The 288,358-nt window shown below is 41.4% G+C and overlaps 3 protein-coding genes across 4 annotated transcripts; 2 read left to right on the top strand and 1 right to left on the bottom strand.

Annotated features, from left to right (window-relative positions):
- Positions 1 to 76,725: 76,725 nt before the first annotated feature.
- LOC311046049 (exportin-1-like) lies at positions 76,726 to 79,923 on the top strand (the record flags this gene model as incomplete). Of its 2 annotated transcripts, XM_084058152.1 has the most annotated exons (2): positions 76,726 to 78,606; positions 78,742 to 79,923. In XM_084058152.1, the coding sequence occupies 2 exons, from the start codon at positions 76,726 to 76,728 to the stop codon at positions 79,921 to 79,923; spliced, it is 3,063 nt and encodes a 1,020-aa protein (XP_083914278.1). The 2 variants fall into 2 exon arrangements, with proteins under 2 accessions (XP_083914278.1, XP_083914277.1); XM_084058151.1 differs by having other exon boundaries at positions 76,726 to 79,923.
- Positions 79,924 to 88,821: 8,898 nt separating this feature from the next.
- Positions 88,822 to 267,841, bottom strand: cd276 (CD276 molecule). Its single transcript, XM_084056365.1, has 8 exons — positions 267,561 to 267,841; positions 256,992 to 257,124; positions 229,744 to 230,106; positions 223,922 to 224,218; positions 160,661 to 160,798; positions 141,857 to 141,898; positions 120,771 to 120,815; positions 88,822 to 91,353 (listed from the first exon to the last, which is right to left on the bottom strand). Exons 2-7 carry the CDS (start codon positions 257,035 to 257,037, stop codon positions 120,787 to 120,789), a joined length of 915 nt encoding a protein of 304 aa, XP_083912491.1. The 5' UTR covers positions 257,038 to 257,124; positions 267,561 to 267,841; the 3' UTR covers positions 88,822 to 91,353; positions 120,771 to 120,786.
- Positions 267,842 to 270,747: 2,906 nt separating this feature from the next.
- On the top strand, positions 270,748 to 286,957 carry ubl7b (ubiquitin-like 7b (bone marrow stromal cell-derived)). The gene is made up of 11 exons (XM_084057539.1): positions 270,748 to 270,800; positions 271,861 to 272,044; positions 272,696 to 272,815; positions 273,495 to 273,580; positions 274,196 to 274,280; positions 274,520 to 274,577; positions 276,182 to 276,315; positions 278,179 to 278,228; positions 281,126 to 281,296; positions 285,377 to 285,481; positions 286,048 to 286,957. The coding sequence occupies exons 1-11, from the start codon at positions 270,798 to 270,800 to the stop codon at positions 286,186 to 286,188; spliced, it is 1,137 nt and encodes a 378-aa protein (XP_083913665.1). The 5' UTR covers positions 270,748 to 270,797; the 3' UTR covers positions 286,189 to 286,957.
- Positions 286,958 to 288,358: the final 1,401 nt, after the last annotated feature.

Below are 288,358 nucleotides of genomic sequence, written 5' to 3'. Positions count from 1 at the left end.
ATCTTGGCGAGACTGGGTGTGACGCCATCGAGAAGCGCCTGTTGCATTTTAGTTCATTCACTATTCATCATGGTTGAATAGTATACTAACTAACTACTATACGTCATGTAGACACGTCAATATGATTGGTTGTAGTTAGCACGCCCAGACGATGATAGACAGGCGGTCCCATCCAATCACCTGCCAAGTAGCTTGAAACGTAGTTGTGAAACGAGTGTGAAGCAAGCTTCTTCCATCTGGCGGAGTCAGATTAGTATACACCTGTATATGATGCTAATGTTTCTACAAGAACATGTACACACCTGTATGGTAAATGGTGCATTTATATAGCGCTTTTTATCCAAAGCGCTTTACATAGATTGTGCATTACATTCACCCATTCACACACACATAAATTCATACACCGATGGCAGATGAAAGCATGCAAGGCATCAACCTGCTCATCGGGAGTAATTAGGGGTTCAGTGTCTTGCTCAAGCACACTTCGATACTAACTCTGGGGGAGCCCGAGATCGAACTGGGAACCTCACGGTTGCCATCTAGCTGCTCTACCGGCCACTGTACACCTGAGCCACTGCCGCCCCACAATGATGCTAATGTTCCACACATCATGCACATACATACTATCACGTATACCAGGGGTCTTCAACAGGGGGTCCGGGACCCCTAGGGGGTCCTCAGAGTTGCGACAGGGGGTCCGCTAAATCTTTGTGGGATATGATTTTTTTTTTTACATTACCCACTTAACCCTAGCATCCCTTTTCTGAGGAGAACTTTAGCCAAAAATAGCAGATCTACAAGCTCACAACGCCTCGCGCTGCGAGGCGTTGTGAGCTTGAAGATCGGCTATTTTTGGCAAAGAGTTATAGGTGTGGGAAGGAAGGGGAGGGAAAAAAGAGCAGCAAAAGTTTATCTGAATTGTATACAATATAGAGGGGGTCCCTGCTTCATCTCTCTCTCAGCTAGGGGGTCCTTGGCCTGAAAACGTTGAAGACCCCTGACGTATACGCTATATGTGTATGTTTATTTATCCTTTTCTATCCCATGTTTCTTGATCTTTTCTCTTCCACTCCCACTCTTCCCCTATCCTCTCTCGTCTCGCGGAACACTACAAAATGATGGAGCGTGCACGCACGGAAAAAAATAATTTCACCCACTTGTTTACACCTGTGAACCTGTGATGTGACAACACACAGATGATTCCTCTGAGATCTTCAGCAAGGAACGGCTTTGGTGTTGCACGTCTACTGTGTCACTCACAGGAACGTCTGTTCTTTTACCGTGTGGGCTGATGTGAATTCCACTTAACATGTCCTTCAGCTGTCCCTCCTCCTCACGTACTTGAACCTTGGTTCCCTTCATGCTTCAATCCTCTAACCCATTCAGACTTGAGGCCCATTCTACAAAATGTCCTAAGTTTTCTGAAAAAAATATGTTGCTATATCAGTGGTGCTCAAACTTTTTTTCATGTCAAGGACCCCCAAAATTATATGTATCTGTCCGTGGACCCTTCTCTCAAAATATTTGTTTCAAGGACTCCCAGAAACAAAGATTTGAGTAAAAATATACATTCAAAGATTCACGGCAATTGTCACAATTCTTCAAAAATAGCATATCTACAAGCTCATAGTGCGGCACGAAGTGACACGCAATGAGCTTGTATATCTGCTATTTTTGAATAGCCAAAGTATAAGATATGGCTAAGATCTAAAATGACACGGATGCTTTCCCGGTTTTAATGGGCTAATAAAAGTTTCTTCCCTCCACAGGGAAAGGCAATTAGCAGAAAATCAATGGTGTGCATATTTGCCAAGTTCCTTAAAATCTTCATTTGCACATCATACAGCCAGCGTTCTTTATACCTGCTCGATTTGCATACAATATCGCGTCAATGTCAAATGGAAGCCTTCATTTCCCATGCAGCAGCATCTATCGTATTCCTTTGCAGGGGATGCTGAGCAAGCTGCACCAGGGGCACATGAAACTCTGGAGAGTGTGTGTGTGTGTGTGTGTGTGTGTGTGTGTGTGTGTGTGTGTGTGTGTGTGTGTGTGTGTGTGTGTGTGTGTGTGTGTGTGTGTGTGTGTGTGTGTGTGTGTGTGTGTGTGTGTGTGTGTGTGTGTGTGGGGGAGGGGGTGGGGGAGGGGGTGGGGGTGGGTGGGGGTTAAGGGCAGGTAAGGGGCATAGGGAGACTCATTGCAGGCTTAACGCCTGGCAGGTAATATCTGGAATAAAAGGTCTAAAAGTCAGAGGTGGGTCACGGGAGGCATGTAGGGCACTTTCACGTATCGTCGTTGTCGAGCAAAAAAACCTTGTATCTTCATATTTCAGCTTTTCATGTTGTTTTCCTGAATGAATGCCCTACAGTACTTTGTCACACTATTAGTGTGACACAAAAAGTTGCAAAAATAGCAGATCTACAAGCTCATAATGCATTGAGCTTGTAGATTTGCCATCTTTTTAAATTGAAAGTAGTTAAGTGTGTCTGTGAGTTTTGTAAATATTGAAGCAATGAAAACTATTAACAATAGCTTGTGACTAAATAAGTGTGACTACATTGGATCCATTAATTGGAACACAGGTTTTTTCCCGAACGGTTTCCACCCGACAGCGATCATATCCTTGCTTTGTTGGCATCCATTACCCAGTTCCAATCTGAAGAGCATAGATGCTCTGAAATTCAGTACCATGTATTGTCTCCAATGCAACAGATATGTCTTTGTAACACCTCATATTTCACATTTAAAAGCATGAATTGGCCCTGCCTGCTTTTTAGTGGGTGATATGCCCTTGGACTGTTGCTTGCAAAATGTTGAGGATATGGGTTGTTGTTGTTGTTGTTTAAACATTGCAGCCGTATTGGTTTAGTGGCATATTATTTTTTATTTATTCATACACCAAGGTCTCCTTCCTTATAGTGTTGCCAGCTTAGCGACTTTGACAGTAGATTTGGCGACTTTCCATGACTTTATTTTGAAATGGGAGCCTAGCGATAAATCTAGCGACTTTTTGAGCAGCTACTTTGCTCGCATTACAACTGAGGTTAGTGGGACATATAAGTGGTGGACAAAGTACTCAACACCAGTGAGTCAAAAGCTGCTTTATCTTTATAATTGAACAATGGGAAATGTCCAGGGAATCAGGTCGGGACATTGTCCGGTGTTGGCCTTTCACACATGTAGCATGCAACAGTCAGATGCATTAAGGTAAATAGCCTGTTTGATAAGGTGAGGGGCGGTGTCTGGGTAGTAGACGCACGTATTACTGTAGCTACTCCCACTTAATAAATATAACAGCGTGAGGGAGATGCGAGGATTAAATGCAATAATGTTTTTACTTCCTTCCACAGAACATGACAGATACAGTACATTGAATTGCTTGATATGCGGTCTCCCATTGTTGCATCCATACAAAACACAAACGAAACATCTCTCGAACAGTACCACTGTAGGCCTAATGTAAACATTTGGGAAATCGGTTCCATAAGGCCAGCGGTGCCGGAGATTAGCTGAGATAAGCAGCAGCCCTGTGTTGCAACCTACTTTTCATAAAAACGGGCCATATCCTCCAAGCTGGAAAAATAACACGGTCTCTATGAACAGACGAGTGCACACTGCGCAGAGAAGCGCAGCTGTTGCACATTGTCAATAATTAGCCTACTAAAGGGACTACTGTAAAGTTTTGTTTCGCTTATGAGCCATTTCATGGAAGTTCGATCTGTGAATATTTCCAACTCAAATGCTAATAAAAAGCAGAATGCAAACGGCTCAGGAGGAGGGGAGGCTCCACTCGTCGACAATAGAAGCGTCATCAACATGTCCACTCGCTGAATGTAAATTCAACGGACAATCACCGCATCCATTCAGATCCATTCATCCACAGTGGCTGGCTGGCTGCTGTTTGGACAGTTTTATTCGGAATGAATACACTTCTATTCGGAATGAATGAATGGATGAATTCATTCAGAATAGAAATGCTCATGTAAACACCTCAATTGGAATAGAATATTCCATTCCAGTCTGACCCGAATTAATTTTCATTCGGGTTAGGAGGGGTGGTATAGACCGTTTGAATGGGGACTGCCCATAAGTCCGACATTCCATTACTCCGACTACGTGGCTTCCGCGTGCGGTTAAGGTTAGGGTTAGGGTTAGGTATAGGGTTAGTATACGTCGGAACAATGAGCCGTCGGAACAATGACATGGCACCGTTTGAATCGGGATATACCAATCGGAATTGACCATGTAAACACCTTATTCCGAACACTCCTCTCTGTTTGGAATACATGCATTCCTTTGCGCATGTCCGTGCTTAGTAGTGCTGTCAGAATTGTCCAAAAATGACCTATCAAATCTCTAATTCGGCCACGGTCGCTCCTGCGGGATAAAATGAATGGTTCTATTCTATAGCGTCATTTAATAAGCCTGTAATGGTTAAGCCCAGACTTGTCCAGGAGAACGGACGCTCCGAGGATTGCTGGCCTAGGCTACACTTATATGGATCTTTTTTTAAACGGGTATTTTAGTCCTCAGTTTTTAAAAAGAATCCCTGGCCACATGACAAAGATTTTTTTTTAAATCCCTGTCCACACGTAAACGCAGAAACGCATTGATCAGCTGCAAGTTTCAATTTTAAATCGGATTTTAGATTTATTTTATATATTATGAGGGGCCAAATACATCGTACCTACGTAAGAAATGTGACAAATAGTATAGGCTAGCCTACGTTTTACCGTGTCTGGTACCAATACAAAAAAAGAAACTGGTCTGAACTTATAGATCTGCTACATTTGCATTAAAACGGCGATAACAAAGGAACACAGGCTTGTACCGCATACAACGCTGCCTGGCCAGGAGTTGGTGCGTTGCTTACCGGCCTGTCTTCGATCGACAGACCTCCGCCGCGGAGGCACAAGTGGGCTATTGCCTCCTCCCATGACCACCAGGGGAAGCTCTGCTCCGGGTAGTGTCCCCTGGTCCATGCCCGGGCAGGGGCGTCAATTGGGTATGGCAGGCTATTGCAGCTGCCATACCCTGGCTCCAGGGAAGAAAAAAAAAAGAAGTACTTTTTTGATAATAAATCGGGAAAATCAGGCAAAAATAAGAATTAAATAACATAACCCTAACCTAACCCGAATCCTAACCCTAAAACCGAAATAAAGTAACCAAAAACTGGAAAAAAACGAACCCAACCCGCCCAGAACCGCACAAAAATTTCGCGCGCGCGCTTCGCTGAACTGACGCCACTGTGCCCGGGCGTAGGCGGGAACCACTTTGCGCATGTCAAAAGTTATATTCCGAATGAATGCTTTGGTGATGTAAACGAGGAATACTTTTATTCAGGTCCCATGTAAACAGGTGAATGGAACGGATTCCTCTATTCGGAATTAGTTCATTCTGAATGAGTTCATTCGAATGAATACATGATGGTCCATGTAACTGTGGCCAGTGAGTCGTTTTGGGCTCAATCGGACAATACCCCGAATTAACTTAAGGGTCCTGCCAGCATAAAGTCTGTTGCATGTCCGATCCTACTGACCCGGAATGATGGTTTCATACATACAGCCCCTCCGTTTAAAGTCTGGAAAACTTCCATCATACAGTGCATTTGTGAAAGTGACTAAAGTATCCTGATCAAATATTACTCTACTGCAAGTGACACTTATTGTTATTGTAATTGTATTGTATTGTATTGTACTGTATCTATCGTATGTCATGATGATGAATTGAGTACAATGGACCACAATGGAAACAAGTGTATGCTTGTATAACTCAAGTACTTTGTCCACCACTGGTGCCAGAGTGACTGCCTACAAACTATGACCAGAACAATCCAGCCAGTCAGGATTTCGATTTAAGACTCACTCTCTCTCAAGCCTTTACCAGATTGTCTTGTGTTCATGTCAAGCTCTCAAGCCTTTTTGTCAAGCCTTACACCGTGACCTGGCTGATACTGTCTTTTGCTCTGTTTTCTAGATGACTAATATTTTTGCCAAGCCTGTGCCTGTAACGCTGACTCTCTGTCTGACCCTTTGGGAAAAAAGAATTACCTTGGCCTGCCCACAGTTTTTGCTTCTGCCTGATCCTTGTTTGTTTGACTTTTAGTCATTAAAGTTCTCTGTTTCTGAGTCCTCTCCACCGTGCCTGACAGTGTGGCAGCCTGAGGAGATGACAGAACAAAATGTATTTGATGATAGAGAGAGACGCGATGCCTTTCAACATGACCGACGTCAAGGACTACTTGCTTGACTTGACTTGATCGAGCTAGACTACAACATTCTGTCAAAGGCCACCATAACCAGTCGGATTGAAGCACGTTTTTGAAGTGAAAGAGCTTGAGCTGTAAAAAGCAGTTAGCCAACTGCCAAGACCCCATGGCTCTGACAGCACGACAGCTGGACAGCTCTTAAAACGGGCAGCTACGTCTCAGATACATGCCACTATTAAAGGTCTGGCAGGTTAGATCAGCCGTTCTACAAACACCAGAGTGTGATTGGAAGACACACAGGCGACAACCGGTCCAACAAAGTTTACAGATGCTGCTAATATTAATACTGTGGATACCAAGGGGGACTGACTAGACAAGTAGTTGCATGTTGTTGGAAACCTTGTACGTTCAAAACTGTTACTTTTCAGGAAATGGGGGAAAGAAGAACCTGTTTTCCAATGGATCCAATGTAGCAATTATTTTAGTCAATTATTTATAGAACCAGCAGACACACTTAACCACTTTCACTTTACATTGTTTTGCTACTTTTGTGTGACACTGTAGTAGTCAGTGTAGTGTGATGAAGTAGGGCATAAATTGACTTTTTATTTATGTATATGCATATACAAGGTTTCTGCACGACAGTGACGATATATCCACGACAATGCACGCAACACTGTGTCCACCAACTCCACTGAAAGAGTGAACTGGGCTTCTGTCGTGTGTGTGTTTTGCCTGTGCACTACAAACGGCGGGGTGAACGATGGCTTTAATGGGTTGGCTGCTGCCGGATGACTTGCTGGGCAATTTAAGCACAGCAACACAGCAAACAAGGCACTGGAGGCCAAGCACGACCACATGCACCTGCCAAAGCGGCAGTCCTGTAAAACGAGATGGAACTCGACACGCAACATGTTTCAAAGTCTTGCCGAACAACTGGTGTGCGGTCTGACCGGAGAGTAATAGGAGCTAATAGGAAACCAGGACCAAGATTCCTTGATAAATACTGGCTGATCATGGAGGAGATTACCATGAAAAGAGATGTCTGCACACTGCAGTAACTTTAATGAGGACATGGAAGACCCACGTTCGGCTGAAAAGTTGTCCTTGTCCTCATTAAAGTGATTACCTGGGAGCTCCATTGCGTTCCGGACTTCTCTTCTTTTCATCTTACGTATTGTTGTCCAGCACCTTTGTAAATGTATTTTTTTTTGGAATGCGTGTCCTTCGCTTTGATTACACATGTTGGAAGTTTTGAGATGTCCCACAAACTTGCATATCTACCCGAACAGAAGTGTCCATATTCAGCATCTATCCCATCACATCCACTTTATGTCCCAACCAAGTAGTAGATACTGTAGTATACACCATTGGTTCTCAACCTTTTCAGGCTGTGACCCCCCAAAATAATCATATTTGAAGTGGGGACCCCCCACTCTGACAAGCACTTGGCATTGTAGGAGTTGAGATATTATATTTAGTTTGACTCTGTTCCACAGATAAACATTATGAAAATATCCAAACTACAAGTGTGAGCTTATAGATCGGCTATTTTCAAAATGTTTGCCTCTTTCTTTAGTAATATCTGACAATTTGGCCAATGTTTGACCTTTTTTTCATTACTTTTGACACAGTAATAGTCTTAGAGGTATTACAAAGGTATTAAATGTCCTTAAATTGTCACTTTAGAAATGTGCAGATATCCTGAGTGCACTTACTGTATGTTGGTTTGTTTACTGTTGAGTGAGAAAACAGTGAGGCACATTAAGGCTAGCAGTGATCTCATCCAGCAGTTTCAATTGTCAGTTGCGTCCACTGCACCGACGGGTGGGTTCCTCATGCTCATGCATTAGAATTCTGCACGGGCACGCACAAGAATAAATATCCAGCCCATGGCCTCAGCCAGCGCAAGTTGACATTTAAGGACCCGGAATTGCTTTGGATATGATGTAGCTGACAAAAACAGCAGTGAATTTTATATTTTTTTATGAAGTAACTGAAAACCAGATCATTTTGGAGGGATGCTGTGCAACAAAGTAGAATTTGGGCGCGACTATTACAGTAGTTCATAAAATAAATGCAGTAGGAGTCATAAAAGCCAATTGTTTTTACTTTGCTTGTTTGCTTGTTACTTCATCTGCCTTATATACAAACACATTACATACGTGTTGTTAGTTGGCATTTAAATGAATGTGCTATGATTTGTACAAATATGTCCAGCCTATTTGGAAAAAGATATAATTTCCATTTGTAAAAAAAAATACGTATACTTTGTGTGTATATTCATCATGAAATTTTATTGTCTCCACCAGGCCAAAGGCCTCGCAGTGCGAGGTGCCAGGTGGCGCCTGGTATTGCGCCACCAGGAGGCCATTTTTTGCAAAACCCATTTTTTTTATATTACTCCTACAGATTTTGTCCAAACAGCCCGCAAATCGGTACACAGTATCTCTATAGTCATTAAACGAAACAGGTCTTTCAGATTTTTCATATTCCATCCTGATTGGCTAAGAATGGTTTCCAAAGTTTGCACTGTTTTGTGATTCACACAAAAATGACCAGTCTGCATTTCTAATAATAATTATGATTGGCCATTATGCATAAATAGTACTTTTACATTTGGTGCTGTACTATAAGTATTTTGATGGCAAATGCTTTTGTACTATTAGTATTATTATGAGTATTTCTACCTTGCATTATTGACACTTTTACTTAAGTAAAGCATCTGAGCACTTCTCCACTGCATTTCACCATTTCTACATTTCTACTCTGCCGGGACTCGGGGAGGCTCTGGCACGTGGAGGGACTAGGCTCTGTGGGTTGTGTCCTGGCCGGGCTCCTCCTTCGTCTCACCAGGTCCAGGACCTGAGCGCTGCGCCAGATCAGATGCACCGCCCCGATCCAAACATTTCCTTCTGGCGTGATGGTTCCTTGGGCCGATACCACTAGATTGGGCCGTCTAATGGTATTAGCTCCGCTTGCGGTACGCTGGAATGGAATGGCCCTCCTAAAGGCCTCACCGCGGGTTTAAATCAACACACTATACTATACTATATCAACAAGCAATACTATAAAAACTATAAAATTGTCAAATAATTGTCAAATATTGTGAACATAGACGATAGGGATGTCCGATATTATCGGCCGATATTAGCATAAAAATTGATATCGGGAAAATATCGGTATCGGTTTTTGCTTTATAAATAAGTTACAGGAGTTCTTACTGTATATGGTGTGTTTGATATGAAATTTGAGCTTACCCTAATCACAATAATCCCCGCATATATCGGTATCGGTTGGTATCGGTATCGGTAAAAAAGCCAATATCGGACAACCCTAATAGACGATTTAAAGCTCACAGGCATTGAGAGCTTGTAGATCTGCTATTTTCAATTTTTTGTATCTGTGGAACTGAGTAAAACAAAATGTTATGCCGCAATTCCTACAATTCCAAGTGCTTGTTGGGGGGTCCCAGTCCAAATTATGATTATTTTGGGGGGGCACGGCCTGAAAAGGTTGAGAACCACTGCTGTATGCGGTGAGTATACGGTGCATTTGACAAACATAGACTATATAGGCTGGGTGTGGCTGTGATTTAGTAACTCATCTATTGAAAATCTATTTGCCTACTTTATCTCTGAGATGGGTTCACAGACAAAGCAATTCGCACTCTTTATTTAGACTGTCCATTTAATGTATGCCTGTGATCAGAGGCAGACGAGTTCAAAGTTGTTTTAGTTTTTTTGTGGATTCTTGCTAACTGTCAATCTGTGTTAAAAGGAAAATGGGCCAGTCTAGGGGGAAATTGCCTGGGTAGTCTTCAGAGAAAATTAACAGCTACAGCATTTTAAACATCCATGTTGCAATCAGTCTGGTGCAGTGAAAAACATTTCACTGAGAGTAACAGCCTGCACCTCTCCTACAAAGTCACTTCTCTTGGACAAAATCATGAACAATCTAAGAGCTGCATATTATGAACACCTGTTAATTTATGGTACAGTAAAATTGTGTTGCGCATACAGTAAGGCCATTATGTTTTCTACTGTTATCATCAATTTCCCTTTTGTGCTAAAACACAAGAACATGTAGCCTAAACATAATTTATGTTTGTTATTATGTTTTGTCAGTGTTAGACCAGAGGTCTTCAACAGCGGTTCCGGGACCCCTAGGGGGTCCTCGGACTTACCACACGGGGCACGCCAAAGTTTGTGTGACGTCGGAAAATACACATTAACATTAATTCAACATATTATCATCAGAGATGATGTGTAAACAAAGAACCAACATTAAGGACCGGAAAATATACATAAAGGACCCCTTAGCTGAGAGAGAGATGAAGCAGGGACCCCCCACTACAAAATTGAGACAGCTTCATAGACTTTGACAGCACTATCATCAGTGTATGTTGGATTAATGTGCATTTTCAGACATTTAACCCACTTGAACCGTCAATACTGGGTCTGCTCTTTTTCCCCCCTCTACAAGCTCACAACGCCTCGCAGCACGAGGCGTTGTGAGCTTGTAGATCTGCTATTTTTGGTAAATGTTCCACTCAGAATAGGGATGCTAGGGTTCAAGTGGTTAATGTAAAACAACATGATCCTATCACACAAAGATTTGGGGGCCCCCCTGTAGTAACTATTAGGACCCCCTATTGAAGACCCCTGCCTCACATGTTATTTTAGACTAAATACTGTAGGCCTACTTGTTAGCAAGTTTATGCAAGCTATGGATGATAACAAGGTCATTCTCATTCCCAGTGATGTCCTTCCTTTTTATTCATTGATTGCCTATACATCAATGTTCATCAAGCCAATAATGGTCTTCATAATGGCAGGTTAGTTGTATTGATTTTGTTGTATTGAGGGTGAACCATGACAGCAGCGGCCTTTCATTTTGTCGACATTATTTGGATTTTTTGCACAAAGCCAATCCTGTTTGTTATGAATACATTAAAGCATTCCCAGCTTATTTGTTTCCCCCATTTTCTGAAAAGTAAGTTTTAGACCTGGGGTTTCTACTAGCCTGGTAAAGCCCCTACCTCCGGAAAATCTCATTTCCATTTGATTTCAGGAAGGATTCTGGCCTGAAGGCTTGTCTGGGCGTTTGTAGCCCGTACACCAAATGGACGAGCCTATCAGTGTCGTCGCTCATCATCGTTCTGTGATTAAAGAGATATTTCACTTTCAAAAAAACATTTGGTCATTTTATCGTCTACTCAGGCTTTTGTGAGCCCCCCAGACAGTTTTTAAGTTGCTTGATTCAGTATTTAGATATTTGATATTCATTTTATCAGACACGCCCCCTTCCTATACAAACCCATTGTAACTTCAAACTCCATTTTTAACATGTTAGATTCATCAAAAACACCCGTCCTTGTATCTGGTGACTCATACCGCCCCCCCTAATACACGAGGGGGCCGTGTTTTTTCAATTTCTTTTTTCATTTATTTTTTTATATATTTTTGGGAAAATGAAAAATATAAAATACAATAAAAAAATTAAATTAAATAAATGAAAAAAATAATCAGAAAAACACGGCCCCCTCACGTATTAGGAGGGCAGGGTGAGTCACCAGAACCAAGGACGGGTGTTTTCGATGAATCTAACATGTTAAAAATGGAGTTTGAAGTTACAATGGGTTTGTATAGGAAGGGGGCGTGTCTGATAAAATGCATATCAAATATCTAAATACTGAATCGAGCAACTTAAAAACTGTCTGGGGGGCTCACAAAGGCCTGAGTAGACCATAAAATGACCAAACGTTTTTTTGAAAGTGAAATATCCCTTTAGCAGTGACAGTTGGCTAATCAGGTGGCGAGTTCGAGTGAGCCCAAATGAAGCCGAGTGCAGCCTGAGTGCAGCCGACAAAAGACGAACGGCAGCCATTGTTGTTGGTGTGTTGTCCTCACTTCTTACTTTCGGTTTTAAAACGCTCTCAAACTTATTTTTTGAGGCACGGAATTTACTTTTAAGATATCGTTTGGATAGAATTTAGTTGTTTAACTTCATATATGTGGTCAAATAATCATGACAGAGCCTATTTAAAAATAAAAAATCAGAGAACTGGCAGGGGCGGGCAGTGACACGCATGTATCCGAATAAGGCAACCTATTTTGGGCATGGCTGTCTCAAAATTCCCGTTGCATCACATTAGTCTGGAGGTGGTAAAAATGCACTGCTGATTGGCTGAAGGGGAACACTGCTGATTGGCTGAAGGGGTTGTCAGTCAACGGTATTACTCCCACCCAACTCCAGCCCACAGCCAAAATTGTAGAATGGGCGATCATGCCAGACTCACTCCTGAAATAAATGACAAATGAGATTTCCGGAGGGAGGGTTTACCAGGCTAGGTTTCCACCCGACTGCGACGATGTGTTGAATGATCAGCGGTGTAAAGTAACTAAGTACATGTACTCGAGTACAATTTTGAGGCATTTTTACTTTACTCGAGTATTTCCAATTTCCAATACTTTTACTTCTACTCCACTACTTCTCAGATGCAAATATTGTACTTTTACTCCACTACAACCTTATGAAAACTTTAGTTACTATAGTTACTTTGTAGATTTGAGGAGGTAGTACCAGTAGGAGGTAGTACCAGTTTCCCGTTAGACAGACGACCCCCCTGTTTGGTTGCTACTATATATGACTATGAAATTAATTCAAGGACCCCAACGGAAACAATAGTCAGGGGATATTAAAAAAGTCTTGGAATAAATTCCTTACCAAAAAAAATCTTCACCAATGTGTTTGCAAAGGTGTCTAGTAACACATCTCACAAAGACTGAAATCCAGTATCCCTAGGAGAATTTTTGACAGCTCCTTAAAGTTGGGGTACCCACCATAACCTTGGTTGAAAAAAAAATCCCCCCAAAAAAAATCTAAATTTAATTCTGTTTTAAGTAGCATGTGAGGTGTCAAACTAGGGTGTTTTTATGCTAAAAACGGCCCAATCTCAATGGGCTTTTTACACAAAAAGTATACATGGCTATGGCCGTTTTTAGGCCAAGGAGTGGTTTTGGTGCAAAACAAATGATTGCAATGGATTCTGAATCATAAAAACACCCTAGTTTGACCCCTCACATGCTACTTAAAACAGAATTAAATTTGGATTTCTTTTTTTGATTTTTTTTTAACCAAGGTTATGGTGGGTACCCCAACTTTAAGGAGCTGTCAAAAATTCTCCTAGGGATACTGAATTTCAGTCTTTGTGAGATGTGTTACTAGACACCTTTTCAAACACATTGGTGAAGATTTTTTTTGGCAAGGAATTTATTCCAAGATTGGAAAATATTCTGCTAATATCCCCTGACTACAAGTTCTCAAGGACTTTTTTGGTCGGACCTTTTAGACAAAATTATTATAAATGTAACTGTGTTGTTTTACATTCTTTTGCCTAATAAAACATTCAATCAAAACACACTAACCACTTCAGCCGTATATATATTTCGGCCATTTGAAAAAAGCAACTTTAACTTGTGAAATGGGACATTCTGCACAATGAGTACTTTTTCCTTTTGGTACTTTAAGTGTATTTTGTGGCCGATATTTTGAATACGGGACTTCTATTTGGAAACAGAGTATAATCTACATTTCAGTATTGATACTTTTACTTAAGTAAAACATGTGATTACTACTTCCATCACTGTGAATGATGCAAGCGGCTGACTGTAGTTAGAATGTACCATTCAGCCAGCCAGCAGTGCAGAGCAGCACGCTGCTTTGGCTTACATGCATAATTCATGACACATTCTTTTTTGTTTGTTTTTCTCGCCTCAGAAGGACACATTAAATATTTGTTAACTTATAAAAGCATCATGCAACTCTCTGCGCCTATAAGCACTATCAATTTTCCACACACGACTTGCTGTAAAGTTCCATCTGCCTCTGCCATCGCCTTTTATTGTGGCAAAGAAGGAGGGATTCAGATATTGTCGCTGTCAGGGTGGAAACCTTGTTTATTTATAAAACCCAAAGACACACTCAACCAATTTCACTTAAAAAAGAAAAATAGCAGATCTAAAAGATATACTGTAGTAATAGCAGATCTACAAGCGCAAGCTTGCACATCTGCTTATTTTCACTACTTTTGTGCGACTTGTGCGATGATGACGGTGGTGATGGTGCCTTAATTTTATTAAAAACATTTTAAAAAGTTGAAATATGGAGATATGAGGATTCTGCATGATCGATACTGTGCTGCATGGTGTGGTCTGTTGTTTCTGTTTACAAAATATGACTGTTCTAGTCATGTTAGAAAAAAAAAATCAAATTCCTAAATTTGGCGAATGGGAATAATTGTCTTTGCACAATGTTTGCACTGATAAGAGTTTTCTTTGAAATCCAATTAAAACAGCAATTGTTTTCTTCCACTGAAACCAGTGGGAATGACTGTCGTATTTACAATGCTTTGTTTCATTTGCGCCATTGTTAAATGGCTTCAGGAACCAAGAATAACTTTCAATACCGTGCAAAAATGAATAAATTATTGGGATGAAGAGCTGAGAAAATACTAGATTATTTATTCTGTTAAAAAAAGTATAACAATAAATCATGTTTAATCACTAAACAGCCAGTGTAAGTATTCTTAATCAATGTTCAATTCCATGCATGTAGATTGGGTAATTACATTATAAATAGAATAAGGCTTTTCTTTCCCTCACCATGATTAATTGGGTTTGATAATATTGCACAGTAGAAACAACATTCCATTACACATTCAAACATCTTCAGACAAATTAACATGAAAGAATAAGCCTCTAAACAGAAAAGACTACAATGCGCTTTTTGTTTCCTCTTTCAAAATCCAAACAAAGCACATTTTCACGTAAATTGGGTCATACTGCAGAGTTAAAAGCAGGACATCCAGAATGTAGGCTATATACTGGCAACTGAGCTGGCACAAACTGAGTCAAAATACTTTTCGTCATCTGAGAGAACAAAGGTTACAACGTAACCTAACGTTTTCTATTGTATCGAAACTATCTCTCCACCCAACATATTTCATACGTATGGGGAACTCTGTAAGACACCTCGCGAGGAAGCGAAGCAGTCCCAGAACCTCAGAGCCAACATATTACAGTAAGACCAAAAAAAAGACCTGTCCAAGAGTTCAACACAATGCAGAACAAAGTGATGTAATATTCATAATTACATCATGTAAAAGCAAGTTGAGAATATTTAAAATATTCACAAGTATGTTGAATTTTTTTTTATTTACAACCCCCAGGGGCGGCTGGACAGCCAGACGCCATCCGTCGCTAACGCTCAGGCGCAACACGCTACCCAGAGCCTGAGACCACAGGGGTGAGGGGCCGCTCAAGCCAGCCCGTCGGACACGAGGCCATCTGACTGGTGAAGATGACACCTACCGCTGGGTAGCACGCAAGACCGACTCCCCAGAGGGAGCGGATGCAGCCGCGTTCAGTCCGTAGAACCGGGTGAAAGTATAGACGGAGTCGACCATGTCGCTGCTGTGTAGATCTCTGTCAGAGACGCACCGTTCCACGGCGCCCAGGAGGCCGCCACCCCAAATGCTCATATGGTGCGCTGAATAGACTGCGTCTGATTCCCAAGCGGCTTTTCTTAATTTGTTTGTTTTACCTACAAACGAGCCGTGACAGCAACCCCGAGAGGAGCGACTCAACACCAGCTCTCTGAACTGCACCCTGCGGCGGATTTACTTGGCTGCCAACTCGTAAGTAGTTTTCTCCAACAAAAAAAAAAAACCCAAAATCTGCTCTTTGATACTTTTGCTCGACACTTATGCTAAGAAAGACCCTTGGACTGCTTGGTTGAGATTAAAAAAAATCGGTGTAATCACGTACACCTGGGCCTTATATACCGGTGCGTGCCAGTACGACTGGTGTGTCTTAAAGAAACATCCACGTCACAAGTGAGGTCATGCCCCATACACATGAAATATGTTGGGTGGAGAGATAGTCTCGATATACGACAGAGAACCAGTGGTTCTCAAAATGTTCATGTTGCTGTAGGCCTAATTGAACAGGTTATGCTATAAATATTGTGAGGTGTTTTTTTTAAATATTGCCCCTTTTTTACATTCGCATGTGCATTAGATGTGACAGCAGGTTGTAGACTATCCACCACAATTAATGTGTGTGCGTGCGTGCGTGCGTGCGTGCGTGCGTGCGTGCGTGCGTGCGTGCGTGCGTGCGTGCGAGCGAGCGAGCGAGCGAGCGAGCGAGAGAGCGAGACAGAGAGAGATGGGAGGTTGACTTGATTCACTCTTTTTTAATCTTTTTACAATGTGTGCACTTTTGGAGAGCTTCTGCCTGATGAAGGGTTTGAGTTCAGCATCAGTTCAGACTGCTTTAACAACCCTATACTTATTTGACTGTATTCCCATGGGTCCTAAGTGACCATATTCCCGTGGGCGCTATACTTAATTGACCGTATGGTTCCCATGGTTTGCTCAATGTATCTTCACTGAAAATAGCAGTAGATAGATAGAGGATTTAGATGATGGATGGATAGATGGATGGATGGATCCAGATATTCACATTGTTGCTGTCAGGCAGAAACTTTGTTTTGACTTGTGTTTTTTCGTAAATTAACGCCCCACTTCATCATACTACAGCCTCACACCAAAGCATCAAAAGTAGCAGATCTACAAGCTCGAAACACGGCGCGACATGTTTTGAACTTGTAGATCTAATACTTCTGCAATTTTGTTTTTTATTTGAATCCTGTAAAGTAACGTTTTGGACAACCAAGCAGTCCAAGATGTGGGTCTTTCTTAGCATACAGATGTGCCACTTCAAAACTTCACACGTTACTGTTCTTTCCCTGAAAGTGCCCTGAAAATGCATTTTTTTCCTCCCTGTTCTGCCCTTAAAATTGCACTGTTTTGTGTCGAGCAAAAGTATCAAAGAGCAGATTATTGGTTTTCTTATGTATTACTTTATTATTAGATTACTACAGTATATCTTTGCATTTGATGTATTATTTATGTATTATGATGTATTATCTTGTGTCCTTGCTTACTGTAAGTCGCTCTGGATGAAATGCTAAATGCCTAAACTGTATCACTGTACGTTTCTGCAAAACGTACTGTGACAACGTTTTCTCTGGTGACCGGGCTGGCGTGTGCGTGCGGCTTGGGCGTGTGAGTGCAGTCAGTGAGACAGAGTGCAGGGAGCAGGTAGAGTTCTCCTGCTTGGCTATAGGGACAATGTGTTGATTGAGTTTGGCAGCTGAATCTGGGTTTTCTACACTAGCATACCTAATACAGATGGACACTAAATGTGAAGCTTGACCTCAGAATGGCAGCTTTCACCAGCCAAGCCTGGATTAGATCTGCTCGTTGAAAACCTCAACCAACCACCATGTACCTCTCATTAGTTTTCATTGTGCCCCAGATTAAATGTTATTCATATATCATTGCTGTCGGGCATAAACCTCTTATCTTCACAATATTTTTTTTGTAATTTTACTCCATTACAATTATTTGAAAACTTTATTTACTAGTTACTTTGCAATGATCAATTATTATATCATAAAACATACATTAACCACTTTAGCCCTATGTTATACATAGGCTATTTGGAAATAGCCGATATACAAGCTCACAAAGCGTCGCACAGCGACGCGTTGTGACCTTGTAGATCTGCTATTTTCAAACATTTTAGTACTTTTACTTTTGGTACTTTAAGTACATTTTGATACCAATACTTTTGTACTTTTACTCAAGTCAATTTTGAATTCCAGACCTTTACTTTTTAGCCTGCCCGTGTGGTTCTGCATTTGGAACCTCATCTGACATGCACCGTGACACAGACCCAGCTCTAGAATAGTGCCCAATGTTTGGGTTTAAGGTTGTGGGACAGAGAGAGAGGGTAAGAAATGGACAGTTGAGAAATGGAAAGGAAAGTATAGAACATTTTGTTCATTTAAAAGTATTAACCCCTGCTTTCCATGATCAAATGTTGGGTTGTTTCATTAGAAAGCCCTCTTAAGATCCCCTGATACTACCCAACAGGAAATGTATTATAGCCATCAATGATACATGGACATTATGACATTTTTCTGGTTCTACTCAGGCTCACCAAGGCCCTTGTCATTTGAGTTTTCATCACACACTTAATTTACTCCCCAAAGCACCAAATCAATGAAGTGAAATGTGCAATTTGAAACATTTCATGATCAATATGCAAACCACACCGGAAACCAAATGAAAAGCTCAGCCATGTATTTGTTCTGGATATTGAACAGTAGATGCTCTGTGGTCAAACATGCAGGAGTTATGTCTCAATGGCATTTTTAACCACTTTAACCATAGCATGCGGTCGTTGTTGAGTGGTAGCTACATAATTATGTCCAAAACTGTTACTTTTCAGGAAATGGGGGAAAAAATAACCTGCGAATGGATGTAATAGTTATAATTTAGTCACAAGCTCGTTAATACTTTTCATTGTAAAACCCACAGACACACAGTAAAGACTTTCATTTGACTTAAAAAGAAACAACCTCAAACACACCCCAAATTGCCAATCTACAAGCTTACAACGCGTCGCATCGTGGCATATTGTGAGCTTGTAGATTTTGCTACTTTTGTGTGACACTGTAATATGATGTGTGTACGGGTATTTAATAATAATAATACATTTTCGGACGGAAAAAAAAAAACATACCTGAGATATGGAGATACATGGCTTCTACCCTACAGCAATGATATTCTAGAGGTTAAAATAACCGATCTACATGCTTGCAAGACGTCGCCAGCTTGTAGATCGTCTATTTCCGGCAAATATATTTAGTGTAGAGCGAAAAGAGTAGGGGTCCTAGTATAGAGCCCTTTGGGAATCCGGTCAGCTATGGGTTTAAGTGGTTTGAACAAGGCACTTTGAAACAATTCCACACTCCAGCTCTTTTCCTCTCAGAACCATTACCATAGTGTTGTTCTAATTAAGCAATCTGGGTAAGTTAATTAATAACGGTAAAAAAAAGCGTAATCTATCTCAATTGCTATTGAATTTGATAGGATATCAATTTCCATTTTCGCTGCTAATTGAAGCTATGTTTCAAAAAAGATGAAAATCAATACATCACGGTCTCCTTCCCTGTGACTTTCATGTGTTCCTGTAACTCGTTTAGCCAATGTTCATGTGCACTACTGAGCACTACTGTAGATACTGTGTACACACACACACACACACACACACACACACACACACATCACACACATTGATCCTCGGCCAGCATTGACCCGTTTATCTGTTGCTCGTAGTATAATGAAATCTATGCCACTGGACGTAATTTAGACAAAGATATTCAAAGAGAAGCATGACGGACAAACCCAACTTGCTTTTACATGATGTGATTATTCGCCAAGTACATTTGCACATACCGTACCTGGAATTTGTCCTCTGCATTTACCCATCCTATTTATTAGGTGCAGTGGATGCTATTAATACAGCCCCTGGGGAGTGGTTGGGGATCAGTGTCTTGCTCAAGGACACACGCCTGGAGGGGGGATCGAACCTGGGACCTTCCGATTCCCAGGCGGCTGCTTGCCCTCCTGAGCTGCGTGTCGCCCCATCAGGTTATCCTGTCCTTTTTACGGTTCAAAAGTTTTTAAGCAACACAATTAGTGAGAATGAATAATTCATTCATTATTTAATAACACATCCAAGTGTCATTGTTCTTTGTGGAGGTGAGGTGAACTGTGAGCTGGAATGCGAGTGAGAGTCCACAATAATTAGTTGCAGTGTTCACACATTTCAATTACTTTCTGCCTCAGTCCAGAATGGCGACTACCCAGGTTGGCACAGTTCTCGCAATACAAAAAACAATTAGCCTCCACTTCTGCCCATGGTAGTTCTTTGGTGTCACCATAGCCTCTCTGGGAGTTTGCCATACCTCCCTTAGTACAGTTCATTGTCATTGAACCTTCGATATACAGCCCTTGCCGCTACGCGTCGGTGAGTTGAGTGCTAAAGTCGTTTGTTATGGTCAAATCCAATCACCTACTGCCTGTGGCATATGGCTGTCATAGTGGATGGGCCTTACCGTAGTGAGGAAATGCCAATGATTAAGACAGTCACGACATGTGCGGACGCTGGAAAGTGAGAGAAACTGGTATGGGTGAATGAGAGTGACCCAGGAGAGCAACAGAGACACTTGTAACACTGTGTGAAAGATGGTAACACTGTCTGGAGAGGTGCAAGAGAAACACTTAAAAACCCTGTGTGAATGAAGTTTATTGTCGTATCACAAGTTTACAAGTGTAAAATTGTGGGTGAAATCTTTGTTTCGTTTTTTTGTACAAGCTCCCAACACTTCAGTTTGAACTAGATTGTTACTCTCAGTGGAGCTCTGTTCAGTGTTGCCAGATGGGAAATTTTCAATGATCGTACCGGAGGCTTAAAATTATCGTATTTGAAAGAAAACTATCGTACACAGCCAAAAAAGACAAATCACAGGTGTAAATATGCAATTTCACAAAAGAATTGCGTAATTATCCAAGAAACAACCTTGTTTGAGACGCAGGTAACTTCCTGGACCTTACACAAATAAAAGCCTGAAACTGGACTAAAAAGACGCGACCAGTGTTTTTAATGCCTCCAGGTACAGATCTAAGGTCAGATTTACTGATTTACTGACTTATTTTGAAAAGCCAAACCAAATCCCGAATCAGTAACCAGGTAATTTAGTAAAATCACACACTTTTTTTATATGGCGAGATTATCGTACATTTTGGTATTTTTAGCGGTGCCAACCGCTCTAAGCTTGACTTTGTCCGTATGTCCGTCCGTCCGTCCGTATCAGCACGGGATGATGAGCACGGGATTTTACACAGCTATAACTCCAGATTGCAGCATGCCACCAAGTCCAAATATGGTATGTGGACTTAGACCACCAATAGGGACGAGCATGACTTGCTGAAGTTAGCAAAGAGGGGTCCAGGGACCCCCCGCGTATGTTATGTCCGTCCGCCCGTTTAGGGCACGGGATTTTAAACGGCTATAACTCCAGTTTGAAGCCTGCCACCAAGTCCAAATTTGGTATGTGGACTTACACCACCAATAGGGACGAGCATGAATTGCTGAAGTTATCAAAGCGGGGTCCAGGGACCCCCCGCGTATGCTATGTCAGTCTGCCCGTTTAGGGCACGGGATTTTAAACAGCTATAACTCCAGTTTGAAGCCTGCCACCAAGTCCAAATTTGGTATGTGGACTTACACCACCAATAGGGACGAGCATGAATCGCTGAAGTTATCAAAGCGGGGTCCAGGGACCCCCCGCGTATGCTATGTCAGTCCGCCCGTTTAGGGCACGGGATTTTAAACAGCTATAACTCCAGTTTGAAGCCTGCCACCAAGTCCAAATTTGGTATGTGGACTTACACCACCAATAAGGACGAGCATGAATTGCTGAAGTTATCAAAGCGGGGTCCAGGGACCCCCCACGTATGCTATGTCAGTCCGCCCGTTTAGGGCACGGGATTTTAAACAGCTATAACTCCAGTTTGAAGCCTGCCACCAAGTCCAAATTTGGTATGTGGACTTACACCACCAATAGGGACGAGCATGAATTGCTGAAGTTATCAAAGCGGGGTCCAGGGACCCCCCGCGTATGCTATGTCCGTCCGCCCGTTTAGGGCACGGGATTTTAAACAGCTATAACTCCAGTTTGAAGCCTGCCACCAAGTCCAAATTTGGTATGTGGACTTACACCACCAATAGCGAGGCGCATGACTTGCTGACGTTATCAAAGAGGGGTCCAGGGACCCCCAGCGCCCGTATGAGCACGGGATGAGCACGGGATTTTAAACAGCTATAACTCCAGTTTGCAGCATGCCACCAAGTCCACATTTGGTATGTGGACTTAGACCACCAATAGGGACCAGCATGAATTGCTGAAGCCCCGCCCCCTCTGTCTTCCCATTGGCTGGCCTTCAAACAGCCATAACTCAAGTTCGCAGCATGCTACGGAGTACAAATTTTGTACATGGACTAAAACCAGCAATAGGGACGAACTGTAATTACTTAAGCCCCGCCCCCTCTGTCTGCCCATTGGCTGGGCTTTAAACAGCCATCATTCCAGTTTGCAGCATGCTACCAAGTACAAATTTGGTAAGTCGACTCAGACCACCAATAGGGACGAACTGAAATGAGTTAAGCCCCGCCCCAAAGGCACCGCTTCCTTCACACAGGGTGTGATTTTTAAAAATTCTTGATCATACAGAGGGTAACATTATTGTACAAATATGATAATTATCGTACATCTGGCAACACTGGCTCTGTTACAGGAGGCACACCCTCTCCGTCTGCCTGGGTCATGTGACAATGACGACTATGGCAAGTTGAAGGGATAACATAAAGGGCTGTCTTGAATTCATTCATTCAACCTTTATTTAAGATTCTCTGAGAGATCATTGAGGGAGACCCTCATTTACAATCAATATGGTTAGTCAGAGTCACAGGCTGTATGGCTGTATGGAGACAGGTCTTTGGACAGTGAACACATTGAGAAGTAATGTGTGGCATGTTGTCATCCTCACTAGAACAAACATGACATTACAATGTTATATCCTATAAAAACCAATGCATAGTCCAGATTGTTCACCTATCATCCGTCATGTCATTTAGATAGATGTACTGTTTGCTGTGTCCTTGTCCAAAGTTGTTATTTAGATAGGGTGTGAAGTGTTCAGAGGCTAGGTTTGATGTTTACCTGGTATCCTAACTGTGTAGCAGTAGAGCTGCACTATGTAACTTTCCTGTTCTACCCCGGATTTGAACAAGTACTGAAAACGTTACCATTGAGCCAATAGAGCCTGCCTGCTCTAATAATATTCTGGCGATTCAGGTGATGATGAAGGCGGGGTTTTCTCAGGTGAAAATCGAACCGGCCCAATGGGGATGGGGATGAAAACGGCTGCACCGAGAGGGCTTTCAGACTGAATGATGGAGTGGAACAAAATCAAAAATCAGACCGAGTCAGGCTACCTGCCAGCTTGATCAGGGGATTAATTGAATATTGACCTTGAGCTCAAATTTGTGTAAAACCAGAAACGGTGTCAAAGGTCAAGTCTCACCTAGGCACTGGATCTAAATGTCTAAATAGAGGAGCAGGGAGACGAAATACAACCACCCCAATTGTATAAATTATATTGTATTAACATACTCTAACATGCAGATTGGACAAAATTACATTTTATTCATTCAAAAAAAGTTACACAGTGTCGCTTTAATTGTTCTTTTGGCATGCTATAACCGCTTACCTTGTTGTTGGTTGAATACGGTTCATGTCTCTGATCTATCTCTGAGTTTCTGCTACATTAATAAAATGTAAATTGTGCAATATGTCACAATTTAACATAACATCCTGCTTTGTTTTGATCCAGACGAGTTTTCATTTTAATTAACACTTTTAATTGACATTCAACTATTTCAAATGTAAACTAATTATGCATATCAGAGTAAGTAAACCAATGAAATATGTGCCTTTATTTATGTACAACATTTTTGATCTGATATGGATCTTTGAAGATAATCACAAATCAGAACAGCCGTTGCTTTCAAACAAAATGAATAATAACAGCATGGCTTCTCTGTACAAATGAAATGTCTTTCAGACAGTTCACTAAATGAATGATGAGTTATCCTGCTAACTGGCTTGAATTCCCCTTCGTCAGTGGTTCCCCATCCTTTTCTGGATCAGGGCCCACTTGCAATATTGTGATGGCCCTCCATTGGGCCCCAGGCCCCAGCCCACAGGTTGGGAATCACTGCAATACACCAGTGGTTCTCAAACTTTTTCAGGTCAAGGTACTGTATGTGCGTGGCCACGGACCCACATCTGAAAATGTGTTGTGCCAGGGACCTCCAGAAGAGAAGATTTAAGATTTTATGTCCAAACATTTTGTATTTGTTTCACTGATTTAAAAAAATCTACTGCTCACAGTGAGCTTGTAGATCTGCTATGTATACATGGATAAAGTGGTTAAAATGATTGTAACGCATTTCAGCCCCCCAGCCAGGCCAGTCCAGAGCAGCAGGTAGCGGTAATGTACCTTAATGAGATGGTTGCCAACCGCCTTTAAAAACAAGAAAGGTGTCGTATATACAGTCTACGACAGTGCTTTGCCACGCACCCGAGCGTAAGTGCGTGGCAAAACACTGTCGTAGACTGTATATACACTCCCGCAATGTATGGTGGTTGGCTATTCGTGAACGTTTTATCAACGCCATCTACTGGTATGTGTAATGCAAGTACACTGGAAACCCATTGATATGTTTCACACTCCGATCGGATATGGGACTCCCCCCAAACCCCCTACCACCTACGTTAGACCGGAAGCACTGGGCATGGCTAGGAATAAGGTGAATACAGTAACTTATGTAATGAATGTGGGTAACCAGAATGTATAAAAATCCTTGAATAGTCGGTGCATGATGATACAATCTTAACTTTATTTTAGTTGCGACTGAGACAGAAGACTCAACTTTCTTTCTCCATGTGCATTTACTCTGGAAGATTCATGTGCCAGTATCAGTAGTCTAGTGCTGTTACAAGAATCTGTGCCTCAAAAACGAGCGGTGTAAAAGCCATTCACTTGGATGCATCAGTAATTTATTCTGGAGGGACTCCAGGTCTGATGTTGAAAACAGCCAAAGAAAAGTTTTATTCTCCACTTATCGCAATTGCTTACAGTTAATGCAAAAGAAGTGCCCAGCAGGACTTGAATGAAGTTGTGGCCACGGATACCAGGAACCGGGCTGAAGTTTGTTGCTGTCGGGCAGGAACATTTTATGTTACCATTACTTTTTACGGGAGATTTTTTTTTTCACTGGTTAAATATTAATGATACCCAGATTACCCATAGACAGATATAATCACTTTCAACCTGGCTGGCATCCCTATTTTGTGCATGTCATTATTGGCAACAGCTTGTGTGACACCATCATAATAACATAACATGAAATATGGAGATTACAAAGTTTCTGCCAAAGTTTTCCCTTAAATGGGTGAAAATGGATACATGCATTAGAAAACCATTGGAATTTCTTCAGTAGATTGAATAGTTTTCTTCTTTCTATGTTTATATTATGGTATTGGGCCTTCAAGAACCCTCACCCCACGCTCTCTCCCTCTCTGATATGCGCAAGCATGCACGCAGCACTCTCCTCGCACGGCACAGCCACTTGCTCGCTAGGGCTCAAGTCTGCTTCTGACGCTGTGACTGCCATGTTTTAAGTGTTTTTTTTAAGCAGTCAACCTATTGCGAGTTGGGAGAGAGAGCGGGACTTCCGCGTTCTAGTGTGGATGGGACTACTGGGAGCCATGTAAAATGGGGTGATGACAAACAACGGATGTTTTCGCAACTTGTCACTATCACATCAAATCAAATCAAATCAAACTTTATTTATATAGCATATTTACAACAATTGACATTGACCAAAGTGCTGTACACGGAAGGCACACAGTCACAGGACAAAGCAAAAAATAAAAACATGAAACAAGATAAAAGACAAATATTCAAACATTATAGTATGACTATGACTGTTTGAGACAAAACAGTTTTTCAACAACATAAAATGTAATAAAATGTATTCAATAACACACACTTCCCTCCCCCTCTTTTAAACATCATGTCTAATCCCACAGCCTTTGGAAGACCCAAAGTTTGTGACTTCCCCAGTACTGTTGCAAATCAATTATTAGTTATATTCACATTAATCATAACAGAAAGAATTAGCGCAGTAGGACTGTACACAGGGCACTGATGAATGGGAATCAGATATACAAAGACATTACTGTTTCATTTCAAAATCATTCATAGTAATTAGTAGCATTAATCATTTTAAATGATCAACAAATGAATCAATTAAACATTCATTATCCATTGTGTCTTTGTTTTTTTTTGTTTTTAGGGAATTACACAGGAGATCGGGGACAGGTGTAATATATGTATATAGAGCAACACGTATAGAGCAATACTAATGGCTTAATGCAGTGATTCTCAACCTTTTGAATCTCAAGGACACCCATTTTGATATGCATTAGGCCACGGACCCCCCATTTGATACCCTTTGTTTAAATCTGGGACCCCAATATCAGTGGTGTAAAGTAACTAAGTAACTAAGTAAAAAAGCAAAACGTTTTTTTTTATTTTACTTTACAGGGCTATTTCCCATTTTTAATACTTTTACTTCTACTCCACTACTTCTCAGAGGCAAATATTGTACTTTTACTCCACTACAATTATTTGACGGCTTTAGTTACTTTGCATATTTAGATTATTACATTATAAAACATACATTAACCACTTTAGCCCTATTTTATACTTAGGCTATTTGAAAATAGCCGCTGCTATTTTCAAACTTTTTGTACTTTTCCTTTTGGTACTTTAAGTACATTTTGATACCAATAATTTTGTACGTTTCCTCAAGTCAATTTTGAATTCCGGACTTTTACTTGTAACAGAGTACTTCTACATTGCAGTATTGATACGTTTACTTAAGTAAAACATTTAAGTACTTATTCCACCACTGCCCAAATAATATACACTGTAAAATCCTCAGTGCTATTTTAACTCCGAGAGTGTACATGTACAAATACATTTGTCAACAACCTGACACTAAGAGAGTGTACAAATGCATGTGTACACTGTCAGAGTTACAGACCCGTTATGGTCCATTTCAACCCCTGGTGGTCCTCGGAAGTGACGTTGAGAACCAGCGACTTGAATGGATGCACTTTATAGCTGTCCATTTTTTGCTCACTTTATTCTGGACAGACTCCGGGTCTGACGTTGAAAACAGCCAAAAATAACAGTTTTATTGTTAAAAAAAAACTGACAGCGTGTCGTGGGTTCGACTCCCGTTCCCCAACAACCTTTGCTGCGTGTTGCCCCCCATCTCTCTCTCCCCATTTCTCGTCAGCCTACTTTCCCTCTCTAAATAAAGGCATAAAAAAAGCCCCCCCCAAAAAAGAAAAAAAATGAACAAAAATATTATAATCACTGAGTCCTATTTCAGAAATTGTGAAAATAGCAGATCTACAAGCTCACAGTGCGTCACATGGCGTCGTGAGCAAAAAATGGGTCCCGACCCATTGTTTGGTAAACACTGCTGTAGTGTCACGGTAGCCAGATCTAATGCAATGTCATTGCAATAAATGGTTTCATTAAGATGAAAGTGTCCTGACTGGAGGTTTGTTGAGGCCACCTAGAGGCTCATTAAAGCAGTTTGGCTCTGTTCTTGAAAGCATTTCCTCGGGCAAAGAGTGGTCCATAGAAACTCGTCCCAACCAACCTTAGCATCCCCAACTGTGTGGTCACACACAGCTGCAGTCTGGCGATTCGGCAACGACATGGCAGTGATAGGCCGCCTGACTGCATAATGCAGTTGTTGTACTATGTTTGAGTCTCGGGCTTATCTCATATTTTCTCACGCGCCACCATAAACAGACACAGATTTTGTAAATTCATAGAATAGACATACAGTATTTATCAGCGTGTGAACAAAGGCACCTTACATTGTGCAGTTGTTATTGTCTCCGCCAGGCCGAAAGGCATGGCGAGAGAGAGTATTTTTCGCCCCCCCCTGTCCGTCCGTCCGTGTGTCCGTCCGTCCATGTGTGTGTCATTCTGTCTGTGTACAGCTAATCTCCGGCACCGTTGGCTTGCTCGCTGTGACACTGTGCACACACTCCCTGGATGCCACAGCAGAACCTCTGCCCCAAATTTTTCACATGGGCCTTTTATAGCGCCACCAGGAGGCCGATTTGTGCAAAACATATTTTTTGACAGTACTCCTACAGATTTTGTCCAAAAATCCCGCAAATCGGTACACAGTATCTCTATAGTCATTAAACGAAACCGGTCTTTCAGATTTTTCATATTTCATCCTGATTGGCAAAAAATGGCTTCCAAAGTTTGCAGGAGTGCTCCGTTTTGAACAAAATGCCTCAAATCATGAACACAGCATGTAATTTCCTTGTAATTTTGCACGCATATTTCCACTATGCCGAGGACGAACTGCCATTTGAACATTTTCAAATCAGCCTCATGGTGGCGCTATAACAGGCCGATTCGTGTTTTTACCTATAACTGCACCGATCTGTGTAAAACTTTGTAAGCGCGCTCCCTAGAGGTCAAGGAAAAATCTTTGCCCTGCATTTTTCACATTTGCCTTTTATAGCGCCACCAGGAGGCCGACATATGTAAAAAAAAAATTTTTATATTACTCCTTCCGATTTTACCCAAATTTCACGCGAATTGGTACAGATGATCTCTATAGTCATGTGATCAAGACGGATGGGTTTGATTTTTCATATTCCATCCTGATTGGCTAAGATTGACATCTAAAGTTTGCAGTAGTGGCTTGTTTTGAACAAAATTCCGCTAATCATGAACGCAGCGTCCGATTGCGGTCAAACTTAGCACACGCATTCACACCATGTTGAGGAGCAAATGCCACCCTTTTAACATTGGCCTGTTATCGCACCACCAGCAGGTCTAATTTAGCAGAACAAAATGCCTCATATCATGAATGCAGTGTCCGATTGACGTGAGAAGAAATGCCACCCTTTTCACATTGGCCTATTATGGCGCCACCAGGAGGCGACAATAACCTACCTGACCTGGCAGAGACCTGTGCTCCGAGGAGCACTTTTTCTAGTTGTATTGTATTTTGTGTTTGTACATCTATATCTATTTTTGTCGTTGCTGCAATGGAGCAACGAGAAATGCAGGAGCCGAAACCCAAGAACTTTTTGTTGTATAATGGAATGTAATAATAATCTTGAATCGTGAATATTTCATTAAGGGCCTTGAATATTTCATTTGAATACGCGACTTTGGATGCTCTTTCCTCTCATACATTATACAATTAAACACGCTCATCTGCATATGAAGGGCAGGCTGTCTAGTAATCCTTGGTCTCGAGTGCATGCAGCTCTATCTTTTCTTTACCCATAATTCCAAGGGAAAATGGCTCTGAAATCAGCAGATCTACGAGTTCACAATGCTCGTTGTGAGCTCGTAGACCTGCTGTAGAATATCGTAGATCTTGTAAATCTTCCATTTTCGGTACAGGACACCGTGATGCGACAGTACGGCTGCAACTATTGATTATCTTCTTATCAATATACTTTTTTTTTTCTTTTTTTTTTTGTCGTTATGCCAATTGATTCCTCCCCACACAACATTTCCGTCTTGCCACTGCTGTTGTATCCTACTGACTGGCCATAACGTATATTATAATTATAATAATAAATATAATGAAAAGGTATTTGTATAGCACCTTAACTAAGCTGTGTTACAAAGTGCTTTACACATGAAGCAGAATACACATACAGAAACAACAAAAGACAGATCAACATAAACATAAATATAAAAGTGAGTATTAAGCAGAGATTTTAAACGGGAACGTCCCAGCGAGCCTGATCTCCAGGGGTAGGGCGTTCCAAAGTGTAGGAGCTCTGATAGCAAAAGTCTGATCTCCTGTAGTCTTTAACCTGCACTTTGGAATACTTAGAAGTGCTTTGCCTGTGCCAACCTGGCCTTATATGACATGAGTAAAATGTTTTAATCAGTTCTAAAAGTTATTGTCAGCCAGTGCATGAAAGCTAAAATGGGTTAAATACGATGACATTTGCTGGACACACTTACAAGGCGAGCCGCAGCATTCTGATTTAATTGGAGACGACGAATATACTGTACTTATTTGTAAGACAGGAGGTGGATGGAGAGTTGCAGTAATCTAGGTGAGAAAAGATATATGCATGCATGACCAACTTTTGTCAGATCCGGGTAGGTTAGCTATATTTTGAATTGGCGAGGATTTTTTATAATCGATTAAATGGATTTGTTTGATCATATGACTGAGCATAAATCGGGCACACCTACATTCCCAGGTGTATTGGTATAATAGCAGCAAGCGGGCCAATGGGCTGCCTCATCAAGGTACACAGTACAGCTAGCAGGCCAATGGGCTGCCTCATCAAGGTACACGGTACAGCTAGCTGGCCAATGGGCTGCCTCATCAAGGTACACAGTACAACAAGTGGACCAATGGGCTGCCTCATCAAGGTGTACACAGTACAAATGGGCCAATGGGCTGCCTCATCAAGGTACACAGTACATGTGACGTACAGTACTGTGGCCCACGAGAACACCAACAAGAAGCTTTGCAGGCCCGTCACGTCACCATGGTAACTGCTCGCCTGCTTACAGCCCATCACTGCTTCTCTTTCACTCCTTCAGCCTCTCTCTCTCTCCCCCCCTCTCCCTGCCTGTCTCCCTCCCTCCCTGCCTGTCTCCCTGCATGCGTGCGTGCGTCTCTCTCTCTCTCTCCCCCCTCTCTCTGTCTCTTTCTTTCTCTCTGACTCTCCCTGCCTGCCTGCCTGTCTGTCTGTCTGTCTGTCTGTGCGTGCGTGCGTGTCTCTCCCTCTCCTACATTTCCTGAAGGTAGGCTATAAGCATGACAGCTAGCAATCCCACTATGAGAGCTTCTGTCAAAGCACTTCAAAGTAAGGTAGAAGGTAAACCGCCATGCCTTGAGATATATATATATATATATATATATATATATATATATATATATATATATACATATATATATATATTTATTTATTTATTTTCTACTGAGAAACAGGAAAGGAAAGGAATATGAAGGAAGCATTTCGGATCTGATTAGTGAATTACCATTACATTAGTGAAATTACCATAATACAGTGGTACAACGAAAGCGTTAGTGGCCCACCCATATGACCCCAGTTCTTCCTTCCTAGCGTTTTTGCAACTATGCCTAACCCTAACCTTAATTATAACCTTATCCTTAGTAAAACATATGCCTAACCCCAACCTTAAACACAGTAAAATGTATCGCTCTGATTCCAGTAAACCAGCTGTGTGACACGTCATAAGTAATCACCGAATTTGCCGTCGCTTTGAAATGACTAGAGTGCATTCCGATCCTGTGAGGCCAACCGGTCGACCACTCCGTCCTCGCATTTAATCCTCCCCTCCTCGCTGGGGGTGGGGCTTAGGCACGAGTGGGGGACGCGAGGAGACTGAGCTCCTATGTTTGGGGTATCGGAATTCAGTGTGCCCAGTGCTGGGTCATAAGTTTGTGTCAGGTTCCTTGTTGCCGCTGTTAAGTGTTATTTTTTTGTTCAGTTATATTATACAAATTTTGATTTAGTTTTAGTCAGTCTTTTGAATGAAATTCCATTTAGTTTTAGTCATATGTTATTCATCTGATTTTTTTTAATTTTAGTCTAGTTTTAGTCGACTAAATCTGCAGTTGATTTAGTCGACTAAAATGTATTTTGGCAGGCCTTGATGGCGTCGTAATGGTTGATATTACACTCGGTTGCGCTCTGAAAATAGCAGATCTACAAGCTCACAATGCGTCGCAGTGAGCTTAGATCTGCTACAGAGTCCAACACCCGAGCGCAACCAAACATAAAATGACTTGTCTTTTAGTTCTACTGGATCTCTTCTCCACTAGACATTTTAGTCTAGTTTTATTTGTTGACGAAATTGTCTAAATATATTTAGTCTCAGTTTTAGTCATCATAGCTTAGTTTTTATTTCGTTTCTATTTAGTTTTCGTCAGTGAAAAAAGGCAGTCAACGAAATCAACACTGCTGCATAGTCCATAGTAAAGTCAAGTTAAAATGTGATCCTCATCTCCTGCGTCTGTTTTGAGTTCCTGCACTCAGGTCCTAACACCTGTTCCTGACACTATTATTTTGAGATGAGGCAACTATTATTATTTTGCCTTGGCCATTTTGTTGTGGCTGTTTGCTAATGAGGTGTTCCAGTTCTCAGCTTCTCCATTCCAGATTATGACATTATAATTAGAATAAAGGCTTTTGAGTGAAACTAATCATGTCATATTGAATTTAATTTGGCTTTTTAAGTTGAGAATATATTACACTAATGTCAATTTGTATGCCTATTAATCCACCTCCATCACCACGCCATAATGGATCTCTCCATCGTGGTGTAGACACTACATTGATTTCTTTGCTTTGAATGACAAACACCAGTGGTGGACAGTAACTAAATACATTTACTTTAGTACAGTACTTTTTTCCAAACATTTTTGGAGTATCTGTACTTTACTTGAGTATTTGTATTTTTTATCATACAAGTATGAAACAATACAAAAACTATCACTCCAGTACACTTCAAAGACAAGTATTATACTTTTAACTCCACTATTTCTAGGAAGGAAAAAGGTATATTAATTCATTTAGAATAAAAATAGCAGAACTACAAGCTCCCAACTTGTAGACTGAGAGAAGGAGAGACATGGGGAGAGATACAAGCAAAAGCAAAGGCAGCAACTACAGTATCACTGCAATAACAATAATACAAGTAGTAGCAACAGCAGTCGTAAGAATTATGACAGCAATAACAATACTAGCAGGTACAAAAGCAGTATAATATATTAACAACAATATTTTAATTAGTAGTAAGTGAGTGTAAGATAATAATATGATGGTATAATATAATATAGTATAATAATAATAATAATAATAATAATAATAATAATAATAATAACAATAACAATAACAATAATAATGTTAAAGGACCTCTTCACCCATTTTCAACCGTCTCTTCATATAATTGATATATATGAAAAATACAAATATTAGTTTTATTAATGCGAGAATGTCTATTTCAGGACGCTAACTTTCCAGGAATAGAAAGCCATCTGTTCCTATTAGCTTCAATTCCCCATCGATGATGTCATTGGTAGGCAGGTTTCTGAACTGTCCACAGCCTGAGACACTAGACAGAAATGGTACCATATTATAATGAGCATTAGTGAGGACCAATTATATGAAGAGAGGTTGAAAATGGGTGAAGTGGTCCTTTAAGACAATATATACTGTAGTGGTTGGTATAATGTGATTTAGTAGCAACATGAGCTACGTAAAACAAAACTGTGGACAACAGCATATTTTAAATTCTTTGGAACATGATGGCGTGGCTGCCTTTAAGAGATAAATTAACTACAGCAACTACAGTTTAGCTTCCATTAGTTATTTATTCTTCGACAAGTCAGCAGCTAACGGTGCACTTCTGGCACACAATCCATCTGCTTCAGAGACCCCAAAGCGTTAGGAAAGATTGGAATTATATTTGGTTTATGCAATGAAAATATCCCGCCATAAGGCACCCAGCAAAATGAACATCTCATTTTACTAAAGTGATTTGGTCTCTCTGTACTTTAACGTGCTCTAATGAGAGTTCATGTCAATAATGTCATGATCCTGCAAAACTGTTTATATCGTCAGGGTGGAAACCTGGTATGTCCAAAAATCATTCGTTTTCAGGAAATGGGGGAAACATTAACGTGTGTTTTAATGGATCCAATGTAGTTACAAAATAGCGGAAAGAATCGCACAACGGAGCTTGTAGATCAGCTATTTTGCAACGTTCGCGTGACACTCAAAAAAACAAAAAGTTGAAGTATGGTGATGCAAGGTTTCTGCCTGATACTGATGTTATTCTACAGTAGGAAAACAACAACAACACATAAACAAACAGAAAAACAAAGTTTAATATCTCAGAGCTTTGTACTAAAGTTATAAAAAAATAATAATCATATCAACAGGGGTATGTTTGTACAACATTAAACTTTTGGCACAATGCAATATGTAGACTTTTTTTCCCTCTTCTTTTTTGTCCAAATATAACACAACCCAATACAAATGTGTCTCCGTTCGTTAACACTTAGAAAAGTTGGGTAGCAATCTCAGAAGGGGTCCCTCTAGAGGCGTCTCCAGTCTGTTTGGTCTGGAGACGCCTCTAGGATTGCCCATTTGTAGCCAGTATTCAAATAAAAATGTATTACTACTGTAGGGGCATGTGGACTAGATTGGGAAGTGTAACATGTGTAGAGTTAAGATTGCTTTTGGAACTGTAGTGTAAGAATAATAATAATTGGAAAACGGCAGAGGTACAAGACTGTGTACATATTTTAAGAATGAAGGAACTACTTCTCACATAAGCCATTGCACAAACCTTTCCAAAGTTTTTTTTAACTCGTTGTCTTTATTATAGTCTTTAATAGTGTTGTAAAATATTGTATTTGATTGGTAGTGATTTTTAACAATGTGTTACGATATATAGGTCGTAGACGCACGTGACATTTGCGATGGTTGGCGGTAACATTTGCATAGTAGCGCAAGCTTCACTAAGGAACGTTCCTGCAACACATTGAGATTGTGGATAGTGAAGTGTTTCTCCATGACATTGCAAATTAAACGTGTTGTTCTTAAAACGGATTGATTGCATACAGACGCGTGGCTTCTAGAGGAACATAGCGTTTTACAATCAGGAGCCTTGTGGTTAAGTGACTGCCAGAATTATTTCAGTTTTTTTGCAGTTTTCTGCCAGAGATTTTTCATTGAAAAAAACAAAAAAGTACTCAGGAGCCGAGATACAGAATTTTTAAGTTTTAAGTTAACAAGGAGGTGGATAGGAGTCTAGATCTTCGAAAAATCATATCTCCTTGGTCTCTTTGGGTCAAATAAAAAAATAAATAAAAAAAGACTTAAGTCATTCTTTGCAGGCAAGTGATGGATTCTATATAATGCATATATGCATTATTGGCAGGCAACGTGTTAAGTCTGCTTTAGATTGGTACGACAAAGTTGATAATACAATTTTTCAATGGAGAAAATGAATGGGAGGTTTACTTGTGGAAACTGACTGTTATGTGGGGCTCTATTGTTCTCATTTGTAGTGCTTGGCCAAGCTTGGGGTACCATGGAGGAATTTTTTTGATTTTTGACCTGATGGTCAAGCTACTGTATTCAGTTTATCCCCTGAGCAAGCAGGCAGGCTCTATTAACTCAATGGTAAAACATTCAGCAGTAAACCATGTTCAAATCCGGGGTAGAAGAGGAAAGTTACATGGTGCAGCTTTAAGTTTGGATTAATATATATTTCCAAAGTGAATGAATAAAAGTATGAGTAAACAACTCTTACGGTGACATTTCAAAGACTAGTTGTTTGCAAGGATCTCTGAATTTCACTCCAGAAAAGAGAACATATTTCTCCTCCTTGTTGTGGCAGCATTTCATGACACAGACAGCACAGCCTCGTTATGATGGAACAATTAAATGCTGTATTAATTACATAACTAATGGATACTTCTCACCAGCTGTTGCTTGTTGACTATCGCATGCTTCTTTTTGCTGTCGTTTAAAGCACATTACTGCTTACATAACTCTGGTTACAATTAAACGTGTCTGGAAACATGTCCTTGAGCTATTAGTGCAATGTCTTAACTCACAGATAAAGATCATTGAAAGAGACAACGCAAAGCAGTGCTGGGCAAAATAGTATGAGTCTGAACTGGCTGTGATAAAACTATAAATAATAGAAAGAAGACTAGAGGAGTCTAAAGGCCATGCTGGCGGGGTTGGCAGTGGTGGATAAAGTACTAAAATGTTTTACTTAAGTAAAAGTATGAATACTGCAATGTAGAAATGCTCCGTTAAAAGTAAAAAGTCCGGAATTCGAAATTTACTTGAGCGAAAGTACAAAAGTATTGGTATCAAAATGTACGTAAAGTACTCATTATGCAGAATGTCTCTGTTAGGTCTGAAAACTATGTATTATGTGGACAATATTAATATATATCTAAACCGGTCATCATAACATTTTGGTGTCATCTCTGGCCAGCCTAAATGTCAAGTTCATATAATAATGTCAAGCCTAGTCACCCGTTTCACCCAGAAGTCAGGGCCTTGCTGTGCTGGTAAAGTTTTCAACTAATTGCAGTGGAGTAAAAGTACAATATTTGCATCTGAGATGTAGTGGAATAGAATTAAAAGTACTGAAAAATTTAAATACTCCAGTAAAGTAAAAGTACCTCAAAAATGTACTTAAGTACAGTACTTGAGTAAAAGTTACACCACTGGGGGATGTATGCGAAAGATTAAAACCGACGCATTCTCACGCCCGTGCCATCAAACAGGTGATGGCTGGGGACGGATTTGACCTTTGGACACTATTTTATGTTTCGGGGGGTACCTGCGACATCGCACGCTGACAGGAGACATGATGATTTACGATACTGTCCCTATCGGTACGCAATTCGAAACGGACTTAGCAACGTTCGGCATGGCAATTCACTCGCCTCCATCGTTTTAACAGTTTTTTAGCCGAGTCGTCATGCTCTCTATGGGTTTGAGAACGGCATGTCCGCATTCCAGTGTGGCTGGGATTATCGGCCTTGTAAAATGATGTGACTGTGGCTTAGTGTGAGAATATGTTGTTAAAACACTATGTAAACAACAGGAAAAGGTTTATGGTAAAACAATTATATAGAACCATAAGATACAGCAAATGTCTGGAAATTGTAGTTTACCCAAAATCAGTAGGTGTCATTCTCTCAGTAAGTTTCATGGTAATCTGTTCTTTCGATTTTGAGGTTTCTGTGCAAGTGGATATGTTTGCCATTATGGTGTTACTAAAGCAGTGCCTTTTTCATTTCAAGGACCCCAGTTTGCTATCCATTAGGCTACGGACCCCCATTTCATTTATTGTTTTTATCTCTGTCATACACTGTAGAATCCTCTGTGTTCATTTAATTCTGAGAGTTACTGACCCTTAAGGGTCCACTTGTTTATTAAATATGAATCATTAAGCTGGGGACCGCATGCGTGGAACCCCCTCAAGGACCCCAGTAATTGTGATTAAGTACGGTACTTGAGTAAATGTACTTAGTCACTTTCCACCAGTGCATTTCATTTTATAATGTAGAGCCCAAGACCAAGCACTGCATTTAAAGGTGGATGGTGGCGCTTTTCATTCTTCTCATTGTTTGGTGTGATTTAGTGGGCTCTTTGTTTCCCCAGGAAAAAAATGGTTATTGATAGGGCAGGGGGCATTTCATACGGCTAGAGAGCCACTGCTCCGCTTAGCTGTCAACAGTGTTCCCACATAACACATCAATATGATTGCTTTATTATATTAAGTTGTTTTTCTACTTAGAAAAGTGCCATTATTCTGATGCACCCATTTTAAGAGGCCACACTTGTTTGGATGGCAATGTGGCAAGAAAACCAATACCAGTGGTGGACATTAACAATGTACATTTACTTGAGTACTGTACTTAAGTACATTGTTGTAGTATCTGTACTTCAACTTGAGTATTTGTGTTTTTGGATACTAAAATGACTTTCATTCCACTACATTTCAAATACAAATAATTGTCAAAAGTCCAATAATAGTAAAGTAAAAGTTCCTCAAGATTGTACTTCATGAGTAAATGTACTTTTTCCGCCACTGGTGAAAAAGATATTCCGTATCAGAGAAATGTCTGAGAGAGGCCACACAGAAAAATGTCAAATCCTGAAATATTTATTTGCTACAACAGAAGCTTACGGTACAATGCCATAACTCACACTGCCATCACAAACCGCAGTGGAACTTGAATATTTCAAAGAAATTGGATATAAATAACGTATGAACTGTTTTTTCCCCCCTCTCCATTATTATTAGTTATGTTCCTTAAAGCCAACCAGGACTTTTGAAGTATAATTAATCAATTTGTTGACTTTTTTCACCTGGTGTGACTCTTGTTGTTTTCTGCTTGACACATTGTTGCGAGCGCTGCCTCAGATGAGTTCCTATTAGCCGTCTAAAAATAGTCTCCTGGTTACAAGGTCTGTAATCTGACAAGCACAGAGGGAGCATCATGGCCAGCGCCAAGACGCCAACCAGCTGCTAGAGAACCACAATGAAAACATTATGAGGGGAAAAAGTGCATTATATATTCTAAATCTCAGTGGAGGGAGAAGTACGCATCAGATCCAGAGGCTGATTACAAATGCCTTCTAAATCAGTAGTTCTCACACTTTCAAGATGTTTTTTTTTTTAATTCAAAAATAGCAGATGTACAAGCTCAAAGCGTGGCACGAAGTGAGGTGCTGTGAGCTTGTATATCTGCTATTTTTTAAATAGCCAACACTAAAGTCTAAAATGACACAGCTACTTTCCCGGTTTTCAGTGGTGTAAAGCAACTAAGTACATGTACTCAAGTACTGTACTTAAGTACAATTTTGAGGTAGTTTTACTTCACTGGAGTATTTCCAATTTTCAGTACTTTAACTTTTGCTCCACTACATCTCAGAGGCAAATATGGTACTTTACTCCGCTACAATTATTTGAAAACTTTAGTTACTAGTTACTTTTAATATCATTACAAAACATACATTACCCACTTCAATCCTATCTAACTATATAAATGGCGAGCGACTTCCGCACCCTAGGTGCGACACCCCACAGCTCTGTTATCGAATAAACAACGCACCGCCAGACCACATGTCGCCAACTGACTCGCCACGGCGGCCGCGCTGAATTTACGCGTCGCGTAGGGGACATCTCATTGCTCACTACACCTTTTCCACCGCGCAACATAATTAATTCTACTCACCAAATGTCGGACAAAACGGAAGGGGAGGCAGCTTCGTACCGTTTACCGTGCACACCACCGACACCGCACGGCGACGGGTTTCGCCGAAACAACACGAGCGGCCGCCATTGCACTCTGCCCATGTCCTCCACAACAGCACACACACAGCTCCTTTGCTTCAACCCCCCCCCCTTCTTACGTACCTCCTTTGTTCCACCCAGGCCGTTACTTTCACTTCACTCATGTCTCGATCACAATATGTCCGTCCTTCACGTGCCATGTTCATCCCAAACACAAAAACAAACAGCCACAGCACAGCACGCTGCCCACGGTAATCTGCTAAACAAACCTGCCTAGGTTCATGACACCACAGGACTCGACAGTGATGTCATCATTATGCAACCCGGAAGTACAAATACCAAGGATAGGTCAGTGATGTCAGTCGGGTTGCCAAGTTTGCTGCCAGGTTTTAAAAAACAAGCGACATAAACAAGCAAACCGTGCATGAAAAAAAAAAAAACTGCCGAAGGGGTCCGCCATGTTCCAGGGGGGTCCCCGGGGGTCCCAACACTCACAGGGGTCGGCGGACCACCAGGGGGTCCGCGGACCACCAAAGTAACAATCACTATTAACATTTTTTTTTTTTTTTTTTTTTTTTTTTTGGCCATTTGAAAATAGCAGATCTACAAGCTCACAATCGGCTATTTTCACAAGATATTTTATACATTTCATATATTTGAAAACTTGTGAAATTGGTCATTCTGCACAATGAGTAATTTCTACTTTTGGTACGTAATTTTTTTGGGTGAACTACTCCTTTAATCAAGTACAGTAGTTGAGAAAATATTACTTACACAGTACTATACTTTCCACCTCTGCCAACCAGCTGCCAGACCCACAATGAAAACATTATGAGGGGGGAAAGTACATTATATTCTAAATGTGTGGTGGAATATCCAATAGCAGTGTGTAAGGTTCAGTGGCGCAGATAACTGAAACGGGAAGCTGTTCTGCCATTTGTCTTCCATGATGGGGCCTCTGCTGGTAATTGATAGTTGCTGTATCTTTTCAGAGAGAGTGCTCAGAGCCCAGTGCTCAGCATAATTCATAATAGTTGTGTTTCGTTTTGCCGATAGTAGTATCATAAAGATATGACAGAGTAACATCAGCCTGGTTTTCCCAGACTTATACGTTTGGCTCGTGTGCTGTTGAGATTAGCGCGGTCCAGACTGAAGGGATAACACAGGAAATTACGACGATAGAAAATACACAAACTTGTACAAATGAGAGAGTAAATGTTACACAGAATAGGGAGTGAGGGGTATACCGCAGGGGTGGAGTACTGCAGTGGTTCTCAAAGTGCAGTCTGGGGACCAATGCAGTGGTGTAAAGTACTGTAACTAAGTACATTTACTCAAGTACTCTACTTTGTGGTGGTATTTTATACCTAGGCTATTTGAATAGCAGATCTACAAGCTCACACCGCGTCGTATCGCGACACGTTGTGAGCTTTTAGATCTGCTATTCTCAAACATTTTAGTACTTTTACTTTTGCTACGTTAAGTACTTTTGGACACCAATACTTTTGTTATTTTAATCAAGTAAATTTTGTATTCCGGACTTTTACTTGTAACAGATTACTTCCACATTATTGTAAGTATTGATACTTTTACTTAAGTAAAACATTTGAGTACTTTTTCCACCACTGAATACATGTTAATTAAGGGGTCCTTGAAATGAAAAAAAGGTTTGATAACCACTGGATCACACAGTCCCAGGAGACCGTGTTGGTTATTATGTAATACTCTTGTTTTCAGTGTGCATGGGGGGCAGCGGTGCCTCAGGGAGGTAGAGTGGGCCATCTGGGAACAAGAATGTCCCCGGTGCGATCCTCGGGGTCCTCCGGCATTGTGACAAAGTGTCCCTGAGCTGGACACTTAACCCCTAACTGCTCCCTGCGTACCACCTGGGGCTGCACACTGCTGCTGCTGTGTACGGATGCTTCAAATGCAGAGAAACCAATTTCCCCTGGGATCACTACAAATACCCTTTCTGTTTCACAATGCAATTATCTGCATGCATATTCTTTATTGACACTACTGTATGTGTGATGTTTTTTTTTTCTCATTGCGAGGCTATTTTGCAAGTACTGTAGTACAATCTTTTCCAATTTGCTTGTATAGCGTAGAAGTGTGTGTAGTGTAAGTGTGCATGTTGGACAGCGGTTGCTTAAGTAAAAGTATCAATACTGCAATGTAGAAATACTCTGTTACAAGTAAAAGTCCGGAATGCTAAATGTACTTGAGTAAAAGTACAAAAGTATTAGCATCAAAATGTACTCATTTTGCAGAATGTCCCATCTCACAAGTTTTCAAATGTATAAAATGGAGAAAAATATTTTGAAAATAGCTTGTAGATCGTCTATTTTCAAATAGACAAAGTTTAAATAGGGCTGACTTGGTTAATGTATGTTTTGTAATAATAATCCAAATCTACAAAGTAACTAGTAACTAAAGTTTTCATATCATTGTAGTGGAGTAAAAGTATAATATTTGATATTTGCCTCTGAGATGTAGCGGAGTATAAGTAAAAGTACTGAAAATTGGAAATCCTCAAGTGAAGTACAAATACCTCAAAATTGTACTTAAGTACAGTACTTGAGTACATGTACTTGGTTACTTGCCACCACTGATGTTGGATGCAGCTCCAGACCTCCTTATAGCCCGTATAGGTTCATTTTATAGTGACTCGATGTTCTTGCCACTATATGCAGCCTGAAAATCTAGTCTTATATTGAGCTAGTCCTATATATATACTGTATATAGAGCAAATAGCCACCGAGTTATGGCCGGTTGAAGTGTTAAACACTGCTGTAAGACGGCTAGGTCCCAGATGTGTGCAATTTAGTTGTTTTGGTGTGACTAGAGGGGGGGGGGGCACACATGTGGTCTCAGGTGTGACTATTGTCATGTTTGGTGCGGATTGGGGCAACGGTGCGCCTCGCAAGTCCGGATGTTCTGTTTGTGACGTCCACCGTCTGTCCACTGTCCATCCACCCTCTTGGCAATTTTAATATAGAACAGTTTGTAATGTACAAATGATTTGATTGCACCCACACAGATTAATCAATTTACAGTTGCAGATAATATAACCCATGTTTTTATGTCAAAAAGTTTAGATACTTAGACTATATACCATTGGCCTCCCATAAGGTATGGCAAGCATCATACTCTTTCAGAGGGGTGCAACAGTTAATTAAACAAATCACTTTTTCTAGTTTTCTACTTGTTTTCACCAAATCATTGCGCAACAAACTATAAAATAGTGGCTCATCACTTTGTTGATATATAAACCATTTTTAAATATTAAACAAACGTGCTTCTCGATTATACAATTAATCAAAACAGCAATGGATAGAATGGGAAGGAAGGCTTAGTGTGGAAAAGTGTACAGTACGTTATCCCTGCATGCTTGCATGTGGCCAGCTGAATAAAAGTGGTTGAAGGACGACTGTCACACTCTGTCATTCCTAAACGATGCCCATGTTCTTGAGCATCAACAATAGCAACACCATAAAAGATAATGCACCTTCTCCCAGCTCACATTGACCCAGGCAGAGCAAGGCTATGATGCTCCTGTCTGTGGGCATTTAATGGCTTCTCCTGCCAGTAACTTCTTACTCATCATCACTGATGGACAGTAACAAAGTACATATACCTGAATACTTGATTTTTGTCTCCGCCAGGTCGAAGGCATGGCGAGAGAGTATGTTTTACCCTCCGTCCGTCCGTCCGTCCGTGTGTGTGTCCGTGTGTCCGTGTGTCCGTCCTGTCTGTGTGTTACCAGCTAATCTCCGGCACCGTTGGCCCGTTCGCTCCGAAACTTTGCACACACACTCCCTGGATGCCAATTCAGAACCTCTGCCCCAATTTTTTCACATGGGCCTGTTATAGCGCCACCAGGAGGCCGATTTGTGCAAAACAATGTTTTTTACATTACTCCTACAGATTTTATCCAAACGTCATGCAAATCAGTACACAGTATCTCTATAGTCATGTGATCAACATGGATCTGTCCGATTTCCCATATTCCATCCTCATTGCCTATGGTTGGCTTCCAAAGTTTGCAGGATTGGTCCGTTTTGAACAAAAAGCCTCAAACTATGCACACAGCTTGCGATTTCCGTGAAATTTCACACGCACATTCCCACTAGGCCAAGGAAGAAATGCCACCCTTTTCACATTGGCCTGTTATAGCGCCACCAGCAGGTCTAATTTAGCAAAACACATTTTTGGAACAAAATGCCTCAAATCATGAATGCAGTGTCTGATTGCCGTGAAAGACCTAAGAATAAATGGCACCCTTTTCACATTGGCCTATTATAGCGCCACCAGGAGGCCAGAATAACGTACCTGACCTGGCGGAGACCTGTGCTCCGAGGAGCACTTTTTCTAGTTTAAATATCTTTACTCTACTTGATTTATTTTTGGATACATATGACTTTCACTCCACTATTATTTCAAGGACAAATATTGTACCTTTGACTCCACTACATTTAAGGAGGGGCATTTGCTGGATGCATTGTATTTATAATGCAATAACAATAATACACGTTATTTATATAGCACCTTTCATGACATAAATGCAGCTCAAAGTGCTTTACAGGGTGAAAGACATAAAATAAAATAAAGCGAAAGTGCTTTACGGAAAAAGCAACACAATTAAACAACAAAGCAGAAAAAACAACATTGAAACAATTTAAAACAATAGCATAAAAAATAAAAATAATGGCCAAAATAAAAAAGCAGTAAATCAAGCAAACAGTGAAGACATGGATAACAACACAGCGATATAGACGGCTCTTTAGGGACAAAAGCTTCCAAATTGTATCTGTATCTGCAGATGTACTAGCTGCCCATTTCATTGCTCAACAGTCTGCATTTCAGACCTTACAAAAATAAATCAGGGCTACTAGGTTTTCTGTGCTGCACAGCAAGATGTCTACATAATGCCCAAAATGTTTAAAGAGAAAAGAAATATGCTCACATATTGATAGTGGAATTTGTGTGGGTGTTTTATATCTCTGTAATTATTGTTTATTGGATCTAATTCATCTCTGAATATGATGCTAGTGCTGAGTGGTATGTCTGTCTGACTGTCCTCTGTATTGTAGGGCTAACGTTCCATTCACACACAGTACTCAACCCCGGTACTTCAGTCAAAGTATAGATACTCCTGGTAGGATATGACTCAACTTGAAGTTGCTCTGTCAAATTTGTACTTGAGTTCAAGTACTGGAATACTTGCTTTTAAAAAGTGCATATCAGTGCATATACTCAGTGCATTTCTGTATTGCAAATTAGACATGTACTGTATGTACATCAACATGTTCGACATGTTGACCATTTGTGAACAATGATGTGAAATGCACATTATCACCGAGGTGAATTATTTATTTTAATAGGCTATCAGTGTATCATGTTGTGCTAGTGGTGAGGCGTAGGATTATCTTGGTAATATATCAAGGATCTTTGATGGTACCCACTAGACCTTTTTCACAGCAGCCATATTGACATAAATAGCTGTGCAATGCTATTTCCATGCACGCATGCACACACATTAATACACACAGATGGGAGAAAACATGATTTCTGCACCTGTTTACGACAACACAGCTTGTTTGCTGTTTTGAAATTATGAAAGTAAAAACATTTAGAAAGTATTATAATACTACTAACTGTTGTCAAATGTAATGGATTAAAAAGTACAACATTTGCCTACACAATGTGCTGGAGTGGAAGTATCAAGACAATGAAATACTCAAGTAAAACCAAACCTTGAAACTGTACAGTAAATGTACTTACAGTAGTTACTATATACCACATGGACATATGGAATCAATTGCCACCTGTTGGAAATGTTTACAACATGTAGATAGGCTACTAATTATAGCCTCATTTTGTGTTGATTCAATAGCAGAAGACAGAGTGTTTGTGTGTGGGAGGTGCCTGGGGTATTTCTGTACGCGTTTGGGACATGAGCGTTATGGAGCCATGAGGATTCATTGGCAACGTCATTATGATGGAAAGTTGGAAAGTGTAACTTTCTCCACAAACACTGGTGTTTTGACAGTAAAAATGGTCTACATGAATTTCATTTCACCCCCGGGGAAGCCAGAAACATTTAATGTCAAAAAACCTGAAATATTCATTTAAGCCGTATTTTCTTTCTCATTATGCAAAGTGATTTTGCTTCTGGCAAAGGTGTACGACACTCTAACGGAATTTGCCCCGTCTTGGCTGCCAAACTATAGCTTACAGTATTCCATGCAGCCTACACAACTTACATTATTGTCGCTATCGGGTGGAAACCTTGTAACTCCAAAATAAAAACATTACTTTTCAGGAAATTGGAAACCTGTGTTCCAATTGATCCAGTGTAGTTATTATTTAGTCGCGAGCTCTTGTTCATACTTGTCATTGGTACAATTATAAAACGTAGACACACTTAACAGACACTGTTGAACGAAGTTGGGCATTGATTTACGAAACAAAACATAAAACGTTGAAATATGGCGATACAAGGTTTCTGCCCAACATTGAACATTGTGCTTCACGAAACGTCGTCGAAGCCGAACATACAGTAGGCTAGCTTTATTCCTTCATACAAAAATAACTCTCAGTTGTTAAAGCCAACAATTCACCCGCATAATCTTCAAACCCAATATAATCCTTCTGTGTCCCAACTTTGGGTCCTGACCCACATTCTAAGGCAATAGAAAAGAAGGAACATTCATTCTACATTCTAAGCACTCATCATGCCGCCTGCATATCAAAGGTAACCAACTAGAGAGAGGGGTAACTAATAGGATGGACTGTTGGAGAGCAGAAAAGGGCATAAGTAAAAGAAATAAAGGATCAACTTTGACTGTGTTTTTTTTTTTTTTTCCTCCATCTTCCCATGAGAAGTATTGAGCCTTTGAAGTGCCGACACGAAACAGAGTAATTGATTTGCTTCTCATTTGGCAAATATCATGAAGGAGAAAGTGTTGAGGACGTATACGTGCACAAACCACACACCCAGAAGACATAACACCGAGAATCTGAATCCATAATGAAACAAAATTCCTTCCCCAACTTTCTTCCTCAGCAACATCCACCGTGAAGCCCCAGCCTTTTCCATCAAAATATCTGGGGTCTTTTTTCTGTGAATTCGCAGTAAATAACATTAATTTATGCTTTTCCCTTTGATCAGCTAATTGTGTCTTGAGGGCAAATGTGAACATCGTGCTATCTAGAGACTAATCATGCAGTTTGATGATAGTGAACTAGCCCTGCATGCGGTGACCTCAGAGTTCATTAAACAAAGGAAAGAGATGATCTTTACAGCATTACTTAAATTATCTCTGTTATAATTATGTGTTAGTTCCTCTTTGTTTGAACTGATGGGGACTTAAACCTTAAAAGGAGATTTTCATCTGATCTGCATTTGGTCCTGGTCACAGTGTGAGTCTCATGTATTTGACTGCGATGCTTTGGCTTTGATTCGAACTCCTAACAAGCTCGAGTTACTGCAATGCAACATTCGAAGCCTATGTTCCCAGCAGCAGACTTTACGACACGCTGTTATTGCATGTTCCTCTGAGCTGTATTTAGCACCGCATGAAATAAATGTGTGCATTCCATGACATAACCGGTAAGACATCATTCAGTTCACTGACCATGAAGCCAGTGCATTAGTATGTTTTAGTTATAGGTATGTGTGAATGATTAGTCTCTAGTTTTCTGTATTATGTGTGATATTAGGTGCAGAATATGTATTTTGGGTGAAACTAAACAGGAAGAACACACACCAAAGCACATTGGAGATAATGGATTATCTTTCGCGTACACCAAGCTCCCATTAGTGACGATGGGCGAGCTGCACTATCTGCCTGGATGGTGGCCTGGATTGGGATCCCCTGGGAAGGGAAGAGGAACCTCAGCAACGGTTGGCTTTAACATATGCACCACTTACAGCGAGCACAGCGTACTTCCTTCTCCAAACACACGCTGAGTGTGCCACACACAAACCCCTGAGGAGATGTCTGTTTGTGTATGCTCAGAAACGGCAATGCTAACTCCTACTGCACATGCACATGTCTGTGTGTCCCCAGACATACCAGTAGTAGGATATCTCTAATCTACATCAGACTAGGGGCTATATGTTCGCTCCAGTGCTGTAGTCGTGACTAAGTACAAGTACTGTACTTCAGTGAAATTTCAAGGTACTTTTACTTTGCTTGTTTATTTCTATACGTTCATATTATACTCTCTACTACATCTCAGAGGCAAATGTTGTACTTGTACTGCACATGCAGATTTAGATGATTAATAATGAATCAACTAATTAATCAAAAATCACACCCAGTGTGAGTAAGCGGTGCCTAATCTGTTTGATGAGTGTGTGCTGTCATTCAGTTGGTACAAATCTATTTGATGTGTGGGCGCTGGCATTCAGACTGGTATTGAGGCGGTACTAGAAGAGTATTTGTACTTTTTTTATCGAATTTTAAGTATTTTTACTCATTTTGAAGTACTCTTAAGTATTGTTACTCAATGTATTTACTTGAAAGTATTATTAAAAAGTATATATTAATCACTTTATTAACTTTAAAGTATTTTTTACTCATTTTTACAACTTTTAAGTATTTTTACTGTTTTTATCAACTTTTAATAATTTTTACTGACATTGTAGATCGTTTTTTGTGTGCGTGTGCGCGCGTGCACACGTGCGGGCCAGTCTGTGTGTGTGTGCGCATGTCTTTAAGTGGCGCATGTGTTGCAAAGGTGCGCCTCGCAGGACTGTGTGTGTGTGTGTGTGTGTGTGTGTGTGTGTGTGTGTGTGTGTGTGTGTGTGTGTGTGTGTGTGTGTGTGTGTGTGTGTGTGTGTGTGTGTGTGTGTGTGTGTGTGTGTGCGCGCGTGTGCACTCAGTGCTGGCTTGTGTGTGTGTGTGTGTGTGTGTGTGTGTGTGTGTTTGTGTGCATGTCTTGAAGTGGCGCGTGTTGCATCTTTGCCGTCCGCAAACATACGGACAGACATACACACACGGTCAAATGTAGAGCGGCTGGCACCGCTAAAAATCTTCAAAACCTTTTGAAAATAGCATATCTACAAGCTCACAACACTGTGAGCTTTTTCTAAAATGAGCCTTCTGCATAATGAGTACTTTTAATTTAGCTACTTCAAGTATTTTATAATGTTAATACTTTTGTACTTTGACTTCAGTAAGATTTAGAAAGCAGGACTTTTACTTGTAACAGAGTATATTTCCTACACCATGGAATTGCTTTGTTTACTTATGTAATGTCCAAAATCGGAATACTTCTTCCGCCACTGGTTTGCAGTGGTGGAACGCATGGTTCTGCCATGCGGGAGGCATGCGTTAATCCGACAGACCTTTTCTCCGACTATGTGGCTGGATTTTCATGAAAGTACAACTCCAACATGATGAATAACGTTGGGGTCAGAAAGTTCAAGGTCACAATCAAGGTTGAAGGTCAAAATCGAGAACAGATGGGGTGCCTGGCAGCTCAATCAGTTAGTGCACTGACCAGATGTGCCTTGTGAGGTCCTGGGTTCAAATCTGACTCCCGGAGTCCCGGCATCATGTCTTGTGTGTTTCCTCCCTCTGCCCTTGGTTCCCTGTCTCTCTAAATGCTCTTATATGAATAAACAGAGAATGAATTACCTGATCCGTTGTAATCACGCTCACAATGTGTCCCAACACGTGAGCTTAAAGATTGGTTGTTTTCGGCATCTGTGTCCGAAAGTCCAGACTGAGCAACATCTTTAGAATTCTGAGTTGAATCACATTTCAAACCATAGGAAAAATACACATGGAATAATTTCAGACTTGATCAAAACCAATCTGATTCTAATCTGGTCTGGATAGATCAAACATCGGATTTGGGCTGCCAGTCTAAACCTATAAGCAAGCATAAACTCTACCCTCGATAGAACCGGGATTGGGACAATGTGGAATCTACTTCCCTCTAATAATCTAATCAAATCGCAAATCACAATGGGACCAAATGGACAGTGTTCCAGAACCCTGCATCTGTGTGGTCTGTTACAAAAGCTTCTGTCCAGTTACTTGATGTGCTAATAAATGCTGCTTCCACACGTTTATTTTTGGTTTTAGGGAAAGCACTGAAGCAGACCTTTCCCAGATGAGAGATCTGGTCGTCTGATTTTTTTACGGAAACCGAAAGACACCGTTTCAGTAGTCAAGTCTACTGAAGATGAATGCGCATAGACAAGATCTTTTAGATCCTGCTGAGACATAAGTCCTTTAAGACCTGAGGCAGATTAAAAAAAATCTAAATCCTAACGCTTTAAAAAAAAAATATATATATTCAAAGATTTGCACAAATTTTCACACATTTTCAAAAATAGCAGATCTACAAGCTCATAGCGCGGCACTCGGTGCCGCGCTATGAGCTTGTATATCTGCTATTTTTGAATAGCCAAATAAATCTTAAAATGACACAGATGCGTCCCCGGTCTTAATGGGTTAACCTGTGCTATATTTTTGAGGTAGGCTGACTTTGTGATTGTGTTGACTTTACCAAGGCTTTTGACGTGGCTAGAAGTTTTTTTTAACTGTTTTGTTGTTTTCCATAATCTGAGCCAGTTGGAGCATGTAGATATTGAACAGTAGGTGCCCTAGAATGGTACATTGCGGAACTCCGCACAGATGTGTAATTAGCTATAGGTACAAAATAGTCTCTATTCTCTAAATATGATTCAAACCATATTAGTACTGTGTCAGAAAGTCCCACTCAGTTTTTCAATCTGTCTAGTAATATATTGTTGGTCTATCGTGTCAAATGCAGCACTGAGATCTAGTAAAACTAAGACTGAAAATGTTCCACTGTCTGTATTTAAATGGATGTCATTGAAGACTTTGACAAGAGCATTCTCAGTGCTGTGATGTGGTCGAAAACCATTGTTTAGTGTTAAGAATCTGTTATTGTTTTAAGTAAGTTGTTGTAATACAGCTTTTTCAATTATTTTACTTAGAAACGGGAGGTTTGATATGGACCTACAGTACAATTGTTTCATTGTGACGTGTGTAAGTTATTATTTTTTAAGAGTGGCTTGATGACCACTGCTGTTTTCAGGTTCTGTGGGAGGCAACCTGATTGAAGAGATGTGTTGACACTTTGTATAAGATCTGATGCCACGCAATTTGAAACATTTTTTAAAAGGCCTGTCGGCAGAATATCAACGCAAGAGGAGGAGGATTTCAGATGCTGTATGATGTCTTCCAAGTTTTCATGTTTGATCAGATTAAATTGTGTGATGGTATTTGAGTTAGTTTGACATGGACACACATAGCCCAATATGGAGGCGCGCTAACTGCTTGTCGAATGCCAAACATTTTGTCAGTGAAGGAGGCAAATGCATTGCAGGCTCTGGTGGACAACATGTTCAGAGGCTACAGACACAGCAGGATTTGTTAGCCTGTTGACAGTCGCAAAAACAAAGCACGTGGATTGTTCCTGTTTTTAGCAATGATGTCAGAGAAGAATGACCGCCTTGCATTTTTCAGTTCCGAATTATGAGTGCCATAATTGAAAGTCTTTATAGATGTCATAATGAATATGGAGATTGTTTTACGCCACCTGCGTTCAAGCTTTTCAACATTCTCTCTTTTCAGTCTCTACCAATTTGTTATTTCTCCAAGGAGTCCTTACCAGAGACGACCTTCGCCTTAGTGGGTGAAATTGCATCAATAACATTTGTAATTTTAGTAAGATAAGGTGCATCCGGGTGGCACAGGGGGTGATGATCACCAGCTGTCCCACTGGACCCTTACGGGTCTGTAACTCTGAGAGCGTACAAACTATTTCTACCCAGAGTTTGCAAATTGTATCAAATGGGAGTCTGCTGCCTAATGCATATCAAACTGGGGGTCCTTGAAATAAGGTTGGTGTTGGACCATGAGCCTGTCCAGCAGGAAGCAGAGTTTGTGAGGGATAGTGTTACTCTGCACGTGTGAAAGTCTCCCAGTGAAAGTCTTCACTGTCATGTGAAAAGAAGAGGCTGGCGACTCCATGTGTATCAGAGGAGACATGTGGTTGTCTACACTCTCCCCACATCAACATCATAGGGATTGGCAGTGACAGGGTCTATACACATGGGACAGGGGGACAGGGCTGGGGATGGGGGGTTGGCATGGCGACTACATAGGGGAGAAAAATGGAAGTCAGAACACAGATATAAAATATGAAATACCTGCTCGTCGCTGGCTGTGGGATAATGGAGATGCATCCATGTTGAGCTTGTCGGGAAAACAGAACGAGGAAATGGGAAACCAGCACATCATCATGGCTGGATGTTTGCACACTGCATGACTGAGTGATTGTCACATATGAGTCTTTCAACAATGGGGGAAAAGTCAGTCAGTAACTGGCATTGACTATTATAGGCCAGCCCGGATCCAGCACAAAAAAGAGCAAACTGTATGTGCCTATAGTCTCTGGAGACAGACTGTTGACTCACACAGTGTTCAAATGATTCGTTCCTTCAGTCTGTGAAGTGGAAGCACTGAAAATATGAAGAAACGGATGGGGGACGGATGTCCGCCTCCCACCCCACTTCTGTTTCATCCTTGCAGTCATATAAATTGACGCATATATCAGCTTGCTGCTTGGCAGAAATGGAAATGTTATATTTAATAGAGGTTTGGGTCGCCGATCCGGCCAATACTGTATGTCTGAGTCATAGTGTCGGGAGCTTTGTTAGATACCCGTTGTACCCGTCTGTCTCTGTATCTGTCAGTCCTTGTCCCTTTTATGCCCATACTCTATATGGAGATCCCTGATGTCATCAGTATATGCCCATATACAGGGTACGTTCGGAAATTGCACACCGGAGCACACTCGCCTATTAGTTTGTATTGTATATATATATATATATATATATATATATATATATATATATATATATATATATATATATATATATATATGATCAGATGACAGCCTCCATTCGTGATAGCATTCAGAGATTGTGGAATAGTTGAATAGTTGTCGAACTTGAGACACTAGTATGTATGTGCCCAACGAAAACCCTTCCCTGAACGCATGCACCTGACAAACACTGTTTACTGTTTTCCCGATCTTTCTGACTTGACTTGCAACGTTCAAATTCCTCAGTTACTATTGGTCAGAGCCAGGAGTGAGGCACAAATCCCGAGTCAAAACAAGTAAACAAGTCCCGATTAAAATGCACAACTCTTAAAGCTATAAATGTTTCAGGAGCTCAGCATTACCCCCCTTGTGTCCCAGCTGGAGGCACTTTTGTGCTTGTCATTAGTCAGCAAGATGAGAGACGGCGACACAGACAGCCTTCAGCACTTAGCTCCTACACGTCGGCAGGTTCATAAACTCTATAGCCCAAATAATGTAATAAGAATTATTTAGAACGCGAAAAAGGCTCAGCGATGCACCGGCAGACAGACGGGACCCTGATTACTGCCTTGTGGGGGCCTTGCTTATAGTCGGCAGCACATTTTTGTGTGGCAAATAATTCCCACAACAGCCTTTGATGTAATTACTTTCCAAACTACTCCCCTCTAGCCAATATCCTGCTCTGAATTCATGGCCTGGCTTGTTTGCAACGTCATTGGAACACACCCGTGTTTCATCCCCTTGCCCCAGTGGAGGAGAGAGAAGGCCATACGTACTGCAGCCGGTGGAGATCGTCCCGACCTTAGGAGAAGAGAGAACGGACGTTGTAAAAATGAAATACATCATAACTCATTTTATCTTTTATTTAACTGTATAATGGTGAGTTGAGTTGGGGTGCTTTATGTAGTCATTTCAGTTTCTGCTTTTTTCTCTCAGTTGGAAGACTGTCAAATCCCCTCCATATGGCACATTTTGTAAAGCCAGTAAACAAACTTTGCGAGCTTTCAGAGTTTGGCCGTGATCAGAAAAAAATGTTTGCTATTCACGATGATGTATAGCTGTGTCACCTGTAGTCTGGGTGCCTAGACTGCATGTGCAGTGGAGATTTAACAGCCAGAATGCCTTGGTGTTATGGGACTCATTCACTCAAGCATGATCTAGGGGGCATCCACTTGATAAACCCAATGACACGGATCTGCTCTTACCAACACCCCCTTTCCTCTCACCAATCCCACCTTTCCTCTAACATCTAAACTAGTTCTTTTTTTGTTGTTTTATTTTTCTCGCTGTGGCTCTGCAAGAGGCTATAGCCATGTGTGTGTGTGTGTGTGTGTGTGTGTGTGTGTGTGTGTGTGTGTGTGTGTGTGTGTGTGTGTGTGTGTGTGTGTGTGTGTGTGTGTGCGCGCGCGCCTTTCCGGAGCTAATCTCACAAACCCCTGGACCGATCAGCACCAAACTTTTTATACACGCAGCAAGAAGGCCGCACTTAAAAAAATAAATATTCGTTGATATATTATATGAAAACAATATATTTAGAAACTGCACCTCTCGTTTTTTCAATTAATCCATTAAGACTGGGAAGGCATCTCTCTCATTTTATCTCTCATTTTATGATGTATTTGGCTATTTTTTTTTTGAAAATGTGTTCAAATCTTTGAATATATACATTTTTAAAGCGAACATTTGTAACTCAAATATTTGCTTCTGGGGGGGGGGGGTCCCTGGAACAAAACATCTTGAGATGGGGGTCCGCGGCCAAATACATAATCTAAAAATGTTTTCTAAATCCATTCAAAGATTTGCACAAATGTGTCATTTTTTTCAAAAATAGCAGACCTGCAAGGGGGCACTTGGTGCCGCGCTATGAGCTTGTAGATCTGCTATTTTTGAATAACCAAAGAAATCTTAAAATGACACATGATGCTTTCCCCTGTCTCAATGAACTATTCTGGAAATAAATCGATAGCATAGTTGCAGCCCTCTCAACTGAGATCAGTGAAACTTCCAGTTTGACCCTCTCTGTGATCAGCAGCAGCTGTGCTGGGTTATGTTTGAGAGAGAGAGCGTGTTACTTACTGCAGAAAGACCATGTACTTGCTGCTTGGTTTGATCTCCGGCGCTCGTCCCGGCAAAGATTCATCTTTGATTCCTGCCAGTGGTTTGTAGATAAATGTCTGTCACATCTGCCACTTCTAGCACGGTGGCAGTGTGACAGATGTATGGTTTAGCATAGTAACACATCACCATTTCCCCAGCAGCAGCATGAATGAATTTGCTCTCAAAGAGGTCCATATGGGCTGAAGGTCGGGTAAGGGGCAAAACGCAATTCTGAAACTGTTAGCGGACCAACCCATTGGTATATGATATACCCATCATTTTAATGATCAATAAATCAATAAATAAATAAATCAATAAGTCAATCAATCAATCAATCGTCAGCTCGTAGATCACTTGTATCTTTAAGTTACTATTTATTGTTGTCACAATAAAAACTCAATTTTTTTTTTTATATTAATGTTATCGTTCAAATCTTACTATTTTGGCAATCATTACGTTGCATGGCATAATATGCAACGTAATGATTGCCAAAACACTATCACTCTGTCCAAGAGATAACAAATGGTATCAAATGAGGGTCTGTGGCCTAAAGCATATCAAACTGGGGGTCCTTGAAATTAAAAAAAGGTTGAGAATCACTGAACTGAACTATATTGGAACCCCAATCTCAGTGATTATTTAACAGAGTGTACAAATGGAAACACACAGGGTTCCATTTGCACACTCTCGGATTTATAGAGCCGTAAGGGGTCCATTTGGACAGTGGGTGGTCCTCGGGCCCAACGTTGAGAACCAGTGAACTAGACACATCCATGCTTCAAGGTTTCTATTTATATATCTTTTTGTCATCGCAGAGAGGAGAAATCTTCCAAATTCCCTCGCCCATGTGCCTGGTGGCTTAGTGTGACATATTGCTAATCTGGTTATTATGTAATTCGTCAACCGTTTCCCTTTTTAACGGCCTCGCTCAGATATTGTATTATGCGTCTTTTCTTATGTATTTGCCTAAACTGCTATAACTCTGTAGAGGAGCTAATGAGCAGCCCGCCACGACCGTCCGTCGCAATACATCTCACAGTCACTTCGGGGTACTCTTGTTGCAACAACTTGTTAGTCTAAGTCACTCCATTAAACTAACCAAATTATTTTTTTGCTAATGATATAGAGAGCCTCTTAGGCTGGAGCCAATGGCTTGTGACCTAGAACAAGAATGGAGGAAGTCATCAGAGTCCACTATCTGACAGCGAATGCTTTAGTAGAGAGAAGTTGCAGACCTAGTTCCAGTGCCACAAGTCTCATATAGAGCCACTACCCGAAATTGATGTGATGGGGAAGCACGGGTCTCAGCAAGAATTCATTATTGCCCCTGGCATCTCTCTCTCTTTCTCTCTCTCGGCGTATGAGGTATGGCCACCAGTGGAAGCTGTGTTTGCAATGTGAGCGCTGCTTGATATGGATGACTGGTTTGAGACTGGCCTGGAGCAAACGCCGGCTTCCACGGCTAGAGATATGGACACGTTTTTTTTCTCTCCATCTTTTTTTCATCAGTGACCGCGTTTTCGCGCCATCAGCTAATTAAGGGTGGACCGCCATTAAAGACGAGTAAATCACTGACTAATGTGACTCCGGAGCCTTGGTGAGACACTGGGCGGGGAGAATGTGGTCCTCTGATTTAATGAGCCCTGAGTTGAAGGGGGTATAAGTCTTGATAATGATGGCCAAGCACAGTGTATTGATCATCGCTCCCTCTGGTGTCTGTGCGGGTTAAGGCAGCCAGGACACAAATTGAACTGGGATTTCTCAAACAGTGTAGAACCAGCAAGCAGAGGGGTTTGGGGAGAGAGGGGGGTCAAAATAACTTGACTAATGTGTTTGTGTAGGATCACTCAGGCACTCTTTGTCATTTCCACAAAGATGCCCACTCATTCAAGTCCATCTGGGTACACCTCCAATGGAAAAGTCAATACTGTAGAGCTTTTGGTGATAGATTGCACTTGTCATACGGCAGCGCATTGTTTTAGTGTGCTTTGGCACACTTTGAAGATGACATCTTTGATCACAAGTGCCTTGTTAGATATCACTCTGTGTCAAGAATAGCTTCCTTTTTGTCTGTGCTGTAGGTGTGGGATTATCATTGGTAATAACACTTTAATTGTCAAAAAGAAAAAGGGATATTTGCAATGGCTGCCAAGTATCGAGTTAAAGATAAACTCTCCGTTGTGCGGTCCAACTCTGATGCACAAAGTTCCCTTTACTGGTGCCAATCCTTCATGGGGGGGCTAAAGGCTGGCAGTGGCTGCGAATGGAAATGATTAAGACTGTCAGACTCTAATTACGACACAACAGAGGCAGAAGTTTGACAGTCGGTGATTTGGCATTTTGCTTTCCCCGTCATTATTGTAATGGAAGATTAAACATTTCTCATGTAGGAGTCAGTGGGGAATCATTTGGCCCTGTGTCATTAGGGTTCCTGTTAATTAGCATGGCCCATTGGGTCCAACACCTCCTGCAATGTACCACTATTTTTTGTCTATCACTCAATGAACAATTGTAAACACACCCTTCATTGGATTTGCACTTGGAAACACATTCGTGATTACCCCTCCAAAGATGTTGAATTGGCAAATAAAATACTTGGAGTTGCTCTTATTAGTTTTTCCAAAGTGTTATGGAGTAAAACAGGTGCACAGAGAATCAGATCACTGACAATATCTTATAGGCTACGAGTCATCATGTAAGCTTAATGCAAGAGCAGGGCATAATATTCTCCTTCTTTCTGCCATTGTTTTCCTGATATTGATACAATTGCTATAATCTTAATCAGAGAATCAGAGTCATTTTAGATTTTTCAGTATAATAGACTAAACTTTCTCGCACTCATTGTATTTTCTATGTAGAACATCCACCCACCTGGTATAGTAATAGTAACTAATAGGGAAAATACACAATATGATTATATCCCGATAATAGCCCACGATATATTTCACAATATTTAAAATAAAGAAAATAATGTCCAAAAGTTCACTTATAACATGCTCAGAATAGGGATTCTGTGGTTCATGTGATTAATAAGATGGACTGTTTGAGGCTTTGTGCCACTTTAGCTTGTGTCTCTTGGTACAGAGCTGACAACACTATTTGCTCAGCCAACAACGGATTAGAGTCTCTACAAAATCGCTGCTTTTCTAAAAAATAATAAAACCTATGGTAGATGCCATCACAGGCCCACGATAATATTGAAACATCCCACAATAATATTGAGTATTTTTTGTTATTGCAATATCCCAATAACGACAGATATTGTTACGTCCCTTGTAACTAAGAGTACAGTTCTCATACCGGTCAGTGATGCCACCGGTCAGGATGCTCTCAGGGGTCAGGACCTTGGGCACCATGCCAAACTGAGGTCGCCTGAGGTGAAAGAGGCCAGGAGAGGTCCTTGTGAACTTCAAGTTGCTGACCCTTTCCGCAGATGGGGGAGTGCTGATCTTTTCATCCTCCTTGTATTCTGCGATCACGACATTGAAAGACAGGTTGTACTGGCACTGGAATCTCGACCTCTCTCCTGTAGTCTGTCTCATCGGCGTCAGTGATCAGGCCACTGTTGTGACGTCAGTGAAAGGGGTTTGAAGGTTGAGCTATGAAGATATGAAGCAGGCTCGTGACTCACAGGTCACTGGTGCAAACACTGGCCGGAAAAATCCCACAAGCCATAAAATAGTTATTAGGATCAGTTATTACCCCCTCCCTCAGCAACTGTTGTAAACAACCCCTGTTGTTCCAGATATTGTTGTGGCCAACAGTAGGCTGTATATAGTGAGCAGTATCCAGGCGGCAGTGTGTGCTGGGAAAGTTAATATGTTCTGAGCCTTTCCCTCGGTAAATAAAGGTTAAAGCAACATGTTGAGACTATTGTTAACAGTTGTTATTATCCACCAGGGTGCACATGTCATGACTGCAGACTTACAATGAAAGCAGCAGCCTTCCTTGAACAGCTGCTGGAGTAGAGACAGCACAGTGCATCTACTCCAAATCCACAGACGATCAGCTGGGATTCTGGGAGTTCTCTGAAATTCAGTGAACAGCCCCGTGTGTTCCATATCCCTCAGCAGGCCTGCAATTCTCCGGGGAGCCTCCGTCCTGAAAGATGAACCCCGATGGCTGCCGCAGGGAGCTTGTTACACCGTCACTCTAGCCATGCAGCAAAAACTCCCACCTAACAGCTATATTGTATATCTGTTCTCAAGCAGATCGAGTCTTGGAAAACAAAGATAAAAGCCCTCTCAGGATGCACATTTTGAGTTGTGCTCCATGCATCTCTGATGCATGGAGCATGACATTTGTATCTGTCAAGCTGGTTTGTATGATGAACTCAATAGTATTTCAATCAATCCTTCTCTCCTGTAGCATTCTCGATTCAATCTTTGATCAATAATGCTTATTGTCCAGCTTCCAAGCTCTTACATTAATGACAGGGACTAAATAAAGAGGGTGCGCCTATATGGGCAGATATGTAAATGAATGAATGAATGAATAAATGAATACATGAATGAATGATATGATTATCTTTGAACGCTAACAGATGGCTTTTTCTTCATATTGTGTAAGTCTGAGAAAGAATATGTCACTCACAATTGTAATCAATTGTACTTCCATGATTTGCCATCTAGGCTACCATCACATGCTATCCAGCAGTTTTATTTCTATGGCATAGTATCTGCTCATTAGATGATATGCAGTGTGACAGGATCGTGGACGCATGAGAGAGAGACAGACAGAGAGAGAGAGAGAGAGAGAGAGACAGAGAGAGAGGGGGGGGGGCAAATGACAAAGGTCGCGAGTCAGATTTAAAGGGATATTTCACTTTCAAAAAAACTTTTGGTCATTTTATAGTCTACTCAGGCTTTAGTGAGCCCTCCAGACCGTTTTTAAGTTGCTTTATTCAGTATTTAGATATTTGATATTCATTTTACCAGCCACGCCCCCTTCCTATACAAACCCATTATAACTTAAAACTCAATTTTTAATCTGTTTAACCATCAAAAACACCCGTCCTTGGTTCTGGTGACTCACCCTGCCCCCCTAATGCGTGAGGGGGCCGTGTTTTTTTTATTACTTTTTTCATTTATTTTTAATATATATTTTTTGTATTTAATTTTTTCATTTTCCCAAAAAAATTATTAAAAATAAATGAAAAAAGTAATCAAAAAAACACGGCCCCCTCACGCATTAGGAGGGCAGGGTGAGTCACCAGAACCAAGGACGGGTGTTTTTGATGGTTAAACAGATTAAAATTTTAGTTTTAAGTTATAATGGGTTTGTATAGGAAGGGGGCGTGGCTGGTAAAATGAATATCAAATATCTAAATACTGAATAAAGCAACTTAAAAACGGTCTGGAGGGCTCACTAAAGCCTGAGTAGACCATAAAATGACCAAAAGTTTTTTTGAAAGTGAAATATCCCTTTAAGACTGCGATGTCATGAGTTGTTTGCTGAACCTCAAGGTCACTTAAAAGGCAGCCTTCCAATCCAAGGCTTGGTTTGTTGGAGGATATTGCTTCTGCTCACAATATACAACAAACAGATAATCATGCAAGGTACATACAATTGTCAGAAACAGTATAGCATTTCTACATAGTATATACAGTATTGTTTACGAATGAAATGTAGTAGGATATACAGCATTGGTTCCTAAAGTGGGGTTCGGGGACCCCCAGGGGTCCTTGGGGAGGTTCCAGGGGGTCCCCAGCACATTTATTTTAACCACGTTATCCATATTTTATACTTTGGCTATTCAAAAATAGCAGACTGTAACATATATATTCAACACACACTGACGAAGGCTGGATAGCCGAAATGTTTGTCATGTAACTTAAGGCATATAGAGAAATAAAAGGAAAAAAATCTCCATGTCATTCTGAGTACATTCACTTGCCGTTGTTTGTTAGGTAATTCAAACTAAAATAGCAGATCTCTGGTCTGATGTTATCCACTATCGATGTCAGAGAGAATCTTTACAGTGCGGTCGTGCATGCACCATAGCCCTGGTAATAACATTTGTGGTTTATATCCCAATCATCGGATTCACTCTCAGTTGACGTATGGCGTGCATGTCTTCAATATTAGGTTTGACATACGGTACTGAACCTCCATTCTATATGCTACTGCTACAACCTAATAAGCCATCTTCTCTTTTTATCATCACAGCAGCAAATAGGAAGTCATGTATGTTGAATAACACATGACGACATTTCACTTTAATGCCTATGGAGCTCATGTCTTTTTTTTATATACGGTCAAGTGTGCCGGGGGTGGGGGGGGGTTCATTCTGAACAGGGTTGTCATCACTGGAACCATGCAACGAAAGAGTGAACTTACGCAGTAAGGATTTGAGAGCAACAGACACGTAATTATCGCCTGGCACATAAATGCTTCCACATATCAGCCAGCATGTTACATGATAAGTCAGTGCCTGGCCATTGCAGTCGCATCTCATCAGGGAAGGCCAGAGGAATGTACTGCTGCTATGTTCTTTCTATCTTTCTTCTGCCTAGAAGAGAAATGCCTGGAGAGAAATGCCTCTCTGAAGTATGTCAGCCTCTAGTCCTGCAGTGCTGAAGCGTTAACCATGTATGCCCTATTTTTTTATGGGGAAAAAAAGCCTCACACTGTGATCAGCTATTTTCAAATAGCTCATGTATAAAATAGGGATAAAGTGGTTAATGTATGTTTCATAATATCATAATTTATCTGAAAAGTAACTAGTAACTAAAGTTTTCAAATAATTGTAGTGGAGTTAAAGCACAATATTTGCCTCTGAGATGTAGTGGAGTAGAAGTTTAAAGTATTGGAATTTGGAAATACTCAAGTAAAGTACAAATACCTCAAAATTGTACTTAAGTACAGTACTTAAGTAAATGTACTTAATTACTTTCCACCACTGCTCATCAGTGAATGTGAGCTGCCCTCCATCCAGGACGTACACAACGGACATTAAAATTGCCTAATTGGTGGGTGGGTGGGTGGACGTCACAAACGTAACATGCGGACCGGTGAGGAGCATCGTTGCTCCGATCCGCACCAAACGTGGCACCAACACTGGTCAGGGGTCTGCCATCAGAGTAGCCACACCAGGGCCTACGTGTGGCACCCAGGCCCCGCTCCCTCTGTGTTGTCCTATTGGCTGGACTTTAAACACCCATAACTCCAGTTCCCAGCATGCTAAATTCCCCAAACTTGGTGCTCTCAGACGGCCGATAGGGACGGGCTGTAATGTGCCGATGGCCCGCCCCCTCTGCTTTCCTATTGGCTGGGGTTTAGACCATAACTCCAGTTCCCAGCATGCTACAGGCTCCGAACTCGGTGGGTGGTCCCACAGACTTCCTTCCCCCTTTCGGTTTGTCGGATTGCCTTGAAACTTCACACACTCTCAATGGTCCCAGGACATGGATCTGTTCACATCCGTTTTTTACCAGGAAGTGGTCGTAGACGCCTACCTCCCGAACACAAGGTCGCACAGGTATGACAGCGGACCTGGGTGCTGCAAGTGCATCGCTGCTCGGCAGGAGTGTTATAACAGTGTTTAACACTTTAAATGGCCATACTTCGGTGACCATTGCTCTCATCAGCGCAACATACAGTAGGATTAGGTTTGAAAATCTAGTGGATTAAAGTTCTCAAGTCGCCACGACTGATTTCAGTCATTTGGATTCCTCTGAAGCCAGCATGTCTTCTATGGAAGAAAGTTGCGCAGCGAAAATAGCCTATCTACTGTACAAGCTTGTAGATAGGCTATTATTTCAAGATTAGAGCATTTGAAGTGGTCAAACTAGCAATATGTTCAAAAGCATCTTCCATAACATCTTAGTATTCTCGGATATTTCATATAATAACAACGATTAAAGCAATCAATCTGTGATTTTCTCACCTGGTTGGCAATAAAACAGTAGGAACAATATTACTAAAACATTATAATTTTAATATATTGTGTTGCGCTAGTGAGGGGGGCTCCTTTCATGCTGTTTCACAAATCGCACATTAGGACTTGGCCATACAACATTTCCAGTTGTGTTATTTCATTTTGCATTAATCCATGTACTAACCTGTAGTAACCTGTATTCCTCGTTTGACTCTGGAGCTGAACCCTGTCAGATCTGGTAATATCCCGGGTCATGACTAGGGCGACACACGTACTGTACTGTATAGGGCCGATAACCCGTGTTGCAAACCCTTTCCAGGTCGTTGCTTCAGTGTGAAAGGGCTATTGGACTGCCAACTTAAAGAACAATGTCCTCTTTTCTTACTCATGGAATATAATAATGGCTCTGTCACCCGCACTTGGCTTGGAGTTGGCTCATAGGCCTCAGTCTATTAGCTGTCAGCATTCATTTCATGCATTCATTGAGTAAAAGAAAGCGATATGACATTCCGACTGCCCCTATTTAACACACAATCACACAGCGGCAGACTTACTGTGAATGCTCGCTTTTTCTCGCTGCAGCAGCTCTCGTATCAATTTTCAACAGGTCAATATTTGAAGACATGCTAAAGGTTTTAACTAGTCTGCCCTTTGAGGAATACTGGACTAATTTCATCAGTGAGCACAGCTGTCAAAGTCCAGTAAAAAAAAAAAAAAGGAGGAGAAATAAAAATGAAGATTGAACCTCAGATATAAATGTTAAATGACCTGAATTTTATACCCCTCCTGCTGCTCACAGCGTTATTATTGGACTCTATGTCTTGTTTTGTTTTTTTCCCAGGCAGGGAAAACAAACTGCTTCCTCCACCCCACACACTCCCGTCCCATCCACCTCCCTAGCCCAACGCACACGGGGACAAATATTATTATTTTTTTATCAAACAACTTGAATATTGCAAACAGGTTTGCGCGTCTTTGTTTGCAGCATTCAGCGGGACCAATCATTATCTTTTAATTACCACTAGGAGTATTGGGGCCCATTACGACATGGTAATTAATCTTACACCTTGGCAAACCATGAGGCTAGTGGTGAGAGGGGCGGGGAATCGGCTGTACAAACAGTGAGTGTATGGAAAACGCTGTTCAGTTACAATATGTACACAAGAACAAACACTGAATAATGAATGAACTAATGGTGCAAGCCTACAGATAAAGAGAGGTAGTGCAGAGAGTATTCGTGACATGCACACCCATTAGAATGCTCACATATCACACATGAATGCTTGCTTTTCATAATCAGTGGTGGAAAGTAAGTACATTTTCTCAAGTACTGTTGTTGTACTTAACCTTAGAACACTAACGTTGAATATTATCACACCATCACTAACGTTGGCTATATTTGACCTATTATATTCCATAGAAAATACTTCCCATCAAAATATATGAAAGTACAACAACACATGGCAAACTGAGGTACTCGTCTTTAATGCTTCAATATAAAATATCACAAAAAATGAAAAACATTATATGGGTGCCCTAGAAAAAAGCAATACCATAATAAGACCTCATGTAGGCAAAATCTGTACAAAATGTGGGGATTGTTAACAAAGAATTCCTTAAACAAAATAATAATAATGGAGCTGGGAACTTCTTTGGTCCACCCACTGGGACATATGAGCCTTTGCAGTGAAGGCACATGACTGACAACTGTGGGAGAGGAGAGGCCACCTGATTTGTTTTACTCTCTATCACTAACGTCGGGTGAAAATCACCCAATCACCCAAAAACAAAAATGGGTTCAGGGAAACAAGCCTGCCTTTGATTATGTCACTGAGCAGCCTGAAGGTAACCCACCCACCTCAACCATCAGCAACACAATGACAATCACATAACCATAAGTACAATTTTGAGGTGCACATGTGTGTGGGGAGGAAACAATTGGCATAACGAAATTGGGGAGAAAAGGTTATTTTTTTTAGCACAAAAAAGAAGGGATAAAAAAATCGGACTACTTCTTCCACCACAGCTTTTCATAATAATCTCCATCAGGCTGTGTGTTAGCGTGATGTGTGTCCTGTCCAATCCATCCAACTTTATAAAAGCACATTTTAGACATCAGTTGATCAAAGTGCTTTCAGTTAATTAATAAAATAATAGCCCAAAACAACAACAACAACATAGGAAGAACTCTCAAACTGGCTTAAAGGCCAAGATGTTTGTGCATGCCGCCACAAGGCCAAGGAAGACACTCCATCCTAATTTTGCAAATCTGCTTCATGGTGGTGCAATATCAGCCGCTTCGCATTTTGGTCAATACATCGTGAACCGTAGGTCGTACAGTCCTTGGAGTCACTCCTCATAAAGGCCACGCCTTTAGCATTTTCTTCAAAACACACGTTTTGACTCCTACATATTTTGTCCAAACCTCACACAACTGCACATTATGTCTGGAGTCATGTGATAAACATGTATTATGCAGATTTTTCACATTCCTTTCAAAATGGCTATGATTTTTGCGGGAGGGATCTACAGTATATTGCACACAAAATGCCAAACATCATGAGTCAGATCGACCCCAAATTTGAATCATATTTTGAGAGGCCTCTAAACAACGAGATTTCACTTACACCCATTAGGGGGCACCACAAATGCCTCAAATGCCACTGTTTTTTGCAGAAACATATTCTATTTGTTCCCCACCAAATCAAATGACCTCGGGAGTCATGTAACGAGTGCCAAACAAAGGGTTACTGCTTTTTTGCATCCCTTCCTGGCATCCATATTTTACATAACACCCAAGCCAGGCAGAGGTACAGTAGGTGGGAGGGGGTTAATGAATCACGTTATGCATGATTCACCCTTTCTACAGCAACATAGAAACTTTTCCCCCAGCAATCAAACAATGCCAACGTCCAATCTCACAGTCAGCATATATGAGATACTTGATTCTCCCCACATTAATATTGAAGCCCACATTCTCAAATATCATTGCTGTCATCAACTAACCAGTGGGCAGTTATTGTGTCTCCATCGGAGCCCTCTGAGCACCCAGAGCGTTCTTCTTTCGCATTGATGGCAAGAAAAACTGTCCCCTCCCTGGGCAAATCACCTTGGAGCCACACCGCTCCAAGGTGCTTTGCCCAGGGATGGTGTTATTCGCAGAATAAAAATCCTTCCTGGCATCCCTGTTTTGGCCAAAAAGCAAATAGACAAAAAGTGCTGCGCTATTGTGATTATCCACAATGTGTGTGGGCTACATGTTTGCCTGTATTGCAAACGCTATTTATATCCCTTAACATATTAGTCTCTGTTCTGGCTGTGCCCATGATTGATTAACAAGTCAAATTAAATCACTGTCAATTGTGTAACTATGCTAATATTCTAAACAGTGCAATTAGAGCCATTAATTAAACGAGACTACCTAAGTCTCAAGGACAGCAGTAGAGTTATGATGGCCAAAGAGATCTAATTTCACTGCTTCATAACTGGTGCACTGCCGTTTAGAAATGAGCTCTGTTATAGTGGTAAAAACGTTGATATGACATACCGAGTGCAAACCTTTTATGTTCCTTTTTCATAATCAGTGGTGGAAAAAGTACTCAATTGCTTTACTTAAGTAAAAGTACCAATACTGCAATGTAGAAATACTCTGTTACAAGTAAACGTTCGGAATTCAAAAAGAGTAAAAGTACAAAAGTATTGGCATCAAAATGTACTATCAAAAGTAGGCTAAAAGTACTCATTAGGCACAACGAGTTAGGTTTCACAAGTTTTTAAAAAAATCCTAAAAATCCTTTGAAAATAGCAGATCGTCTATTTTCAATGGCGGAAATGTATATAGGGCTGAAGAGGTTAATGTATGCTTTATAATAATAATCAAAATCTACAAAGTAACTAGTATCTAAAGTTTTCAAATAATTGTAGTGGAGTAAAAGTACAATATTTGCCTCTGAAATGTAGTGGAGTAGAAGTTAAAGTATTGAAAATTGGAAATACTCAAGTAAAGTAAAAAAATATGTCAAAATTGTACTTAAGTACAATACTTGAGTATACTTAGTTACTGTACACCACTGTTCATAATTATTAGGAAAAGCAATTAGATGAGCCATTTTCACTACTTTTGTATGATGAAGTAGGGCATTCATTTACAAAAAGAATCACATAAAAAGTTGAAATATGGAGATACAAGGTTCTGCCCCGACAGCAACGATATTGTCGTTGTCAGGTGGAAACACTGTATGTCCAAATCGTTACTGTTCAGGCAATGGGGGAAAAAAAATAACATGTGTTCCATTGATTCAATGTAGAAATAATTTAGTCTCAAGCTCTTGTTTTTTAGATAAATATTCTTAAAACCCTCAGACAGAATGAATCACTTTTACTTTCACCTTCAAACCTTTTCAAAGGTAGCAAAAATAGCCCATCTACAAGCAGATCTACAAGCAGGCATCGCAAGGCACTGTGAGCCTTTAGATCTGCTATTTCACTACCCAACACTCTTGTAGGATGAAGTAGGGCATACATGGGCAACTGGCGGCCTGGGCACCTCAAGCCCCCAGAGTTGCTGAGAAACATTGAAGCCGCCACCCCAGTGGCCAAAGCTGGAACTGCATGTGGGGAGAAATACCTGTACATGCGCGAGCAAAACGTACTGAGAGATATTTATAAATATAAATATGTAAACATATTATACATAAATACATATGCATTTACATATAAATATGCATCTCGAGTGTATTTAATAAATATCTCACGTTCATTGGGACACTAGGCCTACTGCGCATGCTCATAACTCTATGGTGTCCCCAAAAACTACTCTATAAATAATTCTACTTCCGCAGGCTTCCAGGTGCTTCAAAACGCCACTGAGCACATTCATTGAAATGATAGCTGGGGGGCGGGGCAATCCGCCCTCTAGTTATATTATACCTCTATGGGGCACCTTCACTTAATGCAGCCGACAGGTGAATATCGTAATAGCCTACTGATATATTATTGATGTCAGCTGTTTACAATTCCAAACATGTAAACATGACCCGCTTTAATTACTTCAGTCTATATTAGTAGCTTAATGACTAGTATTAAAATTCTATTGTCTTTTTTATGTCCAATGTATTTGTATTTAAGTTAAAAACGTTAACATAAGTATAACTAAATGCATTTGAAATTAAATGAGAATTTTACTTTTCAGGATTCCAATTCAAAAATAGCAAAAAACATAAATCACGATTCCAATTCAAAAATAGCAGATCTACAAGCTCAAAACAATATTTTTCAGCCTCTTTTGAGCTTGTAGATCGGCTATTTTTGCTACTTTTGTGTGACATTACGAAAAAAGTTAAGATACAGAGATAAGAGGTGTCTGCCCAACAGTGTATGCAATGTGGCCCTCTGGAGTGAGTTTGGAAATATAGTGGCCCTCTCCATCATCAAAGATGCCCACCCCTGAAGTAGGGCATTACGTTTTCACAAAAAAAACAACAACAACAACATAAAAAGTTGAAATACAGAGATAAGAGGTTTCCGCCCGGACGGCAACGATATGAGTAGAGATGCAGACAGTATAATGTGACAGAAGCCATCATAATCATTCAATGTAGCAAACATTCTGCTATATTCAGCTAGCAACATTTCAGTGACAAAATAATAATATCAGGAAGAGACAGAGAGAGGAGGAATTAATGATGGTGACACAGTGACAGTGTTATTGCGGGGGGAGAGGCAGAAAAATAGACAACTCTCAGAGAACTGAGTAATCTTCATGGATTTAAATGGATGCAAACACTTGGTAGACAACTTTGCTTTCACAAAATAAGAGTTTGATGTTGTTGTTCACACTGACGCTGAAAAACAAGTTTACAAACAAAGCTTCATAGACATTTAAAAGAAAATTATAATAAGGAAATACCCAGTGCAATTACAAATAGTAAGTGTTGCAATGTAGTCAAGAAATAGAAACATGGATAAAAGACAATGGAACAATGGATAAATAAATGAATAATAACATGAAACAAAAATGAAAAACTCCAATTAAAAGCCACTTTATACGAATAGAATACTGAGAGACAAACAGACAGACAGACAGACAGACAGACAGACACTTTCCTAAATAGCTCAGCCCGCAGGAGCCTAAATTCGTTTTTTATAAGAGTTTTAAAAGAGGACACTGAGGCAAGGTTATTACAATTTCAATACTTATACTTCTACTCCACTACATCTCAGAGGCAAGTAGTGTACTTTCACTCCGCTGCAATTATTTGAACATCTTAGTTTCAAGTTACTTTGTAAATTTAAATTCTTAACATACATGGACCACTGAAGCTGTATTTTATTCGGCAATTTAAAAAAGAAACTTGACGTTGACTTTTTATATTTTGATGGCAATACTGTTGTTGAATACAGGCCTTCTAATTGTAACTGAGTATTTTCATGTTATGGTATTGCTATTATTTCTACTTAAAACATATGAGTATTTCTTCCACCACTGCCTCTCACCTACCGATCCACAGCTTGCTCTGTAGATCAGAGAGAACAAGCAGGGCTGCAAGAGGTGAGAAGGTCAATAATGCAAGAAGGGGCAATTGATTTAAAAACAAGCAATAACATTTTGAAATCAATTCTGAACACCACGGGTAACCAGTGCGATGAGTCGAGAACAGGGGAAATGTGCTCATATTTCCGAGTTATTGTAAGAACACTAGCTGTGGTATTTTGTACCAGTTGGAGTCGGATGATTGATTTCTGGGGCAGTCTGGCAAATAATGACTAACAGTAATCTAGACGATTGGAGACAAAAGCATTAATGAGTTGTGCATCGCTGAATGAAAGAAATTATCTAATCAAGCAATTTGACGTCTGAATCCTGGTCAGTATCTTGGTATCATGGTCCTGGTGTCAGTATCCTGGTGTCAGTATGGTCCCGGTGTCAGTATCCTGGTGTCAGTATGGTCCCGGTGTCAGTATCCTGGTGTCAGTATGGTCCTGGTGTCAGTATCCTGGTGTCAGTATCCTGGTGTCAGTATCACTCACTGAAATGAGTGGATTATTGTGTTATGTTATTATTATTCATATTTAAAACCTGCACCTATACTGACTTTTGTATTGTGTAGTAAAAATATATACCAATTATGTATATTTATATTGAAGACATAAATGATATCTAAGACATGCCACAATGATGATTAACGTATCGTTTTACTAGAAAGAAGCTATTTTAAAGACGGGGTGCCGTGATTTTCAGTGATATATTTCTACTGCGTCATTAAAGCGCTGTTTTTCTATTGGCACGTTTGACCCTCAAGGTTTCAGCCTCCAGGAAGAAACTCAAAATAGAGGATATGCGCATGCTTAAAGTGAATAGCACATCGAGTGGCAAAGAAACATGCAAAATGAGTTTAACATTGTTTAATGTTGTTTATTGCAATCAGATATGACTTTTCTGTTTTGATGCATGGGCTGTCAAGGCCAGAAAGTATTTTTTTGACACTCAGTAGTCATTCCTGCATAACTTCCGGGTTTGATGATCATGTCACACGCATATCCTCTATAGTCAGAGAAGACATAAAACACCATAAAACACCACCGGGGGGCTTAATGAAGTTCTATCAACCTCATAGACACAAGAAGACAGAAGTGCAAAACCATGGCACCACCTCTTTAAGGAGGAATGTAATGTTAACTAGCCACATCTACATACTGATTTTGAACACACACATACAGTACACACACACACGCACGCACACACTCTTCATAATGGGCCGCTAATAAAACCAACAGATATTCATGCACCTCATGAGAGCATAATTGATGAAAATAAGCTCATCTAATTACACTGTTTAAAAAGTTCCTTTGTGCTGCGGGAAAAGAGGGAGGCGTGGACGCCATAGGAGAAGAACAACACTGTGCTTCTCTCCAGGCAAATGGTTCAGAGGGTTTGACAGCCCTGCGGTAATCTGTCAGTGTCATCCTCTATGAGTCTCTCTCTCTCTCTCTCTCTCTCTCTCTCTCTCTCTCTCTCTCTCTCTCTCTCTCTCTCTCTCTCTCCCCCCCCCATACTTTCAGAACCAAAGTAAAAGTACTCAAATGTGTCGACCTATTTCGAAAACATTAGATCTGCAAGCTCACCACGTGTCGCATCGTTCATCAGATCAGCTGTAGATCAGCTGTTTTTTAAAATTGCATATGAAATAAGGCTTACGTGGTTTAAGGTAGGGTAGGTGATTTACTTTGGTTAAAATAAGTGTTAAATAGCTCTATATTCTCATAATACTCATTGCTATTGAGTGTTTGTTCAGTAAAAGGAGTCTCCAGTGTCTCTCCATCTCTTTATTAAACAGAAAATATATTTTTTCAGTGCTCTCTCCTGATTGGTTTAAATGTTGTCACCTACCTGAAAATACGTATATTCTGTTTACTAAAGAGCTGGAGAGACCCCCGTGACCGAACAAACAGTCTGTAATGATTACTATCAGAATATAGTACTTTAACCTTTTTAACAAAAATAATTATCAAAGTCTCCAAAGTAGTAACTAAAGCTGACAAATAATGTTTGGAGTAAAAAGTACAATATTTGCCTCTGAGGTGTAGTGGAGTAGAAGTATAAAGTATCAAGAAATGGAAATGAAAGCGTCTCAAAATTGAACGTAAGAGAAGTACTTGAGTACTTCACTGTGCTCTCTCTCTCTCTCTCTCTCTCTCTCTCTCTCTCTCTCTCTCTCTGTGAGACTCATCCACAGTATACACTTCATACAGTGAATGATTCATCTGCATCCAGTATAGAAGGAAGAGGCTTGAATTACCTATGAGTTATCTCCTCAATAAGTCCTAATCAGACAGCTGCCGTTTGCTCCACTGTAAACAAAAGTAATTACAGTAGAATGTGATGGATGGACTGAACAGGACAGCGTCTGCACGCTCAGGACCAGCCTGTGTGAGGCTCTGTAGAGCGGAACACTTTGATTAGGGACGGACTAGCACCAGCACTACTTGAAAATGAGCCCCCTTCCCCCCGCCCCCAACACAAAGCACACACGTTTCACTTTCTAAAATAAGCTCTCTGCCCATACAGAACGCTGTTGAGTTTTCCCTGCATTTTTTTTGGTCCAGTAATTCACTTCAACAGCTCTGGAACTAAATTATTTTAAAAGTAAGAGAATCTATACTGTACAGTGTACACGGGTCCATTTCACTGTGTAATATCACTTCATTGTGATTAAAGGTAATATGTAGTACTCAATGTACAAGTACATCCCCTGGGAATGATGTGCAAGTACAGTACATCCCCTAGACATGGCACTATGTCGCAGGGACATTCCTTCAATCCAACCCTTGATGCTGAGTGCCCAGCAGGGAGGCCATGGGTTCCATTTTTAAAGTCTGTGGTATGATCCTGGCCAGGTAATCAAACCCTGACCTCCAGATCTCAGGGCGGACACTCAAACCACATTGTGGTTGTAGTTTACAAGAAACTGGAAAGAAAAAGAGTGGCACAAAGTATAGTTTCCCACCTTACTTAGCCTCACCAGCTCACCTTGCAGTGATTCTCAAACCTTTTCATTTCAATGGCCCCAGTTTAATATTTATTAGGCCACAGGCCCTCATTTGATTGACTGGGACTGGGACACCTAATCTACATGGTAAAATCCTCAGTGTGTACAAATGGATTTAATACACTCTCACAGTTGGTTCCTAACTATCAATCATTTCACTGGGGACCCCCTCAATGAGCCCTGGGGGTCCCTAGACCACTCTTTGAGAACCACTGACCTGATTATAACCAGAAGCAAAAGGGGTTAAGAAGCCATTAGCCCACTCTTGGAATCTGATTGGCCCCATACTGATCCCACATAGATGTCTGTATACTCATTGGATACCTTAAGAAACAGCAAGGGGTTTTTACTGTGTTTGCTTTTTTTCTCCCTTAATATGTGGCAGAGCACAGGAGGAACAAAGTGAACGCATTTGTGGAACGGCTGGTAAGGACACTTCCTACCTCACAGAACAACACACATCAGACAGCCCGGCATGCAATTATAAGTACTCATGGTCAATTTAAAAAACAGATGCTGTCATTCATATGGTTGCTGTTACTGTTCTTACCTTCGTCTATCACAGTGTTTCCCTAACATTTCAGCACAACACCCAAAAGATAAATGTGGTGTCTCCCTGCGACCCATTGAATATTTTATTAGGCAGAAATGTCAAAAAGCAGCATAAGTACAGTTAGAAACACTTTATCTAAAAGGTCCGTCCAAAAAAGTCCTTGCAGTCTGGTTTCCATTGAGGTCCCAAACTTACAAAACGTACAAACTACAAGCTTTGCGACTCAACACGTTTTGAGCTTGTAGATTTGCTATCTTATTATGACAAAATATCCTGAAGCATTCTGAAAACTAGAAAAAGTGCTCCTCGGAGCACAAGTCTCCGCCAGGTCAGGTAGGTTATTATGGCCTCCTGGTGGCGCTATAATAGCCGAATGTGAAAAGGATGCCATTTATTCCTAGGCCTTGCACGGCAATCGGACACTGCATGCATGATTTGAGGCATTTTGTTCTAAAAAGGTGTTTTGCTAAATTTGACCTGCTGGTGGCGCTATAACCGGCCTATGTTAAAAGGGTGGCATTTGTTCCTCAACATAGTGTGAATGTGCGTTCAAAGTTTAACCGTAATCGGACGCTGCATTCATGATTTGCGGCATTTTGTTCAAAACGGGCCACTCCTGCAAGCATTACATGTCAATGTTAGCCAATCAGGATGGCATATGAGAAATCAAACAGATCCGCCTTGATCACCTGACTATAGAGATCATGTGTACCGATTTGCGTGAAATTTGGATCAAATATGAAGGCCTAATATAAAAAAATGTGTTTTACATAAGTCTGCCTCCTGGTGGCGCTATAAAAGGCAAATGTGAAAAATGCAGGGCAAAGGTTTGTCCTTGGCCTCTAGAGAGTGTGCATACAAAGTTTTACACTGATCGGTGCAGTTATAGGTAAAAATACGAATCGGCCTGTTACAGCGCCACCATGAGGCTGATTTGAACATTTTCAAATGGCATTTCTTCCTCGGCCTAATGGTAATGTGTGTGCAAAATTTCACGGAAATTGCATGCTGTGTTCATGATTTGAGGCATTTTGTTCGAAACAGAGTACTCCTGCAAACTTTGAAAGACAATTTTTGCCAATCAGGATGGAATATGAAAAATCTGAAATGAGCCGTTTCTTTTAATGACTATAGAGATACTGTGTACCGATTTGGGGGATTTTTGGCCCAAATTTGTAGGAGTACTGTTCAAAAAAGTGTTTTGCACAAATCGGCCTCCTGGTGGCGCTATAAAAGGCCCATGTGAAAAATGTGGAGCAGAGGTTCGGCTTTGGCATCCAGGGACTGTGTGTGCACAGTTTCGCTGCAATCAAGCCAACGGTGCCAGAGATTAGCTGTACACAGACAAGACAGAATGACACACACACACACACGGACGGACGGACGGACGGACGGACAGGGGGTAAAACATACTCTCTCGCCATGCCTTTCGGCCTGGCGGAGACAATAAGATTCAGGAAGGCGCTAGAAGGCCACATGTGCAGGTAACATGCCAAAGGTAACGCGTTGTGAGCTTGTAGATCGGCTATTTTCAGCATGCAACCAAGTGTAAAATCAGCCATTACGATGCCATCAAGACCTGCCAAAATTTATTTTAGTCGACTAAATCAACAGTAGATTTAGTCGACAATAATCTTATGATATTTAGTCGACTAAAACTAGACAAAAACTAGAACATTTCAAATGACTAAAATATGACTAAAACTAAATGGAATTTTATTCAAAAGACTATGACTAAAACTAAATCAAACTTTGTTGTCAAAATCAACCCTGGACTGCACACAGCTCCAACATCATCATCGAGTATGCGAACGACACAACAGTGATGGGCCGGATTGCCCGACAAGGATGAGACCGCCTACAGGGACGAGGTCGCTTCACTGGCACCCTGGTGTCAGGAGAACAATCTTGCTCTCGATGTCAACAAAACCAAGGAGTTGATTGTGAATTGCAGGAGGCCGAGGAGAGAACATGCACCTATCTACATTGATGGCGTTTCTGTGGGAAGGGTCCGAGACTTTAAGATGGCGTACACATCGACAAGGATCTCAATTGAGCCACACACACACCAACCACGTGGTGAAAAGGGTTCAGCAGCAGCTGTAATGGATCCGTTCGGAGCAGACCCCCGCATCTGCCAAACCTGTCTCACTCCCCAAAACGTATATTATGACTTCTTGAGACAAACGTCAAACGGTGACTTGAAGGGGGTACCCTTTCAGTCAAACGGTGCCTTCCTGGGCACACTCCAGGAATGTGGAAGTGCAGGTCTCAAACCCAAGACGTAAAAGGGTGACGGGTCCGCCAACATTTTTTTTAAAACGACAGAGGGCGGCACACCGTCTCAAGCGGACTTGAGCCACGGGAGGCATCGCCACGGGAGGCATCGCCAAGCAAGTCGCTGCGTCGAGCGTTGCGAAGTCCGATTGAGCCGTTTGATCAGGGGAATCCAACGCCCACACCGCCATTGACGTCTTTTGACGCATGTTTCAGTTTTTCACGCTAGATGGCACTCTTCGCTAACCTTTGAGCTACCATTTGACTCCCAGTGAAGCAGGAAATCACGTGATCGCAAAAAGAAAAAAACACGTTCACTCCCATTCTAATGGATTTGGAAAAATGCCCTTTTCTCTGCTTTCTGTTGCTTTTTGGGGAAAACAACCTTCATTCAACTGCCAATAACTATGGAACGGATTATCACAACGGCACGCTCCCCCCCCACCCCCCACCCACCCAAATCTACGAGACTCGGATACGTCTTTTAAAGCGATCGATGGATGGATCGTTGTGAAGAATAATATTCTATGATTTTTCAAAGGTTAGTGGAAACGCTCGGAATTCCTGGCAAGGTCGGCTAATAGACAAAGTTTTGCTCTGGCGGTTAATGAGTTAAGGGGGTTCCAAATGGACCCTTACAGGTCTGTCTGTAACTCTGTAAGTTATGAGGGTCGTTGAAATTAAAAAAAAAGTTTGAGAACCACTTTTTAGTTTGTTCCCACCCCAGTGCAGCTGATGGGATCAGACGTTTGAACGCAGCAGTGGAATTGGTGCAGTTGTGTGGAGGTCTGCGCATTGCGGAGGTCTGCGTCACGCCTTGAACTCTTTCCATGGCAAAATTCCCACCGGTCCAGCAAGCAACGAAAAGTCAAGCAGGAAGAAAATGCAGGATAAACTTATTTTGGCAGCTCCTGATTTCCCTGAGCTATACAATAATTAGAATATGTCTGGGACGGGTTTGTTTAAATCCAGTGAATATGAGAGATGTGACCAAAATGGCAATTGAATTTTCACAATAAATGCTTTTAATGAGGAAAACGTATAGCCCTGCATATCCACAACCTCTGCAAGTTACCTTTCCATTTTCAGCGAATTTGAATGGCTACCACCCCTTCCCTTCTCAACTTACAGTACGCCTCCCCTTTTTTACTTTTACTTTTGTACTTTCTTTTGATGCCATGCACTTTTACTCATGTACAATGTTGAATACAGGACTTATACTTGTAACAGAGTATTTTTTTATGTTGTGGTATTGCTGGTACTGCTTTTACTTGTGTAAAAATACGCAAGTATACTTATTCCACCACTGGGTGTGACGCCTACTCTTTCAGTGATATTGGTTTGCAACATTGACAAGGAACCAAATGGAGGACAACAAATGGGATTAATACAGTATAATCATCTGCCCCAAACAGGATGCTATTGTGACACAGATACAAGAACCAAACTATGATTAAAATTGTATGTAGAAGCAGGACTATGCTTTTATTTCATTACAATCCACAAGCATGCACAAAGGCACAGGGGTGGTTGGTGGGGCTGGGGGAGGATGTCACAGCAGGCTTATTACATAAACGTAAGTAATGCAATTGTGTCAAATATAAATATATGCATGTGGGTTTGTGAGACACTGGAAATCATTTATGCATGGTTAAAAGAGAGGTTTGACATTTAATATTGATGGTACTTTGGCATTAACTGTGCTGGATATCTCCCTGGGTAATCATCATTTTTGAACGTGCCGTTGCTGTCGGGCACAAACCTCATACCTCCATGTTGTGAGCTTGTAGATCAGCTATTTTTACTATTTAAAAACAATCTTAAAAGCTAAATTGAAAGTGGTTGAGTGTGTCTGTGTTTTTTATGAATATTAAACCAATTAAAAGTATTAACAAAAGCTTGTGAGTAAATAATAACTACATTGAATGCATTTTGGAAAACAGGTTCTTTTTTTTCCATTACCTGCACAAGTAACAGCTTTGGACATACAAGGTTTCCGCCACAATGCTTTGATGTCAGTTTCTCTATCCAACCAGAGCCTGATGGAACTCATAATATGCTCGCCTCGATGTCGATCTCATGACAGATGTGGCTTGGTCATGCGTTTTGTGTGAATTAAAGGGAAATTACAGTTACAAACGGAGAAAAAACATACCTGACATTTCTCGCTGTGTGCATCTATCACGTCTGTATATTGAGTTTTTCATAATATTCTACACATTATCTTGTCTTTCTCATTCTATCTCATATCTTGTGTCTATTGATCGTTCTGCTACTGCTACTGCTGGCTGCTTATAATGTGGTAAATTAGAAAATACTGGAGCACACAGATATTCTTATACATATTTTATGAGGTGCAGATACAATACAAATGCTATTATCCTATTCTGACAGTATACTGGAGACTCATGATTGTAACAGTTTGAAGTGCAGTAAACATAGAAATAGATTCACCAAATGGGCACTACAAGTTATCTGTCTGTCATCACAGACTGGGCTCAAACTACAGTACTGCCCAATAACCTGTGCAACCATAGAGTTACAATACCTGAGTGGACACTAGAAATCCTGACCCATGCATTTCAATGAAACTCCTCGACCAGCGCATACTCCCCTTGAGTAGGTGGTCACTATAGGACAAAGTGACGTAATGCGATACAGAGGTATATAAGCACTTTCAACAGGCTATGAGTTAATTGCGAGAGAGCAGAGGAGGTGCAGGGCCCGCTATCTTTATTTCCCCCCATTCGATATTATCGGAAGGTCTACCTGCCAGCAATTATGACAATATTAGCGGACCATGCAGCACAACAGCTGCTAGACTTCAACCAGACACTGGATATCAACCTCCTGGACAATGTGGTGAACTGCGTATATCACGGGGTAGTACCACAGCAAAGAATGGCACAAGAGGTGCTGACACACCTGAAAGAGCACCCAGATGCCTGGACGAGAGTGCACACCATACTGGAGTTCTCCCAGAACATGAACACCAAATACTACGCTCTTCAGATTCTGGAAACCGTCATTAAAACAAGATGGAAGATACTGCCACGGGATGAATGTGAAGGCATTAAGAACTATGTTGTCAGCCTGATTATCAAGACATCAAAAGATGCTTCTAACGTGGAGAAGGAGAAGGTGTACATCGGGAAGCTGAACATGATCCTTGTCCACATCCTGAAGCAGGAGTGGCCCAAGAACTGGCCCACGTTTATCGGTGATATCGTCGGGGCGAGTCGTACCAGCGAGAGCCTCTGTCTGAACAACATGCTCATCCTCAAACTGCTCAGTGAGGAGGTCTTTGACTTCTCAAGTGGTCAGATGACCCAGGTCAAGGCTAAGCACCTCAAAAACAGCATGTGCAATGAATTCTCCCAGATATTCGAGCTCTGCCAGCATGTTATGGAGAATTCCCAGAATGCACCTCTTGTCCACGCTACTCTGGAGACCCTGCTACGGTTTCTTAACTGGATTCCACTGGGGTACATCTTTGAAACAAAACTCATCAGCACACTGGTGTACAAGTTCTTGAACGTGCCGATGTTCTGCAACACGACACTGAAGTGCCTGACAGAAATTACCAGTGTGACCGTGAGCATCAATCAGTACGAAGAGGAGTTTGTCACCCTCTTCACACTGACCATGGGTAAGCTGAAAGAGATACTGCCACTGAACACAAATATCCGTCGGGCCTACGCCAGCGGGAAAGACGACAAACAGGACTTAATTCAGAACCTCAGTCTATTCCTCTGCAGCTTTCTCAAGGAGCACGGTCAGATCATTGAGAAGAGACTCAACCTCCGTGAGACTCTGATGGAGGCTCACCGCCTCATGCTGCTGGTGTCAGTCGTAGAGGAGACAGAGATCTTTAAAATTTGTCTGGAATATTGGAACCACTTGGCAGCTGAGCTCTACAGAGAGACCCCTTTACCCAATTTCACCACTCCTCTGCTTTCCGGAAACCAGCACTTTGACGTGACCCCCCGCAGACAGCTCTATCTGCCTGTCCTGCCAGAGGTGCGCCTGTTGATGGTGAGCCGGATGGCCAAGCCTGAAGAGGTGTTGGTGGTGGAGAATGACCAGGGGGAGGTGGTCCGAGAGTTCATGAAGGACACAGACTCCATCAACCTCTACAAGGACATGAGGGAAACCCTGGTGTACTTAACCCATATGGACTGCGCAGCCACAGAGAACGTCATGACCGACAAACTTCACAAGCAGGTGAACGGCACAGAATGGTCCTGGAAGAACCTGAACACACTCTGCTGGGCCATTGGCTCCATCAGTGGGGCCATGCACGAGGAGGATGAGAAGGGTTTCCTGGTCACTGTCATCAAGGATCTGCTGGGTCTGTGTGAGCAGAAGAGGGGGAAAGATAACAAGGCTATAATTGCATCAAACATCATGTATATTGTCGGTCAGTACCCACGCTTCCTCAGAGGCCACTGGAAGTTCCTCAAAACAGTAGTCAACAAGCTCTTTGAGTTCATGCATGAGACCCATGATGGCGTTCAGGATATGGCATGTGATACCTTCATCAAGATCTCCCAGAAGTGCCGGCGTCATTTTGTCCAAGTTCAGGTGGGAGAGGTCATGCCCTTTGTTGATGAGATCCTCAATAACATCACCTCCATTATCAGTGACCTTCAACCCCAACAGGTTCACACCTTCTATGAGGCGGTAGGTTATATGATCGGTGCCCAGACAGACCAGGCCATACAGAAGAAACTAATAGAGAAATACATGCTGCTGCCAAATCAGGCATGGGACAGCATCATCCAGCAAGCCACCACAAACGTGGGCATCCTGAAAGACCCAGAGACGGTGAAACAACTGGGAAGCATGCTGAAGGTCAATGTGAGGGCCTGTAAGGCTCTAGGACACCCCTTTGTCATCCAGCTGGGCAGGATTTACTTGGACATGCTGAACGTCTACAAGTGCCTCAGCGAGAACATCTCCACTACTATCCAGACCAATGGTGAGATGGTGATGAAGCAGCCCCTGATCAGGGGTATGAGGACGGTAAAACGAGAGACGTTGACGCTGATCTCAGGCTGGGTTAGCCGATCAAACGACCCACAGATGGTTGGGGAGAAGTTTGTCCCTCCGTTGTTGGACGCTGTCCTCATCGACTACCAACGGAATGTCCCCGCAGCCCGCGAACCTGAAGTCCTAATCACCATAGCTACCATCATCGACAAGCTGGGAGGACACATCACTGGTGAGATCCCGCAGATCTTTGATGCCGTGTTTGAGTGCACGCTCAACATGATCAACAACAACTTTGAGGAATACCCAGAGCACAGAACTAATTTCTTCTACCTGCTTCAAGTAGTCAACTCGCACTGCTTCCCTGCGTTCCTGGCCATCCCCCCTGCCCAGTTCAAACTGGTCCTGGACTCCATCATCTGGGCTTTTAAACACACTATGAGGAACGTGGCCGACACCGGCCTGCAGATTCTGTACAGACTGCTGCAAAACCTGGCCCAGGAGGAGGCAGCAGCACAAAGCTTCTACCAGACGTACTTCTGTGACATCCTGCAACACATCTTCTCTGTTGTCACCGACACGTCACACACTGCTGGTCTGACCATGCATGCATCCATCCTAGCCTATATGTTCAACCTGGAGGAGGAGGGTAAAATCACCACAGGCCTGAATCCAGCCAATCCAACCAACAACCAGGGTTTCATCCAGGAATATGTAGCCAACCTGCTCAAGACAGCCTTCCCTCATCTACAGGACGCGCAGGTGAAGGTCTTTGTGACGGGGCTGTTCAGCTTAAATAAGGACATTCCTGCCTTCAAGGAGCACCTCAGGGACTTCCTGGTACAGATCAAGGAGTTTGCCGGCGAGGACACCACAGACCTATTCCTGGAGGAGCAAGAGGTGTCTCTTCGTAGAGCCCAGGAGGAGAAACACAAGATCAAGATGTCCGTCCCCGGCATCCTCAACCCCCACGAGATCCCGGAGTAGATGTGTGACTGAGTGGCACGCTCAACCAAATTGTACAGTCCTCCAAACACACAAAATAATCCTAACTACAGTAAACACAACCCAATCGGAGAGGAGAGCGAGCAAGAAACGATCCAGGCTGCTGTTCCTGTTCGGTCTATTGTCCTTCCTAATGAGGTTAGGAAAACTTAGACATTGTGGATTTCTTTGGTTTTGTTATCTTTGCCAGGGGAGATTAGTTTTTGCTGGTTAATCTAGCAAACCTCTTCTAAAATGTCTTGAGGGCACGCAATTCTCGTTTTTTTTGTATGGGCATGTCTGCCTGATGACCTGATGATGGCCTAATATCTCCCCCGGCCCGCTGCTAGGGGCGAGATCATCCAATCACCTGCCAAGTGGCTTGAAACAAAGGGGGTGGTGCTACTGAGGTCCCAGATGTGAAGTAGCCTGTGAAACAAATGTGACGCAAGCTTCTTCCAAATACTGACGTCATATTCCAAATAAGGAGTTCCACACGGCAGAGTCGCTGGTGGAGATATGCGATCCACTGAGCGCCCCATTCTAGTTTATTTTTACGGTGTGGCTCTGTAGGAGGCTAGCTATATGAGGGTCTCTATACTGTATGTGTGTGTCTGTTTGTCTGGAGCTAACCCGCAAACCAATTGTTGTGCACTCTACCAGTAAGCCAACTTAGTACCTCCACTTTTTTTTTACCCCACACATTTAATATTTTCTATTCTAACGGACGTCAATGAGGCTTGGATCAGGCTGAAACTGTGCCCAAATTTGGAGATGTCTGAGTGCATGCACATCTATTGCCATTGCTGGCAATAGATGACATAGATGGTCACATGAAGTGCGAGTGCGAGTATTACTAGGCCTAACTTGTCACTATCAGTCAAGCTGAGGGTCTGATTGACCTATCAGGGAAGCCTAGGATCTGTGCCTCCACCTCAGACTCGAGCTCGGGTCGCTCAGCATACAGTACATGTTTTTTCAGCTCTCGGAAACCGTCGGTCCTTCCAAACTGCCATTCCATCAAGGGGCTCATATGAGACACACCCCAAATCTGAGAACCTTTGGTCAGTCGCCCTCCGTGTTATGCCCCGGACACACTTATACGCAGAGATTTGGTGACTTATAGATAGATTATTGTTTTTCCTGATTTGACCAGTGGAGGAAAAAGTTCTCACATTTTATACTTAAGTAAAAGTATCAATACTGCAATGTAGAAATACTCTTACAAGTAAAAGTCCGGAATTGAAAAATTACCTGAGTAAAAGTACAAAAGTATTGGTATCAAAATGTACTTAAAGTACCAAAAGTAGAAAGTACTCATTATGCAGAATGTCCCATTTCACACGTTTTCAAATGTATAAAATGTATAGCAATCTTTTGAAAATAGCCGATCTACAAGCTCACAATGCGTCACATTATCGGCTATTTTCAAATGGCCGAAATGTACCTATATAGAGTTGAAGTGGTTAATGTATGTTTTGTTATTATAATCAAAATCTACAAAGTAACTACTGTAGTAACTAAATTTTCAAATAATTGTAGTGGAGTAAAAAGTACAATATTTGCCTTTGAGATGTAGTGGAGTAGAAGTAAAAGTACTGAAAATAGGAATACTCCAGTTAAGTACAAGCACCTCAAAATTGCACTTACAGTAAGTACAGTACTTAAAGATAGGGTAAGTGATATTTTTTGGTTAAAACAAAAAGTATTTTGTTAAAAGGTTAAAGCACTATATTCTGATAGTAATCATTGCTATAGAGTGTTTTTGTCAGTAACAGATGTCTCCCCGTCTCTCCAGCTCTTTAATAAACAGAAAATACATTTTTTGGTAGGTGTCAAAATCTCAGCCAATCAGGAGAAAGTACCAATTTTTAAGCTTAATTTGTATAGTGTTCCAGTTCCAATTTTGTCTGCTCATTTCTTAGTGTCATCACTTCCAATTTCACTTGTTTAATCTGTATCCTGATTGAGTTCTCTGTCCTGGTTGGATAAAATTGGAAATGAAACTGAAACGAAAATGCATTTTCTGTTTAATAAAGAGCTGGAGAGACAAGGAGACTCCTTTTACTGAACAAACACTCTATAGCAATGAGTACTATCAGAATATAGAGCTATTTAACACTTATTTTAACCAAAGCAAATCACTTACCCTACCTTTAAGTTAATGTACTTTACACCACTGGATTTGACTTCATGATTGTACAACACACTTTGAAAGTCAACAGTTCTTTATACATTAAGTTATATGTCCTTCCTTGCACCAGCCAATCAGTAATCATTGTTATTACTCATTATGAGCATGGAGGGGGAACCCAGAACAAAATAATTTGACTCTATGTACTTGTCAGTGGTAGAATAAGTAGTCAGATCTTTTTACTTAAGTAAAAGTAGCAATACCACAATAGAATTACTCTGTTAGAAATAAAAGTCCTACATTCAAGGTTCACCTGAGTAAAAAGTATTGGCATCAAAATATACTTGCAGTATAAAAGTAAAAGTACTAAATTGTTTTTAAAAATTGTCAAACTTTTTTTTGAAAAGAATAGATCTAAGTATAAGATATAGAACTTAATTGGTCAATGTATCTAAATCTGTAGAGTAGCTAGTAACTTGAGTTTTTTTAAAATAATTGTTGTGGTGGAGTAAAAAGTACCCCTCTGAGATGTAGTGGAGTAGAAGTATCAAGTATTGAAAAATGGATGCACTCAAGTAAAGTAAAAGGACCACACAATTGAGTACCTAAGTTCAGTACTTGAGTAAATGTACTTAGTTACTTTCCACCACTAGTGAGAATGCTATGAATATAATTGATATTGCAGAGGCAGCATATTGGTTGTGGGCTTTACTTCTCAGAGTTTCACTTGTCTTTATTCTTCAGTAAAACTTCTCTCCTAAATCCTTAGTGCCAACCAGGGAGCCTGCTTGCCATTCAAGAAGGAGGATGAGAGAGTTAAGGATTCACAGGAGCTTTCAACGAGTTCTCTCTCTCTCTCGCGCATCATGATTACAAACTCTTGAGGAATTTGACTCCAACCTCTAAATAAACTCTTGTCCTTCATTCTGGGATGGAGGTAACGTTTGCAGCTTCATTCTATGTGGGTATAAGGGTGCAACAGCTAATTGAACTAATTGATTTCATTGATTATGAAAAATAATCGCTCCATGTGTGGGCTTACTATCGCTAAGAATTTTTTCAACAATGTCTTGGGACTAGACTGACTGTCTGTCTGACTGACAGACAGACAGACAGACAGACAGACAGATTGTTATATAAGGTTTATCTGCAAAGTGAGAGAGAGCCCTGGAGAAGTTTTGGGGTAAAGTGTGTTGCTCAAGGGCACTTCAGAAGTTTTGGCGTGTGGGATAGAGGGGATTCTTGCCAGCACAGTCGCAGTAGGAATACACCCCTCCTGTCTGCAAACAATCTTGCCAGCAGCAACCAGTGGTGGAAAGTAATGTACCTTTACTCACATAACAAACATACTTACTTACTTTACTCAATTTACTTTACTTTCAATAGTTTCACAGCTTTAGTTACTATTACTTTACAGAGAATTAATTCTAAGTATATTTTGATGCCAATACTTTTGTACTTATAGTCATGTCACATGTTTTAATACAGAGTCATATTTTTTCATATTGTTAAATATTAAGTAAAAACAATCTGAGTACTTCTTTCACCCACTGCCAGCAGCCAGCCAATTAGACAGCCTGTCTACCTCTTGGCCAAACCTGCGCTATTTCCTTGTACATGTTATGTGTGCCAACGAATCTGATCCCACGGTTGTTTCCTGTTACAGAGTCTAACTTTTTATGTTTTAACAAGGGAGCAAGTGGCGTTGCTTGACAGATTTGTGAGTGTTGACTAATTACCTGTCAGCACTCCATGATTAATTAAAACCCACTCATTTCCATCATTCGTGTGTGTGTCCTACCTACATTACCTGGCTGTGAATATAATCACGTGAAGGAGAGGCAAGGCAGGTCTATGTGTATAGCAAATTTCAACAAGGCAATTCAATGTGCTTTACATAAAACATTAAGGAAAAGTAACACGTCAGCAAAAGACAATAGGAAAACAAAAGAGTACAATTTTCTGGGAGTTTGTTGTTCCAGATAATTATGTGGTGCATAAAAACTGAATGTTCCTTCTTCACATTTCGTTCTGATTCTATAGGGATATAAAGCAGACCTGTTCCAGACAGTGGTGTAAATACCTCTGAGATGTAGTGGAGTAGAAGTAAAAGTAGAAAAGTAGAAAGTAGTAGAAGTAACTGAACTGAACTGAAACTGAAACTATTGGAAATTTGGAAATACTCAAGCAAAAATACAAATACCTCAAAATTGCATTTAAGTACAGTACTTAAGTACATGTACTTAGTTACTTACATACGTATATCTTCCACCACTGACTCCACTTTCTTGGTATTTAGAAAGAAAATTCAAGGTACTTTTAATTCTCGGCTGATGCCGACAATAAGCCTCTCCGACCTACTTGCTACTTACTTACTTAGTAGAAAGAAAATGGTCTTACCTTGGGAATGCAGGGGATAAACTGTTGATCCTTCCCTGCTGTGTGTACTAATGCAAGTTAGTCACCACTTTGCTGCTTCAGCAGGTATATGAGCTGCATGTAGTGGTTTTTATAATGATTACCAGTGACTTTAGAACCCAAACCATATGCAAACATTCAAAATGGATCTGTTTTTGTCTTTTGGTTTCAAATCCTTTTCAGTTATATTGCTTCATTTCAGTGGTCCTCTTCAAAGTGGGGTACAGGGACTCTCAGGGTTTCTTGAGGAACCAGTGTCAGTCTACCTTAAAGGGGAATTTTGCCCCACAGGGCTTCTCTTACCTTTTCTATGATGTCACGATACCTAGGATGAATGGTAGGCCTACAGTAGAAACATTTCATAACTCCATCCCGGGTCCGCCACAGCTAAAACGTGTGCCTATAGACGAGATTTCAATCTCGTCTAGCGAGACTTCCGGTGGGGCGCGTTCAAGACAATCACGTTGCATAGTGTTCTGTCACTATGAACATCTGATCTAAAAAAAAAGAAGAAAAAAGCTATCAAAATATGCAATCTAGCGCAAGGCCCATAGGTGCGCGTTTTTAGCTGTGGCGGACCCGGGATGGAGTTATGAAATTTCTCTACTGTACCATTCATCCTGGGATATCATAACATCATAGAAAAGGTAAGAAAACCGTGAGGCAAAATTCCCCTTTAAGTGGATTATGCGGTCGACTTGTGCTGACATTGTGCACCTTAATCCCATGTACATATGCTGCTATGCTCACACACCTTTATATCTTATCCCAGGTACTAAGAGTAAATATGTAGATCATTTGTTTGTTTTCTTTGTTTGATCTCTTTCCCCCTGCCCCCTTAACCCATTCAATCCTGGAACACCTCTCTGTCATTTTTAGATTTCTTTGGCTATAACAAAAATAGCAAATATACAAGATCTGCTATTTTTGAAAAATCGTGAAAAGTTGTGCAAATCAAGAAACCGTCCCTCCAGAAGGTAATGTTTGGATCGGGGGGAGTCTATTGCAACGCTCAGGGCCAGAGCCCCCAGTCCCGGCAGAGTAGTTCCGGAGAGGCGGACTGAGTGGCCCTGTCTTACACGTCCCAGGTGCATCCATGTGATGTTTTCTTTATACATTGCAGACAGTATTTATACTTGTACTTAATAAAATGATTTAGTACTTTTTCCACCACCGATCAAAGCCTGGGACACGCGGAAAATGCCTCTAGACCTTTGTGGAAACAGAATGTTGAAAAATGAAAAGTGGGCCTATTTGTGAGGAATTACAAGGCTTTCTGATTGCAATAAATCCTCAAAACGTGCCGAGAGGAAGTGAAAGCGATTTCGAATTAGGTGATTGTGCAGACCACGACAGACTCCCCCCAAATTGATGAGGGGCTCGGCGTTTGGCGCTCTTGTCTCACTGTACATTGATTTTTCAATTCCCAAACATGCACTGGCAGCAGTGTGTCCAAAGACACACTGGGAGACAGCGTCTGAGTGTGCAGTTCGCTGCAGAATCGGTACTCTGTCTAACTTGCAGAGTGATCAAATGGGACAGATCGTCTTAACCACTTGTACCCCATACAGTAGCATCCCTTTTTGGGAGGCTGCTGGGGGTGAGGGGAGGGGGGGGGGGCGTACCAAGTATAGTTGCAACTCAGGTCCATTTTGACCAAGTATAGAGGGTTTAAGTGATTAAAACAAATTAAAGAGAAAGCCCCTTGTTTGTACAAAACCTTTTGTTTTGTAGAAAACTTTTTTTGGTTTTGTTTCAAAGCATCCATTACCAGTGGTGGAAAAAGTAGGCCTACACACATGTTTTACTTAAGTATCACTACTGCAACATAGAAATAGTTATAAGTAAGAGTCTGGAATTCTTTACTTGAGTAAAAGTGCAAAAGTATTGGTTTCAACATGTACATAAAGTACCAAAAGTAGAAAGTACTCATTATGCAGAATGTCCCATTTCACAAGTTTTCAAATGTATAACATGTATAAAAATTATTTGAAAATAGCGGTTCTACAAGCTCACAATGTGTCGCATCGTGACGCAGATTGACTATTTTCAAATGGTCGAAATGTATTTAGGGTTGAAGTGGTTAACGTAAGTTTTAATAATAATCTAAATCTACAAAGCAACTAGTAACTAAGTTTTCAAATTAATTGCAGTGGAGTAAAAGTACAATATTTGCCTCTGAGATGTAGTGGAGTAGAAGAAAAAGTACAGAAAATTGGAAATACTCAAGTAAAGTAAAAAATCCTTAAATTTACTTAGTTACTAACTCCCAAACTGATCCCCACCTGCACCCTCTTTCCCTTATTCCTTCACCTATAGATTTGGGACTCTTCACAGGCATCTCCATTGGGGGTGTCTTGCTACAACACATTATCAAGGCTGATTTATTCGTAGTCGGGCATCAGAAATAGCTGATCTACAAGCTCGAAGCGTGTCGTGAGCTTGCAGATCGGCTATTTTCGGTGCGCGACACACCCGCGCGCAACAACTATGCACAAACTCAGGCTTGAAGTCAAAGTTAGAATTAAAGGGACAAAATGGCTTGGAGACTGGCATTTTCCTCCTTAAATCCCATGACATTTCTTCCCAGGCCCTGAATGTGTGGATGAGAGTGACACAGAGCGGGGCCAACCAAATAACGCCCCCAAAGCCACTAATCTGTAATTTAATTTCAAGCGGGTGTCTGGGCCATGAGGACACGCCGCAAGGTCAAGGGCTACTGTACCCAGAGATCCTTGCATTTGGAGGCACAGCCTGGGTTCCATCAGCCTTCTCATCCAGCTTAGGATGAGAACATAGGATGTGCATGTGCGTGTGACGTGCATGCTTGTGTATGTGGCGTAAAGCAACTAATTTACTCAAGTAGGCCTATGTACTTTTTTGAGGTACTCTTACCTTACTGGAGTATTGTCAATACTTTTACATTTACTCCACTACATCTCAGAGGCAATTATTGTACTGTTACGCCACTACAATTATTTGAAAACTTTAGTTACTAGTTACTTTGCAGATATAAATCATCATTATAAAACATACTTTAACCGCTTTAGCCCTATTTTATACATAGTCTATTTGAAAATAGCCGATCTACAAGCTCACAACGCGTCGCATCGCAACCCGTTGTGAGCTTGTAGATCTGCTATTTTCAAACATTGTAGCACTTTTAGTTTTGGGACTTTAAATACATTTTGATACCAATACTTTTGTACTTTTACTCAAGTAAGCATTTTGAATTCCGGACTTTCACTTGTAACAGAGTACTTCTACATTGCAGCATTGATACTTTTACTTGAGTAACACATTTGAGTACCTTTTACACCACTGTGCATGTGTACGTGTGTATGCTTACTATACTTGTAAGGGCTAAATGTCCCCCACAAGTATAGTAGAGTTAGTTGTGTGACCGTGTCGTGCACTGGAAATAGCTATTACGCATATCGTTCCTGTCGGGCAGAAACCTCTTATGTGCATATTCCTTTTGTGTTTTTTTCCTAAATTAACGCGCTATACTTGATCATACCACAGCGTCACACAAAAGCATCAAAAGTAGCAGATCTACTACTTGTAGATCTGCTACTTTATATTTTTTTATTTATTTGAATCCTGAAAAGTAACAGTTTTGGACATACAAGGTTTCCAAGCCGACAGAGACGGTAATGTCAGTCAAGAAACAATCACAGCAGACTTTCATTATTCAGAACAGGGCGAGATGTTTGGGATGAGCGAGCATTCTGCAAACAGAGTTAGAACGAGCCTTAAAATAGGAGCGGTGTGACTGGGAACAATTGGACACGTCGGGGGGATTGATCTGCATGTAAATGAAACATTTGTATTACATTGAGCATAATTCATGTTTCGCTCATTATGTAGAACAGTCCAGTCGGCAGATACATTGAGTATTAATGGAAAACACGGAAGGGGTGAATCTGAGCAGCGTGGCGGGGATTATTTTTCCTCCCTTCACGTGGATCTGTTCCTCTAGGAGGACTTTACTTTCCCTGTGGACCTAACATGTGGATTTCTTTCCTTTTTTGTATATCTGCCGCCATGTGGACCTAGCTATGTGTTTGCACCTTGTATTTGACCCGCTGGTGTGATATGTGTTTATATATAGAGAATATCTTGATTTTTTTCTCTGTCATGCTACTTTAATGTTTGAACACTGACCACTGACTTAAACCCTATTTACTTAGACAAATATTAATAAAAAGCTGGTGCTACATCAGCTATTTGACAAATGTTCCCAAAAATACAGACGCCAGGGTTACCTAAACATCACCCCCCCCCCCCCCCCCCTGAAAGGACCAATAATTGTCAAGGACCATGCAGGTTTCACCATGTCTCTTTAATGTAAATAGGCACTGAGTTATCTTAAGAAAAATCACTTTGGCATTATTCATACATGGACAGTTGGCACTAAGACTTGCTCGAGTACCTGCAAAATACAATAAAACATCCTGTACAACCTCCTGAACCCCACCCCCACCCTCAACCAGTGGTGGACAAAGACAAGTACTCAACCCCAGTACTTGAGTCAAAGTGTAGATACTCCAGGTCAAATATTACTCAACTACTAAGTGAAAGTTGCTCAGTCAAAATTGTACTCGCGTTAAGAGTACTATTGCTTTTTAAAATGTTTAAGCATTCAAATGCACATGCTTTTAAAACATACTCCAAGTATTCAAAAGTACAAATTACAAAGTACATTTTTTTTTCAATATCAATGCATTGCTTTGAAACTATTTTCAACAAATACGGCTACGGTATATTTGAAATAGGGCTTTCAGTGGTTAATTCATGATGTCATTTGTTTTCCCCTTCCTAGAAATGCAGTGGAGTTAGAAGTACAATATGTTGTCTTTGAAATGTAGTGGAGTGAAAGCCATGTAAATGTAGTTCGTTACTGTCCACCACTCCCCCCCCAACACGCACACGCACGCACACACACACACACACACACACACACACACAAAAACAAGTCTAGAATTGTTGCGACATTCCAGCCCAACATAAACCAAGAGAGAAAGCTCCATGTTCATTAAAAACGATTCCTTAACATATAAAGGCTGTCAGGTCAGTGAGGGAAAAAAAAGAAACCAGGGTGTACCCCATTCCACCCCACATGGACCATTTGCAGTTTGTTGGAGCTTAGCAGGGCGTTCAATTTCAATTCCCCCAAGTTATTGAATACAGGAGAGTGGCACACAGTGACAGGTACAAGTTACTCCCGCGACAGACGCTAATTAGCAAGTAGCAGGAAGTAAGAGGGAGAGGGAGACGGCGGTATAGGATAGGCCCAGACGGGGTCATCTCTTTAAGCTTCTCACTTTCCATTAGACGGGAGATCTCGGGGCAGAAACGCCCCATCACAACCCATACAGGAGAGTGACACCTGGGAGGGGATGGGAAGGAAGCCTTGTCAAATCCGGTAAGCTTTCAAAATGGCCCACCGCTCTTTCTCCTTTGCATATCGTCACGGTCGGGCAGAAACCTACAACTTTATGTGTTTTTTTTCTCCCCCCCTAAATTAACGCCCTACTTGATCGTACTGCAGCGTCACACAAAAGCATCAAACGTAGCAGATCCACAAGCCCGAAACGCGGCGCGAAATGACGCGTTTTGGGCTTGTAGATCTGCTATTTTTGATGCTTTTGAATTTGAATCCTGAAAAGTAACAGTTTTGGACATACACAGAGACGATATCGTCGCTGTCAGGCGGAAACCTTGTACGTCCGAAACCGTTATGTTTCAGGAAAACGGGGAGGGAGAGAAAATAACCTGTGTTCCAAAATGGATCCGGCGTAATTATTATTTTTTACTCACAAGCTCTTGTGAATACTTTTTGTTGGTTCAATATTCATAAAAACCCACAGACAGTATTGATTTAGTCGAATACTAAGACGAAAAATGTTCGTCGACTATCTTTTTTCACTGACAAAAACAAAATAAAAACTAAGCTATGATGACTAAAACTAAGACTAAATATAATGACAATTTCGTCAACAAATAAAAACTAGACTAAAATGTTAGTGAGGGACTGGTGGAGAAGAGATCCAGTAGAACTAAGACAAGTCAAGTGAAAATAGCCGATCTACAAGCTCTATTTCAGCATGCAGCCATTACGACGCCATGACGGCACCACCAAAATACATTTTAGTCGACTAAATCAACTGTAGATTTAGACAAAAACTAAAACATTTCAGATGACAAAAATATGACTAAAACTAAATGGAATTTGATTCAAAAGACTATGACTAAAACTAAATAAAAAAAAGTTGTCAAAATCAACACTACCACAGACAGAATCAACTAAATTTCAGAAAAAGCAAAAAATGTGCAGATCTAATAAGCTCACAACGCGTCACATTGCAACATAGAGCGAGCTTGCTATTTTGAGTCTGCTATTTTCACGACTTTTACCCGACACTGCTATACAACAAAGCAGGGCATTGATTTATGAAAAGAAAAAAAAGAAAATTACAAACGCGGAGATACGAGGTTTCCGCCCGACAGTAACCGATTTATTGCAAAAGGATGCTAACGCTTTAGCCCTCTCCCGCCGTCGACTGTACATCCGCTCACCGCTGGCGGCCCTCCTCCTTCGCCCGACAGAGACAGAGATATAGAGAGAGGGAGGAGGGCTGTATAAAATAATGGCATATGATGTGTTTATGTGTTTTGATGGGAACCTGGGTTGGGGTGAGGGGGGGGGGGGGGGGGTGAGGGGGGGATGATGATGATGGCCTCATCTTCTGCTCGGCGAGGCTTTGACATTCTGTAGGGGACGGGCTGGAAATAGTCTCCAGGTTGATGGATAGGTGGAGTGGGATTACCCACCGCCAGACTCATCTCATATACACCCAACCGTCTGGCTCTGACTCCTGGAGAGAGAGAGAGAGAGAGAGAGAGGGAGAAAAAAAACACACAATAAGGCCTCTAGCTGTCAGACTGTTCATGGGGGGGGGGGGGGGAAGGGGTGAGGCTAAAATCCTCTGTGTTCATTTTAACCCATATTAACTCTTTGACTGCCACGAAATAACCTAGCGTTTGCCACGCTACTGCTACAGCGATTTTCGAGCGTTTTTGCTAACCTTAGAAAAATCATGGAATGTTTTCGCCTCATTACACGCACAGGGGTCTCGTGGAATCGGGTGGGAAAAAAATGGTCCGGTCACAGTAATCCGTTGCATAGTTGTGGCCATTGAATGTGGCTTGTTTTTGCCAAAAGACAACAGGAACGGAGATACAGACATTTTTCCACAACGAATAAACAGGAAGTAAACAAGCTTTTTTATTTTTTTAAATAAAGAAGGCTTTATCCTTTTCTGACAGGCAAGGAATCATTCATAAGGGAGCGAACAGCGCCATCTGGTGGAAAACCACTGAAAACACAAATCTGGTCAAACCCGTCAGTGGCAGGCTGCGCCTTAGCAGAATCTGACGAGAAATCTCGTTGGTGGTAGGCAAAGAGTTAAGACCTGAGGCCGATTCTTCTGCCTTTAAATCAATTAGTTCTCTCAAGATTTTTCAAAAATGTTCAAAAATAGCAGATGTACAAGCTCGTGTGACACGCTGTGTGCTTGTAGATCTGCTATTTTTCAATAGCCAACTCTAAAATCTAAAATGTCAAAAAAAAAGCCATATAGAAAATTACAGCAATTCATTGATGTCTAAAACCTAAAATGACAGATTATTTCCCGGTTTTAACGAGATAAAGGTGCATTAATTGATATTTCTTTGTTGTCAGTCAGCTGATGTGAACATCAGCCTAGCCTCCAATTCCCCATTCACAGCTCTGCTGGTCATTACGTCACACATTCATACTCCAATCAGAGCTCACGCCTTAACAAAAAGGTTCCTTTAAATATGGCTTTGCATTCACTATGTCTCTGCTTGTCGTGCTGCTTAGCTGCCTCCTCCACCCCAGCCTCCACCTTTTTGATTAGAGTCTGGCATATAGGCTCAAAAACGTGTGATATCATATCTGCTGATTCAAGCTAATATGACAATGTATTGCTTATTGTTGGATATTGTATCCCTGTGGGGGTTTTGATTAACATTCCCTGATTTTGCCTCGCTTGCTGCTTGGACCAAATTCAGGGAACATCTCCAAGAGTGTAGCCTTTAACGCCAAGTTTAACTGTGTTCCATGTGTTGCAATAAATGGTCAAATGTACTTTGACGTGAGTGTTGCTGACCGAATAAGCGTTAACCACTTGAACCCCCCAGCATCCATTTTCTGGGGGGGACATTAGCTAAAAAACAGCCGATCTACAATCTCACGATGCGTCGCAAACAGGTCACAGAGTGAACTTGTAGATCGGCTATTTTTGGCGAGGAGATTTGTGGTCTATACAGAGCAAACTCAGGTCCAGTTAACTAAGTCTAGAGGGTTTTAAGTGGTTAAATTACTCTGTATTGTGATAGTTATCATTGCTGTATAGAGAGTCTGTTCGGTAACAGGGGTCTCCCCATCTCTCAAGCTCTTTTGTAAATAGAAAATGCATTTTCAGGTCGGGATACCAATTTCATCCAATCATGAGAAAGTACTCATACAGTACACAGGATAAGTAAGTGGAATCACACAAAGAAGTGAGCAGAGAGCATTGGAACTGGAACACTATACAACTGCTGATAAATGGGTGCTCTCTTGAGTCTCTTCTGACTGGATGAAATTGGCAACCCACCTGCAAATGTATTTTCTGTTTAATAGAGCTGGAGAGACAGGGAGACTGTTGTTGTTTCTGAACAAAACAAATAAAAATAATTCATGACACACTCTGACTGGTCATATACCATATACCAATCAATGTTAACCCACACATACAAATATTCTACAGAACTACAGATCATTACTACTGCCACCGATGCTATTACTACTACTACTACTACTACTACTACTAAGAAGAAGAAGAGTTATAGAGATTCAGCCATAGATAGAGAACTCATAATGTAGATACAGAAGATCAAGGATGAAAAATGATGAATGAAAAGATAAGTAAATCCATTTGTCATCATTAAACGGGACACTTAATTATCCCAGTAGCAAAGCTTTTGATTAGCAGTCTGCAGCTCCTGCATGCGTCCAAACACATTTGGAAGCACTCTTTCATTCTGCTACACACGTTACTGCCTCTATATGCTGTGGTGGAAGTAGTACTCACATGTTTTACTTAATCCTTTAAGACCAGGAACGCATCTGTCTCATTTTAGATTTCTTTGGCTAGCGCTTATTCAGTCAGCAACACTCACGTCAAAGTAAATTTGACCATTTATTGCAACAAATGGAATACAGTTAAACTTGGCTATTCAAAAATAGCAGATCTACAAGCTCATACTATGAGCTTGCTATTTTTGAAAAAGCAAGCAAATCTTTGAATATATATTTGTTTTAAAGCAAACATTTTGAACTCCAATCTGTGCTTCTGGGGGGCCCCTAGAACAACATATTTTGAGATGGGGGTCCGTGGCCAAATACATAATTTTGAGGGTCCTTGACATGAAAAAGTTGGAACATCACTGATATAGCGACATACGTTTTTTTAAACTGTTAGGATTTAGAAGACATTTGTAGAATATATATTCAATGATTTGCACACATTTTAAAGATTTTTCAAATAAATAGCAGATCTACAAGCTCATAGCGTGGTAGATCTGCAATTTTCATTACATTTTAGTTATTTAACTTTTGGTACGTACATTTTGATACCAATACTTTTGTACTTTTAGTCAAGTAAATTTTTGAATTCCAGACTTTTGCTTGTAACAGAGTATTTCTACTTAAGTAAAACATTTGAGCACTTTTTCCACCAGTGGTACTTGGTTACGTTCCACCGCTGGTTACTGCCTCTCTGAAACTTATAATGTAGTCTCCTCCTCACTCCAGGGTCTCTGTAGACCACTCCAAGCCCACCGCCAGCACAGCACGGCAGGCTAAAAGAAACTGTTCTCCCTGCACCATTAAACTGGTCGCAGAATTAACTCGGCACGGAATTGAATTATGTCACACATGAAGCCCTCCTACCTCACCATTTAAAAAGCAATAATAGCCGGCTTCAAGCTCCGTGGTTGGGTTTAGATACATAATTAGAGTCAATCACCCATACCTCAATGCAGCTGGACTCTCTAAATGAAAACAATGGACTTCAGCCACTGTGATAGTGCGCTATGACAATCCCCTATGTTCGTTTGACTCAGAGAGGTGGACTGTACAACAGTGAGAGTGTGACTCGGAAAGTTAAATGAACCCATTTAGCTTTTTTGGCCATTTCTCTGTGAGTTGGATGGGGGGGGGGGGATCTAATGGTGTGGATCTTGGAATTCACATGGGGACAACAGTGTGGCTTCATGTGGCCGGCCCGTAGCGCTTTGTTCCTCTCTACATACTCTTTCTGCCTAGAGACTGGCTGTGATTGGCCAGTATAGTCGCTGTGCTTGGCAGTTCCTTCCTTGTTCTTCCATTGTGTCGGCGTTGTTCCTTACGCTTTAGCAATGTGCCTAACCTTAACTGTGTGACCGTAACCTTAACATTATAACATTTAAGTAAAAGTATTTCATAAAGTATACAACATGTGAAAGAAGATTTGAAGAGGTTCTAAGTTGGCCTACTTGGCAGTGTGCAAAATAAATGTGGGGCAGATCAGTCCAGTGGTTTGTGAGATTACTGTAGCTCTGGAGAAACACGCACGCATGCACAAACACACACACACACACACACACACACACACACACACACACACACACACACACACAGAAACTGAGACAAAACACAAAGAGAGACCCTCTTATAGAGCTAGCCTCATGTAGATGTGCCACATTTTGGCGTATGTACTGTACAGTACTTGAGTAAATGTACTTACAGTAGTTACTTTACACCACTGAGTGGAGCATGCCACTCTAGTTCTTAGGTTTGTACACAGACTCCCAGTAAGTCAAATATATACAAATAATATAATAATATCAAATAAATACTGCTTTTGTATTATAAAGCATTGAATGTTTTAGGGCCAAAATACATTGATGAGCTTGTACTGTACTGTATACCATGAACCATCCAGACTTCACAGGTCATCACAGGTGCGCTTTTAGTCCCTAGAATCCACCACTGCTCATAATGGTTATTTGTTCTTTCACAAACTCTCTCATATGTCTTAATCGACACACATTACGGTCCCTCTATTTGATTCTATGCCATGACAGTCCCCTATCCAGTGGAAAATCCTAGATAAAACCCAGAGGGAATCGCTGACAGCTTCAAAACTGTCAAGGCAGAACTGATACAACTACAGCCTGAGCCAACCTAAGGCTGTCATCTCTGTAGCCATTATATCGTCACTGTCGGACAGAAGCCTTGTATCTCCATATTTCAAAATATTTTTTAAAATATATTGTTTTTGTACTTTGTCGGTACAAGTGTCGCCCAAAATGTGCTAAAATAGCCGATCTACAAGCTCAAAACGAGTCACATTGCGACGAGTTGTGAGCTGGTAGATCTGAACTTTTTAAAGTGACAGTGAAAGTGTTTAAGGTTGTCTGATTAAATAATAATTTGGACCCCTTGGAACACATGTTCTTTTTTCCCCTCCAGTTTCAGGAAAACTAACATACAAGGTTTGCCCCGACAGTGATGATATCTTCTCTGACTATAACATATATACTGTATGTTACTTTTCAGGATTCAAATTCAAAAATAGCAAATGTATCAGATCTACAAGCTCAAAAATGCGGCACGAAAACTTGTGGATCTGCTACTTTTGATGCTTTTGTGTGACGCTGTAGTACGATCAAGTACAGGGCGTTCATTTACGGAAAAATATGGAGATAAGGGGTTTCTGCCCAACAGCAACGATATTTATTAAAGAGCGGCACTGCGTTTTGAAAACTCACTTTGGTTTTCCAGTCACCCTCTTCTCAGAGGGCACGGCGCCTCGACCTCCTAATCCATCACCCACATGAACACAACACTAGAGACGTTCACACCTGCATGCCCCGGTGGCCTCGTCCCGTTCACATCTACTTCCAAAAGGCTCCTATCTGGTGCAGACAGGGGCTTATAAACGTAGCAATGTCTAGCATGGCCAGACTAAATTATCACTGCGTAGACATTGGTCTGGAATCTCTGTGTGGAACCTACATTTCAAAGGGGCCAGTGTTGATTCTGATAGTACATTTTTATTCAGTCTTAGTCATAGTTTTTTTTAATACAATTCCATTTAGTTTTAGTCATATTTTAGTCATCTGAAATGTTTTAGTTTTTGTCTAGTTTTAGTCGACTAAATGTCATAACATTTTGCTCGACTAAATATACAGTTGATTTCGTCGATTAAAATGTATTTTGGCGGTGCCTTGATGGCGTGGTAATGGCTGATTTTACACTTGGTTGCATGCTGAAAATAGCAGATCTACAAGCTCTGTGAGGCGTTGTGAGCTTGTAGATCTGCTATTTTCAGAGCGCAACAACCGAGTGCAACCGAACATAAAATATATTTTCTTTTAGTTCTGCTGGATCTCTTCTCCACTAGTCCCTCACACTGGCATATTCGTCTGGTTTCCAGGCTAAGCAATACCACAATGTAGAAATACAGCTGTTACAAGTAAATGTCCATGCATTCACATTTTGACTTGAGTAACATTACAAAACATATTGTCATCATTGTATACTTAAAGTGGCACTGCAGCAACCCCATGAGGGTGAGCGGAGTCCCTCAGGGCTCTATACCAGTGTCTTTTCTGTTTTCTGTTATTGTGGGGAAAGCTTTAGCTCAAAATAGCCGATCGACAAGCTCACTTAAACCTCGCTGTTTTCAGCAAAACAACCAGTGAGGACAACAGAAGATGTTCCTCACCGTCTGTTTCTCAAATTCTACTATCCTTGTGGGGACATTTTAGCCATAGCAAGTAGAGTAACACAAGTACACACACACACACACGCACACGCACGCGCACGTACGCACGCGCACACGCACACATGCAAAATAAATAAATAAATAACCGACAGAGTCAGAGCCAACCCCCCTGATAGGATTTTCCGGGATTGTTAACACTAGCAATCAAAAGTAAAGCTCCAACTTAGTTAAGTGTTGAGAGCAAACTTCTCCCCGAGGGAGGGAGGGAGGGAGGGTGTGTGTGTGTGTGTGTGTGTGTGTGTGTGTGTGTGTGTGTGTGTGTGTGTGTGTGTGTGTGTGTGTGTGTGTGTGTGTGTGTGTGTGTGTGTGTGTGTGTGTGTGCGCGCGCGTGCGTGTTCCTCTTTTTCCTCCCGGGTTGAGATGCCAGCTGATGGACAGATTAATTTACAGCAGGTAGAGGGAATTGCACACTAATTTACTGGGCCTATAGGAGATTGTTTCACTTAGAAGATACAGGCATGCGTTGTGGATTCATCCTAATGAAAGCACTGTACATCCAACGCGCTGCGTCTCCTTTTTCCTGCCGCTCATTTGCATTGAAATAGAAGTGCCATATTTCATTGTCCTCCATCCCGCCTTTTATTTATGTCGTTGCTGTCGGGTGGAAACCTTGTATGTCCAGAAAACGTTCCTTTTATAAAAAAAAAATGTTATTGTGTTAAAAACATTTCAAATCTACAAGATCTAGATCTGCGAGCTCCCAACGCGTCGTGTAGATCTGCTATTTTCACTGCTTTTGTGCAACACTCATTTTAGATTTTAGCGTTGGCTAATCAAAAATAGCGGATTTTGAACATTTTCAAAAAAGCACTACTGATCCGTTTGTAGAACCGGCCTCGGGTCTTACGAGAAAAACACAAACAGTTGAAATACGGAGATACAAGGTTTCTGCCAGATAGGGACGATGTTGTATTTGCAGAGCAAACTCAACACATGTGTCTTGGTGACAATGATGGAAATGACAACAATCTGAGCTTTATCTGTAGAGGGAAGTAAATTAACCACTTAAACCCAGAGTCCCTCAGGGCTCAAAACTAGTGTATTTTCTGTTTTCTGTTATTGTGGGAAAGATCTATTGCTATTTTCAGCAAAATCTTTCCCCACAACACCGATGCTGGGGTTTAAGTGGTTAAGTACATTTGCTCAAGTACTGTACTCGAGAACAATTTTGAGTATTTTTATTTTTTTTAATACTTTATAGCTACTTCTACCTTTTAAATTCAGAATTAGGCATACCTTTTACAGAACTGAAGTATACTTCTTGTCTTTATTGTCCGTTGCTGGTGTGTTTTAATTGTGGTGTATATTTATTTTGTATTGTCTTGTCTTGAATGTATGCATTGACCCCGAGCAAAGCGGTTTTCCCTTGTGAATAATAAAAGACATCTTATTTAATCTACTCCAAGAAGTATTAAGTGGGGGATGCATTCGACTCCATATATTATGTGCGGTTAAGCCCAATTTTATACTTCATCTATTCGAAAATAGCCGTTCTACAAGCTCACAACGCGTCGTGACGTGAGTTTGTAGATCGGCTAATTTTTATCTATTTATTTTTGGGGAAATTTCGAAAACTTCAAGAAAAAAACAATTGTACAATTACTAAAAGTACAATACTTTTACTCCAGCAACATTTGGAATACAGGACTTTGACATAACAGATGTGTTTCTATATTGTGAGCGTTGCTATTTTTAGTACTTCATCCGCCATGCATTATTTGCAGAGCGACGCGAGAAACGCTGCGAGCCGTCTGTTTCCGTCACGACATTGCAGGGAAAGCGACAACAATGGCAGTAATTATGAAAGACAAAACGGCAGCCAAAGGAACGTAGACAGGCGAACGCTTCTCCACTTCACAGAGGTGTGAATAACCTTGGAGAAGTGGTGTGTGGATAATGAGGCAGCTGCTGGACTTTTATCATTCTTAACCCATTCAATCCGGGAACGCATCTGTGTCATTTTAGATTTGAGCTATAACCATTATTTTATACTTTGGGCTATTCAAAAATAGCAGATCTACAAGCTCATAGCGCGGCTATGAGCTTGCAGATCTGCTATCTTTAGAAAGATCATGAAATGTTTTGCAAATCTTTGAATATATATATTTTTTAAAGCGAACATTTGTAACTCAAATCTTTGCTTCTGGGGATTCTATAAATGTGAAAAAAAACATATATAATCAATGGTGCTGAAACCTTTTCATGTGAAGGACCGCCAAAATGATATGTATTTGGCCACGGACCCCCTCTCAAAATAAGTTGTTCCAGGGGCCCCCGGAAGCAAAGATTTGAGTTAAAAATGTTCACTTTAAAAAATATATATATTCAAAGATTTGCAAAAAAAAAACATTTAAAAAACAAATAGCAGATCTACAAGCACTACGGCACTTGGTAGATCTGCTATTTTCGAATAGCTAAAGAAATCTAAAAATGACACAGATACGTTCCCGGTCTTAATGGGTTAAAGACCATTACTGGATGATCAAAAATGGACAGCATGGAGATTCTCGCTGCCCAGGAAAAGTATAATTATAAAACTTATAGGCCTATTCACAGATGCGCGGGTGTCCTCTCGTCGCCCGAGACATTAACATTTCAACAAATGGCGGACATAAAAAGAGTGAAGTGCCTGGATTTTCATGCGGATCACACAGGAAGTAGGCATTACAATGATCACCGTGTGAGCGTGACACAGAGATGAGACGGATGAGGCTGTTGAGACACACACACAAACTGTCTGGAAGTCAAGGAAATGAACAGTTAGCACTTCATTCTCTCAGTACCACACACGCCATACATCAGTTAAAGTTCTCAAACTTTTTTTGTGCTAAGGACCCCCAAATTGACTTCCATCTGAAAAGATTTTGTGCCAGAGACTCCCAGTAGAGAAGAGTTGTGTTAAGAAATACACAAGTATTAATTTTCCAAACATATTAGATATTTTTCAAATATTTTGTGTATAAGCTTGCAGCGCGGCACGAAGTGACGCGCTGTGAGCTTGTACATTTGCTATTCTTTATTAGCCAACGCATAAATGGAGAAAGGGGTTAACTCTTTGACTGGCAGAAATAAAACATTGTTTGCTAAGCAACTGCCAGCGATTTCCGAGTGTTTTCACTAACCTTTGAAAAATCATAGAATATCATTCTTCACAACGATCAACCCGCCGATCGCTTTAAAAGACGTAGGAGGGTCTCGTGGAATCGGAAAAAATGTGTGCCGCCGCAATAATCCATTCCATAGTTGTGGGCAGTTGAATGTGGGCTGTTTTCGCCAAAAAGCAACAGAAAGCAGAGAAAAAGCAAATTTTCCAAATCCATTAACATGGAAGTGAATGAGGAGAGCTTTTTTGCAATCACGTGATTTGCTGCTTCATTGCCTCACTGGGAGTCAAATGGTGACTCATGTGTTAGCGAACATCGCCATCTAGCGTAAAACCACTGAAAACACACAATCTTGTCATTCTAGTCATTGGCAGTCTGCGCCTTAGCAAAATATGACGAGAAATCTCGTCACTGACAGTCAAAGAGTTAAGATGATTGTGATGCCTTGCCCCCCGGACCCCACTTTGAGAACCGGCGGCATACATCACATTAGGGCTGGGCGATATGACTTCAAATAAATCAATATCTCGATTATTTCATACTTTTGCTTCGATTACGATTAATGAACGATTATTAAAAAGAAATGTGAAAATAGCAGATCTACAAGCTCACAACATGATCTACAAGATCTACAGATCTACAAGCTCACAACATGTCACATCATGTGGTGTTGCTGTTTTTGTATGCCACCATTCAGGGGCAGACTGACCATTGGGCATTTGGGCATATGCCCGTTGGGCCGAAGTGATTTCAGGTTTCACAATTATGGAATCGTGAAACTTAATTCAGGGGTCTTCAACAGGGGGTCCGGGACCCCTAGGGGGTCCTCAGAGTTACTACAGGGGGTCCGCCAAATCTTTGTGTGATATGATTATTTTTTTTACCTTAACCACTTGAACCCTAGCATCCCTTTTCTGAAGAGAACTTTAGCCAAAAATAGCCGATTTACAAGCTCGAGCTTGTAGATCGGCTATTTTTTTAAGAGTTATAGGTGTAGAGGGAAAAAAGAGCGGCAAAAGTTTATCTGAAACACAATTTTATACAATATAGAGGGGGTCCCTGCTTCATCTCTCCCTCAGCTAGGGGGTCCTTGGCCTGAAAACGTTGAAGACCCCTGTCTTAATTCATTCAACTAATTCAGCCATCTTGTTTTGTCAGCTGTCGGACCTTCCTCTCATCGTTCCCCTCAGCATTACACAAGGATGAAGTAATAAAAAAACATTGTCCCACCCATCACTCCATCCACTAGGCTCCACAGGACCCATTCAATCACAGAGACCATTACCTACTATTTGACCAAAAGGACATGACACAGAGAAGCACCATGAGCAACAAAGGCATTACAAATATTATAAAGTCATCTTTTTCCAAACAAAAATCCTCCTCCTGATTAATAAAATTGATTACGATAATCAGCACAATAATCAGGATTATCCCAGTTTCCATGCAGGGATAATCCTCATAATAGGGCAGCATTACTTGCACCGTTACACCCCTCCTAACCTAACACACACACGCACACGGCCACACACACACACACACACACACACACACACACACACACACACACACACACACACACACACACACACAGGCACACACGCACACAGGCACACGCACACACACGCACACGCACACGCACACGTACACATGCTATTGTTGCAACCTATTGTTGCTGCCAAGTGGAAACCTTGTATGTCCAAAAATAATCCAATTTAGTTATTATTTAGTCACAAGCTCTTGTTAATAATTTCCATTGGTTCAGTATTTATAAAACCCACAGATTCACATTTATCTTAAAAAAAAGAATTGCTACAAACTCAGACCGGCTATTTTTTTGGCTACTTGTGTGACACTGAAGTATGACGAAGTAAGGCATTCATTTACCGACATAACACAATAAACATGGAAGGTAAATATGGAGATACAAGATGTATGGCCGACTAGTGGTATCACACTCACAGTGTGGTAGCTTCCACTTAGCTATTGTAGACTTTCCCGACACCCAAAGCACCTCCAACTGATCTAAAGTTGCCAGTGAAAGTGAAACATTTCAAAGCCATACAGAGGGCAACATATTTTTACAAACAGGAATTCTGACAGTCCTTTGCTTTTGTAAACAGATCAATTTGGAGCAAGGTTACCCACTGGCACTCTGGCCGCTTTACAAATCATCTCTGTTCGGGTAGAAACCTCATATGTCCAAAACTGTTACTTTTCAGGATTCAAATTCAAAAATAGCAAAAGTAGCAGATCGACACGCTCGAAACGCGTCGCTTCGCGCCGCGTTTCGAGCTTGTAGATCTGCTACTTTTGATGCTTTCGTATGACGCTGCAGTATGATCAAGTAGGGCGTTAATTTACCAAAAAAACACAAACGGTTCAAATATGGAGATAAGAGGTTTCTGCCCGACAGCAACGAAATGTAAAAGACATTTGGATGTTTTTTACCTAGTGGCGGTCGATGGCGCCTGGGGCCCGTGCAGGGTGAATCACACAGTGTTATTGCAGGGTAACACTATAAAGGCTGTTTCAGACGGGGAGCGATTGACACGCCGTTAGTAATTCATTGTCAATGAGAGGCGGGCGATTAATTGGGACACGCGGGGTTGGAGTTGAAGGGCGAAGATGAGGCAAGCGGGCGCGGTGCCGTGAAATTCTCGCGCTCGTGTTCGTTTCGTGCACACGCCCGCGAGCGGGCAAGAACTGGATTGTGGTCAGCTTTTTTTCCACGCTACGCGCATGAGGACAAAGCGACAATGTTCGTGACACGATCCCCGCTGATCTAAGCGAGAACGCCCGCGTCAATACGGCCTTTACAGTAGGCAGTGGTGGAAAAAAGTATTTAAAGTAAAATAATTGGTTAATTTAGTTTTTTTTATAATAATCTAAGTCTACAAAGTAACTAAAGCTGTCAAATATTGTAATGAGGTAAAATAATTATTTGCCTCTGAGATGTAGTGGAGTAGATTGTACTTTAGTTTCGAGCTTGTAGGTCGCCTATTTTCACTACTTCTTGAAAGCTTTTTTTTCTAATTACTTTTTTTATTTTTTATTTATGAAATTATTTTGAAAAATGTTTGAATTTGTTTTTAATTCATGAAAAAAAAATATATATAAAATATTTTTGGGGGAATTATTTGAAAATCTTTTGAAATAATAATAATGAATAACAAAATGTAGGAAACAAAAAAATAAAGGGATATTTACTCGCAACCCATAAAACTGTTTGGGAAACAGTGCTTTCGATTCAGATTGAGTCCTGTCTGCCTCATTTGTAAATCTACTCAAGTCTCCACACTCAAAAAGATCCATCACTTTTTCCACACTTTGTTGTGTGGTTGACTTCATTTAAATTTGATTATATTTGCCATCAACCTACACACCTCATACTGACAAAGCAAAAACTATTTGTTTTGTAAAATGTTTTGCTAACAAAAACCTTGATACATCTCCTTTGCGTACAGTACGTATGTATTCAAACCTTTGCTGTGACACCCCAAATTGAGCTCAGACACATTCCTATTGCCTTTGATTCAAGGATTATTCCTCGCTGAGAGGGCGTCCTAGGTATCTGCCATGTCAAATATAAAACAAGTAAAAATAAAACTAATGACGTCAAACCAGACAACTGTCAACAAACATCTCAAGGACGCTTTTGAAATAGACACCGCAGTAACCGAAAATGTATTCTATTTTATCAACCCTATTATCTCACAACAGCTGATTCTGAGAGCACCAGCCAACAAGACCATAGTTGCTGCAGGTGGCTTCAGTGATGAAGAGAGGGTTGAAGCTTCTGACCCAACCCTTTTTCCGAGGTGACCGCGTTGCACTGGAAGCACCTGGCATACATTAACTCATTCACTGCCTGAATTATTGCTGGCTGCGTTTGCCCACTGCCAGAGATTTTTAATTGAAAAAAAAAAAGTATTCAGGAGCCGAGATACAGAATGTTTAAGTTTTAAGTTAACAAGGAAGTGGAAGGGAGTCTAGATCTTCGAAAAATCATATCTCCTTGGTCTTAGGGTCAAATTTAAATTGATGTATTATTTTTTTAAATTACGTTTTTTACGTTCTTGGCAGAATTGGTAATTGGAAATAATTAGGTTTTTTACGTTTTTGTTAGGGAATGAGTTAATGGGCCATAAGCAATGAAATCCTTCTTTTTGTTAAATACACAGAAAAATCCTGAGTGTGTTAAACTGTACAATTGGCAACACGAGGCAAGTTTATTTGTATAACAAAATATTTTGAGATGGGGGTCCACGGCCAAATACATGTAATTTTCGGGGTCCTTGACATGAAAATGTTTGAGCACTGTAAAAAAAAAACAGAGCAAGTGTGTGTACTGTAGTGTGTGTGTGTGTAGAGTAAAAACCAGAGCAAACAACAACTAGAAAAGACTTTCTACAAAGTCCCATTTCACCACCACCCACTACATCAACAACCCACACCCAACAGTCCCGAATCATGTATTTCACTGCGCCAATGATTCTCTTTACTGTAATAACCCACACTTTGGTGTCGGTGGTGTGTGAATATCTCTTTATTACGGGGTCGGACAGTTACAGCGTGTTTTTATTATGGCCCTGATTGGACCTGGCCATAAAGCCAGCAGCATGCTATGTGAGTGGACGATGATAGAGGGTGCCGAATGTCATCTCCTGTAAGTAGCCAAAATAACGGCGAGACGGCCGGGAGTCAAAGAGAGGACGTTCGTCATCACTGCAGCACCCGCTGACCTTCACCGTTATACTGCTTAACACAGTGGTGGAATGTAACTGAGTAGATTTACTCAAGTACTGTACTTAATAAGTACTACTCTGAGGTACTTTTACTTTACTTGAGTGTTTCAGTTAGTTTTGTTCTTCTACTCCACTGCAAATATTGTACTTTTTACTCCTCCAATTATTTTACAACTTTAGTTACTTTGTAGATTTAGTTTATTCATACAAAGCATACATTAACCACTTCAGACTGATTGTATACTTTGGCCATTTGAAAATAGCTGATCTACAAGCTCACAAGGTGTCGCATCACAACGCGCTGTGTGCTTGTATTTAGGAGAACATTGAGTACTTTTGCTTTTGTACTTTAGTATATTCTTTTGTATTTTTACTCAAGTAAGAGTTTGAATACAGTCTTTTTTACTTATAACAGAGTATTTTTTACATTGTGGTATTGCTACTTTTACTTAAGTACAAATTCTGAGTACTTATCCCACCACTGACCATTACTGCTTAATGGGAGCATAATTTGCTGCTGTCGGGCAGAAACCTCGTAGCTCCATATTTCGTACACGAGCGCTGCACAAAAGTAGTGAAAATAGCCGCTCCGCAGGCTAACAACGATTTTCACTACTTTTTTATAGTGTTAAAATATTATTAAAAAAGGAAACTTTTTTGGACATACATGGTTTCCGCCCGACATCGATAATATATTGTTGCTGTCGGGCAGAAAACAAATCTCCAAATTCATTTTTTTTGGTGTTTTTTCATGAATCAATGCCCTGCTTGATCGTACTACAGCATCACACAAAAGCACCAAAAATAGCAGATCCAAAAGCTCAAAACGCGGTGCGAAGCGACGCGTTTTGAGCTTGTGGATCTGCTATTTTTGGTACTTTTGAATTTGAATCCTGAAAAGCAACCGCTTTGGACATATGAGGTTTCCACCCGACAGAGACGATATATTCCCACTAGAGATCCCCTAGCCCTCTCCTCGGCTGAATCACAGCGGATCAATTATTCTAATATTTGTGTGGCCGTTTTGATATTGATTTGCTCGTTTATGCCGAGTGCAGCATATCTTATTTAATAACGTAAGTCATTGCATTTAATTAACCCGTTTTAGTGTCAAGGGGGACGCTTTGTTTTCATAAACCTTTGCCTTATCGATACATTTGTTTATGTGTGACTTATGTGTATCCCCTCCACCGCTTTAAGCCATTAAGACCGGGAACGTATCTGTGTCATTTTAGATTTTATTTTAGCTATAACCATTGTTTTATACTTTGGGCTATTCAAAAATAGCAGATATACAAGCTCATAACATGGCACCGAGCTTGTAGATCTGCTATTTTCTTTGAAAGATCGTAACAATGTGTGCAAATCTTTGAATATACATGTTTTTTTTAAAGCTCAAACGTTTTCATGTCAAGGACCCACAAAATTATATGCATTTGGCGGCGGACCCCCAGCTCAAAATATTTAGTTCCAGGGACCCCCAGAAGCAAAGATTTGAGTTACAAATGTTCGCTTAAAAAATATTTATTCAAAGATTTGCATTTTGAGGAATTGAGATTAGATTTTTCAAAAATATCAGATATACAAGCTCTTAGCGCGGCACTCTGGCCAAAATATAAAATAATGGTTAAAGTAGTTAAAATCTAGAATGACAGATGCGTTCCCGGTCTTAATGGGTTAATTATTTCATTACGGAGCGGCCAGACTGCATATGGTAGTAGACTGCAGTCCACAGCATTATTCAATGCAAACCTTGTATGTCCAGAAACATTCCTTTTTTTAATGATAATACTTCCCCTCTGCGCTGTTTTCCGTAAATATATCATTTATTGCTCCTTGTATGTCCCGGTAATGAATTGAATAGATAGGACCACAATGGAAACAAGCCCTCAAGACTTATTATGCGTTATCCTTTTAGCATTGCTTGCGCTATTGTTACTCACTGTAACTGTTTGCAACTTGTTAATGAACTATTCAATCAATCAATTAATTAATCAGGTTTATTTTCCCCTACCTGAGACCATACCTCTGTTCCATTGTTTGCAATGGTGATGTGTGGTTAATGAAATGCTGTCTACGTGTGTTTTAACCGCTTTCAACCTGTTGTCCCTATTTTAGGCGATTACATTTTTTTTTAAATGATAAAATAGGGCTTACGTGCCTTTTTTCATGAACAAGTTTAAAGGGATAGTTCACCCAAGCAATTGATTGTTTTCTCCGGCGGAGACTCAATGGAGACTCTTGCCGGTCATCAAATTATTGGCTTAGGAATGCGACAAAAACGAAAAGTAATCGATAGAAAAAAGGTCATCCCTTTAAGTGTAACTTTTCAACAGTTGTGCGTTTGGAATTAAACAATGTCACTGTTGATGTTAAAATGTACAAGATGTTGCCACTGGAAAATGCACCCGCTGACATCATCTAATCAGGAAATGCTCCACTAGCAGAGAATTAATTGCTGTTTCAATCTGTTGACTAGTTGAACTAACTAATCAAATTGAATAGGCCTCCACATGTCTGCAGCTCACACCGTGACAGCATGATTCGATATTTTCCACAGAAACCCATTAGTGTCCAGCTCCAGTTTTTTCTTGGTTAACACATTAACTGCCAAGAACGTAGTCCTACGGTCCGTTAAATCCAACTGTTAAGCGCCGAGACCGTAGCCCTACGGTCCGGGTGCTTTTTCCTTTTTTTATTTTTTTTATTTTTTTCAATTTTCTACACGGACCATTTTCAGTGTAACACCACCGGAAGTCGGAACTATTTGCGATCCCGTTTTTCGTTTCCCGTCGGCCTCCATTCTAAGGCGCACACTAAAACTCCATTTTAGCCCTTGTAGTTTTTTCTCCTCGCATTTCACATGTTAACTTAAACGGTCAGAACTCAAACATGGCTGCCCCGTTTGACACGTGGTCTGCACTGCTAGACGCAGGCAGATGTCGGCGATGTATGTAAACAAAGCAGAGATCACTTTTATGGATTTTAACAAGGTCTATGGCGACGTGAAAAAAACAAAAAACAACAAAAAAACCTTCGCACTGGTGAGTACATTCTGAGATTAGCCCTTGGCAGTGGATGTGTTAAAGACGTGTAAAAAAAAAAAAAAGTTTGGTTGGTTGTAGAATAAGTTGAGTTGAGAGGTAAAATAAGCTGTGTGAGATAGGATTTTGCTTAGCAAAATGTAGTGAACATCTTAAGAGTGGAGCCATTAATGGCAAGTTTAATCGTATTCGATTTGTTGCAATAAATGGTTAAATCTACTCGTGACGTGGAGTGTTCCTGAATCCTGACAGAATAGTGAAAATATAAGTTCTAAGCTCACAGCCGTCGCTCGCACGCAAACGCTAAATGCGAGCGTTCTGGACAATGATATACAAAGCACTCCTCTGCTCATAAACAACAGGCTCTCTGTGGAGAGGGCCCCATATCATCTAAAAAAAGACAGACCGGCAAAAAGCATCCAGACCAAAATCTTCCATCTCAAAAATGTCGTTTGTCAGAGACGAACACTTTGATGCCTGCAGTGCTCTTATCCTATTCAATCCGGGAACGCATCTGTGTCATTGTAGATTTGAGCTATAAGCATTATTTTATACTTTGGCTATTCAAAAATAGCAGATCTACAAGCTCATATCGCGGCACCGAGTGCCACGCTACGAGCTTGTAGATCTGCTATTTTTGAAAAATCTTGAACATTTGTGCAAATCTTTGAGTACATATATTTTTTTAAATAACATTTATAACTCAAATATTTGCTTCTGGAGGTCCCTGGAACAACATGCTTTACAAATGTTCGCTTTAAAAATATATTATATTATTTGATTTTTAGATTTTTCAAAAATAGCAGATATACAAGCTCATAGCGCGGCACTCGGTGCCGCGCTATGAGCTTGTATATCTGCTATTTTTGAATAGCCAAATACATCTAAGATGACAGAAATGCATGCAATCCTGGATTGAACGGGTTAAAATGTATAGTAACAAGTAGTTAACCATTGCACAGAAACACGGCACCTTAATAACCAGAGATACTGCATCTCGAAGATGAGGTCGAGGACGATGATTATATTCAAATTACGGTCATGAAAAAGAATTGAGGAAATTTCAGCGAAACGCAGAGTGACAGCGATGGCCCCTCTATGGTCATCTATATACCTGAGGAGGACTGCCGGTGAATTCCAATGAGTAGAGAGAGCTGATAATAACATATTGTCGCTGTCCAGTGGAAACCCTGTACATCCAAAAACCCATTAACTGTCAGGAAATGGAAACAAGAACCACATGTGGTTCCCAATGGGTTCAAATGTAGTTATTATGTAGCCACAAGCTCTTGTTAATAAGTTCGATATTTTTAAAAACCCACAAGACACATTTAACCACTTTCACTTTCACTTATAAACACTGTTACAACGAGGCAGGGTATTAACTTTTGCAGGAAAATAGCCGATCTACAAGCTCACAACGCGTTGGCTATTTTCAGCGAAAGCTTTCCTCACAACAACAGAACACAGAAAAGTCACTAGCATGGAGCCCTGAGGGACCTCGCTCAACAACGTATGGGGTTTAAGTGGTTAATATTAAAGGAGTAGTTCACCCCAAAAATGACTTATTTTCTATCAATTACACACAGCATGAAGCCTTGAATTCATGAAGGTTTTTTTTTTGTTTTTGTCACATTCCTAAACAAATAATTTGATGACCGGAATGGCTCAGGAAAGTGTCAAAAATCAAAAAATCGCCATGAATTCAGGGCTTCATGGGATGTGTAATTGATAGAAAACAAGTATTTTTTTGGGATGAACTACTCCTTTAAAAGAAGCATGAACTGTTGAAATATGGACATACAAGGTTTCTGAAAGGACAGTCCCTATAGGTGCAATTAGCGCCAGATAATGTCCCTTTCCTCACGGCTGTCCACTCGAGGTTTTGAAATATCGATTTAATTCACACCCCTATATATATTCATACTCGACTTGACTGTCACTTCCAGCATATATCTCATTGTTATGTTTTACAGTTAGTGGCGGGCGGCTGAGCGGGCTTATTCTGTCATGTTTTAGTAAGTAGAGAGAGCATATCACTTTGAGCTGGCCCTCTCTCAAAGGATAAGGCCAAGAAGATAACAAGGGAACCAAATAGAGTGAGATATAAAAATGAGGGAAAAAAAAAACATTTCGAGAGCATTTTAACCCATTAAATCCGGGAACACATCTGTCTTCAATAGCAGATATACAAGCTCATATTTTTGAAAAATCGTGAAAGTGTGTGCAAGCCTTTGAATATATATATATATATTTTTTAAAGCAAATATTTGTAACTCAATTCTTTGCTTCTGGGGGGGTCCCTGAAACAAAACATTTTGAGATGGGGGTCCGTGGCCAAACACATATCTGAAAATGTTTTCTAAATCCTAACAGTATGTTGCTATATCAGTGGTGCTCCAACTTTTCCATGTCAAGGACCACTAAAATTATATGTATTTGGCCGCGGACCCCCATCTAAAAATATGTTGTTCCAGGGACCCCCCTAGAGGCACAGATCGGAGTAAAAAGAAAATCGCTTTAAAATACACATAGATATACAGTAGATATAGATATAGATAGATAGATAGATAGATAGATAGATAGATAGATAGATAGATATAGATATAGATATTCAAAGATTTGCACACATTTTCCAGGATTCCCCCCCCCAAAAATAACAGATCTGCTATTTTTTAAATAACCAAATAAATCTGAATATGTCACAGATGTGTTCCCGGATTGAATGGGTTAAAAGCCTGTCCCCCCCCAGCCAGTACTGAGGGACAGAGACAGAGAGAGAGGGACGGGTGGGGGGTGGGGGGCGGGGCTGAATGGGGGGAGGGCGGGGGGGGTGACCAGAGCATGGTTTGTGCCGTCCCCAGTGAGGCACTGACCTTTTCCAGTTTTGTGGGGACAGCAGTATGAAGGGCCCGACAAAATACGAGCGAGTGTGTGTGTGTGTGTGTGTGTGTGTGTGTGTGTGTGTGTGTGTGTGTGTGTGCGTGTGTGTGCGCGAGTACTTGTGTCACTATACTTGTGAGCGCCAAATGTCACCCTCACAAGTAGGCTATACTAGAATTCAGAATATATGCATATATATTTTTAAACTGGGGGGGGGGGGGTAGTGCAAGCTACAGATATGGTGTGTGTGATATCAAATGTGAGCTTACCATAATCACAGTAATCCTTAATCATATTCCATCATATTCAAGGTTTTTTGGAGAGAAATGTGACAGACTCCACAGAGCACTGCAGAGGGCAGGTGTGTGTGTCTGTGTCCAGCTGATGCTCGTTGACGCTCGTTAATGTTATATACATCAAGGCAATTATGTTTCTGTGCTCATTTTCGGTTTTGGACAATGTGTGTGTGTGTGTGTGTGTGTGTGTGTGTGTGTGTGTGTGTGTGTGTGTGTGTGTGTGTGTGTGTGTGTGTGTGTGTGTGTGTGTGTGTGTGTGTGTGTGTGTGGTCGGTTCCTCACGGTGCGTTTTAACAGCGGGCGACTCTCGGGCGATGCCGGGCGACATCGTCCAAAAGATAAAGAAAATCCATCTTTCATCGCCCCCCCCGCCCACTTCGCCCGATCGCCGGCTCTCATAGACTTTCTTTATCTTTTGGGCGATGTCGCCCGGCATCGCCCGAGAGTCGCCCGCTGTTAAAACGTACCGTCAGCGTGCCTGTGGTCACATGCAGTGGAAGCAGCGAGGACGTTGATGATGTCAGACAGGACGGTTACAGCGGGCTCTCTCTCCAGAGGCCACGCCGACTGTCTCCGCTTTATTATTATTCAAATAATAGTGTTTCAAACATCTGCTATTTTTGAATAGCCAATGTATACAGTAAATGGACAAAGTGGTCCGGGCGGATTCTCGCTCCAATGAGCTCACCGTTCCCAAACCAATATCTCTGATCTCTCTGCATTATTTACACTTTTGTCTCAACCATTTATCACTTCATACAGTGGTGGAGGAGGTATACTGTAATTTATTTTTTCACTTGAAATAGCAATAACACAATGTAAAAAAAATACAGCGTCAGACAAAAGCATCAAAAGTAGCAGATCTGCAAACTCGAAACGTGGCGCGTTTTGAACTTGAAGATCTGCTACATTTTTAGCAACGTGTTGAAATTTAAATAGCTTTTTTAGTCAGTCTGTGGTCAGTAAACCCCCGTCCGCATGCGCAGTACTTCTCCCGTAAGATTGCATTGGGAAAACATGGCACAGGCTGACTAAAAAAGCGATTTAAACGCTTGTGTCGTGTATTTGAGGCAGTAAACAGCGGGTTACCAGGCCTAGCTGCTTAAAAGAAAGTGTAGAAGAGAGGAGACGACCGGAGTCCATGTTCAGAATCATTCAGTGGTTTATTCAGTAACAAACACAACAGCATAGAAAGCTTCCAGGGTCAGAGCCCCCTGTCCACCCCCAGCCTCACGAGACAGCACTCCCTCACAAGTCATTTACAGTCAATGTTATACTCTAGGTTCACATTACAATAAGTTCTTGTGGGTGGGGGTCAATGAGAATCCCCCCACCGGTTGATCAATTCCTTTGATCAGTGTCTCTATCTGTCTGTATCCTGCCTGTCAGGAAGCCTGGGTAATGTCTTCAGGTTAACAATGGAGATGTAAATCACACTTCACACCCCTGCACTCTAGGCTCCCAGCCACATGTTCTGTAGACATTCGGTCAAGATTAACATAGTAGTACCTGATTACCTATGCAGGCGCTATGCTGGTTCACAACACACACATGATTCTTCTTACTTTAGGAAAATAACTTAACATTTCTCTCAGCTGGTTTTGACTTGCATACTGTTCATAAAATATAAGCAAATAAGGGCCAAAATACAACACTTGTTTCAACCTGTCGGTTAGATTTTCTTGAGCGCTAAAATTTAAAACATCTGAGAGCAGCGGGGACGACCTTTACTTTTTGGATGTGATGTGTGGAAAAAGGTAAGAATCATGCATAATGGCCAATATTCACCGGTGTTGTCACCTTTCGGCACCGGAGAATGTGGAACCTCATCTCGGAGCTATATAGCGGAGGGAGAGGTTCCAAATGGGGCTAGAGCCTTTAACCAATAGCAATGACGTGCTAACGCCGCCAATATTGCTATCAGGAGGCTTCAGAACAGACAGGTGAGCTGCGTGGTAGAGTCTTCGCTGTACCGCCAAGGACCTTCATTGGCGAACATTCATACATATTATAATGCAATGAAAAAATAAGATATAATAAGCAAAACGCTGTGCTGGCTCTGCTTTTATTATTACATTTGTTTTAACCCTTTAACACCGCGAAAGCATCCGTTTCATTTTAGATTTCCGCTATATATATATATATATATATATATAGCAAGAAAACGTTTTTCTGAAAATTAACAATTTGGCACGAAAAAGTTTGAGAACCACTGATTTAGATGGCATTTGTAGTATGGGACTTAATGGGTTAATAATGCCAGAGAAGTGTGTAATAAGTGAGCTGGTGCAGAGGGGAGCAGTGTGGACTGAAGCTCTGATCAATGACAGCTAATGAACACACAGAGGAGGATGTGCTCTGTGCAGCTGGCCTCTCCACAGTGGTGAGGAAGGAGTACTCACATTGCTTTACTTAAGTAAAAGAAGCAGTACCAGGATACAAAAAAAACTCTGTTATACGAGTACAATCATTATTTGAGTAAAAAGTACAATAGTATTGGCATCAAAATATGCGTACAGGACCAAAGTAAAAAGTACTAAAACGTATAAAAATTGCATCAAGCTCAGGACGCATCACGATGCAAACACGTTGTGAGCTTGTAAGTCATTTTATGCTTTTTGTGTGACGCTGTAGTATGATCAAGCAGGGCGTTCATTTACGAGAAAAAACAAATAACACAAAAAGTTAAGAATACGGAGATAAGAGGTTCCTGCCCCGACAGCAACGATATATGGCCGTGTAAGTGGTTCATTTCCCCTCCTCCTCCATCAGGGCCCCTCGCTAGCCACCTCACCTTATAGCTGAGCAATCTCCCAGAATGTCATGAACGGAAGGCACTCCCTCTGAGCCTTGTTTCAAATACCACCGCCTCCCCCGTGACCCCACACACCAACCACCAGCCCCCCCCCCCACGAGGACCACCACCACCTCCCCCCACGACCCCACACACCCCCGCACGGACCAACCACCACCACCACCACGGCTTGTTCTTTTCGTCTGGGTACACGATGTGTGATTCTCCCTCCAGGGGTCTCTGTCTGAACCCTTTGCACTACAAGCTTCAACTTCGCGGCAGAGCCAATAACATCCTTCATACGATGTTTACAGCATTGTGTCCCATGTTGACACAAGCGCTTAATGTTTTTGTGAATCCCCACATTGCCGGGGCTATTGTCTACAAAGTGTAAGGTTATCAAAGACAATTAAGTTGTGCAGATTTCCAGACAAGCAGCAGGAAAATGTAAATAAGCTGCGGCTCTGCACAGATGGGAATATGCAAATTGCTATGTTGTTGCGCATTGAACGGCAAAATGTCTTTCATGTGCAACTTTCTGAAGTGCGTACACTTACCGTGAACCTCTCTGTGTGCGCGTGTGCACGAGTGTGTGCACGCGTGTGTGTGTGCTGTGTGTGTGTGTGTGTGTGTGTGTGTGTGCGTGCGTGCATGCGTGTGTGCGCGTGTGTGCGTGCGCGTGCGTGAGTGCGTGCGTGCGTGCGTGCTTGTGTGTGTGCATGTGTCGGGGGTCGGTCTCCCTCTCGCTCTGAATCACACCGAGGGATCTTGAGAACGATGTGTGTGTGTGTGTGTGTGTGTGTGTGTGTGTGCGTGTGCGTGTGCGTGTGTGTGTGCGTGTGTGTGTGTGTGTGTGTGTGTGTGTGTGTGTGTGCGTGTGTGTGTTTCCCTAGAACAACGTGACAAAGTGCCTCAGTGTGTTGCCACCGCCTGAACAAGATTACCTTAACGAGACGAGAAGCAACCCGACGATCAAACGAGCAGAGAGCGATTCTTACAAAATCAAGGGCATTGAAACGGCGCTGTCGAACAATGTCTGATAACACCGAGCTTCACAGGGTCTTGAAAGGAGTTCCTTTTAAATGGCTCCTCTGGAGAAACCGTTTAAACGGCTGGCCCCCGAAGAGCACCTCACACACCATAATTATAACACACACCCGTGGTGGTCCAAAATAGCAGCTCACACACAACGCGTCGTGAGTTGACGCATTGTGAGCTTGTAGATCAGCTAATTTCGAATAGAACCGAACTATAAAATAGGGCTTAATTGGCCGCTGATGTGTATGTTTTGTAATAATCATCTAGATCTACAAAGTAACTTGTAATTAAAAGTGTACTAGGTACCAGGGGGTCCCCAGCAAAACCATATGGCGTCACAATCGTTTTAACCAGTTTTATCATATTTTATACTTTGGCTATTCAACAATAGCAGATATAACTTGTAGATCTGCTATTTTTGAAAAATCATTTTGGGGTCCTTGACATGAATAAGTTTGAGAACCACTGGTATAAAGTATTGAAAAATGGAAAATACTCCAGTAAAGTAACTTTAGTACTGAAGTGCACTTGTAGTGACTGTACTTAGTTAATTTTTCCACCACCACTAGAAACAATTTAAAAACGCTGGCCTCAAAGAGGAGCCTCTCACAATAATCATAACACCACCCCGTTCTACAAAAAAACAAGAGAAAGATGTCAGACGACCTATCTGTGTCAGGCCTCCTCCTACGCTCATTTATCCCATTAAGACCGGGAACGCATCTGTGTAATTTTAAGATTTATTTGAAGAAAATCGTGAAAATGTGTACAAATCTTTGAATATATATGATTTTAAAGCAAAATATGTTCTTTGCTTCTAGGGATTCTACAAATGTCTTCAAAATCTTTTTCAAAAAGCTTTTTTTAAAAACGTTTGTTCCTATAATACCAGTGGTTCTCAAACTTTTTTCATGTCAAGGACCACCCAAAATTATATATTTTTGAGACCCCCATCTCAAATATTTTGTTCCAAAGAAGGCAAAGATTTGAGTAAATAAATAAAATAAAAAAATATACAGTATATATATAGATATATATATATATACACAGTGTATATATATATATATATATATATATATATATATATATATATATATATATATATATACATATATATATATATATATATATATATATATTCAAAGATTTGCACACAAAATCTATTTTTGAATAGCCAAAGAAATCTTAAAATGACACAGATGCGTTCCCAGTCTTAATGGGTTATTTGGTGCTAATGATGCGTATTTCATGCTACATTACGCCGATGCACTATTAGTCACCTGCTGCACTCTGCCTGTATACAGAGAGCTACAGTACCATGCAGTCTCCGTCGCGTGGAAACCTCAAATGTCCCAAACTGTTACTTTTTCCACTTGAGACAAGCTTGTATAATCTGCTACTTGTGATGCTTTTGTGTAACGCTGTAGCACAGTGCTTTTCAACCCTTTTCATATCCAAGGTCCATTATTTATTCAGCATCTGAGCCACGGAACACCATTTGATGAGATTTTAGACTCTCAGACTCTCTCCCATAAGACTTAGAATAATTTGTTGTTGGATCTGATTTTGTCCACAATTCCCTGTTGTATTGATGCTGGTACCATAGGAGAGATAACAGGCAAACGTTGATGAAAATAACAATTCTTTAATCAAGTAAATGCAGATGTTTAACAATGATTAAACTTTTGAGGGCGTGAAATGAATCATTTCACGCTCACAAGAGTGCGTTAATTTACCAAAAGAACACAAAAGGTTAAAATACGGAAGATAAGAGGTTTCTGCTTGAAAGCAACGATATACTGTATGTCACACCGCACTGCTTATAAAGGGTTTCATCTATTGTTATTTAGTGATATTGTGAATGTGAGGCTGTTTTTGTGTGTGTGTGTGTGTGTGTGTGTGAGCGCATGCATGCGTGCATGCATGTTTACACTTTTAGACTTGACTACTGTGTGCTAATGTCTCCATAGAACAGTGGTTCTCAAACTTTTTCGTGTCAAGGACCCCCAAACGAATAATATGATTTGTCTGCAGACCCCCGTCTGAAAATATTTTGTACCAGGGACCACCCCCATACCAGATTTGTGTTCTTAAAATGCTGCGTTGATGAGCTTGCAGATCGGCTATTTTTGAAATATCCCATGTACAGTAGTATAGGGTTAAACTGGTTAAACTGATTTCGATGCTATATTTTGTCCCCAGCTATTTTGCTGGGGCCCCCCTTGAAGGACCATAATGTGTGTACAATTTAACCCATTCAATCCGGGAACGCATCTCTTGTCATTTTAGATTTGTTTGGCTATTCAAAAATAGCAGATATACAAGCTCATAGTGCTGCACCGAGTGCTATGAGCTTTTGAGCTTTAAAATGAGCGATTAAAAAAAGCTATGAGCTTTTTAAATCGTGAAAAGTTATAAATATTTTGTTCCAGGGACCCCCGGAACCAAAGATTTGAGTTACAAATGTTTGCTTAAAAAAAAAAAAAAAAAAAATATATATATATATATATATATATATATATATATATATATATATATATATATATATATATATATATTCAAAGATTTGCACACATTTTCAAGATTTTTCCAAAATTGCATATCTGCTATTTTTTAATAGCCAAATAAATCTAAAATGACAGAGATGAGTTCACGGATTGAATGGGTTAATATTGTCCTTTTAGTACTGTAGACCATGAGAATAATATGGAATGTATATTGTCAGCTATAGGCCCTATAAAAACCATCTAAGCGTTACATACATGTCTACACATACATATATATATATATACACCAGTGTTCAGCGATGCAGAGAGAAGGCCTGTGATGTTAAATAGACTGTGTGTTATCATTCTAAAACACAGAGCCAGCTGGCAGACTAGAAGCAACAATAAAGGTTCACATTGTAAAAGGCACCAGACTGAAACATGTCCACAGTATACTGCCTTAACCCATTAAGACCGGGAACGCATCTGTATAACCACTTCAGGGGCGTAGCCACGGGTGGGCATAGGTAGGCCTGGGCCCTGAGCTTGTAGATCTGCTATTTTGGAAAAAAATCTTGAAAATGTGTGCAAATCTTTGAATATATATTTTTTAAAGCGAACATTTGTAACTCACAATTTTGCTTCCAGAGAGTCCCTGGAAATGTTCGCTTTAAGAATATATATATTCAAAGATTTTAACGATTTTTCAAAAAATAGCAGATCTACAAGCTCATAGCGTGGCACCGAGTGCCGCGCTATGAGCTTGTAGATCTGCTATTTTTAAATAATCTTGAATTTGTGCAAATCTTTAAATATATATTTTTTCAAGCAAACATTTTTTACTGAAATATTTACTTCTGGGGGGTCCCTGGAACAACATATTTTGAGATGGGGGTCCGTGGCCAAATACAGATCATTTTGGGTGGTCCTTGACATGAAAAAGTTTGAGCACCACTGATTATAGCAACATGAGCATTTAGAAGACATTTGTAGAATCCAATTGTAGAATAGATTTGAGTTACAAATGTTCGCTTTGAAAAAATGTATATATATTCAAATATTGTAGATCTGCTATTCAAAAAAATGCCCAAAGAAATCTAAAAATGACACAGATGCGTTCCCGGTCTTAATGGGTTAAACATTGTCCAACTGTGGTGGAATGATGGGGCTTTGGAAATCATTGCTGTCGGGCAGAAACCTCTTATCTCCATATTCTAACTTTTTGTGTTTTTTTGGTAAATTAAACTACTATTGCTACTTCTTTAGCATTTTTTCAATTTCAATCCTTAAAAGTAGCAGTTTTGAACACATGCGGATTGCACACGACAGAGACTAAATGCAACGAAACACAGGACAACACCAAACAACACGGCACGACACAGACATATATAGACACTAGTAGGCATGTCATAAAATTTACAGTAGCTGCAATTATATATCATGAGCCACACATAAACACTGATAGCAGAGGAGGGGAGATGTTTTTTCATATATTATACTGCTTAGACTGATGCTAGGTTCTTGGTTTACCTATGATCCTATAGACCCCTTAACAGACAACGTCATACTGGCTGCGTGCAGCCAGTATGCGCGCAACGAAACCCATTATATCAGGTCTCGTTAGGACGCGTCTCACTAGCCAACACACACAAGAGGGGGTTGGGGTGTGCTGAAACCAGTGCACCCCGAAACAGGTTGGGAATTGATTGCGTGAAACAGTCACCTGTGCGTCCAGGCTCAATGTTAGTAAACAAATAATTGGTCTATTGATTACTGAGGCACTACACTGTCTCTATGCATTTGATATTATGCATAGAGATACAGCTCACTGTTAAGTCGCTCTAGATAAAGAGCGTCTGCTAAATGCCTACATTGCAAATTGAAGGGAACTGAATGATTAACATGCAGTAGGGCTTCAACTACTGATTATTTTGGGTGCCGCGCTAGATCTGTGCCGCGCTAGATCTAGCTTGTAGATCTGCTATTTTTTTTTTTAAATGTGTGCAAATCGTTGAATATAATAAATTTTTTAAGCGAACATTTGTAACTCAAATCTTTGCTTCTGGGGGGTCCCTGGAACAAAATATTTTACAAATGTTCGCTTTAAAAAAATATATATATTTAAAGATTTGCACAAACTTTCACGATTTAAAAAAAAATAGCAGATCTACAAACTCATGTGCCACACAATGAGCTTGTATAGCTGCTATTTTTGAATAGCCAAAGAAATCTAAAATGGCAGAGATGTGTTCTCGGCCGGATTGAATGGGTTAAATGTATTATTTTTATTTACGTTAGGCGTAGGCGAATAAACATTGAAGCAGGTGGAGGTGAACGTAAAGGAAGGATTTGACATGCAGGATGAATGTCACCATTATTTTAACATGGTGCTGAAAGCACAAGGACGACCATGATTCTTTTCTTTTTTCTTACACTATCATGCTAATCTTCTCTTCCTGCTACTGTATCGTATCATCTCACCTCTGGGGCTTACCGTACCTCAAAGCAACCTTTGTACTGGACTGAGAATCCAGATTAGTGCCTTTTCATGGTCCGCCTTGGGCCTTTACTTTAGAATTAGAAATAGAATAGAAACACCAGGGGGGGGGGGGGGGGGGCACAGCAGTGGTTCTCAAACTTCAAAAAGGCTCTATGCACAGCCGGCATATTGGAAAGAAATTGGCCCTCTTCCTTACTTCCTTCACAGGTGTTACCAATGATGCTAATGAAGGCTTAACGTGTATGTTGTAATCGTAAAACAATCAAAATCTACAAAGTAACTAGTAACTAAAGTTCTCAAATAATTGTAGTGGAGGAAAAGTACAACATTTGCCTCTGAGATGTAGTGGAGTAGAAGTAAAAGTACAGAACATTGGAAGTACTCTTGTAAAGTAAAAAAAATACCTCAACATTTGTACTTAGTACAGTACTTGAGTAAATGTACTTAGTTACTTTACACCACTGGTGTCCAGTATGTTGATATACATGCACAATGCTCACCGTTGTTCCGTTGGTCTTAGCTCTTCAGCGGTGTCATGGCATTGGCTGAAAGAAACAGATGGAGAGGAACACATGAGATGAATGGATCATTGACAAAGCCCTGTCAGCGGTTGAGATGATGTTTTTCACCTTCCAAGGTGAAAAACATACAAACTACTCAGGTATACACACCGCTGGATGGGAAATACATAGCAAAAGGTCTATGAATTATTTTTGCGCTCCCACCACCACCCCAGCATCCACCTGCCGTCTTTGTTTTCCCTTAGGGGGTCTTTGCTATTTCATTCCCTGTAATGAGCTATTCGGCAGATCATTTGTTTATTATGATATTTTCATGCTAACGGGGAATGAGTGAATTGAGACAGAGCCTTGACGCCAAATATGCCTACAAATATTTATGCTCGAAAATCACATTTATGCTAAAAAAAAAAAAAAAAATCAACCTAAGAGTTGTCTGAGTGAACTAGTCCTAGTGCTTCAGGCAGTTCAGTAAAAGTTAGTATATCAGTCACTCATATTGGTATACAAGTATGTTTTCAACAGCTGATGTCAGAGGTGCAACCGTTAATCAGACAAATCGAAACAAATCAATTGATAATCAATCCCTATTTTGGCCACGTCATTATTGGCAAAAATGTTGTATTTATTAAAAATAGCTGATCTATAAGCTCACAAGTTGTTGTGAAGCAATTTTCACAATCTTTGCACGACACCGCTGCTCATTGCTTTTAAGTGGTTCATTGATCCGTTGATATACAGTATGTCGTCTCTGTCGGGTGGGAACCTCATATGTCCAAAGCAGTTACTTTTCAGGATTCAAATTCAAAAGCAACAAAAGTAGCAGATCTACAAGCTGGAAACGCGCTGCGAAGTGCTTTTGTGTGACGCTGTAGTATGATCAAGTAGGGTTAGAATGTGGAGATAGGAGGTTTCTGCCTGACAGCAACAATACATAAAGACATTTTAATATATATTTAAAAAACACGCTTCGATGGATCGCAAAAATAATCGATAGAATAGTCGCTATGAGACAATAATGGATAGTTTGCAGCGTGGAGCGTGATCGTGGTCCGCCTACGTTATCCGTTATCACTCCACACCCCCGCATCCCCTCCCACTCCTTTCCTCTCTCTCTCTCTCTCCTTTCCTCACTAGTGTCCTTTCCTTTGGTCTCTCGTCTCCTCTCCTCTCGTGCGCCAACCTTGCCATGGCGGACAGGAAGCAGAGGGCACGGCGGCGCTTGATTTAATTAGTCACAGCCGCTGAGTGCTCATGTGGAACCAAGGAGCGCTCGCCCTGGGAAGACAAAGGACGGGAGGGCGCTGTGTTCTGTGTGCGTGTGTGTGTGCAGTGGTGGAAAAAGTACTCAAATGTTTTACTTAAGTAAAAGTATCAATACTGTAATGTAGAAATACTCTGTTACAAGTAAATGTCTGAAATTCAAAATTGACTTGAGTAAAAGTACAATAGTATTGGTATCAAAATGTACTTAAAGTAACAAAAGTAGAAAAGTACTCAGTATACAGACTGTCCCATTTCACAAGTTTTCAAATGTATAAAATGTATACAAATCCTTTGAAAATAGCAGATCTACAAGTCACAAGTCACAACGCATTGTGAGCTTGTAGATCGGCTATTTTCAAATGGCCGAAATAGCCATAGGGCTGATGTGGTTAATGTATGTTTTGTAATGATAATCCAAATCTACATAGTAAATAAGGTTTTCAAATAATTGTGGTGGAGTAAAAGTACAATATTTGCTTCTGAGATGCAGTGGGGTAGAAATTAGAGTACAGAAAATTGGAAATACTCCAGTAAAGTAAAAGTACCTCAAAATTGTACGTAAGTACAGTACTTGAGTAAATGTACTTAGTTATTTTGTGTGTGTGTGTGTGTGTGTGTGTGTGTGTGTGTGTGTGTGTGTGTGTGTGTGTGTGTGTGTGTGTGTGTGTGTGTGTGTGTGTGTGTGTGTGTGTGTGTGTGTGTGTGTGTGCGTGCGTGTACTTGTGACGGCCAAATGTCCCACATCAATAGACAATAGACATTGTATGCACAATTTTCCCCGGTGCTCACAAGAGACATGGTTGATTTATGGTTAATATATATTTTTTTGAGTTAGACTAGGACAGGTTGTGGTAAGGGTCAGGATTAGACATTTTAGAGGTTAGGTTGTGCTGTTGGGAGCTATGCCTGATTTATACCTGGTCGCATGCCAGTGTAGTGTACCTGTGACACATTGTGAGTTTGGCTATTTTAGGTTTTAGGGTTAGAGTGTGTGTGTGTGTGTGTGTGTGTGTGTGTGTGTGTGTGTGTGTGTGTGTGTGTGTGTGTGTGTGTGTGTGTGTGTGTGTGTGTGTGTGTGTGTGTGTGTGTGTGTGTGTGTGTGTGTGTGGAGATCAGGCCAGTGAGATTTTCAAGAGAAAATAGTAGATCTACAAGTTCATAACTTGTAGATCAGCTATTTATGAAAATCTTGAAAATGTGTGCAAATCTTTGAACATTTACACACTACGCATTTTAGATACATATCTAAAAATGATTTCTAAATCCTATATCAGTGGTGCTCCATCTTTTCCATGTCAAAGACCCCCAAAATTATATGTATTGGGCCCCGGACCCCCACCTCAAAATATTTAGTTCCAGGGACCCCAGAAGCAAAGATTTGAGTAACAAATAAAAAAATCACACCCAGTGTGAAGTGAGCGGTGATATTTATGAGTTATTAATTTCATCATGCATCTCGGTAGCCAATCACAGCATGTCCTGCGAAGTGACGTGCTTAAATTTGTTACATTATTATTAATTTCATCATGCGTCTCGCTAGCCAATCACAGCGTGTCTGCGAAGTTTGAAGTTAATTTCATCATGTGTCTCGCTAGCCAATCAAATCACAGCACGTCCTGCAAAGCTTAGCCTATGGGCGTGTTTTCCACAGCATGGCGTCACAGCGAAAGACACATTTTCACGACGGAAAGAAAAAAGTTCACCACGGATGGGTCCTAAACCCTCTTATAGGAGCGGTTGCACCGCTCAAAAATAAAAAAAACAACGTAAGCACAATGAAAGCCACTGTGTTTAGCAACCATCAGGGGATGGATCATACTGTAGATAAATGTTCTGTGACCATGCACTGGAAAAGGTAAGAAAAAAAAAGAAAATCGTGGCAGTGGAGGAGTTATGATTTATTTATTTATTCTGGCAGTGAATGAGTTAATCTGTTAATCATTGAGAGCCCTCCTGTACCATGAGCCCACCTCCTCACCTCAACATCCTTGTACTTCTTATACTAATCAAATATTCAAATGGCGGGTCAGTCAGACGTGCCAGGCGCTGGCGGGGTCAACGACCCGGAAGCGGCTGGGGGTCCTGTTGTGATGTACGCGGGCGGGGGGTGGTGGGCTTTGACCCCGGGTATATACGCTTTGACTGCTTTTATTAGCTGTGACAATGCTCATTATTCCTCCTGATTTAGAGAGCTGCTATTTCTGCTCTATCTGCTCTGCTCTGACAAGGATGGGCTGAACCCTCCTCTATGGCAGATAACTGTCTGAGACACTATGCAGACACACAGCTCCCTGTGTCATCTGTGTGAGCTACAGTATGACTATTATTTTATACTTTTGGCCATTCAAAAATAGCAGATCTACGAGCTTGTAGATCTGCTATTTTTGAAAAATCTTGAACATTCTGTGCAAATCTTTGAATATATTATGTATTTTTTTAAACTACATTTGTAACTCAAATCGTTGCTTCTGGGGGTCCCTGGAACAACATATTTTACAAATGTACGCTTAAAAATATATATATATATTCAAAGATGTGCACACATTTTCACGGTTACAAAAAAATAGCAGATCTACAAGCTCATAGCGCCGCACTCGGTGCGGCGTTATGAGCTTGTAGATCTGCTATTTTTGAATAGCCAAAGAAATCTAAAATGACAGAGGTGCGTTCCCGGAGTGAATGGGTCAAGTAGAATCAGTGCCACAATGTAGAAATGCTCTGTAACAAGTAAACAATACTGCAGTGTTCAAAATTTTACCTTTTTTTACTTTGGCCTTGGGAGCTTGTAGATCTGCTATTTTCCACATACACGCACGCACGCACACACAAATACATGTATGATTTCAATGTCATGGTTTATTAATAGTCCAAAGCTGCAAAGTCATTTGTAACTAAAGCGGTCAAATGAACATGGTGGTGGAATAAAAAAACAAAAGTACAACATTTGCCTCTGAGATGTAGCAAATTAGAAGTAATGTAGTATCCAAGAAATGCAAATGATACAGTACTTGAGTAAATGTACTCAGGTACTTTCCACCACTGACAACAACAACAACATGCCTTGATGGCTCTAGAGGTGTTTCTTTCCTCCCCGAATGGGAGGACGACGGAGCACACAGGAGGAGAGGAGCGCGTTTGAAAGGAATATAACGGGCCCGGGTTCTCCTCCTCACAAATTGGCCGTTTGTGGGCCTGGTGAGGTGCGGGAATAATAGGGCGAGGGAGGTGTGTGTGAGGAGGAGGAGGAGAGGAGAGAGATGCTCTACAGGGATGTAATTACAGGCTTCAGGGTGGAGTACACACCCGCCATGACGCATGCGATAAGAGCTTTGTAATTCTCCCAGAGCTATCCATCCCCTTCTTCTTTCTATCTTCCTCCCCGACCGCGCTGCCTCCGTGGCTTCTGACACGGAAAACAGCATCGCTCCGGGTGCGCTCTCCCGCTACCTTGGGTGGCAGAGGGGAGAGTAAACAAAGTACCTTTACTTAAAGAAAAGGTATTTATGTACCTATATCCCAGTCAATCCGGGAACGCATCTGTGTCATTTTAGATGTTTAGCTATAAACATTATTTTATGCTTTGGGCTATTCAAAAATAGCAGATATACAAGCTCATAGCGCGGCACCGAGTGCCGCGCTATGAGCTTGCAGATCTGCTATTTAAAAATAATCTGCAAATCTTTTAATATATATATATATTTTTAAGCAAATATTTGTAACTCAAATTTTTGCTTCTGGAGGTCCCTGGAACAAAATATTTTTACAAATGTTCGCTTTAAAAAATACATATTTAAAGATTTGCACACATTTTCATGATTTAAAAAAAAATAGCAGATCTACAAGCTCATAGCGTGGCACTCGGTGCCACGCTATGAGCTTGTAGATCTGCTATTTTTGAATAGCCAAAGAAATCTAAAATGACACAGATGCGTTCCCGGTTTTAATGGGTTAAGTACAATTTTGAGATGTTGTTACTTGAGTATTTTACATTTCTTGATACAATTCTACTCTTCTAGATCTCAGAGGCAAATACTGTACTTCTTTCCACTACTATGTGTTTGACATCTTTAGTTACTTTGCATAGTTGTTTTTATTATTAATACGAAACCCCTATTCTATCCTCAACTCTCCGATCATTACTACAGCGTCACACACAAGCATCGAAAGTAGCAGATGCTTCGTTTCCAGCTTGTAGATCTGCTACTTTTGCCGTTTTTGAATTTGAATCCTGAAAAGTAATAGTTTTGGACATATGAGGTTTCCACCCGACAGAGACTATATGATAATGAAATAGAGAAATATGGCTTCATCTATTATTTTCTTTCTGTCAAAATGTAACACTTTGTCCATTTTCACATTGGGTTTTCAGAAAGAGGAATTCACATTTACTTCACTAAGCTTGTAAACTCTGTTGAGCTTCTTTAATGTGTCTAAAAGAAGACTCACCTTACTTTACGGATATAGACTTTTTTTACTTCTTATGCCACGTCGCCGGATGAGAACAAAGCTCACACAAATGTCAGAAATACAGAGAAAAGTGGCGGGAGAGGTAGTGGTGAAAAGTAACTAAATACTGTACATTTACTCGAGTACTGTACTTCAGTACAATTTATTTGGTGCTTTTACGTGACTTGAGTATGTACATTTTTCAATACTTTATACACTTGTACTCCACTACATCTGTATTTTTTACACCACTACAATTATTGGGAAAACTTTAGGTTACTTTGTAGATTTAGATTATTATAAAAACCAGTTAAGCCCTATCGTACACCTGGTATCTAGCTTGTTCGCTTCATGCCAGCAGATATTAATGGCACTTCCACGTTACCTCCCCAAGAACTGCAAGAAAGCAATATGATTTATGTAACTTCGGGTAAATGATAATAAACAGAACATACGTTTTCATGTAGGTGACACAATTTCAGGTGAGAGTACCCATTTATTAGCTTCATTTTTGTAGTGTTCCAGCTCCAATTTCACTTGTTTCATTTTTATCCTGACTGAGTTCTCTATCCTGATTGGATAAAATTGGTATCCCAACCTGAAAATGCATTTTTTGCTTAATAAAGAGCTGGAGAGACATGGAGAAACCAAAACGTAATGTGTGATTACGACCTGCCTTTTTCACCAGAAAAGCCATTGCGGCTGGACTTTAACCCGTTAAAACCAGAAAAGCATCTGTGTCAATGTTATGTATTTTTTTTTTACATTTTTGAAAAATCTTGAAAGTGTTTGAAAAATGTGTTAATAATTTTGAACACATATTTTCTCTTCTGGGGGTCCCTGGCAAAAAAAACATTTTCAGATGGGGGTCCGCGGCAAAATATATATCAATTTGGGGGGTCCTTGGCATGAAAAAGTTTGAGAACTACTGGTTTAGAAGGCATTTTGTAGAATCGGCCTCAGGTCTTAATTGTTTAAGTCGTTAACCCCAGCTTGGCAGTGGGAGGAAAAAAAGGAAACAGCGCTGTAATGGGGCCTCTTTTCAAACTCAACACCAGAACTCATAAAAGACGATTCATTCTTAATGCATGGCCTTTCTCATTTGAATTCAAATGTAACTAGACGCGTCGCAATTGGCAATTGCAAAGTGTGGTTGCGCCGACGCCGGTCGGGACTCGAGCAATACGCCGGGAGGAATAACGTCGGAGACTGCGCCAATCACATCGTCACGTCACTCCTGAGATCGCTCGCGTTTCATTTTGAGAGGATCGATCCCCCCAAAATAAGGTTTTTGCATCAAACGGTTACATTTTGAGCATTCATGGCGCCCCCTATGGAAGTAGAAATGCTTTTGGGGATTGGTTTAGTAGACCACCCTCGACATGTGATTCAAATTTGGGATTGACCGGACGTTTCGTTCGTGATTTATGGCATTTTTGGTCAAACGGGCCCCTCCCGCTAACTTTGGAAGCCATTTACGGACGGACGGTACGGACTATCAAAATTCCGCTTGGATAGGTTTATCGCATGGGTCCATAGATCACGTGTACCGATTTGTGTGAGATTTGGAAAAAAATTGAAGGAAAAGGAGCAAAAAGTGTGTTTTGAAGAAAATTCAAAATGGCGGAAAATCTATCCTGACGCAAATGGGCGTGGCCTATATGGGAAGATGCGTCGTGACCCAAGGAATCCAGGGAAAAAGAAATTTTGATTTTACGACCTACGGTTCAAGAGTTATAGGCCAAAAGGTAAAGGGGGCTGTTATAGCGCCACCATGTGGCCGACTGGTGTGATTATTTTCTTAATAATTTTTCAAAAAACTATTAACCTCCCCTCCAAGTTTTGTAACTGTAGCCTCTACGGTTTCCGAGAAAAAAATACTTGAATGGGAGTTTTTGCAATTCCCATTAAAGTGGATGGGGAAATTTAATGCACAAATAAATCAATATCAAAAAATCTATCCTGACGCAAATGGGCGTGGCCTATATGGGGAGATGCGTCGTGACCCAAGGAATCCAGGTGAAAAGAAATTTTGATTTTAGGACCTACGGTTCAAGAGTTACGGGCCAAAACGTAAAGGGGGCTGTTATAGCGCCACCATGAGGCCGAATGGTGTGATATTTTGTTAAATAATTTGGGACTTAATTATGAATTTTCCCTCCAAATCTGATACTCTAGCTGTTAAGGTTTCTGAGAAAAAAATACTTGAATTTGAGTTTTTTCACTTTTCCATTAAAGTGGATGGGGACATTTAATGGCACTAATAAATTAATATCAATTAAAGTATTCAACCAATCTCTTATCAAAATACAAGCGATTCCCGTTCAAGACGGTCATTTTGATATATAGCACAACATTAGGGTATAAAAACTGTGGGAGGAGTAGCGGTTCGAAAAAAGTTTATCTATAAAGATGGAAAGAAAGCTATAGAGTACTATAGTCTGGTTGCCCTGTTGGGCAACCACACTAATTATAAACACGTTTAGGTGTTAGCAATAGGATTCCTCTGCATTTCCACCGAACCAGTGAATTGAAACAGAGTGATTATATCTGTGGGTCCTTCTTTTTCTTTTAGCGATGTGAGCGATATGATATTTTGCTTGTGCAGGAATATGTCCTCATCAGCGACGGAATTAACCCATTAAGACCCATGAGGCCAATTCTACAAATGTCTTCTAGATCCTAACAGTTTTCTGAAAAACGTATGTTTCTATATCAGCGGTGCTCAAACTTCTTCATGTCAAGGACCCCCAAAATGATATGTATTTGGGCCACGGAACCCCACCACAAAATATTTTGTTGCAGGGACCCAAGAAGCAAATTTGAGTTAAAAATGTTCGCTTTAAAAATATATACATATATTCAAATTTGCACACATTTTCAAGATTTTTCAAAAATAGTAGATCTACAAGCTGAGTTTGTATATCTGCTATTTTTGAATAACCGCCAAAATCTAAAATGACACAGATGCTTTCCCGGTCTTAATGGCTTAATTTTGCTATTAGCAAGCAGAGCCAGATCGAGGCAGCCCACTCGGCCACGGTGGCTCTATACCCTTCACAGCTCCGAATGGCTCTCCCTCAAGCGTTAATGTCATTAGAGTTATTCATTTGACTCCGTCTTTGGTCTGATTCAATTATTTAGCCTCTCTGTGAACGGCAAAGTTAATACCATGCGATTTTAATAAGCCGAGAGGTGAAAGAATGTCTCTGAGAGGAGGCTGAGAGAATGACTTTCCTTCTCTAATGTGTAATGTCTCATCAATGTTTCAGAGAGACTGGCTCCAACAGAGACCGGAGGTCAACCATCCCACACCCAGCCAGCGGTGGAAGTGAGTACTTAAAGTAAAAGTGCCAAAAACCACAATGTAGAAATACTGTGTTACAAGTAAAAAGTCCTGCCTTCAGAATTTGACCAGAGTAAAAAGTGCAAAAGTTTTGGCATCAAAATGTACTTAAAAGTAAAAGTACTCAAAATCTGTTGAAAATTAGTTGAACCTTTTCAAAAATAGCACATCTACAAGCGCACAACTTCTTGTGATGCGACACTTTGTGAGCTTGTAAGATTTTTTAAAAGCCGATCGTACAAAATAGAGATTCATTGGTTAATGTATGTTTTGTAATTGAAAAAAATAAAATAATAATAATAGTAATAATCTAATCTAAAAGTAACTTGGAACTAAAGTTCTCAAATACTTGTAGTGGAGCCAAAAGTACGATGTTTGCCTCTGAGATGTAGTGGAGTAGAAGTAAAAAGTACCCTCAAATTTTACTTAAGTACAGTACTTGAGTAAATGTGCTTAGTTACTCTCCAACACTGCCCCCAACACACCTGCTTCCAGGCAGGTGCACGGTGTGGGCACCCATCTGGGCAACTGGGCACCCATGTGGGCACCCATGCACACTGGCTTAAGTTGAGTTCCTGGCCATGTATCTAAGCAGGCCTCTCTTTGAGTGTCTTCCAGACAGCCAGCTTTCCATTATTATAGTCAGCATTATTAGCATCAACAGTACCAAACGTAAATGTACTCATTATGCAGAATGTCCCATTTCACAAGTTTTTCTTTTCAAAAGTTTTCAAAATGTGTCAAAATCTTTCAAAAATATCCATTCTAAAAGCTCACATCGCCTCGCAGCACAACGTTTTGTGAGCTTGTAAATCGTCTATTTCCGAACACACAAAGTATGAAGCCGGGGCGGGCTTAATACGTTAATATATGTTTTTGCATACATGATAATAATCTAAATCTCCATAGTAGCTAGTCACTGAAATGTTCAAATAACTGTAATGGAGCCAAAAGTACAATATTTGCCTTTGAGGTGAAGTGGAGTCACATTTAAAAAAAATGGAAGTCCTCAAGTAAAGTAAAAGTACCCCAAAACTGTATACTTAAAGGGATAGTTCACCCCCAAAATTATTATTTTTCCCATGGAGACTTGAATTCATGTCTATTTTTTAGTTTGTGTCGCATTCCTAAGCCAATAATTTAATGAATTCCGCTGGTCATCAAATGATTGGCTTAGGAATGCGACAAAAACAAATCCATGAATTCAAGTCTCTGTGTAATTTTTTGGGGTGAACTATCCCTTTAAGTTCAGTACTTGAGTAAATGTACTGTTACTCACCAGCACTGCCCCCAAACCACCTGCTTCCGGCCAGGTGCATGGTGTGGGTGCGCGGTGTGGGTGTGGGTGTGGGCGGCGAGCCTGGGTGAAGTTGAGTTATTGGCCCTGTATACCTTCTCAGGTCTCCGTCTCTAAGTCTCCCCCAGACAGCCAGCTTTGTTTTGCCATCTGGCTGCAATTGCGCCCACAAAGGCAGAGGTTCCCGAGGCGGACAAAGGAGGCGAAATGAGGCCCACTTTAATAAACCCCTGGATGATGAGAGGGGGGGGGGCATGTTTGTGTGTTATCTTAACCCATTAAGACCGGGAACACATCCGTGTGTCATTTTTAGATGTCTTTGGGCTATTCAAAAATAGCAGATATACAAGCTCATAGCGCGGCACCGAGTGCCGCGCTATGAGCTTGTAGATCTGCTATTTTAGGACATCTGTGAAAATGTGTGCAAATCTTGGAATATGTATATTATTAAGAAGAACATTTGTAACTCAAAACGTATTGCTTCTGGGGATTCTAAATGTCTTCTAAATCCTAAGCTTAAAATAATAGTATATATTCAAAGATTTACAAAAATGTTCACGATTTTTCATAAATAGCAGATCTACAAGCTCATAGCGCGGCACTCGGTGCCGCGCTATGAGCTTGTATATCTGTTATTTTTGAATAGCCCGATGACACAGGTGCGTTCCCGGCCTTAATGGATTAATGAGCTGTCCGGTAGCACTGTGTGCCTTCCCCCCCCTTTTTCAAAGCACAGCCTGATTGGGACAATAACCGCTGATAACTGTGGGGACCTGGACTCATTCGTTCAGAAAGCGGAGGAGAGAGAGAGAGCTCCCCTTCTTCTTCTTCGCCTTGTCGAAGCAGAGAGAGGAGGTTGCAAACAAACAGTGTTTTATAACCGGCCTCAAACTCAAAAGCTTTGAGCTCGGAGCTGTCAAAGCCAGCAGCGACCTCGGCAAAGCCAGCGCAAACACACACACACACACACACACACACACACACACACACACACACACACACACACACACACACACACACACACACACACACACACACACACACACAGAGAAAGGAAATCACACAGCTGCATGGAAGCACATTATAATGGCCACAGAGGCCTGTGCTACACTGTACATGCAAGTGCAAGCATTTGTGTACAAATGCACACAATGGCTACATCATGTGTACTCACTCAGTGGTGTAACTAAATACATTTACTCAAGTACTGTACTTACAGTAAGTACAATTTTGATTTTTTTTTTACTTTTTTTTTTACTTTACTGGAGTATTTCCAATTGTCTATACTTTTACTTCTACTCCACTACATCTCGGAGGCAAATATTGTACTTTAACTCCACTACAAGTATTTGAAAACTTTAGTTAGTAGTTACTCGGTAGATTTAGATTATTATATTATAAAACATACATTACCCACTTTAGCCCCTATTCTATACGTAGGCTATTTGAAAATAGACGATCAACAAGCTCACAAAGCGTCACATCGCGACATGTTGTGAGCTTGTGGTTCGGCTATTATCAAACATTTAGTACTTTTACTTTTGGTACTTTAAGTATAATTTGATGCCAATACCTTTGTACTTTTACTCGTAAAATTGTGATTATCAGACTTTTTACTTCTAACAGAGTACAATGCAGTATTGATTTTTTTACTTAAGTAAAACATTTGAGTACTTTTTCCACCACTGTGTACTTGTACTCCCTCGCAGAAAAACACATGAAAATAAATATATCCACCCCCCCCCGCACCCCACACCCCACGCTCACAAGCATGTTTTTATTTCCCCAACTCTCACCTCCTCACCTCTTCCCTGAAACGACTGTGGTAATCTTAAGCATAATGCGTTGTTTATAGGGGTACCACACACACACACACACACACACACACACACACACACACACACACACACACACACACACACACACACACACACACACACACACACACACACACACACACACACACATACACACACAGTAATCTGAGTGCAGTGCAATCAAAGTGCAACGCATTGTTAACCCTGTACCTATAGGCGCCTAATCCAAACAATGCACTCCGTAAACAACAAGGAATCACCTGCTGCTGCTGTCACTGTGCCTGCTATAAGAACACCTTGGAATTTCGTCCTTGGCGTTTTTTTCCCACCACTGCGGGTGGAAGATAGGGCCCTGAAGAGTGTACACAAGTGTAGTTACACGGACCCCTGGTGGACCCTGGACCACCACATGTGTAGTTACACAGACCCCTGGTGGTCCCTGGACCACCATATGTGTAGTTACACAGACCCCTGGTGGACCCTGGACCACTGCATGTGTAGTTACACAGACCCCTGGTGGTCCCTGGACCACCACACGTGTAGTTACACAGACCCCTGGTGGTCCCTGGACCACCACACATGTAGTTACACAGACCCATGGTGAGAATCTGGGCCTTATTATAGCAGCAAAAACCCTTGGAAGCGTTCTGCCTGATTTATACTCGATTTGCGCACTGCATCGCACCGACAACAAACATAGCAGATCTACAAGCTCACAACGTGTCACGCTGTGACGTGTTGTGAGCTTGTAGATCAGCCATATTTCCGTTGCGCGGTGGCGACGACCGGCGCGCAGCAAGCAAAGTATTAACAGGGTTTTACAGTCTGTGACCCAGTTCTTTCACCGGGGAAAAAAAAACGTCATCGGTAAAGAGCAATTTGAAACAGCCTCTGAAAAAGAGGAGAGAGAGAGAGAGAGAGAGAGAGAGAGAGAGAGAGCCATGTGAGGCTGTCTCTTCTTCTTCCTCCTTCCGCTGTGTGTTGAATTAACCCCTCCACGCAAAGCCAAGGTTCTGCCAAGGTGGAACTGTGTTAGACTGAAGGAAAATCTCTGCTCCATAATACTGACAAACACCACCCCCTCCCTCCTCTCCCCCCTCCCATACACACACATACATGCACACACACATGCAGAGCTTTTATAACCAAGGCCACCGCCTGATGAATTGATGATGATTGCTTGAATCGTATTAACCCATTCAGTCCGGGAAACGCATCCGTGTCATTTTTTTTTAATTTCTTTGGCTATTCAAAAATAGCAGATCTACAAGCTCATAGTGCGGCACCGAGTGCCGCGCTATGAGCTTGTATATCTGCTAAAAAAAATTTAATCCTGAAAATGTGTGCACATCTTTGAATGTATATTTTTTTTAAAGCAAACTTTTTTAACTGAAATCTTTGCTTCTGGGGCGGGGGGTCCCTGGAAAAAAACAGGGAGAACAGGGGGGCAAATACATTACATTTTGGGGTGGTCCTACACACGAAAATGTTTTAAGAACCACTGATATTATAGCAACATACATTTTTTCAAAAAACTGTTAGGATTTTGAAGACATTTGTAGAATCCCCAGAAGCAAAGATTTGAGTTACAAATGTTTGCATTAAAAATATATTAAATTGAAAGATTTGCACACATTTTCATGATTTTTCAAAGAAATTGCCAAAGTATAAATAAGATAATGGTTAAAGTGGTTAAAATCTAAACTGACAGATACTTTCCCGGTCTTAATGGGTTAAAGCCTCAAGCTAATCATACTAAATGTCTTGTTGATTTTTTTCCTATCAGGCTTGCTGCTATATGGTAGCTTAGCTACCAGACTGTGTGCAGTGTTTGAATAGACAGAGGGGGGAAAAAACAGAAACAAGGACAGCTGTTCCAGACTGAAAGTCACCTCTGTTGCTTATTCTATTCTCTCTCTTAGTGCTGCCTACTGAATGGTTTGCCTATAGGTATGAGAATGGTCCCCCTAGCGAGCAATGGAGGGCAGACATCTTCACCTAATGTCTTCTTGAGACTGGAGGCCAGCGGTGGAAACTAAACTATGTACATTTACTCAAGTACTACTGTACTTATAAGTACCATTTTGAGGTACTTTACTTGAGTGTGTAATAGAAAATTATACTCCACAACATCTCAGGGTCAAAAAAAAAATCCTTTAAATATTGAGTACTTTTACTATTGGTACATTTTGATGCCAATGCTTTGTACTTTTACTAAAGTAGCATTTTGGATACAGTACTTTTACTCGTCACAGAGTATTTCTACATTGCGATATTGCTACTTTTACTTTGACCCATTAAAACCGGGACAGCGTCTGTGTTAGCCTGGTTCCAGACGAATCTGCCTTTGCAAAATTGCATGCACTTTAGCCCTCGGCAGATTAGGTCTGGCCCCCCTCCATAGAGATTTCAATTCTCTCCCTCCGCAGTTGTGCGGAGCCAACCAGGGCCCAGTATCCAAATGTGGGCGGGCTTATCACCTTATTTGGAGCAATGACGTACAAGGAAGCACTGCTCTGATTGGTTCGTTCAAGGAAGCACTGCTCTGATTGGTTTAGGTCTAACCAATAGAGTCCGTTTGGGTCTTTTTGTAACCGCCCCTTGGAAGAAAATCTACCGTTGATAGGGACCAGACTAATATCCACGCAGTGTGTCGTGTGATATTGTCTGGCTACGCGAGGCTACGTCTGTGTCATTTAAGATTTTAGCGTTGGCTATTCAAAAATAGCAGAACTACAAGCTTGTACCTGCTATTTTACATACATATAAGCGTTTGAAAAATGTGGAATAATTTTGCATTTTTTAACACAAATATTCTGTTCTGGGGGGTCCCTGGAACAAAACATTTTCAGATGGGGGGTCCTTGGCACAAAGCACTTTGTAGAATCGGCCGCCAGTCTTAATAACTCTAGTAAAATAAAAAATATCCGAGTACTTCTTCCACCACTGCTGGAAGCCATGGGCTCCCGAGGGAACATGAAGAGCCACAGTTTAAGCATGTCCATGGGGACAAGGGACAGTAGCCACAGGACCCCTGGCGTTACATTCTATCATGTTGCCACAGGGAATACACTGGCATCCCATAACACAACCTGGCATCCCCGTGTACACTATAGGTGGGAGATGAAGTTGTTACAGTAAAAAAAGTTTAGAGACGCATTAATTTGGCCTGGAGTTCTCAAACATAAATCCATGTGAGATGGTTGAAAACCACGGGAAGTCGCGACTACTGTGAGATTTATGGTTCTATTATGGGACTATGTTCTCCAAAGTTAAGTGCTTCCAAAGTCTTCACACTCTCAAGTTTAGCCTGCTTTTTTTATATCCATTAGATATATTTGCAGGCATCTGGCGTAGTAACCATAATTCAAGACCCGTAACAGAGCCATAACCTAAACCTATACACCTAATTTAAGACACTTTAATAATCTATATTTTAATTGGAAATAGCGTGGGTCAATTATAGAAATGCATTGATTTACCAGTCCAAGCCTGACTTAAACCTCAATCACCATCAAAACATGACAGGTTCATCAGGAGATGAATTACCACTATGTTGTTTTGACATGTGGATGATACCATTACTCTTTATTAATGAATTAATTGTATTGCCAGGTATGTTTGCACATAATGAGGACATGTGAGGTTGTTGCATTTCATTTTTTTCAATGTTTAGCTATTTACTTATTTTAATATTTAATACATGTCATTTAATAAATAATTGACCATAACAATATTAATAAAGTACACCATATACTGTAGAGGCTGGTAGGTAGGTAAATAAAGTGAATTATTACACATGTTGAAAATGTACACAAAGGATAAGTAGCATATTACTGTACATTAGATTTATATGAATAAGAAAACAAAATGCACGTGTATTGAGAACACATGAAGTGCACTCACAGAGAGGGCAGCAGTACAGTATGTACATCAACGTAGGATCATAAGTTATCTTTCATATATATTTTGTCCTGTCCTAGTGGGCAGGGAGTAGTGGGAGGAGGTGGAGGTCACGACCCCTGAGATGTGTCCAGGGTTCACTAGATCACCAACCACCAATAAATGTAGTTATCAACCACAGTTGCTTGGATAACATCGCTGTCGGGCAGAAACCTCTCCATAGTTTTTTCCGTAAAATTAACACCGTACTCGATCATACTACAGCATCAAACAAAAGCATCAAAAGTAGCAGATCTACAAGCTCGAAACGTGGCAGGAAGCGACGCGTTTCGAGCTTGTAGATCTGCTACTTTTGATATTTGTGAATTTGAATCCTGAAAAGTAACAATTTTGGATATATGAGGTTTCTACCCGACAGAGACGTCAAACATTAAGTACAGTTACACGTGAGAAGAGTGCACAACATGTACGTTTCGAGTGCCCCCCCCATCCAACAGGGAGAGATAATTGCAACTGTAACACCCAGATGGGAGACCAAACATCTACCACACTCAGACAAGAGGGAATCCCCCCCCCCCTCTTGGCAAAGGGGAATTGGGCTTATGAGCTTATAGGCAGGGCTACCAGTCGGTGTCTTTCTGTACCTGCTGACGCAATACGGTCTAAAGTTCTCAGCTTGTAGATATTTTCAACAATTTTTTATTATCATTTTTTTCCCCATTTCTTAACCAGTTAAACCCATGGGTAACCGGTGTCTCTCAGGGCTCGATACTAGTCTTTTCGGTATTCCGTTATTGTGGGGAAAGCTTTCGCTGAAAATAGCCGATCGACAAGCTCACAACGCGACACAACATGTTACACGTCGCGCTGTGAGCTTGTCGATCTGCTATTTTCAGTGAAAGCTTTCCCCACAATACCGATGCTTGGGTTTAAGTGGTTAAGCTTTTCACCTATATTGACATACCGGTACCACAAATAGGAATTGATTATTAATCGATTATGTCTTTTTTTTTTTTAATCAATGAAATTGATAGGTTAGATTAATTGTTGCCCCCCTACACCAAACAAGATTTCTTTATATATACCGTACTTGAGCCACTGCCTTGTTTTCTCCTTTCGCCACATGAATTCCTGCCAGTGGTCACACATTAGCGCCTTAAACATATGTAAATAGAGCAGCCATGATGCCTTCATTATTAGTAGATATGGGTCACAGGATAACCCCTAGATCACTAATTAAAACAGACCCCTGCACAGCGGCGCGTAAGCGCTTGCTCGCATAATATTACTCAACCGTGCATTGGTGATCCCCATGGGCTGCATGTGCTCCCCCACCACCCTCATTCTACTGGAAAAAGTACTCTTTTTTGTTTTACTTAACCCATTAAAGGGGAATATTGCCCCATGGTTTTCTTAACTTTTCTATGAAATGTTTTGAAAAGAATATGAAAAATAAAAATGTCTCAAAATATTGTGTTCCAGGTACCCCCAAAAGCAAAGATTTGAGTTAAAAATGTTCGCTTTAAACAATATATATATTGAAAGATTTTTCCAAAAATTGCAGACCTACAAGCTCATAGAACAACAGCACTCGGTGCAGCGCTATGAGCTTGTATATACTGTAGCTGCTATTTTTTGAATAGCCAAAGAAATCTAAAATGACACAGATGCGTTCCTGGTTAAGCAAAGGTATCAATACCACAATGTAGAAAATAGTCTGTTACAAGTACACTATAAGTCCTGTATTCAGGATCTTGAGTGAAGGTACAAAAGTATTGGCAGCTGAATGTACTTAGTACCAAAAGTAGAAGCACTAAGGTTTTAATATATTATTTCAAAATGTGTGCAATTTGTTTGAAAATATCCGATCTACATGCTCACAATGTGACGCGTTGTGAGCTTGTAGATCGGCTATTTTCAAACAGCTTGAGGATAGAATAGGGGTTTTGTATTAATAATAAAACGTTTAAGTAACCAGTAACTAAAGATGTCAAACAAATGTAGTGGAGTAAAAAATACAATATATATGCCTCAGAGATGTAGTGGAGTAGAAGTATAAAGTATTGAAAAATGTACATACTCAAGTCAAGTAAAAGTACCAAAGAAATTGTACTGAAGTACAGTACTCGAGTAAATGTACAGTATTTAGTTACTTATCACCACTACCTCTCCCGCCACTTTTCTCTGTATTTCTCATGCGGCGACGTGGCATAAGAAGTAAAAAAAGTCTATATCCGTAAAGTAAGGTGAGTCTTCTTTTAGACAGATTAAAGAAGCTCAACAGAGTTTACAAGCTTAGTGAAGTAAATGTGAATTCCTCTTTCTGAAAACCCAATGTGAAAATGGACAAAGTGTTACATTTTGACAGAAAGAAAATTATAGATGAAGCCATATTTCTCTATTTCATTATCATATCGTCTCTGTCGGGTGGAAACCTCATACTGTGTGTCCAAAACTATTACTTTTCAAGATTCAAATTCAAAATTGGCAAAAGTGGCAGATTGATGGAGATAAGGTAGAGAGATATTGGCTTTAAATGGGTGCTGGATCCCACACAGGTTTCTGTGTAGAGTCTCCCCAATAAAACCTGGATGTTTCCAACACCACAGAAAGCTGAGTAATGCCCTACCAATGCCAACCCACAGCTCAGCTGACTGTCCATCCACTTTATTTGTATTGAATGATTGGAGGCTAAGGAAACAATTAAAGCATATTACGTTGCTGTCGGGCAGAAACCTCTTATCTCCATATTCTAACTTGTTGTGTTTTTTCGTAAATTAACGCCCTACATGATCATACTACAGTGTCACACAAAAGCATCAAAAGTAGCAGATCCGCAAGGCTTGTAGATCTGCTACTTTTCGCTACTTTTGAATTTGAATCCTGAAAAGTAAGAGTTTTGGACATATGAGGTTTCCATCCAACAGAGACTATATATATTGTTACCATAAATAAATCCATTTAAGCAATCTTGACTCCTCTGTGCTTGTTAACTATAGACTGATCTCTAACCTTGCCTTTCTTGGCAAAATACCAGAGAAAGTATAGTGTCCATCTAGTTAATAGACTATCTCCATTCCAGTGATGTTAATGAGGTATTTCAGTCTAGGTTTCTGGGGCCTTAAGGTGCTAAATGAGAGTGAGAGTTGGGTTAACTGAGAGTTAACCCATTCAATCCAGGAACGCATCTCTGTGACTTTAGATTTCTTTCGCTATTCAGAAATAGCAGATATACAAGCTCATAGTGCGATATCTGCTGTTTTTGAAAAGAAAATTGAAAATATTTTAGTTCCATGGACCCCCAGAAGCAAAGATTTGAGTTACAAATGTTCGCTTTAAAAATATATATATTCAAAGATTTGCACACATTTTCAAGATTTTTCAAAAAAACTAGCAGATCTACAAGCTCATAGAGCGGCACTCGGTGCCACGCTATGAGCTTGTAGATCTGCTATTTTTGAATAGCCAAAGAAATCTAAAGTGACACAGATGCTTCCCCGCATTGAATGGTTTAATGATAGAGATTCAGGTAACCTCTCTATACTGGTTGTCTTCCATCTTATTGCTGGATTTGATACTGATATGACAGTGGTTCTCAAACCTTTTTCATGTCAAGGACCCCCAGATTAATATGTATTTGGCTGCGGACCCCGTCTGAAAATATTTTATGCCAGGCGACTCCCAAAAGAGAAAATTATCCCAGATTTTTTTCATTCTCAAAAAATAGCCAAAGTGTGAAATAGGGTTAAAGTGGTTAAAGTGGAGCCCCCAAGGCTCTATCATTTGCCTTTATTATTTAATCTCTATGCTTCTGTAGCAGGGTGAGCTCAGAGCCTCTGCCTGAAGACCAAAAGATCTCCCCCAGGGACCAAGTGGGGGGGGGGGGGGGGCAAGGGGGGATATCTCCCTCTTAGGCTAGTGGTTAAGATGTCTGGCTTTAGTGTCCCTTTCCGCACGGGAGATCCGTGTTTGAATCCTTGGGCGTTGGACATCCAAGAGCTAGTATTATCAATAAATCAACACCTGGTGCCCACAAGTCTATCAGCTCCCTACTTTCTGCAGATAACCCATTCAGACCGGGAACGCATCTGTGTAACCCCTTATTCCATATATTATTGGCTATTAAAAAATAGCAGATCTACAACGCGCTATGAGCTTGTATATCTGCTTTTTTTTTGAATAGCCGAAGAAACCTATAAAATAATACAGACGTGTTCCTGGTCTTAATGGGTTAAACAAAGAAAAGACAACGGTCCCTGTTATTGAAAATAAAACAAAGAACAGATTTGCTACCCTCCTTTTTTAGACTCTATGAGTCTGAAGGCCACAAAAATCTAGTTGTCTTCGATAGCGGTCTAAGCTCCGATAACCACGTGAGCAATGTCTGAAAAACAACATATTATCACCTCGGAAATATCTCTAGTCCACAATATTATCTCCATTGCTGACGGTGAAAAACTCACATAGCTGTTGTTTTGTTTCTAGCAGACTCAATTCTGTCACTTTTATCTGGCCCACCCAAGAAGTCCATTAAGAACCTGCAACAAGTTCAGAATGAGTTCTTATGTTCATTTGTTTTACGTCTTCATGGCCTTGCCCCGCTTTACCTCAGTAATGCTGCCTAGTCAAATTGATAATATTTTGTCCCATTGATTATTGATTATTTTGTATAAATCAATTAGTTTGATTAACTGTTTGCACCCCTAGAGGACTGCACTCCTTCTCAGTGAAAAGGACCCAGTGGTGCAGGTTCCAGACAGGGTTGAGGTCTTAGCATGGCGTTCTTATGGAGCTCTGAGCAGTGGGGCACCAGTTAAATCCATTTCAGTTTTTTTTTTTAGCAAAAGTAGCCCAGACTTCAAATGAGCTCCCAGTAGTCACATAGCAGCAGGAGCAGCTCTAACCCGGCGCTCTCCGCTCGCCATAAGCAGCTGGTCAGCACTTCTGGCTAAAACACAGGCTAACAGAGGCCAACAGATGTGCTTTGGCTGACCTGTTTTTGACTCCTCTTCCTCCAGCTCCTTGGCTTCTTCAGCTGCAGGGTGGAAAGGGAGGGGTGGGGGGGGGGTTGGGGGAGTGAAAGAAAATACCCATTAGAACAGTGGTTCACAAACATTTTAATCTATATTAAAGGGATAGTTCACATCCCCCGAAATGACTTATTTTCTATCGATTACACACCCCATGGAGACTTGAATTCATGGATATCTTTTAGTTTTTGTCGCATTCCTAAGCCAATAATTTGATGACCGGCAGTGGCTCTGGTAGGAGACTGAAAGTGTACATTTTGAGTCTCCTACCGGAGACATAAGCATCATTCCGCCGGTCATCAAATTATTGGCTTAGGAATGGGACAAAAACTAAAAGATCTCCATGAATTCAAGGTTTCATGGGAAAATAAGTAATTTTTTGGGTGAACTATCCCCTTTAATTCATATGTATTTGGCTGTGGGAAATCTGGAAATATGTTGTGCCAAGGACCCCAATAAGAGAAAGATTTGTGAAAGATAAATAAATACGTAAAACTAAACATTTCGAGATTATGTTCAAGATGAAAAAGAAAGAAAGAAAATAACGACTCCAACACAAATTGTGTTGGGGACACTGTGGAACCCCCCCCCCCCCCCCCCCTCCCCGCCTGGGGGGGTCCCCACTTTCCCCCATACCCCACTTTGAGAACCCCTAGTGCATTAAGATGATCAAGAAAACACACACACACACACACACACACACACACACACACACACACACACACACACACACACACACACACACACACACACACACACACACACACACACACACACACACACACACACACACACACACACACACAGAACGCAGTTCCTTTTCTGACGTGTGTGTGTGTGTGTGTGTGTGTGTGTGTGTGTGTGTGTGTGTGTGTGTGTGTGTGTGTGTGTGTGTGTGTGGCCACCACTTCATCTCTAAGCCCATGGTGTGCTGCTCATCCTTCACAGCTGGCTGGGTCAGAGTGTGTGTGAGTGGCTGGATGAGGCTGGGTCTCACACAGACAGTAATCACATTAGGCTAAGAGCCGCCGGCCCTCTGAAAGCCCACTGTCAACACAGAGCCAGGGACTGACAGCCCGCCGTGATGGCTGCCACACACACACACACACACACACACACACACACACACACACACACACACACACGCGCTGTGCATATCGTCGGTGTCAGGCAGAAACGTCTTATCTCCTTGTTTTAACGTGTTGTGTTTTTTCATAAATGAACACCCTACTTGATCATACATACTGTCGGGTGGAAATTTCATACGTCCAAAACTGTTACTTTTCAGGATTCAAATTCCAAAAGCATCAAAAGTAGCAGATCTACAAGCTCAAAACGCTTCACGGTGCGTCACGTTTCAAGCTTGTGGATCTGCTACTTTTGATGCTTTTGTGTGACACATAAGGGGCAAACCCCCTTCGCTGGAACTGAAGCTCACTTCCGGGGTTCTGGTTCAGCCTGCTGTTCCTATTAATGGTCTTCTCCGGACGCAATACATAATAATATCAATGCAAGTCAATGAGGTTTTGGGTGAACTTTACACTTGATTTTATTACCTTAGTAAACCTTTTCACAAACACTTTATGTTTTCAATCTCTAGTTTAAAGTCTTTTTTAAATCATCATATGTGTTTAGTAAATTATGGTCCCATTAATTTAAAAAATAATGATAAAGTAGGGTATGTTTCTAGGGCTTCTACTGGTTCTACCAAGTGTAGACCCGCCCTCGCTGCAATAGCATTCATTTCCAGTTGCATTTCACACTGGATAAAGATGGCGGATTTGAAATTGCTGAAAAATAGGCTTCATTTACGGTCTGTAGAAACCAATGGCGTCACTTTGTCCATTCATTTTTACGGTCTATGGCGACGCTGTAGTCTGATCAAGTAAGTTAATTAACGAAAAAGAACCCAAAAAGTTGATAAGATAAGTTTCTGCCCCACAGCAACGGTATGTGCAGTGCACACACAAGGACAGACATTTACTCTCCCAAACACACACACAATTAAAAAATAAAGGCTGGCTACAGAAGAAACCAAGTGGCTGATTAGAATTTTATGACACCACCGTCACTGCAATCGGGCTTGAGAGCCACCATTTAGTGTCTGACACGTAAGGCTTGCATAGATTAAACCGATAATTGAACAAAATTAAATGTCAGGGCAACACAAATGCTGCATTGCCTATGTCTGTCCGCCGCAATTTTACTTCACTTTGACAGAAAAAAATATCCTAATCCTCTGGGGAAATTAAAGAGGGAAAAACTCCTCATAATTACAGCAGAGAAAACATGCACCGAAGTTTCCCAAGATTGGATTTCAAATATATATGCTTATCCCATTCAATCCGGGAACGCATCTACAAATGCCTTCTGAATCCTAACAGTTTTCTGAAAAAAACTAATTGCTATATCAGTGGTGCTCAAACTTTTTCATGTCAAAGATGACCCAAAATTATATGTATTTGACCACGGGACCCCCCATCTCAAAATAGTTTGTTCCAGGGACCCCCAGAAGCAAAGATTTGAGTTACAAACGTTCGCTTTAAAAATATATATTCAAGGATTTGCACAAATTGTCAAGATATTTCAAAAATAGCAGATCTGCAAGCAAATCTACCGAGTGCCGCGCAATGAGCTTGTATATCTAGCTCAAGTATAAAATAATGGTTTAAGTGGTTGCACAGATTTGTTCCCGGTCTTGATGGGTTATAAATGTGCCCACACCATTCTCTCCGAGTCTCCGTTTCCTCAGTGCTATTCTGAATTCAGATATTTTTCTTGCAAACACACAGCAGCGTATGCATATGCCCACAGGTTATCATTTCTCAGAGTGATTCATTCCGAGCTCCGTGCGGCGTTCGCCTGCCTTTGCATGGCATGCCCATCTATTTATGGCAGCCCACTCAAAACGATCATTTGGTTGGATTTCTTTTTTTTTTTCTATGGTGGTGGGGGGGGGATTCATTTCATAAGGTCACATTTGAGCATCAGCTTTTTTTCTCCGCAGTCCGGAGCCAAGTGGATATGGTTGTTGAAAAGAGAAACTGGCTTTCACAGTGGCACACACTGCACAATCCCATCCAACACACAAGTCAGTCATTAAGCCATTCGGACCGGGAACGCATCCGTGTGTCATTTTAAGATTTCTTTGGCTATTAAAAAAAGAGCAGATATACAAGCTCATAGCGCGAAGAATCTTGAACATTTGTGCACATTTTTGAATACATATATATTTTTTGAAACAACATTTTTAACTCAAATCTTTGCTTCTGGGGGGTCCCTGGAACAACATATTTTGATGGGGATCGGCGACCAAAAACATTTAATTTTGGGTGGTCCTTGACATGAAAAAAGTTTGGAGAAAAAAAAAGTTGCTAGGAATTAGAAGATTTGTACAATCCCCAGAAGCAAAGATTTGAGTTCAAATGTTCGCTTTAAAAATATATATTCAAAGATTTGCACACATTTTCAAAATCTTTCAAAAATAGCAGATCTACTGTTCATAGGAGCTTATATATCTGCAATTTTTTGAATAGCCAAAGGAATCTAAAATGACAGAGATGTTTCCCGGATTGAATGGGTTAAACTTGCAGTCCAACAGTAAGAGCACTAAGCTATGAAGGTTTGGCACAAAACATCCAGACTGATGTCCATGAGAGCTTGTAACGTGACAGTGGGCGGAAAGTAACTAAATATTGATTTACTCAAGTACTGTAAATGTACTTCAGTACAATGTTTAGGCACTTTTACTGTACTTGAGTATGTTTATACATTTGGCTATTTGAAGCTAGCTGATCTACAAGCTCAGAGTGAGTTGCATCGGGACGCGTTCTGAGCTTGTCGATCATCTTTTTTCAACAAAGTTTGACAAATTTGAGTACTTTTCATTTGGTACTTAAAGTAAATTTTGATGCTTTTCTCTTTCTTTTCTCTTTCTTCGGGCTGTGCCCCGGGCCAGTGTAATAACTGGATGGAACCTATGAATAACCTATGAAAACGTAATCCCGAACCAATGAATGTGTACCTGTACTCAAGTCAGGGCCGTGTTAATGTCAAAATGCGCACTAGGCAACGGACAGTTTTCGGGCCCCCCCCCCCAGCGCACATGCACGCGCGCGTGCATGTGTGCGAAATTTTGCGGTTATTTCGCGGATTGTGGCCGTTTTTGGGCGTTTCTTTGTTACTTTATTTCGGTTTTAGGGTTAGGGTTAGGGTTAGGTTAGGCTTATGTTATTTAATAAAAAAAAAAAAAAAAAAAAAAACTTTTTAATTTTTTTTTTTTTTTTTTGGGGGGGCATTTTTCGGCCCCCCCCCCCCGACAAGACATAGGCATGTGCCTACATTGCCTGTGCATAAACACGGCCCTGACTCAAGTACAATGTTTAACACAGACCTTTTCCTAAAGCTGGTATTGCTACTTTAAAAAGATCTCTACCACCACTGGTCAATCATTAAATTAAACTTGCAGTCCAATAGTAAGGTACTAAGTTGTGACGGAACATCCACACCTATCGTTGATGTCTATGAGGGCCTGTAAAGTGACAAAGAGTGCACCCCGAAGAGAGATGTTTCTCCAACCAAGATGTGCTCCAACCACCAAATTAGGGAACAACTATAAAAACAGGCCGATGCTCAGAGTAGACGACTAGAAAGGGAAAGTGGAAAGGGAAAGGGAAAGAACCTGTGTCATTTTATAGATTTGGGCTATTCAAAAAATAGCAGCTACTGTATACAAGCTCATTATGAGCTTGTAGATCTGCTATTTTTGAAAAATCATGAAATGCCTTCTAAATCCTAAACAGTTTTTTTGAAACAATGATGTTGCTATATTATACAGTAAGTGGTTCTCAAACTTTTTTCATGTCAAAGGACCCTCAATATGTATTTGGCCGCGGATCATAACCGCGGATCAACGCATAATACCACTTAATTCATAAGAAAACCAAAGGACACATCCATGGGGACATCTCAGGTCTCTGCATGGTGCAGGTACAGTATAACTACTGATGCAAAACGTCTCGGCTGTGGCTGTTAGCGTTACAAAGATATCGTGTCTTATCATCTTCAGTTGAAAACAGAGACAGTCATATTATGTAAATGACGACATGCCTATGGCAAAGACGGGCTATAGCGCACACATACCATATTATGTTTACATTATAATGTGAATATAAATGGTAAACATAAGCCGGGGATAAGCATACAGTGGTGAAAAGTAACTAAGCACATTTACTGAAGTACTGTACTTAAGGACAATTTTGAGGTATTCTTTTTACTTTACTGGAGTATTTCCAATTTTCGGTACTTTTACTTCTACTCCACTACATCTCAGAGGCAAATGCTTGCTTATTTTGGGGGTCCTTGACATGAAAAGGTTTGAGGGCACCTTGAAAAACACTACTATGTGATACCAAACCAGTAGCCTATATACTACGGCCTGAAGAATGGTGTGACAGTCCAACATGGAGGTGACAGAGCTCTGTTTACTGTCACCATGCCAGTCACTACCTCCATATTGACCCACAGATACCCCCATACTACGCCTGGAAGCAGTGATGGATCGGCCATCAGGACATCATTTCCAGTGTGTGTGTGTGGGGTTTTTGCTGTTTTTTTTTTGTTGTCCTTGTCTGACCACCCCACCCCACAGAGTGGAAAGATATCAGCCCACTGGTTTGTCCCTCATACTCACCATTAGTCAGCGGTGTAGTAACTAGGTACATTTACTCAAGTACTGTACTTAAGTACAGTTTTGAGGTTACCAGAGTATTTCCAATTCTCCGTACTTTTACTTCTAATCCACTACATCTCAGAGGCAAATATTGTACTTTTACTCCACTACAATTATTTAAAAACTTTAGTTACTTGTAGATTTTGATTAGTATTACAAATTATACATTAACCACTTCAGCCCAATTGTATACATTTCGGGCCATTTGAAAATAGCCGATCTACAAGCTCACAATGCGTCGCGATGCGACGCATTGTGAGCTTGTAGATCGGCTATTTTCAAAAGATTTGTAAACATTTGAAAACTTGTGAAATGGGACATTCTGCATAATGAGCACTTTCTACTTTTGGTACTTTAAGTACATTTGTGATAACGATACATTTGTACTTTTACTCAAGTAAATTGTGAATTCCGGACTATTACTTGTAACGAGTTGTAGTATTGATACTTTTACTTAAGTAAAACATGTACTCTAAGTACGTTTTCCACCACTGCCATTAGTTTCATTCATTCATTAATGAATTCATTGAATACACTATATATTTGGGTTTAGGCCAGAGGTTTTCAAACTTGGTGTGGCCATGACACACCAATAGACCAAGACATGCCCGTATTCATAGCAAAAAAATCAGAGTCAAAAACACCATATTTTTTCTTTGAACTGTAGCAGAGTGTAAGTATCCAAAAATACAAATACTTGAGTAAAGTATAGATACTTAAAAAGAATAAAGTACAGTACTCAAGTAAATGTATCATCAGCTGGTAGCAGCTGTGTGAGAGAGGCAGTGTGCCCCGTGTTAACCCTGTCCATGAATGAATTCATGCTGAAACGTGCAGTAGGCCTCTATCGTCCTCCACTAGTCTATAAATGAGATGATGAGCCCAAGGGATGAAAATAATGTCCAGTAAGCAACTGTTCCTTCCACATCAGAAGTAGGCCGGTCAATGCATTAACCCATTAAAACCGCGGGAACGCATCTGTGTCGTTTCTTTGGCTATTCAAAAATAGCAGATCTACAAGCTCATAGCACGGCACCGAGTAACTTAAATCTTTGCTTCTGGGAAAGCTTTTTTTTTTTTTTTTTAAACATATGTTTTTTTGTGGTGCTCAAACTTTATCATGTCAAGGACCCCCCAAAATTATATGTATTTGGCTGCGGACCCCCATCTCAAAATATGTTGTCCCAGGGACCCCCTCCAGAAGCAAAGATTTTTTTGAGTTACAAATGTTCGCTTAAAAAAATATATATATTCAAAGATTTGCACAAATTTTCAGGATAAAAAAAAAAAGCAGATCTACAAGCTCATAGCGCGGGCGCTATGAGCTTGTAGAATAGCTTCGAATAGCCAAAGAAATCTTAAAATGACACGGATGCGTTCCCGGTCTTAATTGGTTAAATACCAGAGGCTGAGTCCAGTCCATGCCCTGCCTGGAAGCAGCCTCAAGGGATTTGACCAGGGGGGTGGGGGGGGTGGGGGGGGGTAGAGTCTCTATTAACCCATTAAGACCGTGAAAGCATCCGTCATTTTTGATTAGATCTGCTATTTTTGAAACATCTTGAAACATTTAACAAATCTTTGAATACATATATTTTTGCAAGCGAACATCTTTAACTCAAATCTCTGCTTCTGGGGGCTTTTTTTAATTAGAAGACATTTGTCAAATATTTGACATTAGAGAACATTTGATAAATGACAACTGTTCGCTTTAAAAAATATATATTCAAAGATTTGCACACATTTTCAAAAATAGCAGATCTACAAGCTCATATGAGCTATGAGCTTGTACAGTATATCTGCTATTTTTGAATAGACCAAAGAAATCTAAAAAATGACAGAGATGCGTCCCCGGATTGAAGGGTTTAGAGACACCTGGTCAGAAGCAGAGGGTATCCGTGGGGCCCAGCTGAGTGAGAGCTGCTGACTGAAGCACTCAGGCTACGTGTGACCAAGACATAGAGCTCATCCTCCACACAGCCACAGAGTAGACCCTATACTCAACGTACACTATATACCTCCTGATTAAAACGGTACCGTTTGGTCCGTTTGCTCACGCAAGACTGCGAGGGACTTGTTGTGACTGATTCTCTTTCATGTATTTGGGTGTCACTCAACGCGTTGTGAGCTTGTAGATCTGCTATTTTCAAAAGTTTTTTATACATTTTATACATTTGAAAACGTGCGGAACGGCACATTCTGCCTAACGAGTACTTTTACTTTTGGTACTTTAAGTATTATTTTGATGCCAATACTTCAGTACTTTTACAACATTTTGAATTACGGACTTTTACTTGTAACAGAGTATTTCTACATTGCAGTATTGATACCTTTACTTAAGTAAAACATGTGAGTACTTTTTCCACCACTGGTGTCACTTGGATCACAAATTGATTCGAAAATACTTGAGTAAATGTACTTAGTTATACTTTCCACCACTGGGCCCATAATGGCACGAAGGCACAACCACCATTATGATGAAGCCAACAGACTGTTATGATCTAAATCCTCCCACGTGACTTACACATTCATCACACACTGGAGACAACAGTACAGTACGTCCCATGTCACCTACACAGGACGTCTCCAAGGGCAGAGGCGTCCTGATTGAATCACACGCTCATTTAAATGTCAAATGAGCTTATTTTGTACAGTGGGCCTGGATAGGTCAGTGGACAGGTCAGTGGACAGGTCAGTGGCCTTGGTGGCAAATATGGCAAAATGTTTCAAATATTTGTAATATTTATTTATACAAGCTTGTAGATCGGCTACTTTTGCACAACACTGTCATTATGACAAAAAATAGGGCAAATGACGACTTCACCCATTTTCAACCTATTTCATAATAATTGGTCCTCACTAATGCTGATGATAAAACGGTACCATTTTCTTCTACTCGGTCTGTGTCTCATAGGAGGGCTGTGTAGTGTGTATACTTCAGAAACCTGCCTACCAGTGACATCATCATTAGACAGTTTGTATTTATTTTTTTAAACAATATTTAAAAATAATGTATTAAGATTTTCATTAACGCGAGAACAATAGCTCCCATTATAGCATGCTAACTTTCCAGGAATAGAAAGCCTGTAGTTTCTGTTAGCTTGGATTCCCAATAAATGATGTCACTGGTAGGCAGGTTTCTGAACTGTCCACAGCCCTCCTCTGAGATACAGAGTGAGTAGACAGAAATGGTGCCATATTATAATGAGCATTGGTGAGGACCAATTATATGAAGATAGGTTGAAAATGGGGGAATGGGTAATGGGTAAAAAAAAAAAAAAAGACTGAAATATGGAGATCCAAGGTTTCTGCCTGACAGCGACAATATCCGTCTTCCACTTATAACCGCAATCTGCCTCAGTCTCTGTTAGCATACATGTTCCACTGCTCCACATGCGTTATGACAGCCAAGAGAAATGACTTACTCACTGCCAATCTGGTGCAAGTACTTTTACTCTAAGTACTGTACTATTACGCACATGTTTAAAACTTGCAAAATGGGGTCATTCTGCATAATGAGTAGTTTTACTTTTGGAACTTACCTTTTGTACTTTTTACTCAAGTAAAATTCTTGAATACAGGACTTTTTTACTTTGTAACAGAGTATTTCTAAATTGGTATTCCCACTTTTACTTACTATATACAGTACCGGTAACCCATTAAAACTGGGAAAGCAAAACTGTGTCACTTTAGATTTTAGCGTTGTATATTCAAAACATTTTCTGATGGGGGTCCGCGGCCAAATACATATAATTCTGGGGGTCCTTGGCGTGAAAAAGTTTGAGAACCACAGATTTAGAAGGCGTTTGTAGAATCATGGGTTAAAACATTTAGACCGGGAAAGAATCTGTGTCATTTTTAGATTTCTTTGGCTATTCAAAAATAGCAGATCTACAAGCTCATACCGCGGCACCGAGTGCCGCGGTATGAGCTTGTATATCTGTTATTCTTTTTAAATCGTGACAATTTGTGCATATCTTTGAATGTATATATTTTTTAAAACAAACATGTGTAACTAAAATCTTTGCTTCTGGGGATTCTACATTATGTCTTTTTCTTTAGTGTACAATTTTAAAAAATCATAAAATTTTCTACAATATGATATATGATATAAATTGCCTGTCAATGAATATGAATGGCAATAAAAGAAGTACAAAAACTAAAAAGAAACAATGTTAGGCTGCAAGAGCATTGTGCAAGATTTTCCTCACTGTCACTCTTAGAGTTTAACCAAAGCGTCATTCATGGTGAACTTGCAGTGCAGTTTATCACACCAATATCTTTGTAGTTCACTTGAAATATGCTGCACCATGAAACTGGAGATTTAAATAGTATGAGAAATTAATACATCTAAAAAAAGAAAAAAAGTTGATTATTAGTTTTCAATTTCTTATTTTTTGTTATTATTACTTTTTAAAACCACAAAAAGCTGCTGGGCTGACTACTGTATGTCCATAGCCATTGAGGCCTTCCACACAATGAGAGTTCCCGTTCCGTCAGTCCACTGTATATGTTAATTTGGGTGCCTGTATGTTCAATAAATCAAGAAGACGTACGGGAGCCATTTTAACAATAGGCTCACAGTACTGTTCACTGCTTTGCATTAGGGTCCTCGTTCAGGCTCATAGACAACCCTTGTTGTCCCTCTGGCCCTGGGCGAGGCAGACGGGGAGAGAGGAACAATGGCTGGCCCATATCGAGGGCGGCAGTGACTGACTCCACAGGCACTGAAGGTCCAAAAAAAAATGCCTGGACCCGGGCCAAAACCCACGGATGCCACTGCCACCGCCTAACCCTCGCTCCCCACCCTGACCCACCTCATCTCCCATGATGCTCAGCGGTCGACACCTTTAAAGACAGCCCCCTTTGCCTCAGATCTGCAGCGAACTACTTACGACAGTGTGTGGTAGATACAGAGCGCCAACCCCACCCAACCAAACCAAACCAACCGCTAGCATGTCCACATGCACCTCAGGACAAGGCAGGAAAAAGAAGAGCCCGGCCCCCGGCCTCATGGATCAGATTAGTAAGATCTTGTCTGGAGGGGACACAAAGAAAAGAAGCAAGGGATCGTTCCGGGGTCTTGCCGCCTCACCCCAAACAGGCTCTGCTGCCCGTCGCAAGCCTGCCGAAAAAAATGCTGTTGTGGAGTTCTTCAGGAGCGTTGTTTCCTCTCCTCAGCCCTCTCCTAAGTCCAGGACCTCACCACGTGCTGAGAGTACCAAGAAGTCGCCCCTCGGACGTCGCAGAGACCAAAGCACACTCTCCCGAATCTTCAACCTGGGAGATGCCAAGTCCCGTGTACCCCCCAAACGCTGGGGCACCATCTTTTGAGCCCTCCACAGAGGAACCAACCGCAGATCCAAATGAGACGGGGCAGGATGAAGAAAATGACAAGGATCTGCGTTCAGTGGACTCACAACATCAAGATATGTTAACCAACTAACATCACGCTCCTTTGTTTTTCGACAGTGACACAACTGACCATATTCACATGATGACTAGCCTGCCCCAGCGCGTCTGATATCTGGTCTAGAGGGGCGAATTCAAAATCTCCGGAGATAACATCCGTGGGCTCCCATTGGTTCACCGATCTGTGCGCCCGCCCCGCCACATGCCTCTCCTCCTCCCCCAATGTGCAGCCCTGAGCCCTGACGTCACAACATTTGGAGCGACGCCCACTGCACTCTGTTTGGTTGGGGAAATGAAAGGTTGACTCCCACTTCCTATGCCAGGAATGTGAACAGCTTGGTCGAGGCTCTTAGTTTTGAGCAAAACGTGAAGGAAAATAAAAGCCTGGAGGATGGAGGCTACATGATGACCAATTGGCTCTTTCATCACACCCGGGTATGACATACAGTAAGAGCAATATTTCCGCCTTGTGAATATGGTCAATATCATAGGCACCTGCAGTATATTATCCAGTCTATTGGAATGTGTGCAGTCACTGAGGGGGGAGGTTAGTTTTATGTACATCTCTATTGGCTTTGTAATGCTTTGAGGTTTGGTAATGAAGTAAACACATTGCATAATGAATTTATAAGAGCAAAACATCCTACAGTTAAACGTTGCTCAATGAGCTGCTGTACCACATCACCCATTCCTGAACATTGGTCTGATGGTGCTGCTAATGTCTAGCGTCTGTCTGGCGTTTAAGGCGTATTCATGGAAACTGTTTGTTTTTGTATCCCTGTTGTCTGCATTTTGTACTTGATGTATGTATGTTTCATATGGCTTCCTGCTTTCAGGAACAGCAGTGACAAACCTCGTCCCACACCTTTATGTGTTTTGTGTGTGTCTGAGTATTAAGTGGTTGTTGTACTGTATGTGTTGTGTGTGAGTAAAAGTTATCGCGTGTAAAGTATGTGGTCGTGTGATCGTGTACATATGTAGATAACTTGTTTGGCCTTTTTGTTGTTCTCTTGTTTGATCTCCCTTCCCACTTGCCCCCCCCCCCCCCCTCTTCTTCCTCCCCCTCTTCTTTCTATGGAACGATGTACGAAAACGAATTTCACCCACTTTTTTACCTTGTAAACCCTGTGATGTGACAATAAACCTGATTCTGATGCATTTGAAGATTCAACTGGAAACTTGCATTTACTTGGTAAATGGAGAAAGAAAAAAAAGGGAATATATACTGTACATATATATATATATTCAAAGATTTGCACAAATGTTCAAGATTTTTCAAAAATAGCACATCTACAAGCGCATAGCATAGGCACTCGGTGCCACGCTATGAGCTTGTATATCTGCTATTTTTGAATAGCCCAAAGTATAAAATATGGATAAAGTGGTTACACAGATGCGTTCCTGGTTTGAATAGGCTAAGTTTTAAAAAAAGAAAACCCTCAGCACTTCTTCTTCCGCCAACTGATCCTACTGAGCTTCGGTCTGTGTTAGCATCCACACCGCAGCGCTCCACATGCGTTATGACAGCCGAAGAAAAATGACTTTACTTCTGCTTCTCCACTTGTGCCTGACCCCATCCTATGCAGTATACCCTCACTACCCAGAGTCCTACGCCAACAGAGCGTCAACTTCAATCTGGCCATATAGCCATGGAACACCATTAAAAGATAAGACAACCCTACAATTAGGTTGCACTTTCCCCTGCTTTCTGCATAACCTCCATGGCAACCGCAGCTCCGGGTGTATCACTATAGAACTCCTATTTTTAACCCATTCAATCCGAGAACGCATCTGTGTCATTTTAAGATTTCTTTGGCTATTCAAACAAATAGAAGATCTACAAGCTCATAGCGCGGCACTATGAGCTTGTAGTTCTGCTATTTTTTTGGAAAATCGTGAAAATGTGTGCAAATCATTGAATGTATGTATTTTTTTAAGTGAACATTTGTAACTTAAATCTTTGCTTCTGGGGATTCTACAAATGTCTTCTAAATCCTAAAAACCTATGTTGCTATATATCAGTGGTGCTCAAAACCTTTTCCATGTCAAGGACCACCCAAAATGATATGTATTTGGCCACGGACCCCCTATCTCAAAATGTTTTGTTCCAGGGACCCCCAGAAGCAAAGATTTTAGTTACAAATGTTCACTTTGAAAAATATATATATATTCAAAGATGTGCACACATTTTCCACGATTTTTCAAAACATTTCAGATCTACGAGCTTGTATATCTGCTAATTTTTAATAGCCAAAACAATCTTAAAATGCCACAAATGCGTTCCCGGATTGAATGGTTTAAGCCCAGCTACACATCTGTATGCGTAGGGTATCATTACATGGAGAGAGCAGAGCGTCTGCGATGAGAACGTGAATAAGTCATCACATTCCACACACTGGGATCTGCCACAAGGACGAGTGGGTGAGAGACACTGAAGAAGACAGCAGAAAGAATAAGGTTGCCCGTAGACCAGTGAGGGGGAAACGTATTGCTACTTATAAGTCAGTGGTTCTCAAACTTTTTTCATGCCAAGGAGGCCAAACTCCAAATCATATGTATTTGGCCGCGCACCCCCCATCTCAAAAATAGTTTTTGTACCAGGGGACCTCCAGAAGCAAAGATTTGACTTAATACTGTTTTGAAAATAGATATATATATTCAAAGATTTGCACATATTTTCAAGATTTTCCCCCCAAAAAAATCTATCTACAAGCTCATAGTGGGACACTCGTATAAAATATGGTTAAAGTGGTTAAAATGATTGTGACGATTGTGATTGTTTCCTTAACAAATTTTGCAGGGGACCCCCTGGTATTTGCCTCTGAGTTTATACTGTATGTGCTTCAGTCAGGGCCGGATCAAGACTTTCCGGGGCCTTGTTACCTTGTGTATTGTCCTCCATGGAATGTATATCTATATGTTGTGATATACAGTAATAACTGCTGGCCGATACAGTTTATATGAACTCGGACCCCACTTTAAGAACCACTGCCCTAGCGTGGCGCCCATGCATTACACACGGCCTGGCTGTAGTGGAGTGGAAATATAAACTATTGAAAAATGGACATACTCTTGTCGACTCAGTAAGTCGACAAGAGTACATCACTGTGGTGTCCACGTGAAAAAATAAAGTATATAAAATAAAACGAAATTGACATACTCAAGTAAAGTAAATAGCACCTCAATATTGTACTCAAGTAACAGTACGTGAGCCACTGGAAAGAGAGCAGAAAGAATGAGTCTCAACATTTCAATGCGGTTGCCGGGTAGACAACCTAACAAGTCAATCCCACCTGGGCGGTGCAGAGGGGGGGGCTTACAGGCAGCGAGATTACAGGCTCCTTCACCATGTCTCACCAAGACAAAGGCCCTCCCAGAGACCTTTTGTCCGTGGGAGGGATCAGCTCGCAGTCTATTTCTCTCTCCTCCGTTTCATTTGATTTCTTCTGTTCTGCAGAACTATTTACTCTTTCCTCCAAGTCTGTGTCCCATCCATATTTATTTTTAAACCCCAGGGCCCCAGTGCAGACACTGGCTGACCTTTATTTAAATGTGTCTTCCACTCTGAGCAGATCTCATTACAGCGGAGCTTGTGCCTCTGCACTATCCATCTCTATTTATTTTTTTAACCCATTAAAACCGGGAACGCATCTGTGTAACCACTTTAACCATTATTTTGTACTTTGGCTTTTCAAAAATAGCAGATATACGGTGCCGCGCTATGAGCTTGCAGATCTTTTTAAATCGTGACAATTGGTGCAAATCATTGAATATATATATTTTTAAGCATTTTTAACTCAAATCTTTGCTTCTGGGGGTCCCTGGAACAACATATTTTGAGATGGGAACCACTCTAGCAACATACGTGTTTTCTAAAGATTGTTCGCTTTAAAAAATATATATTCAAAGATTTGCAAAAATGTTCAGAATAGCAGATCTACAAGCTCATAGCGCCGCACTCGGTGCCGAGCTATGAGCTTTTATATCTGCTATTTTTGAATAGCCAAAGAAATCTAAAAATTACACACAGTTGCGTCCCCGGTCTAAATTGATTAAAGAAATTGTGCCTGCATGCTTTGTGCTTTCGGCTGAAATCCTCGGCTACTCCGCCATGCTAATTATTGGACCACAGTAATGAAGTTCCTTCTCCTACACATCCCCCAATCACACAGGCTCACTATATACATTGACTGGGAAAAAGGCTGTGTGAATATTGAAAGGTCCTTGAGCTGTTAACGTCCACTGGTGGACTATATTTTGACCCAAGAACCCCAGTACTTTTAAAAATACTTAAAGGACAACTTCACCCATTCTCAATCTACGTATCTTCATATAATTGGTCCTCACTAATGCTGATGATAATGTGGTACCATCTTTTTCTACTCTGCCTGTGTCTCAGAGGAGGGCTGTGGACAGTTTAGAAACATGCCTTCCAGTGACATCATCCAAACCGCACCAAACTTGGCACGGACACTGTTCAGGGGTCTGCCATGAGAATAGTCACTAAAAAAAAAAACTAAATTGCACACATAACAGTTCACAAATGGCCATAACTCGGTGACCATTGCTCTGGGCTTAACACATCGGGTGCCAAACGCGGTCTGAACCGTGTTTTCACAGAGTAGCGCTTCGGTGCCGAACACGGTCTGAACCGTGTTTTAATTGTCTCCGCCAGGCCGTAAGGCATGGCGAGAGAGTATGTTTTACCCTCCGTCCGTGTGTCCGTCCGTCCGTCCGTGTGTCCGTCCGTGTGTTACCAGCTAATCTCCGGCACCGTTGGCCCGGTCGCTGCGAAACTTTGCACACACACTCCCTGGATGCCAATTCAGAACCTCTGCCTCAAATTTTTCACATGGGCCTGTTATAGCGCCACCAGGAGGCCGATTTGTGCAAAACCCATTTTTTCACATTATTCCTACAGTTTTTAACCAAACGTCATGCAAATCGGTACACAGTATCTCTATAGTCATGTGATCAACCCTGATCTGTCCGATTTCCCATATTCCATCCTTATTGGTTAAGGTTGCCATCCAAAGTTTTCAGGATTGGTCCGTTTTGAACAAACTGCCTCAAACCATGAACGCAGCGTGCGATTTCCGTGAAATTTCACACGCACATTCCCACTAGGCCGAGGAAGAAATGCCACCCTTTTCACATTGGCCTGTTATAGCGCCACCAGCAGGTCTAATTTAGCAAAACACATTTTTGGAACAAAATGCTTCAAATCATGAATGCAGTGTCCGATTGCCGTGAACGACCTAAGAATAAATGGCACCCTTTTCACATTGGCCTATTGCAGCGCCACCAGGAGGCCACAATAGCCTACCCGACCTGGCGGAGACCTGTGCTCCGAGGAGCACTTTTTCTAGTTATTTTTGTTTTTTTCGTTTTTTTCCACACGGGAGGGGCTGGAGCAGCTCTGGAATCACCCACGGTGATTCTGAGAAGGAAGGGCCTTATAGATCACCGTGCCAAAAACATGGCTCCCCATCCGCTTCCGTTCCATCTCTAAAACCTCTATAACTCCGAAACCTTTTACGTTGGGGAAAACGACTCATTTTGTATGCGCGATCGCTGCGCCATTGTGACCTGTGTGAAAGATGTTATCGTTCCAGGCGGTAGCCAGGACCATCGTGCAAAATGCACGCATGCTTTTTGTCTCCGCCAGGCCGTAAGGCATGGCGAGAGAGTATGTTTTACCCTCCGTCCGTGTGTCCGTCTGTGTGTCCGGCCGTGTGTCCGTGTGTCCGTCCGTGTGTTACCACCAAATCTCCGGCACCGTTGGCCCGGTCGCTGCGAAACTGTGCACACACACTCCCTGGATGCCAATTCAGAACCTCTGCCTCAAATTTTTCACATGGGCCTGTTATAGCGCCACCAGGAGGCCGATTTGTGCAAAACCCATTTTTTTCACATTATTCCTACAGTTTTTAACCAAACGTCATGCAAATCGGTACACAGTATCTCTATAGTCATGTGATCAACCCTGATCTGTCCGATTTCCCATATTCCATCCTTATTGGTTAAGGTTGCCATCCAAAGTTTGCAGGATTGGTCCGTTTTGAACAAACTGCCTCAAACCATGAACGCAGCGTGCGATTTCCGTGAAATTTCACACGCACATTCCCACTAGACCCTTTTCACATTGGCCTGTTATAGCACCACCAGCAGGTCTAATTTAGCAAAACACATTTTTGGAACAAAATGCTTCAAATCATGAATGCAGTGTCCGATTGCCGTGAACGACCTAAGAATAAATGGCACCCTTTTCACATTGGCCTATTATAGCGCCACCAGGAGGCCACAATAACGTATCTGACCTGGCGGAGACCTGTGCTCCGAGGAGCACTTCATCTAGTTTCACATGGATTGCTCGTCGTGGAGTCTACAGTTTAAACAGCGCCGCGCAGCTCAACGGTGAGATTTCTGGCACCGAACGTAATCTGTTATTATAAAATTCTGGCACCAATGTGTTAAGTGGTTAAAGGTAGGGTAAGTGATATATTTTTTGTTTTGTTGTTGAAAGTTAAAGTACTATATTCTGATAGTAATCATTGCTACAGAGCGTTTGTTCGGTCACAGGGGTCTCTCCAGCTCTTTACTAAACAGAATATAGTACATTTTCAGGTAGGTGACAACATTTAAGCCAATCAGGAGAGAGTACTGAAAATGCATTTTCTGTTTAATAAAGAGCTGGAGAGACATGGGAGACTCCTTTTACAAACAAACACTCTAATAGCAATGAGTACTATCAGAATATAGAGCTATTTAACACTTATTTTAACCAAAGTAAATCACTTACCCTACCTTTAATTCATAATGTCTCCCCCCCCCCTGCCTAGAAAGTAAGTAAGTCACAGTTACTAGTAGTAAAATAAATTAAGTAGCTATGTACTTTGTTACTGCCCACCACTCTTATCATCTCATCACAGACCTTCTACAGTATTCTCTCTCTCTCTCTCTCTCTCTCTTTCTCTGTGTTATGGTGCCTCCCACATGGTCTGGGCACCACATTGCATTCAAGCATCTCCTCTAGCAGGCCCGTGTCAGTGCAGACTTTAGGAAGGAGGGAGCCATAGTGAATTTTAACGAGGTGGACCCTGGGAAAGGTTGAGAGAGGGGTCTGGCCCGGGACCGTGAGTGCTTAGCATCCATTATTCAACAAGCCCTTGAACTGTGTAAGAGCAATATACGCCGACACAGACCAAAACAAACAACCAACAAAAAAAAAACGGAAAGAACAAGAAATATCCTATCATTAGGCTTTGTTTTGACGGGCTCGTGTAGTCCAACACTAGTCTGTACTTAATGAAGGCACAAAAACACCTTTTTTCATCTAGCCTTGGACTGTTTATACAGCGTCTGAGCTCACAGGACCTGATTTTACAATCCTTTATAACAGCGGTTCTCAAAGTGGGGTCCAGGGACCAACGCGCAAGGCGTTGTGAGCTTGTAGAGCTGCTATTTTCGGCTAACGTTCCCCTTAGAAAAGGGATGCTAGGGTTGAAAAAATCCTATCACACAAAGATTTGGCGGCCCCCCTGTAGTAACTCTGATGACCCCCTGGGGGTCCCGGACCCCCTTTTGAAGACCCCTGCTATACGATATATTTAGTTTTTATAGCAACCTTCTCTCCTGGCCTCCTCGCAGCTCTCCTTGATCTTCCGGCGGCAGACAGCAGCCAGGGCAATGAGCAGAGCCAGCAGACACACCGCCAGACCCACCGTTACCCACAATGCAACAGGGGGGAACGCCATGTTCTGACCTGAAAAACACACAGACAGACAGCAGAGACACAGTGTGAGACGGATGTAGACAGGCCCACACATGGGAGGAAGAATGTCAGTGAGAAAGAGACATGTGGAGACAGATGGAAAGTCATTACATTACATTACATTACATTACATTACAGTCATTTAGCAGACGCTTTTATCCAAAGCGACTTACAATAAGTGCATTCAACATGGGGTATGGAACGAAACTCCTAATCACCAAAAGTCCTAAGTGCATTTTCTGCGAAAACAAGCAACCAAGAGTATACCTAGCGCTAATGTAAAAGTGCATTATATCAGCTACCTACTTTCTTAAACAGATGAGACAAAATAGCAAAATCAAATGAGCATGAGCTACAAACAAATAGGTGTATCGACTAAACAAGATCCAATAAAACAATACAACAATAAAACAAGAGTTTGTACAACTAGTTAACATCAAGTAGGCCAGGCAAAGAGAAGGGTAGTGTTTCCTGTCAGTGTCCAAGTCAGACAAAGTGAGAGAGTGAGAGAGAGAGAGACCGAAAACCAAAGCAAATTTGAACGCTATTAATTGATTATTTTGTTAAACTACCGATTATCAATAAAAATAATATATATATAATCCATTAAATCAGTGTTTCTCAACCAGTGGTCCGGGGAACACCAGTAGTGGTCCTTGAGGGGGTCCCAGCTAAATGATGGAGAGTTGGTAACCAAATGGACCCTTATAGATCTTTAACTCTTGAGAGTGTAAAATGAGGTTTCATTTTACGCTCTAAAGAGTTAAATTATTGTTAAACATCCACATGACTTAATTAAAGAATATTTTTTTTACTTTTTTATCCCACGTAACCCATTTTTTCACCCAGTGCCAATTGTCTATGTAATCCTGGGTGCTACTCTCCCTCAGCCAGCCTAGGGAGAGCCCAGAACTGAGCACATGCCTCCTTCAATGCATGAGGAGCTAGCAAGCCGCTACTTATCACCTCACAGAGGGGAGTTTCCCCAGTTGGACGTAACGCGTGGAAGGAACACGTTATTCCAACCAGTTCCTTTCCCCTCCATCAGGCACCCCAGCTGACCAGCGGGAGGCAGTATAGAGACCAGGATTGCCGCATGTTTTTTTGTGAGGGTACCTACCCTAGGGGACACGGGGAGAACATGCAAACTCCACACAGAAAGGCCTTTGCGCCAAACCCACCTAGTAGTGATGCGCGGGTTGACCCATAACCCGCGGGACCCGCGGGTCAACCCGCGGCGCGGGTGGGTCAAGTCAGAATTTCGGAGAATTTTATGCGGGCTGCGGGTGAGCGGGTCAGCCGCTCTCACACGCAAAAAAATAAATAAAATCACATGCTCTTGTTTTGTCTTTATTCCTAATAAGAATAAGAATAAGAACAATAAAACAGTTTGAATACACTTGGGGATTATTTTCTAACCATGATTTTACAGAATAAAAAAAAAATCGCGGGTCGCGGGGCGGGTTAATCCATAGATTTATATATGGGTTCGCGGGGCGGGTTGAGGCGGGTTGGGTTCCGTCGCGGGGCGGGGCGGGGCGGGTCATGAAAAAACCCGACCCGCGCATCACTACCACCTAGGGTATGGGCACTGATGACGCGGAGGAGAGGACACGCCCCCAGTGCCCACAGCGTCCGCGGCGGGAATCGAACCCAGGACCTTCTAGCTGTGAGGCGACAGCGCTACCAACTACACCACCGTGCCCCCTTTTTGAATTGTTATTGTGACCAACATTTGCCTGTTATCTCTCCTATGGTACCAACATCAATAAAGCAACACAAAATCGTATCCAACGATAACAAAAATCAAAATCTCATCAAATGGTGGTCCGTGGCTCAAATACCGAATAAATAATGGAACTTGATATGAAAAGGGTTGAGAACCAATTAAATCAATTCGTTTCATTAACTGTTGCCCCCCTAAGTCTCTTCCCAGCGATTTGGTGTGCTGAGCCTGCTCTCAGCCCCTCCCCTCACAGCTGCGACTCAATCAGCACAGCCAGATAGCCTGCTCCGTGGCGCTGATAGCTGTCACTAGCCATTCCCTGCTACTACCACCCTGCTGTCCACATCTCACAGTCACCTCTTGTTTTAAAGGCTAATTAAAAATGTAGAGAACAAGACTTTTTAAACTGATTACTCCACCGTCCAAAGTTTGCCTGCACTTCTAAAAGGCGGCAGCAGGAATGGACCGACCGAAAGAAATCAATAGTCCACTCTGCCTCCGACATCTTAATGCCAGTCTGGTTGTTGTGGAGAGAGGGGTGTGTGGACGTGATGGAGCTCCCTGTCGGTTAGCAGACATCAGAGGGTTTTTTTTTTTAATTGAGGCCCCCTGCTATGGGAGCCCGCGGGAGGCAGACCTCCTCCTGGATGGAGTTGATAGGTGGACATGGTGGGATTGCTAAGACCTAGTGGTTCTCAACCTTTTCAGCCAGTGATCCCGCAAAATGATATTTCATATTTGAACGATTATTTTTTCTAAACAGTTGAAACAAGCAGATCTATACAAGCTCACAATGTGGATGGGCTATTTTCACAATGTCACCATTTCTGTACGCCTTTAACAAAAAACTTTATAATAAACAAAAAACTTTATAAAAATAGCACAACCTTTACACTTCATCAGCAGGTGACATTAACATGTCTTAGAAAGTCTTAAATGTTAACTTGCAGATACCTGCAGGCACCCTGTGGTGTGTGGCATCACAGTGCTTACCTTGCTAACAGGAGCACCATGCTGTTAGCTTTGAACTGCATTCTCACTTAATTAGCTGACCTACTGGGAACCGGATTAGCTTCCAACTGTAAACTAGAGATGAGAACATTCTAAACAACTTTATAAACCCTTCATCCCCCACCCAGTCAGCGGCCCTAGCTATGTTTCACCCGTTTCAATTGAAACGGGTGACACCACAGGGGCCCGAGACCCAGGGGCACCACAGGGGCCCGAGGCCTGTGGTGTGTTGAACAGGCTCTCTCTCTCTCTCTCTCTCTCTCTCTCTCTCTCTCTCTCTCTCTCTCTCTCTAATACAGACGCTGTTAAGTTGTACCTATTTCCTGTTAATAATAACCGTGTAAAATGTGGTAAAGTACATGGGAGGTGAAGAGACATTGCCATCAAGTTGTATCAATACGAGTTAACATATGCCACAGAGACACTTTCAAGTGAGAAGCGAGAGGGTGATGCACAAGCAAGATGTCAGAAACTGGTTCATTTCCCCTCCGCTCCACAAGGAGACACCACAATGGGATTCAGACTGGTACCTGTGGTGGTGACCTCACTTCCTCCCACTATAAAAGCAGGACTGGATTCCCATTTCCCCCCTTGTCCTTTGTTTCCAAACACATAGACGGGTTTCCTGTTAGTAAACATGAGAGGAATATGACCGCGCAGCTGCGGGGGGAAGCCTATGGGTGCGTTTGGAAATTACGCACCGGAGCACACTCGCCTATTAGTTTGTATTGGCCAGTGCGCTCACTGCCGCTCAGGGCTGTATTTTCGAACGCGCCTTTCCCCCAGGCATGCGCAGATTGCGCATTCTGCTCTGTGATGACGTCGCGCGGAAATCCGTCTATGCAGCCGGCCTGTGTTTGCCGTGTGCTGCTGATGTACCACTGATGTTTGCCATGCGTCTGTTAAACCTGGTATAATGTAAGTTCCAGTGTCTTACTTCTAGTGATGTGGATTATATGATTATATTTAAGAATTGATGAACTTGAGTTAAATGGATATTTAGATGTTTAATATTATGATGTAAATACTTGGCCTATTATTATTTTGATGATATACCTTAATGTATAATATAATTTAAAGGCCATATTTATGTTTGATATTTTATCTGGGATGATATTATAATTTGTTTCTTTGTGTCTTTGTTTAGAACCATGGCATCATCATGAAACCCAATGTCAACCCTATTCATCATTATCCGGCTAAATAAACTGGATATTTGATTGCAACCTTTGTTTTCTGGTGGTTTGTGGCTCCAGTATGAACTTTAAATCCTAACACAAGACGTTAATCATAAAGGTGGACCGTGAACACACACGTACAGTACATTAACGTTACCACTTGAACTGAAAAGCTCTGAGGAGACTGTACAAGATTTCCACAAATGCTTCAACTTTCCCAACAAGCTGTCCCGAGTGCAGACGCATGGACGGCACCCACCACAAATTACAGTACAACTGAACTTAGCCTCTTTATTGCCTGAACAGGTCAACTGAGCAACGTTATGAAGGATCCAGCATTGTCATATTTAAAAGCACATCAACATGATTCACATAGCCTAACTCAGTGGTCTTCAACCTTTCTCAGGTCAAGGACCCCATTGCTGCGAAAGAGATGAAGCAGGGACCTCCACTACATATTGTATAAAATTGTGATCTCATAGATAGCTTCATAGACTTTTTTGCCACTCATTATCTTTTCTATTAATACAGTATGTTGGATTCACGCTAATACTGTATGTATTTTCAGACCATTTAACACATCGGGTGCCAGGGGTTTATTAAAATATTATATGTTCAGTGACTGCATTTCTTCAATCCACTTACGTTGATATGTTTCGTGCTGTAGAAGCCCCGACGCGGAAGTGCATGTAAACAGAGCGTGCGTGCGAGACGGCGGAGGGTCCCGACTAACGCCTGGAACAATAATATTTCTAACGCGATCCTCAATTGCAGAGTGATCGCCGATCGAAAACGGCTCGCTTCCACCACGTTAAAAATAAATGGAGATATTAAGCTTTTAGTCAAGGAGTTAACATTGGAAAGGCCGACCAGAAGGATTTTTTACATGGATCCACATCCGGCCTATCCTTCTCAGAAACTCCTTGGATGATCCCAAAGTTTCGTTTTAGCGCCCCACGTGGGCCCCACGATTCTCAAAAACGGTCCGGACCGTTTTTGGCACACAATGTGTTAAACCCTCAATATTTAGATCAACTTGACCGTTGGCTCTGCACTTGGTCTGCTCTTTTCCCCTCTACACCAACACTACGAAAATAACAGATCTACAAGCTCTACGAGCTTGTCGATATGCTATTTTTGGCTAATGTTCCCCATCACACTAATATTTGGCGGACCCCTTGTAGTAACTCTGAGGACCCCCTGTTGAAGACCCCTGGCCTAACTGATTAGGCTACTCTTCTCTAAAATAAGTCCTGAGCTCAAAGCCTGTATCAACAGAATACAGTAGCCTATGTCACAGACAAGGTGGGGAAGTAGTCATGATTATTTTCCATTCCAAATGATAGAATTCCGTTGGAACGGCAGGCTCCATGGCGGGCTCAGGCGGTGATGTGTTTTGATGGGTTCATGGACTCGTCTTTGCCAATTTATTTAATAACAGAAGTGCAGGAGTAGCTTGTCATATTCCAATAAAACTGGTTTATTTGTGCATGCCAGAAACAGTCTAATACCATGTGGAGTAAAAGGATGTAGATCAGATTAAATCAGGGCTCATCTAAATAAATCGGGGCCCCACATTAGCTCTTGAAATGGCCCCCAAATCCCTCCCCCCCCCCACACTACCACAGTTATATCATTGCTGTCGTGTGGAAACCTTGTATGTTCAAAAGTGTTACTTTTCAGTAAATTGAAAAAACTAGACCTGTGCCTGTCGGGCACCGGTCTACTTGGGAACGATGCAAGTTGGGAACAATGAAAATAGGGCATGCATGCCCGACCCTGTTATGCAATACCCGTTATACCCGTTGTCAGAGTACCCGTTGTAACCGTCTGTCTGTCTGTCTGTGTCCCTTTTGTGCCCATATATGGAGATCTCTGTACTGCCTGTCTGTCTGTCTGTGTCCCTTTTATGCCCATAAATGGAAATCTCTATATGTGTCAGTCCTTATCCCTTTTATGCCAATATATGGAGATCCCTCATGTTACCATATATGGGCATATGAAATGGGGAGGGGCGGTGTTCACAGTTTTGGAAAGACCTTGTCCAGTAGTAAACGTCTGTGGGGAATGTGTAGAGAATGTCTGAAGAGTGCAAGCTGACTGTGGAAAGTGGACTGACTAAGTAATCAATTGGCAGGTGTGGGGAATTTGACAGCTGTGTGAAATTTGCCAAATCAAGCCTTAGGCTGGGGTTGCCATGACAATCAATTGGCTCATTTGTGACCACAGCCAGAGCCTTTTCTGGCGCTTCTGGCAAACCGCCTACCTGGCCGGCTCGTCGCCGGGCACTGCACTCTCTCGGGTCGACTGTGACGTGTGTGGCGAATTAGAAGTCGGGCGGTTGAACATTTCTCGAGTTACGTGGATTACAGACATGCATACATACATGCAGAGATTCGGTGCATTTATTGTAGGATAAACTGTTCCAATGGATACAATGTAGTTATTATTTAGTCACATTCTCTTGTTAATACTTTTCTTTGGTTAAATATTTATGGAACCCACAGACAGCATTAGCCACTTTCACATTTCACTTAATGTTATTTTTTTGCTTTTTTGGAGGCACAAAGTAGCACATCTTCAAGCTCACCATGTGTGACGTTTCAATGTGACTCAATGTAGAGAGACAAGAGGGCAGAGAGACAGGACAGGGGTCATGTTCCACCCGCGTCTTCACTAGGGGTGCAACAGTTAATTGAACTAATCAACACAAAATGCAACGCGTTGTGAGCTTGTAGATCTGCCATTTGGCGCTGCGAGCTTGTATCTGCTATTTCTGCTACTTTTACAAATCATTTAGCCTTTTTTTGACACAAATATTATCTTCTGGGGGTTCACTGTTACAAAACATTTTCAGATGAGGGTCCGCAGCCAAATACATATTGTTATGTAACCAGATTTGTATTGTATTTGTTTGTATTACGTTTCACACCCTCTGGTGGTTTTTCAGTGTAATTGCACACATGTATTTTATTTTGATAGCTTCACAAGCAGGAAGTGCTTCTCATTCATCTCAAGATCTTGCCAGAGGCAGCTGCATGTTGCTGCTGTCCTTCATATGCTATCCTTCTTGGTTTACACATTGGCATTGTCTGTAAGTTGCTTTTTAGCATAGAAGTGTGCTTTTGTTTGTTAGTTTATAGGTGCATCATTCTGTGTGTGAAATGTACAGTATGTTTGGTTAACTATGTTATTTGCTAAGCAGAAATGCTGAGCATGCTAATTAATGTCACAGTTGTTTCTATTGCATTGTTGATTGATTGTTTAGTGCATTTAAAGGAGATATTTGACATGTAGGCCTTATACTATGCTCATCTGTTATTGTGTAGCCTACTGATGCAACATGTGTAGTTTTCATTTTTATATGCATACTATTGTATAGCATATTTCTCATTGGTGTGTTCTGTCATTTTGTCATTTTACAGTTTCACACTTACTCCAGTAAAGCTACTAAACTCAACACTTTGGCCTGTTCTTTGGAGCTTGATTAGGAGAGTGTTTAGCTGTCTGTCTAGCTGAACATACGTTCATGGAGACAACGTTTTGTGAGGACAGAACACATATCATGGTGGTCCTTGATCCGAAAAAGTTTGAGAACCACTGATTTAGAATGCATTTGTAGAATCAGCCTCATGGGGTCTTAATGGGTTAATCGTAATTCAGGCAAAAGTTTGAAATAATTGGTGATAATGATTTGAAGTATGTTGCCCAGCCCTACAGAACGAGGTTAGGTGTGTGCACTAACTGGCTGAGCCAGTAGGCATGCCCAGGGTCTACATGTTCTTACCTAAAGCTCAGTCCACACCTACGCAACTAGTTAGTAAATTGCAGCGGTCTAGACTGACCAGTTGCAGACCGGTGCCATTTGGCTATACGTACTGTAGGTGTGAAGTCTGTGTACTGTGGTGCCTGTCTGTGGTGCCTTAATGTTTAGTAGTTGTTTGTGTTTTCCAGAGCAGAGAAGGCAAGGCAACGCAAGTTGAATTGGATAGCATCCTTCAACAACCAGGTAATTCAAAGTGTAATGCTAAGCATTAGTCATCACCAATGTCCCTGTCCTGCATCTATCTGGCAACAGTACTGCAGCAGTGGAGATTCAAGGCAACATGATCTCTTTGCTATGAAATAGGAAAGAAAACTGCCATTCAGGAACAGCTTGTGTTTCGTTCATATTGTGTTTCAACAGTGGTGGAAAGTTTTTGAGGTATTCTAAGTTTACAATTTTCAATACTTTTACTTCTACTCCACTACATCTCAGAGGCTAATACTATACTTTTACTGGATTACAATTATTTGACCACTCTAGTTACTAGTTACTTTGTAGATTTAGATTACAAAACATACACACAACTTCAGCCCTTAAACTTTGGCTATTTGAAAGTACCCGATCTAGAAGCTCACAACGCGTCGCAATGCAACGCGTTGTGAGCTTGTAGATCTGCTATAATTTGTCAAAAGATTTTAATACATTTTATATATTTGAAAACATATAAAATGTGACATTCTGCAAAATAATTACTTTTACTTTTGGTAATTTAAGTATATTTTGATGCCAATGCTTTTGTACTTTTACTCAAGTACATTTTGGATGTAGGACTTTTACTTGTAACTTGTTCTTGTATTTCTTCATTGCGGTAGCCTATCGATACTTTTACTTTAAGCAGTACGAGGCGATTTCTTAGCAGTCTCTGCTGGTCACTACCGTCATTGCAGGTCCATTGCTGAGTCCTGCATTACCCAGAATTCCATTTGTTTTCACCGGAAGACGGAAGCGTTTCAAAAAGCGTTCTTTTAATTGTTTTATACTATTTGCAGATCGTTTCTCTTAGCCAGTGGAGCTTTAGTTACCGTGAGCTGTGTTTTCTTTTGCCGTTGTTTTTTGATCTTCAAATCCTATAATACCATAAAAACAGCGTGAGATTCCTTTTTGTTAATAGCGTGCTAGTTCCTGGCCAAACAGGAAACCGGTGCATTTCCGTTTCCGGCCGGATGATGTAATTTTCGCGGGAAGGCCGCCCCACCACCGTTTCAATAGAAAATATGTTTTTCAAAGGCTTTCGGGGGTGAAATTCATGGAGTGGGTGTTGTGAAACATTTGACACTTACAAAAGATATACAATTTAACTTGTTGTTTTGAAAAGTTACCTAGTATAGCTTTAAGTAAAAAATGTGAGTACTGCTTCCATCACTGTGTTTCAAAGACGCAGAATGTTATTGTGGGAGAACATGCGTGGGGTGCTATTAAAACCCAATGGGCTTGTGAATCAGCTTATTTTTAAGAAGCATGAAATATGACAGCGAAAATAAATAGTGCCTTCAATGATCTGTTACACAGCCAAATGTTGGAATAACAATAACACAAATATATGATAATTTTCTCATCACATCATTGTGTGGAGAATCTGTATGACGCATGGTGTCCCAAAATCTCTCCCTGTTTGTTTTGAGTTTAAGCTTGCATTTCACCAAGACCTAGACAGAAGCAGTTTGTTATTTATAGTGTTGGTGGGTTTGATTGTCTGGTAGGAAGCTCATCAAGTCAATCCTCAGGGATGTTTGTCTCAGTTTTGTACAAGCAATCTGCACTAATCCAAATGGAAAAAAAAGAGAATGCAGTGAAGGCCTGCCAGTTGTAACTGGAGCCCACACCCTCTGCCATCACATCTCAAATACTCAAGTAAAGTAGACACTCAAATAATAATGTACTTCAGTACTGTACTCAAGTAAATGTACTTTGCTGCTGTCCACCACTGAGCATAATCACACAATTCAGAATGGACAGCCGTCTGTCTGAGGACCCTTTAGTCAGCTGGTGGAGAGCAGTGCTACCACTTAAACAGCTCATTGTGATGCCAGTACACACACACACACACACACACACACACACACACACACACACACACACACACACACACACACACACACACACACACACACACACACACACACACACACACACACACACACACACACACACACACTGACTAGGACACCTGCTCAAGGAAGGCACCGCCTGCCGCTACTGGTTTACATGCTACCTCTGTTACTCTGTCACTTACACTGACTGACTGACTGACTGACTGACTGACTGAATCTTGCTCACTCCCTTACCCCTTCATTTGCTCATTTACTCGTATTCCCTTCTTTGCTTTCCTCCTTCCTCCCTCGCTGTACCACCTCCGCTCTCACCCACCAGATGGCTTTTATAGATCTACCCTCTGAGAAAAAAGGCTGGGTTGTTAGAAACTTTATTCCAATGAATTCAGAGTCATTACTCAGTTTTAATGTGCCCACCTACACATCATACAGTCGTGCTTTGCCACGAGCCCACAGCGTCAAGGGAAGGGCAATAATGTCAGACAAATTGCGGAAGTAAATGGGCGCTAGGTCGTCCTAGCGAGGGGTTGCTTTGCCTCTCTGCATGCCAATAAGACAGCAACGCTCGCATCTGGCTGAAACGCAATTTATTGAAATGCAAAAAAAAGAAAGAGGGGAGAAGGCTCAGAGCAAAGATGCTGACAGGACAAAAACCTGTAGCCATCCGTCTTCGTTTGCCAAGTTTTCACTCTCCGGGTGAGCGTCTTCTCACCGAGAGGAGGTGCGACATGAGGAGGCCAGGTTTTATAAACCGTAGACAGGTAACTCAGTACATTTACTCGAGTACAGTACTTTTTGAGATACATTTTACTTTTACTTGATTATGTCCATTTTTCAATGCATCTCAGAATCAAATATTGTTATTTTGAATCGCCTGCCATAATCCACTACAGTTATTTTACAACTTCATTTATTAGTTACTTTGCAGATTTAGATTATTTAATAAAACAAAACGTGCATTAACCACTTAATCCCTATTTCATACTTCGGCTATCTAAAGATAGCTGATCTACAAGGCCCTTGTAGTCAGATGAGCTATTCCATTTTAATACTGTATTCCTCTCAGAATATGGGATCTAAAAACGTTGCCATGTTTAGTGAGAGAAATAAGCATATGGCATCTAAAACGTTGCCATGTTTAGTGAGAGAAATAAGCAACCATATGGGATCTAAAATCGTTGCCATGTTTTGTGAGAGAAATAAGCAACCTGGTATAATATGACTGTGTCTTTTACTTCGATACTGCAAGTAAATTCTGATGCCAATACTATTCAAACTATTTGATTAGAGACATTCCTCTTGTACCAGGGTATTTCTATACTGTGGTATTGCTACTTCTATATTTGAATAAAGAAATCAGAGCACAATTCTTCCAACCTCTGCCGGGCGGGAAGAACAACAACAAAAGTGAGCCGTTTTGATGGACACTTCACCTGACCATAATAAAGGCTGGGTAATTGAAGCAGAAGGCTGAAACAAATTCAAAGTCATTGGTTCAATATAACCCCAATATTCATGCTCATGTCTTCCACACGGGCTAATCCCTGTCCTCTGACACCGCGGCCCGTCCTCGCCTTCCATCAGCGCTGTTGTTATTGTTTCTGCCAATCTCCATCCTCCCAGAGCAGCCGTGCCAAATAAAGGAAGGCGAATAAAGAGGTTTAACCCGTTCAATCCGGGAACAAACGCGTCTGTGTCATTTTTAAGATTTCTTTGGCTATTCAAAAATAGCAGATCTACAAGCTCATAGCGCGGCACCGAGTGCCGCGCTATGAGCTTGTAGATCTGCTATTTTTGAAAAATCGTGGAAAATTTGTGCAAATCTTTGAATATATATATATTTTTAAAGCGTTTTTAACTCAAATCTTTGCTTCTGGGGGGCGGTCCCTGGATCAAAACATTTTGAGATGGGGGTCCGCGACCAAATATATAATCTAAAAATGGTTTATCAGTGGTGCTTCAACTTTTCCATAAAGCACACCCATAATGATATGTATTTGGCCGCAGACCCCCATCTCAAAATATGTTGTTCCAGGGACCCTCCCAGAAGCACAGATCGGAGTAAAACATGTTCGCTTTAAAACATAAGATGTGCACACATTTTCCAGGATAAAAAAAAAAATAGCAGATCTACAAGCTCAAAGCTTGTATATCTGCTATTTTTCAATAGCCAAATAAATCTTAAAATGACACAGATGTGTTCCCGGTCTTAATGGGTTAAAATCGCCCCGACGTCTACGGGCCTGTTTGTTCTGGCCCGTGGTGGTGCACATCAATCACGTCGCTGAGTGCCGGGGCCTCAATGTGATTTAGGTAAAGCTGCTGGTTTGGTCCCACTCTTCTTTTTGTCTGGTAAAACTTTGCGTTCACTTCATTGTTTCTTCTTCCTCCCTCACTGTACTGAGTCACAATGCGTCTGTGTCGGGTGGAAACCTCATATGTCAGGATTCAAATTCAAAAGCATCAAAAGTAGCAGATCTACAAGCGCAAAACACTCAAAGCGCGTGCACGCGTCTCACAACGTTGTGCGCCCCCATGTAAAGACGAATTCAGGCACTAATGTGGTGTAGGGCATTGGTTCTCAAAGTGGGGTACGGGAACCCCCAGGGGTCCGTGAGGGAGTTCCAGGGGGTCCCCAGCTAAATGATAGATTAGGCACCAAATGGACCCTTATGGGTCTGTAACTCTGAGAGTGTACAAATGGAACCAAATGGACCCTAACGGGTCCATTTGGTTCCACTTGTACACTCTCAGAGTTAAATTGACATAGATTATACAATATAAATTGCGGTCCAAGTGATAGAAATGCCATTAAATGGGGGTCCGTAGCCTAATGCATGTCAAACTGGGGGTCCTTGAAATTAAAATGGTTGAGAACCACTGCTAGAGCCGTAAAAAATCTTCTCTTATGGGGGTCCCTGGCATATCTTTTGAAATGGGGGTCCGCGGGTTAATAAGTGTCAATTTGGGGGTCCTTGACATGAAAAAGTTTGAGAACCACTGGTGTAGGGGATGATTATAGCTCTCTGTGTGGTCTCAGGGTGGTGTAGGGGATGATTATAGCTCTCTGTGTGGTCTCAGGGTGGTGTAGAGGATGGTTATAGCTCTCTGTGTGGTCTCAGGGTGGTGTAGAGGATGGTTATAGCTCTCTGTGTGGTCTCAGGGTGGTGTAGAGGATGGTTATAGCTCTCTGTGTGGTCTCAGGGTGGTGTAGAGGATGGTTATAGCTCTCTGTGTGGTCTCAGGGTGGTGTAGAGGATGGTTATAGCTCTCTGTGTGGTCTCAGGGTGGTGTAGAGGATGGTTATAGCTCTCTGTGTGGTCTCAGGGTGGTGTAGAGGATGATTATAGCTCTCTGTGTGGTCTCAGGGTGGTGTAGAGGATGGTTATAGCTCTGTGTGGTCTCAGGGTGGTGTAGGGGATGGTTATAGCTCTCTGTGTGGTCTCAGGGTGGTGTAGAGGATGGTTATAGCTCTCTGTGTGGTCTTAGGGTGGTGTAGAGGATGGTTATGACTCTCTGTGTGGTCTCAGGGTGGTGTAGAGGATGGTTATGACTCTCTGTGTGGTCTCAGGGTGGTGTAGGGGATGGTTATGACTCTCTGTGTGGTCTCAGGGTGGTGTAGAGGATGGTTATGACTCTCTGTGTGGTCTCAGGGTGGTGTAGAGGATGGTTATGACTCTCTGTGTGTGGTCTCAGGGTGGTGTAGAGGATGGTTATGACTCTCTGTGTGGTCTCAGGGTGGTGTAGAGGATGGTTATGACTCTCTGTGTGGTCTCAGGGTGGTGTAGGGGATGGTTATAGCTCTCTGTGTGGTCTCAGGGTGGTGTAGAGGATGGTTATAGCTCTCTGTGTGGTCTCAGGGTGGTGTAGAGGATGGTTATAGCTCTCTGTGTGGTCTCAGGGTGGTGTAGAGGATGGTTATAGCTCTCTGTGTGGTCTCAGGGTGGTGTAGAGGATGGTTATAGCTCTCTGTGTGGTCTCAGGGTGGTGTAGAGGATGGTTATAGCTCTCTGTGTGGTCTCAGGGTGGTGTAGGGGATGGTTATAGCTCTCTGTGTGGTCTCAGGGTGGTGTAGAGGATGGTTATAGCTCTCTGTGTGGTCTTAGGGTGGTGTAGAGGATGGTTATGACTCTCTGTGTGGTCTCAGGGTGGTGTAGAGGATGGTTATGACTCTCTGTGTGGTCTCAGGGTGGTGTAGAGGATGGTTATGACTCTCTGTGTGGTCTCAGGGTGGTGTAGGGGATGGTTATAGCTCTCTGTGTGGTCTCAGGGTGGTGTAGAGGATGGTTATAGCTCTCTGTGTGGTCTCAGGGTGGTGTAGAGGATGGTTATAGCTCTCTGTGTGGTCTCAGGGTGGTGTAGAGGATGGTTATAGCTCTCTGTGTGGTCTCAGGGTGGTGTAGAGGATGGTTATAGCTCTCTGTGTGGTCTCAGGGTGGTGTAGAGGATGATTATAGCTCTCTGTGTGGTCTCAGGGTGGTGTAGAGGATGGTTATAGCTCTGTGTGGTCTCAGGGTGGTGTAGGGGATGGTTATAGCTCTGTGTGTGGTCTCAGGGTGGTGTAGGGGATGGTTATAGCTCTGTGTGTGGTCTCAGGGTGGTGTAGAGGATGGTTATAGCTCTCTGTGTGGTCTCAGGGTGGTGTAGGGGATGGTTATAGCTCTGTGTGTGGTCTCAGGGTGGTGTAGAGGATGGTTATAGCTCTCTGTGTGGTCTCAGGGTGGTGTAGGGCATGGTTATAGCTCTCTGTGTGGTCTCAGGGTGGTGTAGGGGATGGTTATAGCTCTGTGTGTGGTCTCAGGGTGGTGTAGAGGATGGTTATGACTCTCTGTGTGGTCTCAGGGTGGTGTAGAGGATGGTTATGACTCTCTGTGTGGTCTCAGGGTGGTGTAGAGGATGGTTATAGCTCTCTGTGTGGTCTCAGGGTGGTGTAGAGGATGGTTATGGCTCTCTGTGTGGTCTCAGGGTGGTGTAGGGGATGGTTATGACTCTCTGTGTGGTCTCAGGGTGGTGTAGAGGATGGTTATGACTCTCTGTGTGGTCTCAGGGTGGTGTAGAGGATGGTTATGACTCTCTGTGTGGTCTCAGGGTGGTGTAGGGGATGGTTATGACTCTCTGTGTGGTCTCAGGGTGGTGTAGAGGATGGTTATAGCTCTCTGTGTGGTCTCAGGGTGGTGTAGAGGATGGTTATAGCTCTCTGTGTGGTCTCAGGGTGGTGTAGAGGATGGTTATAGCTCTCTGTGTGGTCTCAGGGTGGTGTAGAGGATGGTTATAGCTCTCTGTGTGGTCTCAGGGTGGTGTAGAGGATGGTTATAGCTCTCTGTGTGGTCTCAGGGTGGTGTAGAGGATGGTTATAGCTCTCTGTGTGGTCTCAGGGTGGTGTAGAGGATGGTTATAGCTCTGTGTGTGGTCTCAGGGTGGTGTAGAGGATGGTTATGACTCTCTGTGTGGTCTCAGGGTGGTGTAGAGGATGGTTATAGCTCTCTGTGTGGTCTCAGGGTGGTGTAGAGGATGGTTATAGCTCTCTGTGTGGTCTCAGGGTGGTGTAGAGGATGGTTATAGCTCTCTGTGTGGTCTCAGGGTGGTGTAGAGGATGGTTATAGCTCTCTGTGTGGTCTCAGGGTGGTGTAGAGGATGGTTATAGCTCTCTGTGTGGTCTCAGGGTGGTGTAGAGGATGGTTATGGCTCTCTGTGTGGTCTCAGGGTGGTGTAGGGCATGGTTATAGGGTGGTGTAGGGCATGTTTATAGGGTGGTGTAAGGCATGGTTATAGGGTGGTGTGGGCCCTCTGGCAGTGCTGCTCCACCCGTGGGCTAGTCCCAAGTCACGCCTGCTCATATGACGATATGACGGTCACTGGTCTCCCCTTCTCCAACCCCTTGTCTCATACAGTGGTGGAGTACAGTACCGAAATCTATATTTTTTTAGAATCTGTACTTTACTTGAGTATTTGCAGTTTTGGATAACTTGCACTCCACTACGTTTCAAATACAAATATTGTATTATATTGTAAAAGGAACGATATGAATTTACCACGTAACACATTGAGTGCCATAAACGGTCCGGACCGTTTTTGAGAAGCTATGCGTTATGTGCCATAAACGGACCGGACAGTTTTTGGCCCATTTTTGGCCCATTTTTTAAAAATATATTTTTCCCACGTGGGGCGCTCTAACAAAACTTTGGGATCATCCAAGGAGTCTTTAAGAAGGAGAGGCCGGATGTGGATCCATGTCAAAAATGCTTCCGGTCGGCCGCTCCAATGTTAACTCCTTGACTAAAAGCTTAATATCTCCATTTCTTTTTAACGTGGTGGAAGTGAATCCAAGTCCACTTGTAAACACTTACGGCTACCCATTTGGGCCAAAAACACTGTGGCGAGGTTTCTGTCATTATGAACGTCAGATATCACCAAAAGAGAATTCGAGCGATTAAACATACGCGATTTAGCGCACAGACCATCCGCTCATGTTTTTAGCTCTGGATGGGGTCATGAAAATGTTCTAGTGTACCACTCCTCCTCGGATATAATAACAACATATAAAGGTAAGAAAAAGGCTATAGTCCAGGATTCTCATTTAAGGCCTATTTCAAATAAAGTGAAAATAGCAGACGTGGGGTATTGAGTACTTTGTCCTGCAGTGCTCTCACACAGGCCTGGCAGCAGCTCTATAAAAAAAGGACAGGCCTTTGGTGCCTCCTCGCCATGAAAGAAAAACCTAATTGACTTTTATTTTTGCTCTTCCTCTTTCCCGCCAGCCTGTCTGAGATGAGCCTTGGGGCTCCTTGTAGCCAGAAGCTATCCCTCTGTCAGGGGACATTATTCTCCGCTGGTCAGTACATTAACCCGTTAAGGCCGGGGCACGCATCTGTGGAATTTTTTTAATGTCTTTGGCTATTTAAAAAAGAGCAGATATACAAGCTCATAGCGCGGCACCGAGTGCCGCGCTATGAGCTTGTAGATCTGCTATTTATTTTAAAAAAAATGAAAATGTGTGCAAATCTTTGTATCACATTTTTAACTCAAATCTTTGCTTCTGGGGGTCCCTGGAACAAAATATTTTGAGATGGGCGGGGGTCCAAGGACAAATACATACCCTTTTGGGGGTCCTTGACATGAAAACAGTTTGAAAACCACTGATATTAAAGTTAAAGTGATATTAAAGTTTTTTTTTTCTTTTTTAACTTTAGGAATTAGAAGACATTTAGAATCCCCAGAAGCAAAGATTTGATTAAAAATGTTGCTTTAAAAAATATATATATTTTCAAAGATTTGCAACAAGTGTTCATGATTTTTCAAAAAATAGCTCAAATAAATATAAAAATGACACACAGATGCGTTCCCGGTCTCAAAGGGTTAAGTGGCTCTGCTCTGTCCGAGGCAGGTAAAAAAGTGTCCTTGACAGCTGGAGAGAAAAGGCCTTTGATGTGTGCCGTCCTCAGGCTGGCAGAGGCCAGATGACGGGCCTGGGAGTCGTACGGTATGAGCACTTTATTTCACCGTCGGGTTCTGGCCAGAAGAAGGAGTAAAAAAAGACTCTGATCTGTGATAAAATTACCAGCAGAAACTGAGCTCTCACATAGGATGGATGGCAACTATTGCTTATTTTCTCACAGATTATTGTGTTACTTTTTCCATTCACTGAATAACCGAGAAGCACTTTTGTATTTGGTCATTTGCTTTATCTTTAAGTATATCAATGAAAATACGCCAAAAAAAGTCACATTACTTACTTACTTATTACTTACTTATTACCACTTAAAGGAGTAGTTCACCCAAAAAAAAACGTATTTTCTATCAATTACACACCCCACATGAAGCATTGAATTCATGGAGTTTTTTAGTTCTTGTCGCATTCCTAATCCAATAATTTGATGACCGGCGGAAAGATGCTCATGTATCCGGTAGGACACTCAAAGGAGATTCTTTGAGTGTCCTACCGGAGAGACCACCGGTCATGACATCATTGGCTTAGGAATGGGACAAAAACAAAAAAATCTCGATGAATTCAATGCTTAATGGGGTGTGTAATTGATAGAAAATAAGTCCTTTTTGGGGGTGAACTACCCCTTTAAGCTCTGTTTTATACTTGGTTATACAACAATATTGCACAAAAACGTGCTAAAATAGCAGCTCTACAAGCTCACATCTCATCACAACGCATTGTGATAATCTATGAAGTCGATTTGTTTGAATAACTTTGATTAACTGACTGGAAGAAGACACTAGAGGGGGCTTACAGGTTACAGCAGGGTGTTGTAACCTGTAAGCCCCCTCTAGTGTCTTCTTCCAGGGACTCTGGGAACCTCATTGCTCATCGATGATGCTCCCCCCAGTGTCAAGGTCCCATATGGAGGTGGTGTTTTATCATGCTCATCACTGGCCCCATTAAATAACTATTTATACCTTAGGGGTCTAACCATGGGTCACTACTGTACACAAAACATCTGTACTGCTGCATCTCCTCCTATTAGGCATAAAGGAGGGAGCACACACTCCAGGTGTGGTCCATCAAACAACTGAAACAAGGGTTTGGTCGATGAGACACAAAAAAAGAGGGGGGAAGAAAATATTTATTATGCTTGTAATGGTCCAATATTTTGACTCTACTGTATTATCATCTGGTCTCCAAACATCACAGGATGGAAACTATGGTAATAGTCAGTGGTGGAAAAAGTACTCAAATGTTTTACTAAAAGTATCAATACTGCAATGTAATACTCTGGGATATAACGTACGGACTGATTGGAACATCGCCCATGGCTGTATTTAAGTGGGACTGATTAGCCAAAATGTTAGACAGACCCTGGTGAAGACCTTCTAGGTCGATACGCGTTGGTCATAATTTGTTGCCTTCTCAAAATAAATCCTTTATATGTTTTCATCAAAGACGGAGCGCCTTGGAATTATTTTCTTTGCCAGTCTGCAGTCCGCACCATTTGGGAGTTAAGCAGTACTTCTTTGAAAACCCTTTTTTGTTCATAGTTATGGGATAGTTTGTGTGCGCTGAGAGTGAATGATACCCTAAGCCCCTAAAGCGATATTTTTGTGTGTGAGTATGTTTTGACTTGCCTGCGAGGAGTCTATACACTACAATAGATCACTACTAGTGTATGACAGGTGTATGGGCTCTGTATGTACGCTACGGTAGATCACTACTAGTGTATGACCATCCGTCTGTCCGTCCGTCCGACTGATTGACTGACTGACTGACTGACTGATTGTTTTGACTGATGAAGTCACACCATTGGTCGGCTGATTGAACCACGAACTAGCTGATGATCACAGATCAATCATCAGTAGGATGCTGGTTGGCTTAACAACAAACTAGCCAATCGGCGATCAAGCGTCCCTCCAGGCTATGGGATGTAGTCTATCCTAATAACTGACCTTTTCTTATCATTTTCAGGGCACAGTAGTGCAAATATTTAACTCTCATTTGCCCCCTAAAAATAGATATGCGTGAACCAGAAAAATAATTTACAAGCGCGGTGTGCGAGTAAAGATTACGTCTCATCCTATACCGTAATCTGTTCGATCCAAAGTAAAAGAGAATTTGTTCAAAGTAATTAGAACTTTTTTGTAATCAGAATCCTCTCTTATAACCCGCAGTCCCATGCCTTTTCATTATCGCAAGCAATCCCAAAACAATTATTGTCATTGGTTAGGATAGTTGTAATTATGTATTGCCTCTGGACTATATGCGCCCAAGAGAGAGGAAGATAGAGAGAGAGAGAAAGAGAGAGTAAGTGTGTGTGTGTGTGTGTGTGTGTGTGTGTGTGTGTGTGTGTGTGTGTGTGTGTGTGTGTGTGTGTGTGTGTGTGTGTGTGTGTGTGTGTGTGTGTGTGTGTGTGTGTGTGTGTGTGTGTGTGTGTGTGTGTGTGTGAGTGAGAGAGACACCAAGCACTTTTATGAGCGCAGTGTGGAGTAAAGATTACGATCTACCGTAATCTTTTCAATCCAAAGTAAAAGAGAATTTGTTCGAAGTAATTCAAACTTTTTTGTAATCAGAATCCTTTAATACAACCCCCCCCCCTCCCAGCCCCATGCTTCTTCATAATCGCAAGCAATCCCAAAACAATTATTGTCATCGGGTTTAGATAGTTGTAATTGCGTATAGAGAGAGAGAGAGAGAGAGAGAGAGAGAGCACTATTGCAGTGCATTCTTTTATTCATAATGGTGGATAGATATAGCTCCTTCCGTGAGCTTGGTGCCCATATGATTTGATAAGTGATGAAGTGGTGCAGCCTGGATGATCTGTATTAAACTGGCATATAGGGATAACAAAGAAAGAAGCTCAACGTCACTGAATGATGCCATGACACCATTGGTAACATGCCACAGCTTCCCCTACCTGGCCTTTCACATGAAAAGCTCTCCTGTTTCATGTGTGGACATGGGCTACTAGGTTTTGACCTATCTTGTTGTTATTCATTTTGAGTGACATCTACCGTGAACATCTGCTGATGGTATGTGTTTGGTTTGTAAAATACAAATCTTATATCATCTTATTGTCATATCATCATATCTGTTTTTTATCACTAATTACTGTATGCTGACAAACTATATTGCAGTGTATGTTAATCGAACTAATGAATTTACTTGATTATAAAAAATACATATTGATAATCTAATACTATAATAATATTATAATAATCTAATCTAATCGTATTATTTATTAAATAATTGTTTAATAATAAATCCCTATTTTGGGCATATCATTATAGGCCAAAAATTCAAAAATAGTGAACATATATAGTTTATATCGGCTATGTTCACTGTATTAAATAGGGCTTAAGTGGTTAATCGATTTGTTGATTTTTCTATATATTGTTTTCATATATAAAAATATTATTAGATAAATTGGAACAGTAATCAATAGAAAAATCACTAAGAAACATAAAGACAAAGGTCATGCCTTATGTTCAATGTATTCACAGGTAGGGCCTCATGTTGGCTTTACTGTTAGCTGTGCAGCTTTGCAGACTCTGGGCTATAATGTGACAGCGTGCAGCCCTGGGCACTCCATCCTACCCCAGCAGCGGCACATGGGGAATAGAGGGGAAAGAGGAAAGGAGGTAGATAGGTAAACAGAGCCATTAGAGACAAATCTATTTCTGAAGAAAACAAAATCACATCATCAAACAAGAAGAAAAAGAAAAATATGATGCCGCAGCCCTTTGGGGGCTTCGGCGCAGAAATGATAGCCGACTATGGCATTTGTCTTTATCAGTCTGCCCTGAGGGAGGGAGGGAATGGTAGGAGGGTGAGAGAGAGAGAGAGGGAGAGAGAGAGAGAGAGAGGGGGGGGGGGAAGAAAGAACACATCTTCTGTGCACTGTGTCGCAGAAGTGCCAGACACATTCATTACTCCTCTGTCTTATCGTAGCGGAGCGCGGACGGCTCAGGTATGATTCAGGGCGTAACGTGCAGGGTGCTACCTTCATATGTGTAGTCTGGGGTTTTTCTCATTGTTTTGCTTTGCCCGGTAAAAAGGCCCTGCCGTTCACATGGGTCATCCTTTAAATAGAGTCGAGCGAAGGGCTCCGTGGACAGCGGCCCGCGCCTGTCATCAGTCATGGCCGGCCCGGGGAGGCACGTGCAGCTTCATCAAAATGACAAGATTGACTTTCCAGATTTTCTCCTTTTCTCCCTGACATTTGGCTGTTTATCCTGGTTCAGCCGGCGAACAGAGGACCCGGCGGAGCTCTCTGTGTGTGTGCGCGCGTGTGTGTGTGTGTGTGGGTGTGTTAGCCCATTCAATCCGGGAACGCGTCTCTGTCATTTTTAGATTTCTTTGGCTATTCAAAAATAGCAGATCTACAAGCTCATAGCTATGAGCTTGTAGATCTGCTATTTTGGAAAAATCGTATTCTTTTTTTTTTAATATATATTTTTTAAAGGGAACATTTGTAAAACACAATTTTGCTTCTGGGGGTCCCTGGAATAACATATTTTACAAATATTCGCAATTCTTTTGTAGATTTTTCTACAAGCGCACGAGTGCCGCACTATGAGCTTGTAGATCTGCTATTTTTGACTAGCCAAAGAAATCTAAAGTGACAGAGATGCGTTCCTCGGATTGAATGGGTTAGAATGCCCTCTAGAAGTAGATTTCTATCAGTGGAACGGAGGAGTGGTGACTATGAGCAATTGCAAAGGGGGTGTTGTTATTATGTATACGTTCATACCGAACCCCCGGTATACCAGCCGGTTGCCTTTTCACAGAAACATGCAGCAGCCATCTTAATCAGTCATGGTCATGCAGGCATAATGAATGTCTCCAAGCAAGGCTTTAAGGGCAAACGCTGACCCAAAGGAAGGACAGAACCGTATGAAGAAAGGTTAAACAGCTTAAAAGCATCTACAATTTAATTAATTGGTTCTCAAAGTGGGGTCCTTGAAACGGGTTCCAGGGGGTCCATAGCATATACGTATATATATATATATATATATATATATATATATATATATATATATATATATATATATATATATATATATATAAATATATATATACACATTTATACATATATATATATATATATATATACATTTATACATATATATACATATCATTTTTTTAACCCAAAATGATATGTATTTGGCTGCGGAGTGCGGACCCCCCCCCAATTAAAAATATGTTGTTCCAGGGACCGCCCAGATGCAAAGATTTGAGTTAAAAAATATATATAACATGGTGTAAGCTTTCATATTGGCTATTTTTGAAATTTTAACATTTTGGAATCATTTTGATTTTATTTTACACACATCTTCTCTTCTGGGGGTCCCTGGCAAAACATATTTTCCGATTGGGGTCCGCGACCAAATACATATCAATTTGGGGAACCGCTGACATAATGAATTCACCAATGGACCCAAGGAAGGACAAATGGCATGAGCAAAGGTTAAGAACATCTACAATGTGATTGATAATGACCCCGTTGTGTCTTTGTTAAATGTGTCTTCTGCCCATCCCCACCCCTCCCACCGTGGCCTTTCATTAACCCTGTTCCATCAAAAACAATCTGGCACATTATTAGGTCCTTGGCGTCAGGTTCAAATGGATTGAATTCCCTATCTGGGGAAAAAAGTTTGTTCTCCTCCCAAAAAATCATAAGGATGCCAACATCTGACCTCCATTCTTGGCTGTGTAATATAGTCCCCTGCCTATCTGTCTGTCCTCACAGCCTATGCCAAGTCATTACAGATGCTTCGCCATTTCCTCTGTCCAACTGCACTCATTTCTCAGTCTGTTTCTTTGCTCTTCCGTTCAATTATGTGTCCGGACGGAGGGGCTCTGTTTGTGTTAACTTACAGCCAACCACAAAGCTATGGTGGAAAGTAACTACGTATACCTTTACTCAAGTACTGTACTTAACCCATTAAGGGTTTCATGACATGCTGTTTTACAAAGCATTTAAAGTCTTTATCATGGTTAGTACTTGAACGTGTATTAAATGGTTTTAACTGAAAAATCCACTCCAGTGAGCCACGGCAGGTTTTTTTCTCTGTGTGCTCTGAGACCTTTTCAGCTGCAATGAAAAAAAAAAACCTATTTGCCTGCGGGTGTCGCTGTTGAGAGATTTTGCCTGTCTATCATCGCCTCTGCTCCGCCCCCCCCCCTCGCCCCCCCCCCCAAACAAAGGAGAAGGAGAGGGGAGGGGCGGGGAGGAGAGCGGGCGGGATTAATGGACTGTTCAAAGACCACGGGCCAATCATAGCACTTTTCTGATTCCAATTATTCAGAAAAGCTCAGACCACAGAATATGCACTGAATGTTCAAAGTTCAGTTTTTTTTGGTGTAATTGAGGTCAAAAATTGAATACAGGATTTTCACTTGACAATCTAGATGTTTGCTACTTTTTACCTAAGTAAACACTTGGAGTATACTTCTTCCACCGTGGCTATTTAGTAGCCCTGCTGTTTTCACTTTCCTCCCTCTGTGTCCTGTTTTAATACCCCAGGGAAATCTATGTGTCTCTGATATCGTCTTTTTGTCTTGCTGACCACTCCCCCCCCCCCCCCCTCTGCCTGTCCTCATTGGTTTTCAGTTGGCCGAGGTCCCTGTCACTCACTTGATGTCTAATTGTCTCTGGAGTGAGTTTATAGTCTATCGAGCTTTCAGACGCATGTCCGTTATCTTTGCACTCGTCACACACTGCCCCACACACACACACACACACAGTAAAAAAAGCAGATCGCTGCTGTCGGGCAGAAACCTCTCATCTCCATATTATAACGTTTTATCATAAATCAACATCCTATTGATCATACAGCGTCACTCAAAAGTAGCAAAAGTAGCAGGTCCACAAGCTCGAAACGCGGCGCGAAGCGTCGCGTTTTGAGCTTGTAGACCTGCTACTTTTGCTACTTTTGAATTTTAATCCTGAAATGAAACAGTTTTGGACATATGAGGTTTCCACCTGACAGAGACGAGACGGCAATAAATGTTGACATTCCGTGTGCTGTCAGTGTGGATATTGAAATCGCAGACATTGGAAACAGCAGAATATTAAAACGAATTGTTCAGACATGAGAACGACATGCTGTGGTGAAAAGCACTTTAAGTATTATTTACTTACTTTATACTTTTACTCCGCTATATCTCAGAGGCAAATATTGTAGTTTTTGTAATACAATTTAAAAACTTGAGTTACAAGTCACTTTGTTATTAATACATAACCAATAATCTAAATGTTTTACTACTTCAGTCCGTTACTTTACTTTGGTACTGTAGTAAAATTCTGAATACAGACTTTTTTATTTTACTGCTACTTTTACTTGAGTCAAAAAAAATGAGTACTGTTCTTCCACCACTGGGAAACAGTGGAATATTACAAAAAAAAAAGGTATTGTTAAGAAGTTTGAAGACAGGAGAAGGATGTGCTGCGGGCCACTTAGCACCCGTGTGTTCTTTTATTGCCGTGCCAATGCTGTTAGACATCAAATCAAATCACAGTCTGCTGCCACCTCTAAGCCATGGGCCATCTGCGCTGCACGCACAAACTCAAGTGGCTTAACCCATTAAGACCGGGAACGCATCTGTGTCATATTTTAGATTTCTTTGGGCTATTCAAAAATAGCAGATGTACAAGCTCATAGCGCGGCACCAAGTGCCGTGCTATGAGCTTGTAGATCTGCTATTTTCTTGAAAAATCGTGAAAATGCGTGCAAAGCTTTGAATATATACATGTTTTTTAAAGCGAAGGTTTTTAACTCAAATCTTTGCTTGTATCCGCGATCTTATTCTTTCGGTCATGACCCACACTTAACCACTTTAACCATTATTTTATACTTTGGCTTTTCAAAAATCGTGAAAAACTGTGCAAATCTTTGAATATAGTATACATTTCCATTTACAACTCCAGTCTTTGCTTCTGGGGGTCCCTGGAACAAAATATTTTGAGATGGGGGTCGGCAGCCAAATACATATCATTTTGTGAGTCCTGGACATGAAAAGTTTGAGCACCACTGATATATCAACACATCAGAACACTGTTAGGATCAATCAGGTCTTAAAGGGTTAATTGGACACGGGCAGATCTCCTTAAAATCTTTTTTCAAATGAAGCAGTAATGGTTGTTCACTCGTGTGTGTGTGTGTGTGTGTGTGTGTGTGTGTGTGTGTGTGTGTGTGTGTGTGTGTGTGTGTGTGTGTGTGTGTGTGTGTGTGTGTGTGTGTGTGTGTGTGTGTGTGTGTGTGTGTGTGTGTGTGTGTGTGTGTGTGTGTGTGTGTGCGTTTGTCAGTCTATGGCCAGTGAAAATCATCATCACCATCATGGTGGCAGTGGTGATTATCTTATTATTATTATGATTAGCCTCTTGGTGGTTATATGATACTTTAGGACGATGAAAACTATGGTGCAAATAGTGATTTTTCTGTTTGACGAGGCAATAGGAGTCGAGACAATATTCTAGGTGTTGATGGTTATGCTTCAATGTACATGATATCATGGGCAGAAGTACAATACCACAGTGGTTCTCAAACCTTTTTCATGCCAATGACCTACAAATTGATATATATTTGGTTGTGGACCCCCATCTGAAAAATGTTTTGTGCCAGTGACCCCCAGAAGGGAAGATTTGTGTGGGGAAAAAAAATAATTATGCAAAATGTTCAATACTTTCAGGATTTTCTTTTTTTTTATTCAAAAATAGCAGATGTACAAGCTTGCAGTGCAAGTGACGCGCTGTGTGAGCTTGTAGATCTGCTATTTTTGAACAGCCAGATTTACCCCCCACCCCTGGGGGTCCCCGGACCCCAATTTGAGAACCACTGCAAAAACACAGGGCTCAGACCATAGCTATACTGTTGCTGCTTCAAGGAAGAGCCGAACCATAACAGACAGGCTGTAACAAAAACATATTGGCTCATACAGGCTACCAAATGTCATGTCATATCATAATGTATATAAGTACATAAGTACAGTATATAAGTGATGGTAAAATATAAAGGTTAGATGTAAACAACCGCAATAGCATAATGTCATTTTTTCCTCATATGCCTCTGTACTGTATGTTAAAAAAAAATAGTTGACACAGCGTGTCAAAGAAGCAACACATTGTGAGCTTGTACATCGGTTCTCTTCGGTGCACGACACCCGCGTACACACAGAAGTATAAAGTGTAAATGGGGGTATTAGCATGCTGCCTCTTCCCACTGCAGTTTGACTAGGGCGAATACATAATGACAGAATTTCTTTAACGCATTAAGACCGAGAACGCATCTGCGTGTCATTTTTAGATTTCTTTGGCTATTCAAAAATAGCAGATATACAAGCTCGGTAGATCAGCTTTTTCTTTTTAAATCGCGAAAATTTGTGCAAATATAAAAAAAAATCCAAGCAAATCTTTGCTTCTGGGGATTCTACATAGCGCGGCACTTGGAGAAGTTTGAAGACAGGAGACACTTGGAGCTTTTAGATCTGCTATTTTTTAATAGCCAGATAAATCTTAAAAAAATACACATGATGCGTTCCCGGATTGAAGGGGTTAAAAGACATGCCTCTGTATGTCTTTGCCTTGGGCTCTCATTATAAAACAGCATTTCTCATTTTCCTCTTGCTGCAGTCGTTGGGTGGTTACCGCAGAGACGGATGAACGTCCTATCCAAACCTTGTACGTCCAGAGAGCCGTTACTTTTTTCAGGAAACGGAACATAACTTTTTTTTCAGAAAAAAAGCTAAAATAACAGGCTATTTACGCAACTTTATGCTTGACACTCTCGTATACGACGAAGTAGGGCGTTAATTACGAAACAACATTAAAAAATAGTGGATATTATGGATATAAGAGGTTTCTGCCAGCAACGAATCATTGTCAAAGCACTTGAGAGCCCCTACACCAGTCAAATCCAGAGTGTTGATTTGATTACGAGTGTGCATAAAAGAATGGGACCTGGGAGGCTTTATTTGTTTCACACTCGCACTGTTTAACCCATTAAGACCTGGAACTGTGTCATTTTTAGATTTGAGCTAAAAAGCATTATTTTACACTTTAGGCTATTCAAAAATAGCAGATCTACAAGCTCATAGCGCGGCACCGAGTGCCGCGCTACGAGCTTGTAGATCTGCTATTTTTGAACATTTGTGAAAATGTGTGCAAATCTTTGAATATATATATTTCTAAAGCTAACATTTTTAACTCAAATCTTTGCTTCTGGGGGTCCCTGAAACAAAATATTTTGATGGGGGTCCGCGGCCAAATACATATAATTTTGGGGGTCCTTCACATGAAAACGTTTGAGCACCACTGATATAGCAACATACGTTTTTCAGAAAACTGTTGGGATTTAGGAGACATGTAGAATCGGCTTCAGGTCTTAAAGGGTTAAAATCAACGCTCTGTACGGATTGAGAGTGTGAGATGGGTCTGGCAGACGACTTGGGAACGGGTCAGCGCGTTACCTGCTTACCGCGGACAAACAACAAACCGTCTCAAGGACAAACAACAAACAACAACACACCTTCTCCTCTTCCTCAGCAGCGGCGGGCGGGACAAGTACTGAGATTGTTTTATTTATGTTTTACTTGAGTAAAACTACCAATACCAACAGTATAAAAGATGAATGGCCTGCTTTCTTTTCTCTGTGGGCCAATGAAAGCCAATATCAGTGGTTTTCATTGATATTGGTGTCTCAAGGTGACCAGGTTCAAAAAGATGGCTGCAATAACGGCAATAACGGTCTGGAATCCAGACAGAGCTCGTTCAGCGTTTGGTTTAGTTTTTTTTTCACTTTGCTTCTCCGTCTGGCTATCATCCTGTTTGAGCAGTGTTGCCAGATGGGATTTTCTTTAAATTATGGTACTGGAGGCTTAAAATTATCCTATTTGAAAGAAAACTATCGTACACAGCTAAAAAAAAAGATATATCACAGATGTAAATATGTGATTTCACAAAAGATTTCATATTTGTGAGCAGGTCTGGTGTTTAGGGCATCATGTCGCCCATTGACAAAGACTAGAAAATAGCTTTTAAACTTTTTTTTTTTTTTTTGTGATTTTCGTTTTTTTTCATATTAACACAGTTCGAATGTTGAAGAAGGTTTATAGTCCAAAAGATAGGCGTTTTAGAATCATTAAGTGGTTTAAATTACATTACAAAAACAGGAGTGTTTCTGTGTGTTTCTGTCGGTCTTTTGGGGGCGGAGAGTGGTTTTAACTTGCAGGGACAACATTAGCATGTGAGTGGTTTTGGTTGGTTGTTGGCCCATTGTTCTCCGGTTACAAGCCTAATCCCCGCCCATCAGTATCACTCCTCTCTGTGGTGGTGTAACGTAACTTAAGTACATTTACTCAAGTATTGTACTTCAGTACAATTTTGAGGTATTTTTTACTTTACTAGAGTAATAGCCACTGGGTGAATATTCAACCTGAGGCTGAAACTAACTTCACCACGGTGGGAAGCGCCGAAACGGCCAGTATTGCGTTAGTCTTTTTCGGGACAGAATGTAGTTCTATCATCAATAATAACATTGTGGCGAACACAGCAGCTCTGAGGGCAGCCCCAGCTAAACAACAGGCCGCTCGACGTTCGTATTGAAGTATTTCACTGAAGATGTGGACAAAACAACGGTGGAATAACGAGCTAGGCTAGGAGCTTAGCATTGTTAGCTCGCGGTCAAGCGTCATGGCTGAACGTACAGTTGGTGTTTGCATTTCTCCATTTACAACTCGTACATCAACATAAACGTTCAGATTTAAAATATAAAGTGCTTATCTCATGGCCACGGGTGTTATAATTATGTACGGGCCCTCATAAGTACCCGTATCTTCCGTTTTGTTCAATAAAAAGCATTTTGATCCGATTGATGGCCATTGTCTCCGTTGTTTTTCAACTACGCGGCCGTATTGGTTGGGGGGTGTATTGCACTCCTGATACGTTATAACTCTATGAGAAAATGGCCGCCGATCAGATTAAAATGCTTTTTATTGAACAATATGGAAGATACGGGTACTTAGACCCACCCGAAGTTAATGGTAACATCCGTGGCCATGAGATAAGCACTTTATATTTGAAATCTGAACGTTTATGTAGATGTACGGGTTGTAAATGGAGAGTGCAAACACCAGGTTGGAGTTAATCCAGGACCTAGCTGGTCGTGTCTTCATTATTAATAGGTAACCCTCGACTGTTAGTCGACTACCAGTGGGTCAAATTTAGTGGTGGAAGAAGCACTCGGTGGTAGCAATACCACAATATAAAAATACTCTGTTACAAGTAAAAGTGCTCAAAATGTTACTTGAGTTCAAAGTAAAAGTACTAAAGTCTTGGTATCAAAATGTACTTAAAGTACCTAAAGTATAAGTACTAAAATGTTTGAAAATAGCTGATCTACAAGCTCACAACGCGTCGCAATGCGCATTGTGAGCTTGTAGATCAGCTATTTTCAAATAGACTATGTATAAAATAGGGCTAAAGTGGTTAATGTATGTTTTATAATGTAATAATTTATATCTGCAAAGTAACTAGTAACTCAAGTTTAAAATGATTGTAGTGGAGTAAAAGTACAATATTTCCCTCTGATCTGTAGTGGAGTAGAAGTTAAAGTATTGGAAATACTCCAGTAAAGTAAAAATACCTTTAAAAAAATGTAATTGTGTTGCATCAAATTTCTATATGGTGGACAGCTGACTGAAAGGTGTCAATGGGGGAGTGATTAGAGGAGTGGCTAGGTTGAATAAATTACCCATTGTTCACACCCATTACCTGGAGCTGAGAGGTGCTAGAAGTGGAAATTCTTTAGGAGGGATTATCTCAGTTTGGACTATTATAGATAACAAGATTAAAATGGTCACATCTTCTTCAAATGTGTTCCAATTTCAATGAATGATACATCATATGAAAGCTTATATTCTGTACTTCAACAATCTGTAATAAAATGAAAAATGAAAAATGCCTACTTGATGCCTAAAGCACTGGACCCGCTCACATTTATTGTACGAAAAAACCTTGTTTGAGACTCCTACGTGAAAAACACGCATCACATGCGCTGCAACTTTCTGGACCTTACACAAATAAAAGCCTGAAACTGGACTGGAAAGATGCGACCGAAGTACTCCTGATTTTTAATGAGATAAAAAATAACATACTCTGTTACAAGTAAAAGTCCTGCATTCAACATTTTACCTGAGTAAAAGTACACAAGTATTGGCATCAACTTATACTTACAGTACCAAAGTAGAAGACCTATTTTTTCCCCCAAAATATTTGTCAAAACTTTTCAAAAATAGCTGATCTACAAGCTCACAACGTGTCACAATGTGACTCTTTGTGAGCTTGTAGATAGGCTATATGAAGTAATTGAGTCTCTATCGGGTGGAAACCTCATATTTCCAAAACGTGTTACTTTTCAGGATTCAAAGGAAAAACATAGCAAAAGTAGCAGATCTACAAGCTCAAAACGGGCGTTAATTTAAGAAAAAACTCAAAAAGTTCAACAATGGAGATAAGAGGTTTCTGCCCAACTGGTGGAGTAGAAGTATAGAAGTTTTGGAAAAATTGAATTATTCAAGTCAGGTAAAAAAGCACCTCAAAAACTGTACTTGAATACAGTGCTTGAATAAACGCACTTAGTGACTCTACCACCATGGATCTCAAGGACAAAAAAACAAACAACACACTCCCTCTCCTCTGCCTCACATACTGTAGGCTAAAAAAGCCAGGATATTAATATGAACACGCATAAATAGAAACATAAACAGTACAAAACAACAACAGTGATCATCACGCTATACCCAGGGGGCTACATGTTTATGGAATCAGTTATAGCTCAGGCAAAGTCACTATTTTGTACGGTAGTCAGTGGAAGAAAGTAACTAAGTACAGCACTTTTACTTGAGTATTTCAATGTTTTTATACTCTAATACTTCTCCTCCACTACATCTCGGAGGCAAATATTGTTTTACTCCACTACAATTATTTGACATGTTTAGTTACATATTTATATTATTATTACAAAACATACAGTACATTAACCAATTAGGAGTAGGACCTATTAGGAGTAGGACGTCTATTCATAAATAGACGATGTACAAGCTCACTACACGTGACGTTGATGCTTTGTGGGCTTGTAGATCTGCAATTTTTGAACAAAATTAAAAACAATAATAACATTTGACGCATTTTGAATTAGTTTTACAAATTAAGTATATTTTGATGCCAATGCTTTCCAAGTAATATTTTTAAAGTAGGACTTCTACTAGTCTTTGTTAAGTTTACTTAAAGGGTCTACACCATGAATTTTAACTTTTTCTTCATTTTTGTGTGTTTTTGGTCTCCCCCACCTCTCTTCTGTTCCAACAAATACCCGACTTCGAGCATGCAGGCTTTCATAGGCTATCTGTGGTTTTCATGTAAATTGGTCTGAAAACAGTCCGTCAGATTTGTTCCCCCACCCTACGTCACGTCTGGGAACAATTCCTCCCGTTTTTCAGTTCTAACCAAAAAAAAAAAAATCAAAAAAAAAAAAAAAAAATGTTTTTTCATTTTTAATTTTTTTTTAAATTTTTTCTTATTTTTTTTTTTTACTTTTTCCACACAGAACCAGGACATGACATGCATACAAACTGTCTCAATAGCGCCCCGTGCCAAACAGGACAATGTGGTATTGCAGGTGAAAGTGCTTTATAAGCCAGAGAGAAGTTAGTTGGAATGAGTATATCTGAGGCTTGATTTAGGCTCAAACCTTTTGAAAAACGTTTGAGGGACATAAACAATATGATATCAAATATTATTATTATTTTTTAAATTCATGGTGTAGCTCCTTTAACCCATTCAATCCGGGAACGCATCTGTGTCACTTTAGATTTCTTTGGCTATTCAAAAATAGCAGATACACAATCTCATAGTGTGGCACCGAGTGCCGCTCTATGAGCTTGTAGATCAGCTATTTTTGAAAAATCGTGAAAATGTGTGCAAATCTTTGAATGTATATATATTTTTAAGCAAACATTTGTAACTCAAATCTTTGCTTCCCTGGAACAAAATATTTTGCTTTTATGCAGAGATTTAATTTAATTTTTTTTTTAAACTTTTTTTATTTAGGATTTAGGATTTAGAAAACATTTTTAGAACCGGCCCCAGGTCTTAATGGGTTAAATAAAATGTGGGAGTAGTACTTCTCTCATTCCTCTCACACACTCTATAGCTGTTGCAGCCTGCATCTATTTGAACCTGGTCACCTTGAGACACCAAAGCCTTACGTTGGTCCACAGAGAAAGAAGCCTTCTTTTGGCCCACATGAATAGCTGACTGCTCATACACAGAATGTCAGTGCAGAGCTCGACAAAACTAAAGTTTTGGATGCAGTGTGAGCAACTCTTTAGAAATGTAGAGAAGTGCACAAAAGTGTGTGTGTGTGTGTGTGTGTGTGTGTGTGTGTGTGTGTGTGTGTGTGTGTGTGTGTGTGTGTGTGTGTGTGTGTGTGTGTGTGTGTGTGTGTGTGTGTGTGTGTGTGTGTGTGTGTGTGTGTGTGTGTGTGTGTGTGTGTGTGTGTGTGTGCGTGCGCGTTAGCCAATTAGGTGCTAATTGTCAAAAATAGCTGATGTACAAGCTCACAAATGCATATCAATTTGGTGAAAACTTTTGAGAGCCACTGGTCTAAACCAATTACCAATGAATGATTATGCACACTATACAGTAAGTAACTTGCACAATGCATAAACAAAATACACCCAATCACAGTGTCGTTACGGCATCAACAGAATATACTCTGTATATAACAGAATGTTCTATAACAGAATACAGCGTCAACAGTATTATCAGTAGAAATAGCCGCTCCCTACAGTGTCATTGAAGAATGGAATCCACTGATGATGTTTGGATACAGTCACCGTGCACGTATGTCAGAGTCAGTGTCTGCATGCTATTGTACTGGGTGGTGTTACTACAGAGTTATTATACCTACCACATAAACCATTATTTATACGTTGGCTATTCAAAAATAGTAGATATACAAGCTCATAGCTATGAGCTTATAGATCTGCTATTTTTTTTAAATCGTGAACATTTGGGCAAATCTTTGAATATATATGTATTTTTAAAGCAAACATTTTTAACTAACACCTTTGTTTCTGGGGGGTCCCTAGAACTAAATATTTGAGATGGGGGTCCGCGGCCCAAATACATATGATTTTGGAGGTCCTTGGCATGAAAATTTAGAAGAGAATTTGTAGAATCGGAACCTCAGGCCTTAATGGGTTAATACAACGACCACGAAAAGTAGCATCGCAAAATGGTCGTCTCGCACTCATTGAATCCCAGTGACTATATGGATGCATGGATGGATATGGGGGGGGGGGGGGGGCGGTTGACATGGGGGAGAAGGGGGGGGGGGGGGGGCGGGCAGCTGACGTCAGTCCATTGATCTTGAGCTATGGATCCTTAAAAAGGTGAAAATGTTCCACTATACGTTGAAATATTGCTTTCACTGCCGAGGAGAGAGCTCAACCTTTGGAAAGTGGTAAAAGGTTCACGCAGGGGTTGATATTGACGGAGGAGCAGCAGCAGGTTTGCTGAGCACGCACGCAGCGCTTTTTTTTTATTTTCTCGATATGTTACCCTCACATTCATTCATGCAGTCCTTCTAAAAGTCCGCTGGCACGCTGTGGTGCTTGGAATAGAAACACACACACACACACACACACACACACACACACACACACACACACACACACACACACACACTGTCAAGTCCTCTGTGTTAAAGGTGTTGTTAATTATATGGTTTTGTTAAACTGTTAAATAGCTCTATATTCTGATAATAATCATTGCTATAGCGTGTTTGTTCAGGAACAGGGGTACATTTTCAGGTTGGGGATACCAATTTCATCCAGTCAGGAGAGAGAGAACTCAACTTTTTTGTGTTCATTAAAGAGTTGGAGAGTCTGGAACCATTTTTTCCCCAAACATTTTCAACATGATAATTAATCCCGACCCATATACTGCCATCTGCGGGGTACTCCCCACCGAATACGAGCCTTCAAAACATCAGTCAAGCGCTATATAGCCTGTGCTTCACTTGTAATGTCGACGTCTCATTATTGCTAATTGGAAATCTATAACACCACCTTCCTTCCTCCTGTGTGGATCGAGGAGATGATGAAATTATTGCCGCTGGAGAAGATTAGATATACTATACTACATCTGGGACACTGACTTAAATGTAATCTCACATGGCCTTCATTTATAAATCATGTCAAGAACATGACGTTCATTTAAACATAAACAGGTCCAGGCTGTCTATGGTTGGATCTTGGGTCAGTGGAAGTGCCAGGTGGTTGGGTTTGTCACCCAATAATGTACTTTATATATGAGTATCGTCAGCATTGTATAGACTAATACTGTTACTATTATACGTTGTATATTATATTGTATATAAACTGCTCACAAAATGTAAGGAAACTTGAATTTGGGCCATTATATCTCCCATTTACTAATACCAATCAGTAAAGTGTTATATATCATTTTTATCGGTGATTAGTCACCTTTACAACGAGGTACAGCGTGTAAGCATCGGGCATTCATGGAATGAGCAACACAGACAAACGTGTGGGTAGCGCCGAGCAAAAATGTGCCAAAATGGCCTGTTAGACTTTTCTGCTGACATTCAATGCTGTGACATTCATGACATTCAATGGGCTTCAGGTGTGTGCCAGTCACAGGTGTGTGACTGCCTCACAGGTGAGTGACTGGCACCTGAACATGGGTTCTGCAACTTTGTTGAGTTTGTGTATGCTCCAAGCAGCAACACTGCCCCCATGGAAAGATGCCACGTTTGTCCCTTCAGGATAAGGCCTGTGCAATAGGGCAAGTGAAGCTGGTGTTCCGTTACGCAGATTGCGCATTATTTGATGTCAGCCCTGGTACCATTTGCAGGCAGGTGTGTGCCAGTCAAAGGTGTGTGACCTGCTGACTTGCAGAAAGCAAAGTTGCAGAACCCACCTCTCAGCAGGTGTGTGCTGGCAGGTCGCTCAAAACAAGAGCGATTACCAGCAAAAGCATATTGGGTGATTTTGGCACATTTTTGCTCGGCGCTACCCAGACGTTTGCCTGTGTTGCACATTCCATGAATGCCCGATGCTTACAAGCTGTACCTCGTTGTAAAGGTGACTAATCACCGATAAAAATGATATATAACACTTTACTGATTGGTATTAGTAAAGGGGAGATATAATGGCCCAAATTCAAGTTTCCTTACATTTTGTGAGCGGTTTATTACAACTTATATTGGTATACTGGTCTACATCTCTACACTCGCTAGTCCTGACTTTTGCGTCACTTTTTCCTCATTGGCTGGTACTTAGGCAATGAGGGCTCAATGTCCTCTCAGAATATGGGATCTAAAGACGACCCAAAATACTGTGTTCGGCCACTGTATGTAACTCTATGGTACAGTAAGTGGCGCTGTTGCTCAATGTCCTCTCAGAATATGGGATCTAAAAACGTTGCCATGTTTAGTGAGAGAAATAAGCAACCTGGTATAATATGACTGTGTCATATCTTGTTTGTTTCTTCCTCCCTCTCTTTGTTTTCGTTTTCTTTTCCTTTTGGTTTGAGTTGGAGAGTTGCTGAACAAACACTCCATAATTGATTAGTATCAGAACATCGACCTTTAATAAAATGTGTTTTTACAAAAATCACTTATACTATCTTTAACTTATCCGATATATGTGTGCACTTGGTTCCATTTTGTATTGTCGACATAAGTGAGAAGTGAGAAGCTTTAGCTGGCCGCGTCTCCAAATTGCCCTCCCATTCGCCAGCGGTTAGAGGACCATGATTCTTAGAAATGTGCCAGAAAATGTTGTCTTTATTCAGACAAATGCCCCCCAAAGTGTGAGAAAATAATGCTTTGTCTCCTCCTCCTCTTCCCTATTGCCCTCTCACTCTTTCCATCTTTTATGTATGGACATGTTACCATAAATAATTCACACCGGTATACTTGTTCATCCATTTTGCTAGCCCTCATTAAAAATGCAGTGTGTTGGTGGTGGAAGGACATTAGTATGGGCCGTGCTCTCCCTGACATTTTTTGAGGGCCCTCGCTCGGAGCATCTTTGGCTAAATACTGTATCTTTAGCGCACACCCCGTTGAGGGACCTAAATGATTAACTTATATATTCCACGGGGGGAGAGCTTTCCAAGCTTAATATTGTTATGTGACCTAAGACATCATTATACATTTTGAAAAGTGCAAGAACAAAAGCCCCAAATGTTTTTTTCAGAGCCTCTTGGGTGATTTGCTGTTGACTCCACTAACTCTCTCCACTTGACTTGTGATATTGTCATTGTTTAAATTAAAAAGCCCCAATTGAAATTCTTCATCTGTAATTATGCAAATGTAGTCGTTTTTCAATGGCCACCAAAGTACACAGTGAAAGCCTCAGTGTTGATTTGTCCTCTTGTAACTTTGAGAGCGTACAAATGTAACCAAGTCGACCCTGCAAAGCACACTGCCATACGATTGTGAGCTTGTAGATCTGCTATGTTTGCAGTGGTGGAAGAAGTACTCAGATATTTTACTTAAGTAAAAGTAGCAATACCACAACATAAAAATACTCTGTTACAAGTAAAAGGCCTGTGTTCAAAATGTTACTTGAGCAAAAGTACAAAAGTATTGGCATCAAAATATACTTAAAGTAACAAAAGTAAAAGTACTAAAAGGTTTGAAAATAGCCGATCTACAAGCTCACAACGCGTCGCAATGCGACGCGTTGTGAGCTTGTAGATCGGCTATTTTCAAATAGCCTACGTATAAAATAGGGCTGAAGTGGTTAATGTATGTTTTAGAATATAATCAAGTTTTCAAATAATTGTAGTGGAGTAAAAGTACAATATTTGCCTCTGAGATGTAGTGGAGTAGAAGTAAAAGTAATGAAAACTGGAAATACTCCAGTAAAGTACTTGAGTACATGTACTTAGTTACTTTACACCACTGTATGTTTGCAATTTTAATGGACAACACTGGTGTGCGACAAAGTGTAAAATAGAATATCTAGTGGTTAATAGGTTTGTCGATACATATACAGTATCTTGATTTTCAAGCGGGCCCTGATCCAGGCCCACTGTCCTACCCGACAACAGGGTCTACATTTAGACGGGGGACCACCTCCAACCACAGCAGATGTGCTAGTTATTATTGTATTAACATACTCTACCATACAGATTGGTATTTTTAAATAAAATAAGGGTTTTAATGTATCACAAATCAAAGCAGAAACGCTGAGGATGTAATAAATGTAAGCTAGATAAAGGTTACTGTCCTTTTGCTGCTAGCACTTCTTCTGTACTGTGTGTTCTCCAAGATATCATCTTTAACCCATTCAAACCGGAAAAGCATCCATGTAACCATATACTTTGGTTATTCAAAATAGCAGATATACAAGCTCATAGCACGGCACCGAGTGCCGCGCTATGAGCTTGTAGATCTGCTATTTTATTTTTTTATCGTGAACATTTGGGCAAATCTTTGAATATATATTTTCAAGCGAACATTTTTTACTCAAATAGTTGCTTCTGGGGGGTCCCTGGAACTAAATATTTTGAGATGGGGGTCCACGGTCAAATACATATCATTTTGGGGGTCCTTGACATCAAAATCACCACTGATATAGAAACATAAGTTTTTTCCGAAAACTGTGAGGATTTAGAAGACATTTTTCGCATCGGCCTTAGGTCTTGATGTGTTAAAAGATTTGTAATGTTCCTTCTGCATAAAAGCACTATCAAAGACATACTGTAGCTATTATCATTACCACTTACCCAGAACCAGCCATCCTTAAATAATACTGTGTACTCATGATAATTGGATGTGCTGTTCACCGGCATCCGCACGGCCTTTGAGAATTTATTAGATACATATTTTTAGAAGAGTACTTACTGTTTATTCTTCTCATAATATATAATATTACTTCCTTCATTATTACAAGTGTTCTCAAAGTGGGGTTTGGGGACCCCCAGGGGTCCAAGAAGGGTTTCCAGGGGGTCCCCAGCCCTGGAACATACAGTAGCATACTATAGCATCAAAATCTGTTTAAATAATAAAAGAGTATAGAGCACCAAAGTCTGACGTAATTTACCCATCCTACCTGTGGTTTTCCCCCATTCTGAATTCCCTTTAGTATATAGCCTTATACACAATACTAAATGTATTCCTATAAAACGTAATAAATAAAGGTTTGTGTGGTATAACAGCAAACTGATAGAACTGCACGTGTAATCATACCATACGCTACATGTGCAGATATATAAATAATATTGTAATCATATTGTGCAGGCCACATCCTTGAATGTGAGGACTTTTAGTTCATTAAAAAGTTTAAAAAGAACATTTCCTCTGCATGGACACAGAGACAGTCATACTCCTTTTTGAAAAGAGAGATAATAAACAAGAGCTCTTTCATTGAACAGGAGCTCTTTGATTGTTCAAGGTCTCTTTGGAGAGAAACAGTGGATTGTTTAAGGCATGTGAAACAGACACAGATTTAGTTTTTGTTTTTTAACACAAGATTTAATTTCCACATGGATAAAAGTAGGGTTGTCCGATATTGGCTTTTTTACCGATAACCGATATACCGATATTGTCCAACTCTTAATTACCGATACCGATATCAACCGATACCGATATATGCGGGGATTATTGTGATTAGGGTAAGCTCAAATTTCATATCACACACACCATATACAGTAAGAACTCCTGTAACTTATTTATAAAGCAAAAAAAACAAAAAAAAACGATACCGATATTTTCCCGATATCAATTTTTATGCTAATATCGGCCGATAATATCGGGAGGCCGATAATATCGGACATCCCTAGATAAAAGTATTATAAGCATTCTACCGGTACAGATAAGACTCTCATCTTGGACATTATAGCCTAAATTTGGGACTGTGCAGGCAAACTAATATGCCGGGCCGGGTATTATCATTGGTGGGCCAGTTTTGGCCCACTAGCCGTCAATGTACTGCTTCATGGTTAACGGCACGAAGGACTGGCCCAGTCCGACGGTCTTCCTTATTGGAAGGATGAGTCTGCATAATGCTCACCTCCGCCACCACATCAAAATTCTTCTTAACCACATGAAACACTATAGCCTCCTATACTGGGTCTGGGATTCACCGGAAAATAGCCGATGTACAAGCTCACAAGCTCACAGCTGTGAGCTTGTCAGCTTGTACATCGGCTATTTTCGGCAAAGAGATTTTGAGGAAAAGGAGGGGGCCTAGTACAGAGCCCTGGGCTTTTGTGTGACGCTGAAGTATGATGAAGTAGGGCGTTCATTCAAGAAAAAACTAAAAGGTTAAAATATGGAGATAAGAGGTCTCTGCCAGACAGCGACGATTCATAAGGTTTACGTGGTTACGGAATTCATTTGGTTCCTACAAGCTCACAAGCATACAAGCTTCTAACAGATCGGGCTATTTTCGCTACATTTGCGCGACACTGTCGCTAGGATATTAAATTACAAAACATATATACCTTAATAATGAAGTTGATATACGGAGATACAAGATTTCTGCCCGACAGCAACATTATATAGGAACAGAATCAATCGCAGATTTACAGCATGTTATGATGTTTCAGGATTACAGCATGAATCCTACGTTAACCCATTAATTCCTGAGGTTCCCTTTCTACAAAATGTCTTCTAAGTCCTAACAGTTTTCTGAAAAACGTATGTTGCTAAATCAGTGGTTCTCAAACTTTTTCATGTCAAGGACCTCCAAAAATTATATGTATTTGGCTGCGGACCCCCATCTGAAAATATGTTGTTCCAGGGACCCCCCAGAAGCAAATATTTGAGTTACAAATGTTCACTTAAAAATATATATGTTCAAAGATTTGCACACATTTTCACGATTTTTCAAAAATAGCAGATCTACAAGCTCATAGCGCGGCACCGGATAAAATAATGGTTTAAGTGGTTACACACAGATGCGTTCCCGGTCTCAATGGATTAACTCTGTGACCTTCATTTCCTAGTGCTGGAGTAACGGGCCCTAATTCTCTTGCAGCACTGTGGTAGAATCTGTGGCTTTATACTTTCATCTGTGGGACGTATAGCTAAGTCATCCGTCTCCCAGGGCAGCCCATAATATTTCAAACCCTGCAGCGGGTTACATCACACCGGGAACACAATATCATCATATTACGATGCTGTTGCTGGGGAAAAAAACTCTTATGTCCATATTTCAACTTTTTATGTGTTCTTTCTTTTTTTTTTGTAAACGATTGCCCTACTTCGTCACGCTACAGTGTCACACACAAGTAACAAAAAATAGACGTTCTACAAGCTCACAGCACGTCGCGTTAGATCGGCTATTTTTGAAATATTTTTTAAAGTTAAAGGCTAAAGTTAAGGCTGTCTGTGGGTTTTATAACAAGAGCTTGCGACTAAATAATGACTACATTGGATCCATCGGAACACAGGTTATCTTATTCCAGTGGTGTAAAGTTATTAAGTACATTTACTTAAGTACAATTTTGAGGTATTTTTTACTTAACTGGAGTATTTCCAATGTTCAACACTTTTACTTCTACTCCACTACATCTCAGAGGCAAATATTGTACTTTTACTCCACTACAATTTTTTTTAAACTTTAGTTACTAGTTACTTTGTAGATTTTGATTATTATTACAACACATACATTAACCACTTCCGCCCTATATACATTTCGGCCATTTGAAAATAGCCGATCTACAAGCTCACAATGCGGCACGATGCGAATACATCAGAAAACTGGGTAATAGGTAATGGGACATTCTGCATAATGAGTTACTTTTGGTACTTTAAGTACATTTTTATACCAATACTTTGGTACTTTTACTCAAGTACATTTTGGATTCCGGACTTTTACTCGTAACAGAGTATTTCTATATTGCAGTATTGGTACTTTTACTTAAGTAAAATATTTGAGTACTTTTTCCCACCACTCTATTATCCCCATATCCTGAAAAGTCACCATTTCTGACATACAAGGTTTTCCACCTGAGAGCAACGAAATGTGGGCTCCATTGACACGCACTGAAATATTGAATTGCAAAGGGGTCAGTTGTCCCCTGCCTGGACCATAAGTCATTTAGCTGACATGTACACTTGCTGCACACACAGATGGAGTACACAGTGTATAGACCATAACTCATCTGATGTGATTCATTCATTGTGCAGCACAAACACTTGGATATTGTTTCTTTATATACACTACTATATCTCTTTTGAAGTGGTGTTTTTTTGTTGTTTCGTTTTTTTTTTTTACACAAATACATATCATTTTGGGTGGTCCTTGACATGAAAACTGTTGAGAACCACTGATACATAGTGCAACATAAGTTGGGGGAAAAAAACTGTTAGGAGTTATTTAGAAGACATTGCAGAATCCCCAGAAGCTTTGAGTTAAAAATGTTCGCTGTAAAAAATATATTATTCAAAGATTTGCACAAACTTTCACGATTTTTCAAAAAGAAAATTAGATCTACAAGCTGGTATTTTTGAATAGCCCAAAGTATAAAATAATGGTTATAAAAAAAAATAAAAAAAAGACACAGCATGCGTTCACGGATTGAATGGGTTAAAATATCTGAGTACTTCTTTCACCACTGGTTGTGATTCTTTTAGCACTTGGGTCAGAGCAATGTGGCATAGATTAATTCCACCCTCTAGGAACAAACAACCCAACACAGCTTGGGGACATTCAGACCTACAGGCCAACATGGCACATAGTACAGTATTCTGTTGTGTGTTGCGATAAAAGGGTGCGAGGGAGGGGGGGGTGGGGTGGGCGAGGCTTGTTTGAAATTAAAATGTATTCTGTGTTTGTTTACACCAGCTGCTGTGTGCTTAACAGCTCCTGTAATTAATGTTGACCTGGCGGAGCTCTTTCCGCTGGTATAGCAAAGGACGCGGCGCTGGGACTGTTATAGTAAATATAGCATAAGTAACAGGACACACTGAAAACATAAAAGGTGCCAACTGGAACCCAACCCAATTTTGGTTCTTTTTTTTTTCTTTTTTTTTACTTTAAATTTTTATCCCGCGATTTTTGTAACCCATTTTTTTCACCCGGTGCCAATATCTTAAGTGATCCTGGGCGCTGCACCAGCCCTACACCAGCCCTACACCAGTCCCCGACAGCCTAGGGAAGAAGCCTTTAAGAACCATTACTTTCTTTCTGTGTGCTGTATACGCTTCCAAACACGCAGCACACTCCACACTCCACACAATTATTACATAATTGTCTAATCGCAATTATTTGAGATAATCGCAATTATTTTTGCATAATCGTCATAATCGTTTCTATGTTCCATATTAAAAAAAAGCTGAAACAGCTTTTTCTATTTCTGCTTTTTTTTTTTTACACGTATACAATTATTAAATGTCAATAATTTCTTTGTATATTTCATTTATTTGTCATATCTGCCCTGACGCAATTAAATCATTAATCGCAATTATTTGAGTGACAATTAATCGTCAACTTAAATTTCTAATCGTGACAGCCCTACACACTGCACTCGGGCGGGTTAAGAATGCTATTATGAGGAAAAGGGCTGAAATCTGCTTAAAATTCTAAATGTACTATGTATGAGAAAAGAGGGGGGGGGGTGAGTGGGGGAGAGACATAGAGAGGAAGAAAGAGAACAAGAAGGTGGTCGTAGGAGGTAGAGAGGACGAGAAGGAGAACGAGCACGTTCAAATTTCACACTTCTCTCCCCGATCTGTGATTGAAAAATTACAATAGTAATCCAAGCCTCCCCCCTGAGGCAGAGAAGGAGTTTGGCAAGGTTAATTTAGAGAAAATTAACTCTTTACCCACACAGAGCTGAGTGCCATGTGAGCACATGGGAGGAGAAGTACGGGTACTCTCTTATTTTTAACCCATTTAGACCGGGAAAGAATGTGTCATTTTAGATTTGTTTGGCTATTAAAAAATAGCAGATCTACAAGCTAATAGCGCGGCACCAAGTGTCGCGCTATGAGCTTGTAGATCTGCTATTATTTATTTTTAATCGTTTTTTTTTTTTTTTTTTTGAAAATCTTTGAATATACATATTTTCAAAGCAAACATTTGTACCTCAAATCTTTGCTTCTGGGGGATTCTACGAATGTCTTCTAAATCCTAACAGCTTTCTGAAAAAACCTATGTTGCTATATACAGTATCAGTGGTATTTTCAAACAGTCAAAATATACATAGAGCTGAAGTGGTTAATGCATGTTTTGTGATAATAATCTAAATTTGCAAAGAAGTAACTAAAGCTGTCAAATAATTGTAGTGGAGTAAAAAGTACAATGTTTGCTTCTGAGATGTCGTGGAGTAGAAGTAAAAGTATTGAAAATGGAAAATCCTCAAAAGTACAGTACTTGAGTAAATGTACTTAATTACTTTCCACCACTGGGCAGAACCCAGGGGAGGCCTGCCTGGTATTACTGAGCAATCCAATGATGAGACGGAGCAAGCTGCACAGTCCTGGGATGAACCCATCCTGTCCAGAATGCCGCAGCACGCCGCTGCTCCTCAACCAGCCTCAATTTCCACATGTCACCCTCCGCTACCTTCAATGTCTCCCAGCATGCTGCCCTGCACTGAGTGCAAAACACTGTTGATTTCGTCGACTAAATCAACTGTAGATTTAGTCGACTAAAACTAGACTAAAACAATAACATTTCAGATGACTAAAATATGACTAAAACAAAATGGAATTTTATTCAAGAGACTATGACTAAAACTAAATCAAAATTTGCAACACTGCAAAACACTGATGTTGGCCCCACAAGGCGACCAAAAGGCATGGCCGCCGCCCCCCCCGGAACCCCTATCTATTACCTTCCCAGGCCTGATCTAACCCTTACAACCCACTCACGCTCACTTAGATCAGCTAAGACTAGGGAATGAATGCCCTAGTCTTAGTGGGGGGGGAGGGCTTCCCTAAAACACCCTGGATAACGCGGGCGGAACTACAGAATCACGCCTTTATCTCGTGCTGTAATCTGAGGAATCACCTCTTCAGACTCACCTTCTCGGATAAGTATTTTAAGTCGCTCTGGATAAGAGCGTCTGCTAAATGCCAGATTGCTATTGTAACGTGAGCTAAAAGACTTCACTTGTGCCTGTTCCTCTTCCGGCCTCCTCCAGCCACTTTGTTCTCCTCAGGAAAAGGAATACTACCTTTGGAGTTTTTTATGTGATCATTAACCCATTTAATCCGCCGGGAACGCATCTCTGTCATTTTAGATTTCTCTGGCTATTCAAAAATAGCAGATATACAAGCTTGTAACGTGGTACTTGTAGATCTGCTATTTTTTGAAAAATCTCGAACATTTTTGCAAATCTTTGTATATATTGTTTTTAAATTTGTAAAATATGTTGTTCCAGGGACCCCCCCCCCCACCAGTTACAAATGTTCGCTTTAAAAATATATATATTCAAAGATTTGCAAACATTTTCACGATTACATTTTTTTTTTTGCAGATCTATTCTCACGATTTATTTATTTTTTGCAGATCTACAAGCTATGAGCTTGTAGATCTGCTTTTTTTGAATAGCCAAAGATATCTAAAAATGACAGAGATGCGTCCCCGGATTAAATGGGTTAAATGTCGAACGCCTGTTTTTAGATATGTGTCCCAGCAGCATGGTGGTATACTCTGTATGAGGAGGGGGGGGGGATCTACAACCCCCCCAGACGTCTGCCTGGCACCACCCTTTGTTGGCACGGTGCATGTGCAATATGAACAGGAGAGAGAGAGAGACAGCTCTAGGGAGGGACAGAGATGAGGGAGGATAAGGGAGAAGGACAGACAGACAGAGAGGGAGAGGAAGGGAGAGAATGTGGAGGGCAGTGGTGGAAAAAGTAAAAACACATTTTTACTTAAGTAAAAGTATCCATACTGCAATGTCGAAATACTCTGTTTACAAGTAAAAGTCCGGAATTCAGAAATTGACTTGAGTAAAAGTACAAAAAATGTAGTTAAAGAACCAAAAGTAAAAGTACGAAAATGTTTGAAAATAGCAGATCTACAGGCTCACAACGCGTCGCGATGTGACGCGTTGTGCAATTTATCTATCGAGAGAGAGAGAGAGAGAGAGAGAGAGAGAGAGAGAGAGAGAGAGAGAGAGAGAGAGAGAGAGAGAGAGAGAGAGAGAGAGAGAGAGAGAGAGAGAGAGAGAGATCTAGATGGACAGACATAAGATGCATGTTGACAGAGAGGGAGATTGGGGACCAGAGTGTTTGCTGAGCTCAGAGCCATAGCAGTGTGGGTCCTGACAGCCAGGGGAGGGACTCCATGACAGCCTGGGAGACAGTGGAGACACAGAGCCTCCACCACATCACCTACAGTATAGGCAGGGGACGGACTCCATGACAAGGAGTCCAGTGGAGCAGTGGTGGAAGAAGTACTCTGATTTTTAAGTATTGGCATCAAAATGTACTTCAAGTAACAAACCAACTTATTATGAATGGCCTATTTCACATCTTTTCCCCAAAAGAATGTTTAAAAATGTGTTCCATAAAATAAAATAAAACTCAGAACGAGTTTGTAGATCTGTTATTTTTGAACAGCCGAAGTGTATTAAAGCAATCCTTACCTTTCTTAAAACACGTTTTGTATTAATTCCTGCATTATTTAGATCCAGTAAAACGGTAAAGAAAGAGATGCATGAAGCTGAGGGCGGACGCATGACAATATGTATGACAACTCCAGCTGGGTTCAAACCGGGCCACGGCGGGGGGGGTGGGGTGGGGGGGGGGGGCAGCCAGGGACACTGTGACCACGTGGTCCAGTTACTAGCCGGATGGCCCTGAAGCTTTTTTTTTTATTTTTATTTCATTTTTCCCCCCACCTTCACTCTCCTTGTCTAGGGACAGGTGCAATAAGGTTGAGCACACATCCTTTTTCCAAACCACTCTCCTTCCCTTATTGATACAGATTGGTGCCAGGGAACTGCCCCGGTGTTAAAATGAACTTCTCCAGGTGGGCGATGGAGCATCGTGTTAGTCAAGGCGGGAGGGGAGGGCACTGGATTCCTGTTAAAGGACAGGCACTGTCCATCACCAAGGCTACAGGGAACACGGCGTTACGTAGAGGAGAATCAAAAGTGATTATAGCCGTGCATTTAGCCCAAGCCTAATTCAGAGACAATTGGTAATTAGTAGTAGAATGTACGTACATACAGTAATTAGGAGAGCTCAAGCTTAACCCATTCCATCCGGGAAAGCGTCTGTGTCATTTTAGATTTTCGCTATAATATATATATATATATATATATATAGCACATTGGTTCTAAAAGTGGGGTCCGGTGACCCCCAGGGGTCCTTGTACTTTGGCTATACTTTGGCTATTCAAAAATAGCAGATCTACAAGCTCATAGCGTGTCACTTTGTGGGCCGCGCTATGAGCTTGTAGATCTGCTATTTTTGAAACATTTTCTACGGGGTCCGTGGAACAAAATATCTTTAGATGGGGGGGGTCTGCGGCCAAATACATATCATTTCGTTTCCTTGACATGAAAAAGCCTCAGGTCTTAATCGGTTAAACCAAATGGTTTGTCTATTAGTTGCTGATGTGATAAAAAAAACGGTGTGTGTTGTAACAACAATAATTATGATGCCTACAATGAGCAATAAATAGCAAACTTACTGAAAAGCAAACAGGAAGGTTTTCAATCCACAGGACGTTTTGTCAACCAGCGATCAGAATGGTGGTTGTGTGTGCACAGTAAAAAAATCCTCAGTGATAATTTACCCACAGGGCCCTTGAAAATGAACCCTGAAGGATCAGAGTTAAGTTAATGCTGAGGAGTTTTACTGTGTTGAAGTATCTCATAATCTCATAATTTATAGGAGGGAAAAAAAGGAAGAAAGGTGAGGATTTTTTGTGTTGTTTTCCAAAGTCACACATGGTAGTTAATCAAAAACTACTTTCAATGTGCCCTTGCAGTTGCTACGGCTCCAGACTGCCCCAGGAGAACTGCCCAGTTCAGTCAGACACACTCACGTCAAAGGATTTAGCACCATTTAATGCAACACATACTGTATGAATACCGTTGTATATCGTTGCGACGCGTTTTGGAGCTTGTAGATCTGCTACTTATCCCATCGAGACCAGGAACGCATCTGTCATTTTAGATATTAACCATTATTTTATACGTTGGCTGTTCAAAAATAGCAGATATACAAGCTCATAGCGCGGCTGTCAGCTGAATATTACATTTTGTGCAAATCTTTGAATATACTGTATATATATTTTTAAAACGAACATTTTTAACTCTGTAACAACTTCTGGGGGTCCCTGGAACAAAATATTCTGCGATGGGGGTCCACGGCCAAATACATATCATTTTTGAGAACCACTGATTTATAATACATTTGCAGAATCCCCCAGAAGCAAAGATTTGAGTTAAAAATGTTCGCTTTAGAAATATATATATTAAAAGATTTTCCACAATTTTCCCAAAAAATAGCAGATCTGCAAGCTCATAGCTATGAGCTTGTATGTCTGCTATTTTTGAATAGCCAAAGAAATCTTAAAGGCATTGACGGCAAGATAAGATAAACAAACACCGCGCCTCCAGCAGTTCGTTTCCCCGACCACCAGGGGGTGACGCAGGAGGGACTTCCGTAGAGTTAAGGGGACTTCTGAAGGGGCCATGCCGAAAATAGGTTGCTTTACTCGGATCCAATGCGTGTTACTGCCCGCCCCTGCTGGTTCTCTGAATTTGTATTTTTAAATAGGCTCTTTCATGATAAATTGACCACATATATGAAGTTAAACAACTAAATTCTATCCAAACGCTATCTTAAAAGTAAATTCTGTGCCTCAAAAACGAAGTTTGAGAGCGTTTTAAAACCGAAAGTAAGAAGTTGACACGGACGCGCACGGACGCGCACATGCGTGCGTTCATTTACGCCCCGGACAAACATAAACAGTAGGGAAAATACGGATTTCAGAAAGAGGACTGTGTTTCAATGCAGGAAAACACCCCAGCATCATTATATAGTGGCTGATAGAGGGGGAAAATGCAAAAAAGAAAATATATATATATATATTTTAAATTTAGGCTTAATGTTGCCTAGAATCCCTTTAAAATGGCACATGGATACACATAAACTGTTTTTGAATCCTGAAAAGCAACCGTTTTTGGACATGTGAGGTTTCCACCCGACAGAGACGATGTATTGGCAGAAAAGGCTCGACTCTCGAGGATGCTCCCTCCAAAACGAATCCAAGCAGCATGCAGAATCTCCTGCAATAAATCCTGAGACATATCGTCATTCTATAAATATGAAACTGCAGCACAAAAAGCAGACATCATTCAGGACGGTCTGCACAGCAGCTGCATACACAGCAGGAGAGGCGTGAAAGTTGCAGCAACCAGAGACAGCAACAGCACTGCCTCGAACCATTAACCGGTGGTGGAAGAAGAAGTAGTGCCATTTGGGGCTCAAGTAAAAGAAATATGATAGAAAAATCACTGTGTAAAAACACTTTGCAACGCTGATGGCCTAAACGGTTTTGGCGCATACCACATATAGGCTCTGATGCGGCCTGACAGCGAGTCGCGGGGTTGGATTCCCGAGCTCGATGACCTTTGCCGCGTGTCACTCCCCGTCTCTCTCTCTCTCCCTGTTTCCTGTCACTCACTGTTTGCAATCCAAATAAAGGTAGAGACGGCAAAAACATTTGCTGATATACAATCTCCCTAGCCCTAGCCCTAGCCCCCTTTTTAGCGGCGCTAGCCGCAGAGCGGCTAGCGCCGCTAAAAAGGGGGCTAGGGCTGCTATTTTTTGGCTCCTGCTCTATACCTGACTTTGTCCGTGTTCACCGTCAACGTTCCGATTGGTCAGACCCGTCAACGTTCCGATTGGTCAGACCCGTCAACGTTCCGATTGGTCAGACCCGTCAACTTTCCGATTGGTCAGACCCGTCAACGTTCCGATTGGTCAGACCCGTCAACGTTCCGATTGGTCAGACCCGTCAACGTTCTGATTGGTCAGACCCGTCAACGTTCTGATTGGTCAGACCCGTCAACGTTCTGATTGGTCAGACCCGTCAACAAAGTGATTGGTCAAGCTTCACGTGACACATGGCTATAAACACATTATAAACACATATCGATGACAAAATGTATCAAAGGCGCCGCTACCTTCACACAGGGTGTGATTTTTTTTCTTTTTACAAGGATGTAAGGATTCTTTTGAGTTGAACAAGAGGACTTTGTGTCCACAGTGTTTTCTATTATAATTATTTTTGCTAGAGCATGTGTCCAAATATGCGATTTAGCTTCCCGTGGCTACGAACCAAAACGGTGCTCCGCTGCTCGTTGCTTCTATACTGAACTCCTTTACAGGCCCAATTTAAATGCAATTAACGGAAGCCTTTCGCAGAAGTGGAAAAAACAGCATTATAAATGAATCCGTTGTCAGCGTTGTAGCGAGCAGCAGACGGCTCCCCCGATGGAGCGGCTGTATTAATTAGTGTCCAAGGCACACGCAGGGTTTCTTTTCTCTTCCCGCTCTCACTGAACGCCTTGCCTCTGTCTTATCAGGGAGACACACATAAATAAATAAAATACAATAAAAAGAACAAAGCAAAAATAGAGAGATGAAGTAATAGGGGACAATCTACAGTAATATGAATTCAGGTATAGGCAAGGAACGGCAGCTTTGTAAGCACATTGTTTCCTATATCAGGATTATAAGTCGGGTTCACTGTTCCAAGACGTGTGAATGTCCTCCTCTGGACTGTACTGGGGTGTGTCTGGGGCAGTTGAGTATTTCTGTTTTTCAATACTTTATACTTCTACTCCAATCCACCTCAGAGGCATAGGTACAAGTATCTCAAAATTGTACTTAAGTACAGTACTTAAGTAAATGTACTTAGTTATTTTCCACCACTGCCCAGAAGCATATTTGTCATGCTCTCAAGTCCTCATAAGCCCCGAGTTATACTTCAGTTACGAGCCATGTCGCGCGGCAAATATATCAGATCTATAAGCTCACAACGCGTCGCGCTGCAACGCGCCGTGAGCTTGTAGATCTGCTATTTCCGGCGTGTGCGACACCGCTCGCTCTACTAAGTATAAATCAGCCTTTAACGGTCTGTGAGCTCTGAGGGATTGTTTGGCTTGAGAGAAGGATTAAGCCCTTCAGACCGGGAACGCATCTGCGTGTCATTGTTAGATGTCTTTGGGCTATTCAAAAAAATAGCAGATATACAAGCTCATAGCGCGGCGACGAGTGCCGTGCTACGAGCTTGTAGATCTGCTATTTTTGAAAAATCGTAAAAAATCTTTGTATATATATATACATATTTTTTTAAAGTGAACATTTGTAACTCAAATCGTATTGCTTCTGGGGGATTCTACAAATGCCTTCTAAATCCTAACAGTTTTTTGAAGAAAAAAAAACGTATGTTGCTATAATATCAGTGGTGCTCAAACTGAAGGACCTCCCAAAATTGGCCGCGGACCCCCATCTGAAAATATGTGGTTCCAGGGAGGGACCCCCAGAAGCAACGATTTGACTTGAAAATGTATAAACATGCTTTCAAAGATTTGCACACATTTTCACGATTTTTTTAAAAAATAGCAGATCTACAAGCTCGTAGCGCGGCACTCGGTGCCACGCTATGAGCTTGTAGATCTGCTATTTTTTGAACAGCCCAACGAAATCTTAAAATGACACACAGATGCGTTCCCAGGTCTGCATGGGTTAAGGCCTGGCCACTTCCTGCCTCCTTGCTGCATCGCTCTGTTAGAACGCTACAATCACACACAGATCAAATGATGAGCTCCTCTTTGCTTTTTGTGCCGGGGATTTATTTTTCCTCTTTTTATTCCACTTTCCTCTCTCTTGCCATCTTGACTTTCTGTTGGCATTAAAGGTTGTTGTTTTTTAGTTTTTTTTTAACCCCAATGGTTTCTATGTCAAAATATCTTCTGTGCCGCCGGGGGGTTTGCAGGTTTATCAATACGTTTTGAAGATCTCCTGATCAGACTGACTTCCCTCTCAGTGCATAATATCACTCCTTCGCGATACACACACACCGAGTTTGAAGTTGTCTGGTCGAGCGGTACTCGAGATATGATGCTCACTCACTCACTCACTCACAGAGAATTTATAGAGGGATTTAAGCACCTGTGTTGCCGTATTCTGAAGACTCACCTCTTCAGACTCCACCTTACAGCCCATAGCACTTGCGTAGACAGATGCCGGGTTCATCTGTCGACCAGGCACCCTATAGTTTGTATCGTTCCAATGTACATTTATTGTGTGATATTATAGTGTTTAGACTGATGATAGGTTGTCTGGTTTACCTATGATCCTCATCCTAGATGACTATTTCTATGCATTCGATGCATTGCCTCGCGTTTGCCTTGCTTGCTGTGCACTTCGCTGTGGATTAAGAGCGTCTGCTAAAATGCTTAAATTGTAAAATTGTTGGCTTACAGCCGGTTTAAGTGCATCATGTTGTCCTGGTTGCTGTGACTTGTTCCCAGTGATAGAAAAAGTACACAAATTCTTTACTTAAGTAAAAGTACCAATACTGCAATAAATAAATACTCTGTTACAAGTAAAAGTCCGGAATTCTAAATTTACTTGAGTAAAAGTACAAAAGTATTGGTATCAAAGTGTACTTGAAGTACCAAAGGTAAAATAACTGAAATGTTTGAAAATAGCAGATCGGTTGTAGATCGGCTATTTTCAAATAGCCTATGTATAATATAGGGCTAAAGTGGTTAATGTATGTTTTATAATTGATATCTGAAAAGTAACTAGTACTGTAAGTCAAGTTTTCAAATAATTGTAGTGGAGTAAAACGTACAATGGTTGCCTGAGATGTAGTGGAGTAGAAGTAAAAGTATTGGAACAAATTGGAAATACTCAAGTAAAGTACTGAGGGGGCGGAGCCAAAAGTACACCGTGCGTATGTCACTGATCACATGACCTCAATCAATTATCCTTTTGTAGGCAACATAGAAGGGGGGGGGACTTTTTTCTTATTTCCACACAACAGCTCTAAGGTGTATTAAAGACATAGTTTAATGTTGAAAATGAGTGGTCTTCCCCTTTAAGTACAGTACTCACTACTCAAGTAAATGGACTTAGTTACTTTCCACTACTGCTTGTTCCGTTCCACGTGTACTTTCATCTCCTCAGATGAACCCTATATGTCTAGTCTTAGTGTCTGTATATCCTGGGCTAGGCCCCCATGCCAGGCATCACGACAGGGGCAGTGATGTTGTCTGTCTACAACACCCTCCCCCCCCTCACCCCCCCCCCCCCCCTCACCCCCCTCCCTGTCTGTATAGCCTCTCCCCACATCTAGCACCCCCTGACATCTTTATGTCTGTCCTCAAAGCCTGGAGGGAATCTGTCTCTTTATGTCCTTTCTCACTTCCCCCCCCTTTTCAGGACGGTGTATTTATGGCCACAGTAAAAAGAGCAAAAGCCCTCTTTTGTCATTGATGGAACTCATTTTGATTAGGAGTCCAGTGGCGAGGGCTCTCTGGTCACAGAGGGGCCGAGGCGAGGGGGCCCTCCTGTTGCGGCGGCGGCGTAACGGCGGCGTCCAAAAAAAATGGCAGATCTACAAGCTCACAACGCGTTGCGCTGCGACGCGTTGTGAGCTTGTAGATCTGCCTTTTTTTTGGGACGCGCAACACCGGCGCGCTACTAAATATAAATCAGCCTTTAACGGCACATCTCACACAAGCTCCTGTGAAAAAGAATCCTGTGAGATGGATTGGCTTCCGCTGCTGGAAAGTAACTCAGTACATTTACTCAAGTACTGTACTTGGGTAAATGTACTTGTACTTGTACTTTTAGTTTGTATTTTCGTTTTTTGATACTCACCAAGTCTAAGATGTTTTTTTTTACTTTTTACTACATTATTTGACAGCTTTAGTTACTAGTTACTTTACAGATTTTGATTATTAATAATCAATCCAATTATGAATCATTATCTTTGTTTTTAAATAGTAGAGCTGTAAGCTCACAATGCGTCACGATGCGGCGCATTGTGAGCTTGTAGATCGGCTATTTTTGTAAGTACTGTATAAAATAGGGCTCAAGTGGCATCATCAATGATTATAGTGCAATAACATGATATATTGAATCATGATATGCATTCTGCATAATGAGTACTTTTACTTTTGCTACTTTAAGTTCATTTCGATGCTAATACTTTTGTACATTTACTCGAGGCAAATTTTGAGTACAGGCATTTCAATTGAGTATTTTCAAATTGTACTTCTTCCAGCGCTGTGTAAGAGGTATTGGCTTGGGGAGGGCCTGGCATCCAGTCTTGGCTATACTACGATATGAAACCATATTCGCTGCAGCTCTTCAGAGTCACCGAGGCCAGAGAACGGCTGCTGACAAGTGGTTAGGCGTACCTTCAAACAGGATCGTCTTTTAATTATTCATATCCATTTATTTGATGTTTAAACCCTCGCATTAGATTAGACCGAAGGAATTACCATCCCCGCAAAAGGATGTTTGCAACCTCTGTAAATTGCTTTGTTCTGGCAAGTCGAACCGAGTCCAAATCAATGGGCTGACTATACACAAAGAGCATTGTCTAGCAAGTAATGTCTTTTCAATTAGGAGGCGCTGGGATATTTAGCTGCTTCTCGGGATAGGTTGCTCCGTCTCCCTGACAGCTCTGGAGAGCAGTAATTGATTAAAAGGCTGTGAAACGGAGGTTAAGTACGGGACCTATAGTGTGGCTGTGTCCTCCAAACCCCCCCCGACCCTATAGCGACAACTTGAATTTGAAACATTTACTCAATTTCAATAAAACCGTCCCATTCATTTCGTCCTCAGCATATAAAGTACAGTACTAGCACGGTTGTAACCCAGCCTATGACATATCCGTGATTAATGTTCATGTCCTCATGTGACCAGTGTGGACGAACGGACGGACGGACGGACAGAAGGTGGCGATGACTCATATTTTCCTTCAGGTTGCATTAGTACCTTCCTGCTGGCTATAGGAACCCATTTAGCCACGCCTGTCTCTCTCTCGCTCTCTCTCTCTCTCTCTCTCTCTCTCTCCCTGCAAAGCCTGCAAACCGTGTGCCGCACGTTACAGATAAACCGTCCACGAGGAAATAAACTCCACTCCTCCACTCACCTTATTAATTTTGTCAGCTGTGTTTAATTTCAATGGGCTTACCGCGCCGCGCTGGCATGTGTGCGTGTGTGTGTGTGTGTGTGTGTGTGTGTGTGTGTGTGTGTGTGTGTGTGGTTGTGCGGCAGTGAGTGCGGCTCTCTGTCATGGCGTGGAGACAGCTCTCTGACCCACACTTAAAGCGCCTGTCATATCTGTAATGTATCTGTCCACTCGCTCTCAGCCACTTTACTCCAGCGGATGAGGAGCGTGGGGGGGGGTGGGGGGGGGGGGGCATTTGTAGTGCAAGGCTTTGCTTTCCTGATGTGGTTGTTAGCGGAACAACTATACTGAGTCATCCGAGCAGCTCATAGAGAGGGGTTTCAGAACCAAGAAAAGAGCAGTGCAGCCAAGCTGAAAACTGTTTTGTAGTAAGCAGGGGGGGGGGGGGGGGGTTCACGGTAAAAGTGGCTGCATTTGCAGCGCTTGGACATCATTATAACGGAAATAATATCTCTTTCACTCTCTTTCGGCTATTGGCTATTTTTGAGAGTTAAAGTTAAAAACATTTGGACAAACTTTAAAGTATATTTTCATGCCAATTACTTTGGCTTACTTTGACTTATTATTTGACTCAAGTACAACTTTTAATACGGGTCTTTTACTTGTAATAGTATTTTTAGCCGCCAGCTGAAAGCGCGGCTCTGTATTCACTCTGACTCTGACCCGACAGATTTCCGACATGTATTCAACACTTTTTTTGCTATTGGCTGTCCTGGCTGTCCTTCACTACTTCACAGCCAATGGGGAGACACTACTTTAAAGCACAATGGACGGCCGTCCTAGCCAATGGACGGCCGTCGTTATTGGCTGTCCTGGCTGTCCTTCACTACTTCACAGCCAATGGGGAGACACTACTTTAAAGCCAATGGACGGCCGTCCTAGCCAATGGACGGCCGTCGTTTACAGCACCCGCCTTGGTATGTTGTTAGCTGCTAGCATGGCCTGCTACTTGTATTGTGTAACTGCTGGTTCATAATGCAACCTGATAATAATGTCCAAAGCATGGCTGTGAACGTTTACATCCATTACTGTGTTGGCATTAGTTGGGATTAATGATTATTAGCCAAACCAACTTAATATGAGCCGTTAGCGTGTTGCTAAGCTAACGGACGTTTAGCGTTAGCATGCGGCTAACGTTAATGCTAACGTCGTCACCGTGACTGAACTAACAATGTAAACATCTCATCTACAAACTTTATGAACCTTACTGTGGTTAATGTTATCAGTGCTACCCAAGTAGTCCATTGAAAAGTATTATTTTGGTGTATTTTGTGTATTGTAACTTGGACACTGTAACTTAATGGTAGAGGGGGACGCGTTGTACGTTCAGAATGCCTCATGGGTAATGTAGTCATTTTCTGCTATTTCGGTTCTACTGTGATAGACTGTATTGGGGCAAAAAAAGCCTGCCGCTGGCGGCTATATTATGACTTGTCATATCTTGTTATAGTGTGTTTTGACTATTTTTACTTAAAGCAGCACTATGTAAGCGCGGTACTCGGTGCCGCTATGTAAGCGCGGCACTCGGTGCCGCACTATGAGCTTGTATATCTGCTATTTTTGAATAGCCCAAAGTGTAAAATAAATAATGCTTTTTAGCTCAAATCTAAAAATGACACAGATGCGTTCCAGGTCTTAATGGGTTAATGAAGGACTAGTCCTGCTTTATCAATCCTTCCATCTCATTTTTTCCCCGCTTAATCTTGCAGTCTTTCCTTTCTTTCTCCAGGCCTTTCATTTTGGCTGCATGGGGGGCACAGAAGATGACGTCTCATTCACTTTTCATTCTTTTGGCTCCTTCTATTAGCTGGGTGGTTTCAGAGCATAGGGGTGATTCCTTTATTTCCACTGCACTGAGCAGGAATCACCTCTCTCGCCATGAGAAAGTTTATTCTACGCGCCGGGCCCACGAAAATCGTCTCGCTGCAGAGAACAAAGACTTCTGTGAGAGAGGGAGGGAGGGAGGGAGGAGGGAGGGGGGGGATGCCCTGGCTGACACTTTGACTAACGGAGATACGAAAAAAAAATCAAAAGGCAATTCAACGCCGCTCTGATATGGAATGTGATCTTTCCACTGGCCCGTCTCCTCCAGCCGGTGAAGAAGTTGAAATGTCAGGATTTCCATCATAAGGGTGTCCATCTGAGGCCACGCACGGACCTCATCATTACAATGCACAACCCGGCCAGATGCTCTCTCTCTCTCTCTCTCTCTCTGAAACTAGAAAAATCACTCCCAGTGTGTGAAGTAAGCTGTGCCTTTGAGTTTATTTAATCCATTCAATCCGGGAACGCGTCTTTTGTGTCATTTTAAGATTTTGGTCACGTTTTATACTTTGGCTATTCAAATATAGCAGATATATGAGCTCATAGCACGGCACCGAGGGCCGCTACGAGCTTGTACATCTGCTATGTTTTGAAAAATCTTGAACATTTTGTGTAAATCTTTGAATATTTCTTTTTTTTTTTTTTTTACATTTGTAACTCAAATCTTTGCATCTGGGGTGATGGGGGGGGGGGGGGGGGGGTCCCTGGAACAACATATTTTGATCAATGGCAAAAAACATGTAATTTTGGGGGTCCTTGACATGAGAATGTTTTGTTCCAGGGACCCCCAGAAGCAAAGATTTGAGTTATAAATGTTGTTCAAAATATATATATAAATAAATATATACATGCATTCAAAGATTTGCACAAATGTACAACATATTTCAAAAATAGCAGATCTACAAGCTCATAGTGAGCTTGTAGATCTGCTATTTTTTGAATAGCCCAAAGTATAAAATAATACAGCTAAAAATCTAAAATGACACAGATGTGTTCCCGGATTGAATGGGTTAATTGAGCTATATATGAACAGGGGTAGAGCAGGGGTCTTCAAAGTTTTTCAGACCAAGGACCCCTTGGCTGAGAGAGAGAGATGAAGCAGGGACCCCCACTACATGTTGTATAACATTGTGCTGAAGATTTCATAGATAGCGTCAGACTTGTTTGACAGCACTGTCATCAGTGTTGTGTAAAGTTTTTTTTTCTTCTTTTTTTTACTTTTCTGTTGGATTCATGTTACTGTTTATTTTCAAACATTTAACCAATTACACCCTCAATACTAAGTAAACTTGACCGTTGGCTCTGTACAGTACACAGTATACAATGTATACGCTATTTCTTTCAACATGCTACACTGTATATACTAGGGGTGTCACGATTCACTTACCTCACGATTCGATTCAAAATCGATTCCTAGGGTGCCGATTCGATTAAAATTGCGATTCTGCGATTAATTGATATTCGATTCGATTCTGCGATTTATTGCGATTTTCTAGGGTGCCGATTCGATTAAAATTGCGATTCTGCGATTTATTGCGATTTTCTAGGGTGCCGATTCGATTAAAATTGCGATTCTGCGATTAATTGATATTCGATTCTGCGATTTATTGCGATTTTATAAAAAAATAAAAAATAAAATTAAAAAAAAAAAAAAAAAAAAAATAAATTTAAAAAAAAAAAAATCGATTTTAATATTTTGAATCGATTTTTAAAATCGTGGCATTAAGAATCGCGATTTATTCATGAATCGATTTTTTTTGACAGCCCTAGTATATACAGTATATAGAGAAAATAGCATATTTAAAGAAATGGCGTCGCTAATTGTAGCCCTATTGTTTTATTTCAGGTGTGTCCATTTGAAGCTTTGGTCTCCATCCTGGTGTAAAGTATGAGTAAGTAAGCAGTTGTTCACAGCTTCCTGTGGTGTTGCATGGTTCTCTGCTCTCACTCACATACACACAATCCGTTTCTTATTAACCCATTAAGACCTGGAACGCATCTGTGTCACTTCTTTGATTTGAGCGAAAAAGCATTATTTTAGACTTTGGCTATTAAAAAATATTTGTGCAAATCTTTGAATATTTTGTTTTTTCAAGCGAACATTTGTAACTCAAATCTTTGCTTCTGGGGGTCCCTGGAACAACATATTTTGAGATTGGGGTCCGTGGCCAAATTCATATACATTTTGGGGTCCCTGACATGAAAAAGTTTGAGAACCACTGACATAGTAACCACATTTTTTTTCAAAAAACTGTTAGGATTGAGAAGACATTTTGTACAATCGGCCTCCAACGGGTTAAAGTCTAGTATGTTGTATATCTATATATATATATATCCTTTTCATTTCTTCTTCTTCTCAGTCAGAGTAACAGTTCAGCTTCCGCAGAAGTAAATGTGAAATAATGAAATGTCTAATTAGGTTCCAATAAGCATAACCATCAGTTCTCAGGCGTTGCTAAATTAGCTCGGCGCGCGAGCATTTCCCCGATGCGACTCAAGCGGCTATTCATCAAGTATCTAAAAAATGCTACGCGCGGTAATAAAACATGGAGCGAGACGGAACGCCGTGCTCTCTAAACAGCTGCCTGTGGGCCAGGATCCTGCTGCTGCTGCTGCTGCACATCCCATTCAAAACACTGGAGATGACCTACAAGGCAATCAAGGACACGGCAACCCCCCCGCCCCCCCTACAGTACCTCCAGGATATCATGGCTGTCAGCAGGCGGAAAAACAATTCTAAAAAAAAAAATCTAAATCCTGGAAAAATGTAATAATTAAAATTAAAATAAATAAATAAATAATATCTCAAAAATATGTTGTTCCAGGGACCCCCAGAAGCAAATATTTCAGTTGCAAATGTTCGCTTTAAAAATACATATATTCAAATTTGCACAAATGTTAACGTTTTTTTTTTCAAAAGACTCGGTGAAAAAAAACGTCATAGCGCAGCACTCGGTGCCGCGCTATGAGCTTGTATATCTGCTATTTTTAAATAGCCAAAAATATCTAAAATGACAGAGATGCGTTCCTGGTCTTAACTCTTTAACTGCCAGAGTATATACACAATCTACCCCCTTCCCTGCCATAGAATAACATTGCAAAAATAGGTAAAATGTGAATTTTGTCTCCGTTTATTTTTTAACATTGAAGTGAAAGGAGCAGAAAATCTTCGCATCGCGTTATCTCCTGCTTCCTTTGTGATAAACAAAAAAATTTAAAAAGCAAAAAAAAAAAAGCCAGCCGTTCTAGAAAAACGATAAATCTCGTCAATGGCAGGAAAAGAGTTTTAATGGGCTAATGTCCTACATTTGTTGTGCAACAGTGTTGCAGAGAGAGTTGCAACAAAAGTAGCGAAAATAGCCGACCAACGTCGTGAGCTTGTAGATCTGGTATTTTCGCCACTTTTAGGAACTCTTGAAAGTGAAAGATATTAAGTCTGTCTGTGGGTTTTATGAATACCAATGAAAACTACTATTAACCCATTAAGGATTTTTTTGATTTGAGCTAAAAAGCATTATTTTACACTTTGACTATTCAAAAATAGCAGATCTACAAGGTTGTAGCGCGGCACTGAGTGCCACGCTACAAGCTTGTAGATCTGCTATTTTTGAAACATTTTTGAACACATGGTCCCTCTTTCAAATTGCCTGAAAAAGATAGATTTTTTTGGGACTGTCAGGTTTCCACCCGACAGTGAGGATACGATCCACCCTACACCCCTTCACACACACACACACACACACACACACACACACACACACACACACACACACACACACACACACACACACACACACACACACACACACACACACACACACACAGATCAGCTAAACACAGGATGTCTGTCACTCCCTTCCTTCCGTATGATGACACCTGGGCCTACGCTCCCTAGCATCCTACACTGTTTCTCCCTCCTGGCCTCCAAACACAAAAAAACGGTGGTGGAAAAAGTATTCCACCACCGGAATTCAAAATTGACTTGAGTAAAAGTAAAAAAAAGTATTGGAATCAAAATATACTTAAAGTTATACCAGGGAACTTTTTCAAAAAAACTAAAGTGAAATTGTATATCTTTTGTGAGTGGCAAATGTTTCACAATCCATGAATTTCACCCCCGAAAGCCTGGGACCAGACGAATCTGCCAGTGCAAAAAGAAAATGGCCCTCTGTGCAGTGTATAGTCTGGCCACGCGAGGCTAGCAGTGGAGTAGAAGTAAAAGTACTGAACATTGGAAATACTCCCGTAAAGTAAAAGTACCTCAAAATTGTACTTAAGTACTGTACTTGAGTAAAAGCACTTAGTTACTTTACACCACTGCAGTGCAGGCTTTGGTATAGGGGTATATAGTGTGTACAGTATACCGTGCGTACAGGTCTGATTGTGCTCTTTGACACTGTGACTTTGTGTTAGTCACTCATGCATAGTGCAGGCCATTGTACAGGCGTATAGTACTGTATACTGTTGCTTCATTATAGATGGAGCTTTTTGTGATGTTATCTGCAGTGTGCGCGTGCGTGAGGTGCGTGTGCGTGTGCGTGTGAGTGCGCACGTGTGTGTGAGTGAATGTAATGCACATTGTGAAGCGGCTGTATACCGTAAATGCACCATTTTCCATGTACTCTTTGCACTTACTTGACATTTACTGTTTGCTGTGTGCCACTTCACTTACGATGGTGTTCTGTGTGAGTCGTTCTGGATAAGGGCGTCTGCTTAAATGCCTGAATTATAAATTGTAAACATGTCCTACTTGTGTCTCTTCTCGGAGGCTGCTGCTGCAAACCAGGATGTAGTGGATCAGAATTGTATTTAAGTACAGTAACAGCACAGTAGTTACTTTCCCTCCCCCTTTCCCAGGAGGCTTGCTTTGCCTACAGGCCAGCCACGCCCTCGCGCCATGACCCCCCGTCCACCCCCCCCACCATGTCCCCCTGGTCACCTCTGTGCTGTACATAATGTTAAGTGTGGTGCGGGGCAGGCGTTGCTCCTGGCAGAGGCCAAGGCTGCCTGGTCTCTAATGGGAGCAGCGCTGTGTGAAATGCCTCATAAATAACCCACTCCATCCGGGAAGGCATCTACAAATGTCTTCTAAATTATATATTTTTTAAAACGTATGTCGCTATTATCAGTGGTTCTCAAACTGTTTTCATGTCAAGGACCACCCAAAATGATATATATTTGGCTGCGGACCCCCCATCTCAAAATATGTTGTTCCAGGGACCCCCCCCCAGAAGCACTTTTCAGTGCCGCGCTATGAGCTTGTAGATCTGCTATTTTTTGTTTTTGTACATCTGCTAAAGTGTAAAATAATGGTTAAAGTGGTTACACCGATGCGTTCCCAGTCTTAATGGGATAAAGCAGGGGTCGCCCCTGCCCCCCCCCCTGGCCCCACCCTCCCTCGGCCCCGGGCCCACGGCCCTGCTCTGTGGGCTGGAGGAGCTGGAACTAGTGGAAGTCCGTCAGGGTTGAGGGAAGGAAGGAGGTCGAGACAGAGGTCAGAGAGTGCTGCTCCACTGGGCTGGGAAATGACTGGGCTGTCTGGAAACTGGATGGACCGATTGGCAGGCGGGCGGGCGTGCGGGCGGGCTGTGTGTGGGAGGTGGTGGTGTGGTGGGTGGGTGATGGGGGTGACGGGGTGATGGGGGGATGGGTGGGGGCTTTTCTAACCATTTTAGAAGGCTTCCTTCAAAAAAACGGCGCAGATAACCAGTTACAGGGATCACTGGGGGGAGCAGGCTGTTAAATACATGATGAGAATATATATATATATATATATATATGTGGAGCAGCAGGGCTAGACAAGAGGTGTTCAAATGAGGATAGCACAGAATAGAATGGAATAGAATGGAATAGAATTGAGTGGGATCAATTTTGTCCACATGTGGAAATTTGCCTTTGGATTCATGGCAGCAGATTTTCTGTTTTTTTTCTTTTGGCGGTGCCAAGCGTTTCTACACGTGACAGTCTGTCTGTCTGTCTGTCTGTCTGTCTGTCTGTCTGTCTGTCTGTCTGTCTGTCTGTCTGTCTGTCTGTCTGTCTGTCTGTCTGTATGTATGTATGTAGGATGAACACCTGCCACTGATTACAACACAAACCTACCACTGACCTGCCACTACAACAGGGCGGCACAGTGCGGCAGTCACACATGCGCCATATTTAAACAGACATGCACACACACTCGGCGGCATCACACTCACGCACATACACACACACACACACGCACACACACACACACACACACACTGGGCGGCATCACACTCACGCACATACACAAAAGTGTGTCACTTATAAACGTACGCATATACACGATGGGTTTTTGACGAACTATAGACTTGATTTTCTTACCTTAATAAACATTATGCTTCCGCATACTACAGTATATGCTTCCAGTCGCTAGTTTAAAGTCTTCTTTCAATCACCATGATATGCCTTTTGGTAAATTATGGTCCCATTTATTTTAAAATTGACGATAAAGTAGGGTATGCTGTAGGAGGGTCGGGATGTTTTGATTGACAAGCTACACAACCAATAGCATTCATTCCCCGCCCCCCCCTCTTGATTGACAAGCTACCGAACCAATAGCATTCATTTAGGGATTGATTTCCGGTTCCTATTGTTGGTTGCTTTTGTGTATATATTAAAGATGGCGGGTTTCAAATAGCTGAACCATCGGCTTCATGTACGGTCTGTAGAAACCAGGGGTGTGGCTTTGTCCATCTCTTTTATACAGTCTATGATGCAATCACAGTGTCATTGCGTTATCCCTCTCTGAGCATAAACAAGAAAGTGAGAGAGAGAGAGAGAGTGACATGCCCCCCTACCTGTGATGGTGACAGAGGCTAGCCCCTCCTCCCCGAGCAGCGGATTGGTCAGTCGACAGCTGTAGGTGCTGTTGGGCTCCAGCGCCACCGTCAGCACGCTGTGCACGCTGAACAGGCCGTCCTCGTTGGCCACCAGGGAGGTGGTGACGTTGTCAGTCAGGTTGCGCCCCGCCCCGTCCTGCCACAGCACGTCCGCCTCGGGGAAGCCGCCGTACGACACGCACGTCAGCGCCACCTCGTCGCCGGGACGCAGGTTCGATGCCGGGTCCAGCGTCACCACTGGCTTGGTGTAGGGGGCTGTGTAAGGAAGGACAGGTGCTGCGGGTCAGTGCTTCTCAAACTTTATCGTGTCAAGGACCCCCAAATGAATATGTATTTGGCCGCGGACCGACATCTGAAACTATTTGATGGCAGGGACCCCCTGTACAAGATTGTGTAGTCAAAACGTTTGAAAGAAATATTCAAACTTTTTCAAATATTTCAAGATCTTTTTGGAAAATCTACAAGCTCACGTGCGTTGGAGCCGTGGATTTAACCGCGGCTCACGAGTAAGGTTCGTACAACGCGCCATGAGCTTGTAGATCGGCTATTTTTGGAGAACAGTTCTGGTGTAGACGGGAGAAAAAAGCGGTCCAAGTACATAGCCTACTCAGGACCTGTTTCCTAAGTCTGGAGGCTCCGTGCCTCTTCCTTCAGAACAACAGTGAGTGTGTCTTTAAAACTCTTCAGATGTCCTTTGATGTCATTTTCTCTTTTAATCTTTGTTCCCGTCCCGTGCCATATTTCCATGTTTAATAACACTGTTAGATATTCGGAGAAGATGGATGTGCATTAGGGGGTGTTAACGAAAGACATTCTCTCCTCCTTCGCTGGGGGAGAAGAGGGGAAAACAATGTCTCTAACGGTGACAAATTGGATCCATTTTATGCATTAGATTTATAGACGGGGTATTTTTAGCCGGGCATTCTGCTGTTAACGTAGAGCAGACTTCCTTTCCTGCTGCGCTCGGAGAAAATGAAAGGCCAGCCTCAATGGAAACCCGCCTGTCCGTCAAACACAGAGCTGGGGGGAAGCTAGTGTGTAGCGTGTGTGTGTGTGTGTGTGTGTGTGTGTGTGTGTGTGTGTGTGTGTGTGTGTGTGTGTGTGTGTGTGTGTGTGTGTGTGTGTGTGTGTGTGTGTGTGTGTGTGTGTGTGTGTGTGTGTGTGTGTGTGTGTGTGTGTGTGTGTGTGTGTGTGTGCGTGCGTGGTGGAAGAAGTACTCCGCTTTTGTACTTAAGTAAAAGTATCAATACCACAAAAAATACTGATACAAGTAAAAGTCCTATATTCAAATTTTAACTTGAGCAAAAGTACATACGTATTGGCACCAACATAATATGTCCCAAAGGTCTAAGGACTCATGTATAAAGTATTGAAAAATTTGACATTTCTCAAGTAAAGTAAAAGTACCTCAAAATGATACTGAAGTACAGTACTTTGAGTAAATGTACTGTACTTAGTTACTTTCCACCACTGTTAGTGTGTGTGCCACATCAACGCAAAAGGCAGCTCAGGCAAACCCAAAGCCCTTTGTTTGCCGTGCTGTGATTGGTTGTGGGAATAACGCAGCCTCTCTCCACCACTTCTATGCAAGTCGGTTCACCTCCAGGGAGAGGATGACCTCTCACCTCCACCCCTATCTCATCTCTGTCGGAGGGAACCTTTTATGTCCAAAACCGCTACTGTTCAGGAAATGGAAATGGAAATGATATTCCAATGGATCCAATGCATTTATTATTTAGCTAGTTGTTAATACTTTTATTTTGGTTCAATATTTTATTTATGTTTTACGTGATTTTTTTTTTTTGGGGGGGGGGGGGGCAGTGAAAGTTACAGGTATGGTGTGTGTGATATGAAATGTGAGCCGACCATAATCACAGTCATATCATGTTCATATTCAATCATATTCAAGGGCTTTTGGAGAGAAACGAGACAGACTCCAGTCACTTTCAGTTTAGAGCACTGCAGAGGGGAGATATGTGTCTGTGTCCAGCTGATGCTCGTTGACACTCGTTAATGCATCAAGGAAGGCAATTATGTTTCTGCACTGTCAAATAGGTCTACATCTGTTCTAAGATTAACCTGGCTGCCAGATCCAAAAAGCTTGTTTCACACATTTGTTTCACAGCATCAAGGCCAAAGCTTTTTTTTTTTACAACTTTCTTTTCTTTTTTTGAAGGTTAACCATTAACTGTTAGTATTAACCGGTTACCAATTTATTAACGGTTAATGGTTGGCCATCACTAGGTAGTACATAAAAAAAGCACCAGGGAGCTTGTTTCCATTGTGGTCCATCGTACTCAATTCATCAGTAACACATATAATGTGAAACGATACAATGCAATACAAATGGAGGAGGGGTGGGGAGGACCTAGCCTGGGACCAGACGAATCTGCGAGTGCAAAAAAAAATTGCACTCTGCGATTTGGGTCTGGCACCGCTCCATAGAGAATCCATTTCCTGTTCCAGGAGACGTGGGGAACCAATCAGGGCTCAGTATTCGAATATGGGAGACTGTAATTGGTAGTTGGTTGTAGGTCTAACCAATTGCGTCGAGGGCCATTGTTTTGATCCCGCCCCTTGGGAAGAAAAACGTCCTCATGGAAGCACCAGACTCATATCCACGCAGTGATATAGTCTAGCTACGCCAGGCTAGGGAGGACCCCCCAAATTTGGGGGTCCCTTGACATGAAAAAGTTTGAGTGTTAGTGCCTCAAGAAACTATTGGGTCCCAGGTAAACCAAGAACCTTAATAGCATCCAGTCTAAACAATCATACTATGGCCAAAGCAGTGGGCTCTGCTCCAGAAGAGGTATAGGGAACAGGCTGGTGTAGCAGAGTGTCTGGGGAGCAGGAGGTTTAGAGAGAGGGGAAGCAGAGCATCAGGATGTGCAGCAGATGATGATGCAGTCTGTGGGATCTTAACCCTTTAAGACCGGGAACGCATTTGTCATTTTAAAATGTCTTTGGCCATTCAAAAATAGCAGATTTACAAGCTCATAGCGCGGCAGCATGTAGATCTGCTATTTTTGAAAGATTTTGAATCTTCGAATATATATTATTTTTTAAAGCGAACATTTATTTTGAACATCTGGGGGTCCCTGCAACAAAATATTTTGAGATGGGGCCAAATACATATCATTTTGGGGGTCCTTGACATGAAGAAGTTGGAGAACCACTGATATTATCATAGCAACATAGTTTTAAAAAATAATGTTAGGATTTAGAAAACATTTGTAGAATCCCCAGACGCAACGATTTGAGTTAAAAATGTTCGCTTTAAAAATATATATATATATTCAAAGATTTGCACAAATCTTTCACGATTTTTCAAAAAAATTGCAGATCTACAAGCTCATAGCGCGGCACCCGGTGCCGCGCTATGAGCTTGTAGATCTGTTATTTTTTCAATAGCCAAAGAATGACACAGATGCGTTCCCGGATTGAATGGGTTAAGCCGTGCCGCTATGCTAAGCTCCCTAAATATAATTAACAATTTAATGGGAATCATGTCAAACACTTCCACTTCTCCCTCGCCGGCCATAATCTAGCAAAAACCTCGGCACGCTGCTGCTCTCTCGCCACCTCGCCTGCCTTGCCCTCTCTCTCTCTCTCCAACCACCAACCTCCACCCTCCAGAGGTGGAAAGTAACTGAGTACATTTACTCAAGTACTGTACTTAAAGGGATAGCCAAAATTACCTTTTTTCTATCGATTAGCTACTATGGAGACTTGAATTCATGGATTTTTTTTGATTTTTTTTTTGTCACATTCCTAAGCCAATAATTTGATGACTAGCGGACCGGTAAGCAGTGGTTCCGGTAGGAGACACAAAGGAGACTCTTTGTGTCTCCTGTCCGGAACCACTGTCGGTCATCAAATTATTGGCTTAGGAATGAGACAAAAACATAAAAAATATCCATGAATTCAAGTCTCCATGGGGTGACTAATTTTGGGGGTGAACTATCCCTTTAAGTACAATTTCAAGGTGCTTACACTTTACATGAGTATTTCTATAGTTTCAATAGTTTATATTTCTACTCGACTACATTTCAGAGGTAAGTAAAGTATTGTAATTCCTAAAACGTATAGTCCCAGACAGTCCTTGATTCTGATTGGCTGAGTCCCATGCTAAACCACGTGATAACACACCTTCTAGGATCTTGTTTACAGTAATCACAGTGCCGTTCCATGGATGATGTATTACTCTTCGGGATTGAGTTTTTCATACAGCAAGGTAAGAGGAGCGTGCTCTCTTTTTCCTCCTGTGTATTTGCAAGATTTTACAACAAAGCAATACGCCAATAGAGGTCGTGGCGAACTCCTTTGTTCTTTTCAAAATATTTGTATTAGATTTTGTGAATATTCCCCAGGGGGAGTCAGATATGCTTTTTTTTCGGACAGAAGTGATTGAACATTCATTGTGAAAAGAAAATAAGAAGAGAAGCAGCATTCAGTTTTTATTTGCACCACGTACGTATCTGGAACAAACAAACAAGAAAATAAATACAAATTCCAAGACGGACACTCTTACCTCCCTGAGCCACCGCCGCCACTGTGCAGACACAACTGCAATGCCTATGCTACAATTCTCACTTCTTTTAACCCTTTTACACCGGGAAAGAAGACATTTTTAGATTTCTTTGGCTATTCAAAAATAGCAGATCTCCAAGCTCATAGCGCGGCACCGAGTGCCGCGCTATGAGCTTGTAGATCTGCCATTTTTGAAAAAAAAAGAACGTGAAAATGTGTGCAAATCTTTGAATCTTTTTTAAAGTGAACATTTGCTTCTGGGGATTCTACAAATGTCTTCTAAATCCTAACAGTTTTTTTTTTTTTTATGTATTTGGCCGTGGACCCCCATCTCGTTGCCACAGTGTTAAAAATAATCACTTTAAAAAGTATATATTCAAAAGATTTCCAAAAAAAAATCACTATTTCTCAAAAATAGCAGATCTACAAGTTTGAATAGCCAAAGAAATCTTAAAATGACACAGATGCGTTCCCGGTCTAAATGGATTAAGTCACTGGGCTTTATGAATATTGACAAGCGAAGAAGCTCGCACATCCACTCTAAAGTGCCAGGTGAAGGGAAGAAAAATAGACTACAAAAGTTTTTAAATTTGATTTTCTTCCAACCATCGTACGTGACGTTTAAAGCCCAGGTGTCTGCGGGAGAGAGCCACCCGGGCTGGAAAAAACGTGGAAGGAAATAAATGTAAGAGCATGATATGGTGTGCAGACTCTTATTTTGTCTTATACTTTGTGAATATTGAACCAATTAAAACAGTATTAACAAGAGCTTGTGAATAAATAATATCGGAATAATATCGGAACACAGGTTCTTCTGTTTTTTCAATTTCTTGAAAAGTTATCGTCTCTGTCGGGTGGAAACCGATGTGCAAAACTGTTACTCTTCAGGATTTAATGTTGTATTTTTATTTGTGGGCCTTTTTGTTATGCCTTTATTGATAGGATAGCAGTCTGACAGGAAATGGGGAGAGAGATGGGGAGTGACATACAGCAGAGGCCGCCGTGATTGGGACTCGAACCCGCGACACACTGTCAGGCTACCTTGGGCCAGGATTCAAATTCAAAAAGTATCGAAAGCAGCAGATCTGCAAGCTTGAAACACGGCGCAAATCGTTACTTTTGATACTTTTGTGTGACACTGTAGTATGATCAAGTAGGGCGTTAATTTACAAAATTTACGCCCAAAATTTCTGCCCGACAACAACAGCAACGATAACGGTTTGTCAGTCAGGCGGGTGTAGTACTCGTACCTGCCACCAGCAGCAGCAGGGAGGCGCTGCTGTAGTTCTGCAGCACGCTGACGAAACAGGTGTAGCTGCCCTCGTCCGCCACCTCCACCCGGCGCAGGAGGAGCGAGGCGTTGCCCGCGCCCAGCCGCGGCGGGAACAGGGCGGTGCGGTTGGCGAAGCGGGCGGCCTGGTCGGCCAGCTGGTCCTGGCCCTCCCGGAAGCCGTAGACGCTGCGCTTGGTGTCCGTCAGCTGCCAGAAGACGCTCAGCTCCGACAGGTTGACGGAGGGGCCGGAGAGGCCGCTGAAGGAGCAGTTGAGGGTGGTGTCCCTGCCGTACAGCGCCACCACTGGCAGGTCGGGGACGTGCACGTCCATCATGGCAGCTGTAATAGGTAGAGGGGGGAAAGGCAGAGAGAATTAGGAACTGTGATCGTATTGATTACTTTTTCGATGCATCGAATAACCGTGAAGTGTATATCAAATGAATTGATTAACACATTGGCTGCCATCTTTTTTTTTTTTTCCAACAGTAGACTGCTAGACTTTTTCAATGAGAAAAAAAAGTACTTAGGAGCCGAGATATTTATATAGATATTTTTACTTTTATTTTGATTTTTTTTTTTTTTGAAAGAACGCAGATCTGCGTTCTTGGCAGCGTGCGGTCTTTTGCGCAAAAGAACGCAGATCTGCGTCCATGGCAGCCAATGTGTTAAAGATGGAGTGCCATGATATTTTTCAACCCTAAAACCTGATCATAAGGTATTATTATTATGTAAGGATTTTTTTCAAAAAAAAAAAGTGTACAGAAATTGTTAAAAAAAATGTTTTTATGTGGACACGCCTCCAGTTCATTAAGTATGCCTGGTTCTCACCTTAGCACCTCCTCCACCACCTTAGCACCACCCACCTGTCCTAGTCCCTCCTCCTCCTCATGCCCACACCTGTTGTGTTATGATAATGAGGGGGAGGGTATGTTTTCTGGGGGCTCTGTGATGTCACTATGCCCCTGTTTTTGGATTGGCACGTTTGACTCTCAAGGTTTCAGCCTCCAGGAAAAAACTCCAAATAGTCAGAGAAGACATGAAACACCATAGAACTACCAGCGGGGGCCTTAATGAAGTTCTATCAACCTCATAGACACATGAAAAACAGAAAAAGTGCAAAACCATGGCACCACCTCTTTAAGCACTTAAAGGGATAGTTCACCCCATTTTTATTTTTTTTCCCCAGGCCATGGCACCAGACTTAAAGCAGCAATTAGCTCGTACACAGGTCCACTTCCAATTCAATCCTCCATCTGCCCCACATTTCGGTGGAAGCTGGGAACGAGAAATCAAATCGATAAAAATGGCCCTCCGTGTTGTTCTAGGAAACCAACCAACAACAGAAACAGTCCTACACACAGTCCTGATTGAAGTGGAAGGTATTCTGAACTCAAAACCACTTGCATACATTTCCTCTGACCTTGCTGACCCTGACCCTGTCACACCAAACTTGTTGTTGATGGGGCGGCCTGACTCCTCTCTCCCCCAGGCAATCTATTGTTCAAGTGAACTCCTCGGCAAAAGAAGATGGCGTCACAGTCAGATCTTGGCTGATCAGTTTTGGTCAGCCTTTATTAAATCCTACCTGCCAAACCTTCAAGCCAGGGAAAAATGGGAGACTGACAAGGAGAACTTGAATTCAGGTCAGGTTGTGGTGATAGTTGACCCTCAACTTCCTCGAGCATCATGGCCTATTGGAAGGATAACTGAAACCTACCCTGGCAAGGATAGAAAGGTTCGCAGTGCTAAAGTCATCATTCAAGGCCGAGAATACAAACGCCCTGTTTCCAGATTAATCCCACTCCCTGAAATCACTGAAGAAACCAAATGAACGTATTTGCATGCACAAATCCGGGGGCGGCTGTCAGAAACTGCAAGGTTCATTTCCCCTCCGCTCCACAAGGAGACACCACAATGGGATTCAGACTGGTACCTGTGGTGGTGACCTCACTTCCTCCCACTATAAAAGCAGGACTGGATTCCCATTTCCCCCCTTGTCCTTTGTTTCCAAACACATGCAGCCGGCCTGTGTTTGCCGTGTGCTGCTGATGTACCACTGATGTTTGCCATGCGTCTGTTAAACCTGGTATAATGTAAGTTCCAGTGTTTTTCTTCTAGTGATGTGGATTATATGATTATATTTAAGAATTGATGAACTTGAGTTGTATGGATATTTAGATGTTTAATATTATGAAGTAAATACTTGGCCTATTATTATTTTGATGATATACCTTAATGTATAATATAATTTAAAGGCCATATTTATGTTTGATATTTTATCTGGCATGATATTATAATTTGTTTCTTTGTGTCTTTGTTTAGAACCATGGCATCATCATGAAACCCAATGTCAACCCTATTCATCATTATCCGGCTAAATAAACTGGATATTTGATTGCAACATTTGTTTCCTGGTGGTTTGTGGCTGCAGTATGAACTTTAAATCCTAACAAAAAGACTACTTGCAAATCATGACTATGACTAGCTATACCAGTCATTTAAGCAACCAGAAGAAACAAATTTGATCCTAAAATATCAGAATAGTTTGTTTATTCTAAACTGAGGTACCAGGCAGGCTGACATTTGTTACATCAGGGCAAGTATAATAGATAATCAGAATACAGTAAGTGGTAACCCGCAGAAGATGAAAAATTGAGCTGAGCATTGAGCTGTGTTTCAAAACATCCACCACCCCTCTGGCAGTAAAGTATTGGTATTTGGCTCAAGTCTGGTAAAAAAGAAAATAATTAAAAAAACATCCCCTGTCAACAAGAATCAGTGTTACAGTACTAATTGTATCAGTGGGCTGTGCTCAAATGTACTTAACTAGAGAGGTCCACTCAAATTCAAATGTACTTGACAAATAATGAAGGATTTCATGCAGTTTTTTTAATAATGTAAGCTGACTGCAGCAGAAGGATGCACTTTGCTTGTACACAGTATACTATACTAGAGTGGTTCTCAAGGTGGGGTCCAGGGACCCTCAGAGTTCATTGAATGGGTAATAAATGGTGATCTTGTACATATATTTTTGAAATGTTTTATGAAATCTTGAATATAAAAATGGAATACATTTCCTCATTTTTTTTCCCCCATCATTTTGAATTTTTTAACATAAATCTTCTCTTCTGGGCGTCCCTGGCAAAACACATTTTCAGATGGGGGGACTGCGGCCAAATACATTTGGGGTCCTTTTGGGGGTCCGTGGCATGAAAATGTTTGAGAGCTAATGGTTGGGGGTAGATTGGGGGTCCCATGAGATGAAAAAAAGGTATCAAATGGAGGGGTCTGTGGTGTAATGCAGAACATGCTGAGGACCATTGAAGTTCAAAAGGCAATCACTGTTCTAATCATAATGGTACCGCCCCCACCCCAACATGATTAATTAATTAATAAAAGTAAAATAAATAAATAAGAAGGACCACCACATGCCCCCCCCCTTCCTGTTCTTGAGCGCTGCCTGTCTATCGCACAGCAAACAATGGCAGTGAAATGGGTTTGATTAACGTCGCAGGGAGCAAATTATTGCACCTCCATTGCTGCGGTGGTGCAATAATTGCTTTTCCCATTAACAACAAACAAGTCTTTCATCTGAAGGCCTAATTCACGGACGGCTATTTGCTAAGTCAAGGCAGAAGCTATTTTCGTAGACGCACCAACGCAGCCAGTCCTTCCTCACAAGAGACCACATTACATCACCCCCCCCCCCCCCCACCACACCCAATATAGTCATCTGTAGGCACACTGCCCCCTGTTGCCTCACGGTGCAACTGCAAGCTGGGGGTGGAAGTAGTGCTGTCTAAACACCTACGGCTGCAACTATACATTATTTTCTTAGTGAATATTCTATCAAACTATTTTTTTTTGTAATGTTTTAATTAATCGTATGATCGAGAAGCATGTTTTTATTTTATTTTTATTATTTGTTGCTGTTGGGCAGAAACCTCTTATGGACTTAAGGTCTGGGGACCAAAACGGGTCCACTGACAAAATATGTAGGGGAAGCAGTGGAGTAACTGACATTTTTTACCATCCGGTGGAATATGTTCTTTTCTGGCCAAAACGTGGGGGGGGGGGGGTGTGACTCAGAGTGTTCCCACTAAAGAAAGTAGGCTTACTAAGTAGGCTCAACATCTCAAAACGGTCTTTGTTTTGGTGAGTAGCGAAAGTGTATTTTTATTTTTTACTACAGTCGAGAGGCTGCGCTACCGGGGGTATGTATGCGTGCAATGGTCAAAAAGTCACATAGGGAAGAGGAGAACTCCTTCTAACGCTATGGACCAGAGCTAGGTCTAATGCAATATTACCTTTAAATGCTAAAGGTTGTGGTAACAGTGTCATAGCGAGCCCACTGCCTCAGATTCAGATAGTGGCTGAGCTGTCTAGAAAGCAGGCCTGAGTCGAATATCAATGCTCGCTACAGTCTGTCTGTCTGTCTGTCTTTGTGTGTGTGTGTGTGTGTGTGTGTGTGTGTGTGTGTGTGTGTGCACTAGTGCTTACTGCTTACATTAAACTGCATATTTGTTGTATTTGTGGGGCGCGTGCGTCAATACGCAGACAGGCACTTAGCCTGTCTGCAACTGGTGGAATAGAGGTGAGATGTCAACGCTAGTGTAGCTCAGGAGTCTGTTTACCAACATGCCACGCATGTCAGTCTGTCAGCCTGTCAGACAGGCAGCACCATGCAGCTGGGTGCTCTGATCACCCCCACCTACTGTCTGACTCAGCGTTTCCCATCCTTTTCTTTCCTTGGAGCCCCCCTCCTTCTTACATCTGACACAAACTGTGACACCCCACACGTGCAAATGTGCACAATCACACATGCGCGCGCGCGCACACACACACACGCACACACACACACACACACATGTTTGTATTACTATACTTGTGAGAACATCAACGCTTTAGGACAGCCATTTTATGAATGTCATTTAAAAATATATATATTTTACCATTTTTAACCTACATTTTTAAGCCTAAAGCCGAAAAACAGCAGATCTATAAGCCCACAACGCGTCGCGCTGCGACGCGTTGTGGGCTTATAGATCGGCTGTTTTTCGGTGCATGACACTGGCGTGCAACTAAGTATAAATCATGTTTAACTCTAATTCCAATCCCTAAACCTAACCTCTAAATGTCTAATCCTAACCTGAATGTTTTTCTGATTATTAACGTATCTCTAAAAATGTTTTTTTAGTTATAAAACAGCCATTTGTCTTGTAGGGACCAGGAAAACGGTCCTCACAATGAATATTTCTTCAAATTCTACTATACTTGGTCCGCACAAGTATAGTAATACAAACACACACACACACACACACACAGCCCTATGCTTCGCATACGCTGAATAGTGAAAATAGCTGATCTACAATACAAGCTCACAACACGTCACAATGAAACTTTTGGAAAATCGAGAATATATAAATGATTTACTATTCTTGATAACAACCAAAAGATTATTTTATACATATCTAAAATATGTATAAAACTGACACTTTAACCCTATTTTATACTTTGGCTATTCGAAAAATAGCCTATCTACAAGCTCAGGCAAATATCCGTGGCAAAATACATGTCGCCTCTGTCGGGCGGACACCTCATGTGTCCAAAACTGTTTTCAGGATTCAAATTCAAAAATAGCGAAAGTAGCAGATCTACAAGCTCACAACACGACGCCTAGCGCAACGTTTCAAGCTTGTGGAGCTGCTACTACTTTTGATGCTTTTGTGCGATGCTAGTAGTATGATCAAAACAGTTTGAGAACCACTGGTACAGACAGCCAGGTGATGAGGGGCCAACTAATTCTACATTTTTTATCCCACGATTTTGTAACCCTTTTTTTCACCCAGTGCCAATTGCCAAATGTAATCCTGGGCGCTACTCTCCCTCTGCCAGCCTGGGGAGAGCCCAGAACTGAGCTCATGCCTCCTTCAAATGCATGAGGAGCTAGCAAGCCGCTTCTTATCACCTGACAGGGGGGGGGGTTTCCCCGGTAGGACCTTCCCCCTCCATCAGGCGCCCCGGCAGGGGGTCGAGCCATCTCGACGGAGAATAGGGAGGGAGAGACCCGAAAATATCAGTCGCGCGGACGTCCGTCTGCTAGCTAGTGCCGCGCGCGGTGATGGTTTTGGTGGGACGGGGGGGGGGACGAGGGGCCAGACTAGTGCAGCAGCCTGTAATGAGTTTATTTCAAACGTGGGGCTGTGAAAGTGCCCCGGCTCTGTCTCGCAAGCACTCAAACGTCGCCGGGGCCCATAAACCCAAAGTGCAGCGCGTAAATCCCCACAGCCAGGCCTGCTGTCTCGTCTCGCCTCTCCTCTCTCTCTCTGGGATCCTGAGCATCTCTTCATCGGCTTCCTGACGGAGAGCTACCCCCCCCCCCTCATACACCCCCCTTACCTCCCCCCTCCCCCCTAGCTCCCCCCCCCCCCCCCCCCCCCACAGAACGAAGCTTCTCCTCTCGCAGGGAAACACCATCACCGAGGGCCTGGCTCGAGGGCACACAGCTCCGCCATCTTCTTATCGTCGATGTCGCCGGGCGGGAAAAACCTTGTATGTGCCAACACAGCTACTTTTCAGGAAATGGAAAGGAGAACCTGTGTATTCTAAATAGCAAAACATAGCCGTACAAGATCACAGAGCTTGTAGATCGGCTATTTCTGTATGGAGGTCTGTACGCAGACCTCCATACAGACAGGAACCCTCTACCACACAGACCTCCATACAGACAGGAACCCTCTACCACACAGACCTCCATACAGACAGGAACCCTCGGCTATTTCTTTTGCTACTTCTGTGTGACACTGTAGTATGGCGGAGCACGCCGTTAATTCACCGGGGGGGGGGGGGGACGTTGAAATATAGAGGTGAGGCTTCTGCCCGACGACAGCGACGTTATGCAAAGAATTGATCAGCCTCTGCTCTTGACATTCTTCACTTTCTCTCTCTCTCTCTCTCTCTCTCTCTCTTTCCTTTTTTAAAATGTTTTATTATTATCATATAACTGAAGAAGGACGGTCGATCACGTTTCGTACTGTGGTTCACCCTGACCGAGTGCTGGTCCTTAAAGCTCTGACGGAAAAGGACATCATCCTCGACGCATTTCCCATGCCATCTCCTTCTGGAGTGATAGAAACCTGCACAACGTTTCTGCCAGTCTGCATGGTAACTAAGCGGCGTTAGGCCCTCTGTGTTGGCGCTGCAGTCCTCCCAGGGCTGAGCTGGAGGGACCGTAGGTCACCGGTTAAAGACACATAGCCAGAAGGAGAGAGGGAGAAACAGGGTATCGTCTCTGTCGGGTGGAAACCTCATTGTGTCCAAAACTGTTACTTTTCAGGATTCAAATTCAAAAGTAGCAGATCTACAAGCTCAAAACAAAACGTGTCGCTTCGCGCCGCGTTTCGAGCTTGTGTAGATCTGCTACTTCATCAAGTGGGGCGTTAATTTACGAAAAAAAACAAAATGGAGCATTTCTGCCCGACAGCAACGATATGCAAAGACTCATCTCTCCTCTCTCTAACATGGCTTTGGTCCTTGTGGAGGGATTATGAGGCTTGTTTCCAGATATTATCTCTTGTTTATCTTAAATTTAGCCAAATATTCTACCGCTTTTTTTTTCCTACTGTGGCCATTATGACAATTAGTTAATTATCCAGATTTGGTCTGGCCCCGCTCGGTTGCGATTGGATTTCCCTGCCCCGAAGTTGTGGGGCACCAATCAGGGCCCAGCATCCAAATATGGGGCGGGTTTATCACTAGAGGCATTTTTTTTAAATCGCCCCTTGGAAAGGGTTCCACACAGAGATTCCAGACTAATATATACACAGTGATAGTCGCAGTGATAGTCTGTCTACACACAGTCTACATACAGACAGGAACCCTCTACCACACAGACCTCCATACAGACAGGAACCCTCTACCACACAGACCTCCATACAGACAGGAACCCTCTACCTGTCTGTATGGACAGACATGAATCCCTGTCCCTACCACACAGACAGGAAGACTCCTATGCACTCAGTGATGTGAGTCATGGCGGGCTGCTAGGGGAGTCATTTAATTGCTCTCGTCTCTCTCTCTCTCTCTCTCTCTCTCTCTCTCTCTCTCTCTCTCTCTCTCTCTCTCTCTCTCTCTCTCTCACCGAGTGCTGCGCTACGATCTTGTAGATCTGCTATTTATTAATTTTTTAAATCGTGAACATTTTTAACTCAAATGTTTGCTTCTGGGGATTCTACAAATGTCACCACCACCAGAAGCAAAGTATTGAGTTAAAAATGTATGAGCTTGTATATCTGCTATTTTTGAATAGCCAAAGAAATTTAAAGTGACACAGATGCATTCCCGGATTGAATGGGTTAACAAAGACCCAAAAAAAAAGAAAGAAAGAAAGACATTGTACACTGCTGGTTGGCTACTATTAGCTACTGCACACGCCCGCTGTGTTGTTCCCGTGGATGGCAGCTCAGTGCCAGCCCACTGCTGCTGCCATGCTTTGCCCCTGTAATTAGTCTCTAGCCCCACTGAGTAAATGTGTATGAATTAGGACCACAGGCTCTCCTAACTCTGTGATTGGACACACTTGTACACTCTCAAGAGTTCATTTTGGTTCCTAACTGTCGGTAATTTACCTGGAGACCCCCTGGAACCTCTCTAAGGGTAGCCTCGCATATAGCCAGACTATATCACTGCGTGGATATGAGTCTGGTGCTTCTATGAGGACGTTTTTTTGGGGGGGCGGGATCAAAACAATGGCTCTGGACGCAATTCGTTAGACCTCCAACCAACTACCAATTACAATCTCCCATATTTGAATACTGGGCCCTGATTGGTCACCCCAGACTTCGGGAGCAGGATATGGATTCACAACGGAGCTGTGCCAGACCCAAATCGCAGAGGGCATTTATCTTTTTTGCACGGGCAGATTCGTCGGGTCCCGGGCTCACCTGATTCGGATGCTATCAATGCATAGAATGGGAGATTATCATGTTCTATCAGACCATTGAATGGGCGAAGTAGGCGACCTACTAGCTACCCCGCGATTTATCAGACCATTCATTGGGCGTAATCAGGAGCTACTGACCTACCGACGGAGATGACTTAAATAGTTTACTTTCGGTTTTGGTTTTGGTTGTTTTGGTTTCGGACCATGACGGAGGCGCGCAGTCTCAGGCGAGCTGGAGCCCCGCGACGGGCCACCGAGGGAGCTAAGGCGACCGAGTTGCCGTCCGGAGCGGTGCGACGCTCGCCTGTGCCTACTCAGCGCCGTTCGAGTTATGTACCGATACGCACAGAATCGTAAATATTGTTGTGGGGACTGCTCCGCCTCCGTCGGTAGGTCAGTAGCTCCTGATTACGCCCAATGAATGGTCTGACAAATCGCGGGGTAGACAGTAGCTCGCCTACTTCGCCCATTCAATGGTCTGATAAAACGTGATAATCTCCCATTCAATGCATTGATAGCATTCGAAGCCGGTGCCAGGCTACACTTCACCAATTTTCAACCTATCTTCATATAATTGGTCCTCACTAATGTTCACGATAAAATGGTATGGTCAATTTTGTTCTTGTAGATCTGCTATTTTTTTTTTTAATCTTGAAAATTCGTGAAAATCATTGAATATATATATTTAATTATATTTAAATATTTAATTAATATAAGCAAACATTTTTTACTCAAATCTTTGCTTCTGGGGGTCCCTGGAACAGCATATTTTGAGATGGGGGTCCGCGGCCAAATACATATAATTTTGGGGGTCCTTGACATGAAAAAAAAAGAACCACTGATTAAGCAAAATGCGTTTTTTCAAAAAATATATATTCAAAGATTTGCACAAATGTGCCACGCTATGAGCTTGTATATCTGCTATTTTTGAATAGCCAAAGAAATCTAAAATGAGACAGTATGCGTTCCCGGATTGAATAGGTTAAACCTTTACATCCACGACCCAAACCTGAACCCAAAAACAAAGATCTGCGAGTGAGCAGGTCTAAAATGGCGGTCTGTGACACAGCAGCTATCATGTCTATTGTGCTTCTATAACAGTTATACAATGTGCATTTTGCTGCTTGCTGTATATTGTATGTACTGTATACTGTATATACACACATATATGCTCACACACACTCACGAACACTTCATACACACAACCTCATTGTGCGCCTTCACATTCTGAATAGACGGACATTTGAAAAGGACGCACAATGGAAGTAAACAGACAAAAACCTCACATTAAGTCGTTATTGGAATAATTGTGTGCGTCTAAAGCATTGGCAACTACACAGTATATGCACGCAGGGCGCGCGCGTGCACACACACACACACACACACACACACACACACACACACACACACACACACACACACACACGTTTGTATCACTATACGTGTGAGGACATCAACACTTTAGAATACCACTTTTTAAATGCCATTTATGAAAAATATTTAACCATAATCCTGAAGCTGAAAACAGCTTATCTACAAGCTCACAGTGTGTTGACACTGTGACACGTTGTGAGCTTGTAGATCTGCATGTGACACCAACACGCAACTACGTATATAAATCAGGCATGACTCCAAACCTAACCTCTCAATGCCTAATCCTAATCCTAACCCCAACCTGAATCTCTTCCTAATCATACGCCTAACTCCCCAAAATATATATATTTTTCAAATTATTTTGGGAGCTTCTTCCGCCTTTATTGATAGGAAAGTAGGCTGCCAGGAAATGGGGAGAGAGATGGGGGGGGGGGTGACACACAGCAAAGGTCGTCGGGGTCGGGAGTCGAACCCGCGACACTGTCAAGCTGCATTACCAGCATATGTGGTATGCGCCTGGACTGCTAGGCCAGCGGGCACCCCCCAAAACTTCTTTTAACCCTAAAACAACCATTTATCTTGTGACGACCAGGAAAATTGTCCTAACAATGTCTATTTCTCAAATTCTACTATACTTGCGGGGACATCTGGCCCCTCAAAACACAAGCCCACACACGCACGCACACACACACTGATTACACAGTTAGATCATGTGATTCAGCACGGTTCCATGGCCTCCTATGTGTGCGCCTCCTCATATCAGCTCCTCCTGATAAACACAATACATCGGCGCTTCCAATTACATTGGCTCAATAGCCGTTCAGCCGCCGCACATATTACCATCTTCTCTCATTCTCACCTTCTTCATACGAGTCTCATAATAATGAAGTGTAGCTCGATAGCAGACGCTCACTATGGAGCTATACCTTCATAACGCCACTGTAGGGCAGAGACCTCGTATCTCCACGTTTCAACGTTTTTTTTTTCGTAAATGAACGCCCTACTTCATCACACGAGAGTGTCGTGCAAAAGTAGTGAAAATAGCCGACCTACCAGCTCACAACGCGTCGCATCGCGACGCGTTGTGAGCTGGTAGGTCGGCTATTTTCACTATTTCAAACATGTTTTTTTAATATAATAATAAAAAAGGAACGGTTTTGGACAGGTTTTCACCCGACTGCGACAATAGCTGCTTTAGTGTGACTCATTAAACACACGCTTTAAAAGGCTATGTTTGAAGCTCTCGCACAACATATGGCACACACAGGAGAACAAGCGTTAATAAGAAACGCGTAGCAGACAGTAAATTGAACGGCAGAACTAGAAGGCAAATTGCAGGGGCAATATTGACATAGCAAAGCAAACAGGTACAATGCACACACGCGCGCGCACATGCAAACGCACGCACACACACACACACACACACACACACACACACACACACACACACACACACACACACACACACACACACACACACACACACACACACACACACACACACACACACACACACACACACACAGTAGTAAGGATTTCAGGCCTAACTGTAGCAGGGTTTTGGGGGGAAAACATAGGCTTTGACAATACTGCCCCCGTCTGGTAGAGGACGGAATTACATCAGGGGCTTCATTTCCATTTCAAAACTTCTCCCACCAAAGGGTTAATATCCAGTCCTCAACCCCAGTACTTGAGTCAAAGTATAGATTACTCAACTACAAGTGAAAGTTGCTTTGTCAAAAGTGTACTTCAGCTAAAGTACTGGAGTACTTTAGCAAAAGAGGAGATCCGAGCACTCAAAATAGAACAGAGGAGAGGGCGTAAAAGGTACTTTAATGTTTACAAAAAGTTTTAAAAGCCAACATGTTTCGACCGACTGGTCTTCATCAGATGAACCAGTATACTTGCTTTTAAAATATACGGAAGTATTCAGTACAAATTACCATTTGATTTATTGTTTTATTTTTATATTTAAAAAAAAAATGATCCCACATTTTTTTGTAACAATTTTTTTCACCCAGTGCCAATTGCCTAAGCATGTAATCCCGGGCGCCACTCTCCCTCTGCCAGCCTGGGGAGCTCCCCGAACTGAGCTCATGCTTCCTTCAATGCACGAGGAGTGAGCAGGCCGCCTCTTATCACCTGACAGGGGGGGTTTTCCCCGGTTGGACGTAGTGCGTGGAAGGAACACGTTATTCCAACCAGTTCCTTTCCCCTCCATCAGGCGCCCCGGCTGACCAGCGGGAGGCAGTATAGAGACCATGCCATTTTGTTTTTTATATCAACGTATTGCTGTACTGAAATTACACACTCGCTATAGTAGATGTGCTAATTGCACTATATTTGTAAGTGGTTAAATCAAAATGTACCTTTTTTCCCTTCCTGGAAATGGAGTGGAGTCAAAAGGTATCCAAAAACACTCGAGTAAAGTATAGATAATCAAAAGAAAGCACTTGAGTAAAGTACTTGAGTAAATGTACACGGTTACTGCCCACCACTGTACTGAATGTATGGAAATACATCAGGGCTCATTTGCATTTCAAACCTTCTGGCACCAAAGGGCTTATCAAAGGCTTTCTGGTCAAAGCATCAGGGAGTGCTTTCATATGACTGCTGTCGGGTGGAAACCTTGTATGTCCAAAACCGTTCCTTTTTTTAATATTATTAGGAAGAAAAAAAACATTTAAAAATAGTGAAAATAGCTAATCTACAAGCTGACAATGCGTCACATTGCGGCGCGTCGTCAGCTTGTAGATCTGCTATTTTCACTAATTGTGTGATGAAGTAGCGTATTCATTTAGCCCATTCAGACCGTGGGTTTTAAGATTTCTTTGGGCAATTCAAAAATAGCAGATCTACATAGCGCGGCACCGAGTGCCGAGCTACGAGCTTGTAGATCTGATATTTTTGAAAAATCATGAAAAATGTTTGCAAAACTTTCAATATATATATTTTTTTTAAACATCTGTAAAACGTTTTGTTCCAGGGACCCCCAGAAGCAAAGATTTGAGTTACAAATGTTTGCTTTAAAAACCATATATATTCAAAGATTTGCAATGCATTTTCACGATTTTTCAAAAATAGCAGATCGACAAGCTCATAGCGCGGCACTCGGTGCCGCGCTATGAGCTTGTATATCTGCTATTTTTGAATAGCCAAAGAAATCTTAAAATTACACGGATTCGTTTCCTTACCGGTCTCAATGGGTTAAAGGGGGGGGGGAAAGTAGAAGATAAGGACATACAAGGTTTCCGCCCCGAGGGCAGACAGTATTAGTGATTCTTGTCATTGGAGTGGCTTCCTGCATAAGGTTTAGAGGAGAAGCGTGCCGTCCATTTCATGCTGTTAAGAACAGATGCACTGGTGCCTGCAAACACTCCCACAGGAACATGTATAAAAACAGAAACAGCTGGAACACATTATGGGATGTTTGGTGGCAGTGTGTGCATATCAAAGCACGTTATGGTATTATTTAAAATTGCACGCTGAAAAGGGCCTCCGTTTTTCCTGAGCAGTGGATTTCAGATAGCCTCGTGGTGAAATGAGTAGCATAGTAAGTAAGTAAGTAGCCTTGGGAACCAACACCAGCTTGATGTAGGCCAGTGGTTTTCAACCTTTTTCATGCCAAGGACCGCGGACCCCCATCTGAAAATGTTTTGTGCCAGGGACTCTCAGAAGCAAAGACTTGAGTTAAAAATGTTCGCTTTGAAAAATTATACATATTCAAAGATGCACACATTTTCATTTTTCAAAAAATATACAAGCTCATGAGCTTGTATATCTGCTATTTTTGAATAGCCAAAGCTAAGTGGTTAAAATGATTGTGACACTATGTTAACTAATTTCGCTGCGGACCCCCGGGGGCCCCCCACGGACAGGGGATCGAACTCCCAATCTCATGGCGGACACTAACCCCTCTGATGTTTGCTATAGAGTGTTTGTTCAGGTTTTCCCATCTCTCCAGCTCTTTTCCCTGGCTTTTAATTGCATTTGGGTTTACCTAATTAGTTTTTTAGCTTTTTTTTTTTGCACATTTTGCTACATGTTAATGCATAATTATTATCTGTTGATGTTTTTCTTTTGTTTTGATGCTTTTAATTGTTTTTGTTGAATGGTTCTGATGTTTTTCATTTGCTTTGATGCTTTTCATTGTTTTTGTTGAATGGTTCTGATGTTTTTCATTTGCTTTGATGCTTTTCATTGTTTTTGTTGAATGGTTCTGATGTTTTTCATTTGCTTTGATGCTTTTCATTGTTTTTGTTGAATGGTTCTGATGTTTTTCATTTGCTTTGATGCTTTTAATTGTTTTTGTTGAATGGTTCTGATGTTTTTCATTTGCTTTGATGCTTTTAATTGTTTTTGTTGAATGGTTCTGATGTTTTTCATTTGCTTTGATGCTTTTAATTGTTTTTGTTGAATGGTTCTGATGTTTTTCATTTGTTTTTATGCTTTTAATTGTTTTTGTTTTAATGTACACCACTTTGGTCAGCTCGGCTGTTGTAAACGTGCTATATAAATAAAGTTTGATTTGATTTATTAAACAGAAAATAAATGTTCAGGTCGGGATACTGATTGTATAAAATCAGCCAAACTCAGGATAAACAAGTGAAATTAGAAGTGATGCCAGAAGTGAACAGGACAAAAAATGGAACTGGAACACTATAAAAGTGAAGCTGATAAATGGGTACTCTTTCGTGATTGGCTGAAATTGGCAACCCACCATGGAGCAACCTCACTTCCTAACTTTTTCTTTTTCCCCATTGTCTGTCTGTCTGTCTGTCTCTGCCCCGCCCCCACATTGACATTTACTGTATGTCAAGGGCACCGATTATACATACATCACAGCAGTTTCTAACAAAACGGTTGTTCAATATGTATCTGACTACTTGTATTAACTGATGAACAAATGTACCATGTTGTGCAGTAATACAGAAAAGTGAGATACATCACAAGATGCATCGAAATGCATCGTAGAATCAAATCGTTAAAGAGGTGAAATCGTGGTCGAATTGAATCGCGAGGCCAGTGCCGAAGCATTGCACACCTCTAACGCCGGGCCAGACAAACACACACTATCTATCCCCACTACGCTCACACTACTCACACACACTACCTCCATCTGTGTTGTACACTGCCTCCACAGACGGAGGGAGGGAGTGAGGGGTGCTCTATCTATCCGGCGAGGGTGGAGATGAGATGGGGTTGGGGCCCGTTGCCGTCTCATATCCTGTCAATAAGTTGTTAATGGGCTCTGGGCCCATCGCTAGATAATGGTGCTTGAGTTGCAGAGCAGCCGGGAGATAAGAGAGAGGCGGGCGGGCAGGCGAGAGAGAGAGAGAGAGAGAGAGAGAGAGAGAGAGAGAGAGAGAGAGAGAGAGAGAGAGAGAGAGAGAGAGAGAGAGAGAGAGAGAGAGAGAGAGAGAGAGAGAGAGAGAGAGAGAGAGAGAGAGAGAGAGAGAGAGAGAGAGAGAGAGAGAGAGAGAGAGAGAGAGAGAGAGAGAGAGAGAGAGAGAGAGAGAGAGAGAGAGAGACATGCAACTTCCCAGAGATACAACGGTAACCAGAACGCTCGCCCCAAAACAGGTTACGTTTAGGAATAAGGTTAGGTTTAGGCATAGTTTTACTGAGGTTACGTTTAGGAATAAGGTCAGGTTTAGGCATAGTTTTACTGAGGTTACGTTTAGGAATAAGGCGAGCGTGTTTTGGGGCGTATTCGATACAACAACCTACCATGAGAGGGAGGAGCCCCAGGGTGGGAAACGAGGGGTGGTGGTTGTTAGTAAGTGACTGAGTACATTTACTCAAGTACTGTACTACAGTACATCTCAGGGGCAAATAACGTACTTTTTTTTTAACAGTTGGACAATCTGAACTCTAGAGCTGCTACTAACAATTATTAAGTAATTGATTAATTAATCAATGCATCTAAATGATTCATTTATCATTTCCATTCCCTTACAAACCAGTTTAAATATATTATATTTGCTATACGTATATATGTCCAACACTGTTACTTTTCAGGATTCAAATAAAAAAGCAGGGCATTCATTAACAAAAAACAGTTAAAATATGGTGATAAGAGGGTTCTGCCCGACAGCAACAATCTAATTGTTAAACAGTAAATGTTCAATCTGTAGCCTTACTGTGTGTTACAAGCTCACAGCGGGTCGGCGTTGTGAGCTTGTAGATCGGCTATTTTCACTATTTTAAAATGTTAATAAAAGAAAGGAACGGTTTTGGACAAATGAGGCTCCCACCCCACAGCAATGAATCATAGTGTGCCTTCAAACAGCACTCTGTCTAAAAGCATTACGTTGCTGTCGGGCAGAAAACCACTTATCTATTATAACTTTTAACTTCTAACTTGTTTTTTTTTTGCAAATTAACACCCTACTTGATCATACTAACTACAGTGTCACAAAAAGCATCAAAAGTAGCAGATCCACAAGCTCGAAATGCGACGCGTTTTGAGCTTGTGGATCTGCTACTTTTGATGCTTCTGAATTTGAATCCTGAAAAGTAACAATTGGGGACATATGAGGTTTCCACCCGACAGACTATTAATGACGCCACAGGCAGGGTTGCCAGATCTGCTTATTATAATTTCCCCGCAAGATTTTATTTGAAAATAGCCGATGTACAAGCTCACAACGCGTCGCATCGCGACGCGTTGTGAGCTTGCTATTTTCAAATAGCTGATGTATATGTTAAAGTGCTCATGTGGCCAATAGTCGCTTATTTGGGGGTGGTTTTCCTAGACCTGGTTGCTTGTTTCTCTCACAGAATCTGGCAACACTGACCACAGGGTGTGTTCTTCACTGGTATTATTGACATGACAGTGATGAGGTCAGGAGGTCAGCCACATACTCACACACAGGAAGCCTGAGTACATTGTAATAATTTGGAGTGGTGTGAAGTCATTTAATCAAGAATTACTTCACTTGTTTTTATATACTTTATACTTTGTATGCCACTACTGTTACTAAAACTATAGTTACTAGTTACTTTGAAGATTTTGATATATATATATATATATATATATATATATATATTTTTTTTTTTTTTTTTTTTTACCACCTGTTTCATACATCAACAAGCTCACAACGCATCACAATGTGACGCGTTGTGAACTTGTAGATCTGCTATTTGACAACCTTTTTTTCCTTGGAGCCAGCCTTCTTACATAATGACACAAGCTGAGACCCACGCGCGCACACAACCACACACACACCCACACACACACACACACACACACACACACACACACACACACACACACACACACACACACACACACACTAGTGTTTTTCATGACATGTTAACTGCTAACATATACTTCTCGTACGGAAAATTGCCAAAATAGCTGTTGTGACGTGTTGTCAGCTTGTAGATGTATTATTATTTTCATAAATGTTATGTTCTTTATGACATTGGTCCTCAGTGGGGTCCAAAGGGGGGTTCCAGGGGGTTCCAGGGGGTCCCCAGCAAAAGTAGTTAATATAGCATCACAATCATCTTAACCACGTTATCCATTTATATGTTGGCTATTCAAAAATAGCAGATCAACAAGCTTGCAGCGCGTCACTTTGTGCCGAGCTTGTACATATGCCATTTCTGAAAATAATAAAAAAATATCTTCTTATTTTTTTCCATAAGTCTTCTCTTCTGGGGGTCCCTGGCACAAAACCTTTTCAGACGGGGGTCCGCGGCAAAATAACATATGAATTTCCCAACAGATCCCCATGTTCATTCAACCTCCTCTTGTGTGTTGGCTGGTGAGACACTCCGAGCGAGACATACTATATACTTCACCCGCAGCAGTATTGCACGCCGAGAACAGCTGACATACAAGCTCACATCGCGTCGCAGATGTGTCTATTTTTTGCTATTTGTCGTAGCCGGTGAAGTACATATAGGGGCTTATGTGGATTTAAGCAATCCCAGGAGGCATTTCTTTAGGAACTTGTTGAATCATGAGGTGCTTGGTGGGGTAATGCACTGTGTTTCACTCTGCTACACATAGGGAGACACAGAGCTGTGCGATGAGGGTGGGGGAGTTTCACAGTGAGGGCCGGGGGGATGCCGGTGGCCATTATTATATCGTCTATGTCAGGTGGAAACCTTGTATGTCCAAAACAGTATGTCCAGGAAATAACTTTTAAAAAAGAACCTGAGCTCCAATGCATCTCTTTGTAGTGTTACATGTGTCAGGTGTGTCTGCCTATTAGGGACGTAACAGTAGTTATGATTTGGTCACAAGCTCTTGTTAATACTTTTCAGTGGTTCAATATTTATGAAACCCACAGCACATACAAAATGATTTTCAATTTCACTTTCAAGATATTTCAAATATAGCGAAAAGTAGATGTGAGCTTGTAGATCGGCAATGTTTGGCTATTTTTATGTAGAGCATTAATTTACCGAAAAACACAAAACACAAATGTTGAAATATGGAGATACGCGGTTTCAGCCTGACAGCGACGATAATGGTAAAGGCAATCTTTGTGGAGCACCATCCTCCATTGTTCTTTTGTTTGTTTTTGTTTTGTTTTTTTAAAAGGGGGGATACTTCACTGGACACAATCAAATTAGCAAGAACATCACTGATACGGGGTAATAGCCCTAAATTGAATTTCTGCCCGGGCTAAGCCCCCCCAGCCCCCTCCTCCTCCTCCTCCTCCCCCCCACAGTATGTGGAATCAATTACTGTGAAGAGAAACGGACAGGGAGGCGAACACACACTTTAAAAACACTAGGCTACGGCAGTGTTGATTTCGTCGACAAAAAATGTTCGTCGACTACCTTTTTTCACTGACGAAAACGAAATAAAAACTAAGCTACGATGACTCAAACTAGGAATAAATAAATATATTGACAATTTCTTCAACAAATAAAAACTAGACTTAAATGTTAGTGAGGGACTGGTGGAGAGGAGATCCAGTAGAACTAAAAGACAAGTCCTTTTATGTTTGGTTGTGCTCGGGTGTTGCGCTCTGAAAATAGCAGATCTACAAGCTCACAACGCGTCGTGCTGCGACGTGTTGTGAGCTTGTAGATCGGCTATTTTCAGCACGCAACCAAGTGTAAAATCAGCCACTACGACGCCATCAAGGCCCGTCAAGATACATTTTAGTCGACTAAATCAACTGTAGATTTAGTCGACTATAATCTTATGATATTTAGTCGACTAAAACTAGACAAAAAGTAAAACATTTCAAATGACTAAAATATGACTAAAACTAAATGGAATTTGATTCAAGAGACTATGACTAAAACTAAATCAAAATGTGCTGTCAAAATCAACACTGGGCTACGGGTCCATTTGGTTCCATTCGTACACTCTCAGAGTTAAATTATCAGTGAATCTCATTTACTACAAATGCCATATTGTTGTGTTATATACCTGAAAATGCCAATAAATATATTGTTTTAAAAAAAAAATCAGTGAATCTCAACCTTTTTTAATTTCAAAGACGCCCAGTTTTACATGCATATTAGAGTTAGACCACAGAACCCTGCTTTTGATATTTTCTCTGTAAAATCCTTAGTTAATTTGACTATGGGAGTGTACAAATGGAACCAAATGGACCCGTTGAGGGCGACCATCTGGTGTAGGTCCCTGGACCCCAACGTTGAGGAAACACCTGCTTAAAACATTCAAACACAGGTGGTGTTCAGGCAGACCCCTTTCAGTGTTGCCATGTCCGCTTATTATAAACGACGTTGGGCTTGTTTTTCTGTAAAGTCGCTTGTAAATATTGGTAGTTGCGGGTTGCGGTTTTGGAGCCTGGTTTCTAAAGTGTAGTTGCTTATTTGGGCTTGTTTCCTAAATGTTATTTAAACCAGTGGTTCTAAAACATTCCTATGTGAACCCCCAAAATAATGTTATTATCCGCGTATACCCATCTGAAAAAAAAATGTGCCAGGGATTTGTGTTAAAATGATCTACAAGCTCACAATGTGTCGCATCACGACGCGTTGTGAGCTTGTAGATCTGCTATTTTCATATAGCCGATGTATATAGGTTCAAAGTGCTCATCCGGTCTATATAGTCGCTTCTTTTGGGCTTGTTCTCGTAGACCTGGTTGCTTATTTCTCTCGCAGAATCTGGCAACACTGACCAAGTTCACGCTCCGGGCTCCTGGTGTCTACCCCACCACCACCGCTCTGGCACGCTTACAGTAGATGTGATCCAAATAGATTCAATTGTGCTAATTAATTTCAATTACCTCACTGTCCCCCTTATACACCCCCCCCCCCCCCCCCCCCCACACGCACGCACACACACCACACCCATTAATGAGGTGGAATGAAGACGGCTTGCCCATTTTCTTGCACTTGTGCGAGTACACTTTCAGCGTCTTTATGGCAGCAAGTGCCAAGAAACGCACGCATCTGTGAGCTCTGGCTGGCAGCCTATAGTGGCTCTGCTGCTCTGACATGAACAGAGAGCATGACAGCCAATTAGCAGTTAGTGGGATGAGTACTCACATTCTTTACTTAAGTAAAAGTAGCAACACCCACTGAATTGATAACGAAAATATATATATATATATGGGAAACCTCATATGTCCAAAACGGTTACTTTTCAGGATTCAAATACAAAAGTAGCAGATCTACACGCTCAAAACGCGACGCTTCGCACCGTGTTTCGTGCTTGTATATCTGCTACTTTTTTTCCTTTTTAGATATTGTTGGGGGCATTGTGGCCTTTATGTATAGTTTCCAGTAGAGACAGACAGGAAACAGATGGGGAGAGACATGCAGCAAAGATCGTCGGGAACGGCACTCGAACCCGCAATGCGCTGTCAGGCTAAATTGGAGCCTAGCTGTCCAGACCGCTATGCCAGCCGTCCGGGGCCTATCTGCTACTTTTGATGCTTTGGTATGACGCTGTAGTATGGGGCCTTAATGTTTTAACCCATTAAGACCTGGAAATGTGTCATTTTTAGATTTGAGCTAAAAAGCATTATTTTACACTTTGGGCTATTCAAAAATAGCAGATATACAAGCTCATAGCGCGGCACCGAGTGCCGCGCTATGAGCTTGTAGATCTGCTATTTTTGAAAATTCGTGAAAATGTGTGCAAATCTTTGAATATATATATTTTAAAGCGAACTCAAATCTTTGTTTCTGGGGGTCCCTGGAACAAAATATTTTGATGGGGTCTGCGGCCAAATACATATAATTTTGGGGGTCCTTGACATGAAAAAGATTGAGCACCACTGATATGGAAACATACGTTTTTCAGAAAACTGTTGAGATTTAGGAGACAGGTCCAGGCCTTCAGGTCTCAATGGGTTAAATATGGATGTAAGAGATTTCTAGCCGACAGCGACGATATACTGTATATCAATTCATTCCGTGTATTGGAAATAGCAGATTATAAACTCACTCAACGGATCTTCATCGAGATACGAGGTTTCTGCGCCGACAGCAGTGATATAATACAATACAGATCACTCCCCCATGGGGCAGCATTATAAAAGTATACAGCTCTGAGGATATAAAAAAAATATTATGGACACGTCCCTGTGAGGACGGGATGCACTGACACAACAGCTGGGCTGTGTGTACCAGCAACATCAGGGAGCTACTTCCACTGAGAAACTAATCCATCATCTACCTCCTCACACACACACACGCACGCACGTGCAAACACACACACACACACACACACACACACACACACACACACACACACACACACACACACACACACACACACACACACACACACACACACACACACACGCACGTGCACACACACACACACACACACACACACACACACACACACACACACACACACACACACACACACACACACACACACACACACAACCACACACACGCGTTTGTATCACTATACTTGTGAGGACATCAGCATTTTAGGACACCAATATTACGAATGCCATTTGTACAATGTCAATGCGACCCTTAAAGGAGTAGTTCACCCAAAAAAAACGTATTTTCTATCAATTACACACCCCATGGGTCAATAGGAGACTCAGTAGGAGACTCGGTAGGAGACTCCGCCGGTCATCAAATTATTGGCTTAGGAATGCAACAAAAACAAAATTATCTCTATGAATTCAAGGCTTCATGAGTGGTGTAATTGATAAGTTGATTAATAAGTAAATCTTTTTAACCCAAAAGCCGCATCTGCCATTTTGAGTGAATGATAACTGGCGCGCAACTAAGTATAAATCCAACATACCTTCAACCCTTTTTTAATACACAGTAAAACAACTATTTCTCTAGTGACTGTGAGGACCAGGACAACCATGAAAATGACAATGTCTATAAATCACAACGTCTATAAATTCTACTATAATAGTGGGGAAATGTAGTCGTCCAAAGTATAGTAATACAAGCACACATGCACACACACACACACACACACACACACACACGTGCACACACGCACGCACGCACGCACGCACGCACGCACGCACGCACGCACGCACGCACGCACGCACGCACGCACGCACGCACGCACGCACGCACGCACGCACGCACGCACGCACGCACGCACGCACGCACGCACGCACGCACGCACGCACGCACACACACACACACACACACACACACACACACACACACACACACACACACACACACACACACACACACACACACACACACACACACACACACACACACGAGCTGGGAGCTAGAGAGACAGTGTTACTGCACCACATGTGACAGCCTTGGTGTGTAGTTTCCTTATGTTTTTTTTTTCTTCAGTTTTTTGCTAAGTACAGTACTTGAGTACATTGCTGTCAGGCAGAAAACTACGTATTTCTTTCGTTAATTACCGCCCTACTTGATCATACTACAGCGTCACACAAAAACATCAAAATCGTGGCACGAAAGCTTGTAGATCTGCTACTTTTGCAGTTTTTTTCATTAGGATCCTGAAAAGTAACAGTTTTGGACATAATGAGGTTTCAACCCGACAGAGAGACTAAATGTACTTAGTTTACTTTCCACCTCTGGGACGGGGCTGGTGTGCAGGCGGTAGCCCCCAGAGTGTAATCCAGGGTGCAGATATGAGGCATTTGCTGCTGTTACAGATTACTGACACTGCCAGAGACAAGGCAGATTACCCAGTAATCCTAACCGGGGCGGGATCCCCCTGAGAACGGGACGCCCCAGGGGGGGGAATGGGACGCCCCCCAGGGGCGCCTTGGGTCACCCTGACACTCACACACAGTATTTGGTATTTGGTCCGCGACCAAATACTATATCTGAAAATGTTTTCTAAATCCTAACAGCATGTTGCTATGCCAGTGGTGCTCCAACTTCTCCAAGTCAAGGACCCCCAAAACGATATGTATTCGGCCACGGACCCCCATCGCAAAATATGTTGTTCCAGGGACCCCCAGAAGCACAGATCGGAGTTAAAAATGTTCGCTTCAAAACATATATATTTGTTTATATAAGATTTGCACACATTTTCCAAATGTTCCCCAAAAAAAAGCAGATCTACAAGCTCATAGCGCAGCACCGAGTGCCACGCTATGAGCTTGTAGATCTGCTATTTTTTTAATAGCCAGAGAAATCTTAAAATGACAGATGCGTTCCCAGTCTTAATGGATAAGAAAGGGGGACAAGGTTTCTCCATGTGTTCCTATGAAAAAGCAGAACAATACAATGTTACCTTGCCATGATGAAACTCTCTTGACATCTCAAAGTCTGCCCTGTTGCCCTTCCTACTCATATGAGAATGACGCTGTAACTGCTAAGGCAATAAAAAAATGTCTCCCACACAATACATCTGGTCAGTGTTTCTGCGTATCCCAGCGCAATATCACCAGCCTAGACCGTAATAACCAGCTGCGCCTCACACTTAATTCACTTAGCGCTGCGTTTAGCCGGGTACATGTGTACCATTGTGGGAGCTACAATAGCCCATTACCAGCCAGTTAAAGAGCTCCATCAGCCAGTAATACTTCTACTCCACTACATCTCAGAGGCAAAGATATTGGTACATTTTCCTCCACTACAATTATCTGACTACGTTTAGTTCCTAGTTACTTTGCGGATTTGGATGTACCAATACAAAACATACGTCGACCGCTCAAACGTTATTTTATACTTCGATCTATAAGCTCACAACAACGCGTCACAGCAACGAGGCGACAGCACTACCGACTGTGCCACCGTGCCCCCTTAAAGTACTATTTCAATCAATGCCAATACTTTTGTCCTTTGTCTCAAGTCCAATTCTGAATACAGGACTTTTTATTTATTTTACTAGTAACAGAGTATTTGTTCACATTGCTACTTTTTTACTGACAAAAAACAAATCAAGAGTAGTTCTTCCACCACTGGCGGTCAGCTGGGTACACGTGTAGCATTGTGTGAGCTACAATAGGCCATTAGAAACCAGTTAAAGACTTCCATCAGGGCCAGACACCTCCTGATTGTCCTCTCTCTCTCTCTCTCTCTCTCCCTCCCAGGGAGAGCAGAGAGTTGAGCCACGCTGGACGCCATGCAGTCAGTAATGAGTAGGCTGGAGGCTCATTATGGCCTCAAAGACAGAATGGAGCCCTAATGAACCTCAGTCTGCCGACAGACACTGGATAGGAAGACTTCTGAGCTGAGACTTGAAGAGTGTGTGTGTGTGTGTGTGTGTGTGTGTGTGTGTGTGTGTGTGTGTGTGTGTGTGTGTGTGTGTGTGTGTGTGTGTGTGTGTGTGTGTGTGTGTGTGTGTGTGTGTGTGTGTGTGTGTGTGTGTGTGTGTGTGCAGTGTCTAGGGGAAACACTGGTGTGTGCACGCGCGTGTGTGTGTGGCCATAAGCCCCGGCCTTCAGGAAGGAGCTGTCCTTTTGACCGGTGATAGAGGAAGTACTTTTCTTTTATTATTGCTTAAAGGAACATTTCATCCATTTTCAACTTATCTGCATATCTCCGCTGTCGGGCAGAAACCACTTATCTCCATATTATTTTTTTCCCGTAAGTTAACGCCCTACTTGATCAGACCACAGCGCCACACAAAAGCATCAAGAGTAGCAGATCCACAAGCTTGAAACGCGACGCGGTTTGAGCTTGTCGATCTGCTACTTTTGCTATTTTTGAGTTTGAATAGTAACCTGAATAGTAACCGCTTAGTAACCGTTTTGGACATATGAGGTTTCCACCAAAACAGAGACAATATAATTGGTCCTCACTAATGCTCATTATGAGATGGCACCATTTCTGTCTATATATTCACTCTGTGGGCCCTATTATGCACGTCTTAATTACTGCCAGGTCTTATGTCTTAACTTAAGACGCGGAGGCGTGGCCAATGCCATTTCGCTATTATGAGTGTGGTAATGTGCGCACTTCGCCAAGGCGCTACGGCCGGTAAACAGCCCTGAATTAGTCATGGGTGTGGTTTGGGGCGTTACTTTAATCTCACCAAAACACATCTGTGATATCTCTTGACAAACCAACACATATTCACATTCTCAGTTGCCTATTATTAAAGCATCTCCCCCTTTCTATCTATCTCAGTGCAACAAAGTGGACATACATAGGTATGTTTCACTAATTTGCTCAGTGCTGCTACTGCTGTCCAAAAATATCAGATCTCCAAGGAAAAAAACACAACATGAGTCTTTCACACCCGATGAAAGTAGGGCATTCATTTATGAAAAACACAAAAAGTTAGAATATGGAGATAAGAGGTTTCTGCCCGACAGCAACGATATAAAGGAATATGGGCCACTGTGGGACTGGACCTCAAGTTACAGTGTCAGGCACGCAGTGGCCGTCCGGGGGGAGAGAGATGGAGCTGGAATATACGCAGTGTTGATCCTTTCCTTGACGTGCTGAATTTCCCACTTTTATTTACCGTGTCGTGAAGCGTTATCGAGCGAGCAACCGGCCATTTGTTTCACTTTTTATGATGACACAGGTTTTCGCTTCGAGCAGCACCATTTCTACTGAAGTGAAACTTTGAGCGTGTGAGTTATGTCTCCTCAATTGCTACATCAACCACTGCCCTGCCTTCCTGTGGTACGAAAATACGATACGGTACGAGTAAGACTCCCCACACGCCACACACCCACGCTCTCTCTGAATCACGGCAAAGAGAAAAAAAACTGCAACTTCCAGCAAGTTCCTCGCCCAGGGCTCCCCCAACCCTCCCCGATTCTGCAAAACGACCAAAGCTATTCCGCTTTACAAGCTGAATAATAAAGAAATTATAACAGAAAAACAACTCACCCCTATAATACAATATTAAAAAGCATGACCCTCGCACAAACCATACTTTAAAAGGAATTACACAGGAAAAGTGTTTTACTTCACTGAGCAGATTGCTTCTCTAAATACAAGTTATGTCAACTCCTCTGGAACTCCTTTAAAACAAAGAGGGTTTCATGGTTTCTTTGCCTGTCTGGGCTATTAGTTTTGGGAGTAGCCTGGACTACACTGTTGTTCCGCCTGTCGGGACCTTTGAACAAGGCCTGGAGGAGTATAAGGCTGCAGGGAGTATTGTCTGAATGGTGGTGGCATTTCCCACAGCATGTGACTGGGTTGAGGAGGGGGAAGACGTACACAGTGGTGTAAAGTAACTAAGTATATTTACTCAAGTGGTGATGGTTGCTAATCACGGAGGGTTTCACTGTGCTTCCGTGAAGAAGAAAAAAAGTCATTGCGACCTCCCGTTCGCTTGTTATACCCAGCTGAAAATAGCATGTCTCAGCAAAAATACATAGTAAAACACAGGAGCCGAGATACAGAATATTTCCCTAATACTTTAACCAGGAAGTGAATGGAGCAATCTTCGTCAATGGCAGTGAACGTGTTAAGCACAGCACTTGAGTAAATATACTTAGATACTTTCCACCACTGTTCGGTGGGGGGGGGGGGAGGGGTAACGGCAGGGCAAAGACAAAAATAAAACACCCACCAAGAGTTTGGGCAGCCAGCATCGCAGGCAGCAGGAGGGTCAGCATGATGTTCTGGGAGGAGGAGGAGGAGGAGGAGGAAGAGGGGACAGGGGTTGTCACGATACAGAGATGACCTCTTCAGACACGCTGGCACTGTAGGGATGAGAGAGAGAAATGGAGAAAACATCTGATGAGGCCGCATACTAGCATAGTGACGTAATGGTGGTTACTCATGACGGACAGAGAGAAGGCAGGAGTGCACATACAAAGTTTTACACAGATCAGTGCAGTTATAGGTAAAAACACGAATCGGCGGAAATTGCATGCTGTGTTCATGATTTGAGGCATTTTGTTCAAAACGGAGCACTCCTGAAAACTTTGGAAGACAGATTCGGGATGGAATCTGAAAAATCTGAAAGACCTGTTTCGTTTAATGACTATTGAGATACTGTGTACCGATTTGTGTGATGTTTGGACAGAATCTGAAGGAGTAATGGATAATATTTTTTGTGTGTGCAAAAAGCGGCCTCCTGGTGGCGCTATAATAATAGGCCCATGTGAAAAATTTGAGGCAAAGGTCCTGAATTGCATCCAGGGAGTGTGTGTGCATAGTTTCACTGCGATCAAGCCAACAGTGCCGGAGATTAGCTGTCCACTGACGGACACACACACACACACACACACACACACGGACGGACGGACGGACGGACGGACAGGCTGCAAAACATAGTCTCGGCCATGCCTTTCGGCCTGGCGGAGACAATCAGCCTTTAGGCTCCATTTCAGACACATTTTATTGCACACACTAAGTGCCTGGTGACGTTTGGAGCTTGCACTCTTCATCAGACTGATGAAAAGCCCACTTCCCAACAGTGTGCATTGTTTTTCTTTGTTTTTTTGTAACATAAGGGTGACCCTGTTTAATTGACAGTGAAACCAACAACCTGAATTGCCCTTATACACTACACACACCCTGATGACTTGATGACTTGGTGACTCTCAAGCAGGTTCTTCAAACTAATCAATATCAATATCAAAGAGATTCATGTGAATACTCCAGTGTGTACTTTGGAATAACGTCTTCATTCCCTGTTAGGTAAAGCCTTACTGTCTTTCCAGTCACATGTACTTAACTGTACCAGACTACCATGTGTGTGTACGGGATGTGAGGCTGTGAGTCATCCTCGGCCTTATGACACAGTGTTCTAACAATCTATTATAGAACCAGGACGTCATTTCATGCTGGACTAGTACTTAGTGTTATTATGTGTGTGTGTGTGTGTGTGTGTGTGTGTGTGTGTGTGTGTGTGTGTGTGTGTGTGTGTGTGTGTGTGTGTGTGTGTGTGTGTGTGTGTGTGTGTGTGTGTGTGTGTGTGTGTGTGTGTGTGTGTGTGTGTGTGTGTGAGTAGCCTACAGGAGCAATCGACATAACATACTGTAGTACAGCTTGTGACGATGACACAAGCTGTACTGGTGTTGTTGTCCGTTGGAAACCTTGTAACCATATTTCAACCTTTTATGTTTTGTTTTGTTTTGTTTTGTAAATGAATGCCCTGCTCGTTTTTGTTTGTTAGTTTTTTTCATGCACGCAGTGTCATTTTATACTAGTATTCAGAGAGAAGAGAGGATAAAGATAGAGTAAGAGAAGGAGATAAAAGAGAAAGAAACGCGGGATAGAAATAGACTAAATAATCACAAAAAAGTGTATAAATATACTGTATATAAATACTGTATATCGTTGTTGTCGGGCAGAAACCTCGGTCTCCAAATTCTAACTATTTCTAAAGTATTTTTTCGCAAATTAACGCCCTACTTGATCATACTACAGTCACACAAAAGCATCAAAAATAGCAAATCTACAAGCTCAAAGTGCAAGCACATGCGTGCTATTTTTTTATAAATCGTGGAAATGTGTGCAAATCTTTGAATACTGTATATATATTTTTTTTTAAAGGGAACATTTTTTACTCAAATCTTTACTTCTGGGGGGTCCCTGGAACAACATATTTTGAGATGGGGGTCTGCGGCCAAATACATATCATTTTGGGGGTCCTTGACATGAAAAAGATTGAGAACCACTGATTATAGCAGCATACGTTTTTTTTTAAACTGTTAGAATTTAGAAGACATTTGTAGAATCCTCGAAGCAAAGATTTGAGTTAAAATGTTCACTTTCAAAATATATATATTCAAAGATTTGCCAAAAAAATCCATGATTTTTCCAAAACAATGCAGATCTACAAACAGTCAAACAGAGAGACACAGGGAGGGGGTGCAGTGAGACAGAGAGGGGAGGGGGTGCAGTGAGACAGAGAGGAGAGTGCAGAGAGACAGGGAGGGGGTGGGGTGAGACAGAGAGGGGAGGGGGTTGGGTGCTATAAAAGTGTCATAGTCAGCATGTTGTGGTTTGGGAAATGTGGGAAAACACTAAGAATAGAGTGAGTGGGGGATTCCATCCTGTGACTCTGCTTCTTTTAGGCCATATGAGACTAACCAACAACCAACTCACCATGTGCCTCTGAGATGTAGAGGAGCACAAGTATAAAGTATTGAAAATGGACATATTCAAGTAAAGTAAAAGTACCTAAAGTACTTGTGCAGATGTGCTTAGCTACTGTCCATGAGTGCTACTTAATATGCAAGTTTGAGTCCATACTTCATACTTATTTTGTGTTCTTTTTCCTTGTGCTATGTTTTGTTGTGCGATCCTGTTGTGCCGTTTCATTGTGTTGTTGTCTTGCACTATGTGTCTCATTGAGTTGTATTTTCAAATGATTTGTTGACATGTTGTCCGTAACAAGACAAACATAGAACCTGAACGAGAGACAGATATCAAATGATTTTTTTGATTTATACATAAAGTGAGGTCTGTTGTTACCCTAGCCTAAATTAAAACAATATAAATTACAACCGTTAATAATATCCCAGGGTTAGGGTTAGGGAATTTTGTTAGATTTGTGAAGCGGATCTTTTAGAGCAAAATGTGTGAAAAAGAAAAGCCTTTCTTTGCTACAGAGATGGTTTTATTAATCTATTCAAAATCTATTGCAAACATTCCATTGCAAATGTATGATAGGAACCCATGGGGGGAGGGGTACCCTCTGCTTTGGCCTACGAAAGGACCTAATTCATTTCTGCTCGGTCGTACAACAGTGTCGCGCGCCGAAAACAGCAGATATACAAGCTCAGAATGAGACGCGTTGTGAGCTTATAGATCTGCTATTTGGGACATGCGACACTGCCCTACTACAAAGTATAAATCAGGCTTAACTCTCCATAGCCACATCCTTTAGAACAGTGGTTCTCAAAGGGGGGTCCGGGGTGGGGACCCCCAGGAGTCTTTGAGGAGTTTCCAGGGGGTCCCCAGCTAAATGAATGATAGTTAGACTTAGGAACCAAACGGACCCTTACAAGTGTGTAACTCAGAGAGTGTACAAAAATGTTCCATTTGTACACTCTCTGAGTTAGCTGTCGTCCTTAAAATTGAAATGGTTTAGGACGGGGCACGACTGGCCTAGCGGTTAAGGCACATAACTGCCACATAAATAGGCTCTAAAGCAGCGGGTCGCAGGTTGGAGTCCCAACCCCGATGACCTTTGCTGCGTGTCACTCCCCTTTCTCTGTCCATGTTTCCTGTCTCTCTATACTGTGTGTACTATCGATAAAGGTAGAAAAGCCCCAAAAGTATCGTCTTTTCTTGAGAACCAGTGCATTAGAAAAGTACAAAAAGGTCAGCAAAGCAATGACCTATCAGTATCAACCATGTTCTCACTGTGTGCGTAGTCCTCTAATGAAAGATTTAACACAGCTGGCATTACAAAAGGAAAAGAGCAGTTAGGTCTGCATCCTATAATCCTCACACTTATTGTACTGTATTCCCATTAATAAGTCATCCACACATCCTCCTGTGTGTCTGCGCTCCCCCATCACCGCCCTTCCTTCCCTGCAGGAGGGTGTCTGACTGACATAATGTCCTGGCTGGCACTGTCTGTGAAGGCTGGATAACCACTATTATGGATACAAAGCCAGCTGGGGCCAAAGTGACAGCATGAGATCAGCTGGCATCACAATACAAACGCTGGGCACAATGACACCATGACAGGAGAGGGGCAGACGGGCACAATGACACCATGACAGGAGAGGGGCAGACGGGCACAATGACACCATGACAGGAGAGGGGCAGACGGGCACAATGACACCATGACAGGAGAGGTAAACAGACAGACAGGCAGGTGTATTTTTAACGCTGGCATGAAAGGTTGTAATTGGCTATTAATAGTCAATGTCATTATACACACCAATGTCGTTACAATGTCGTTTCAATATTGACATTACAAAACAATCGCTATGTCTACTGTTCTTGTGTGTAGGAGGACCATTAACCCAGACCTGAGGCCCATTCTACAAATGCCTTCAAAGTCCCAACAGTTTTCTGAAAAACTTATGTTGCTATACATAAATACACCCACACACACACACACACACACACACACACACACACACACACACACACACACACACACACACATACAGTCACACACACACACACACACACACACACACACACACACACACACACACACACACACACACACACACACACACACACACGTACCAAACATCTACCACTCATCCCTGCTCGGCCAGAGGAGATATTGTGCTTATGAGCTTCAGGCAGCAGTCAACCAGTAGGTGTCCTACCCGAATGTCTCAGTGATAGAGTAAGTAAGGAGACCACCAAAGACACTGGCACAGGTCACTTTAGTTCACAGCTTTTACATGCAGAAGCAGCCTATGCGTTGAACAATGCCAAGGACACTGGCACAGGTCACTGTACTGCTTTTGCATGCACACTGATGTCTATAACATATAAATCATTTATAACCTAGGTCAGGTGTAAGATCCTCGCGCAGAGCACCTTCAAGCACCTTAAGCGCTACGGCCAAACTGTTCTCTTGCTTGATTATTCCTTTTTTCTTAACTTGGGAAAGCAGTTTATGATTTTTAAAGGAGTAGTTCACCCAACAAAAATGACTTATTTTCTATCAATTACACACCCTATGAAGCCTTGAATTCATGGAGATGTTTTTGTTTTTGTCACATTCCTAAGCCAATAATTTGATGCCCGGCGGTCTCTCCGGTAGGACTCAAAGAGTCTCCTTTGTGTCTCCTACCGCATACATTAGCATCTTTCCGCCGGTAATAAAATTATTGGTTTAGGAATGTGACAAAAACAAAAACATCTCCATTAATTTAATGCAATCCAAAGTATTCAATGCTTCATGGGGTGTGTAATTGATAGAAAATAAGTCATTTTTTGGGGTGAACTACTCCTTTAAGTTAAGGAGAGCGGTACACTGATCAGTTTCCCAGCTGCTTTGTTTTTTGATCTTACCAAATGAGTCATTTTAACATGGATTTAAGCATTAAGCTCTTACCAAAACTCTTGACCAAATCTCTTTCCATGAGGCTCCGGTTACAGGGATGAGCTGAGAGCTGATGTGGGTAGTCATGTAAACTCAACAAGATTCCAAAACACATGGCTCACCACTTTGCTCTCCCAGACCAGTTTAAACATGTACAAATGTAGAAAGAAATTGAGTTCAACACAATTGGGACATAATATATAAATCTGAAAGATTAGATTTAGATATGTTTTATTTACCCCTCAATAATTGGTCCACTCCTTTTTTCTCCTCTACACCAAATCTCTTCAGCATAAATAGTAGTGGCGTTGTGTCGTATAGTGACACATTGAGAGCTTGTAGATCTGCTATGTTAACAGAATGTTAACCCCAGAATAGGAATGCTTGGATTTGTATGAAGGCAGTAGTTGAGCCTAATTTGAATTAAGCCTAATACATCATGTGGAAATCTGTTATTTTCATGGAGCGCCATGGTCTTGTGCCAAACTGTAATTTAAACCCTCAGGGGCTTCAGGAATCCTCTTGTAAAGAGAGTAGTGTTTCCTTGAAAATATTCATGAATTCCTCACACTGTACGTCAGAGTTGGAAAGTAAATGAGTAAATGTATATACTTTGTACTTCTACTCCACTACATTTCAGAGACAAATACTGTACTTTTGTTACTCCAGACCACTATATTATTTGACAGAGTACTTTTATTTTGGTATTTGGTATTATAAGTCTATTTTGATGCCAATATTTTTGTACTTTAACTTGAGTAAAATTTAGATAACATGACTTTTAGTTGTAACAGCGTATTATTATAATACTGTGGTATTATTACTTTTACAAAGAACAAAGATGAGTAGATCTTCCACCACATGCAGTTTGCCTGTGCCCAGCATGAATGGAGGTACAGTACATGCCATTGGAGGCGTAACTAACCCACCGTCTGGGTGGGTGTCTCTATTGTTCAGCCACCAGGAAGCCATCAAAGTGCCATCCAAATGACTCAAAGTTCTTTCCCTGTGCCATGCCAGCAAGTAAATCCCCCCCTTTTTCCCCTCCTTGCATTTATTATCTGACTTTTATTATCCGGCTCAACATCAAGGGTCAAAACAAGTTGACCACAGCTGCAGTCTGAGCTGTAGGACCCAGACACTCAGACTACTAATAAACTGGAGCTGTGCAGTCAGTGTACAGTACAGCGTACGGTCAATATAAAAGATGAGATTGGAAATAGCAGTGTTATTGGGAAAGAAAGACGTGGTGTTATGATGACTACACAGTCAAATCTAATAACTTGAACACTAGTGTCCCTATATTCTGGGGCAAACATTCACTGAAAATAGCTGATCTACAATATTAGCTAGTATTATAGATCGCCTAATTTTGGTAAAGAGATTTGGTGTTGAGGTTATATCGTTGTTGTCGGGCAGAAACCTCTGATCTCCAATTCTATTATAGGGCCCTATTTTCACCAGTTATCCCTAAACTTCTTTGCCATTTTTTACAATTTTTAAAAACATTTTCAAATAGTTCAACTAGCCGATCTAGTACATTGACACATTGTGAGCTTGTAGATTGGCTATTTGAACTATTTGTATTATGATGTATTATCTTGTGTCCTTGCTTACTGTAAGTCGCTCTGGATTAAGAGCGTCTGCTAAATGCCTAAACTGTAAACTGTATTTTAAAATGTTTTTAAAAATAGTAAAAAAAAAAAATAGAAGTTTAGGGATAATGGGTAAGGCACTGGTGAAAATAGGGCCCAATCTTTAGTTTTTTAGTAATGCCCTACTTGATCATACTACAGCGTCACACAAAAGTATCAAAGGTAGCAGATCTACAAGCTCAAAACGCGGCGCAAAGGCGTGTAGATCTACTACTTTTGCTATTTTATTTTGAATCCTGAAAAGTAACAGTTTTGGACATTTTTCAGGTTTCCACCCGACAGAGACGATACACTGTAGGGACTAGGGAGTAAGTGGTTTTAACTCTGAGTGTGTACTAATGGAACCAAAATGGACCTGGCTGTACGCTTGTGCAAAAGCCTCTACAAAAGCTTCTTACAATGTACACACCTCAGCTATTGTATAAATGTGTTGGAACAACAGTATTACTCTATTTTGTTTGTTTATTTTCTTTATTCACATATTTTAACCTACAAAGAAATTATATTTTAATGACATTCAATGAAATTATGTTCTATAACATTGGTCTCTGAATGACTGCCTGAAAGGTGTTGAAATCAGTTTAGTGTAAGTGCTTCATGGCCTTTTAATCGCAATCATAAGCAACATTGGTTTTGATGTTTTATTGCTCTCAGGCTTATTAAGCTTTTCACTGAGGTCAAACGCATTAAAAATAATAATATTATCACTAGATGTTGAGAATTGTAATTCTTTTTTTATGGCTCAGGTATTGCAAGTCTCTGGCAATTCCCATCCTTGCTGTCCCTGTGGGTCAGTAGTGATGTGGTACTGTCCGCATGCCTTTACGTAGGTCATCCATCTCCAACAAAAGGTCGGCATCAGCATTAACATGATGCATGAGCTCATTTGGGCCTTAACTTCCCATATGTTGCAACTTGCACGAAGTTGTATCACTTCCTACGTGGTTACTGAAAGCTATTAGCATTGTATTTTAAGGTATTCCCCTTCGCCATATGGAAAACGTTGTCATTTTCAAACCACTGGTCCATCATTTATGTATGGATGGATGATGAGGGAGAGACATTTCCATCCTGGAATAAATCACCCCCTATCAAGAAAGCACTGCATGATGAGAGGGGATGAAAGTGGGTTTTATAAGAGCCAATAACACAGTAGTCATTTTACATTTGCTTTTCCCTCTTTTGCAAGAGCTGGGTGATTCCAGGAGAGGAAATAAACCCCAACCTCATAGTCAAATAAAAACACCAAGAATCTATCATAGTGGTTGGCGGTATTGTTGTGAGTTTTCCCTGTCTTCATAGAGTACTGAGACATAAGGTAGAAAGGGTCCCTTGAATCTCAAAACTGATTCACTCATTTCCTGCGCTTTTTGGTCAGACTTCGTTATGACCAATGAGAAACAACCTTACACATACTATGTATATAATGTCATATGTTTTATATGACAAACGACACAATCAAGTCTTAAGTGATTCAGTGGGATGAGAATATGTGTTGAGCTGGAATGCTTATCTCAACTGAAGGCATGGCACCCACTTCCAAGGTCTGATCCAACCCTCCTGCTCACATCAGCCAACACAGGAATGCTGTCTGAACCATCCTTAAAACACCCTGGACAACAACGCTCCACACATCCCAGACTCTCCTCCCTCCTGGCTGACAAACTGTGGAATAAACTCCCTATTGCAGTCACAACTGCAGACTCACTCGCAATACATTTTCTAACTCATTTTAATTCCAATCAAAACTTCACACCTGGAACATTTCAGGGGTAACTTTCAGGGGTGGAAAGTAACTAAGTACATGTACTCAAGTACTGTAGTAACTGTACTTAAGTACAACTTTGAGGTACTTTTACTGTACTGGAGTATTTCCAATTTCTAATACTTTTACTTCTACTCCAGATCACAGAGGCAAATATTGTACTTTTACTCCACTACAATTATTTGAAAACTTTAGTTACTAGTTACTTTGTAGATTTTTATTATTATTACAAAACATACATTAACAACTTTAGCCTTATATATACTTCGGCTATTTGAAAATATATTAAAATTACATTTTAATGTGATAATAATCTAGTACAGTGGTTTCAAAGTGGGTTCAGGGACCCTCAGGGTTTCCTTGAGGGGGTTCTAAATGGACCCTTACCTTACAGGTCTGTAACTCTGAGAGTGTACAAATGGAACCAAATGGACCCTGTACTCACAGAGTTATGGGGGTCCTTAAAATTAAGAAGTTTGAGAACCGCTGATCTAGTCCCACCATGTAAAAAAAAAAAAAAAAAACTTGTCTTTGATCCAAATCAGATTATAGGATTTCCTCTCAGGCACTATGTTTGCAGTTTACTATGAAAGACTATTGTATCCCACAGGAAGCTGTAACGTGGCTGCCAGGAAATCACAGCTGCTCTCTTAATGTGATGTACAGTATGGGCTATGGGCAACATCAGGCTAAGGTGTCCTTTCAGGACAAAGCCACTGCACCGCACACTGACTTCAAAGTCAAGATGTAATGCAGTGGTGGAAAGTAACTACTACATGTACTCAAGTACTGTACTTAAGTGCACATTTGAGGATTTTTTTTTACTTTACTGGATTATTTTCAATTATCTGTACTTTTACTTCTACTCCACTACATCTCAGAGGCAAATATTGTACTTTTACTCCACTACAATTATTTGAAAATTTCAGTTACGGTACTAGTTACTAGTTATTATTACAAAACATGCATTGACCACTTCAGCAGCCGTAGATATGTCTTTTAAGAGTATAAGATAGGGCTTAAGTGCTTAATGTAGCTATGTTTTGAACTAATCTAAATCTGCAAAGTATACTGTCAAATAATTGTAGTGGAGTATGCCTCTGAGATATAATACAGCCACAAATACTCATGTAAAGTAAAAGTACCTTATAGGCTACATAGTTTAATCTGCAAAATTGTAGTGGGGGGGTTCCTGCTTCATCTCTCTCTCAGATAAGGGGGCCTTTGGTCTGGAAAACTTCGAAGACCCCTGACTTCACTTCACTCATTGAAATGTTGTCCTAACAGCCTGAACAGTGTGTGAATCATGGATGTGACGATGTGGGCATTCATTCATTCATTCACCATCTTGGATACAAAGTTGCCAGCTCGTACAGTTACAGTATGGAACATATGTTGCTGTTCTCTCCTCTCGTCAAAGGGGGGCGCGTTTATTTCATTCATAAACGCTACATTCGCGGAAAATAAACAAATAACCGTGGTAGTAGGCCTCTGATTCGCACCGAAAACAGTCTCTTTACAAACAGCATCGTCTTACATACAGTATTTATAAAGTATTTAGCCAGTTGGTCAAACATGAAATATAAACAGTTGCCCGATCAGTTCATGCCATGGGGTATATATAAAGTACGTTCTTCAGCTGTTGCTTGGTCTTTGGAAACCCCCCGTTCTGATCTGGATATAGCATCATTATTTACGTTTCATTTCTCATGTGTTTTAATACACAATTTGAATAATCCTTACCATGATCAGAGAGCAAAAGTTAAATCACCGACCATCCAGCGGCAGTGAGTGGATCTTTCTTCAGCAAAGCAGGCGGTCTTTTCTTTTCTTCAGCTGTAGTACATTATCCCTCTTACAGTAAACACAGACACAACACTATGCTACTTTAACACTCCGAGACAGTAAGTTTGATCCTAGATATGTGTGTGGTTAATCCTGGCGGTCAGTGCATCAGATCGTAGAGATTAAAGTTCCATTGATTTGGGACGATTCTCTTCACAGAATCAAATCAAACCACTCCTCTCCCCTCACACCGCTGCTTTGTCCAGCGGTGATGTCACACTGGGCTGGGGGGATGTAAATAATGTTTAACCTGCTGTCCCCACGGCCAGACCCCCGGCCAGCCCAGTGGTGGAAAAAGTAAACACATTTTGTAAAAGTATCAATATTGCCATGTAGAATGTTTCGATGAATTGTACACAGGACCCCAATGGAAACTAATAGACCCCTTAACAGACGACTATGCGCGCAACGAAACCCATTATATCAGGTCTCGTTAGGACGCGTCTCACTAGCCAACACACACAAGAGGGGGTTGGGGTGTGCTGAAACCAGTGCACCCCGAAACAGGTTGGGAATTGATTGCGTGAAACAATCACCTGTGCGTACAGGCTCAATGTTAGTAAACAAATAATTGGTCTATAAGCCATAGCGTAGCCCTGAGACATGACCGTCATATCATGACAGCCATGGCGCTACTTGTTCCTAGTTTTTAAAATTTCTATATTTACAACCCGTACATCTACATAAATGTTTAAATTTCAAATATAAAGTACTGACCCCCCGGTCATGGATGTAACAAGTTAAAACGCCTGGGTCTAAGTACCCGTATCTTCCGTATTGTTCAATAAAAATCATTTTACTCCGATCGGCAGCCATTCTTTCATAGAGTTATAATGTATCAGAGTGCAGTACACCTACCAACCAATAGGGTCACGTAGTTGAAAGTATATGGAGAAAATTCTGAGAAAATGGCCACCAATCGGATTAAAATGCTTTTTATTGAACAATACGGAAGATACAGGTACTTAAACCTGGGCGTTTTAACTGGTCACATCTATGGCCTTAGGGTAAGCACTTTATATTTGAAATGTGAACGTTTATGTAGATGTACGGGTTGTAAAAAAAAAAAAAACAGGAAAAAAGTAGCGCCATAACATGACGCTTGTGACAGACGAGCGTCATGTGAACCAGCGCAGCCTTCTTGGGTATAATCCTCCTAGCAGACCTATTGAACTGTGCTTTCCTGTGCTCTTTTTTTGTTATTTTGCTGTTGATAAAGTATTCATTCAATCAGAAATATTATGTTACAAGTTAAAGTACGGAATTCAAAATATACTTGAATAAAAGTTTTGGTACCAACATTTACTATAATTAGTACCAAAAGTAGAAGTAGGCTACTCATTATGCAGAATGTCCCATTTCACAAGTTTTAAAATGTAAAAATAATCTAAGATCTATTGAAAATAAGTGGTTGAAGTGCTTAATGTACGTTAACGTTTTGTAATAATAATCAAAATCTACAAAGTAACTAGTAACTGGTTTTCAAATAAGTGGAGTAAATAATATTTGCCTACCACTCAGTCTATATTAATAAGACTTGATATATATGGATAGATATATACTAGTCACTTTGAAAATGAGCCTATGTTGGTCACATTCTATATACAGCAAGCATTAACCCACAGCAGATATTCATTTGGTCCAGATGTGGATGTAGCAACCAGTTGCATCAGGCTTTTGATTTTTTTTTTTGTAGAAGGAACTACTATTAATGATATCCTATTGTTTATTATGCCTAGGCCCTCTTTTATAATAACTGTTTAGGTCAGTGGTTCTCAATTTGGAGTCCGGGGACCCCCGTGGATTCTTGAGGATTCTTCAGGGGGTCCTTGAAATTAAAATGTTTGAGAATGAGAACCAACTAATGTTGCAGATTTCTAGGACAAGGGTTGTCCAGGACCAGGATATTTGGTATGTATTAGGCTATATTTTAAGCCTATTTTAGAAAATAGGTAAATATCAATATCAGTCAAATGGAAAACTTCCTTCCTCAAAGTCCTAAAACATGTGAATGGTGTCTGTGTCCCAGGCAGATATGATGGACTCAGTAGGAATTGCAGCAGGCTAATGCTGGCAGCAGGAAAATCAATCAGGGCATAGACGGATTAAAGTGGAAATGGGCCCTGTGCACAAAATCGCAATGACACCCCCCCCCCCCCCCCCCCCCACCCCCCTCCCCCCCCCGCGCGTGCGCGCAGCGCGCGCAGATTTTTTTGCGGTTATTGCGGTTATATTGGGCGTTTTGGGGCGTTTTTTGGTTACTTTATTTCGGTTTTAGGGTTAGGGTTAGGGTATATATATATATATATATTATATATATTATATATATTTTTTTAAAAGCCTATTAAATCCAAGGCCCCCCATTGGCTCAGGGCCCTGTGCATGTGCACACTTTGCCCAAGCCATAATCCGTCCCTGAATCAGGGGAATTGGAGACATAACAACATTATGGTTTCCTGTATAAGTTTCTAATTTTCGTCCACTTTTAAGTTATACTGTGAAAAGTTACAAGGAGTAAAGTGCAGTGGTGTAAAGTACATTTACTCACTACTTAAGTACACTTTTTAGGTATTTTTTACTTTACTTCTACTCCACTACATCTCAGAGGCAAATACTAGTACTTTGTAGATTTTTATTATTATTGCAAAACCACTTCAGACTTAAATATATACTTTGGCAAAACAAGTTGCAAAGCACTGTGAACTTGTAGATCTGCTATTTTCTAAGGATTTGTATTTGTGAAATGGGACCTTCTGCATAATGAGTACTTTTACTTTTGGTACTTAAGTATATTTTGATGCCAACAATTTTGTACTTTTAATGTTGAACTCTGTACTTAGTTTGTAACAGAGTATTTCAACATTGCAGTATTGATACTTTTACTTAAGTAAAACACCACCACTGAATTTAAGTGACTCAAATCATATATCTCAAACACATTTATTAATACGTTTGTTTTTCCCCAAAGTTACTTTCTAGATCATGTCTGGTTGAATACATGGTTTAAATATTAAACATAATGATAATCAGATCGTCCCATAGTCACGCTGCAGATTATTTCCGGACTGCTACAGCCACGTGACAAACCACGTGAGACTAACCAGGAAGTAAGTGGAGTGTCAACATAACAGAACAATGGTGAGTGTGCAGATCTCTATTAACCTTATAAATGTTATAAATCAGGATATATATTTATTATACACACACACGCGCGCTCACGCACACGCACACACACATGCGTCGTGTCAGTTTACATAGGTCCTAACTCAAACGTTATTTGTTTAACCACTCGGGTCACACAGGGGTAGTGGAAAGACTGGTGATGCGAGGTTACACAGGGGTCTGCATTGTCTCAGTCCACACCAACGCCGACGCGTTGTGTGCTTGTAGATCAGCCTATTCCGGCCGAATGTTCGCCAGAATAGGAACGCCAGTGTTTGGGCACCTGAGATGTGTGGGAAGTGGGCATACTGGGCACCATGTTTTTCCCCCGTATGGTCTTCCAGAGAAGACTGGGCACTATTTGGGGAGAAGATTGTTTTTTTGGAGGGGGGTTTGATTGATTGAATACTTTATAACAGTTTGCAAAAGTTACAGAGGAGGAACAGTTGTGCTATATTGCTAAACGCATAATACAAAAAGCCCTGAGGGCTTGTTTCCGTTGTGGTCCTGTGTATTCAATTCATCAGAGGAGAGATGGACTGGGCTCTGCTAGCAGCTAAACAGTTGTAAGACTCACCAAGACAAAAAAAAACGTGGGTCACTCACACCACATCACTCACTCATCATGTACATAAACCGGAATTTTATCCTAGGGTTCAAGCGGTTAATAATAGCCTAAAAAAAAATCTCCAAAAATAGCAGATCTGCAAGCTCACATCGCATGTGTGACACTGTAGTTGGAAGAATTATACAATTGGGCTTAAGTGGTAAACATAGCTTTGTGTTTTAATACAAACAAGTATGTGTTTGTATTTGTCTCTGTCGGGTGGAAACCTCATATGTCCAAAACTGTTACTTTACAGGATTCTAATTCCGTTTCGAGCTTGCAGATCTGCTATTTTTGGTACTTTTGTGTGACGCTGTGGTATGATCAAGTAGGGCGTTAATTTACGGAAAAAACACAAGAAGTAAAAACATGGAGATAAGAGGTTTCTGCCTGACAGCAACAACGTTTTGTTTGTGTTTGATTGTGCAGCAGGTAGAGATGATGTCATCGGAGTGGCACCTGTCACTGAAGCTGGTGGATCAGCCTAAGTCCATGTTCCACTTCCCAGAGATGATGCCAGGAGACGTCCCACCCGGAGGGTACAGGATCGCTACTCTCAAACAGCTGGTGGCCGCCCAGCTCTCTGACTCCATACCAGACCCCGATCTTATAGGTCTGTATCACTGCTGCCAGATTTTAGCCAGAGAAATAAGCATACCAGGTCTATGAAAACAGGCCCAAAAGCAGCGACTATTAAAGGCACATAAGCACTTTAAACCTATGTACATTGGCTATTTGAAAATTGGCTATTTGAAAATAGCCGATCTACAAGCAAAAAAAAAAAGAATTGGAGAAAAAATTCAAGGGGAACTTTTTTGAAACGTTTTAAATGCACAAACTTTGTATAGCGGTCCTTGCCACAAAATATTTTCAGATGGGGGGGTGGGGGGTCTGTGGACAAATGCATATTCATTTGGGGGTCCTTGACATGACAAACCACTGGTTTAAACGACATTAGGAATGAAGCCCAATTAAGCAACTGCACTTTAGAAACAAGGCCAAAAAGCCGCAACCCGCAACTAGCGATATTTAAAAAAAACAAGCCCAAAGTCGCTAATAATATGCGGACAAGGCAACACTGGTCTGTGTCGGTGGTGGTGGCACTTGCCGAAACAAACTGATCTCACAAGCTCACAGTCACAGCACGTCACAATGCGAAGCTTGTACATCAGTTATGTCCCGCCGCAATCTCACAACGCGTTGCGATGCTTTGTAAGCTTGTAGTAATGTATTAATTTCTTAGAATGACTGTTCTTTGTTGCAGAGCTGGTCCACTGTGGCAGGAAGCTGAAGGATGAGCTGACATTGGACGCCTGTGGAATCCAGCCAGGAGCCACCGTCCACATTCTGAAAAAGACCTGGCCAGAGCAGGAGGCCAGCCCAGGTATGCATAACATATAATGCCACACATTTATTCATTCATTAAAACGTTTGCGGGCACAGTTAGGTTGGTGTTATAGATAGCGTTGCTGTCGGGCAGAAACCTCTTATCTCCATATTCTAACTTATTGTGTTTTTTCATAAATTAACGCTACAAAGCCAAAGTGCTGTGCTGTAACTACGAAAAAAAGAAAGAAAAAGTGTTTCAACTGGTAAGCCAAATGAGATATCGGCATATAAGTGATATTACACTAATTGTATATCTGTTCTTGAGGTAACTGTTTATGCCCCAAAATCACGAAGGCTAATTTGACCTACAATAATACACAAATAAGTCGGTGTGTCCAATAACGTAGTCACTGCACTTTGACTTTGTAGGGCACTACAGCGTCACAGAAGCATCAGAAGCATCAAAAGTAGTAGATCTACAAGCTTGAAACGCGACGCGAAGCGACGCGTTTCGAGCTTGTCGATCTGCTACTTTAGCTATTGTAAAATTTGAATCCTAAAAAGTAACTGTTTTGGACATTTCCACCCGACAGAGACGATAGGCAAAATGACTGTTGCCTTCGGAGCTTGCACCGCAAACCTACTCAGATTACTGGGTGGTCACTACTACTCACAACATCACCAACAATAAACATGGCTAATGGCTTCCTTCCCCGTCTTCTTTCCACCATTAGAGCCTGTGAACAGAGCGACAGCAGCCAGAGAGTTCAGGGTGTTCCATGCTGCTCTACACTCCCTTAACTCTGCATACAAAGACTCAGTGAGTGGTCAATCCCTCACAAACCGTACCCCTCATGCACCCACACCGCACAATCTGGAGGGTTCAGTGGGAAATCAGACCAATCCATTTAGTCGATTATAAAAAAAGAAGAATTGATTACAATAGTTTTTTTGTCGATTCATTGATATACATGTATAAGAAATAAGAAAATATATATACAAAGAAAAACCTTCTTCTTGATTATTCGATTAGCCTACATGTGCAGGATTACGTCGGTTATTCGTTCTAGATATCGGTTTCGGTACATTTTTGGTCAATTGCCCAGCCCTAATTCTTATTTTATTATAGCATAATTTTGAATTGTCACAGCTTACAGGATAAGATAAACAGTCATAAAAAGAAACCCTTCTAGTTTTCTGAAAAAACAAACACAAATACACACAAGACAAACACAGCAAATACCAACCCTCCCACCTAACCCCCTCACAAAAACATTACAATTGATATTAGATAAAAAGGTACAAAAAAGAGGGCAAAAAGTGGAAAAAAAGGAGGGGGAAAAATAAAAAGGGAAAAAACAAAGAAAACGCCCAGCCCTAATTTTTGACTGAGCTACTACCAGCATTACTAATACGACACTGTTTTCCCACACAGGTATACAAAATGCTGACCAATAAAGAGTCTCTGGACCAGATTATTGTTGCTACGCCGGGTCTCAGGTCAGACCCGATAGCTCTGGGTAAGTCTTGGCTAGCTCCGTTCAGTTTGATCAACCCTTAACCACTTTCAACCTGGCATCCCTATGTTAGTAGTATAGGCAAAAATGTTCAAAAATAGCTCTTTATGAGCTATTTTTGCCACACAACGCCATCGTGCAACAAAGTATAAAATATAACTTAAATGGTTCATTCTCATGCTATCCAATCTTCCCATGCATGTACTGTAATAACATCAACGATATCACTGTGATTTGTGCAGGAGTCCTCCAAGACAAAGATCTCTTCGTCCAGTTCACGGACCCCAACATGCTGGACGTGTAAGTGTGCTTTTATCATAGTTAGAACCAGACCCATATATCGGTTTGGCCAATGTATCTGGCATTATTTGACGTTTTTGAATATATCTGTGTCACCAATTATGCAGCCGATGTATCCTGATTTTTGAATACTTTCAAACTGGCGTCACTATTTTGGTCACATAGGCAACATTTTTCAAATGTTATCAAAAGATGTTTTAAAAAAAAAAGATTTACTTTAATCAACTCTTTTTTCCACCTCCTTTTTGTTTTTTTCAAAATGATTAGAATAGATTTTGTATTTTTTGACAATTGGTAATTGGTAGTCTAGGACTCTCCAAAATCAGGATCGGCATCAGACCCAAAAATGTGTCATGGGTCGGGCTCTAATGATAGTTGGCACAGACGCGCCACACAGTGAGTGGACCTATGCCAAGTAGAGCCAGCAGGGGACGCCACTTGGTAGATTTCCATCCAAAAAACGTTTGGCTCCCATTACATGAGAAGTGAGCCAAATCAATAAGTGAAATATGAGTCTTTTGTCGTCCTTACAGTGGGGGTAGAAGTACTCAGATATTTTACTTATGTAAAATTAGCAATACCACAACATAAAAATACTCTGTTACAAGTAAAAGGCCTGTGTTCAAAATGTTGCTTGAGTAAAAGTGCAAAAGTATTAGCATCAAAATATACTTAAAGTACAAAAAGTAAAAGTACAAAATGTTTGAAAATAGCAGATCTACAGATCAGCTATTTTCAACTAGCCTAGGTAATAGAATGTGGCTAGTGATTAATGTGTGTTTTATAATATAATAATTTATATCTGCAAAGTAACTAGTAACTAAAGTTTTCAAATAATTGTAGTGTAGTAAAAGTACAATATTTGCCTCTGAGATGTAGTGGAGTAGAAGCAAAAGTATTGAAAATTGGAAATACTCCAGTAAAGTAAAAGAAATACCTCAAATTGTACTTAAGTACAGTACTTGAATAAATGTACTTAGTTATTTTACACCACTGCTTCCTTGACTTGGACATTTGAGATGTACTACCTTTTTTGATCTTTTTTTGGGGAGTATCCCCGCTGGACTTTGGATTTAGCCCTCCATGAGAATCCCAGTATAGTGCAACCTTCCTCTCCAAGCCACAATTCGAATCATTTGTCCGCCTGTCAGCAGACTAAAACTTGTAGAGGCGCCAACTTAACTTATGAAGACCTGAGGCCGATTCTACAAAATGCCTTCTAAATCAGTAGTTCTCAAACTTTTTCGTGCCAAGGACCCCCAACATGATATGTATTTGGTCGCATTCTGAAAAGTTTTTGTGCCAGGGACCCAGAAAAGAGAAGATTTGTGTAAAAAGAATTTCAAGTTATTAAAAATCTTTCAAACACTTCTGAAAAAGTTATGTTGCTACGAATATATATTTAGCTAAAATCTAAAATGACACAGTTAAAAGTAACAGGGATGAAAAGAGAAATGTAGCAACACATGTGAATATTCCACAAGTACCCATTTGGTTACATTTGTACAATCTTATTTGACTGTGTACGTATGTAAAATAAATGCATACATAATACTACACATACATACACAGATGGAATGAACTTGTGTTCAACGTGTCTTTAGGTTGATTAGTTCGCACCCTGCGCTGGTGAATGCCATCATCTTAGTCCTGCACTCTGTAGCGGGCAGCATGCCCGCACAGTCCAGTGCCAGCTCCTCCCGCAATGTCTCTTCCAGTTCCTACAGCGACATGCCAGGTAAGATGATGCCATCTATTAGAAAGGTCAGCAGAGGCTGCATTTTATGCGCAGACTGGGTCAGTATAACGTGGAAAGAAGTTTAATGGTGCTCTTCCATTGACCCTTTGTGGAGAGTGCATTAACTTTCTGTTTTGTTTCCTCCTGGTATGGCTCATTATCATTGGTTAATAAGAACAAACTCCACAGAATCATCAATGTATCCAGCAAGATAGCTGGGGTACGACTTGAGAGTATGGCAGCAATGTATGAGACCTGGGTGCTTAGGAAGGGGAAAGCTATTGCTAGGGATAGAACACACCCGTTATACAGTCAATACCACCTTTTACCATCAGGACGACGGTACACAGTGCCAATGTTGCAGGCTAGGGCTTCAAGATCATTTGTCCCCACAAGTATAGGACAAACAGGCCCCATCTCAGTTCTGTGTATAAAATGAAATCTGATGCCTCTTGAATTATGAATGGTAGCCTTTTCTAGTTTTCACTCTGTAAGAGAGGAGATGTGCACTGTCAATGTATTGTGTGATCTGTCTATGTATTGTGTATTTATGTTATGTTTTGAGATGTTTTATATCCTGATGGCTGCTTGGTACAACATGAATTTCCGCAAGGACAATAAAGTATCTATCTAACCAACCAACAAACACACACCAGTAACACATGGTGGAGGAAGTACTCCCATTGTGTTGACTTAAAGGACCACTTCACCCATTTTCAACCTATTTTCATATAAAATTGGTCCTCACGAATGCTCATGAAAAAATGGTTTAAAAAGATAATAATTTACTTGTCTGTGTCTCATAGGAGGGCCGTGGACACTTTAAAAATACTCAAGTACTGTATAGTACTTGAGTAAATCCTAAAACGGATTTATTGATTCAGATTATGTGGCACTAGGGTCTTTACACCTGGTATTAACATCTGTAGAGCATATAAATACAGATGTTGTGTTTATACCAGCCAGGCATAAGTGAGGCCTATATTTATGTGACTACCAACCTGCAGGACGCTGTTGAAAAGTTGTTGAAGTTAACTGTGCTGTGAATAAACAAATAGTCCAGAAGCATCACTAGCTGCTCCAAGAATCCATGCTGCTAATTACACCCAACTGGAAATTGGCAGAAGGGTGATCATCATGCTAAAGGAAAAGCCATGCGGTCACCAAAATCACTAAGGTTTAACCTACAAGCTGTTATGTCATAATCTATTAGATTTTGAGATATCAGGGCCTATCTTGTGCTTATCCCTAAACTTATTAGCCATATTTTACTATTTTGAAAATATTTTAAGATTAATATTTTTTAAATAAGTCAACTAGCCGATCGGCTATTTTAATTATTTTAAAATGTTTTTCAAAATGGAAAAAACATGGCAAAAAAGTTTAGGGATAAGCCGGGGGAAGGCGACCCGCAAGATAGGGCCCATCTTGTGTGAAAAGTTGATATTTTGGCCTGAAGGCGGTGCTAGAGGATAGGACATGATTTCTCTCAAATAGTTAAGTCTCATAGTTCAGGGAGTGGGAATGCAGTCTCATGGCATTCCACCAACTAGATTTTGAGATATCCTGTGTGTAAGTGGAAATTCTGGCCTCATACAGGAAAGGCCATTGAGTCACCAGAATCAGTAGGTGCCAATGTCTGGGATTCATGAAAGTGCACCGCAATTCTATGACGATTAAGTAGTAGTTATGAGTATTAGTTTTCGAGACACAGTATGTTGTTTGGTACCAAAGCGGTGAACAGGCTGACTGCCCCATCCTTTCTACATTTCAACATTTACCATGACATATACATATGTATTCCTGTTAATACCGTCATAACTAGAATGATCTGTAATGTTTGCTTTGTCTTTTGTCCTGCAGGAGGGTTCATGTTCGAGGGCATGTCTGATGACGATGAAGACTTCCAGTCTGTGAGTTACACGTCTCCAAACAAATACATTAGTCAGTCAAAACAATATAAACACCACCTGTGTTTATGTGAGGGTTTCCGTGGGCTATTAAAATGTCCTGGTGTACCTTCAATAAAGTCAACCATACTGGAGGGGTCAGACCTCTGCCAACGGATAGGGCATTGACAGGACCGGGTGATGGCTCAACAGTCAGGGTGTAGTGGAGAGTCAGCGTTGTTTACCCACCTTGTTATTTCAGAATGAACACGTACCTCTGCTGGAGTGTTTACACATGGTGTAGAGTGGTTGGTACACTAGCCTCATTCCCTCTTGCTCTGTATTTTCCGGGATGTCGAGGGCCCTGTCTTTTTAGTCCTCTTGGCTACACCGATACCATTTATTTCCTTCCCGATATCAATTCAGACCCATAACTTGCGCATCGGTCGATACAGAGTACCGATCCGATACCAGTGTGTAATTAAAAAATAATCTAAGACAGTGGTTCACAAAGTGGGGTCCAGGGACCTTCAGTGTTCCTTGTGGGGGTTCCAAATGGACCCTTACAGGGTTATGGTTGTCCTTGAAATTAAATAGTTTGAGAACTGATGGAGATTACAGCTATTTAAGCAACAGACAAATTGTGCAATGAAATAATGTGTTACCCTTCAGGATTACACTCTCCGCGCGTCCGTTGTATTGGTGAAATTAAGAGCAGACAAGACTGTTAAAATTAAGTGTATTTATTAATCAAGCAGTAAGTTAAAAGTAATACAGATTGAATATAGAAATGTACTTAACAACAGAGATCTCTGGGCTCCCACTCTAACTTTCCTTATCAGCAAACAGGTTTCATCGAGGTCAGTTCACAAAGTCAGAACCACCCTAAAATGTCCCTGGAGCCTTATTAATACAATACATAATAATGGGTGGTTCTTCCAGTTGGGAGCGTCATCTCCTTGTCTGCCCCTGATCTGATTCTGCATTTCTCTGTCAATCCGTTGGGGGGGGGGGGGGGGGGCACTTCTATCAATCTGCACCTTAAAGATTAGAGAAGTGGGAAAAAGGAACCAATACACAAATCCAGACAGATGACCCCTGATTCACACCAACGGCCTGGCCTGGTCATCTGGTGTTTTGACATTTTACAGTTGCTCATTTATATCCTGTTATTACATATACACTGCTATAAACTCCATTCTCATCACTTGAGCCACACACAAGGTACTTTCCAACATCTGTCATTGTTCTAAAATGAGTGGGCCCAAATGCACATCACCCATGAACACAATTAATATAGTTTGCTGTAATGATTTAATGGGTTAGTAATGTCTTCTTTTTTAGTCTTTACAAGGACAGCAATGAAACAATAGTATTAAAAACAATCGATTACATGAAAAATTGTGCAGCTACAAGTTAGTATAACTAATAATGTTAATAGTACAGTAAGTGTATAAAAGTCATGCAACATCAACTGAAACATTAAAAATATGACTATGATTTATCATCATGTGATGAATTATGTGGTATCGGAATGGGATAGACTGCCATACTCGCCGATACCGATACCAGCATTTTAGATACCATTATCGGCAGCTTTTCCGACTGGTATTTGTATCGGAACAACTCTACTAAGGACAGTTTGTGTACATGGATTGTAATGTGAGTAGCCTGCAACCCACCACCCACTTGTGATGGTCGAGCAGAAAAAACAATTGCTGCCTTCTTGAAGCGATGAGGGCGTCACTCTGGCAGACAGGCCAGACAGATAGTTGATAACAGATAGTTAACAGATAGAAAAGATTAACAGTCAACACTATTTCAAACAGGCAGGGTTATGCATATCTAGCAAGCCTGCTGTACAGGATTCTAAGACGCTGATTATATGATGATATATTCTGAAGCAAGTGGGCCCCCAAATAATTGGCAAACAAGTTTTAATGGTAATATAGCATCAACATAAAATGTGAAACATGTCATTTCTTCTTCAAAACCTTGAAAATGTGTTTTCATTTTGATATTGATGAATAGGAACTTAAAGGTTACTACGTAGGTTCCATTGATCCAAGATCCAAGGCGGAACACAATCGATTGATTGATCATTAAAATAAACATGCTCTGAAAGTGTTTGTGGCCCACCCATCTAACCACTTAACACGGCAGCCATTCAGATGGCGTCTTAAGTGGCCAGATGGGTGGGCCACGAACACTTTCAAGATTTCCATCAAGTGGGCCCTGATCCAGAAAAGGTCGGGAACCACTGGGCTCGTGTAGGATCATAAAACGACAGAGAATCTTGAGATGTAGGCTCAATACCCATTGAGAGCTTTATAAACAAGCCTCTGGAAGACACAGGGAGTCTAGCTAACACTGAAGAGTGATGTGTCTTTTTATGTTTTTATTAGCACTAGCAGCAGAGTTCTGAATAAAGCTGTAACCTTTCGCTGGGCTTTTTAGGGAGACCCATAAAAAGTGCATTGCATTTAAGTTTACGGTGGTACTCTGCCTCTCCATGCACCTGTCCTTGCAAGCTTCAGACTAAAACTTTTTCAAATAATGAAGTGCATTTTTATGCTGCATACGACAGTCAAAAGGATGGACACAAAACATCTCAAAAGCTTATTTCCATTGTGAAAATAAATGATAGTTGACCCCCTAATTCAGTGGTTCTCAAACTTTTGTGTGTCAAGGACCCGTAAATTGATATGTGTTTGGCCGCGCGTCACGAAGTGAGCTTGTACATCTGCTATTTTTTGAATAGCCAACGTATAAATGGATGAAGAGGTTAAAATAATTGTGATGCTACAAACTACTTTTGCTGGAGAACCCCCCCCCCCCCCCCCATGGACCCCATTTTGAGAGCCAGTGCCCCAGTTGTTAGACTAAAATGTGATGTTTTGTGTGTGTTTGTTGCGTGATAGGGGAACCAGGCGGGTCCCTCCGGCAGCAGGGCAGCAGGTATGCGTCCGGTGTCTCTGAGCCACAGCGGAGCGACCGGACCTCGACCCATCACACAGAGCGAGCTGGCCACCGCCCTGGCTCTGGCCAGCACCCCCGACAGTAGCGCCGTCACCCCCACCACAGCAAGTCAGGTGAGGAGGTCCTTTCACCACACTAGAACACTAGTCACAGTAGGGCTGGGCAATTAACTGAAAATATATATGTAACCCACATTTACAACCAATAGCCAACTTAATAATAGTCCATTAAGACCTGAGGCCGATTGTACAAAATGTCTTCTAAATCCTAACAGTTTTTTGAAAAAACGTACCTATGTTACTATGTCTGTAGTTCTCAATCTTTTTCATGTCAAGGACCCCCAAAATATATATGTACTTGGCCGCGCCCCGCCCCATCTCAAACTATGTTGTTCCAGGGACTCCCAGAAGCAAAGATTTGAGTTACAAATGTTTGCTTTTAAAAATATATATATATTCAAAGATTTGCACACATTTTAACGATTTCTCAAAAATAGCTGATCTACAAGCTCATAGCGCGGCACTCGGTGCCGCGCTATGAGCTTGTATATCTGCTATTTTTGAATAGCCAAAGTGTAAAATAATGCTTTTTTTAGGTCAAATCTAAAAATGACAAAATGCGTCCCAGGTCTTAATGGGTTAAAGCGGCACTATGTAACTTTTTCATGAATACAATTTATTTGTGTGCAATCTGTATGGTAGAGTATGTTAATACACTATAACTTATACAATTGGGGTGGTTGTATTTTGTCTCCCAGCTCTTCTATTGAGACATTAAGATCGGGTTAAAGGTCATGTCTCACCTAGACACAGGATCCGACACAAAGTTTGACCTGATGGTCAAGATTCAATTTATTCCCTAAAAGCAAGCACTGGTTGGCTCAATGTTCAAAATTTCAGCACTTTCAAACCGGGTTCAAATCCGGGGTAATAATGCATAATTAATGCAGCTTTAATCCTGCTCATGTATGTTAATGGGATAATTTAGACTTTTTTTTAATACTGTATAGAGGGCATTGGCGAACTGACAGTTTCCTGAGGCACAGGGGGCATGTTTTTTCCCTCCGTGTCTCAAGCCAGACAACTATTCCACAATCTTTGCATGGTACGGAGAGACTCTAACTAGGCCTCCTGAACGGAAGCTGTCATCTGTTTGTCATTTTCATTCACACAAATGTATTTTAAATTGGCTTCAAAACACAATTTTCCAGCCAATTTCTGCTAAGATGCAACCCAGATATCGTCTCTGTCGGGTGGAAACCTCCTATGTCCAAAACTGTTTCTTTTCAGGATTCAAATTCAAAAACAGCAAAAGTAGCAGATCTACAAGCTCAAAACTCGTCGCTTTGCGCCGTGTTTCGAGCTTGCTGATCTGCTACTTTTGATGCTTTTGTCTGACGCTGAAGTATGATCAAGTAGGGCATTACTTTACGAAAAAAAAACACCAAAAGTTAAATTATGGAGATAAGAGGTTTGTGTCCGACAGCAACGATATGCTTTGACAAATTAGATTTACAGTGGGAATTATTTGCGTAACTGCAAAGACGAAACAGAAGTGGGGGGAGGCCGCACATCCGCTGTCTTTCTTTGCATTTTCAAGGTTCAAGGTTGTACTTTATTGTTACATCTTATGTACAGGTACATTAGAGTAAAACCTATTTTGGTTTGGCTTCCTTCAGACAATGCAGCAGCATAGATAATAACAGAATAATGATAGAAAAATCGTAAAAGATCGTAAAAAGGTTTAAAGAGAAGAAAGAATGCAAAAAGAGAATGAAATAGAGCATCATCAAATGTACATGTGCATAAAAATATTGTATACACCAACAGAATTTTTTCCCAGTAGCTGCCACCAACTTCACTGTATATTCAGTGCTTCTGTTGCACAGACTGTTAAGGGGAAGCATCTGAAAATGGTTTGAGCCAACAGTCTGTCTCAAGAGACTACAGCAGAACAGACCGTTTGTGGTGCACTTCGAAAAGCTAAGACTTTTGAAGCAATACACAACAGCAATACACTCATATTGCTGTCGGGCAAGGCAGGTAACAACGCAGGTAACTAGCTGTTCACACTATTAACAGCCTTTTCATTTATTTTTAAGACGTATTGAAGTAACTACATAAACATGTTGGTGTGCTATATAAATATTGTAATTTGATGCATTTATTGACTACTAACTACTAATTGACTACTAACCCATAACTGAAATTTCACAGTTCTTTCTCTCAGTATAACGTATTCAAATGGCCCACCAGAACACTTCCGGGAACTGATGCATGTCTAGATGTGTCGTGAGTGTCATGACGATCAAGTATTGTGGACTTCCGTTGTCGCCACTCTCTCTTTATACCACTTTGGGCTGAATATTATTATCAGTGGGTGTGTTGAGGGTGGATTCAATCATGAGCAACCCAATAATAGCTTTTCATTACCTTTTTAAGAGCAGTGCACTCACTGTGCTCTCAGTGCAACGCTGTTCCGCTAATGTTCACACATCTTCACGGAAGAAAAGCCTCGGAAATGAAATGTCTCCCAAGAGCAAAATGATATGCTGGTGTGGGAGGTGCACAGTGATCAACAGATCAACAAAGCTGCAGCGCCTCAAACACACCGCCAAACGCAGATGATGATGTAACAATATATTGGGAGGGAATAACAAATGCAGTTTAATCCAGGAAAGTCCGGGAAAGCATCTGTGTCATTTTAAGATTTATTTGGCTATTCAAAAATAGCAGATCTACAAGCTCATAGAGTGCCTATGAGCTTGTAGATCTGCTATTTTCTTTAAATCGTGAATTATGTTTGCTAATATTTGAATATATATTCTTTAAAGGGAACATTTTATACTCAAATCTTTGCTTCTGGGGGTCCTTATTACAAAATATTTTGAGATGGGGGTCCGTGGCCAAATACATATAATTTTGGAAGTCCTTGACATGAAAAAGTTTAAGAACCACTGATATAGAAACGTTTTTCAAAAAAACTGTAGGATTTAGAAGACATTTGTAGAACCCCCAGAAGCAGAGATTCGAGTTAAAAGGATTCGCTTTAAAAAATGATATATATTCAAAAGATTTGCACTCGGTGCCGCTCTATGAGTTTGTGTATCTGCTATTCTTGAATAGCCAAGGAAATCTAAAAATAACACATTCTTTCCCGGTCTAAATGGGTTAATATGTCTGGCACTGGTATGAAACGCGTTTAAGCCTGGCGGGGTCAGGTTGGGGCGGGTTCAATATTTTATAATAGGCTAGAAAGTAATACAAAAATTAACTTTGGTTGAAGACAACATAACTCGTAGAGCAAAAAGAAAGAGCAGGGAGTTCAGTGAGTGGGAGGACGGAGAGGTAATGACGCTAAAGATGAGGTTCACCGCTACATGCACGCACGGTCTGTTCCCTTCTGTCCTGCAGAACGGAGAGAAAACGAGAAATAGAGAGCACAAATGAAACAAGGGATGTAAGCTACTGTAACAAATTGACAAGATACTGTAACATGAGGTTTTCCCATCTTATAGCAGGATAGAATAGAACAGTGTGTGTGAGTGTGGGTATACATTATGGTACCTCCCTCATTCCATTCGTTCTCACTGTCTACCACTCTCCACAGTGCATGTATTTCTTCCTCCCCCCGCCCGCGGGTACTAGGTAACGGGTATAAATAGACCTGGTCCAAGCAGGCGGCCTGCGGACTGTGCAAATTGTGGTCCTTGTTGACACCTAAATTGCAGTACGCTGCTGATTTGCAAATGACACACCCTCCACTCCTGCACCTCTCCTCCCACATCAGTGCGTCGGTGCGTTCCTCAAATTACCATCCTCACAGTGTGAGTGTGTTTACACTAGAGGTTCGGGGCTGCTACGTGTCTCTTATCTGTCAGTCCATGTCCCTTTTATGCCCATATATGGAGATCGCTTGTGTCATTAGTATATGCCCATATATGGGCGTACCCCCTTTTGTGCCCATATATGGAGCTGACTGATTTGTTTGCGTCTGATGCCATGACGCCATGATATTTCCCACAGCGGAGCACTCCCAACATGCATATATGCTCAACACAAACTGGCAAGTGCATACAGTAAATGCATAATGTCCCTTTTAAAATCGTACTCACATAAACATTCGTCCATAATAATAATAATAATATAGAAACTATGTTTTGTGTCATTTTGTTCTCTTTGTCCCTCATCCAGGCGGACCCCTCTGGTGTTGCCCCTTCAGGAACCCCGGTCAGTAATGATCTCTTCAGCCAGGCGCTGCAGCAAGCTCTGCAGGCCACCAACATGACCGCTTTACAGGTGAACACTAGGACCTGTCCTGACCTGGCAACAAAGGACCATCAACCTCTAGAGATTATGTAGGACCTGTGGTGTGAACTGACATTGATAAGGACAATTGTTCATGATAAACAAAAGCGAAAAGTGTCCTCTTTTTTATATTTCTAATGTTCTTGTTCAAGCTGTACAAACGGTAGAAAACACAAGGGCTTTTGCCTTTTATGTCTTTTATTCCCTCCCCCCCCAATAGTAGGGTGGTTGCAAGTGGAACGGCTATACTTAATAATAATACTTATTAATAACGATCAATCAATCAATACCCTAAAGTGATCTTGAATTGTTGTTACAACACTTCTTGCCATTAAACAATGGTTTGAGACAGAATAATAATTGATATTTTAATGTGTATTTATGGTTATCATAATAGTATGGTTTGTGGCAGCAGGTCACGTATTGCATCTGCCTCCAAGAGGGAATTCTCAGCTTTTGAATTAGACTGGAGTTGTTCTGTTCTTTGGATAAAAAGCTAAATCAACCTCCTTTGACATTTTCCTTCCGTTTCTTGTTTGCGTGTGTGTTTTTGCCAGGGCCGGTGGCAGTCCCAGATGCAGCAGCTGAGGGACATGGGCATCCAGGATGAAGAGCTGATGCTGCGGGCGCTGCAGGCCACAGAGGGCGACATCCAGGCTGCCCTGGAGCTCATCTTTGCCGGAGGGCCGGGGCTCTGAGCCCCCCCCCCCCCCCCCAGGGACAGTGGAGACGACCAGGAGCCTGGGTACAGGGCGAGGGCAGGTGAGGCCCCCCGTTCCGGGAACGCATCTGTGTCATTTTAAGATTTCTTTGGCTATTCAAAAAGCAGCTATAAAATAGCAGATCTACAATCTCATAGCGTGGAACAGAGTGCCGCGCTATGAGCTTTTAGAGCTGCTATTTATTTGAAAAATCTTAAAATTTTGTGCAAATCTTTGAATATACATTTTAGCTCCAATATTTGCTTCTGGGGGGGGTCCCTGGAACAAAATATTTTGGTGGCCAAATAGGATAGCCTACATATCATTTTGGAAAAACACAAAACAAGTTTGAGAACCAGCATTATAGCAACATAATTTTTTTCAAAAAACTGATTTAGAAACATTTGTAGAATCCCCAGAAGCAAAGATTTGAGTTACAAATGTTCGCTTTAAAAAATATATATATTAAAAGATTTGCACAAATTTCCACGTTTTCTCAAAAACAGGGATGCGTCCCCGGATTGAAAGGGTCAAAGGAACGTTGGTCATCATCCTGCAGCCCGACTGCTATGTGGACATTACGGATTTAGACATGTGTAAAACTTGTAAGGATTTGTGTTAGAGAACTGCTCGTTCATTTTCATTTTATGTACCTATTTATCCAAGTCACGGTTTGCGGAATTACGGAAACACCTACGGTAGTTCCAGTTTCAGAGAATGTTTGACATTTTGTCACTGGCCTAATAAACATAACGTTGCCAACCTGTTCAACACTTGAATCCGTGTACTTACTGGTCTCAAATGACAAAGCCCTCAATCGACATTCAGAACATTAGACAGAATATCAATCTATGACTATGATGTAATGCAGTGTTTTCCAAACAATTGGTCGCATTCCCTTTTTTATGGGTTGTGAGTAAATTATTTATGTTTTGGACAAAATATATTATTTTCACAAGATATTCACAAATTTAAAAACAAAATAAGATTTTTCAGAACTTAAAGAATAGACACCTTAACAGACAACGTCACGCTGATAACAACCAGTATGCGCGCGCAGGTCGGCAGCAAAATAACCCCACCGCTCATAAGATGCAATGTAAAAGTGGTCACAGCCTCACGTGTAAAAATGCATCCCATCAAACTTTCAGATGCTGTTTTTCTCCCAGTATGGAGGAAGAATGCTTAGGATTTTTACTGTGATCTCTCGCTCTTGAAATATATAATCCTTGGTTTCTGTTGTGTGTAAACAATGATAACAATTCAAAGCAGTTGTCCCCCAAACCCCATCTCCAGTGGCTGTCTTAAGAACGGATGGAGCGCTCAATGATCATGGCACCAGAACCTGCTCTTGCTCGCGCAGCTGCAGCCCGTCAAGCCCAATTTATGCTCCATCCCGCGAAGGTGTCGCGCGCAGAGAACGGCCGAGAATAGCAGACCTCCAAGCTCACAGCGGTCGCATCCGCGACGCAGTTGTGAGCTTGTATGTCAGCTGTTCTCGGCACGCAATACCGTTGCGCGATGAAGTATATATGTCTCGCTAGGGCACACCCCACTAGCCAACACACAAGAGGAGGTTGAATGAACTGAAATCAGTGCAGCCCAAAACAGCAGGGTTGGGGATCTGTTGGGAATTGATTACATGAAACAGTCACCTGTGCGTCCAGTCTCAATGTTTGTAAACAAATAATTGGTCTATAAATACCTTTTATAAAAATGGGGGGGAAAGTCAGTCAAATAAAACAATTCCCTAAAAAATCTCTAGAATCACGATGCTTTGTGAGCTCAGCTATTTTCACCAAATTTTAAATGGGGCTTGTGGTTAATTTGTGTTTTGTATTGGGTTCCGGGGAGACACCAAATGTATCTTTTGAATGTTTAATTTATTTTGGAGTCTCATACTTGTTGGTCAAAAAATACACACACACACACACACACACACACACACACACACACACACACACACACACACACACACACACACACACACACACACATCATACCAGTTGTAATGGCTATCTGATGTAATTCATGTTATTGTCCACTAGATGGCAATACAGGCTCTCATTTCCAACTAGGCAAAAACCAACCACATAGCCGAAGAATTGTAATGATTTCTTGCCTCTCAATTTGTATGCTGTTGCTTATTTTGTTCTGCCCTAAATGC

This window comes from Gymnoscopelus microlampas (assembly GCF_963454915.1).
Source record: "Gymnoscopelus microlampas genome assembly, chromosome: 1".
In the NCBI taxonomy this organism is placed as follows: domain Eukaryota; kingdom Metazoa; phylum Chordata; class Actinopteri; order Myctophiformes; family Myctophidae; genus Gymnoscopelus; species Gymnoscopelus microlampas.
The sequence above is the reverse complement of the archived record's forward strand: the minus strand, read 5'-3'. Positions and strand labels throughout refer to the sequence as shown.

Coding starts and splice junctions, on each gene's coding strand:
- cd276 (XM_084056365.1), bottom strand. CDS start 257,037: ATGCTGACCCTCCTGCTGCCTGCGATGCTGGCTGCCCAAACTCTTG. Junction 224,219..229,743: donor CCTGCTGCTGCTGGTGGCAG/GTACGAGTACTA, acceptor TTCCTTACACAG/CCCCCTACACCAAGCCAGTG. Junction 160,799..223,921: donor AGCCTCTGTCACCATCACAG/GTAGGGGGGCAT, acceptor TGTGTTTTTCAG/GTCAGAACATGGCGTTCCCC.
- ubl7b (XM_084057539.1), top strand. Junction 272,045..272,695: donor ACCAGACCCCGATCTTATAG/GTCTGTATCACT, acceptor TCTTTGTTGCAG/AGCTGGTCCACTGTGGCAGG. Junction 281,297..285,376: donor CCCCCACCACAGCAAGTCAG/GTGAGGAGGTCC, acceptor TCCCTCATCCAG/GCGGACCCCTCTGGTGTTGC.